The sequence below is a fragment of the Spermophilus citellus genome, assembly GCF_964194105.1.
Source record: "Spermophilus citellus genome assembly, chromosome: 15".
In the NCBI taxonomy this organism is placed as follows: domain Eukaryota; kingdom Metazoa; phylum Chordata; class Mammalia; order Rodentia; family Sciuridae; genus Spermophilus; species Spermophilus citellus.
This window is the reverse complement of record NC_138195.1, coordinates 80,051,570-80,339,927: the sequence shown is the minus strand read 5'-3', so window position 1 is coordinate 80,339,927 and position 288,358 is coordinate 80,051,570. Positions and strand designations below refer to the sequence as shown.

The window sequence follows — 288,358 nt, the reverse complement described above, 5'->3', positions numbered from 1 at the left end:
TCCATTCACAATATCCTCAAAAAAAAATAAAATACTTGGGAATCAACCTAACAAAAGAGGTGAAAGATTTATACAATGAAAACTACAGAACCCTAAAGAGAGAAGTAGAAGAAGATCTTAGAAGATGGAAAAATATACCCTGTTCATGGATAGGCAGAACTAACATCATCAAAATGGCGATATTACCAAAAGTTCTCTATAGGTTTAATGCAATGCCAATCAAAATCCCAACGGCATTTCTTGTAGAAATAGATAAAGCAATCATGAAATTCATATGGAAAAATAAAAGACCCAGAATAGCAAAAGCAATTCTAAGCAGGAAGTGTGAATCAGGCGGTATAGCGATACCAGATTTCAAACTATATTACAGAGCAATAGTGACAAAAACAGCATGGTACTGGTACCAAAACAGGCGGGTGGACCAATGGTATAGAATAGAGGACACAGAGACTAATCCACAAAGTCACAACTACCTTATGTTTGATAAAGGGGCTAAAAGCATGCAATGGAGGAAGGATAGCATCTTCAACAAATGGTGTTGGGAAAACTGGAAATGCATATGCAACAAAATGAAACTGAATCCCTTTCTCTCGCCATGCACAAAAGTTAACTCAAAATGGATCAAGGAGCTTGATATCAAATCAGAGACTCTGCGTCTGATAGAAGAAAAAGTTGGCTACGATCTACATATTGTGGGGTCGGGCTCCAAATTCCTTAATAGGACACCCATAGCACAAGAGTTAATAACAAGAATCAACAAATGGGACTTACTTAAACTAAAAAGTTTTTTCTCAGCAAGAGAAACAATAAGAGAGATAAATAGGGAGCCTACATCCTGGGAACAAATTTTTACTCCTCACACTTCAGATAGAGCCCTAATATCCAGAGTATACAAAGAAGTCAAAAAATTAGACAATAAGATAACAAATAACCCAATCAACAAATGAGCCAAGGACCTGAACAGACACTTCTCAGAGGAGGATATACAATCAATCAACAAGTACATGAAAAAATGCTCACCATCTCTAGCAGTCAGAGAAATGCAAATCAAAACCACCCTAAGATACCATCTCACTCCAGTAAGATTGGCAGCCACTATGAAGTCAAACAACAACAAGTGCTGGCGAGGATGTGGAGAAAAGGGTACACTTGTACATTGCTGGTGGGACTGCAAACTGGTGCGGCCAATTTGGAAAGCAGTTTGGAGATTCCTGGGAAAGATGGGAATGGAACCACCATTTGACCCTGCTATTGCCCTTCTCAGACTATTTCCTGAAGACCTTAAAAGAGCATGCTACAGGGATACTGCCACATCGATGTTCATAGCAGCACAATTCACAATAGCTAGACTGTGGAACCAACCCAGATGCCCTTCAATAGATGAATGGATAAAAAAAAATGTGGCATCTATACACAATGGAGTACTATGCAGCAATAAAAAATGACAAAATCATAGAATTTGCAGGGAAATGGATGGCACTAGAGCAGATTATGCTTAGTGAAGCTAGCCAATCCCTAAAAAACAAATACCAAATGTCTTCTTTGATATAATGAGAGCATCTATGAACAGAGCAGGGAGGAAGAGCAGGAAGAAAAGATTAACATTAAACAGAGACATGAGATGGGAGGGAAAGGGAGAGAAAAGGGAAATTGCATGGAAATGAAGGGAGGCCCTCATTGCTATACAAAATTACATATAAGAGGTTGTGAGGGGAATGGGAAAATAAACAAGGAGAGAAATGAATTACAGTAGATGGAGTAGAGAGAGAAGATGGGAGGGGAGGGGAGGGGGGATAGTAGGGGATAGGAAAGGTAGCAGAATACAACAATTACTAATAGGGCAATATGTAAAATTGTGGATGTGTAACCGACGTGATTCTGCAATCTGCATTTGGGGTAAAATTGGGAGTTCCTAACCCACTTCAATCTAATGTATGAAATATGATATGTCAAGAGCTTTGTAATGTTGTGAACAACCAATAATAAAAAAAAAGAAGCTGGAAAAAAAAAAAAGCAAAATAGAACAGGACCAGATGTTCATCTAACAGTTCATTGTATTTGACATCTTCCTTACATTCCCTCATTGAATCCTCACAACTATCCCGGGGAGGTAAGTGGAGTAATCTTTATTTTAGGGCTTGAGGATGTTATCAGTCGAAGTTCTGCCAGTTCTCCAGAACCTCTTTAAGACATATAGTAAGAGATTTATTGCAAGAGATGTGTGGTATGCCCTGGGGCTGTTTTCCTGAAGGGCAGACTGGGACTCTTAATTTGAAGAGGGTCTACAGGTAGAGTTTCTTCTGCTTTCAGGAAAATATTCATCCTGTTCTTAAGGACTTTCAGCTGGTGGAATCGTTCTTTAAAATCAATCAATTGGGCTAGATAGAATAATTGCTGGCCTAGCAAGTGTGAGGCCCTGGGTTTGATCCCCAGCACCATAATGATTATTATGAATTTTATCTGCAAAATGCCTCCACAGAAACATCTAGATTGGTGTTTAGTGGAATAACTAGGGACTGTAGCTTCGCCAAATTGACATCAAAAGATCATCACGGGGGGGGGGGGGGGGGGGGGGGCTGGGATTGTGGCTCAGTGGTGGAGTGCTTGCCCCCAACATGAAGCACTGGTTTAATCCTCAGATCACATAAAAAGTGAATAAATCAAATACAGGTATTGTGTCCATCTGCAAAAAAAAATAAAATTAAAATAAAAAATAAAAGATAACCACGAGCTGGGCACAGTGGTGCATGCCTGAAATCCCAGCATCCTGGGAGGCTGAGGCAGGAGGATTCAAGTTCAAAGCCAGCCTCAGCAACTCAATGAGATCCTGTCTCTAAATAAAATACATAATAGGGCTGGGGATGTGGCTCAGTCGTCGAGTGCCCCAGAGTTCAGTCCCCAGTACCAAAAAGAAAAAAAATCATCACAAGAGAGCTTGCAGGTGTAACTCAGAGGTAGAGCACATGTTTAGCATGTCTGAGGCCCCCAGGTTCAATCCATAACACCAAAAAAGAAAGAGAAGACCATCACAAGGATGAAGGAGAGATGAAGTAACTTACCCCCAAAACACCCAGCCATTAATGTGGCAGAGCTGGAACCAGAAAATACGACTCTGATTTTGGAGACCTGTGTATTATTTAATGCTCTGCTCCATTTTGGATTTGATTTGCATCTCTGGAATTATTAATGATGTTGGGATATTTCATACATATATTAGGCATATAAGTATTATTTTCCTTGGCAAATGTTTCATCCTCACTGAAATTGGGCTAGCATTTTGACAAGTGGAAATGTGAGGAGCCCCTAGAAAGGGGCAGAGCCCTTTTAAAAAATTGGTACTGGGGATTGAACCCAGGAGTGCTCCACCACTGAGCTACACCCCCAGAACTTTTTATTTTATTAACATTTTTTTAAAAAAATATGTACTTTTTTAGTTGCAGGTGGACACAATACCTTTATTTTACTTTTATGTGGTGCTAACAATTGAACCCAGTGCCTCACATGTGCTGGGTGAGTGCATTACCACTGAGCCCCAGCCCCAGTCCCCTTTTTATTTTTTGAAACAGCCTGGGTGATGTTTCACTCAGTTGCCAAGGATGGCCTCAAACTTGGAATCCTCCTTCCTTAGCCTCCCAAGTAACTGAGATTAACAGGCATGCATTCCTATGCCTGGTGCCAAATCCATTTTTAAACACAGAAGTAGAAACTGATGGGTATGTGCCAGGGTGTATTAAGTACTGCATGAAGCCCAGACTCCCCGCATGGCACCCACTGCCCTCTGTGATCATCACACCAGCCCCTTCTCCCTTTGCCCTTATAACCCTGGCTCAGGCCACATGAACGACTTCATCTCCACACCTTTGCATGGCACAGTTCTCTGTCATCTTCCCTTAGGTAACTTCCACTCCATATTGAGGCCTCTTTCATTTCTTACACCCCTATTTTCCTGTTCTTCCATGTCTGGCTTAGGCTGAGATTTCTCCTGTGTTCTCATTCACTGGAGGCATCTGGCTCGAAGGCTAGTTTGAGGAAGCTTTTGAGCTCACCGTGAGTAGAGAGAGCTGTGAGTGTTCACAGAGTTTGCATGGGAAGGAGCCGGTGGGTATGTGCCACCAAGCCTTTGCCATCCCTGATACAATTCTCCCCACTCCTGGCTTCTCCCTGTGAAGACCTCTGACTGCTTCTGCTCATGCTGATCTCATCTTCTCCAAACGCCTTTGTGGGGAACCTCAGCCATCTAACTTAGCCCGGGATTGTCCCACGATTGCATGAGGCACTCTTTCTGTCTCCTTGCCTAGCCTGGGAGCTCTGAGAAAACAGAAACCTTTTAACCTAACTCTCCATGTGCTCATCTAGCAGGGCATGAAAATAGTTATGCTAGACGGATGCATGGATGCTTGCAACCCTTTGCTTTGGTACCCCAGCACCACGTAGAAGGCCACTTGCTCTTGAATCCAGACTGTTCCCTTTAGCCTCTGAGTCCCTGTGTGCCTGGGCTACCTGCTTGGGCTTGCCTCTGCCACTCACCCATTCCAGCACTCTGCGATAGCCTTCCTGTGCCTTAAATGACCACATGGTTCCTTCCATCTCACCATTCATGTTTCATTCAGATGTCAGTCTCTTAAAGGCTATTTCCTGGCCACCAGCCTGCCCGTTTGTCACTCTAGAACCCTACCTCCTTTATGTTCTTTATAGCATATTACTGTTACCGCTGTTGACTGCTGACAAGTCCTTGCTTCCAGAGAAGCATGAGGAGGCAAGTTTAGAGTGGAAAATAGAAGTTTATTAAAGGACAGCAAAAAAGACTTCTCCCGGAGGAAGAAGGGGACCCAAGAGATGGAAGTGCAGTTGTTTCCCCTTTTTATAGTTCTTTCAGTGATGGAATGTAGGGGTGGGACACAGGAGGGCCCAAGAAGTAATCTGGGCGCAAGGACTTCATTAACACTTCTTTGGGATGGGCTATCTTCAAATCTGCTGGGGCTGTTCATCAACATTTCTTTGGGATGGACTTTGGGCCTAGGGCTTTTCTTGGGACTTCATTGACATTTCAAGAGTTGCTCAACTTTTCCGGGGGATTCATTTTCATGGCCTCCATTTTAGATTTCACTCGATATTAGACCCGATTTACCTAACTACACTGACTGCCTAATTTTAAATCTGGCTTCGTTACCATGTTCTGAAATTACTTATTGATGTATTTCCTTTTTTTCCCCTTATTCTCTGCCTCCGTGACCTCCCTGACCCCCAAATATAAACTCTCTGAAGGCCAAGTTTAGTCTGCTTTGTTTCCAGTGCATCTCTGGGCCAGGTACTGTTGCCAAGTGGACAGAGAGAGAGAGACGGATGGGTGACTGAATGACAAGTGAATGAACACCCGGGGAACTCCTTTTGCGACTGATCCAGTAGGAGGACCCTTTTCACAAAGAGTTAATTTCCCGGGGCCTTTGAGGTTCTTGGTTTTTCAAATTCAGAAGAGTTGTTATAGATGGACTCAGAATGTTTGCTGGACAGAAGAAAGAGAGCGAGGAATTGAGATTGAAAGATAAAGAAATGACGGCTGGGTCTAGGTGGGGACTGGGCCACCTGAAAGGTACAGACGCCATCTTCCTGCTCTCTGCTTCCCCAGCCCTTAGAAAGAAGGGAGGCCACGAAAGGGTCCCTTTGGCCACGTTTCCTGAAACAATGAGCCACGTTTCACAGCTGCCTCACAGAAAGGAACAAACAGCCCTCTATCTGGGGCTCTGAGCTGTTGACTTGAGAATCCCCTGAAGAATGTTAAGGGGGTTTAAGGTTTCTCAGCAGAAACTACCTCTGCAGAAAGGAAATGGGGTGGGGCCATGAGGGGTGTTTTATCTTAACAAACAAGGCCTTTTCCTCAGTAGATTATTCTTTCTCCCTCCCTCCCTTCCTCCCTCCCTGTCTCTCGCTCTCTCTGATTTTTATTCCCAGAGCCTGTTTTTCAATGTATGCTCAAAAGACTTGACCTCCTCTGGTTGGGGGGCTGCTCCAACCACACATTTATTTCTAATAGATTATTGTAGTGATCAATTTGGAAAATGCTAAAAAAAAAAGGAAGAGGGAAGAAAATGAAAACCATCTGTATTTGCAGCACTCGGAGACAACTCTCCAAGCTCTGCTTCTTTAATATGTGTTTATGAAAACTGGGAGTGCAACGTGTACACTGCTGCTGCACTTGACCACGAACATTCTTAAGAAAGCATCTCTTTTGTTTTCTTGTTATAAAGGAATACGACATTGTTACAGAAAATTAAAAAGCAAAATAAAAGGGAAAAACAGCACAGACATAAAAAAAGGTGCCTATATTTTTGCCATGTGGAGATAATTACTATGAAGTATGTATACACGTACTTAAATATATTCTTAAAAATATATTCTTAAAAATATATTCTTAAAAATATAATCATATTTAAAGTCATTTAAAAAGATTTAAAAAGATTAAAAAAAAAAACAGGATCACATTGAACATTCATCAAGGCCAAGGAGGCAGGCTCTTATAACCATGTAAAATCAAGTAAATTTCACTTACTGTTTACATAAAATTATATGATGGGTGGGTGGCAGATGCGAGCGGTCCTGTGAAACCTATTTAAATCACTTCCTTTATTAGGGAGCCTGCAAAGTGAAATATGCTCTAATTCCTTGCAGCTGGGGGTGGCCATGTGGTTTGTTCTGGCAAATGAAATGAAAGCAGGTGTTTGAGGACGTCTTCTCAAATAAAACGACACTAACTTACGAAGGAAGACTTTGCCAACTAGAGAGAGAGAGGGGTGGGGGTGGGGACTTTTGCCGTTTACCCACTTCTTTTTTTCTTTTGCTTCTTGCAATGTGGACGCGATGCTCAGGTGTCACACCATTTCGGAATCACAAGGACAGAATCCGCAGCAGAGGATCAAGCATGGTTTCCATGGCACTTCTCTAGTTATGAGCGATCCACCTCTGTGGTTCTTGATGAGTGTCAAAACTATGCCCCATCCTTGCTGAAGCCACCAGTTACTGACCTTCTGTACGCTGATGGTAGATTCATGGCATTTTATCCAATCCGGCATGATTTGGGTCTGCCCTTTATCTCTCCATGCTCCACGCCAAATTATGGACTCTCAGCTGAGAACTTCTGGGGCCACATTCTCAAGGACACGCCTGACCCAGCAAGGGGCCTGTTTCAGAGGCTCATCTCAGTGGGGGTTTATGACATCCGGCTGTTTTCACTGACCTGTTTTTATCTAGGCTGAGAAGCTTCTCTGTCCTCAAGCTCCCTTTTGTGACTGCTATGGTTTGGGATGTCATTTGTCCCCCAGGGGTTATGTGCTGGAGGCCAGGTCCTCAGTGTGGTGGTGTTGGGGTGATGGAGGGGCCAAGTGCAAGGTGATTAGGTCACCAGCTGCCCTTTGAAGGGATTAATGCTCTTCTTGGGGAGTTGGTTCTTGAGCGACTGTTGTTATGAAATGAGGCCACCCCACCCACCTGGTCTTTACTGCAAGTGTCTGGCTTCCTTCCTACTTCTCTGTCATGTTATGATGCAGACAGGGGCCCCCACAAGAGGCCAAACAGATGGCACCATTTGGTCTTGGATTTTGGCATCCAAAACTGAGCTAAATAAACCTTTTTTTAAAATACAATGCTCAGCCTCAAGGATTTTGTTATAACAACAGAAAACAGACCAGTAAAGTAAGCCAATTACCACCCTCAAGTCAAAGACTGAACTGGATACTTCTTTGTATCAATCCACAGCACAATGCATTGTGAATTTAACTGCTCAATAAGTGTTAGTGGTTTGATTGTTTGCCTTTAACTCCAAGTTTTTAGTTATAGAATGTATAAAGATTTCTGAAAGTATGGATTTTAGACATTTTTATAGAATGCACAAACACAAAATGATGTTTATTTTTTAAAGTACTAGGTCAGAACTGTCAAAATGACACTGGCATGTTCTTTGATTTAAAGAATATTTTCAGCTGTCATCCTTCACTTAATTATTGTTATTAGCAACAAATCTCATGAATCTGAGGGTGAGATGGCAGATGGGTACCAGGGATTGAACCCAGGGGCACTCAATCACTGAACCACATCCCCATCCCTTTTTAACTTTCATTTTGACAAGGTCTTGCAAAATTGCTTAGGGACTTGCTAATTTGCTGAGGCTGACTTTGAACTTGTAATCTTCCTGCCGCAGCCTACTGGGATTACAGGCATGCACTACTGTGCCTAGCAAGATGACTTTCTTTTTTTCTTTAGTTGTATATGAAAAGGCTGCCTTTACTTTTATTTTTATTTATTCATTTATTTGGTACGGGGGATTGAATTCAGGACACTGAACTACTGAGCCACATCCCCAGCCCTATTTTGTATTTTATTTAGAGACAGGGTCTCACTGAGTTGCCTAGCATCTTGCTTTTTGCTGCTGGCTTTGAACTGGCAGTCCTCCTGCCTCAGCCTCTCACACCACTGGGATTACAAGCTTGTGTCACTGTGCTTGGCTACTTTATTTATTTTTATGTGGTGCTGAGGATCGAACCCAATGCCTCACATGTGCTAGGCAAGCGCTCTACCACTGAGCTACAGCCCCAGCCCACAAGATGACATTTTGGAAAGAAAGGTGGTGTTTGGAAAGATCTGGACAAGATTAGTGAGAAGGCAATGATTCTGCTCATGTTGTCTCATCATGATTGCAAGTGGAATATGGTCAGTTAATTGAAGTGTACATTCCTGATTCTTGTAATCGAAGGGTTGGTGTTCTTCCCTGTCTGGATAGGCTGTGGGTCAGCAGGCAACCTCATGGCCAGGTAGACAAAAGAGGAAAGAGGGCAGGGTAGTTGCCCAATAAGACTTCAGGGCAAATTGATTGGACTATTTGTGGTTCCAAAAGCCACTAAGTACTTGGCATGTAGTTCTCCTTGTGTGAAATTGGGTAATGGCTGGGGGTGGGAGCAGGGAACCTTGACCTCCGATTCTCAATTGGAAGTCACAAGACATTGCTCGAGGTGTATCTTGAGCTTGTGCTACTTCCTGAGAAGGTCCATCTTCAAGGCCAGGGACCAGCGTGAGGAGGGAGAAGCTGTTTACGAAGCCAGTCTTGTTGGCTTCTTCCTTCTGGAGGCCCAAGGGACAGAAGTCAAGGCCTCCTGGTGACAACAGGAGCATGATGGGCTTTGGACCTCAGGGTCCAAATCAGATAAGTCACTCAAGCAAGAGAAAGATGAAGATAGCTAATGGGTGGGCTCCAGGATGAGGAGGTCCTGGCAGGGAGGTGCAGCCAGATAGAGGGCTCCAGGCTTAATGGGAGAGAGAAGAGAAAAATCACTGAGCTCTTCTATGCCCCTTCGTCCCTCAGACTATCACATTCAGGATTAATGGACTCTCCTTAGTGGAAAGACCACTTTAAACACCACGGTCATTTTCTATACTGAGGAATCCGATGACCTGCAGGGAGGGAAGGACGAAGACACTGAGCTGGTTAGCCACAGAGACGTGTGTACGTAAAGAGGTAGTAACAGGCTACCAGTTGCCTGTAACTAATGTGGAAACGTCCATGAGAGGGAGAGTGGGGTGCCTGAGGTTGCAGGATCCAGAGTGCCAGGGGGCTGCTTTACCACATGCCTGGTGATCCTTCCCCAGGACTTTTCTAAGCCGCCTTTTATATTTCCTGTGGAAAAAGGCCCCCACTCCCCTTCAGCCTCCATGTCCTGACCCCTGTGTTCTGCAGATCCCCCCCTGCTGTCTGTCCTCCCAGTTCCTCCTGGCTTAGAAGAGCATCTATCACATGCTGGGAACATAGTAGGTGGTCAGGTAGCATCAGCCTCCTCCCTTCTTCAGCACCTCCTTGTTCGTAGGGGAAAAGAAACCACCACGAGGAAGCAATTGGTAACCAGAACTTTTGGGGCTTTGCTTTGTCTCTGCTGTAAACCCTGGGCCTGGTGTGGGATCTGGCACATAATAGGGGCTCAACACAGCTTCCTGAAAAAATGAATGAGTACCATGGGAACAATGGAGTGATCCTCAGGGCAGTCAGGGGCCGAGTCCCAGAGACATGGCCTCTTGTGATTCCTTTACTTATTCATGAAATGGATTTGGTAAATACTTACTGTGCCAGGCATTCTTCTGGATGACAGAGACACTGCAGGGAGCAAAGCAAAACCTGCTCTACTCCTCCTCAGGCTCCCCAGCCCATTGCTCCTTAGAACATTCTTTTCCCTTTGCTTCCCCCACATAAATATCCCGGGAATGAGATCAGGCTGAAAGCCAGCCCAGCTGGGAGAAGGAATTATGGGTTGAAAACACATGTGGTGACTTGGGTCCAGGTGGCTCCAAACCTGGAAACATTTGAGCTTCAGTCTCTGACTTTCCAGGACTTGACTCAATGGTCTACCCTTGGGATTTGGCCTCCAGGAGACAGTGGCCCATGCAGAGTCATTAGGTGGGTTTATCTACTGCTGCCCTATCCTCTGGGATTCTAAAGTTGGGGACAAGTTGGTGGCCATGCATGTAGTGGGGGAAACTGGACAGTGCTGCTTTGTGAGAAGTAGTGCTCATTCCAGGCTTGAAGTTACATCTGTTCTGGAGCAGGGTCCACCCTGTTCTTGAGGGATCTCTGCAAGTTTTCCTTGTTAGACAATGAGGCTGGTACCCACTGGGGAGGCCCTACCTAACCAGGTGAAGTCATCCTAAGGCATGTGCTTCTAACCAAGATGCTAAGAGTTCTGCTTAATGACAGAAAGGGCAATTTGTATTCTGTAGAAGATATTATGATATTCACAGATCTGGGATTATTGTTTGAATATAAACAAAGAGGTGATCCTAATGGCTGAGACACTGGGGTGGCTATGGTAAGGGTGTCTTCCCTGCAGAGAAGTTCCAGAGTTATCATTAGGTTCTAAAAGGGATGGTTGACCTGCAATTGGCCAAGGAACTTAGGGTCTTAGGGTCAGGAGAATACACTCTCAGTTCTAAGTATCCACATATTTTACAGGAGGCTTTGATCTTTCCATTGAACAAATTGAGAAAAGAGAGGAAATGTCAAGGCTGCCTTTCGAGGGGGAGAGGACAGGGAGCACTGTGTGCCTGTCTTTGCTTGGTACCCAGTCACTCAGCCTGGAAGGAACTGAAGATGGAGAGCACTGTGCTGTCCCGTGGAGCCGGACACTGCTGTCCGCCCACTCCAGCACCAGGGAACTCGGCCCACTTTCTGCCTGGTGGTAAAACAGAGTGAACAATTATCTGCTAATACTAAAAACAACGAGTCCCTCCCTACCTTCCAGGAGATGAGAGAAGTGTTCTTTGGGTCCACTCATTCCTATTGCAATAAATCATCATGATCATTATGTAAAATATGGTTTAATTTTTTCTTGTTATTTTAAATTTTATTATAAATCGATAAATTTTAGCTCTTGATCATCATGATTGGCACTGAAGGAGAGCTTCATACATTCAAAATACTTGACTGAGTAACAATAGCCTCAGTTTTCTCAATGGGGAGTTATGGGAACTGGGCAAAATTGGGGGAATTGGTAGACATCACTGCACATACCTGCTGAGTTTGATCTGTAGCCCTGTGTCAGGAAAGACTCAGGGGCGACCTCTGAGCTCTGCAGAATGGTTTCCTGATCAACTGGTCAAGACTGCCATGAATATAAGAGGAAGGATCTGGGTACCTGGGACCTCAAGACACCCATTTTCTTTTCTAGCCATAAGATTCCATGACTCTAGGGCAAGGGTCAGTAAAGTACAGCCTTCCAACCGAGTCTGGCCTACCATCAATATTTATTTAAATAAAAATTTGTTGAAATAAAGTCATGTTCCTTTATGAATTATTTCTGTTAGCTTTTCTTGCATTTAATGGCAGAGTTGAGTAACTATGATAGATAATGTATAGCCTGCAAATCCTAAAATACTTACTGTTTGGCTCTTTGCAGAAGTTTACTAACCTAGTTTTACGGCAGTTTAGGGCAGGCAGTTTAAATATATTTATTTATTTATTTTCATCCAACGTCTCCATAAAGGAAGGAAGAGGTTTTTAGTCTTGTTTTAAGAATAAAGAAAGTGAAGGCACCATGAGAAGGGCTTTACTCCAAGTTATAAGGCCTGATCTAACTCGATATGATGTGCAGGGCTCCCAAAGCCCCCAGGTCATTCCAACATGATGCATGCCTTCAACTAGAACATTCAAGTCTGATGCAGAAGAATTTATTTTGTTTTAGGAGAAGAATTCACACCAAGTCTTTATATATAAACTAGAGGTCTATAGAATTGGTTTTATGTGAGGAAAGGGAGCTTGGAGGTCCCTGGTTATCAGTGACATTCAGTCACATCAAATGTTCAACAACCTGAGTCCTCCAAGAAGCAGATGCTAAAGAGATCAACTGGGAGAGACACTCGTGAAGAGTATGAGTGAGGAGCAGAAGCGGGCAGGCCTTGAGCCTTGGTGTAGGTCTGAGCCCTGTGAAAGGAGAGGATAAAGGAAGGATTGGGTAGGAGGAGCCTCAGCCCACAGGGAAGGTGGGAGGATGTGTCTCCTAGGCTGATGGGGGAAGCCCCAGGTGGCAGGAAGGGCTGGCTCTGTTGCCCATCAGGCTCAGCCACTGGTGGGGAGCAACATGGGGGAGCGTGGCCTTGGCAGCAATACCAGGGTGGATCCAAAGGCTCAGCCCTGAGAGGCCATCAGTCGTCTATGCTTCCACAGTGGGTGCTCTTGGGGGATCTGGCAGTGCCCCTCTGACTGTCATGGTATGCATTATTGCCCCATACCCCCTGGGCCAAACTCCGAGTTAGTACTGGGAGCTACAGAGATTTAACAAACACTGTCCCCATCCCCAGGGAGTTCATGATGGAGTGGGAAGAACAAACATACATACCTGAACAAGCAAATGTGTGTTAATTAATGGCAAAAGCAATAATAAAAGGCAGGGGGTGGGGTTGACAGAGCCATCTGAGATTATTGGAAACAACGTGTGCCGGTGGTTCAAAGAGGGTACCCGGGAGGAAAGCTTGGGATGTTCCTATTTGACATTTGGATGGGCATGTGTGTGGGGTGTTCTGCAACATTTCAGCCTTCCCCATGCCCACTTGGCAATCACTGAGTATCTATCAAGTACAAGGCCCCTAGCATGCCAAGTGCTGTGATTTATATTAGTGAATCCTGGATCATAAACAGCCTTATACATCAAGGGGGCTTATAGATACTGATGAGTCATTTTACAAAAACAAATATATAGAAGTTTGTGTGGGTTTTTGTGGGACTCTAACGCCTGCTACTATTCAGGTGAGGCACAAACAACGGGTAAACCATTTGTTTAGAAACCATACATTTATTAAACTCTGAGATGTGTAGTGCTAAAGTAGGAAGTCTTTTATTCCCATTCATTATGAAAAAGTAGACAAAATGCATATAGGAAATATGAACAATATAGAATAATGAATCACATAATGGATCCTGAATGTACTCATTATCTAGCTGATGATGATCGACTCATGGCAGATTTTGTTTCATCTTTGGCTTTCCCTACCTTTTCCCTCTTATATTATTGTGTTGCTAATTTCTATACCTCAGGTGCTTTCACTGGTGAATATTGTGGTATTGACCTCTGAAGGTTAAAGACACTATTTAAAAACACATCCACAGTACCACTGCCACGCAGTTCACCTTCCAGGGACTAGTTTTCTTCTCCATAAAATGGACAAAATGGTATCAATTCTGCAGGATTCTCAGCTATATTTTACATAAGTGCTTAGCCTAGTATGAAGTCATAGTTGTAGTCTCTCTATTATGATTAAAATACGTAAAAGGAATCGTGAATTAGAAGGGTCTAAAAAAATCTGCATTTCGACAGGGTATCAAAGTGATTCTGGTACAGATGGAGCCTGGACCACAACTTGAGACATGCAGTTCTGGGGGTATACAGTGATAAATTAGAGCTATCTTTTAAAAACAGAATCGAATCAAATCATCCCCTGTGGTTTTCCAGAGCTTTCAGGATGCACGCTGATGCTTTATCTTAACACCCAAGGCCATTTGGGACCTAGAGTCAATGACTTTCAGATTTTAGTGTGCATCAGAATTATTTTGGCAGGGGTGAGGGAGGTCCTGTTAAAAATGCAAATTTTGGGGTTCTATCCCTAGGGTTTCAGGAGGGTCCCTAGGAGTTTGTGCTTATTTAGATCAGAGGATCAGGAGTCCTCTGATCACACTTTGATGACTCCAGACCTAAGGAAACAAGAGAGACAAACCCACAAGCCACCTGGAGGACTGATTATCACAGTTCATTTAGAACCTTTGGTCACTGAGCAAGACTTTGTAAATAAATGTCTGCAAATGAATATTTTGTCCACATCTGAGGGCATAAACTGGCAACCCACCGGCTGAACTTATCTTTCAAATCTGTTTGGGTTTTTGACCTTAAAAGTATTTACTTTCTTTGAACACTTGCCAAATTAAACAAAAAAATGGAGATTTCACATTAATCCATATTTCTAGTCTCCCTTTAAGTTAAAAATATCTTTCTACATTGGGCCTATATTCTCCCATGGCAATATTTGGCTGGGTTGAGAGATGCCCTTTGTTGGGATATGTACACTTTATTTGTCTGTTTGTTTGTTTTGTGGTGCTGGGGATTGAACCCAGAGCTTTGTGCATGCAAGGCAAGCATTCTACCAACTGAGCTATATCCCCAGCCCCCCAGAATATGTACACTTTATTAACCACAGTTCCCACTACTCTCCATTATTACATTTAATCCATTTTTACCCTTCACATTATCTGCCTGGTGGTAAGGTGTGTTTGAATTTGTGACACATTGGGCAGTCTCCACATTCAGTTGACAAATGTGTATGTTTAAGTGTATGATCTGGTAGTGCTGATCTAGCCCAAATCAAAAAAACAGCTATTTGTATGGTTATGACCTGTACATCAATGGGCACCCTTTTTGGGTGCCCCCATTAATGGAAAAACTCTTCTCTGGGATGAAAGACCCATTCCTGGGAAAGGTATTCAGAAATGCTTGCTATAGGGTAATTTCCTTGGTCACAGGAGCCAATTTCTCCATTCAGGCATTGACATACAATCAGAAGCCCACCATAGGTCAGCTGTCCCAGGCTTTTAGAGTCTTAAGGAAATTAAAACTAAAGCCATTCGTACTGCCTCTGACTGCAGCAGAACACACATAGCTAAAAGCAAGATCCACATGTAAATACATGTGCACACAGAGATGCATTCTCACAGGTGTGTATGATTTAGATGCATGGATGTTGTATAGTAATCCACAATTTTGGTTGTGCTAGAAAAGTCACCAGAAAATGGGAATAAGTGGTAGCTTGTGAGACAAACAAACAAACAAACAAACAAAAACCTAAGAATTCTCTTAGGAGTATAAAGTAGAAATGAAAAGTTCATGGGCTTCAGAGTTAAATGGCCTTCAGGTTAAGTCCCAGCTCCACCACATATTAAGTTGACTCTGTGAACTCAAGTTAATTGACCTATGAGCTCCACTCTTTCATTCTCTGATTAAGTATACATAGACCTTATTCTGTAGGGTTTTTATGAAAAGAAAATGTGACCAAAAAGCATCAGTCCAGGACCTGGCCCATAGTAGCTTCCAAGAGCTGTTGTGGTTTTTTTCTTTTTGTTTGTTTGTTAGTTTTTTGTTTTTTGTTTTGGGTTTTTTGTTTGTTTCTTTGTTTTTCTTTATGCTGGGCTGAACCTGTTAATCTGCACTGGCCTCATTGCTCATCTTGAGGCCTGCTACTCCCTGTTGCTGGGAGTGGGGGCCGATGAAAAAGCGTTCTCTGATTTTCCAGAAGTGCATTTTAGAGACAGCCCAGATAACTGTGGGGCCTGGAACTAGCTTGGAACCACTTCTTACCCTTCGAGAGCTTGTATAACTTTTTCTTACAATGATTTGCCAGATGTGTATAAAATTCTGAAAGTCAGGAGCCCAAACAAATGAAAGGAAAATTACACAGAATTGACATGATTTAGGTGCAATGAACCAAGATCCAGGGGCTGTGAGATGCCTGGTGGTCCCAGACCTCCAGCACACCCAGGCACTTGCTAGCCATTCCATCATCCCTCCTCCCAGGTGAGAAGCACTTTTCATTGAAAGTGCCATCTCAGAGGTGACCTGTGTCATTGACCTGTCACCTGTGCCCCTCAGGCCTGCTTGGCTTCCTCTCTCCCCCATGGAGAACTTTCCTCCTCTTCTTCTCTGGTGAACCTCTGCCAGGGATATGGACTTTGGGACTGACCAGGTGTTGAGAACCTGGGAGGGCTCTCCAGCTCTCAGGCATCATATCTGCTGTCTCTGATTGAATCTTCCCACACCATTCCACTCAGCACTTCTGCTCAGATTATTGGTCAAATGAACTCAAGGTTGTTTGAAATGTTCCTGGCCACAGGTCCCACTGGGATCCTGGCCAGTCTGACAATGGAAAGTTCCCCAGAGTCTCTGTTTTCTCTTTTGCTCGTCTGCTTCCCATAGCCATATTTCTCTGCATCTTTAGATTTTCACATTCCCTGACCCTTTTCCACAACCCCTGCTATTTATGGAGCCGTCCTCACCTGGCCCACATTGACCTGCAGTGACTCAAAGCAAAATCACCCTTCCTCTCACTAAAGAACCAAGACACCTGGAGAGGCACTGCCCTCGGTCAATTGCTAGAAAGAAAGAGAGCCAGTCTGCCCTGAGTCTGGGACTCAGGCTGACCTGCCTTTGAATGCCCGTCAATGGCCGGCTTACCAGCCCTGTGCCTTTAGATGCAATATAGAATCTTTCTGAGCCTTATGTGAACATTTTAAAATGTCAGCAATAACAGCCACTTGTTGGCCTAATCATCCTTTAAAAACTTTCTTTCTTCTTATTTTCTCTCCTTGAACTAGACATCCTGAAATCCAAACCTGCATCTGTCAATGAAAAGTTGTCCTGTGTGAGTATAGCTGGCATAGAAAGTCCTTAGGACTTACTTCCAGCTTTAATTCCTAACCTGGTAGGTCTTAGCAAATTATTTAAACTTACTGATTTTCCATGACCTTCTCTTTGAAATGTCAAGAAAAAGAGAAACCTTTCTCTTACTGTGGTTGTGGGGAAGATTCAAAGTGCAGCTTTATGTGCCAATGTCAGGCTCAGCAACCACTATGCTCTGGTGACTCCCGGCTGGAGAAGAGGCACTTGTTGGCTAGCTCGCTCTCTCACCTGCTTGCTTTCTTTCTTGTTTCTTTGTGGGTTGGTGAATTTGTGCATAAAAGGGAGGAGAGTCCATGAACATTCCTTACATCACTATTCATAGAAGCAAAAAAGTCTAAATGAGTCAAATGTTGATCAGTGGGTGAGGGGATAAACAAATTATGGCAGGTTCATACAAAGGAACATTTTTTCAGCAATAAAAAGGAAAAAAGTGAACCTTGAAAACCTGGTAAGTGGGCCGGGTTTGTAGCTCAGTAGTAGTGCACTTGCCTAGCACATATGAGGCATTGGGTTTGATCCTCAGCACCACAAAAAATTAAATTAATAAATAAATAAAATAAAGTTTTTAAAAAAATCCTGGTAAGTGAAAGAAGCTAGTCAGAAATTCATTATTTATAGTCCCATTTACATGAAATATCCACAACAGGCAAATTCACAAGGACACAAAGTTGTATCAATGGTTGCTTAGAGCTGGAGAAAAAAATTTTGTTCAGGGTGGGGGGTGGACAGTAGGAGAGAGGGATGGGGAGTGAGTGCCAATGGGAAAGGGATTTCTTTTTTCTTAATATTCTTTTTGAAAATATTCTAAAATTGATTCTGCGGATGGCTGCACAACTCTTTGAATAAATTAGAAAGCATGGAATGATACACTTCAAATGGGTGAATTGTATGGTATATAAATTATATCTCAATGAGCTATTATACATTTTTTTTAAAAGGATTCAGAAATAACTCTGATGTTTCTTTTCTTTTTTTGCCCAGTGTTAGCCCTGCAGGGAGTTCTCTAGGAAAATGTTTGGTTAGGCTCAGCTCTCTGACTTGGTTCACTTCCTGTCCTCTACTGCAGCCTTGTTCTCTTTGGACAGGCCATAACTTCATGACCTGCTCCCTTCATTGGCCTCTGCCTTGGTTCCACTGCACCAAAGACCCCTTTATCTCCTCCTTCCTGTGCTGTGGTCTTTTCCATGAGGGCAGGGAGCCACGGCAGGTTTGACTCACTTTGTGCCTCTAGTGATGAACATAGTCTCTACTATAAGAAGTGTGAAACAAACGTTGAATGAGTAATTATTTATATAAAAAAAAGTGTTCTTAGGTTCCTTTAAATATTGAGCTCTAATATACCAATATCACTTAGGGTTTATTTACAGGTTCTTGGGGCCTGTAGAAGCCTACTGGGGATCTGGGGTTTTCTCCTGAATTAACCGTAGATAATAGAATTGGCAAGACACGGAGCCACCTCCAGGCCTGCCAAGTCCCCAGAACCTACTGTCTTTATAACAGCTCGTCCAGCCTAGATGAACAATGATAGCTTTGGAAAGGAAGAGCAGTTGGAAAGGATGAACTACCGAAGCCTAAAGTAACACTACACATAGGAAAGTCGCTACAAACAAGAAATGGCACATAAAGCCTTTCTACAACAGGGTCATGGTCATGGAGCTGCACATTTGGTGTTAAATATGATGACCTCAGCATGGGTCAGCGTCCCTTTCTGCCTGCAGTGAGAACCCTTGGAAAACTGGAAGGAGCCAGGCTGGGAGCCTAGAGCGTCAAGGGGCAGCTCAGAAAGCTAGCTGCAGCCTCTGGGCCAGGCGCTGCCAGTGAGAATGAGGTTACTGAGCCTGGAGCTTGACTCCCCATTTGAAAAATCCCTACCAGGCAATGCCAAGAAGACACCACCCCCTGCATCATTAAATTATAACAAGCCCTGAAACTCACTCCAGAAGCCTCCGTCTGCCTGGCCTTGTGGTCAGTTGGAAGCATGTGATTGGCTGGCTACGCTCAGCCTAGCAGGCCTTATCTTCAGCTGGTTATTATTTGATGAAACAGCCTTCCTCCTCCCATGGTGTTTCAAAACTGAGCTGGGAGTATTTACTGTGGCCAGGGGGCTTTATCTGAGGTTACTGCAGAGCACCCCGAGTCCCAAGAACAGGACAGCAGGATGCCAAGGAGGAGCTTTTAATTCATCCACAGCCTGGGGGCTATCTTCTCCAGAGCCTGGGTCAGCTTTGTGAATCCACTGGTTGTAAAGAATTCCTCAAACGCCAGAAGTTGAGAATACAGGTATTTAAAGAATTTGGGAGTGGAGAGTCTATCTCCTAAGATGTCCTGACGTTGGAGGTGGGGGTTGGATGGAGGGCTGGGAGTGGAGTGGAACACAGGAGAGGGGAACACAGGTGGAGGAAGCAGGTTGAAGGAAAGAGAATTCAGAGCCTTGGAATTCTATGGAAGGACAAAGGTGGCTCCTGGCCTTGACTTGTTTGTAGCTTGTGAGAGGTTGAAGGATGTCCATGATGTAGTTCTCACATCTACATGTGTTTGCTCCCCATAACATTCTTCTTGAAGTCTAGCTACTCTTTGGGCTTCTATGTAATCCCCCACTCTTGTCTCAGAAACCCAAGCCCTAGAGAGAAATTTGGATACTTATAAGAAAAAAAAATCCAGTTGCTTTAGTTTGAAACACCATTGAATCTGATTTGCAATTGGGACATGACCTTCAAAGGCTCTGCAGGGTGAAACAAATTCTTCTATCCATTCTTGAGATATGGGAGGAGAGTCCAGCACCTCACTTCTGAGTTTTTTTTTTTTTTAACCACTTTGTTTAAGATTTGCTTTTGATGTGTGGATTCCACTTCTATCTCCACCATATCCCCAACTCAATGGGGGTTTCTGAGCTTTAATTGGGCAGACAGCTTTGTGCCAAAGAACTTCCTGCTACAGGTAAAAGCCGGGTTCCATGTTGGGCATCCAGGAATGGAAGGAATTTAACTATCTGGAATGAAGTTTAAAGATGGACTTTGTCTTTCTACTAGTTTTGGCTGGAGGTGGCTGGGGAGGATAGGATATGATGTAAAAACACAGAAAACAATTTTATTTTAGTGTTTAAAACTCTGGTGGGAAAGAAGGCTTTTATGGTATGTTGGTGTTCTTAAAACAGATTTCTCCCATCTTTGTAGGTTAAGAGATTACCATACCAAAAGCATTTCCTTCTCTTAGTTCTATTGACTGTCTTCATTCCCAGGGATTTCCACTGTATTGTCTTAATTCTCAAGTGTTTGTATCCAGGTTATCCCTAGTTTGTTAGCTATGGTGGGAAGAAACCATGGCTCTGTCCCATGTGGAGCTCCTTGGATGGAGGAATTTTTTTCCTTCTCACCATTCTGCAGATTCCCAGGGAATTTTCTCCGTGAGGTCCCATTGGACTTGCTAAGATTATCAGAGTAATAGGTCCAAGCAGTTCATCAGAGTGGATCCCGCTCCCCTTCATGATTTTAAGAAACATGCTGGGAGGTGGAGGGGGGCAAGTCACTGCAGTGGGTTCCACCTCCTGGACCTCAATCTTCTCTGCTCTTTGGAGCATTTCCTCCCTCTGTCACCATCTGGATGGTCTGGGTCCTGCCTGCCTCTGCCACCTCCCTCACCCTTCTCCCTTTCCATCTGGCTGTGTGGGCATTCCTTCAGTTCTTTTCACCCACCACAGTCAGATGCTGGAAACTTGCATTGCCTGGATGCTGCATCTCATTTTATCCTTTCTGCTTGGATTGTTCTCCCTACTCCTCTGTATTCAGATCTGGCCAGGTCAAGAGACTAATCAGCTCTCTCTGAGTGAATCTAATTCTCTGCTATGAGGTTAGGATCCCCTGAACTCCCCTTACTGGACCACTACCATGTGGCCTTGTGATCCTGAGTTTCTGACCCATTACCCGCACTAGAATGGCAGCTCTGTGAAGGCAGAGATCATGTCTCACTTGCTAGCCAGGCCCTGGCAGCCCAGCAGTGTCTGACAGCAGTAGACTTTTATTGGTTATAACAGCTAACATTGATAGAGTGCCTTCTCCTTTCTCAGCACTATTCTTGACTCAATTCCCACTGCAAGTTGGTATCAACCCATTTAATAGATTATCAAACTGTAAGTTAGCACAGTAAATGGCAGACCTCAGAGCCTATGCTTTCATGGTGCCACTGGGGCTGAATGAGCCAATGAAAAACAAATGAATGATCACAGGCTAATGATGGGAACATGGTGACTCTCTCACATGCTGGATGAGACCTCAGCTGAGCCTATGAGCGCCAACCACGTGCCAGACTGGGAACTCCTGTGGGAGGCTGTGCTGGTGAGTGGGATCCTCACCTGAGATGCATTCAGTGCTGAGCTCCATCTTCTTCCCCATGGGCCTCTCTCCTACCTTTGTAGCCAGCTGTAAGGGCCCACGATGTCTCCTAAGACCCCTGGAGGCTTCAAATCTGCTCTTGAAGGAAAGGCTTAAGGCAACTAGCATTGCCTGGAAGCTCACTGTGTTTCAGGCACATGCTGTGCTCTGGTGGATCTCACTTATCCTCCCTAAGATGTAGAGGGCAGGTTAGCACCACTGTCTGCATTAGATCACAAACCTAGACAAAGAGAGCAGAAGTGACTGGCCCAAGCTGGTAAGCGCTAGAGCTGAGACCCAGGATCAGACTGGTCTAGCTGAAAACCCTTGCCCTTTCCATGTAGCAGGGCTTACAGGAGACCCTTAACCTTGGACCCAGTGCATCCTGGTGACTGGTCCCTTCTGTATTCCTGTCATACAGATATTCCTGCACCTGTGTCTGCGTCCTTAGTCACTGAGTGGGGACTGCTTTCCTGTGGTGGTCCTGCCCAGACCCCAGAGATAGCACCTGTGCTGGCTGCTGGTGCTTGAGGGTGCACACTTGTGCCTGCCTCAGCCTGGCCAGGTGCCTGCCTTCATGGTGACCCTGGTCTAAGTGGCCCTCAATCCTAAAGGGACACCTTCCTCCTCTTCCTCTCTCAGGGAATGGTTATATTTATAAAAGCTTTGGTGAAAATTCCCAGCTTAAGGGGCTCTCATCAGGCTGTCAATCTCTTTTAGAAGTGTCAGAGCATGGAGAAAAGGGCCACTTGGACCCACAGCTGAGTCCTGACTTGTTTTCTAAATGCTCAACTTTCTTCCTCTGTGAAATAGGTGTGATATTTCTCTCCCGGAGTGACTTTGAGAATAGAGATTCTGTGGTTGTACCTAGTGCGTATGAGGCAGAGAAAGCATTTGCCCTGTGGAAGTTACAGCTGAATTGGCAACGGGTATTAAGAGTATCACACAAATAAGTAGGTCATTCCCTCTGTCAGGAGAAAAAGCACAAAGAGCTTGATTCAGATGGGGGCAGGAGCCAGTCAAGACAAGGCTTCATGGTGAACAACAGCAGTTGAGCACCTACCGCCCCACCTCTAGCAGAACGCAGCAGGGGCACAGCGTGTGCCAGCCTGGCCAGTGGCCTGCTTTCTCTGAAGCTCGGAGTCTGAGAACGAGATGAAGGGGTTGTCCTGAATGATCGCTAAGCCTGAGTTGCCCATCGGGGCATCACGTGATTCCCAGCACCGGCGGGAGGGAGCCACGTGATTCCTTGTTTAGGGCTTCTCTCACTGTTTTGCTGATGGAGCAAGCCTGGGCCCAGGGGGGAGAACTGGCCTCTTCTCCTTTTGTCCAGCACCTCCTTCCTCCTTCCCCTACTGGGAAGCGACATCCATTTCTCTGGGATCTCTACTCTCATGAAAAAACCCTTTGTGCCTTGGCAGGAACTGTGTCCTTCCTCCTGTGTCCTTTGTGTGCAGCTTGGGTGAATAACCCACCTGGGGTATTGTTCTCTGCTGGCCTAATTCTCAGTACAGGAAGGCTGGGAGGTGAGCAGGGAACTGAGGGTTTGGGGATGCGCCCGTGGTTCCTTGGCTGCCCATGAGTGTGCGCCCGGCTGCCCACTCAGCCTCCCCCAGGAGCACCGTGTTCCCTTTGCCGCTGCCCACCGTGTCTTTTGTGAGCTCTCAGGCCAGGGCGGTAATGACAGCTCTTGTAAAGAACTGGTTAGCATTTTTTTTTTTCCAGACAAAGCCACAGGCCCTGGAAGGTGGTGGGAAGGCTTAGATGGGAATCAGTGATGAAAGGAGATGATTAGCCTCAGGCTCCTGAAAGGACAGCAAGGCTAGGGGTCTTCCACCTTGCCTGTGGGGGGACCTTGTTCCCTTGACCTCCAGAGCATATCAGCTCTTTCTCCAGCTCCTCTTCTCCACCTTGGGCTGCAGTCTTGCCTCAGCTCTCTCTTGGAACTTCCTGCCAATTACTTGCAGAGCACAGGGTTTGGGGGGACCTCCCAGGGACACTAGTGTCAATCAGTGATGCCCCAGTGGAAAAATAATTTGGGAAGACAGGTAGTGGGGTTGGGATTTCCTGGCACACAACTCTTCTCCACTTATGTTCTGGATTGGAAGACTCTCTGTTGAAGGGGGCACGTCCAGGATTGGACATTGAGAAGAGAATGGGGATGTGCCACAGTAGAACACTAGGCTGAGCCAGGTGCCATGGCTTATGCCTGTAATCCCAGTAATTCTGGAGGCTTGAGGCAGGAGGATCACAAGTTCAAGGGTCAGCCTCAGCAACTGAATGAGACCATTTCAAAATAAAAAGAGATGGGGATGTGGCTCTGCGGAAGACCACCCCTGGGTTCAGTTTCACTTGGAAATGCTCTTGATCTGATGGGGTATGTACCACACACACATACCCCACCAGACCAAGAACATTCCCAAAGAGACTGTTTTGAATAGGAAATTATATCCCAAGGAAACTCCCACCCCAGGTCAGAAGAGGAAAATGATAGTAGAATTGCAATGGAAAGTGCATCACTTCCATTCTGATCCTGGAACTATAGCTTTGCTAATCCCACATTGGTGGGGTCAAGCTCTCCAACTGCCAGTAGCGTTTCAGATATGGAATGGGGCTCCGGGTGTCATGCTGAGCCACACTAATGGGAACACCCCATCATCATTCCTGGGCTCTCCAGCAGCAGGCAGGCACCCTTTCCCCCAGTGGACTTGCCTAGGGAGCTTTGCCCTTGGCCTTCACCAGGGCCCTGCACAGCTAGTGTCAAGTGGCAAGTGCGGCTGTGTATTGGGATTCAACCTCCTGCCAGAAACCAGGTTGGCAAACAAAACAAAACAACAAACAAACAAAAAGTACCCTATTGGATCTTGAAAGACTGGGACATCCATTTCCCGATGGGCTGGACTTTCTCTGTGGGGGAGGGGTGGTTGCTGTGGAACTTAACCCTCAAAGCTGCTGGCAACACTGTCTGTTTGTTTCTTGAGTCAATTACAATTAAGTGACTGTGAGAACATGGGCCTGGGAAAATGGGAAGCCCTGGGAGCAAGAGCTCTGCTAAGACTTGGCAATGAAAAACTCAGGGACCAGGATGCAGCGGGAGGCTGGCTCCTCTCCCTGAACTGCTCCCACCCAGACCTCTGCAGGGAACACAGAAGAGGAGCTGAGTTTTTTTGCAGCAGCCTGGACCCCATCAAGCTCTCCTGGGGTGCATTTAATTATCTTGCAGGGTGATGCTCCCGGGAGCCTGGTAGGTAGGGTGGGAACACGGCCCACACCAGGCAGAACAGCACGCACTGCTAGGTGATAGAGAATGTGCCCTCTGATGCTCAGATCCCCTGGGTCTGTGAAGCAGTACTGTGTGTCCCTGGTGCTTTGGCATGGCTCCTTCAGTGTCCCCTTGCTACACCACCATCTCTACCTCTAATTAGCTCTGTGAGTCTACAATAACGCACAATTGCTACTCTCGAGAAACTCACAGCCCAGTCGAAGGCATGGGGTGACAGGGTTGCCCTGTGAGTGCCCTGCACCTCTCCCTGGCCACACTCCCCTCTCTGTAATGTTACACTCAATGGCCTGTTTAATTACCCAGTCCTATCCCCTCACCCCTCCCTGTCCTTGCCCTTGTCCTGGAATACCTTCTTATTCCCACTGGGTCTCAAACCTAATTATTCTCCAGCCAGCCCCAGTGGTTCCTCAACACTCCTGGCACAACATTTTAGATGGCATGGCTGCTAGTCTGTCGAGTGTTTTTCCAGTTTAGGGTGACATAAGATCTAAGGATAAAGTTGCCAGTTTTTTTTTTTTCTTTTGGTACCAGGGATTGAATCCAGGAATGCTTAACCACTGAGCCACATCTTCGGCCCTTTTAAATTTTTAAATTTTGAGACAGGGTTTCTCTAAGTTGCTGAGATTGGCTTTGAACCTGTGATCCTCCTACCTCAGCCTCCCTAGCTGCTGGGATTATAAGCGTGCTCCTCTACCTCTAGCAAGTTGCAAGTTTTTAAGACAGCTATACATAATCAATTTGAGGAACTTTCCTTTGTTTCAAGGTTCTATCTTTTCTGCTTGTTGGGATGTTAAAGCACTTCTTTCTTTTATCAAGTGATGGTGTTTGCCAATTGACAATTTATGTTTAGTTTAATACAATGGGCAGAATTTCAAAGTTGGTCTCCCTTCTTTATTGCATTGAGATAGCTCAGAGTCTGAACAGTCTTGGCTAACAATCAGCTTATCACTGAGGCTAACCCCCATGTCCAAACCCAACTTGCCTTTGCAATGTCTTTCATAGTTTCTGATTTCCCACTCAGTAGTCGTAAGGCTGATAGATTCAAATTCTACTCATTTCCCTAAGATACGTAGCTAACTGTAGCAGCCAAGTCCTTAAATAGAATCTATTGTTCTCTTGGTGTCACAGGCTCCTGTATGTTTAATGCCTCAAGTATCTGCTTTCTGGGCCAGAGTAATGAAAATCTAAAAGGGAATTATCCATCTCAGAAAGCAGTTGCAATGGAAATAAAAGCCATTCGTACTCAGGGTTATCAGAGTGTTTAATTTTTCATTGCTATTTCAAGATTAAAGTTGCTCTTCAGAGTAGCATTAACTCAGGTCACCAGCTTCCACTTAGATGCTTAGAGACTGCTGTAAAAGATGCCATACCCTGGCTTGGGGCAGCCAAGATGGAGGGTCCTCTTTCTGTCTGCCTAGGTTAGGGAATCTTAGGGTCATGGGTCATGGGAACTGCTGTGTTACAGGACATCTCAGAACACATCTGGCTGTTCTGGTACTTCAAATATTGTCAGGAAGAGTTGGGTGGTGGCTCATGCTTGTAGTCCCAGCTATGCAGGAGGCTCAAGTGGGAGGATCCGTTGAGCCCAGAGTTGGAGATGAGCCTGGGCAATGTAGAGAAACCTTGTCTTAAAAAAAAAAAAAGTTAGGGTCTAGGACATTGGAATTCCCCCACAATGCTTGGTGGATAAGAAAATATTTACCAGACAAGGCCAATCCAATCATCTAAGTGGTGAAGTCCAAGTTCTTGAGCTATAGTTGGAGGTTTCTATGTTAGATGTTGTTTAAAATAAGCAAGTCTTGCTAAGCTTAGATATGTATCTTCAAGGAAGGTTTTATTTTGCCCACGTTTGCAATGTTGGCTTTGCTCTGTGATGGTAACTGCAAAGAAAATATCTCATGCTTAGACTGAGAGCTTCGTGAGGCCAGACACGCCTCTTGCATGGTATTGGCACATACTGTCTTCTCTCTCTGCCCCTCTCTTTCCTGGGACCTGGTCCATTCCTTTGCATAAATGAGGCCAAAAATGGTTGTTGGTGATGCTGATAATGCAAATGACTAATACATTTAGAGAGAACCAGAGAACTGCCAGAGAATTTCTGGCAGTTTTTACTGTGACATAATATGATGTATATTGTTCATATTTTAGCTTCCCAATTTAGTTATTAAAACGTATTGACTACATTTGTTTGGTTTGCAACCCTAAGAAAAAGAAAGGGGGGAGGATGAAGCTTGTAGGCAGCAAAGGCCTCCAGGTGAGAGCTCCATGTCCCTAGTCTGGGGGTCCTAATCCCCTGGAACCTACTACGGCTGCTTATGCAGAGCTGGTCCAGGACTGGAGAGCCACAGGCTTGGTCCATTCAGACTTCCATAATCGTGCATGGTTTGCCTGGGCCCTTATGGTAGCCTGATCTTTCCTGCTGAGCTCACCCCTCTTCTAGCAGGCAACTCTCTGGCTTGTTAGCAGCTTGAGTCATGGCAAGCACCTTGTAGAAGGCTTTGGTATGTTTCTCATCATGACTGTGCCATCATCCAGATGTGAGGCCCCAGGCAAGTCACTTTGTCTGGATCTGGGTTTCTTCATTTGTAGAATGTGTTGCATTTGGGTCAGAATCTCTCAACCTCTGACACTATGAACATTAAGGAGCAGGTCATTCTTTATTGTGAGACTATATTGTGCATGGTAGGATGTTGAGCAGTATCCTGGCCTGTATCCACTGGATGCCAATAGGACCTGTCCCCTCCCTTGTGATAACCAAAAATATATCCAGACAGTTCCAAATGGCAAAATCACCTTCTAGTCAAGAACTATGGAATCAGATGATACCTACTTCAGTTTAAGAAAACACATTAAGAGATGTTAATGCCTCCTATTTTATTAACTTTCTACTATGTATTAGACACTGTATTAAATTCTGCAGCTTAAATATCTGTTTACATATATCTTATTGAGAAAATGCCATCTTTTCCATTAAAATCTACATTAGGGCACAGGCCAGGAGTAGAACTGAAAACAAGTGGAATCTCTGGATTTTTACTAACCATGTAACTTTGGTTTCCTCATCTGTGAGACATCAGTGTGTGTGTGTGTGGGTGGGGGTGTAGCTCAGTGGTACAGCATTTGCCTAGGTGAGTGAAGCCCTGGGTTCTATCCCCAGTGCTGCCAAAAAAAAAAAAAATTCACCTTTAAACATTATTGACAAGACTTAGTGCTCAGTGTATAGGAAAGCAACTGGATCCTACTAGAGATTCACTAATGTTAAATGCGCTCATTTTTTCCCCTTCTTCTTTTCTCCCACAGCTGAGGGAATAAAACCTATGAAAACAGTTAACTTGCCAACTTTGCTCTGCCATCTCTATCCATCTACCCATCTTATTCCACCTGCCCCCTGCCCTCTTCCTGGCTAGGTCAGCACTGATACCTCCTCTTAAAACCCCCTTACTGTTTGTTTTGGAGAGAGATCCCAAATCTTTTGTGTCAGATGGTTGATGTGGGCCACCCCTGAAGGGCATTCTCCAGCAACCAGAGCCTTGCAAATCCCATCCTTGGGTCTGTTTGCTGTGTACCACGAAGACAAAAAGAAGCCAAGGACAAGGAAACGCCTACTATGTGCATTATCATCGCTGTTCCTTGTAGGGCACGGATTGGGCCAGGAGTTTTATCATGTCCCCTGGGCTCAAAGTGTCTCTCCGGCAAAGACCATGCCTTGGATATGCATGGCAGCTGCTGTGCCAGCCAGGGCCTCCCTAGAAGAGGAGGCATTTGATAAACTGATAAGGTGGGGGATGTTGTAGCCAACTGGGAAGTCCAAGGTGTGGAGTTTGAAACTGCTTTTTCCTTTCAGGCCAAGACTTGACTAGGGTTGCAAGGAATGTGAAGACTATATTCTTGAAAAATTAGGCTGTGTTTTCAATCCCAGCTCTGCCAACTATTTCCATGGGGAAGCTTGTGTCTCCCTTCTGAATTTCAGCTGTCCACCCTATCTGAGAAGTCTGAGGTCATAAGGGCCTATCTTATGACCTCCTTTCAACTGGTTGGGAAGTTGTGAAAATCCAGTAATAGAACTCACAGAGAACACCACAGTATCTACCACAGTCCTGCTAGATACCCAAGAGTTTAACAGAAATCCATGATTAATAAGGTACACCATCTTAAATATTACCTATTAACCCTAATACACATAACAGATATCTAACAGACTACAAAAAGTTTCTTTTTTCAAAAAGAAACTGGCTGAGGCCAGGACCATGGCATATGCTTGGACTATCTAGCAACTTGGGAGGCTGAGGCTGGAGGATCTCAGGTTTGAGGCCAACCTCACTTAGTGAGATGTTGTCTCAAAAAAAAAAAAAAAAAAAAAAAAGCTGAGGATGTACCTCAGTGGTACAGAATTTTCCTGGCATGTGTAAGGCCCTAGATTCAATTCCCATACTCTGAAAGGGGCACAGGGTGGAGGGAGAAAGAAAGAAAACAGAAATAGGATCAGAAAGAGGAAGAGATGGAGAAGTGACCCAGGTTCTCAATGCTAGTTAATGTTAGAGCTGGGACAGGTACTGGATCTCTAGAATTACCAACAGATACTATTTCTTCCATGCTCCGGCTGCCTTCCTGCTCAAACATTTAAAGGTCATATTTAGCAAATTGACAGAAGTTGAAAAAAATGAGACTTAAGAACCACGTGCAGTTTGCAGAGATAATCTTGGTTGGTGGCTCTTTCCAGCGGGACCCTTCTTTCAGGGTAAGAGAGCAACGAGAATATTCTCTATTCTATAATATGTGTCTAGTTACTAGGGCTACCTGGGGAAAGGAAGTTTCTAATTTTCCTTCTTAGCCAGATGGAGTAGGAAGAAGAGACTGATTGTTACACACACTACACAATCCAGATCCCCTCCCACACCCACCCAGGACCCCAACCCCTGCTGCACATCCTGCTACATACCACATGTGTGACCGCCCCCCCCCCCACACACACAGTAAATTCAGTGTCTCTCTCCAAGCATAGTGCCCAGAGGGGGGCCATCCACACTAGCCCATTGCTTACACACAGCCAAGTACTCTAAAATCCATCTCTGTCCCTTGGCCTCCCACCTTCTCCCTGTTCAGCTCTTGCCTCCCAACCCACACCCAAGAGACTGGGGAGGTGGTCTTCTGCTTTCCTGCTGATACCCAGTCTCAAGAGTCACTCTCAATCAACACACAGCACAATTAACATTCACCTTCCCAATTCCATTGCAAGCCATTTTTCTGGGCTGACCCAGACCTGATTCATGATCTGCCTCTCACCTCTGGCCAAGAGTTTTCTGGAGAGGGAGAGCCTGAAGCACCAGGCTTCCCACGGTGACTTCGAGTACTTTCTCCTTCAATGCTACTTGGGACCTTCTTGGGATGGAGTTTATGTAGGTTTATTAGGATGTTGGCTGGTGAAATCATGTGTAATTTTAAATATAAATTTTAAATTTTAAATATAAATGGAACTTTGGTTAAAATGGAATAAGTTATTTGAATTAAACTCTACTGAAGTCCAAACTGATGGTTATAATTTGGTCAAAAAAGGTTATCGAATCAGTGGAGTCATAATTCCTATCAGAACTCCCTCTTCTATTTTGTCTCTTTAGCTTAATAGTAAACTATTCAAAGGCAGTTCACCATGTGCAGAGCACATTTAATGCTTTTTTTTTTTTAAAAAAAAAAAACTCTATTCTCTCCATTTTTAACTCCTTCCTGGGATGTATGTATAGAATGAGAACTGAAAGGAGGAATCGGCCGGCTCTGTCCCCAGGGCCAACTCCTGCCTACCACCTGTTTGGAAAATAAAGTTTTATTAGCAAACAGTCCCAGCAATTTTCTCATGTACAGCCTCTGGCTTCCTTCACACTGCCACAGGATCAAGTGTTTGTGGCAGAGACCAGAGGGCCTGCAAAGCCCAAATTTTTACTAAAAATATGCCGACTCCTGATTTAGAGCATGAGTGTTGGAGTCGGACACTCCTGGGTTCAAATCAGGTCTTGGTTTCTTGTTAACGGTGACATTGGGAAAGTGACATAACTTTTCTGTGAAACCTAATCAGCAACACAGGAATAATGAATAAATACCTCCCTTGGAGGGTTGCCAAGATCTCAGCGAGACAGCATTCATTACAAACCTACAGCCCTGTGCCTGGCACAGATTACCTGCTCACAAAAAAATGGCAGCTGTGATGGTGACCATTCATCCCTCCAGCTAACAAAAGCAGGGAATGACGTCAGAAAGCTTCTGTTCTCACGGAGCTCACCTTCCAACAGGCAAGGACCGGAAGAGAAATCAACAGGTTATTTTCAGATAGTGTTAAATGCTATAAATAAAATAGAGTGATTTAGGAGAAAGGGACAAGGCAGGGGAGAGAGAGTCCACTGGATCTAAGAGCTAAAAATAAGAATGAATCGGTCACACAAAAATCTAAGAGAAGGAATGTTCCTGGCAGGAGGGACCATCAAACAGAGGCACTGGGCCAGGGATGAGCTTGGGATGGCCCAGGAACAGTCCGTCGGCCTTGGGGCCTAGGGCAGAGAGGGAGGAGGCAATGGTAGGGGATTGGGGGAGAGGAGGAGGTGGGTCTGAGAGCAGGTCAGAGTCTGTGGCCCTAGGAGGGGTGCTCCTCAGAATCAGGGGCATGAAACTAGGTCCTGGGCCTCACTCTGCCACCTTCCTTGGTGGTAGGATTACTCTTCCTCCTTGGTCACCCCTGGAAACAGGAATGAGCAGAGGTGCCTGAGAGCCCAATCAAGGTGGCCGCTCTTGGCGGTAGCAAGCCCATCACGTGGCCCTGCTGCCCTCAGCCACCTCACCAGGCCTTTTTCTTCACAATCCCTCAAATTCACTTGACTGATCTTTTGGCCTGTGCTATTAGCTCTTTGAAATTATTCCTTATCAGGAGCCTTTAATGCTCCTTCAGGTAGAGCACTTAAGGTGGAAATCAGTTCACATGATCTTAAAACCTCCAATAAATTTCCAGCCACATAAAACCAATCAGATCAACATTTTGTTCCTGTGGTCACTCTGAATTCATGGCTCATTTCCATAATTAGCATTTCTTTTATGTCCAAATCATTGAACAGGCGTGAAGAGCCTTAGTGATAATATTTTACCTGTTTGAGGTTTAAAAGAAGGCCTCAGATACCATCAGTTACTCTAACTGCCTCTTGGTTGCTAATAATAGCCTCAGAGTCTCCACCGTGGCAAAGCACTACTGCATACTTGGTTCACTTGAGGTAAAACTGTATCTTTGTTTTACCAACCTTTGTCCTTTTCTTTGTATCCTCTTCATCTTCCTCCTCCATTATCTTCATCATCCTCAAACCCCTTTGTTGGAAGTACATAGTAGTCAGTTTTCTATCACTATAACAAAATACCTAAGGCAGGATTATGTTATAAAGAAAAGGAGCCTAATTATCTACAGTTCAGTCCAGGGGCTGTGATGCTGATTTTGTCTAATTCTGATCACTCCCAAAGGCTCCACCTTTAAACACCATGGTTGGATCAAGTTTTCACCCTTTTAATTCAATGAACAAATGACTTGGAAGACTAAACTCCTGCATAAGCCCAGGGGGACTTCCATTCAAACGAGAGCAGAAGCAGAGTGGGGGATGTAGCTAGTGGTAGGTCACTTGCGTAGCACACACAAGGCATGAGTTTTATCCCCACTGCCTCATGCGCCCCGCTCCCACAACCAAAGCAGAAGTACTTAGCTCAGTAATAATTAATTCTTCCCTTACAATGTGTAAATTTGTGTTTCTGCCTCATCTTGCATTGTTAAAGAACAAGATCCAGCCGCAGAGCATGCCTGTAGTCCCAGCAGCTTGGGAAGCTGAGGCAGGAGGATCTTGAGTTCAAAAAAGTGAGGCATTAAGCAACTCAGTGAGATCCTGAAAGGATAAAATACAAAATAGGGCTGGGGATGTGGCTCAGTAGTCAAGTGCCCCTGAGTTAAATCCTGGTACCAAAAAAAAAAAAAAAAAAAAAAAAAAAAAGGGGGAAGAAGAAGAAGAATGAGGTCCAAATGTGACTCTCTCCCAAGCCATGTACTCAAACACTGAAGCTATCACAGGGGTTCTCTTGATGCTTTGAGTATCTCCCTTGTGGCTTTGAAAACTTACATTTTCCCCCCAACCTTCCTCTCCCTGATTTTCTCTTCCCTGATCTTTTCCCTATCCTTCTCCTCTCTGATCTTTTCCTTGATCTTCTCCTTCTAATTTCATTTTCTCTGAATCACCTCTTTAACCGCCCCCTGTTTCTGCTGATGGGAAGAATCACAGCCTTGGGGACAGGAGTCCCCTGTGTTTCTCCTTTGCTAGCAAAGCAACAAACCACCTTTTTCCCTTTTCTCAAAATTGTGTCCCCATTATTGGATTGGCATCAGGGACAAGGACAGAGCTTTCAGCAACAAAATTTGGTGACCCAGATGGGACCCCAGAGCAGCCCCTGCTCAGCTTTCTTGAGCAGATCTGGCACTCCAGTGACCTCCACTTCCAGGCTGAGGACACAAGGTGTCTGGTGAGTTAGTGAGAGCCAACTGCTGGAGACACTGGGAGACGGTGTGAGTTTGCCTTGGATGAAACAAGAAGAGCTGATCTTGTGAGTCAAGGGAGGGACTGAGGGACCATCCCAGCACATGCCAAAGCTCTTTTTGCTTTGGGGAACTCCCGCCTTCTCTCCCTGAACTACACAAGTTGCTCCATCAGTTGCTCTATTTGAGAAAGAGGAAACTGAACTCAGGAAAGTCAAGACATCCTTGGCCATTTGGTACGTCCCTCGGTGTGCATGCCGAGACCCTTGATTTGATACACCGAGTTCCTCTTTCTGGGGATGTCTCTGGAGCCAGTGGTGTAGGAGTCATGGTTAAGTGGGACTCGAGAACCTGGGGATATGTGCTCCCTTCTGACCTGTTCTAGGTTCTCATCTGTTTGTTGACCTTGGGCTTGGGAATTCCCTCTGGTTGCCTGGTACTGCCCCTTTTTATCTGCTACTGCCCCTTTTAAGACATGGCCAGTACTGCATTGATTCTCCAAGTAGTCTCTTAGGAAAGATCTTGGCTGGTCCATTTAAGGGTTCCTAACTGTTGGCCATGGTTTGGGGGCTCCTCTCTGGTTGTTTTTCTCTGTTTCTTTTATATACAATTTTGCAATTAGTGTTTTCCTGTCAGAGGTAAAGGGGGCTGAAGAAGGGGCCAACTCTAAGTGTCTAAGATAATGTTTTACTGTAATGATATGACTTTTACATAGCTTTCTAGATTATTATACAATTTGCAGTTGGAATTGGTCTGTCATAGGTAAAGAAAGTAAGAGAAATTTGTACATGCAGTTCTGACTGTTTTAAAGGTTCCCATCTGTCAGCCCTGGTTTTGGTGATCCTCTCTCATCTGTTTTTTTTTTTTTTTTTTTTATGTTACTGGCTTTTTAAGACATGGGCTGTGCTGCATTGATATTATTGGTAGTCTATTGAGCAGAGAGATCTTAACTGCATGGGCCACCTATAGGGATAACCTGTTTAAGAGAAAGGGGGTTTGTTGTAACACAATCTGGCCTTTAAGTGTTTTTTTCCTGGATTATTATACAATATTATTATTATTTGTTCTACTTAGTTGTACATGATAGCAGAATGCATTTCAATTTATCGTACACAAATACAGTGCAGAATTTTAATTCTCTTGTACACGGTGTAGAGACGCACCATTCTGGCAATCATATATGTACCTCGGGTAATGATGTCCATCTCACTCCACCATTTTTCCTCCCCCCATAACCCCTCCTTATCCTCCCCTTTGCCCAATCCCAAGTTCCTCCATTCTTCCCATGCCCCCTCCCATCATAGATCAGCATCCACTAATAAGAGAAAGCATTCAGCTTTAGTTTTTCGGGATTGACTTACTTTTATAAATATAATATTCTCCAATTCCATCCATTTACCTGCAAATGCAATAATTTTATTCTCTTTTAATGCTGAGTAATATGCCATTGTGAATATACACCACAGTTTCTTTATCCATTCATCTATGATGGGCATCTAGGTTGGTTTCACAGTTTAGCTTTTGTGAATTCAACTGCTATAAATATCAATGTGGTTATGTCACTGTAGTATGTTTATTTTAAGTTCTTTCTCGGTATAGACTGAGGAGTGGGATAGCTGGGTCAAATGGTGGTTCCATTCCAAGTTTTCTAAGGAATCTCCACACTGCTTTCCAAAATGGTTGCACCAATTTGTAGTCCCACCAGCAATCTATGAGTGTACATTTTCTTACATCCTCTCCAACACTTATTACTGTGCTTGTGTTTTGATAACTGCCATTCTGACTGGCATGAGATGAAATCTTAGAGTAGTTTTATTTGCATTTCTCTAATAACTAAAAATGTTGAACACTTTTTTTATATATTTGTTGATTGCTTGTGTATCTTCTGAGAAGTGTCTATTCAGTTCCTTGGCCCATTTATTGATTGAGTTGTTTGTTTGTTTGATATTAAGTCTTTTGAGTTCTTTAAATATCCTGGAGATTACTGCTCTATCTAATGTGTGTGTGGTAAAAATCTGCTCCCATACTGTAGGCTCTCTCTTCACCTCAATGGTTGTTTCATTTGCTGAGAAGAAGCTTTTTAATTTGAATCCACCCCATTTATTGATTCTTGATTTTATTTCTTGTGCTTTAGGAGTCTTGTTAAGGAAGTTGGGGCCTAATTCGACATGATGAAGATTTGGGCCTACTTTTTCTTCTATTAGGTGCAGGGTCTCTGGTCTAATTCCTAGGTCCTTGATCTACTTTGAGTTTTGTGCATGGTGAGAGATAGAGGTTTAATTTCATTTTGCTACATATGGATTTCCAGTTCTCCCAGCACCATTTATTGAAGAGGCTATCATTCATCCAATGTAAGTTTTTGGTGCCTTTGTCTAGTATGAGATAACTGTATTCATGGGAGTTGGTCTCTGTGTCATCTATTCTGTACCACTAGTCTACATGTCTATTTTGGTGCCAATACCATGCTGTTTTTGTTACTATTGCTCTATAGTATAATTTAAGGTCTGGCATTGTGATGCCTTCTGCTTTACTCTTCTTGCTAAGGATTGCTTTGGTCTCTTATTTTTCCAGATGAATTTCATGATTGATTTTTCTAGTTCTATGAAGAATGTCATTGGGATTTAAATAGGAATTGCATTAAATCTGTATAACAGTTTTAGAAGTATGGCCATTTTGACAATATTAACTCTGCCTATCCAAGAGCATGGGAAATCTTTCCATATTCTAAGGTCTTCTTCAATTTCCTTCTTTAGTGTTCTGTAGTTTTCATTGTAGAGGTATTTCACCTCTTTTGTAAGTATTTTATATTTTTTGAGGCTATTTTGAATGGGATAGTTTTTCTAATTTCTCTTTCAGTGGACTCATCACATCTATAGAAATGCATTTGATTTATGGGTATTGATTTTATATCCTGCTTCATTGCTGGATTCATTTATTAGTTCTAGAAGTTTTCTGGTGGAATTTTTTGGATCTTCTAAATATAGAATAATGTAATTGGCAAATGATAATAGTTTGAATTCTTCTTTTTCTATGCATATCCCTTTAATTTCTTTTGTCTGTCTTGATTGCTCTGGCTAGAATTTCAAGGACTATGTTGAATAGAAGTGGTGAAAGAGGGCATCCCTGTCTTGTTCCAGTTTCTAGAGGGAATTCTTTCAATTTTTCTCCATTTAGAATGATATTGGCCTTGGGCTTAGCATAGATCTCAAAATGTTGAAGTATGATTCTACTATTCCTAGTTTTTCTAGTGTTTTGAACATGAAGAGGTGCTATATTTTATTGAATGCTTTTTCAGCATCTATTGAGATAATGATTCTTGTCTTTAAGTCTATCAATGTGATGTGTATTACATTTATTGATTTCTGTTTGTTGAACCAACCTTGCATCCTGGCATAAACCCCACTTGATGGTGCACTATCTTTTTAATATGTTTTTATATGCAATTGGCCAGGATTTTATTGAGAACTTTTGCATCTATTTTCATTAGAGATATTCATCTGAAGTTTTCTTTCCTTGATGTATCTTTGTCTGGTTTTGGTATCAGGGTGATGCTAGCCTCATAGAATGAATTTGGAAGGGTTCCCTCCTTTTATATTTCATGAAATAATTTGAGGAGTATTGGTATTAGTTCTTTTTTAAAGGTCCTGTAGAACACGGCTGAGAATCTGTCCAGTCCTGGGCTTTTCTTGGTTGGTTGGCTTTTGATGGCATCTTCTATTTCCTTGCTTAAAATTGATCTGTTTAAATTGTATATGTTCTCCTGATTCAGATTGGGTAGATTGTATGTTTCTAGAAATTTGTGGGTGTCATCAAGATTTTCTATTTTTTACAGGAGTATAAATTTTTCAAATAGTTTCTAAGTGTCTGTTGTGATATTTCCTTTTTCTTCACGAATTTTAGTAATTTGCATTTTCTCTCTTCTTCTCTTCATTAGCGCGACTATGAGTTTGTCATATAAATAATTTTATTTATTTTTTCAAAGAACCAACTTTTTGTTTTGTCAATTTTTTGAATTTTTTTGTTCCAATTTCATTAATTTTGGCTCTGATTTTAATTATTTCCGTCTTCTACTACTTTTGGTGTTGATTTATCCTTTTTTAGGACTTAGAGATGTAATGTTAGATCATTTATTTGTTGACTTTTTCTTCTTTTAAGGAATGAACTCCATGCAATGAACTTTCCTCTTAGTACTGCCTTCATAGTGTCCCAGAAATTTTGATATGTTGCATCGGTGTTCTCATTTACCTCTAAGAATTTTTTTTATCTCCTTCCTGATGTCTTCTGATATCCACTGTTCATTTAATATCATATTATTTAGACTCCAGGTGTTGAAGTAGCTTCTTTTTTATTTTATCATTGATTTCTACTTTCATTCCATTCTTATCTGATAGAATACAGGGTAGTATCTCTATTTTTTTGTATTTGCTGAGAGTTGCTTTGTGACATAATACATGGTCTAATTTAGAGAAGGATCCATGTGCTGCTGAGAAGAAGGTGTATTTGCTTGATGATGGATGAAATACTGTTAAGTCTGTTAAGTCTAAATCATTGATTGTATTATTGAGTTCTTTAGTTTCTTTGTTTAGTTTTTGTTTGGAAGATCTATCCAGTGGTGAGAGAGGTGTGTTAAAGTCAACCAGTATTATTGTGTTGTGATCTATTTGCTTCTTGAAATTGAGGTTTTGTTTGATATATGTAGATTCTCCATTGTTTGAGGTATAGATATTTATGATTGTTATGTCTTGTTGATGTATGATTCCCTTAAGCAGTATGAACTGTCCTTCCTTATCTCTTCTGACTCACTTTGATTTGAAGTCCACTTTATCTGATATTAGAATGGAAATCCCTCCTTGTTTTCATGGCCCATATGAGTGGTATGTTTTTTCCCCATCCTTTCACCTTCAGTGTGTGGATGTCTTCCTATGACATGAGTCTTTTGAAGGCAGCATATTGTTGGATTTTTTTTAAAAAAAATCAATATGCCAGTCTATGTCATTTAATTGATGAGTTTAGGCCATTGACATTCAGGATTATAATTGAGACACAGTTGGTATTCCTGGTCATTTTGGTTTATTTTTGGTTTTTAACTTGAGTTGGTTTCTCTTTGAGAGAATTTTCCTTTAGTGCAGTTCCTCCCTTTGCTGATTTTCATTGTTGTTTTTCATTTCCTCCTCATGGAATATTTTACTGAGACTATTCTTTAGTGCAGGCTTTCTCATTGTAAATTCTTTTAATTTTTGTTTGTCATGGAAGGTTTTTATTTTTTCATCAAATATGAAGCTAAATTTTGTTGGATATAAGATTCTGGGTTGGCAACCTTTTACTTTCAGAGCTTGGTATATGTTGTTCTAGGATCTCCTGGCTTTGATGGTCTGGGTTGAGAAATCTGCTGCAATCTGAATTGGTTTCCCCCTATATGTAATCTGAATTTTTTCTCTTGTGGCCTTTAAAATTCTATCCTTATTCTGTATGCTAGGCATTTTCATTATAATATACCTTGGTGTAGATCTGTTGTAATTTTGTACATTTGGTGTTCTATAAGCCTCTTGTATTTGATTATAAAATTCATTCTTCATGTTTGGGAATTTTCTGATATTATTTCATTGAAGAGATTATACATTCCTTTTGTCTTGTGTCTTCCTCTATCTTGATAATTCTTAGATTTGGTCTTTTCATGTTGTCCCATAATTATTGGACCTTCTGTTTGTGGTTTCTTACTATATGATCAACTTTTTTTTCAAGATTATATATTTTGTCTTCATTGCCTGAGGTTCTGTGTTCCAAGTGATCTAGTCTGTGGTTGATATTTTCTATTGAATTTTTTATTTGGTTTATCGTTTCCTTTATTTCAAGGATTTCTGTTTTATTTTTCAAAGTCTATCTCTTTCTTGACATATTCTTTTGCTAACTGTATATCCTCTCTTATCTCTTTGTTGGAGCAGTCGATTTTTGCCAGTATTTGCTCTCTTAATTCATTCTTTGCTTTGCATATCATATATATATATATATATATATATATATATATATATATGTTATAGATGGACACAATACCTTTATTTTGTTTATTTTTATGTGGTGCTGAGGATTGAACCCAATGCCTCACACATGAAAGGCAATTACTGTACTGCTGAGCCACAACCCCAGCCCCTCACATAACATTTTAATTATGTACATTCTGAACTTCTCTGACATTTCATCTACTGTGCTGCCAATGGAATTATTGTATCAACTTGGGTTGTTTTGGGCACTTTCTCCCCTTGTTTCTTCATATTGTCCATGTGTCTTCCTCTCTAGCAGTGTGGATTCGAGGTACTACAGTTTCTACCTTATAATCTTGTAATGTCCCTGCAGGTACTGGTGCTTTGCCTACAGGAACCTGGATGATGGTCTTGTAGGTTCTGGCTGTTGTCACTAGCTGGAAAGCTGCAGGGGAAGCCACCTTACATATTGGTAGATGGGGCAGAGCTCCTACCACGCATGAGGGTCACTCTGCTCCTACCACACGGTGGGCCAGGGTCATGGTCATCTGCTGCCCCTCCTTCCATGCAGCCTGGATTATTATCTTGACATTGAAGTTGGTCTGTCAGGAGTCAAGTATATTAAAGAGATTCTATATGTACAAGCATTTATGCAGTTGCATGATAAGAGGTCTGAACTGTCAGGAGCTAAGTTGAAGATGTCAAGAGGCACTGCCTCTGGTGTGCAAAGATATCAGGACACCAGAATAAAGGGTTAAAAAAAAATTTCAATCTTTTAAAACCAGTGCTGGGACTCCCAGAACTATTTCTCAGCCTGGCCCCAGGTAGCCACAGATCATCTCACTATGGGTAAAGGACACCAGACCTAAACTGTGAACACTGGCCCTAAACTGTGATTTTCCTGGGAAAAATTCTGGATTTCATCAGATCACATTCTTTGAGGCCAGAAAGTTAGGGACTACTGCTTTATTGGCTTTACTGACTTAGTCAATAGTGTAGTTATCAAAGAAAAATTCTATGCAATTTATAATTGAAAAGAAAAATGTTGGGGTTAAAGCTAGGGAATACTATTATTTAAAAATATCCCCATTATCAATTATCTGTGAAATGGTTACTAATATCTGTATCAAATAAAACCTTCCTCCTAGACATTATTCCAAGAACTCTTATGCTAATTGCAAGCATCACAGAATATCTACCATGTGACAGGCATCCTCTCAGTGCCTTACATATCTTAACTTTTAATCCTTATAACACTATAAAATAGGTACTGTTATTAACTTTGTTTTATAGATGAGAAAAATGGGGCACAGGGAGATGAAAACCATGAATCGAGTTTACATACAGCATTACAAGACCCTTCACATTTGTGGATGATGCAGTTTGTCCAGCTGTAATTAGTGGTTCAGAATAATTATCATTTGGACGTGTCTGAACAGTACCCATGTTGTAAACTTGAAGCACATGCCTAATTATTAACTGGATTCCTAGACATGCTACCTCTGGTTTTGTGAATAAGAGAATTTACCAGGTCATATGCAGAGGGGAGCCAGATCCCAGCTCTGCTTAATTAGAATTTGGCTAAGAGTTAGTGTAGTTAAAAAAATGAGGCTACTAATCAACAAAGTAACTTTATTTTTCTAGTCTTTATCACTATGAAAATAAATTTACTCTGGGTACATTAGGCATGTCACAACTCTGTAAAGCTGAAATTCAACTAAACCTTATCTCTGGGAGGTTAAAGTTTCATGCATTCCAGGATTTACTCCCTTGATGGGGCTTTAGATATAATTTACTCTTTGTCTAGATTGTGTTTATTCAACAGCTAATGAGCAAGCAACCTAGAAATTTAGATGGAATATTTTCTAAGGATGTCACCTATAACTCACCTAGAGAAAAATCAACATTACTGATATTAATGTTTACTTAACACCTCCATTGCCTATAGTGGTTACTAGGAATTCTCTAATTTGTGTGTGTAATTTATGTGTATCCAATGGTTTTAGAGATGAAGTAGGAACATTGGCCAAAATTGAGAGCCTCTGGAAAAAATTAACTACAATGTTTTACCATCTCACAGTGCACCTAGACGTGCAGTGGGAATGCAATGCATGTGTCATTCATCCTAACACAGCGAGGGATCAAGCTCCACAATACATCCAAGAAGTGGTGTGCAGGAGGAAGCTAGAGAAGAAATTGCACCCCAGGGTCTGGGTTATGGAGAGCCTGTTCTCTCATACTTACTTTCAGGTGGAGATTATCTCTGTAGGATGATGATGAATGCCTGCTGGAATAGGCATGGTTAAACCTCAGTCAACTGAGTTTTGACTTTATATTCAGGTTTTGTTTTTTATCAGACAATTTAGATAATTGGAAACTGGGTTGATAAAAATTTTTACTTTGGAGAGCTTTTCTTTGGGGAAATTTGTATGTTAAAAGCCAAAGGCAGTTACACAGAATGCGTTTAGAACACTCAAGGGGATACATTTTCTAAAGGAAAATCTTTGAGCCTCTATATGCCCTTGAAAGTAATAGAATTAAATTTTGCTAAAAGTATTCTAGAAGTGAGCCTTAGTTGAATTTAGATCAATCTTTCTCCTAATTAGATTGAATGATGAATGACTGAGGTTTTAGTTTACTTTGCATTTAGAATATTCCCTCCTTCCCTCCCTCCCTCCCCCTCCCCCCCCTCCCCTCCCCTCCCCTCCCCTCCTCTCTCTCTCTCTCTCTCTCTCTCTCTCTCTCTCTCTCTCTCTCTCTCTCTCTCTTTCTTTCTTTCTTTCTTTCTTTCTTTCTTTCTTTCTTTCTTTCTTCCTTTCTTTCTTCCAGGGATTGAACTTAGGGGCACTCAGCCACTGAGCCATATCCCAGCCCTATTTTGTATTTTATTTAGAGACAGGGTCTCACTGAGTTACTTAGCACCTTGGCATTGCTGAGACTGTCTTAGATTATTTTTTTTTTCCTTTTAAAAAGAGACTGATCATGAAGGAGGAAAAAAAAAAAAAAAAAAAAGCCTGTCCCCAGGCATATCCAGCTCTTTCTTTCAAGTGTTTTCAAATTCCTTCCTTCAAGTATGTGGGCACATTGTGCTTCCCCCAGCTTCTGTGCTGCCCAGTTGACACTGTGGCATTCTTCTCCATGGTGGCAGTCACACAGAGTGTGTCCCCACCATGTGTTGCTGGCCATCATCAGAGATCTGGGCTGCTATTCTCCTTCACAGTTAATGCTGTCCCCTTGATTCTGACCCAGGGAGTGGATGGGAGTAGAGGACACCTGGGAAACCTGATGCCTTCCTTTGTCAGGCTTGCGTATATGACCACCCCACGATTCACAAGGTCCGGAGTCCCCCAATTCTATGATTTACATATCCCTCCTTGAATACTTCCCAGAGCTACCCTTGCTCAGGCAAGTTGGCAGTTGCAAATGCCTTCCATATTCTCCTTCATTATGTAGTTGTATTTTAGACATTTGACAAACAGATATTGGACATCTGTTTTGTTATTGATCAAGGCATGATTCCATGCTAGGAATGCCGGGGAAGGGAATGGGAGAAGTCAAGAACGACATTTAAGAGGGAGAGTTGTAGAATTGTTGCCAAAACCTTGGTCCTTGTCCCTGATGCCAATTCAATACCAAGGACATGGTTTTGAGAAAAGTGAAAAAGGTAATTGCTTTTCTAGTGAAGGAGAACACAGGGGACTCCTGTCCCAAAGGTGGTGATTCTGCCCATCAACCAGAACAGGGGGCTTTTAAAGAGGTGACTCAAAGGCTACATTCCACATGTTTCTGTTGGGGTTATAAATTCACTTGTCAATTTGGGAGATAGTCATTTCTGAGATTTTTAGTACCATCCCCAAAGTCTGAATCACTTCATTCCTATGATGAGTGTGTACTTAGGGACAGATAACTTTGCCTAGGATGGGGAAGGAAGATTAGGGAGAATCAGGGAGAGAGGAAGAGAAAGAAACATGTCCATTTAAAAAATAAGTTGCAGTGGCAAAGCAGCAAGGGCTATATTCAAAGCATAAAGTGGACACTGCTACAGAATGATTAATTCTACAACCAAGAGCTTCAATGGTAACTGTGATAAATTCTTTTTTTTTTAAAGAGAGAGAAGGAGAGAGAGAGATAGAATTTTTAATATTTATTTCTAGTTTTCGGCGGACACAACATCTTTGTTGGTATGTGGTGCTGAGGATCGAACCCGGGCCGCACGCATGCCAGGCAAGCACGCTACCGCTTGAGCCACATCCCCAGCCCCGACTGTGATAAATTCTATGAGAGAGAAGCTTATGACTTGGGGCCCAACTTCGTCTGAAGAGTCAACAGAGGTTTTCAGGAAGAAGTGAGATTTGAGCGGTGTTTGAAAGCATGGATTGGAGACAAGAAGGGAAATAGTTGGAGAGACCCTTGTAAACAAAGGAAGCAGCCTGTGCCAGGGAAGGACAGACCTCTGTTTCCTGAGGAACTGAAAGCAAGGTAGGGTGGCAAAAGTCAGAGAAAGGGTGTGTAGAAGGAGATGAGGGTGGAGACATTGGTAAGAGCAGACTGTGCTAGGCATTAGAGACCATGTTTAAGACTTCAGAGTTTGTCCTAAAATATGTAAGGAGTAATTGTAAGGATTTTAATCAGTTGGAGTGGGGAGGAGGAAGAGAGGTGGGGGTGTTTGGCATGGTCCATGCTGCATTTTCAACTGTGCCAGCTGACAAGCGGTAGGGCATGTGTGGAAGGGTGGTGGGTGTCAGAACTAGACATGAGGTGCACACAGAGTAAGCATTTTGCCTCCTGGGAAAGATGGCAGTTTGGATAAGAGTGCAGGTGGAGAGGGAAATGAGTAGATGCGGGGCTTAGAGCGATTTATAAGGTAAAATTGCTGAGTTATTCTGTTGAATGTGGGAAAAGATGCAGAAGGGATATGGGAAAATTTCCTGAGTTTCTGGTGTGCTAGGGAGAGAGAATAGGGTGAGAATGAAGAAGGACCTGGAGCTAGTAAAAGATGTCAAGAAAACAAAACATCTAGGTGGGTAGAAAGAAACGCAGGAGGGCATGGATCATGAAAGTCAAGGAAAGGCCTTGCCCCTGATACTCAGAGCTTGGACTTGCTCAGTAAGATGTCAATACCCAATAATTTCACATTGGCTTATACAACAGTAGGAAAGTTCTGGCCACTGACTTCTAGGGTTAGAAGTCAGGGTTAGGGTTATGTTAGGGTTCCTCTTCCAGAAGACAAGATACTTAGTTTTCTGTACCATTTGTGTCAGCATCTCAGCTCCACCAACCATCTTAGATGATATCTTCCAAGAACCCATGGTGATTTTCAGGGATGTGGTCTTAAGCAATATTTAGGAACAAAAGGTCTTGCTAAGTAACATGCTGTCTTCAGTGATGCAGTCCTCCTGAGCACATGAAGAAAACTCTCATGATATCATACAGAGTAGCCTGGCTTGTTAGAAATTCCTAAATTTTTTCCTTTCAGATTAGGGCCTTTGCTTTCCCTCAGCCTTCCTGAAAGTCTCCCTGAGGTTGTTCTGGTAGTCATAAGTGCTGTTCATAAATGTTTACTTATTTTATTTTGAATTGTAGACAGGATACAGAATGGTAGGATTACAATTCCTTACCCACTTGCTTTACATGATTACTTTAGCTGGTGAAATGTGAGTGGAAGTGATATGTAGATTAAGAGCAAGTGCACAGTACACTATATTCCCTTTTCACAGCCTTGGCAACCACAGAGGACATGTCAACATGTTGCTTCTTTCAGTCTGGGTCCCTCAATGACCTTCATAGACAGAGCCGCTATAATGTCGGCTCTGGGGTTGTGGCTCAGCGGTAGAGGTCGCCTAGCGTGTGCAAGGTCCTGGGTTTGATCCTCAGCACCACATAAAAATAAATAAATAAAAACAAAGGTACAACTAAAAGAAATAAATATTTAAAAAATAATAATCTGTCATTAACCCATAGCATCTACAAGAAATAAACTGTTTTCTTAAAACTCAGAGATGTTTGTCACTGAATCATAACCTAGCCCATCCTAACTGATCTACAGATGTGCTTCCCAGAAACTCCCTTAAGGGTTTGTGTGAGTTTCAAGAGTTTCAATGGTTTTAGGATAAAATGTTTGCCAGGATTCAAACTCAAAAGAATAGGATTCTCATTTCCCCCCCCCCCCAAAGTTTGTACAAGAAGTGAGTTTTCCAAGCATAGGGTCTTGGCAGCCTAGCCCTGAGGGCTGCCAAAAACACTATGACAACATCCATAGCAAATTCTAACAGCAGTGACAGTAATAGCTATCATTTAGCAAATCTTACCATGTGCAGGCACTGTGCTAATTATTTGATGTAGGTTATTCTCTTTTATCTCAAAATAACCCAATAAGTAAATTGATATTAGCAAATCTATTTCCAGAATGAGAACACTGGGACTCAGATTGAATATCTTCTCCAAATGGCTAGCCAGAAGCAGACCTGGGATTGGAAACAGGTGAGCTGGAGGCATAGCCTTCACAGAGTTCGCAGGCATTCTGCTTGGAGGACTGGCTGCTAGTAGCTCAGTTCTTGAGCCACTGTCCTCTGTATGTTAGTGCCCTCGGCTCCTCAGGAGAATGAGTCTTCGCAGTATGGTCTGTTTCTTTAGGTTTAGGATCTTCCAGCTCAGCCCAAACTAGCAGGCTCCCTCGTAGGCTGGCCAAATGACATATCACTATGAGCTTGTGCTCCACAATCACATTGATCTGAATTCAGACTGGCATTCTGCCACTTGCTAGATTCACGGGAACTTTCCAGGTTCCTCAGTTTCCCAATCTGAAAACTGGGTACCGATAGTTGGTAATCCATAGGGTGTTGGAAGGATTGTTCTGCATTTGCCTCTTTGCCTCCTGACCCACTCTCCAATCTTCCTTGCTCTACTGTATGTCTAGGGGCGGGGGTGACCCTATAAACTCATGCCTCAGGCTCCCTTGATGCTTGTTTTGATCAATAGGCAGGGTGGATCAGTAGTAGGAGGGAAGAAAGAGGGTAGACCCCTCTTTTCAGGACATGACTTTGTGGTTTAGGTTCCTCCTGGACAGTTCCCTGTCCTCTGTCCCACTTGGCTTTGTCATTGTAACCCGAGGGGGAGAGTGATCTCAAGTTGTTGCTATCTCTGGGTTGCCTCATGGTCCCCTTGTATCCTTTCATCTCTTCCATGACCTTTTTCAGTGGTTCTCTGATTAGAATCCCTCAGCTGAGCTGTTTGGCATGGGCTCTGTTTTTTTTTTTTTTTTTTTTTTGGTCTGCTCCTGGCTGACGCAGGCTTGCTTGAGATGATGCCTATAAAGTACTTATAATAGTGCTTGGCACATGCTAAGTGCTTGATAAAGGGTTGCTTACCAAATGTACTTCTTTCTACCTACATTCTCTGTTACCAGTTGCCCCAGGGCTGACCCTAGGTAGGCCCCTGAATCACTATCCACTTCTCCTTCCAGATTGATGAAGAAGCACCTGGGCTTCTGTTTCCTGATTCCTCCTTATCTAATCTTACAAAGTAAAGGCAGTGCATATCCCTCCATGACCTTATGTCACATGCTACAGTTTTATTTTTATGAACTTCTTACTGTGGCTTTACAAGTCCTGCTTTATCTGATCTACTTTGGCTTTCCCCTTCCTCCCTCTGCTACTTTTCCTTTTACTCAACTTCAGTTATCCTGGTCTTTGCTCAATTCTCACTCTCTGCCAAGCTCTGTTCATCCTCTGGGCTTTGGCATGTCTGTTGGCTTCTTGGAGAGGCCCTTCCTCACCACTTTAAGGTCAGTGACCTCTGCTATTCTCTGTGACAGAGGCTGTTTGAAGTCCTTGTTTTGCACTTTTCTTCTTTTTCTTACTTGTTCCCATCTTTCTTCCGGCTGTCCTTTTCTACACGCCATAGGCCACAGACTATCAATTCCACAAGGGCAGGGTCCATGCATAATCTTCATCCTTGTATCTTCAGAAATTAGCAAGGTGCCTGGTATGGATCAGGCTCTTGGTCAGTGTGTTGGGAATGGGTGAATGTTGTTGAATCAATCTGTCTTTAAATAGCTCTTGTCAAGTTTCCCTAGCTATCCAGTAGTGATAATTTGGGAGTCTGCCCCCTGCCCCTTGCCCCAGGCTTGGCTCTGTTCAGGCTGGTCTTCATCACTGCTCCTTGCCAGGGCCCTGCCAGACACATGAAGCTCCAGTCTCTCAATGGTATGCCCAGCTACTGTGAGCTACGTAGATCCAGGGAAGGCCCTGCGTCACATGTGAGGGATCTCACACCCAAACCACAACTACTCCTCAGCCCTGTCCCCTTCTTCAGGTTTAGGCCATGCAGGTTCCTACCTGCTTCTCAGACAGCAATCTCTTTTGACTTCAGGGGCAAAACAAAGGCTAGTGACCCCAGGCAAACAATTTCTCATTCTTTGGTTTTCTATCACAAAAAGGTTGTTATTTGCAAGTACTCAATCTCTCTCAAGGGCTTAACAGACTTTTGGATTTAAAGCAAAGGAGCCTAGCTACACTCCTGAGACAAGGGAAAATGGCTTTCATTCCTTAAGAATGAGCTAATAGATTAAGAAAAAAGTTATATTAGCTAGTTTCTTAATTGCCTAAATCCATACCCTGCCCGAGGCACCACTGGTAGCTAGAAGCCCCGAGTTCTGCCCAGTTTCTGCTGTGCTTCCTTCCTGGGAGGTGAGCCTCATTATATACCCAATCTGGCAGGTGGTGCCAGCACAGATCTCCTAAAGTCTAAGGATCCCTTCCTGCTTGGCTTGGGGATATTTGATGACCACCTTGAGGGACCGTTGCTCCAACCTGCCTCTTCACAGGGGCCTCCTGTCCCAGTGTGCACATGAGTTAGATGTGGTTGGGTTCATTCTTTGGACATTACGTCTTACCACAACTGACTTTGGTACTAGGGAAATTTCCTCATCTTCCATTCTGTTTGCCCAGGAAGTTTATACTATTATAAGCCACAGATCTATGTACTTTAGGACTTGGGAGCAAATAGATATGTAAGAGAAAATATCACATATTGTAGCATGAGAGCAATAACTTGTGGGGAGCCATTCTGACACGTGATTGGGCGGCTCCCGTTAAGGGTCTGAGGCGCTTTGGCTGTGTCGGAACTTTCCCGACCCTTTCCTGATGAGAGAACCCGTCCGTGTGGGGGTGTGACTGACCACTGACCACAGGGGCCCAATCACTGACCCTGACCTTGGAGTGCGGCCCCCCCTCAACCTTCATTGGATGGAATTCTCCCCTGAATCTCTTGTTCCCCAATAAAAGGCTACTCCCTGGCATGCCTCACTCTCTCTCTCCTGCTAGCCCTGAGTAATCCTTGCTGCCCTGCTGGGCGGTTAGAGGTGGGAACCAGAGAGGGGAGCCGTCTCGGACCTGGCAATAGAAATAAGGTAACTGAGTCTGTGTGTTTTATTTCGATCTCGCTAACTAACTTTAATGCCAAGAACCTCATTAATGAAACCATTGCGCTGGCCGCATGGTGGAATAACTCAAGGCTGAGTGAGTAGTTGTTTGGGCTTATAGGTTGGGCACACTTTTCATGGTGCAGAATTTTGAATGGTTCTGCTTTCTATAGTAGGCAGAATATTCATTATTTACTGTTCTGAATTATTCAAATTTGAATTAGAATTGTTCAAATTTGATTTATGATTATACACACACACACCCCAATACACATATTGGTATATATACTGATTGATACGTGTGTGTGTGTGTGTGTGTGTGTGTGTAAATAACATGGGTTGTCCAACTTGCAGTCCAAGTATAGACATTTTCACTCAGTACCACACCTAATATTCCAATCATTCTTTGATATCTCTATTTTAAAGCTTAATATACTAATCAATTTCCTGATGAAGCAGCTTTCAGTAAAAATGGAGCCTTTGTTCTGCCACAAACATGGTAAAAGAGAGTCTGAGAAGTTCCAATCCCTTCTGATCTAAGTTCCTTTCTAAAAGATAAGGTTTCTTTCCATTGCCATCTCTCAGCATGGCGCTGGCAGGGACTATTTCTAAGCTTTCTCAGAGACAAGGAATAGGTATGGGGCAGTAAATTCTCAAAGCCTGCTCCAAATCAACTAGTGGATTCTAGAATCCATAGGCTGAAGAACTTGCTGCTGGTTTTTGTACCTTTTTGGAAATAATTATGAAGCAGGAGTAAAGTAAGTATGCGAGACTGCAAAATCTGTGGAGGAAAACAAGAGAGAGAAATGAATTACAGTAGATGGGATAGAGAGAGAAGATGGGAGGGGAGGGGAGGGAAGGGGGGATAGTAGAGGATAGGAAAGGCAGCAGAATACAACAGACACTAGTATGGCAGTATGTAAAAACGTGGATGTGTAACCAATGTGATTCTGCAATCTGTATACGGGGTAAAAATGGGAGCTCATAATCCACTTGAATCAAATGTATGAAATATGATATGTCAAGAGCTTTGTAATGTTTAAACAACTAATAAAAAAAGAATAACTGACAAAAAATCTGTGGAGGAAGGGACTATGTTGTCTTGTTCAATTGTTCAATGTGGTATCTGCAGAGTGATGGACATGAAGTAGCTGTTTAATTTTTATTGACTACATAAATAAAGCAGATTAGAGAAAAGATGATGATAAGAACATGGGTCCAAAAAGGATAAATCAATCAGACTATTGCCTTTAAAAGATTTTGATAGACTAATTGTTATATTTTACGTTAAGAACCATCATACTGACTTTACCATTTGGATTTTGACAAGTCAAATTAATTAACAAGATTATTACAGAGAAATACTACCACACAAATGTGGATCTGTAGCAACTTGAACAGTTGTGCCAGGATAAGTTTTGATCCATGAGTCTGGATCATTCTAGAAGGAAATCTGTTGAAGACAGTGACAGTTATTGGCAAGAATGAGTTAAATGGGTTTAGTATGAGAACAGTGTAGCTCAAATCCCTTCTCTACTACTGTCTATCTTTCTTAGACTTTTTGCTATTGTCATATTTGCTATTTCTAAAAAATGTTATAAAACCTCACAAGATATTGTTTTTAATTTTGTTGTACTTGTCTTTTATAAAGTGTTTTAAAAATAAGAAAATTATTTATTTTCATATTTATCTTTTAAGATCTCAAATTCTTTGTATAGATTCAGATTTTCATATAATAGCATTTTCTTTTTGCCTGAAGAACTTTAACATTTCTTTTAGGGGGAGTCTTCCAGTGATGACTTATTTTAGTGTTTGTGTGTCAAAACATGTCTTTATCTTATTTTGAAATATATGTATATTTGAAATATATACATATATATCCATACATATATAAATGTATGTGTGTGTGTCTGAATTTTATATTGATTTATTTTCATTCAGTACTATAAAAAACTGCTCCACTATTTTCTGGTTTGCCTATTTCTGATGAGAAGTCTGCTGTCACTCTTATCTATTGTTCTTCTATACAACAATGGCTTTTTAAATCCATGACTGCTTTTAAGGTTTTATTGCTGACTTTAGGTAATTTGATGGTGATATTCCTTGGCAGAATTTTTTCTTCGTTTTTACTTACATTGTTGAGTTTCTTGCATTGTGAATTTATAGTTTTCATCATATTTAAAAGTTTTCCTCCATTAGACAATTATTTCTTTCTATTCTCCCTCATCTTTCTCACTTCATATTTTCCCTTTCATCCAGGGACACCAATTGCTTGTATATTCAGTTCACTTATACTTTGTTCAGTTTTATTTTTGCTCATTTTCTTCCCTCAGTGTTTCATTTCAGATAGTTTCTATCATGACATTTTTAAGTTCTCTACTCTCTCTTTTGGTAATGTCTAATCTTCTCTTAATCCTATACAAATGTGTATGTGTGTGTTAAAAATATCAGATGCTAATTTCATCATCTCTAGATGTTTGGTTTGGATCTATTTAAAAAAATATTTTCCTGTCTCTATGTACCATGCTCACTCAATTTCTATCCTCTATTTCCTTGAACATACTGAATATAGTTATAATCATTTTCAAAATGTCCTTATCTACTTAATTCTATAATCTATGTCATTCCTGGGACTTTTCTAATTGACTGATTCTTTTTCACCCCTCTTCAGTAGGCTGGAGGCAGAAGCTTCTTCTCGCATGACTGGTCATTTCATTTTGATGCCTCTGTAAATTTTACTTTGTTGAGTACTGGATATTTTTGATTTCCTATAAGTCTTTATTCTGGATTACTCTTTGAAATAGTTTGAATATTTTGGGGGCTGACTGTTATGATTTGTTAAGTAGGATCAGAGTAGCACTTATTGCCCGTTAATTTTGTCCTGCTACTGAGGCAAGACCATTTGCATCATGATTTATGAGTTGTTTTTTTTTTTTTTTCCCAGCCGAAATACCAGGTTGGGCACTATTCGTGGTCCTGTATGATCACTGAGTATCTTTATGCTCTGACTTGTGGAAACAGGAATAATTCCCTGCTTTGTGTAAGCTTTGGCAATTGTTCTCTCTTCTCATTTATATGTTCTTCCCTGGCCTATATGCTAGTCAGCTAAAGGCTGGAGCAAAGTCTGCACATCTCCATGGTTCCTTCTTTCTTTTTCTTCTCTGATAATCTACTTCCAGCTTCAGCTGCTATAGCCTGCATGGTCTCCCAGTTCCATCTCCTTAACTGAAGGAGGTTTTCCTGGATTCTCCTCTCTGAGCCTGGAAACTGTCTAGGTGATAAACCAAGGCAATCATAGGATTCAGCTTACTTGTTTCCCTTCCCTTAGGGACTGTGGTCTCAAACAGATCCATGATGTCTAATGTTTGAAAGCCATTGTTTTATATTTAGCTGTTTGGTTTGGGTTTTTTTGTTGTTTTAGGCAGGAAAATAAATTTAGTCCTGCGGCTCCATATTGGCTGGCTAGACTAGATTACAATAAAATTATTGTTCTGTTGATAAAATAGATTGCTGAGGGGGTCACCTGTTTCCAAAACAATTCTCATTAAGTAACCTGCAATACCTAGCATGACAATCTACATTTACAAGTAGAGTCACCCTTGTGCAATGGTTGTTACAGAAGAGTGGCCTACAAAGGAATTTTAGGTAAGACAATCTTTCCTCTGGTGCTTTCTTTACTTCATTTCGTGTTACTTTCTTTTTAGCAATGATTCAAACCCTAAGGCTTTTCTTTGTCCTCCCCCACTTTTTTTTCTTTTTTCAGGGACCAATAATCGGCATATAAAATTCCATGAAATTATGGGATTAAAATTCATCTTACTCTAGTTAATATATAGTATTTAGCCTTGAGCTTGTTGCTAAGGTACAGTTGGGGTTGAATAAAAACAGAGTCTTTTAACTCAAGATTGAAATATTTTAAAGATATGAATATACATTCCTGCTGCTTTGGGTTGTTTCTTTTAAAAAAAAATTGTAGTTGTAGATGGACAACATGTCTTTATTTTATTTGTTTATTTTTATGTGGTGCTGAGGATCGAACCCAGTGCCCCACATGTGCAAGGAAAGTGCTCTACTGCTGAGCTACAACCCCAGCCTCAAGGGTTGTTTCAAAAGAGAATAATATTTGCATTTTCAGATAGATTTATAAATAGAAGTAGAGAATGCAAGAGGAGGAATTCTTGTTTTTCTTGTTGCTCAGTTTCAACAAGTGTTTTACCGAGCACTTTATTATACTAAAGTATTGTAATATTAACTAGGAGACTGAGGCAAATCATTGACATGATTAATTTGTAATCTTATGGAAATCTGGCAGATTGATAAAGACCCCAAGATATGCCACAGTAAATTTGTGAGATTTCTTTCACAGGAAGTTTAATCATTGAAGGTTGGAGTGATTAGGGAAGGATTGAAGAATTAGTTCAGGAAAGAATTATAGAATTTGGGGTAGAATGGTGTGAGCAGAATGAGGAGCATCAGTGCCATGGCTTATTTAGGAAACATCAGAGAGGTAGGGGGGTCCTGATGGAGAGCAGTGGGAAAAGTAGAGGCCCCCTCTGGGCAGGCCATAATATGCCAGGTTCAGGCATTTGGACTCTAGGGAGCTGTGGATGTTTTTTGATTGGGGTTGATGTGCACAGAGATTTGAGTATTAGAGCTTGTGTGTGCAAGAGGGACAAGTGGCTTGAGGACAGAGACTATGTCTTAATTATCTTTGAACTTCCAGAATCTAGTTGTTTGTTGCTTGAGTGCAAGTAAAAGGTTATGTTTTTCTTTCTAAATTGCTATGCTCTTGATAACCATTGGCTTTACCAATGGCATGACAAATATTGTGAAAGAGCCTTTTCCTGTTCAGTGTTATTTTGTTTAAGCAGCTCAAGTGAGCCAAATTTTGCTTCAGATTTCTTCAAGCTGATTTAAAAAAAAATTTTTAATAGTAAATTGACGAATCATAGTTATACATATGAGGCACAAAGCGATGATTTATGAATACAATGGGAAGTAATTAAATCAAGCTAATTAACATACTATCATCTCAAATACTTACCATTTGTGTGTGTGTGTGTGTGTGTGTGTGTGTGTGGTGAGAACATTTGAAACATACATTTGAAAATCCTTCGGAGTGTAATACTATGTTCACCACTCTGTGCAATATATTTAAAAGGAAAAATGTATCCTTCTGCCGAATGGAGCCTTTGTATCTTTCAAGGTTTATTTTCTTTTTTCATTCTTCATTTTGCTTCTTAGAGGCTCAGCTATTCTCACAGAAATTATACAATGTAGCCTTTTGCAAATCTCTGCCTCTCCCAAATTAAATTCTGCATAGTCTTACAAATTGCAAGAAACGGCAGTTCACACACACGCATACATGAAACCTTACAACCCACCCGCTTCCCAACAGCTGGGGGTGTCCCCTGATTACCTGAGTTCCCTGATTTGGATGAGCGCGCTTGCGTGCACGTGCACACACACACTCTCACACACTTACAGCCCCGGTACCGTAACTATTTGTTTAGGCACGCTCCACTCTCGCGTGTCCAATCTCACTCTTGGAGCCACGCGCAGGCACAGCACGCGCATAAGGCCCTCGGGCCAGCCCACGGCGTTCGCCCCGCCCCCTGGCACTGGTCGCGGGCAGCCCCCACCACACGTCACTGCTGCGCGCCGGGCGCGTCATCAGGGCGCGACGCTGCAGCAGGCTCTGGCCGAGACTTGAAGTGCAGGCAGCTGCAGCAGCTGGAACCAAGCTGCGGGGTGGAGCGGCTGGGGCGGGAGGGCTACGAGAGGCTGCTCGGCCGCCAGCCTCGGGACAGGTGCGTGGTCGCCCCTCTCCCGGGACCTAGCACAACGCCTGCCAGTCTCCGGGAGGTCTGAGACCCCGTCCTCCTCCCAGCTCCTGCGTTCTCCCTGAGAAATGGGCCGGCCTCGTGCCGGGGAGGTGTCAGCACAGTTCTTCCTGGGAGACCAGGCTGCGGCACAGGGTCCCTGCGGGGGAGGAAGTCCTTATGCACTCAGTGCCCTAAGCACCTGCTGAAGAGGCCGGGGCCGCCTGCCATCCCGTCAAGTGCGGACATTGAGGCAGCCGGGATGCTCAGAGCTGCTGGCACTGGAGGTAATCCGATAACAGCAGCCACCAGTGATTGAATGGTCACTGTGTGTCGCACACCGTGCTGGACGCTTTGTGTGTGTGATTCAGTCCTTCTAGCAACCCAGATTAGATGGTATGGTATTATTCCCATATTCCAGATGGAGAGACGAGGGCATAGAAGTTAACTAACGTAACCAAATCCACACATATGGTACGCAGTGGGGGATTTAAACGTCAAAGCGGGCCATCCTGCCCCTGTCCATTACAGATTCTCCGGTTGACTCGCCTCAGCCTAGCCGCCAGACGCCTTTAGGATCCTTTTTTTTTTTTTTTTTTAAAAAAAAAAAAAAAAAAAAAAAAACAACTCCTTGACCTTGGGTAAACCCAGTGGGGAGGGAGGAGGAGCATAGCATGGACTTCATATTAGGACTAGTCTTTTTCCTCTCCTCATCTCCTGATCACTTCTTTTCTCAGGCAGCTGCTTGCTCTCTTGTTGTGTGGACATTCTGCAGAGGAAACTGATAGCTGAGTGCTGAATTTTTCTTTTGTATCACAGAAGAATTTTTCATCCCAGGTGCATTGCTTTACTATTCTCTCCCCTGGCCTGTTAGATAGTTCCATACATTATATTGTTAAGGACATGTGTAGTTATTTTGAGGATAATACTAATTGCAGCAAATATATATGTGGGTTGTAAAGAAATCAGAATATGCCTTCTAAAGAATATTGTTATCTGGAGGTGATCTTTCAGGATTTTGGGGGAATCATCGAAGGCCAGATGAGAGTAGCTAAAAGCTAAAATAGGGAATAGATATTAAGTTAGAAAAATTTTGTATTTTACGTTAATATCATTGAATGTTTTCCCTTAGGATAGGAAAAGCCTTGTTGAAAAGGATGAAAACTTATAATTTGGATATTCCTAAATTCCTTTACAGCTTTGTAAATGTATTAAAAGTGTAAACATTTATTTTAAAGCATCATAAGAAATTAAGACGCTCACTTCTTAATTAAGAAGCTCACTTTAGTTTAAGTGGGAAACTTTAAAAGTGCTTTAGTTGCCTTTATCCATTTTACATTGCATGGTAGGTGTGAGTAAAAATTCCCAGCTTATAGTTTTAAAAAATCTTGTGTGCATACATGTAACATGTTTAATTAAAACTAACTCATGCCTTTGTTCTCCCAGGAACCATTCAATTATTGAATAAAATGAAATAATTATTTGTTGCATACTTGTAGTAAGTTCTTATTTACCCTTGCAAGTAACTGTTCATAACTGTTCTTTTCAGAAAGTCTGTGTATTCAGTATTCAGGAAGTCTTAGGATACAATTGTTGATCCATGCCCCATCTTCCCCGCTGCAACAGTCAGGACAGCCTGAAAATATAAACACATCAAGGGCAATTTTTACCCTGACTCAGCAAAGAAGCCCACCAGTTCATTGGATACCCTTTTATGGAACAAAATAATGTAGAAGTCAGTTTTGAGTTCTTGTATTTATTTTCTAGATTCCTCTTTAAAAAGGTGTATATTTTTCTAGCACATGATTTGGGAGCTACACTTTATGACATGGATGAATCTGCATTGAGCCTTGGCACAATAGATGTTTCTTATCTGCCAAATTCATCAGAATACAGCCTTGGTCGATGCAAACACACAAGTGAGGAATTGGTAAGTTTAAGAAAAGAGATAAATGCATTCAACCTAAGAATTCTCATTTCAGTATTGTTTATGAATAAAGGAACATTGGCAGCAATAAAATACAAAAATAGAGACTAATGACTACAGAAACTAATTATTAGAAGTTATGTTTATGAAGTATAGTAATACTTAAAATTTTTTATGGTATTATGAAAGAAAAAATTTAATAATTGAAATACATTGATTATATTAAAAAACAAAACATTTGCCTAGGGAAGATCCTAGTAGTTATTTTGGGTAGTGTAATTAAAAGGATTTCGTTTTCCTTCTCTTGGTATCTACTTTCCATAAGTTGTATGTAATAAGCACAAATATTATAACAGAAGTACATTTAAAAAATTAAAGGTAGGAGATTGGTGTATAAATCCAGTCTAAAAAGCCTACATATTCTTTTATTATTTTCTCTATTTTAACATAACATGGCATACTTTAAATATAATTTCAAATAGTATCTGCCTTATAAAAAGATGTTTTTCTTTGAGTTATTTTTAAGAATGTTATACAGTGAAAATGTGCATGGTGGTGGATACCTATAATCCCAGGTATTTGGGAGACTGAGGCAGGAGGATTCCAAGTTTGAGGTCTACCTCAGCTATTTATCAGGACACTGTCTCAAAATAAAAAAAATGGGGGCTGAGGATGTAGGTTGGGTTCAATCACCAGTAACAAAAAATAAAAATAAAAAATAAAAAAATTTATGCAGTGAGATTTGAGTAAATAATGAACTCAAAGAGAAAATGTTTAATAGTAGAGTAGGGTTTGACCCTAATTGAACAATGTAGCTATCATTTAAATTTCAGGCATTAAACTGTCTTGATAGATAATTAAGTGTTTTTAAGTTTTCCATTTAAAATAAAACATTCTAAACCATAAAATAACTTGTTTGCTATGTCAGGCCTGAGGTTTTATTGTGGGAGGAATGTGGATTGCCAGCATAGGGATCCAGGAGTCTGATTTGTTTATCCTGTTGTCAAAAGCCCCCCCCGCCCCCCCCTTTTTTTTGTACTGGGGTTTGAACCCAGGGGTATTCTGCCACGGAGCTATATCCCCAGTTCTTTTTAGTTTTTGTTTTGGGATCTTGCAAAGTTGCCCCAGGCTGACCACAAACTTGCAATCCTGTACCTTAGCCTCTTGAGATGTTGGAATTACAGATGTCCATTTCAAAGCCTGGCCAGAGTCCCTTTGACTTTCTACAACTTTGGTTTTTTTGATCTACATTATTTAAATATTTTATTACTGATGTTAGTTATAATTTTTAATTTTTAAGTGACAGTAATTATGCATGTTCATGGGATGCAGTGTACTATTTCAACACACAGGTACCTATTAATCAGCTTTTCTTTACTGTCCCCTGCCCCAGCCTTTCCATCCTGGTAACCACTCTGTACTCTCTGTTTCTTTGAGATTAGCTCTTTTAGCTTGCACATATAAGTGAGAACATGCAGTATTTGTCTTTTTATGCCTGGCTCATTTCACTTAACACAATGTCCTCTAGGCTTATCCAGGTTGCTGAAAGTGACAGAATTTCATTCTTTGTAATGGCTGCATAATATTCATATATATATATATATATATATATATATATATATATATATATATATATATAGAGAGAGAGAGAGAGAGAGAGAGAGAAAGTGTGTATTTCATATTTTCTTTATCAATTCATCCATTGATGGACCCCTATAGTTTTAAAATTTTAGATGCTGCATTGAATATGCAATGATTGTTAGCAGCTGTTACTGTTCTTAAGTAATCAACTTTTGTTTATGTGGCAAGCTTTCTTCCAAGTGTTAATCCTTAAAGGGAAAACCATAAATGAAAATCACTACATAAAACACATAATTATATTACCAAGAGAGAATATGTCATAATTTTCTATTCTCATGGAAATATCTTTGTTTTAGAGATCAAGTAGACAAGTATAGTTCTCTTGCCATTTAGACTCTATTTTTCCTTAATATTTATTAGGGTGAGTGTGGCTTTAGACCTACTGTCTTCAGATCCGCAACCTTAAAATGGAAAGAAAGCTTAATGAGCCGGAAAAGGCCCTTTGTTGGAAGATGTTGTTACTCTTGCACTCCTCAGAGCTGGGTAAGTACATTCCTGCTTGTTGGTCTTTAATAAATAGAGTGAAATTTGTGACAGATGTCCAACTTTGTGTGAATTTTTATTGTTTGGTTTTAATGGGCTTAACTCATTTTGAGAATTGAGATCCATGTTTATTAACAAAATATTATATCTAAAGAAGTTGACTTAATTTTTCTTTCACTTTTTAATAAATATTGGTCCTATAGTTAATCTAGTCACTATTCTTGTTCTTTTGACATTTTAATTTAATTTTAGGGGGAAATCTAGATCTTACTTGGACTCTTCCAGGTTGTTGGTAGGAGCATTGATATACTACCTTCCAGTTATTGAACTTTATGACAACATTAAAATTCTAGCAAGATGGGAGTGACATAATGAGATAGAATCAGAAGTTGAAGCTGTGGCTTTGCTCCTGGCCTTGGCTAAATTTCTGTTTCTGAGATCTGTATGTTGGCTTTATGATACATGCAGTCACTAAAATGTTAGGATGAAGATTCAAGAAAGAGTGTGCTTGGCTTTGTTTTTTTTGTATTTTAGTGGAAAAAGAAAATGTAAGCCAGGCAATACCTTTCACGTTCTAGTATAGTATTTGAGAAGTGGGGACTGGGTCAAAGGTAGAAGGGTGAACTAGCCTGGGAATGTAGGTCTCATGTTACTGTGCACTAAGACAGTAGAGTCACCTTTTAGAAGGTGTATCTGGATGGTAAGCTCTCCCTGCCACTTAAATGCCTGCCATTTATAGAGGTTGCTTATAACCTGTGTGAATAGCTAACTGTGCTGTGTGAATTTTCTTCTCAGGGTTGGCTTGGCACAAATTAGAATCCTGAGTCTGGTATAAAGGGATTTACTAACACTGGAGTGATTTGTGTGGGTTCAAGCAGTTCACATTAAATGTTCAGGTCTGCTCAAGAATATCTCCTTATAAATATTGCTGCTTCTCAACCAGATGCCTTGTTGCAAGAATTTGGTAGAATTAAAGGCTCATGGAAATTTCCAGTCTAGAAGACAGACCAGTTCAGATTCATAGGATAGTAGAAATAAAGATTTAAAGAGAAGGTCATGTGTATTTTCTTTTGAGAGCTGGAATCTCATCTAAATCTAATTTTGAATGCTTATTCAAAATAATACCTTAACTACAATATTGGACCAAAACAATACCTTAACTACAATTTGCAGTGTGTTCTTAAGTCAGAATAGAGTATAATAAACTACTTGGTGGTTAATGATGGTGTAGAGTGGGTAGATGGAAAGAATGTACAGGTAATCAATTTTTGCTGAACTGATGAAGCTGAACTTGATCTTGGATTCATTACCATGTTTATTTAAAATAAAAATTTGTTTGAAAACTTTTATATTCTAGTTTATATTTTTATTAACTTTTTAAATATTTGCTATAAAAGGAAATTCTGTTTTTTTTTTTTTTTTTTTTTTTTTTGTGGTCCTGGGGATTGAACTCAGGGGCACTTGATCACTGAGACACATCCCCATCCCTATTTTGTATTTTATTTAGAGACAGGGTCTCACTGAGTTGCTTAGTGTCTTGCTGTTGCTGAGGCTGGCTTTGAACTAGTGATCCTTCTGTCTCAGCCTCCTGAGCCACTGGGATTACAGATGTGCATCACCTCACCGGGCCCTTGTTTTCCTTTTCTTTAAAGAGATTTCACTTAAACATTTTTTACATATTTGGTTGAGTGTATGCCATGTTGTTTTAGCATTTATTTGTGGCATATTTACCTTTTTGCTCACATTGGTAAAGATACAGACTTTATCTTTTCAACAGAGCTGTCTTTTGGATTATTTTTCAGGAGCACCTGTACAGAGTGACCTGTAGATGTGCATTTTCTCATAAGTGACTATCATTTTAGGGGACCGTATTTTTCAGAACAAGATCTAAGATGAAATCCTAACCTCCCACCAGTCTTAATTTTCTAACTTATAGAAGGGGGGGTGATAATTGTTATGTTTTGGGAGATTTAGTAATCTAACGATACCTGCTTGGTACTTAGCATGGTTCTTTTGTATTTTGGGAACAGTGAAATCCCTGACTTCCCTATGAGTGACTTACACTATCTGTAACTAGCTCTTTTTTTTTTTTTTTTTTGATGGAGGTGAGGAATGGTATAGGTAGGAAAGAGGCACTATTTCCTTTGGTTTAAAGTGTTAAAAATAAATATTTAACTTGACTTTCTTTGAAGGCTAGAGTACTTTTCAATAAAGCATATTTTCTCCTTTGAAGCAATACCTAATTTTATGCTTGAATTTTAAAGTTCATTAAGAACTGGTACTGTGAGCTTTTTACTGTCAATACAGTTGTGTATTTATGACCACATTTATTTTGTTTTATACAGGAAAAATTTTTCAACCCCAGTATTCCATCTTTGGGTTTACGGAATGTTATTTACATCAATGAAACTCACACAAGGTAAAAAGAAATCTCTTATACTGCTAATGAATCTCAAAAGAAAAACTCCATAATATACATTAACATACTTTTAGGTGAATTTATATTTTCAAGAGTGAATTGAACATGAGATTTTTTTGTTGTTGTTGTTTATTTTTGTTTGTTTATTTGTTTGTTTTTTGGTACTGGAGATTGAACTCATTTGTGCTTTACCATGGAGATTTATCTCCAGCCCTTTTTATTTTGAGGCAGGGTCTCATTAAGTTGCAGAAGGTCTTGCTAAATTGCTGAGGCTAGATTTGAACTTGTAATCCCCCTTCCTCAGCTTCCTGAGTTGCTGGGTGTGTGGTTATCTCTTCTAGTGTTCTTTAAATTATTAGTATACTAAGTTTTGCATATGAAGTGTGCCAAAATGTGAGAAATATTTGGGAAGAGCTATGGGTTGACTGTCTTAGCTATTGTCACCATGTAATACTTCAAAAAAGTATAAATTATTAATATATGTCAATCTGTAGAGTATTAGAAGATACTTTTCTCTATTGAGTAAATCTTCTTTTATTTATTTACCTAGGACATTTCTGAGAATTCTTACTTTCAAATTCTAGGTACATGAGCACAGGCTACTAAGTGCCAGAGAGAGAGAAAAAGATATTTGTTTTCTATGAATCCAGGTTATAGGATAAGGAAGGAGAGCTGGAACGTTAGTAAATGTCTATAAGGCAAGAGATGGAATAGCCAAACAAAACTAGCGCTCCTTGCAATTCTAAGAGTAGCCACTGAAATAGATAAGTAGACTCAACTGATGAAAAATGTTGAAATTCTATAAAAAAATTAATGCAAGAAGTCAAATATTTACTTTTGAAGCCTTTCTGATATTACTATTCATAATTAGATGATAAGCTCATACATGAGAATGGTAATACCTGCATATATATTAAAGCTTTTTTTTTTTTTAAATAGAACTAAAGTCATAGTTCACACATGTATTTTTCCCATTCAGAGCTACTGTTTTCTCTCTGTTTAATTTATATTTATAGGAAAGAGGGTGGACTCTGGACCATCGAAGCATTTTTTTTTCTTGGTTAAGATCCTGAGATAAGGAGCATATTATTTTCTTCTTGATGTAAATAGACTTTGTACATATAGATTCAAAAGGTTTGTTTATTGCCCTCAGTTGGAAGCAAGTTAGGAAAATAGTATTGACTATATTGATTTGGCAATACAAAACTATTCAGTGTAATAAGCTGCCTATATAGATTTTTAGTTAGTGTTATATGAAGCAAAATGTAACTGTCTTTACACATACATATGCATTTATGCACACCTACATATATATACTTGCTTACACACTTATAGTATTTCTAGTCAGTTGAAAAGGAAATTCATTGAGACTCTATATTCTAGTAATAATTCTGAAAATGCTTACTGAAAGAAGACTTCAGAATGAACACTAAAAGTACTGGGCTACATTTTCACAAGATTGAGACAAAGTTAAAAAAAAAAAAGAAAATGAGGCATGAAGGAGAGAAGAAACAGTGATTGATAAACACTTTTCTTCCTCATTATTTTTCCTCAAGTGAGGGCTTTTGGTTCTTTATAGTGTAAATGAATTCTTATTTGAATTCTTTTGTATATATCACCATGGAAGAAATGATAATGCAGCATTGTATGATCAGAAAAAAAAAATGGTTTCAAATAGTTACATGGTAAAGACATGCAGCATGCTTATTCTGAAAATCGTGTCCCCATCCCCTCATCTCTATTCACCTCATCTAAATACCTCGTAGTTACTGTCACTGACCAAAATGTGCCCTGTTTCTTGGGCATGTAGAATATGAGTACAAATATTAATGTCTATGTTAGTTATGCTTGACGTCTCTCATCCTATCAGCTTTGTTAATTCAGTTTGAGAGTCAGTGATTTTCTTAGAAGAAGTATTATAATAATTAAAAAGAAAAAACTTCCAATTTTTTTTTTAATAGGGGACATTAGGCTTTGTTTTTAATGGGAGAAAAAACTTAATAGTTTTGGTATTCTGGAGTACTTTTCTTCTAAATGGTTTTTGCATTGCAGGCACCGAGGATGGCTTGCCAGACGTCTTTCTTACGTCCTTTTTATTCAAGAACGGGATGTCCATAAGGGCATGTTTGCCACTAATGTGGCTGAAAACGTACTGAATAGCAGCAGGTGAGGGTGGGGACACTGTTGTCAAGGTGGGGAGAGGCAGGGATGTTTGTTGGACTGAGAGTGGGGAGGTAGGTCCCTTCAGTAACCCTCGATTTCTCTGGGACTTTGTCTTGAGAAATGTTTGTGTTTTCAAACTTTAAATGTTAAGGAAACTGAGGACAGATGGGAGAATAGATGGCTTCGGTGAACGGTGCCATGGAAGAAGAGCAGTCCAGTTTTAGGGATTAATACTTAATGAGCTTCTATTACACGCAAGGCAGGTCATGAGTCACTGATGTGGTTGACTTATGGGGTTCAGAGGTGCCAATGTTTCCAGGACTCATTTTCTGTAATATGAATGCCAGGGACCTTGTTTTATAGTCCAAAGAGAAGTGAGTTTGATATTTTTGTCAAACAGTTATTGAATACATAGGTGTGAATTATTGAAATGGAAAGTCATTGTCAGGAATCTTAAGAAAGGGGCTGGAGCTGGAGCTCAGTGGTAGAGTGCTTTGCCTACACATGTGAGGAAAGGAGTTTGATTCTCAGCACCACATGTAAATAACCAACTAAATTAAATAAAGATCCATCAACAACTAAAAGAAAGAAAAAAAAACTTAAGAGGAGTTTTTGCTCACAGAGGAGCTTGTAAATAGGGGAGGCTGCCTTAGACCCAGAGTGAATGGGGCGGAGGGGCAGGGCAGATTTTCCCTCTATTCTAAAGGCTTCCTGGAACAGACTGACAATAGACTGACAAAGGAGAAAAAGGCATGTGGGTTTATTAATGTATATTGGGCATCACAGGAGGGTAATTACCCAATGACCCAGCGAGATTGAGATCTTCATGGGGAGAGAAAGGGGGATGTGGCAAATTGTTGGGGAGGTTTAAAGACCATTGCAGTTCTTTTGGAAAAAAATTTCTTAGCGCTTCTTGGCCTTTTGGCTAAGATCAAATCTAGAAGTTTCTTCAGTCAAATAAGGGAATTCTAGAGAACCCCTCCCTATAATTGGATCAAGAAAGAAACAAAAATTAGGAAGTACTTGGTCCTAAAGCATCTTTCAGGGACTTCTGATTGATTTTAATTGCTTAGCATACCAAAACCATACTTCGGTGTATGATTTTCTGAGCCCCATCAGGGGAAGTACATGTTCTAGAATATGGGAGTTTGGGAGAGGGTTAGGCTGTTCCATCTCATTGGGGTGGCCCGTTGTAGAGATTCAGTTGGATTTGGGGAGCAGGAAATGGGGTTGGTTGAAAGGCTGCTTAGAATTCTCAAGGGCCATTCGTGGGCCCTGTGGTGTGGTTATTAAAACCTCAGCCGTGTTGGCATATAGTAAGTACTCAAGAAATATTTATTGGTTGTATGAGCAAGTGGTTGATAACGGTAATATAATAAACACATTAAATATTTGTGAAGACATTCCTGGCCAGATGTAAAAGATGCTATTTAAGGAATAGACTGGATGTGTTGGGTCCTTAGAATCTTTTCATATTAATGAACTATGAGACCATTTGGAATTTTTCCATACTCCATTAGTCTTAACTCAATAGCAACGGTAAGAGAAAACACAAGTATTTGAATCTCTGTTGGACTATTGTATATTTTCTAGTTAAAAACTTCAAGTTTGTTTCATTCCATTTGTTTTAATTAGTAACTGGGATATTAGTAATGGTTTAAGAAGGGTTAACCTCATGTTTCTTTCCTAATCATGTGAAGGATTTATAAAATTGGATTAAACTTTTCCTCTTACCTCATTTTTTTATTGCTTAGTGCTATGTTGATCTTGACCTACTCCTTTTAAAAATTATCAGATTGATTTGAAAAAAATTTATAAATATTTGTCTTTTTCTTTGTACTTCCTAGAGAGTTTTACATGTGGTTCTATTAATGGGGTACTAATATAAGTCAATAGTAAATTAGGATTTTTGAAAGAAAAGTTACACATTACTTTGGCAATTTGTGTGTGTGTGTGTGTACGTCTGAATTATATACCTAAAAGGAAAATATTCCTTTTTTCTTTTTTTTTTTTTTTTGCTAGAGTGTAACTTTTGTCCCTCGTACCAAAACTGGAACATGAAAATGTACAGTTGTTACCCAGTGAATTCTTTTTTTTTTTTTTTAAAGAGAGAGTGAGGGGGGGGGAGAGAGAGAGAGAGAGAGAGAGAGAATTTTTAATATTTTTATTTTTTAGTTCTCGGCGGACACAACATCTTTGTTGGTATGTGGTGCTGAGGATCGAACCCGGGCCGCACGCATGCCAGGCGAGCGCGCTACCGCTTGAGCCACATCCCCAGCCCCCCCAGTGAATTCTTAAGTCTCATTGATTTAGGAATATAATATCTTTTATTTTTAACTTGAGTATATTCTAACTTGAGCTTATTCTTTCTTGTTACCTCGGGTTTTGTGATTCATTGCTGTAGTTTAGGCAATATGGGATATGCAGTGAAATGTAATATGATACCAGTTATATTGTCTGTCTTTCCATTTTCAAATCAGAGTACAAGAGGCCATTGCTGAAGTGGCTGCTGAATTAAATCCTGATGGTTCTGCTCAGCAGCAGTCCAAAGCCATCCATAAAGTGAAAAAGAAAGCCAAGAAGATCCTTCAAGAAATGGTTGCCACTGTCTCACCTGGGATGATCAGGTATTAACAGTGGAGGCACAAACTTTTACCCGGAGCCAGCCTGTTTGAGCGAATAGAACTGAACCATTGGATTCTCCTATCCTAGTATAGTGCTGATTGAGCACAAGATATTTTAATGTATTTTTTTAATATTTATTTTTTAGTTGTAATTGGACACAATACCTTTATTTTATTTTTTTATTTTTATGTGGTGCTGAGGATCAAACCCAGGGCCTCACATGTGCTAGGCAAGTGCTCTACCGCTAAGCCACAACCCCAGCCTGAGAAGATATTTTAATGTATTTTAATGTTAAGTCCAATTCTTTTTTATATTCTTATTCAGCTTCTGTGGGAAGTAGCACTATGGTAGGCTCCAGGGTGCCTTAAACTCTGCTAATTGAGAGCAGCCATTGCAGTACTACTGACACCTGTTGTCCTCGACTGGTTATGAGTCAAGTCTCACATGCATGTCTCAAGGGAGTGGTTTGTGTGTGTTAGAGGGACCATTCTGTTCACTATATATTAGCTTGTTTATTTACCTTTAAAGTATGCAGTGTTATTAGAGTAAAATATGATTTTTAGTTCATAATAAATAAATTACTTCTTTCAGTAATATGTATTTAAAGTTAGCTCACTAGTTCTGCAATACAGATACATAGGTGTGCACATGTGCACACAAAGCCATTTGCAAGTACTCATATAAAAGGTTGTAGTTCAGAAACCAAAGTTGAAAAATGTCACCTATAATTATAGCTGACTTATAAATCATATTTATATGTATAGGTAAATGTATGCTTATAGATTTACCTTTTTGTTCTTTCTTTCAGACTTACTGGGTGGGTGCTGCTAAAACTGTTCAATAGCTTCTTTTGGAACATTCAAATTCACAAGGGTCAACTTGAGATGGTTAAAGCTGCAGCTGAGGTAAGAATTTCTGTGAATCTGTTATTCTGTTTTCCTCTTGTTTATAGGTTGTGACTTTAGAGTTCTTTGGGAAATACTCTCTGGTATAGTATTATGCAATTCAACCCAGTTGGATGTTTCCCTTTTGTGATAACTGCAGTGGCTGTGTATCTTGGTGGATGTGGGGTCAGCCTACGTAGGTTTCCTTTTGTAAATTACCTTGTAAAACCTAAGAGTCAAGGGGAACAATCCCTATTTTATAATAAGGAAATAGAGACATAGAAAGAAATTACAGATAGTAAGGGATTTACTTTAGGATTTCAAACCAAGCCTAACTCCAAAATTTTATGTTCTTTTTACATGCTTAGGCCTGCCTCTCAGAGGTTCAACTTGAATTCTTTTTTTTTTTTTTTATTGATTGTTCAAAACATTACAGAGCTCATGATATATCATCTTTCATACATTTGACTCAATTGGGTTTTGAACTCCCATTTTTACCCCAAATACAAATTGCAGAATCACATCGGTTACACACTCACGTTTTTACATAATGGCATATTAGTGACTGTTGTATTCTACCATTCCTAATTACGCCTCTCCTTCCCATAGTTGTTCTTCTATTTAGTATGTCAGTATTAACTTGAAAGAAGTTCACGTTCTTAGAAAATATTTTTAAAGAATGAGTCACTGATTAGCCAGTGCCTCTCACCAAATTTGCAGTTGCAAATTGTAATTGAATTTACATTTCAATTTTAAATTTGACATTTTTTTTTCTATTAGACGAATTTGCCGCTTATATTTCTACCAGTCCATAGATCCCATATTGATTATCTGCTGCTCACTTTCATTCTCTTCTGCCATAACATCAAAGCGCCATACATTGCTTCAGGCAATAATCTTAACATCCCAATCTTCAGGTAAGTTCAGCTTAATTTGAAATTTAAGTTATTCAAAAGATTGTGTTTTGAATTTTTGGTGTTTTTTTTTTTTAGTGTGTGTGTATATGTGTGTACCTTTTGATGCCTCTTAAGATGATATTAGCCTTTTTCCTTTTATTATTATAAAAAGTAGTACTTGCTTATTGTGTAGAATTTGGATAGTGCAAAAAAGCATTATGACCATCACCATTGTTTATGTATTTTTTATGGATGAACTGTGAATACTTCAATTTGACAGGCAATATTTATCAAGTAAATAAAAGGCAGTTAGAAAGGTAAGATAGTAGACAACTATCCCAGGCTTGGCAGTAGGGAGGTGAAGTGGTGGTATAAAGGTAAATGAGAATAAGCATACCTGAGACTTTGACCTCACAGAGCAAAAAACATGTAAAAGGAACAATACAACATGAAAGGTGTTTTTTTAGAGGTTTTCAGGAAAATGAAGTGTATCCATTCAGAGGAAACTGCTGTGCAAAAACAGAGTCAAGAGCCTGGTGTTGTGGAGAGGTGATGGACCATTAGGGGAGGTGTGAATATAGGATGCCTGTGGAAGGGTCAGGCTGGAGCTTGTAGCTGCATAGGCAGTGAGAGCTAGATCCACACGAGTTCCAAGACAAGAGTCAAGTGTCCACTATGATCCTTGGAAATGACATGTTCAGATTTAATTTTGAAAGATCATTCTGAAGCAGAAGAAGTTAGATCAATTCTGATTCTGTTATAACAATTTGGGCAAAATGTAATGAGGGCTTGAAAGTGTAGCAGTGCTCTTGAAATGGAGGGCATAGATTTACAGAGTACTTAGTAAGTTTTATTTACAAGACTCAATGATGGTTCAGATTTGGGGCTCAGTAGAGGGGAAGAAGCTGGTAGGGAAGATTTCTGGGTGTTTTCCTCCTAGGAAACTGGAAAGATATTGGGTCTGAATACTCATGAGGAATTGGTGAGGAGTAGGTTGAGCTAAACTTTTAAACTTTGAACAAAGTAAGGTCCAAGGTCACCTCTGTGAGAAGAGGGTGGGTAAGAGGAGTATAAATTTATAGAGAGACTGGACGAGAAGTTGGCTGGCAGGTTTTGCAGGTAGAGCCTCCTGCTGTGAATTCTGGACCTCAGCCCCATGTCAAGGAGCTCCTTTCTAATCCCATGGCTCAGTGTTCTATAGGTTTTGAGTTCTGTAGCTTGTCAGTTTCCATTGATGTGACGAAATATCTGAAATACTTGGCTCCATTGTGTCTGGGCTTGTGGTGAGGGAGTACCACAGGGTGTGAAGGTGTGATGGAGGAGAGCTGCTTACCTCATGGCAGCCAGAAAGCAAGAGAGAGGGAGGAAGAATCTGGGGACATAATAAAGCCTTTGAGGGCATTGTCCCCAGGACCCGCTTTCTACAACCAAACCCCACATCCCTAGAGTACTGTCACATGGGGAGTGAGGCTTTAACTTGAGCATTTGGGGGAATTTAATATCTAAGTCATGGCAGTCGCTATGTGATCAGCAGAAGAGGAACCATTCACTAACGGTATTTATCCAGCTGTACTTTGGGCAAAAAGTGAGTAAGTCACACATCATTACCATGTAACAGCATGGTAATATTATATTAGCTAGCTAATGTATAATAGCTAGCTATAATACAGTGGGAGAGGACCCTAAAGGGCAGATATGGTTTCTAAGGATTAGAATACCTGTGTTGACTCTCCAGAGCACTTGAGTCCCAGTATCAGAGACCCTGGGAAGGGGACTTAGAAAGTCATCAGAGGTGCCAGAAGGCAGTTTCAGAGTGAAGAGGATTATTCCACCGGGCCTCTAGAGAAGCCTTGCCTCTTGTGATCAGAATAGCTCACATACCGATTCCCGTTGTGTCTGTTTCTCAACTAGGATCTTGGAAAGTACTTAATAAATACTTATAATTTCTCATAAATGAACCTTCCTGTTCACAAATTTGATGCCAGTCATTGCCTTGCCCATGCTTCCTTCACACATAGCCCTGTCTGTTTATGTGCAGCTTGCTTTTGTTGCATTCTTGTCTACACTTCTCAGGGTGCAGTATTTTTGTGACTGGCTCATCTCATTCATTATGAATTTATTTTGCAGTTTTAATTTCAACAAGTGATACTAGGGCTGGAGTTATAGCTCAGGGGTAGAGTGTTTACCTAGCATGTGTGGGGCACTGAGTTCTATCCTTGGCATATAAATAAATAAAAATAAAGGCCATCAACAACTAAAAAAATGTTTAAAAAAATAAAAAAAGAGTGATACTAAGCTTTGGCAACATCTTACCTTGGCCTTCTCATACTAACTGTGGAGGATAACACAAATACAAATAGCACTTAACATAGTGTCACTCTGTTTAGATTAACATAAACATTAATGGTTCTTTTATAGTAGCATTGTAGTATTTGAAAAGAATAGGAAGAGGCTTTGAGTTCGGGAAAGATGACTTAGAAAATTTCAACTTCATTCGTCTATTTGTAAAAAGAGACATGGGACTTTGAACAGAATTGTTTTATTCCTGTGTATGTGTAAATAAAGTCAATTTTTGTTTCATGTTTTATAAAGGTGATTATACTCAGTTCAGTTTAATAAAATTATCCTTGTATCAAGGGAACCTGTTTAAGCAACAATTACTTGAGAACATTTTCCCTGAGGGACTATGTTCATTTTGTGAATTTTTATAAATTTGCCATGGACAAATTTCAGTATGTCTTGAGACCCTGGACAGAGTTTTAAAATTTAGAAGTATCCTATAATCCTTTTATAATCTGTGCCATCACCTTTGCAAAGCAGTATATCATGAAGTTCCTTTTGGTTTGTAACCAATGTAATAGACCTTCATCATATGCAGCGGTTGTCTGCAGGCTGGGGAATCTTGTGAATGATGAAGTGTGTCAGTGATGTGGAAGGTGAAAGACTGCCTTTATCTGCCTGGTCAGCACTCACCGCATATGTGGCTTACATCAGATTGCAAATGTTTTGAAGAAACTTGGAATTGGAGTATTCTTTTTATAGTTTTCCTTATAAATAATTCATGCACTCTTGAATTTATAGTACCTTGATCCACAAACTTGGGGGCTTTTTCATACGACGGAGGCTGGATGAAACACCAGATGGACGGAAAGATATTCTCTACAGAGCTTTGTTGCATGGGGTGAGTATGATCTGTAACTATCCTTAAGCCATCATGCCCGCTTTCACAGTGAAAGGGAGAAGAGATTGATGGAGCTGAGATTTTAAAAAACTGTTCTCTGAATAATTTGATTATTACCTAGGTATGAGTCTGATGAGTCTAATCATCAAAATACAATGTTGGCAATGGTGCTTTGCTATTCTTGGTGTGGGTAAAATATTTTGTTAGTAGTGAAAAGATAGTTTTTTCTATGTTCTTAAGATTAGTTTTTCTTATCTGAGTCTCAGTTGAGTGGTTTTGAACTCATGCTTTGCTTTCTCTTTATATTTTAGCACGTAGTGGAACTACTTCGGCAGCAGCAGTTCTTGGAGATTTTCTTAGAGGGCACACGCTCAAGGAGCGGGAAGACCTCCTGTGCTCGGGCAGGACTCTTGTCAGTGGTGGTTGATACCCTGTCTACCAATACCATCTCGGACATCTTGATCATACCTGTGGGAATCTCCTATGATCGGATCATTGAAGGTCACTACAATGGTGAACAGCTGGTAAGGGGTCTGCCTAACAAAAGTTACCATAACTTTTCAAGGCTTGCTTTTAGATTTAAACATCAGCATTTAGATTTGCTGTTAGGTATTCTGTGACTTTAGAACACAGTGAAACATGGTTGGAGGCATGCTGAGTAGCCCTCATCCACTGTGTCACTGTGGGGCAGTGCTCACATTGTGTCATTCTGCACTTGGAGGAAATGGCATGACCAGGGTGTTTTGTTTTGTTTTTTAATTTTTAATTTTTTAGTTATAGTTGGACATATACCTTTATTTTATTTATCTTTATGTGGTGCTGAGGATGGAACCCAGGGCCTCGGACTTGCTAGGCAAGTGCTCTACCACTGAGCCACAACCCCAGCCCAATGACCAGGTTTTTCAGTGCTGGCTGGAAAATAGAAGAGCACTTGCCATTGGGTTGTCATTTCGATTGGTGGCTTATCTGTGGTTTGCTCTCTCCAAGGGCCTGCAGTTTATTTGCAGATTTTAGTTATGCCTGAAGAATTGGTGGGATCATATTGGCAAAACAACTACAAGTTAATTTGTGAAATGGCAGCAAGCTTTTTCTGTAAACTTTTTATTGAAGTATAGTAGTTATCAAAGAGTGCACAAAACATAACCATGTAGATTGAATTATCACAAAGTGAATACAACCAGTAACAGCACCCAGATGAAGGAATAACATTATCAGGACTCCAGAAGTCACCCTGTGCCTTTCTTATCATTAGCTCCTCAAGAATAGCTACTTACCTAATTTCTTACAGAATAGATAGTTTTTTTCCATTAATGAGTTTCGTATAAATGGGATAATACAGTATGTGTTCTTTTTACACCTGGTTTCCTTACTCAAGTGATTCATCCAAATTGCTGCACATAGTTGATTTGTTCTCATAGCTCTAGCTCTGTAGTATCCCAGTGTATGAATAAACCATAATTTATCTATTCATGCCATCATTCTTACACAATTCTCTTGGCAACCTTGGGAATTTATTTTGTGGAGTATATGTTAGAGGCAGAACTGGTAGGCTATAAAGTACGTGTGTGTTCATTTTTAGTAAATGCTGCCAAACAGTTTGCCTTGATGGTTTTACCAACATACCCTCCTGTTGGCAGTGTGAGAGTGCTGGAGGAGAATAGTCTTGGTCTTATTTAGTATAGAAGCCTTGGGTAAAATACTTACTGCATTCACTGCTTCAAGTATGTCACAAGTTTAAGGACACTTGACAGTTCAGACTTTAAAAATTAAGCAATAGACCTGGATTGTTATCTGACAGCTTTCTTCTTATGCTGTCAGTCTCACTCTTGCCTGATGTCAAATAAACGCTCGGGAGGTGCTGTCTAGGCGAATAATCAGCTCAAAGGCCACTGTGAGGCTGACTGGCATTTAGTTACCTGAAGTTAGGTATTCAGACTCTGGGATTTGGCAGACTACTCTTAAGTGGCCTCTTTGACCTCTTTACTTGTGAACTTGAGTAGTTTTCAGGGTATTATATAATTTTTTCCCTCACCAATTTGCAGCTGTATTTTTTGTGAAGGATGTGAACGTTGTATTAAATGAACTAGTATTAAATGTTTTCCTCTCCCAGGGATGCACCTACTTCTCTTGGTATCTTTGAATACTAAACAGTTTCTAACAGGTCTCAGTTAATAACTTATTTTTCTTTATTATTGTTTCCTCTTTCAAGATGAGTCTCTAGTATCTATATAGAATTATTCTTTGGAAAACAATATTTGTGTTTGTTAGCTTTACTTCTCACCATGTTATCTTTTCACCACTGGGATTTAGGGCAAACCTAAGAAAAACGAGAGCCTTTGGAGCGTAGCAAGAGGTGTTATTAGAATGTTACGAAAAAACTACGGATATGTGAGAGTGGACTTTGCACAACCATTTTCCTTAAAGGTGAGAGTCTGTGGAGTGTGAAAGCATTGACCTGGAGGTAGATAGTCTGGGCTCTCATCTGGCATTAACACCAATTCTGTGTGCTCACGGCCTCTGATTCCTCTCCTGCAGGAAGGATATGACAAAAGTAGCATTTCCTAAATTTTCCCACCAAAATGTGCCTATTGACACAGGAGAATGTCTGTCTTTGGGAGGTAACAGGTTCAATGTTGCTATTTTTAAAAAGATAAGTTCATGAGAATCCTATATATGTCAATATTCTATAGTTTAAAATTGCATTTAGGGAAAATTTTTCAAAATTTTCAAAAAAAACAAAAAAACCAACTTTCCCAGTGGGTAAAAATTGACAGTTAGTCTGTATGCTGCTGAGTGGAATTTAGTACCTAGCCATCTCAAGGGGACTGTTGTCTTCATTAACAGTCTGGGACTGCCAGTTCCCTGAGGTCTTGCTGTTTAAAATTCCTTAGATTTTCAGATTGGTATAGAGGAAGAAAGAGATGGGGGAGGAATCCGGGGACAAGGAGCAGGGGTGTTATATATCTCCTTCTTTTGTACTACTAGGCTCAACTTTAGAAGATTCTAAATGCTGTGCCACATACTTTCTGGTATTAAGTGCTTTCAGCTCAGAGGGGCCTTGTCATTTCTTGCCACTTTATTTTTTATATTTTTAAATGATAGCACAGCTTGTTCTTATGATTTGTTTTTGGTTGAGGTTCTTTTGTATTTTATGTGACCTTCAGGTTGCCAGATTTCCTTCAAAAAGTATGGTAGTCTATTATTACTATTTCTCATTGGAAATGTTGAATGATTTCCATGACGATCTGAAAAAAGTTAACATTTTCCCTTTAGTGCTTAAGTGATTTTATTTAAGCATCATTCTGTCCTTTGTATTTTTAGTTCTTAGATTATATGTTTAATAACTTTATGAATCATTTTGGACTTTCGAAGACAGTTTCAGTACAGGAAGTATTCCCATGCTCCGTAGTATGGCATATTTTTTTTAACCTTTGAGGATCAAAATGTTTTATATGTTGATAAAAAAGTGAAACAATGAAAGTTTTGATGATAGGTTTCTTTTCTTTCTTTCTTTTTCTTTCTTTTTTTTTTTTTTAAGGAATATTTAGAAAGCCAAAGTCAGAAGCCTGTATCTGCTCCACTTTCTTTGGAGCAAGCCTTGTTACCAGCTATACTTCCTTCACGGTAAGATTTGTGGAAATGTTTTTATATTAACTACCAAATAACTATTATTTTTAACATTACATAGAAAAATGTTAACTTTATTAAGAACATACTGCTGCTTCTTTACTTGATTATTGTAACTTTTCTCATGATATGATAAAGAATATTGAATTGTGTTTTCACATTAGTTTGGAGGCTTTTATTTGCATGTGAAATCTTTTTGATTTTGTGAATCATGTACAAGTTCTTATTTGATTTATGCTTTTGAATATTTGAACTGAATTCTTCTTGGTAGTAGTTTAGGTTGTGCATATTGTACATAAATGAACCATGTGAAAGAGTTTTGCTATTTGAGTTTTACAGAATTCAAATTTAATTATAGCTTCAAGAAATCGAATATTAAGCCCTTCTTTTAATATGCTAAAATTTTGGGTTTTCAGACATGTTTTAAAACATGAAATTTTGCTTTTTGTGCTTTGTCTGCCAGTGGGTTTTGGAAGTGATGTACCAAAAAACTGTTTATAGTCATAACTAAATAGCATGTTTTGTCCAAGAGATGATACTAAACGTAATTAAGTATATTATGGAGGAAAACAACTCATAAAATACTCTTTTTTTTTTGTGGTTTAAATATAAAATGTGTAGCAATTTGAAGTATTTAAATTAGATGTAAATTAGGTTTAATTTATAGATTAGTCCCATGTACTTTGCCTTGTAAAAGAGTGGGGCAGTGGAATTCTGATTTAAAAAAATCTTTTCAGACCTAGTGATGCTGCTAATGAAGGCGTAGAAATACCCAGTAATGAATCCAGGAATGCAGCAGAAGAATTCTTCCGAAGAAGGTTGATTGCAAATCTGGCTGAGCACATTCTATTTAGTGAGTAGAATTCTACACTCTAAATCTGTGATTCAGACTTGGCACAGTGTGGTGCAAACCTTACAGGTTTTGGAATCTGCTGAGGTTGTAGTTTCCTCTTCCAGGTCAATTGCCTAATTCACAGGTGGTGATAGGCAAGTTATTAAAAAGAAAGTGATATTGGGGGGATTTGAGGGAATATGAACAAATTATTTGACTTGGTGTCTGATAAGCAGTGATGCTCATGTTTTATTTCTTGTGCTTTTCAAAAAAAGGTTTTGTCAAAATGATTTGTGGCCTGTTTTGCTCATAAATGTGTTTTTGAACTAGTTTATGATGCAACATCTAGGTTTATAGTTGCATATTCTTTTCATCTCTGATCCCATGGGTATTTTTATTCAGTAAGTATTGAGTGGCTATTTCACATAAAGATTTGCTATAGCTGCATGGAATACAAATTGAATCATTAATGGTTCTGTGCTCAAAGAGCTTCTGCTGTCTCAGTGGAATAGTTGTATACAAATACTTGAAGTCATAGTGATACTGAGTAGCATTAGAGCTGTGGGTATTATGAGCCTCCCTTACATTCTAAGTTGCAGCTTTGTGTACTCTTTTAGAGGTTGCTTTAAAAACCGGAGACAGCTGCTGAGTGTAGTGGCACATGCCTGTAATCCCAGTGACTCGGGAGGCCGAGGTAGGAGGATCACAAGTTGTAGCCAGCCTTAGCAACTTAGCAAGCCCTAAGCAACTTAGCAAGACCCTGTCTCCAAATAAAAAGTTTCTGGGAATACAGTCCTGTCCCTGGGTTCAATTTCTAGTACTGGAAAAAAAAAAGTCCTCAGTCAGCACCATGGTGTCTTGGTACTCAGACCAGCAGGATCTCCTTGCTCCTTCTGCTCTGGCTGCTCATTTTCCTACTTGACTCTGGGCCAGAGGAGTTTCCTTCCTTCTTCTTTCCCTCCAACCTTCCTTTGGTGCTGGGGAATGGAACCAAAGGACTTCACACATGCTAGGCATGCACTCTACCACGGAGCTGTATCCCCAGCCCACAAGATCCTTTCTTAAGCACAGCTGATTATGTGTCTCTTTTGCCTAAGATTTGGATGCAAAAAATAATACATCTGATTTTTGAAAAGTAAAGGTGAAATAGATAGCAAAATCCACTATTCAAGTAACTAGTGGCATTGCTGTCTAATCTCTAAAGATATTTACAATTTTTTACCATACTGGTTTTCATTTATAACATTTATTAATGTTTTAAAGAATTCTTTTTTAAAATATTTTTTTAGTTGTAGATAGACACAATACCTTTATTTCATTTGTTTTATTTTTATGTGGTGCTGGGGATGGAACCCAGTGCCTCACACATGCTAGGCAAGCGCTCTACCACTGATCCACAACCCCGGCCCCATGTTTTAAATAATTCTTTATAAATACTCTTTTTAATGACTGTAAATATGGTACTGGACACTTTTTAAAGTCAACACTAGAGACCAATTGTGAGTGACATGTTCATGAATTCATTGTTATTTGTCATACAACTTAGATTATATTTTCTTTTTTTTCCCACATTTTTTATTGGTGCATTAAAGTTCTACATAATAGTGGGATTTGTTGTTACATATACATGTACACAGTATAGCAATATAATTTGGCCAGTGTCATTTCCCACTATTTCCTCTTTCTCTCCCTTCCTACCTCCCCCTAGTTCCTTTTTTATATTCTACTGACTTCCCTTTTATTTTTATGAGATTCCCCCTCATTCCTTCATTATTCTTTTCCTTACAGACTATATTTTAATTTCAAAATATTCCATGGATGTTCATATAATTTTCTATAAATAAAAATGTTGGGTTATATACTATAGGTATTTTCAAATATATTTCTGTGCCCTTGCTGCCCATCTCTGGGCCAGGTTGAGGGGCCAAGGGTATAGCTCAGCAGTAGAGAATTTGGCTCAGCATGTACAAGACCCTGGGTTCAATCCCCAGCACCGCCCCCACCCATGCTTAGCCTATCCCCCCCAAACCCTCATTCCCTGCCAAAAAAAAAAAAAAAAAAAAAAGGAATAGACTCCTCTGGGCCAGTTTGAAAAGAGGAAATGAAGATACATTGAGCTCCTGTTACCATGAGTCCTTGCCAGACCATCATTTCATTCTTTCACAGCCCAATGAACTAGATAGTATTTTGCAACTGAGGCTCAGGAATTTTGTTTCATTTTCTCCAAGTCATGAAATTAATTAGTGTAGAAATTAGGATTTGAGCCCAGATTTTTCTGACTTCAAATCCAAATTTTTCCTTTTTCTATACCTTCACTCTAACTTGGTGAGTATGTGCAAGAGTGAAATAGGGATGCAATTCTAAAAGACTGCGGCCAGGGACAAGTCAGGAGACACACAGGGGGTATCCCATAGAACTCGAGAACAGGCTCATACTTTGGGTTTTGATATTTCAACAAGGGTATCTCTTGGTCATAAGTATCCCAAATCTTTTGGCTGAGGTTGAAGGTGGACCCGTCTTAGATGGTGGCATTACGAATAATGATCTCTAAAGAGGTTCCATTTTACCAGAGCATGGTGTAATGCTGTTTCCTTTTGGTAAATCACAGTTATAGGAAATGTGGCAGAGAACTTTTATAGTTTTAATACCTTTGTTTAAAATTAAGGTGCTTTTAAAAAGTTTTAGCTGTATTAAAAAAAAAAAAAGTGCAACTAAAGCTTTTGTGTTTGCCTTCCAGCTGCTAGCAAATCCTGTGCCATCATGTCCACCCACATTGTGGCCTGCCTGCTGCTCTACAGACACAGACAGGTATGTCCATGATATTACCCACAGTTCAGTAGAAAACCTGTGAAGCTTTTATCAGCTGTTCAGAGGCATCTTCAGAATAGATTTGGCCCACTCCTGGCTAGTACTATGAGATAAACAGTAAAATAAGTTAGGGACCCAGTCCAAGGGAGTTTCTTAACTTGGTAAAGGAATAATCTACATAAAAGAAAATTCAGACTACTTAATATTTGCAGTAATAAGATATTCTTTGAGACCAGGCTCCGTGGCACTTGCCTATAGTCCCCATTTCTTGGGAGGCTAAGGCAGGAGGATTGCTAATTTGAGGTCAGGCTGGGTGAGTAATTGTCTCATAACAAAAAGTAAAAAGGTTTGCGATATGGGTCAGTGGTAGATATTCTTTGATTAATATGGTTAATGTAAATAAAGTATATTTCATTGACTTGTGATATGTATTCTGATAATGAATGATTTCCAAGTAATCTGATTTGTATGTTAGGGCCCACCCTCTGTCTTCCCACAGTAGACCTGTCTTAACTCTATGATAGGATAGACAGTGACTGGCCCATTCAGTCATGTTCTCAGCACAAGGCATGGTGCTGGTATGTAGCCTCCAAATAAATGTTTGTTAGACAAATATTTAAAATGAAGGAAATTCTTTCTCAAAACTGAAAACTTACATTCAGACAACTTTTCCTTCCCTTTGTGATCTTACATACTCACTCATACTAGAGTGGTTTCTGGCATGTGGAGTACCATGTCATTCCTATGGGACCAGCTTTTTAAGCACTTTCCTGACTGGCTCTATATTGGTGATCTGGGTGTTTTCTGTAGGTCCCAACAGCAAGCTGTGGGAAGCCAAAGCAAGAAGAAAATCCTGGGAATATTGGCCTCTTGGCCTTTTGGAAAGGACATTTTCCCTGTCCTGAGATCATTTCTCTATCTGTAGGGAATCAATCTCTCCACATTGGTGGAAGACTTCTTTGTGATGAAGGAGGAAGTCCTGGCTCGTGATTTTGACCTGGGGTTCTCAGGAAATTCAGAAGATGTAGTCATGCATGCTATACAGCTGCTGGGAAATTGTGTTACAATCACGCACACTAGCAGGAATGATGAATTCTTTATCACTCCCAGCACAACTGTGCCATCAGTCTTTGAACTGAACTTCTACAGCAACGGGGTGCTCCATGTCTTCATCATGGAGGCCATCATAGGTATGTCAGGCCCTGAATGCTTTCAGATATTTTCTTGGAAAGTACAGGGCCTAAAACACATAGTAGCATCTACTTTGGTTAGATGATAGCCTCTTGTTGGAGAAAATGCATTGTTATATTTTTAATTTCCAAATCTGCTGCCATGTCACTGGTTATAGCCACAGCAGGTATTTACTGAACCACTGTGTGTGTGCTGTTTGCTTATCACTGTGGAGGGGGTCAAGTGCCTTGCTGTCTAGGAGCTAAAAATCTAATTGAGATGGCACGCACAAGGCAGTGAAGAGAGTGGAGGGCTTATGTGATGGAGAGAGTGCAGAAGAGGAAGAGCAGAGGCAACTGAGCCCTTGGGAATGTCTTTCATAGTGTTAAGATCATGTGGAATCATAAGAATCAAATCCTCTGGGATTTTCTCCAGTAAAAGCAGGCCACTGTTTTTGATATATTAACACTTAAGAAGATCTGAGTTATTAGAGCCAGGTGAAGTTTGTCTTGGAGACCCCATGCTGGTGACTTCATTTTTACTTTTATGTCCCTAGCTTGCAGCCTCTACGCAGTTCTAAATAAGAGGGGCTCAGGAGGACCCACAGGTGCCCCCGGCAACCTCATCAGCCAGGAGCAGCTGGTGCGGAAGGCCGCCAGCCTGTGCTACCTACTCTCCAACGAAGGCACCATTTCTCTTGTGAGTGAAGGCTCTTCATGTTACCTGTTTTCTTTTGAGCATTTGCACGAAAACAAACCACCTTTGTTTTTCTCATAGAAAACTTTTGGCCCACTGTTGCAGCCTTCTGTTCACTCCTGCCGTCAGTGACCACCAAATCAATGTCATTGACCATCTTGATTTGAGTGTGGCTTACCTCCCCAGTGAATCCTTTGTGCAACTACAAGGCATGGGAGGACAGATTTCTCAATGTTTGTAGTTATACCCAAAGTGACTGAGTGATGTGTGAAAGGGTCTGAGTCATAGTTTGTCAGTAATTAACACACCCACATGTAGATGATGGATCACAGGTGATAAAGAGTGAGAGAAACAGCCTTAAAAATCATCTGTTTGACCCCCTCTCAATTTACAAATGAGGAAACTGAAGCCCAGAAGTAAAAGTTAGCATTTATATTATAACCTGCCACTTCTAGATATTTAAAATGGGACATATATACTAAGCCATAAATATTTCCTTCTCAATCAAGTACAATTCGTATTTTATTTGTATTCTAATATCTCTTCCCCTTATATGAATAAGTCTTGGGACATTTGCAATTAAAAGTATTTTGAGTACAGCTCTTCTGTATGTTCTCATTGTGTATCATTGATTGGTGGTTCTGAGGGGGAACCTGTTTTGCATGAACTTTGGAAGATGTGACAGGAAAGGTAGGGACAGATGAGAATCTTAAGATTAGCCTCATCCTTTCCCAGGGTCTTGTCATAATACTTTGTTTCCTCATTCACTACTTTTGTGAATATTCTTTGTTGTAAGATGGCCTATGCAGAGAGATTGTCTCATAAAAGACCAAGAAACAGGTGGTGGGGACCAAGACCCTTCATAGGGCTTGCTCTACTCTGGGGGAGGACTGAGTTCAGGAGCGCCCTCTGCAGGTGGTTTCACATCAGGAGTGCCCACCAGCCAGGAAACTAGGTCTCTCTGGCTTTGTCCATGACCGGGCATTTATCAACAGGGTGGACATCAGAAATCACAGGACTTGCCAGGGGAGTGAAGTAGGTGATAACATGGAAGAATTTGGCAGCTACTTTGTTCAGTATCTTTAAAAAATATGGAACAGTGAAATTTATGTGTGTAAATAAGTTTTTTGTTGTTGTTGTTTTTCCCGCAGCCCTGCCAGACTTTTTACCAAGTTTGCCATGAAACAGTAGGAAGATTTATCCAGTATGGTATTCTTACAGTGGCAGAGGTAAGAGGAAGAGCCTTCCTTTATTTGTCTCTTGAGTTTCTTGCTCTATTTCCTTACCTTTTCCAGCAATTATTTATGCCAGTATTTCTATCAGTAATTTTAACCAATAATTACATTTGCCATGTAGTCGTGTCTAGGTGAAAGAAGAGAAAAATAAAGATGGGGAGAATAAATGTCTTTTTGAATTATTTAATATTTTGCTTTCTTTTGTATAAGTGCTATTGTTTAAGGCATACCTTGACTTGATTCTGTGACATCCAGAAGTTGCATTCTAAGATGCGACACTGTACATATCAGTGTGCTTGTAGCTTGCATATGTGCAATTTTCTCTTGAGATTTTAGTTTTGGTGGATTTGGTGTAGAGGGGAGGGCCTGGGAAAATGGAAGTCAATTCAGAAGATGGAAGAGTATCTTCGTTTGCTCTGTCTGGTAGCTCTTTCCCAAGACCCTACCCTTCTCCTTCCCCTGCTATCTCCTGAGTGATTTTTGATTGGAGAGGGAGGTAGACTGGTGTTAGGAAAGGCTAAACAGAGAAGGGGCAGGAAGGGACTGAGAAGAGGACTGCCTTCTCTGGTCCAGCTGGGCAGTTACTTGGGTACCTGGGTGTATTTTTTCACTGTTGGTGGTCTCCTTGGCATAGCAAGATGACCAGGAAGAAATCAGTCCTGGTCTTGCAGAGCAGCAGTGGGACAAGAAGCTTCCCGAACCGTTGTCTTGGAGAAGTGATGAAGAAGATGAAGACAGTGATTTTGGTGAGGAGCAGCGAGATTGCTACCTAAAGGTACTTTGGTGAAGAATTGAAGGGAACATTACAATGATGAGTTGAGGTTCATATTGCAGCTAGGTAAACTAAACTCTGGTAACTCGTTTATATTCTAAATACCTCACTAGCCAGCTCCATCTAGGAAAGACACCTAAATTGCTCAGTTTGGGGATTGGTAACTAGAAAAGGAAATAAGAGTTGAGAAATCAGAAAGAGGAAGACCAGGGGGCTCCCTGTCACTGCTATCTTGTGAAATCTACAGGCACATTCTTGTTCACCCATCCTCATACCTACTCTCCATGAGGCAGTATTTTTTTTTCCAAGTGACATTCAGAATTTCTCTCTCTTTACATTTAGATATTACTAGTTTGAAGATAAGGCAGTGGTCTTGCTTGCACATTCCAGAGGGGCTCAAATCAACCTTCAATTTTGGGTGGGTGCAGTGAGAACCTCCCTGGCCACAAAGCTCCCCATTACTGTGCTCATCCTTCCCCAAAGTGCTAGTGTATGGTGAAGTCCTATGGGGGAGACAGAAAGTGGGACCTGGGAAGGACTGAGATGATCTTGGTAGTCTGACCTGATGGCCTTTTGTCACACTCGAGTGACTGCTGAGTCCAGGCTTTAAACCCCAGAGGGTCCAGCCTCAGAACCAGTTGTTTGCTTTGATGACAGAATGTCATAATTGTCATTCAGTTATAAAAATTGCTTCTAGGAACTGGTTAGTGAACACAGCCTCAAATATTATAAAAGTGAAAGATTGCAGTAAAGAACACATTTCAGAATCAGTTGTTTTTAACAGAGATTATCTGCATGACGAGGATTCTCCTTTTATATAGTGTTAGTGGGAGGGGCCATCTTTTCAAGTTACTCTTTTTTTCCAAATAAAGTCCTTGTCAGCTTGCTTCACTTCTTCTGTCCCTTGTTGGAGCCTTCATTTTCTGCTTTTGTACTCTCAGGTGAGCCAGTCCAAGGAGCACCAGCAGTTCATCACCTTCCTACAGAGACTGCTTGGGCCTTTACTGGAGGCCTACAGCTCTGCCGCCATCTTTGTCCACAACTTCAGTGGTCCTGTTCCGGAGCCTGAATATCTGCAAAAGCTGCACAAATACCTAATCAACCGAACGGAAAGAAATGTTGCAGTATATGGTATATTAAATCCCTATTTCAACTTCTTTTAAAAATTAAAAAAAATTCATTGGTGCATTATAGTTATGCATAATAGTGCAATTCACTGTTCTATATTCATTATATGCACACGTGATTTGTTCAATTTCATTCTCCCATACCTCTCCTTCGCCGCCCCCCCCCCCCTCCAACCCCTGGTCCCTTTTCTCTACTGGTCTCCCTTGTAATTTCATGAAAACCACCCTTCTACCCAACACACTTCTTTTTTTCTCTCTACCTTTCACATAAGAGAGAAAACATATGACCCTAGACTTTATCAGTTTGGCGTATTTTGTTTAAAATAATGCTGTCAAGTACCATCCATTTTCCTGCAAATGATATAATTTCATTCTTTGTGGTTGAATAAAATTTCTTTATGGATATATAGCACATTTTCTTTTTCCACTCATGTCTTGACAGATGCCTGGGCTGGTTCCATAGTTAGGCTATTGTGAGTTGTGCAGCTGTAAGCATGGATATGCATGCATCCCTATGATATGATATTTTAATTCTTTAGGATAACACTGAGGAGTGGGATAGCTGGATCATGTGGTGCCATTCCTTTTGAGAAAATGCCATATTGATTTTCACAGTGGTTGTATGAATTTATAATCTCACTAATAGTGTTTCTTTTTCCCCACATTTTCTCCAGCATTTATTATTGTCCAATTTTTATTATTGTTTTATTCTTTTTTAAATATTTTTTTATTTGTAGATGGACACAATACATTTATTTTATTTATTTTTATGCGGTGCCGAGGATCGAACCCAGTGCCTGACACGTGCTGGGCAAGCGCTCTACCTGAGAGCCACAACTGTAGCTCCTTGTTGGCATTCTTGACGGCTGCCATACTGCAGCCATTGATAAAATGAGAGTGAAATGAAATCTTGGTGTAGTTTTGATTTGCATTTCCCTGATCGATGTTGGACAATTTTCATATATTCTTTGACTATTTGTAAAACTTTTAAAACTTTTATAGAAATCTGCTTATTGTAGGAAATTGGAAAAATATAAAATTATCCTGACCTGTAACTCAATAGATTATTACAATTATTTTCTTTGGTATGTCATGTAAGTTAGATGATGCAGTTATATACTCTTAAATCTGGCTTTTTTTCACTTAACATTTGTGAGAGTCATACATGTTATATGTAGTTTGACTTATTGTCATGAAATTTTCCATTATTTACCATATTTTATTCATTCTACTGTTGAAAGATATTTGCATCATTTGCAGTTTAGAGCTACTTTGCATAGTGTTGCTGTGAACATGTTTGAATGTCTGTCATTAGGGGGAGCATCTATGATCATATATATGACATACACGCAGGAATAGAATTGCTTGGTCACAGGCCATGGGTATGTTCACTTTAGTAGATACTGCCAGACAGTTTCTAAGTGTTGTACCAACTTGCCTTCCTACCAGTAGTGTGTGTTTCAGTTGTTCCATGTCCTGCAGCCCTTGGGGTTGTCACATCATCTCTCTCTTTTTTTTTAATTTTCTAATATTTATTTTTTGTAGTTATAGATGGACAGAATGCCTTTATTTTATTTTATTTTTTATGTGGTGCTAAGGATCCAACCCAGTGCCTCACACGTGCTAGGCAAGTGCTCTGCCACTGAGCCACAACCCCCACCCTCATCTCTTATATCTATGAAAGATGTGGATGGGGTGGGAGTAGCACTTCATATGGTTACAGTTTGGAACTGAAACTACTTAGAATCAAGTTTTAGAGCCAAAAGGTATCCAGAGATAATCTCATTCAATCACCTCACTTTATGAATGAGGAAACTACCCAGGATCATACAGCTAGTCAGTTAATGGACAATCTTGGGTTTAGAATTCTTGCTTTCTGATCTGTAGCCTGTGCTCCCTCTGGCTGCACAGGTGTGTAGGAACCATCTATGCAGCCCTGTGTAGTTTACAGGAGTTCCCACACATTATCTTGTTTGAGTCTCACAGAGACCCTGCAAAATGGATACTTTAGGTACTGTCTGTTCTTCCTTCTCTTTTCTCCCTCCCCGACCCCTTTTTCCCTAATAGATGATAGAATGGGTTTAAAGAGACCACAGATCATCTGGGAGACCTCACTGTTGCCAGTGGCAGAAGGGGAGCTGGCCGGTCTGTGGCTTGCTGTGGCCCTCCCTCTGCCCCCACTGCTTTCTTACTGCTGGCCTTGGGGCTTTGTGTCCACTAGATCTAAACCCTGACAGGGTCTTATTGTTTCTCTACAGCTGAGAGTGCCACCTACTGTCTTGTGAAGAATGCTGTGAAAATGTTTAAGGATATTGGGGTAGGTATCCATGTTTATAAAAGCTGTATTGACATTGGCTCTCAAGATCTAGTCTGTTTGCACTATTTGTATTGGGAGTGTGGCCCCAAGAACAGCTGCTTCTGCTGGGTTGACTGGGGAGGCATTTCTGGGGATGAGTGCTGAGGGGGGACATGGCGACAGTGAGACCCATCAGTACAGATTTATTTGCATGTCCCAGAATTGTGCTGGTTTCATATTCATTCCCAAACTGTTTACATATAAAGATATCAGAGTGTTTCAAGATGCTCCTGTGAGCTCAGCCATTCATTTAATTCCACGAGGCTCTCAGTTTTTTCCTTGTGTTTTTGCTGGTCTTGCTACGAGTCTTCTCAGGCGTCTTTTCCCTTGGTCTCATGTGGAACATGAACTCCAGGGGGCATCAAGTGTCTCTTTGTAAGGCACGGTGTGTGACTTTGTTCTGGTTCAGTCATGGTGTATGATGCACTGGTTGAACTGTGTCCCCAGCCTCCTGTCTCATGTGCACCTGCACATCCTCATTTATTTAAATTGGGACGTGGTTTTAGGTGCCTTTGCTGCCCTTTGGGGTCTAGAACACAGGTCAGGGTTGGTGACAGATATGCCCTCCTTTGCCTTTAATTGAATCTACACTTTCTCTTCAGGTTTTCAAAGAGACCAAGCAGAAGAGAGTATGTATTTTAGAACTGAGCAGCACTTTCCTACCTCAATGCAACCGGCAAAAACTCCTAGAATATATCCTGAGTTTTGTGGTGCTGTAGGTAACTTATGGCACCTCTGGCAAGTGAAGGGCTGGAGATGAGTCCCTTGCAGGCTCCAGCATTTGTCCTGAGAGTTGCAGGTGCCTTCGCGTGGCCGGGCCTGCCCTGCCCTGAGGTGACCTGGAAGACAAGTGCCTTCTCCCCTTTGTGGACCTGTGATCTTCCCAACTCTGAGACACAGCGGCCTATGGATAACACTCGGGGGGCCCTCAGCCTCTGTTGCAACTCATAATCAGTAGATTACTAGATGAAATCTCAATAAATTATTTTGGAGTTTATTAAAGATTTACATTTTAAGTACAACTTTTAAGGACTAATTTACTGTGATGGAAACAGAAATGTAGTTGTATTCTAGAACTGAATGTTGTATAGTATACATAAATAGTGGAGTAATTCATTCGTATATTTTCTGATTAATTGTTAATGCTTCCCTTAAAAATAATTGTCATCCATTCACTCTTTTTGGCTTTACCTTTGTCAGTAGTAACTAAATTTGAAATGGGAGCCCTTTCATCCCAAGTGCTTTACAGATGAGTGGGATGCGGTACATCATACCCAGGTATCACTGTGCTGTCCTCTGAGGTCAGATTTAGAAAACGTGTTAAGAGCTACATGAAAACAGACAATATTAGTTTAGGTCAGGAACTGAGATAATGCGATCAAATAGCCAACATCAGGAATTAAATTTAGCTGGCAAAATACAAGGTAAACTTGGCCAGAAAACTGGCACTGAAAACTTGTGCTCACATAAAAAAGTGCCATTGAGTTTCAAATGACCAGCAAGTATTTAAAAACTTCTCCTGTTTTATGTCTGCACCCCTTCCCACCTCTCACAGGTATAGCTGTTTTTTCTAAAATCTCCAGCCAAATAGCACCTGCACTGAGTTGATTAGCTCAGCCTGATGGGCTCTGTTAGTGCACGGTGCTCTGGCTGCAGACTCCCGACCCAGGGCTTTCATGTATGCACACAGGTCGGATACTGCTGCCAGTGTGGGTGGCTGGTACTTACTCGAGTTTGCAGTGTTTGAACTGTGCAGTATCTGCATGTCCTTACTTCTGGGTGAATAGCATTATGGATTTTTACCTTTGAGAAAAAAACATGGTTTATATGCCTAAACCCTCTCATGCCTCATAGAGGCAAATAATTAATTATGAAAAATTGTCTGTTTATAATGGGTAGGTGCCTTTTTGTGAGCAGGGAGCATAATTAATTGTGATAATTATGGTGATTTCTTAAAGATCATGTAATGTTAAAAATTTTCCTAACCATTTATTGTCCCTTATTTCCATGATATTATGAAACTATGAGTTTTTTCTGATGAGTGTTGCATAGATTCTTTGGATTTAGTATAAAAATACTGCAAATTAAGTTTGTACTTTCCTGAGCTTGGATTTTAAACACTAATAGTATTTCATGAGTATGTGTGCATTGGGAGAGGGAGGGGTATTGGTGGATAGTTCACATTCTGTGAAATAATCTTGTTTGAGAGTCAGCAATAATACTAATGCTGTGTGATCTTCCACCGTTCTCCAATTCTGTACATAAATATATCTCTCCTTTATCTTGTAGGAACTCACGTACCATTAAGTCAGTCACTATAGCAACTGGTGTGGCATGAAATGCCACCTTTTCACCTTCAATTTACTGAGTAGAATAGAGGAACACTTCTGGCTGCACTTGGGGACTACCCAGGGAATCTGTTCATTCCCTTGGATGGTCCTTCTCTGGGGAATCAAACACTTCACAAGTCTCTTCTTTTCCTATCCTCTAAATTGTAATTCAAGGATCATTCAACTTCTCTGTTAGTTGGCTGGAAAGTCCAGGTGGAGACTGGCTTTCCAGTGGATATTGCTGCTCTGCCTGTCACTTTTGCAAAGAGCTGTTGCTTTACCAGCTTGAGCAGAGAAACTATGGCTTCTCTTGCTTTACTTTCCCTTTTATTTGGTTTGTTTTCAAGAAATTTGATCAAATGCTTTGGGGAATGCAATTTGCTAGCTCTCTTGCCACTTAACTCACTGTGAGGATAAACATGCATGCTTTTGTAATTAACTGGTGCTTTGAAAACCTTTTTTAAGGAAGAAAAATCTCAACCAAAGTTATGCTCATCCAGAGAAGCTGACCCTTAAGTTAATTTTAGCACAGCTCATTCTTTAGTGCCTCATTACTGGGGAAAAAAGATCACAATAAGGCTTCCAGATAGCTCTGTTTTGCTAATAGACACGTTCTCATTGTTTTCCAACAACGGATGGCTTCCAAGTAAGGTTAAACCAACTAGGTGCTTGTAAATAATTTATTACAGTTTACTGTATTGCATTTCTGTGAAACTGAAATGCATGCCCTTCAGGGGAAGACTGTGAGTCAAGTTTAAAAACAAATAACCCAGTAACAAGCAATATGAAACTTCACCCTGTTTTTAAAAAAATAACAATGTCCTAAGAAATTCAGAAGACAGGAAGGAATTTGCATTGTCTTAAAATTCTAACAAAATGACAAAAATGTGTGTTAAGTGTAAAAAACTAGGAACTGAGAAGGCACTGCATCATCTTCTTCAGACCTCTAAGTCTCACGGAGTCACGAGGGTGAGTAGAGAAAATATGTCCTAGGATGGCAGCGAATGGAAGCTCCGACTGTGGAGTTTCCTGCAACCTGGAGGGGCGAGGGCAGTGCCCGTAGAGTTCCTTGTCTTCTGAGGACCCTGGGAGATGTGCCTCGGTGTTTTTTAGCAAGTGTTGCTGGCAAACCGTTCGATCGTGGAAACTTGTGCTGCACCCGAGCACGGTAAGGGCTTGGCCCCCAGCAGTCTGTTGAACCTGGCATTTCCCAAACTCTTTTGACCTCAGGACCTTTTCCCCCTCTGGGACACCTCTGAACCTCTCACTAGTATCCTATGGAAAACATTTGGGAAAACACTACGTTAGGCAGTTCTATAAGGAGACAAAACACTGACGAACAGATGGCACCGAGGCCGAATTCGCATGCATTTTGTACCACCAAATGTTGAGATGAATGATGGGTATTTCCTCCCCTGGAAAGAATAAGCACAGAAAAATTGTAACATAGGTGGCCAGAGCTCTTTCCTTTGATGGGAAGATGAACTGTCAATGACTGGCTTTTTTACTGAAAGTAGCAGAATTAATACAAGGATTAATTGTGGGAAATGATCAGGGTTTTAATTCAGATCTAGAAGAAAACATCGCACAACTGAATGCAGATTTTTACCCGTAGATAGTTCCAGTATTTAGAAATGTAGAACCTATTGAGGTTTATAAGACTTACTATGGGATGTAAATCTGTTTTTTAAAATACTCTTTTTAGGAACCTGGAGTTGCCACCTGGCATTTTAATTTAATATGAACTAATGATTGCTTTGAAAGAGACTCTTCACTTTATTTCTAAACAGTTAAAGGGCTAAATGTCTTGATGGAAGGGGTTAAAGTATTGCCTGTTGTACAAAGAAATGCTAGATTGTTGTAAAAAGAATTGCTATAAAGTATTGTAAAGTAACGCTGAGTGATTTTGTGAGTGAAACTTGGACATGTTGATTGATTGTCATGCCTGATAATGTATTGTGAGAAGCACAGAAATGTAGTTTTGTTTTAATAAACCAAAAAAAAATGAACCTTATTTTTGATGTCTTGGCTTTGTAGTTAAACGTTCCCCATGCAATTCATTATCCACATTCTTCTTGTTTGACTTTACATAAAACTTTATTAATGTTTACAGATCTAATCTGACATAAATTTATGAGCCCACAATTCATGATTTTATTAACCAAGATCTCTTCACATCTGATCGACACTTGGAAATAGAGATATCTACCTCTTCTTAGCTGTGGCTTACCTTTTATTTGGTAAATTTCACATCATATATTTTTGGGGTTTCTACAAAGATTCTATTAAGCTTGGTGCTTCTTATCATAAGTTCATAAAAATCACACTGAAGTGTTTTTCTCACTTCATAATTAGTTGGTGAAAATATTTTTTTTGACAAATAAGAAAAGTATTTCTTTGATCATAGCACAGATCTTTTGTGGATCCTTTGAAAACACAGCTTGCCCTGTAAGTGTATTCTCTGAAAATGCTGGTGAACATGTGCCTGATGGTGGTGTTCCTGCCCTTTGGTGTGTGCCCAGCTGTGGAATGGACTAATGCCCGAGGCCACCTCTCCAGCCAGCCCTTGGCTCTGACTTTGTCTTTACCCCTTCTCATTTCCTGTGTGAGCTGCTGCTGTGACTGCCCTCACCCTTTGGTGGTCATTCTCTCCTTGGTATTAGCAACTCTTGGCTGCTATCATAAGTTACCTTTTCATAAATAAATTCTTTAACTTTTATAGCCTCATGGATATTAATTTTGAAGCCGAATCTCTGGATGATTAGCTTATTTTAGTCCTCACTTAGTCTCTTTTTTAAACCTTTGTCATCTTCTACATGCCTCACTAATAAATTGCTAACATACCTTTTGGACAACCCAGGTATATCTTTGCAGTTTCTGTCCACGACATTTCTAATGTGGATACGGCTTCTTTAGTTTTCGTGTTATCGTGTTCCCTGTTATCCTCCCTCTGTCTGCCCTTTGGACTGTGACTCCTCTCCTCCAGATTCTTCTTGCCTCCCTTCCCTTGCCAGACAGTCTTAGTGTTACCCTGCCAGCCTGCTGACATTTTTTTTTTTGAATTTCAGTTTTATCTGAAAATACCCACCTTTTGCTTATTGGTGTAACTATGTGTGGATCAAGTCTATTGCCATAAGTTTCCAGGTCATTTCTTTCTTGCCAGCTGTCAGCTCATGCCTTTTGGCCTAGGAAATAGAGGCAAGAAGGAGCAAGTCCAAGATACCAGGAGATTGAAGGCGATCCACAGGGGAGAAAAGGTTGACCTCGTCATCTGGCTTAAGTATGATTAGAGACAGGTAAGTCTTTGATGAGGACCATTGGGCCATGTTCAGCCAGGCCATGGCAGCAGTCAACCTTTGATGTCTGACTCATTGCCACGTTAAAGTTAAGGTTGATACAAGTAAGAGTTGGCCACTATCAGTGGGCTTGGTGCCAGTGTAAGAGCTACCTATGATGTGATGAAATGATTAGAACCAACTGAATCTCCAACTCAGGAGAAGACACAAGAAAGGCTCAGGAAAATAAAGTTCATTTCACTCACACATGCTAGAGACGGGGGGCACAGACATACCATGTGGGGTCACATGGAAAGGCACCAGGGTGGCTTGGGGACAGAAGACAAGAGCAAGAAGTAGCTTTAGACCTGGGCCTTTATTGGGGTTTCTGTGGGCAAGGCAGGGTAAACAGGTCAGGATTTCAGTTTGAAGCATTTTGATGGTTCCAAATTTCGGTTGAGTTGGAGATTCCAGGTGTACATGGAGGAGCTGTGGCTCTGGGATAATGTTTCAGAGGAATGCTCCGGGCTGGGTCTTTTGCTGTCTCTAAGAATTGGCTAACTTCAGAGGAATGGTTTCTCATCCAGACAGAAATGATTTTATGATGACAAAAAAAATCACAGAACAGAAAATATAGCTCTGGAAAGGACGGAAGGCACCACCAGTATTCTGCCCCCAAATTTTACAGAGAGAACTGCCCACGCTCACACCATAGGTAGGTAGAATTGAGACCCCCCACTTCAGTGAACGTTACTGAAGCGAGCAAAACGATCAGCTCCATCTAGTGAAGGAAAGAGCGACCATGAGTTTACGTGGAGCTGGCAGAGTCCCTAAACAAGTGCTCGATACAATCTGTCTAGGACTTCCCTGTTCCCTGTAGGTTGGTACTATGCACCCTGCACCCGTCAATCTCCCGCTCTGGGATTTGTACCATGAGCCCCATGTTACAAATGGCGAAAGGGAGACTCTGGTGAAGTAGTTCAGAGAAGATCTCTGCCAAGGCAGAGCTCAACTTTGTTCTTGATCATTGTGGCGCCTTCCCTCCTGAGGTTTGCAAACTCTGCCTTTGTCCTAGAACCAGAGGCAGAGGCACAGGAGGTTAACCGGAGGGTGGAAAGTACCGCATCGCCACAAGATGGGAACGAAGAGTGAAGAATGGAAGCCAGGAAATTTGCCGAGTCCCTCTGAGACTGGTGAGCAGGAGACAGCCTTTGAGGTTGGAAAGCGCTAGAATGTGCTGCTGTTCCTATTGTTGTAGCATAGAACCCAACTTGGCAATCCTTAGCATATGCCAGGTACCATGTGGCTCACTTGGTGGTCCTCAACAACCCCCAAAGGAAACTCTATGCTAGCAGTGACTCAAGGTCATGCTGTTCGCAAGCACTGTGACTGTTTGCAAACAAAATCTTCAACCCTGGGTTTTTGCAAAGCCTCAGTGGAGGTAATTAGTGTCCCTGCTGGGTCCACATCTGAGAGAAAAATCATGTGACATTGAAACCCAGTCTGGACGTGGCACATATTTGGGAGGTGTGGAGCCCAAAGCAGGTTTCTCTGGGTTTTGAAGACTCCCGCCGTGTGCGCTGGATTGGAAAATGCAGTTGTCTCCGGTGGCCAGTGACAGAGGTAGCAGTGCCACCCTGCCCTCCCACACTGGGCGGCCGCCTTGGTGGCCCCTGTGTCTGCAGTCAGGAGATAGCCTTCTCCTCCAAGGCACCAAATGAAAAAGCCCTAGGCCTGCAGCATGGGATGGCCGTGGTGTCAACAGGGTCACAACTACATAATGCTTCCCATCCACACGCTGCGGGCCATCATTCACAGAGAATGGCTTTCCTCTCTGGATCAGAAATTTCTTCAGACTGTCTTGCAGGAGGCTCCAGCCTCATTAATTTTCCCCTGTGGAGGTTCCCTTTTATGGCAGCCACAAAAGAGGTGAATTAATTTGGAAAGTATGTCTAAAATGGACAATGGAACACAATCACTGTTTTTGGTCAGGATGAAACCATCTTTACTGCCAATACCTTTGCATTTGAATGTTTTCCTATAAGAATTCATCGTGCTTCTCTACCATTGGCCCAGGAGAGTCAGCTTATATCATGTGCCCATGGTTGCTGTTTTAATTCAGTTTTGTTGACAATAAAATCTTGTTAGCACCCACAAAGGTTGGGAGAGCAACTGTCAGAAAGGGCATTTGGGTCCCATGGCACTGTGAGGAGCCAGCACATGGTGGACACTGAATATGGGGTTACTGTAGTGAGGTTGAGCACCCGGAGACAGGAGTCGCCACACATCAGATGCATTCCTGAAGAGCTGTATTCAACTGTATTCAAATTACCAAATAATTTTAAAGGACTAAATGTTGTGCTATTTAATGTAACTCCCTGGCAAGTTCTTTGGTGATATGAAACTCTTCGAGTCTGTAAATGAAAGTAGACAATTGGTTATGCGGCACGAGCTTGATCTCTTCCTTTTGTAAATTAGGGCTCAGACAGTGGCCTAACACCTGTCATGGGGAGTGTCGGGAAAACCAACTGAGCCAGAGAAGGTGCTTTGAAAGTGTAATTTATTCTCTAAGTGTAAAGATGGGCTTCTGACATTGTATTGGGCTTTTGTAGTAGATTCTGAAGCGTTCTACCTGTTTGCGCTTGGCTACCCTGGGCCAGAGTACCTGATACCTGTCACCTGTGGCCACCCCTCTTCCTGTGTCTGCCTGCTGATATGGATGTTTTCAGACTCTGCCCAAATGATTGAGGACCCATAATCCATGGTGACCCTCCACCAGTGAGGGGGTGGGGACCAGGGATGAACAGCCCAGCTCCTTTGCCCCTCAGTGGAGCAATTTGGAGGGTTAGTTGGGACTAAGCTCTTGTTTCCTATCAATGGCCCACTCATTACCACCCCTTTCTTGGTTCCCTGTTCTGTGTCTCCCTTTCCGGTGCCCTGCTGGGCCTTCTGATATCAAATGCACATAGATGACTTGCAGGCAAACTCTGGTCTCTGGAGCTGCTTTTAGGGGAACTCAAGACAGTCCTCATGACTATTCATTAGACTAGATGCTGATCTACAAAGCCATGTCAAGAGCTATCATTTCCACAGCTGTTAAAGCTGTTCAGCTGGACTTCACATCTGGATGTGCTGTCACACCAGGTTGCAGAGCAATGAGAGCAAGCAAGTGAGCGAGAGAGAGAGAGAGAGAGAGAGAGAGAGAGAGAGAGAGACCCCTCAATCCCCTCACTGCAGCTTGAGATCTCTGTTAGAAGAATATCTGTGGACATTGACCTGGTTTCTTTGCTGGCCCCAGTGAGAAAGACCCACCTTCAGGGATAGTGATGTTAAAATCGGGTGTTTAATGTCCAGGGAGTGTTACTGCTATCAACAACCAACACTGACAGTCAGAACTGAGCAAGGGAGACAACACAAAGGGGATGCCTGGCCCTCACCGTGGAGCAGCACTCCCAGGCCACACAGGACCACAGCCCAGCAGAGGTCTCTAACAACAGTGTAGTTGGTTGAGGCTTTGGGAGCTCGGGTTTGATGGAGGGTCTCATGGCAAAGAATCTTTGAGTCTTAAAGGAAGGGCTAGAACAGAGAGTAGGACAGGAATCCTTTCAAATTCTTACCTGACAGTTCAACAAAACCATTACAGGTGAATAAGCAAGACCAGCTGGTGGCCACACAAACCAGTGACCTGGAGGCTCCGGCAGACCTGCCTAGCTTGGTAATGTGAATTTTCAAAGAAATGGAGTCAGTGTTTAAGCTGTCAGAAGAATTTTCTATAAAATTCTAGCTCTTGTTAAAGCTACTAGAAGACCTGGCAGCAGCTGGTCTGCATCCTGCCTGGATTAAGGGTGGGGCACGTGCCTTTTCCCTTTGCCCCATTTGCACCTGCCCTAGTGTCCTTGGCATGAAGGCCAAGGTCAAGGATCATCTAATCACTGGTCTTGTAGAGTTGTGTCTTGTTTTTCAAAATAGAGAGGAATGCCTCTAAATGCTTGTCTTTGCTTAACTTAGGAGAAAGGAAGTCATTTGAGTCTGTAGATGGGCAGTCTATTTTCCTCAGGAGAGAAGTAACAACAGTAAGCACAAATTAATTGCTAGTCATTAAGGTAACAGCTATATAGGCAGGTTCAACCACTTTCCATTTTACAGATGAAGAAACTGAGGCAGGAAGGTCTCCGGAAACTCCTCAGGGTCTCCAGTGAAGCTGGGAGCTGGTGCCCCAACCCACTCTCCTCCTATCAAACCCAGGGTTTCCTTGAACTTCTGCTGGATGTTTGGATTCCATGATGTTGGTGTGTGCTAAGTCCCATTTGGGAGGGGCAGGGAGAGAGGAAAGGACAGTGATGTGCTGAGAAGTAGGACTTTATTACTTTATTATCACCAAATAAATAAATAAATAAGGAAAGTCCCTTCCCAGTACCTGTGGTCTGCCTTGGGAGCTAAATGCACCCAACCCAGGACAAAGGGGCAGGGGGCAGGCTGGGGTCCACCAGCACACTAAGTTTTGAATGACGAGGTCTAGCGCTGGGTGTGCGACAGTGACCTTTCTACAGTGGCTCCAGGCAGAACTTTGTTCTCATGACTGCTGCCCCAGTGTGTATCACTTTGCTATTCAGCATCAGACTCGGGTTAAGGCTGAGGGTTCAGTTTCCGGTGCACTGAAGAGTCCTGTGCACTTGCGTGGGTCCTTGGTTCACTACCTCCACCTTATGGGGGATGTGGCACCGGCTGGGCACACCGTAAATGCTTTCTGCGCTCAGAGTTCTGCCTCCAGATGTCCCAGAGAAGTTACTGCAGGAGCCTCTGCGTTTTCTACCTCTGCCTGTTCACTCCTTCCTCGACCAGCGCTATCCAAGCCACTGTGTCATCAGGGCCACCCGAATACAGGATTAGGCTGCGGGGCTTTCCACACTCCCCAGTCTTTTTGAAGGTCGTGAATTTCCAGATGCAAACGGGCTTCCATCAGGCCCCATCAGTACCAGGAAGCAGGGTGGGGCACGCTGCGCTTTCCGGCTCTGCCCACTAGGTGACGCTGGGACTTCATTAAGTGGTTCTGGACCCAGGACTGGGGTGGTGGGAGGCGAGCGTGGCCGCAGTTCCCGGACCTCGGGACTAGGGGGAGCGACTCCAGGGATGCTCCTTAGCCAGGCGGCTCATCACGAGCGCTGGAATGAGAACTCGGGATGGTTTCTTCAGTGAAGGAAAGGGAAGGAAAGAGAGACGGGACAGAGGAGGGGTTGGGTATAAGGGTCTGCAGTGGGCGTGGCTCAGGCAGCCCAAGGTTCAATGGGACAGGTGCAGTCCCTTAGCTGCCTGGCATCTGCTCTCTTAGGAGCAATTAGAAATGCTTGCAGGGGCTGCAGAGTGAGGCGTGAGGGTATCGCTTTTCTGCTTTGCTCTCCATTCAGTGGTGCCCTGGGCACTCCAAGCCCACTTGGTCTTCACTGGGCGCAGGGTCTCTTTTACTGCCCTTTATGGTCCACCTGGATCCCTGTTCACTTTTGAAAAGTGGGATGCTAATGACCTCAGGAGTCAAATAGTGCACAGTCCTACTTTCTTGTATAGGAGTAAGTAAGTGCCTCTCCCGTCATCTAGAAATGCCTCCTTGCTGCCTCTTGTCACCTTATGGGAGCTCCACTCCCAACAAAAACTTGCCCAGCTGTAAACCGACTTCCTTCTGACGAGGCTACAGAATGATCAGACTTAAAATTAGCACGTACAGTGTAAATTGCACACACAAGAGAGATCAACAGAGTGAACTGGGGAGGACCACAGAGAGAATGTGTAACTTCGTGTCTGGGATCTGTGAGAAGACTGGGGACACTGAGGAGGGGTAGGGGAGGGACCCCGGGACTGGTGGCAAGAGTCCTGTGTTCCAGTTGTGGTGTAGTCCTGGACCTGCCTGGGACTCTTGGCTCACAGCAAAGGGGAGAGACCCTGCGGCGGGAGCTCAGGAGGCGCCTAGGATAAACGGCGTTCCATCCACTAGAGGGCGCCAGCGCCCTGCAATGCGGCCGGAGTTGCTGGAGGGGCTTCATAGTGTGAGAGGCTTGCGGTGTCTCGGGGACCTCCCAAGTGCCATCATTACCTGGAATCTATCGCATTGCAGCCCCAGAAGCTCCTTCCCTGTGCAACTCAAATGTGGCTGCTGTTTCCTTGGGCATCTCAAAAACCAGCTCTGCTCTGACCCCCCCCCCCCCACTGCCAGCCTGACCTCTGGGGGAGCCAGGAGGGGGGACCTCTGGTTAGGCAGGGCCTGGGGACTTTGGTTCTGTAGCCCCGTCTGCCTGCAGGAGCCTGTGTGTCTCTATGGCCTCCTCCCTGAAGGTCAGGTTTCCTGGGGGAAGAAAGTGTGGTTGTCATGGGCACATTTGTTCCTTTCTGTCCCCTCTGGGTCTGGAGCAATCCAGTCAGTTGGAACTCACTGAATCCACTGGGCCTGTTTTCCAGAACCAGGAAACCAACCCAGGAAGCTGGCCGTGCTCCCAGCTTCCTGTGCCCTTCCCCCAGGCTGTTCTGGCCCAGGACAGGGGAAGGTTTCTGTCCCACCCTGGCCCTGGGCTGTGGTCCCCCAAGAAGCTCCCTGGAGGAGCCCCCAATAGCTGCTGCGAGCCTCTGTCCAGACCCTGTTCAGCCACAAGCCTTCCTGGCCTCTCCCTGGGTCCTGCTGAGCCTGTGTGCCCGTGGGTCCAGGGAGGTGTTGACAGTGGCAGGCGTTCTGCAGGGACGGAGGCAACCTCTGCATGGGGCTGACCCGGGCATGGGCTGCACCAAGTTCTCTCCAGGGGCTGTGGCCTGCCAGGCGGTTGTGGAACCTCATTGCCAGGCTGAATTTCCTTCTCCAGCAGGTAGGGTCCGCCTCTCCTCCTGCAGCCAGAGGAGGCAGCTTCCTTGCTGGCTCCTCATCGAGTGAGTTGGCTTGTCTGAATGTTGATATATTGTTTTGAATGGCGTTGTGGGTGATTTCCATCACAAGAGCCTCAGAGACGAAGTTGTCCAGAGCCTGAGGTCCCTGTGCAGAGTGGGGTGGAACTGCAGGGCGCCTAATGGAGAGGGGAGACCAGCAGAGTTGACATGGTGGTGCCTCAAAGCTGAGGACAGTGGTGTGTGCTGCAGAAGCTGCTTCAGGCTAGGATTTGGGGCATTTCCCTTGGGGCAGGCCACAGCCCCATGTGATGAGGATAGACAGAGGACTGGTGTCCCAACAAGGAGTTTGAAACCAGTGGGCAGCAGCCAAGGGTTGGATTTCCATTCAATCTGTATCTGGGTGTGTCATGAATAAGTGTGATTTATAGAGGAGGGGAGGCTCAGAGAGGCTGATATTCTTGGCAGAACCACACAGCAAAGCAGAGACGGAATGAGGCTCAGAAGCCAGATTTTTGCAGCATATCTTTGATTTTTTTCTTCTGTAAATAGGACACCAAAGATCTGGAGGTCCAGAGTTCATTCATTCAGCTAAATAATATTTACTGAGAGCTTAGTGCATGCTAGGTTCTGGGAACAGCTTGGAGAGTCATAGGGGATATCCAGGCAATGTGGGAAGTGGAGGCAGAGTGTCAGGGTGACTCAGAGGAGAGGCCTACTTCTACCAGGTGGGAGATCAAGTAAGCACATATTAAGAAGCAAATACATTAAAGACATAACAGGGATGGAGCCCTTACTAGACCCTAGTCCCTGCAAAACAAGATCCCTTACTTCTGAGAAGACTGAGGGAGAGCCAGGAGGGTTCTGGAGCCCCCAGGTGGTCACTGGCGGAGCTGGGCGTCTCCTGGGCAGAGGCCTTTTGTTTTTCCTTTAAAAAATTCCTGTTTATCATGGAAAATTCCAAACATGTATAAAAGTGGAGAGGAGCCACCCCGCTATCCTTCAGCTCCCGCAATTGCCACCTTAGGGCCAATTTTGTTCCAGCTATCCCCTCCTTTCCCACCCTGGATTGTTTCACAGCAGATCTCCCACAGAATATCATTTCATTCATAAATATTTCAGCAGGCAGCCCTAAAGGATAATGACTCTTAAAAAAAAACAACATAATTATCACAGTCCTATTATCACACCTAAAAAACATCAACTGCAATTCCAGCCAGTGTTCCAAGTTCAATTGCCTTCATTTTTTTTTTTTTTTAAGTTGGTTTTTCCAAGTTGGGTTCCAAATTAGAGCCACACATTGCATGCAGTTCGGTCTTCTAAGTTTCTCTGTAGCTGTCATTTCTCTCCCCCTCCTTTTCATCTCTTGCCATGTTTTTGTTCAAAACATGTGGTCCTCTCTTTGTGGCTTCCCATACCTGGGGCTTGCAGTTGGCATCCCTGGGTCCTAACATGTTCCTCTGTACCCTGTATTTTCTGTAACCTGGAGTGTGACTGAAGGTTTGAACAGATTCAGATTGGAGTTTCTGTGGTGCAGCATTTTGAAAGCCGAATCAAAAAGCAGCTTGCGGAGCGTCCTGTGTGCTAGTGTCTGTGTGTGCACCCACCTGCCTGTGCCCACCGGCTGGCTACCCCTGTGTCCTCTGAGCGCTTCCTAAAGCCTGTGCTCCCCAGTGGCCACAGGCTCCTCTTCCAGGCTTCTTGTTAAAGAGCAGGCAAGGAGCAAATAGAAAGTGTCCCCCTTGTGGAAGGACGTCCTCCTAGATGCTGTTGGAAGAAGCCTTCAGCTGGGATGAATTCTTATTTTTTCCCCCATTCATTTATTTGTTTATTCTACATTCACTCAGATATTTGTTTTTAATTTATTTAATTTTATTTATTCTAATTAGTTACATAGGACAGCAGAATGCAATTCAATTCATATTACACACGTAGAGCACAGTTTTTCCTTTCTCTGGTTGTGGGATGGAATTCTTGTTGGTGCCTCCTTCGGGCTCCTCCTGCTGCCTCTTTCTGTAGCAGGATGAGTCTCTGCTTCTACTCAGAAGTTCCCGGGGTCTGGCATGGAAACTACACTGACAAGAGTTTACCTGAGTGCCGACCAGTGCTCCCCCAGGCATGCCTCTGAAACAGGGCGAGTGCTGGGGACCATCTGGAGTATGGGTTTGTGTTCAAGTCCTGCGGCTGCCTGTGTCTCTCTGAATGGGTGGGAACCACCGTGTAAGCCAAACACTGAGACGGAAGGTGTCACCTGCAAAGTGGAGAAGGAGGCCAGGAGGCTCGACCTCTAAGACACTTGTCCTGGCACGGGAAATGTCTGCTCTGAGTCCAAGCAACTGGGGAGCATTCTTGGCCCCTCCTCTGTATCCCTCCCATCCAACCCATGGCCCCTCGTGTCTATGTGAGCCCCCAAACAGATCTCAAATCCACATCCTTCTCTCCACCTCTTCCGGCCAGCCCCAGCCTTCACTTGCTCCCCCTGCCCTCCCCTCCTCCTGCGTTCTCTCTCCCCACATGGATCCCCTCCTCACACTGCTGCCAGAATCCTACTCTTAAAACATCCATCCCATCCCACTCAGTCCCTACCTAAGATGCTACAGGAGGTGGAACAGAATTGCCCTAATATTTGCATCTGCCCAGAACCTCAGAATGTGATCTTATTTGGAAATAAGGTTCTTTGCTGATATAATTAAGACAGGCACAGAGGGAGGAGAAAGCCACATGACGAACCAGACAGTGATCGGCACGGTGCATTGGTAAGCCCACGAATGAAGGGATTATGTCAACCACTGTGAAGGGATGCAGAGGATTCTGCCTAGAGACTTCAGAGGGAGCAGAGCCCTCTGCATGCCTTGTTTTCAGACTTTTAGCCTCTAGAACTGGGAGAGAAGGAGTCCCTGTGGCTCTAAGCCTCCAGTTGGTGTAGCTTGGCTTTGTTACGGCAGCTGCAGGACTTGAACACAAACCCTTAATAAATGACATTCAACCTTGGACCTAGGATGAACCCTAAAGCCATTTGTGTGGCCCACCAGGCTGAGCATGGTCCATGCCCTCTGTCCTATGGCTCCTGGGTCATGTTGTGTCAGGCCTTGTGCTTCTCTGCCCCACAATCATCCATGGTCCTCACTTTAGACATCAGTTTCCCTAAACAACCCCCTTCCCCATCCTGCTTTGATCAGAAATAGGGCCCCCTAGTATTCTCTCTTCTGCTATTCTATGTTTATCTCATTTTGTAGCATTTATTGCAAGTTACAATTTTGAATAAATTACAGGGCCTGTTCTCTTACCCAATCATGAGCTCTTTATGGACACACACATCAGGCTCTTAATACCATGTCTGGCACATAGTAGGTGCTTAATAAACCCTGAGTACATGAACTCCACATCCATACAAGTGAACATATTCCATGGGATGAGGCTGTGCAGAGGGTCAAACACAGGGTCAGTAGGGTGAGGGCAGGAGAAGGGGGCATGGTGTTGGGGGAGATCAACAATGAGTGGATAGGGTAGGACGGGCTGATGAGTGAGAGCACCCCAGCCCTGTGTTTCGTTGTTAATTTGGAGGTGCTGACTGCTTAGCACCGTGTGCCAGGTGACAGAGGCTGGCTCTGCTTGGCAATGAGGAGGGTCCTGAGTCTGAGCAGGAAAGGTGCTCAGCTCTCTGGGCTGTGATGGACATTTCTCAAACAGAGGCACATGATTGTGTTTGACAAGAGCCTCAGCCCCTTTGGGCCAGGGACTGTGATAAAGGACATCACCTAACAGCAGATATTTCACCACCGGCAGGACACCAGGTGTCAGCCGAGAAGGAACTGGGGAAGCATCTGCTCCAGCTGCCAGTGCACAGAGGGTCCACCCAGGCTGATGTGAGGCGACTTGCCCGGTGTCCACTGTTGGCACCCTCTGGGTGGCAGTGCAGGACAGAACCCAGCTCTCCTTGAATGGTCCCTACTTCCTCTGGTGCCCAAGCAGAGACCCAAAGCCAGCAGCCTGGCATTTAAGGAAGCTGATCTGTTCCAGCTTGTGCTTAAAGATCATAAAGGTGACAGGTCCATTTTATATAAAAGTTATCCTTTTTAAAGCTTTCTAGCTTTTTCAGCAACTTAGGCAATGCTGAATAGGTCACTGCTGTCCCTCTGCAGTCTCTGCTGCCCTTGGGGATCTTTGATGTCTGGGAGCTTGAGACAGACTAGGGGGTGCAGGGGGAAAGGACATTCAGGCAGGGAGGAGACCTCAGTTACCTGTACCGATTCCTATTTAGACTGTCTAAGCCATCCATGATGGGCCTTGAAACCCGACCTGAGTTGGGCATGCAGTTGGGGCTTCGTTAAGGCTGACTGAAGCCAGGGGTGGCTTGAGGGCACGAGGGTCAGCTGGTCCTTTTTGTAACTCGATGCATCTGCTGTACCTGGCTCAGGATGCAGCACCTCAGGGTCAGGAGGACTGGGAGTGCCTGTCCCACCCACCTGCCCAGCTGGAGCTCTCCTTTCCTCCCTGCCTTCACTGTCCTTGGACAGGAGCTCCCGCTTCATCTCCCTCCGCATCCCCAATGGCCCTGTCCTCCACCCCGGTGAGGCCTGACCACGTGCTGCAGTCCTCCTTGTCACGCATGCCATGGACCAGGGTTTGCCAAGCAACTTTGAAAAGGGTGTTACTTTTCAGCTGAAAATCACCCAAATGACGCCTGTCCTTGTCTCGACACTTCACACTGTTTGCCTTGCACTTGAGTAGAGTTCTGATGCCTCTCAGGGCCACAGATAGAGCCCACAGGTGTGGGTCCCTGACAACTCGCAGGGTCCTTCAGAGCCTGCCCCGGTTCCCTCACCAGACTCTGCCCCGTGTTCTGCTGCCAGCTGCTCGGCCCTGCCCGCGGTCCCTGCCCTCCTGCTTGCCCCACCGGGAGGCTGTCTCTGGGCCTCAGGTACAGCAACTCCTGGTTCTTCAAGTCTCAGCTTACCGGTGGCCTCCTCCGGGTGGTCCTCCTTGATCACCCTTGTAATGTGGTTCAGGCGGAGCTGACTGTGGCGCATGCGCCGTATGAGCTGACCGGCCTAACGTCTTTCATTTTTGGTCCCTTTTTGAAAAACGTCTGCGGCTGCTCCCAGCTCAGCCTCCTACTTGCTCTCTTCATGGAATTTTTTTTTTTTTCGCATTTAACAAATTTATTTATTTCCATATTTACTTTTTTGTCTCTCTTTCTATAAAAATGTAAATTCCCCGAGGGCCTTAATAGGCCACATTCCCAACTGTCTCTCGGTCCATGCCTGGGGGGCGCACATAGGAGGCCTCACTCGGTTATTATTTGTTGACCAAAAAGAGAAAAAAATAAATAAATGCACGATATTTTCCAATACTCTCCTTAGGACTGGTAGAGGAATTGCGGGTCAGATCAGGGTTTTTGGATCTTCTCTGTTTGGTCTGTTTGTTCCAAACACATAGATGGACCCCAGCCCTGGACCAGAAGGGTAGAGGTTACTGTGTATTTATTTATGTCACATCTTCCTTAAGGAAGGCACAGCTGGGCCCAGGCTCATCTTCTGTCTCTCTCCCATCCATACAGGCCTCCCGGGTAAGTTTTGGAGCATGAATGAATCGGTTACACCTGAGAAGAAACGCATAAACTTTTCTCTTGATGGTGAACAAGTGGAGGAGAGATGATCCCTGCACCCGGCATCGCGATCTAGTCCAGATACCATCCACTAGTCTTAGAAGTAGGTAGATTATGGGCTCTAGTTAGCTAACAGGGATTTATGGTGTGTTCTCTGGGATTTAGCTTCTTGGTCTGGAAATGGTTTCAAGGACAGAAGGAGCGCTGCACCATTCCATTCCTGGGGCTCTGGCTCATGTCAGATTTCCTGCATGAGACCAGCTGATTCTGCATCCCAGCTGGACCTGCTGAAGAACATTCTCTCCTGTATCTCCAATTCCTGGTCCTCAGTTCTGATTCAAGTTCTTCCACAAACATTTGCTTAGTGTCTTTGGCAGGATGTGTCACATCTCTGAGGCCCTGTCTCTAACTTCTGTTGGGAGCCTGACTCTGGTGGGGAGCCTGACTCTGGTGAGGTCCAGACGGGCCAGGGTCTGTCACCTGCCGCCTTGAGAGTGGCTCAGCCTCTTGCTGAGCTGGAACAGATTCCTGTGTGCAGTGTGGTCCTGCCGGGAAGGAGCAGGGGAACCAGCATCCTAAGTCCTGTCTTCAGAGTGCTGCCAAGAACTTCTGGATTATACAGGGTAGGACAGAAGGCACGACAGTGGGCATAGCCAAGCAGAATTGCCCAAACCACAGTCTTGAGGATCATCACCTCAGGTCCCGTCCTCTGAGGTCCTACTGGCTCCAGGGCAGATTGCTCTTGCTATGGTTGCAATTTGGTTCCCATCTTGGGATGATTATTCCTGCTTAACAGGGACAGCCTTGGTTCCCACTGTGGGGAGATCTGCCTGCAAGGTTCAATATTTCCACAATCTTGAAAATACCTTAGTTATTCTTATCTCGCTGTCTTCAGCCTTGAGGATGCATAAGCTAGGAGAAGCAAAATTTAGTACTAATCAACCTTTTATTAAAACCTGTTTTTCAACAAATACTCCTGAAATGATCTATGACTATGTGTAGAGTTGAGCAAGTATCTGACCCAAAGCTTAAGGTAGCAAAGGAGCTAGCCCCTGGCCCAGGGGAAGATATTGCTTTCAGCAAAAGCAGCCTCTAAGTTCCTGTTATAGGATCATATTTTTAAAATGCTCACTGATTTTTGTTATTGTCATTTCTTTTTCTCTCCTGTCCTTTCTTCTCCATTTCTGTGCTAGCAGGAAAGAGACAGAGAAGGAGCTCTGCAGATGGCTTTTGAATTTCAATAGCCTGGGCCCTTGGGGGACACAAAGGACTCCTATAAGATGAGAATTATTTTGTAAAACACAAGACTTCTGAGAGCAAGACTGTCCTTCTATTCCTACTATAAAAAGGTTCTCAGGGCTGCAGACAGGGAGGCTGTGTACACAGAGACCCAGATAGGGGCTGGTTTCCTGCTCCCCAGGCTGAGATCTGTGGGGTAGGAGGAGACTTATTCTGTTTTCCAGGGAGACAACAGGGCCTCTGAGAAGAAATGGCTTCTTAGTGGGTCTCTATAAGGAAAGCCCTGGACAGCCTTGGTTTACCCTCAACCCCAAATGAAAAGTGCAGCAGCTGATTCCAGGGGTCCATGAGGTCAAAAGGGGCCCAGAGGGAGGAGTGGGGATTCCTCAGCGTGACCTGTATGGGTTCAGGGGTATTAACATTGGGAGACCCTTTCTTCTCCTTGCCCCCCCCCCCACCAGAGCTCAGCATTATACTGGAATTCCTGAACCCCCTGGAAGACCTCAGGGGAAAAGGAGGGTGGACTTGGACCAGCTGATGCAATCCCACCACCCTGATCAGACGAAATGGAGTCTTTCCTCTTGGACGATGCTGATTTTGTTTGATGGCGGCAGAGCAGACTTGAGGTTGGGCCTGAGGTTGGGTCAAAGGGCATGGGGTTTTGAACAGATGAGAAAGTTGGTTTGGAATAAAAATGCAGAAGTAGAAAAGGAGTGAGAAAGGGAAAGAGTGAATAAGAGAGAAATAGAGATTAAGGGACCAATTCCCCAGCCCTCAGCAGCCCAGCTGGTGGGCAGAAGATGGGAAAGTGATGATCTACAGATCAGGTCCTGTTAACAAGGCTGATGGCAACTAGGAGAAGCCACCTGCAGCTGGCTTTGCAGAAAATCTGGCACCAGAGCATGAGGCTTCGAGTAATCTATCTCGGGAACCACTGAGCCATGAACTTGCTAAATGATGTCTGCTGGAGGCCTGCTCAGCTCCAGCTCAGCTGCACTGGTGGTGCAATCTGCAAATGGAAGGCCAGATGGGGCCAATAGTGGTGGTGGTGGACCCATGGTCCCTTCACAGTGAACACATGTTGCAGCAGATTCCTGGGTCTGCAGCTCCTGGGATGGTAGAACACATGCTGCTGGGATGCCCGAGACGTCAACAGGGGCCTCTGTTCACGCTGTGCCACCTCCTTCCTTCCAGTGTCCACCTTGCTCTAACCTGAGTCTCTTCTGATGGACCCTGCGTCTATTCTGCCCACCCACTCCCGCTGGCCAGCATGAGGCTGGTCCACTAGGAGCTGAGGTTGGTGGCATGGAAGGAGGTGAGAGGCATGGCATAGTGGGTGTAAGATTCTGGGTTCAGATGGATGTGGACTTGAGCTCTGGCTCCACTTTTCTCTGTGTGATTGTGAGCAAGTCATTTGAACCATTGTTTAAGTCTCGGTTTCCTACACTGCAAAGTGGGAGTTTCCATCTCAGACTGCCTTCGAGGATCACACAGGTGATATCATGTGAACAGGGTACACCTGGTACCCAGTGCTACTCAACAAGGCGAACTTCAACACCACGTGGGTCTTGCACAACCCTTGTCAAATAATGGCCCAGCACGGGGGGGACACAGGGCCCATGCTTCTCTTCCAGGTGGGGTCGAAGCTCTGTGAGTCCTGGGTGATCTCATCTTTCCCTGCTTTTCACCCCCTGGATTTGTGCTCTTTCCTCCTCCCAGGGCTGGCCTTGTGAAAGTCCCAGATGCAGGTGGTGGTGGAAGTGACTCTTCCCAGGCAGAGTCCCATTAGAGGATTCCACATTTCCTGAAGTCCTGCCCATCAGAGCCAGCCTGTTACCAATTACTGTATCTACTGGTACTTAAATGAGGGCAAATGGAAAGAATGGGGGCCGCTGAGACTGCTGGGTCTCATGGCTTGGAAGGTGTGAACCTTGTCGCTCACAGTGAACATTTTGGGGATGAGCTTTTCACCACACTCTCGCCTAGCACCCTCTCCTCAGGAGGCTTGTCACTCCCTCGAAGGCAGCATGTGGCATGAAGGTAGGAGTCCTCCATTATGCTTGCAAAGCCAACACTCTGTGCCTGTTTCTTATCTGTGAAATAAGGGAGTTAGAACCTGGGACCTCTGGGATTACTGTGCTACTACTTTACTGAACTTGAATGCTGGTAGGAGAAAAAAATTGAATCATCAAGATGGAGAGTATGCAACTCGGGGTGGTGGTGACCAATCAAAGCTGGTTGGTTTTTGAAATTACTTCCCTGGGAAAGAACCATTAGCAAGAGATGTGGCTCTGTGGGCCTCTAGGAAGGAGAGGGCTGAGAAATGATTCCTCTTTCATAATTCATTTTCATTCCAGAGATGTTCTGGATTGGGTGTACTTGCGTCTTTCTAAATGGCCCTCAGCCTGGGCTTCTCATTAGAGTTTCTGGGGAGCTTTTGAAAAATTTTGATGCCCGGGTCACACCTCAGAATCATTATGAAGGAATTTCTGGGAGGGGTGTGAGACATCCATACTTCGTAAAAATTGCCCTCGTGATGCCAATGTGTGGGTGAGGTGGAGAAGCAGAGCTCTAGACCAGCCCATCTCAAACTTCCATGGGCACAGGAGTCATTGGGGAATCTGGTGAAAGTAAAGATTTTGACTCGGGCTGTAGTGGGGCATGTCTATGGGTTCTTCTATGGGAAGCATCCCAGACCACACTGCAGAGGCTTGGATGGGGGGCTCAGCCACCTGGCGTCGCTGTCAGAACCTACAGCTGAGGCTGCAGATAGCCATCTGGGAAACTTCTCTGCCAACCCTCACCAGCAGAATGGGCCTGGGAAGTGTGGGTGCATTAGCTAGGGAAGGAGTAACCTTTACGTGCTTGTTCAACAGCTCATTGGTGGAGAGAGCGTTGGTTATGGAAAGGATTTTTAAAAACCCTGACTTGAATGTTCTATCTCAGGGGGAGGGGACATTTCTTAGTTGGACAGCATCTGGAGCTCTTCATTATGCTCTGGGAATTACCCCTCTGACCATTTTCTCCAGGCCACTGTCATTCTTGGAGCCTAAAGGTGGCCAGGTAGTATCTTTGCCCCTATGTCTGACAAAGGAAGGATTTTTGACTTTAGCTGGGACAACTGGATGCTTTTGCCTAGCATTTTGACTTGAATCATCAATCATCCAAAGGTGCATGGACAGTTAGAGATGATTCAGGCAGCAGTGAGTATGTCTAGGCCCAGTAATGGTGGTGACACCAGTGGTGGCCTGTGTCCAGCAGTGGTGGAAATCACTTTTAGGAGTCTCTGTCTTGGTTTGACTGGGTTGGGATTCTGGACCTCAGGACATGATTGGTTTCAGGTGTTTCAGTGATTTTTGTGGGCTACTCAATACCCTTCCAATGGAAGTACTTTGTGCTTACAGCCTTGATTTGTGCTGTGTGAAGTCAAGAATTTGACGGGCACATGGGCTGTCATCACATGAAAGAACTCATGTACAAAGCCTAGAGTTCCACACCCCACACAGGAAACAACCAATCAATGTGAGCTGTGTTCATGACCATGAAGAAGAGGAGGAGGAGGAGAAAGAGGAAGTGGGGGCAGAGAGAAATGATAGGAGGAAGAGGAGGAGTGTATGGTAGGGAGGGTAGAGAGAGCAAGGAAGCTGAGCTGGACAAGGTTCAGGGGACTTGTATTCAATAGAGTAGTCAGAAAGGCCCCTCTAAGGTGCACCATAAAAGTCGAGATGTGAAACCGGGAAGAAGCCAGCCAGGTGGAGACGGCTGAGGGGAAACCGCATGGAGGAATCCCAGAGGCAGTGATGGGATTGGTGTATTATGGAGATCGTCCCAAAGTCGGTGGAGAAGGGATGCGGTGGCTGAGGGGACTGGGCAGGGCCGCAGCACGAGCCCGCAGAAACCAAGTCACAGTGGGTGCTCTGGGCCCTGGTAAGGAAGAAGCATTGGGTGTTTTGGAACTAAGAGCTTTTGGTCCTGGATAAGCCTCTCCCACGCCAGTCTCCTCCCAGCTGAAGATTCTCTGGGGTGGACATCTAACCGGGGCCTGTCCTGTACTTCTGGAATTTCAGGTGGTGCTTTGGGATGGGATGAGCAGCCGCTCTGAAAAACTAGGACCTGGGTGAAGCTCAGCTTGAAGGTGGAGTTTCCACCTCCTTGGATGAGTTCTCCTTCATGGGAGGCTCAAATGCCCACTCTGTCCACCTGGCGGCAGAAGCCGTTCTTAGGACTCGGGTAGATGATGCTGTGTTAACTAGGGACTCCAAATTTCAGGGGTTTCCTCTAGCTGATGTGGGTCTGGCAGCTGTCATTCATGTAGTAACTCAGCAAATCTGGCTGCTTTGATTTTTGTGGTGTCACCATGGCTTCCTGAGGCTCCTGGGTCCCTGTGGCAAGAGCTAAGAGAGATGGAGGATGAAATGTCACTTTTAAGTGTTGTTCACAGTCCATTTGATATGTGTGAGCATTTGTGCCTCAACACCCGCTATTAATTAGTCCTAAGATCTAGTTCAGTCTCTTAAGAGAAATTGGCATCCAAAGTCAGCACCTGAGCTTGTCACTATATCCTGGTTACACTTCATCTTAATTCTCTGAGGCAAGTAATAGTGTTCTCTCCATTTACTCTAAAGAAGTGGAGAGAAAATGTTTTATTCTGGACTTGTGATTGCAAGTGTTAAAGCTTCAGGTCTAATTGACTAAGACAAAGGATTTATTTGTATAGGTAGTAATTCTGGGGTTTCAGGTACAGCTGGATCTAGAGCCTTAATTATATCATCAAGACTCAATTTTATTCCTTGGTTCTACTTTTCACTCTTTTGATGTGGCAGCCCCAGCAGTTTTAGGTTTATACTTTGTAAAGTAGAAAGAGATATTTTCCTGATCAGGGCTCTCAATTCAAATCCTAGGGTTGAATCTGTTGGTTCTAATTGTGAGTTCTGGGCCATGCTGAATCATCTGCTCAGATGGAGGGGTTGTAATGGGCTGACTGACCTCATGGGCGACATGCTCACCTCTAGAATTGGAGATAGGTTAGTTAGGTTCATTTAGCTTGAAGGAAAATCATGGCTTTGTTACCCAAAGAGGACAAATTAGATGTTGCATAAGCAAAGAAACCAAGACCGCAGGCAGCCACTTCAGTAAGTTTAAATAATTTGCAGAGTTTTTATAGCCATTAAGTGGCAGGGACAGAATTGGAACCAGATTCTGTTTGACTCCAAAACCCAGAGCAGTTCTTTGGTTGCTGCTCTGGCAATGTGTGAACACTCTGCCACATGTTGTCCCCAGCCTGTGGTCAGTCTACTGGAACCGAAGTCCATCCAGTGACAAGGACAGTCCCCCACATCCCATCAGCCTGGTCTCCTTTTGCAGAGTGCTCATTGGAGTGAAATGTGCCCTCTTCCTTTTAAGAAGAGCAAATTTCAGGCCAAAGGTTCCTTTTCCAAGGATGGCACTGTCTAACCCTGGCTCCAGCCATAACTTGCAGGGAAGGAATCCCTTAATTACAGGCATTGGTGGGAGGGAAGACCCCGGATGCAGGGACCCTTCCTGAGGTCTTGAGGTTGACAGTGCACCAGCCCCTCCCTCCCATGGTTCAGGTTGGGATGCTCTGGGGCATCTCCATGGCCAGCTCCACCAGGACTGCACGTTGTATGTATCTGTGTTTGTGTTCTCTGTGTATTTTTGTGTCTATGTAGTGTGTGTATATGAGTGTGTATCTATGTTTGTGCGTCTGTGCGTATGTATGTCTTTCTGTGTGTAAGTGTGGGAGCATGCTTATTTTCTGGTCTGGATGCTGGTCTTTATGAACTAAAGGCATGTGAGAGATACCTGCCCTTCCACGTGATAATCCAAGCTGATCCCACTTTTGCTTTCCTTGTTAAAAAGGAGGATAGGAAGATACAAATATGGTCAATGGACTTGTCCTGCTTGTTCATAGCTGGCCGCCTGCCAGCTGTATCCACCTCAGGCCTGTGACCTGGAGCCACAGCTGCTCAGAGATGAGCAAGGAAGGGGCTCTTGGCTGGAAGCTCGTGGTTGGAAACCTTTCCTGCTATTTCCTCCCCAATGATCAAAAGACATGCATTGGTCTCCCTGTCCTGCTGGAGGACCCCTCTCCTTTCCACCTTCTTCCACATGGCTTTCCCTCCTGGACTCTCCTTTTTATTTGCTTTCAAATGAGATGGAAAAGAGGTAATGAAGAGACAAAAGTGATTGACAGGAACTTCACCAGGCATGAGGGTTGGACTGTGTGAGCTCATGAAAGGTGAGGGAAAGGCCCTCTGTGACCTTAAGCGGCTCTGCTGGACATGGCCACCCCAGAAGGTGGGTCCTGGCGACAGCTTGTGTGTGTGTCTGACTGCAGGGGGAGGGGTTGTCCTTTGGAGGATCTCTGGTGGGACCCATCACAGCACTAGTAAATTGTCACACCTGTGGGGCAGGGAAGTCCGCCATCTTCCTCCTACTCTAAGAGGCCATCTGGACCATGCACTCCTTGGCCACCTGGGCAAGTGGTCATCCCATTAGTGAGTGCTCACAGAGTACTCGCTTCATGGCAAGGTTGGTGCTGAGGGCTTTGCCTACATTATTATTATAGTCATTATTGTTCCAGAAAACTTGACATGGCTTCTATTACTATTCCTATTAAACAAGTGAGAAACAGTTACATAAAGTTTCCAAATCGTTGACCTGGGATTTAAACTCTGACAACCTGGCTCCAAAGACCACCCTGTAAACCATGGTGCTGTACACATGTGTGTCTCTTCCCGGTTCCCGAAAATGCCACCTTAGTCTTGCCCAAACATAGGGAAAAAGGATTTCAGGTGAAACGATGGGATAAAAATAAAATCATCCTTTTTTAAAAAATATATTTTTAGTTGTAGATGGACACAATACCTTTATTTTATTTTTATGTGGTGCTGAGGATCAAACCCAGTGCCTCACACTTGCCAGGCAAGTGCCTCTACCCCTGAGCCACAACCCCAGCCCAAAAGCATGCTCTTTGAACTGCAACTTCTTGACCAGGACCCAGGACCCAGGACCCAGGACCCATCAGCCTGGATGGCATAGGAATAAAGTCCAACCCAGTGCAAGGACAAGGGGCTGCATTTTGACCATGTTCCACCCTGTTTGAAAAGTTTGGTGTGTCAGGGTCAAAGAGGTGGAGTAGGGCTCAGGACCTCTGCATAAACTGCTAGCCCTACTGGGAGGTTTTAGAAGCTTTTCTGTGAATTTTCACTAATACCTTTGGAACCCCCTATGGGATAATAGGAACTTTGGGTTGGATTGGTGCTGTGAAGATTCGCATCGTGCTGGGCATGGTAGCCCACATCTGTAGTGATCCAGAAGGCTGAGACAGGAGGATTGCTGAGTTCAAAGCCAGCCTCAGCAAAAAGGGAGGTGCTAAGCAACTCAGTGAGACTCTGTCTCTAAATAAAATGCAAAATAGGGCTGGGGATGTGGCTCAATGGTCGAGTGCCCCGAGTTTATAGGGGAAACCCGAGCCCTTGTGGAGTGGCTTTTGCTTCTGTTACTGAGCACATTGCAATCGTACTTCATTCCTACGTGGACTGGAGGTAGGAAACGGCAGGCAGCCCTGAGCACCAGCGCAAGGACCCATGTGCCACTTTTATTTTTCTGTGGCTGAAGATGTTCTTTTGCAGGTAGCACTAGAGAAAGCAGTGAGCTGAGCAGGTGCTGGTAGTGCTGTGGGGCAGGAGGGGAGGGTGGCATCCAGGGCAAGCTGGTGGCAAAGAGGGCCTGCATGCTCCATGGTGCACGGGAGTGATGTGCCTTGGAGAGAGTGGTCCAGCAGCGGGCCTGGATGAAGGCGCCCATGGGGGGGTGATTGTGGAAAGAAACAGTTCCACGTGTGTGTCAGTTGGGACTGGTGCTTGCAGCTTAAATTGATTTAAGGAAAATAAAAAACAAAACAAACCAACAAAATAAAAAGGAGTGTGAGTGCGTGGAAGGGGTCATTTATTAATGTTATGAAAAATTATATGAGGTCAAAAGGACTTTGTTTTTCTTAGTCTTTGGACAGCACTTTCTTGTGCTGGTTGCTCCCAGGGGCAGGTTTTCCCCACATAATGGTTCCCAAGTGTGCTCAGATTCCATCCTGTAGGGAGAAAGGCCTTTGCTTTTTCAATGGTCCAAGTTGAAATCTTGAATTAGACTTTACTGGCAGTCCTGGGTTCTGTGCTTCCCCCAAACTGGGGTTCAGGTCAGGCCCACCCAAGTCCATAGCCTGAGAATAAGGGAGGGTCCACTCAGAGTGGGGGCAATCTCATGGGATCACGATGGCTTCGGATGGGCAACTTTCTGTTCTGTTGATCAAGAGCTTATGGATCACACTGGGTCACCCAAAGTATTCTGGACCTCACGTGTCCCCTCTGCTCTGTAATAAGCTTGGATTGGCAATTCAGTTCCCTGGCAGTCTCATTCTAACTGGTGATTTTTGGATTTTTTAAAATAAGTTGGGAATACTGATAAATACAGTGTATGTTATAGAGAGGAACATAAAGTAGTATTTTTTTTTAAATGTAAATTTCTTAATGGAAAGCCAGGTTTCAGTGTCTAAGTTTTCCACCACCCAACAGGTGACTCCCACCATTTCTTATAACCCGAAGTAGTTATACACACAAACCCAGGGACAAGTGCTTCTCCATCACCTCCTGCTGTGCTTCCTTCCTGGGGTGAGGCCACCAGCTAGAAAAGATGATGGGAGGTAGGCATGCAAATGTCACATTTACTTAACAGAGGCTAGGATCACATCTGGGGACAAGGGACTTGCAATCCTGAAAGCTGCAGGTTGAATGAACTCCACAAACCCACTTGCTTTCAGTTTTACAACCTTAGATGTTTTCTTATCTTGGGTCCAGGTCACAAGCTCCTCCTGAACTCTAACTCAGGTTTCCCCCGAAGGCGATTCAATAAGACCACATTTTGCTCTACCTAAATTCCCCCTTTTCTAATTCGGTTGTGATATTTTTATTCAAAAAGTCATTCCCAAGAGGAATTTGGGCAATTGAAAGTGTTGGCTACTTAGTGAAGTCTTGGACTGACCCTCCCTGCTTGGTAGAACTTTCATGGAACTCCTCTTTCTAGAAGCCCAAGAACATAAACATTTTCTATCCACAACTTATTATTGCATCATTCAGTGTTTCCCCTAAAATGATTGGTGACACATCCAAGTTCTTTTGATATTAAAGGGGCATTAGATGTCTTTATATGGTGGTTCAATTTTTCAGAAGACAGATTTTCATTTCAATGGAGGGGGGAAAAACCAAAGATGTGGCCCATATTGCACAACTTTAGTCTTCAAAAAGTCATGAACATCGTTAGCTATCAAGGAAATCAAAATCAAAACCACAATGAGATACTACTTTGTGCTTATAATAAAAGAGATGAATGGTCACAAGTGTTGATGACAGTCTGGGGAAATGGAAACCTCATACATTTCTGGGAGGAATTAAAAAGTTCAGTGCTTTGGAAAATAATTGTGCAGTTCCTCAAAAGGTTAAACAACAATAATCAAAAAACAGCATGATACTGGCATTAAGAACAAGCATGTAGGCCAATAGAGACCTGCAATAAATTCATGCATTTATGATCAATTGATCTTTAGGCTACCCAGAACATGCTTGGGGAAAAGACAGTCTCTTCAGTAGATGATGCTGAGAAAATTCAGCACTGCATATTCATCTGCAGCAGAATAGAATTAGACCCTTACACCACTTACAAAAATCCATGTCAAATGGACTAAAGACTCAAGAGTTTTATGGTTTCAGGTTTTCCTTAAAAGAAGACATATGGGGGCTGGGGTTGTGGCCCAGTGGTAGATCACTTGCCTAGTATGTTTGAAGCACTGGGTTCGATTCTCAGCACCACATATAAACAAATAAATAAAGGTCCATCAATAAGTAATAAAAACTTTTTTTTTTAAAAAAACGTAGGAAAAATCTTGACATTGTTCTGGGCAATTTTGGGGAAGGGGAGTATGATACCAAAAACACAGAGATCAAAAATAAAATTAGATGCATGAAGTTACATTAACCTAAAAAGTCTGCACATAAAGGAAACAATGGAGTGGCAAGGCAGCCTGAGTATGGGAGAAAATTTGCAAACCATATGTCTGATTATGGGGTTAATATCTAAGCAAAACAAGATTGAGCATAGAGTTTCCATGTGACCCAGCAATTCCACTTCTTGGTATATATCCAAGAGAAATAAAGAGATGTGCACCCAAACATGTAGATGAGTGTTTATAGCAACATTATTCATAATAGTGAAAAAGTGGAAATGGCTCACACATCCATCAAGGTGAGATGACAAACAAACTATGGTCCATTGGTACAATAGAATACTATTTAGCAATAAAAAGGAATGAAGTACTAATATGTGCTACAACATGAATGAACTTTTAAAGATACTAAGTCAAAGAAGCTGGTCACGAAAGACCACATATTAGAATATTCCACTTCCATGAAATATCCAGCACAGGAAAATCCATAGAAACAGGAAATGGATTAGCCATTTCCTGTGTCTGGGGAGAAAGGATAAAGGACAGTGACTGCTTTGGGTGTAGGGCTCCTTTTTGAGGTGATGCAAATTTTCTGAAGTTGGTGATAATGGTTAGAGAATAGACTAAAAACATCAAATTGTGTACTTTAAATGGGTGAATTGTACAGTACCTAAATAGAATCTTATTAGAATTGGTGTGTATTTGTGTGTGTCGAGGGAGAGAGATGGCTAGTTGAATCTTGGGATGAGAGTGTTCAATGTGGAGAATACTCTCATGATTGCAGAATATAACCAAAATGGGAAAGGAAATCAGTACTAAAGTTACTTAACAAATAATAATGGTAAAATATTCCTTTTATCTCCCTGAGCTAATCACTTTTGATGATAACTTAGGTTTCTAATTCTGTACTAATTCATGAGAAGTTCTGCTATTGAGCTGAAAGATGTAACATTCTCAATTTCAAGGACAAATACAGAAATCTTGACTTTGGCAGTGTTGTTCCATGTGACCCTGCTTGCTGTGGAAAACGGGCAGGGCTTTTTGATGCTGAGGTACTGGGGAAGCATCTCACAGCTCAAAATGGAGGTGGGAACAAATGAGGCTATAAAGGAAGGACAAATTCTCCCTTGTTTAAGAACTAAAATGTTATCATTTATAAGCACAATTCAGAGTGCTTCATTATTCTTCATTATTCTTTCCTGGTGGGATGGCTTACAGGTCCTCAGCACCTCCTGGAGCTGTCTTTAGCTTTACTGTGGGGCCCTTCAGATTTTGGTACAGGGAGACCAGAGGGAGCTTCTTTTAAACAGAATCAGAATCCGTGTCCTTAGCTAACCCAAAAGTTAATGTCTGAGCCATCAAATAATTTGATGTTTGGGATCAGGCCCCAACACCACGTCTGACACATCGTGGACACTGAATATCATTTTTGTGAATGTTAAATGTCAATTAGGAGGCAGTGAGTTACACAGACAGGCCCAGACCATTACATAATAGCAAGGGAAATGTTATTCAAATAGCTGCATACAAATGTAGTTAAAATATAAAATACCTTAAGAAAAATATGGAGGGGCATGTGGAATTATTGACATGAAACCCCTGTAATCCTTACCTCTGGCACCTGTAGATCTCTATTAGGGGATGCATTTAGATGGAGAATTGGGTCACCCTAGCTGTTGCCCAGGCTCAGATGTCCAGGACTAATAAATACACCGAAGGGAAAAGTGCTTATTCCAGGCTGCCTCCTAATTGAAGGAGGTCAGGGCAGCTGGACAGACCTCCTCTGGGACCATCTTGCAGGTGGAACACTGTTATGTGGCCACCAATTAGAGACTGAATGTCCTGGGGAAGCTGGACAGCAGGGAGGAGAGGACTCTGTGCTGCCTCCGTGTGGTGAAACTGGAGCATGCACCTTCTCTTGACTCTGGGCCTTCAAAATGTTCCTCAGGGAAAGGACATCCATGTGTCCACCTGGTGGAGCCTAGGGGGTCCTTTTCCATTGCTTTTCTTTCTATTGCTTTTCATACATGCTTGTTGTAAGATGCTCTGCTGTGTGTCAGCCTACTCTGCGTGTCTCCACTTAGATACTCCGTGGGACCCTGAGATTTCCCCAGCTGTGTCTCCCTCTGTGCTTTTTGACCTAGAACTTGGCATCATTTGATCCCCTAGATTGGAATTTTGGTTGTCTTCTGTGTCTCCTCCCTTCCCAGGGCTACTCAATCACAGTCACCATTGTAGAGTAGATTTTACTGACTTTATCCTCTTTTTCTATCTCCAATGCTAAGACAGTGATTTTATCTTTATTAATTCATTTATTTCCTACTTGGTCTTTTTCCCCTCACATGCTCCTTCTCTTCCATCTCATCACCAGACCATTCTAAAATGTCTACATAACCATGTTAATGCACCCACAAAACCCTTTGGCAGCCAGGTGTTGGGGCACACATCTGTAATCCCAGTGACTTGGGAGGCTGAGCCTCGAGGATCACAAATTCAAAGCCAGCCTCAGCAAAAATTGAGGTGCTAAGCAACTCGGTGAGACCCTGTCTCTAAATAAAATACACAGTAGGCCTGTGGATGGGGCTCAGTGGTTGAGTGCGCAGGAGTTCATCCCTGGTAACCCCGCCCCAGCCAAAAAAAAAAAAAAAAACCCGTTGGTGGCTTCCTGGGGCTCATAGATCCAACATGAATTTATGGCACTGTAAGTGCCTGGCCCTGTGGACCCTCCCCATGCTACCTGGCACCCCTCCAGCCCTTGCTCTTAAGCCCCCTCACAGGCTAGTCCTACCTCTCCTGCCTGCCCACCTGTGTACTCTGCTCTTCCTTAGACTTGGTCACCTCCTCTGTGAGGCCCTTCTTGCTTCCTTTTTTCCAGTCCCCATCCAAGATGAAACTCGCCCCTTCCTCTCTGTGGGATTCTACTGCAGCATGGTGAAGAGCAAAGGGCTTGGAGATAGAAAACCCCAGTCCACACCTTGGAATCACTGTTTATCCTCTGTGAGATGCAGGTCAGTCACTGACCTCGGCAGGCCCCAGTCTCTCACTTGCTTTGAAAGGTTATAGCACCTTGTTTGCAGGATTCTTCTTGGGATTAAATGAGATAGCTCATGAAAAGCTCCTGGTAGATAGGAAGCCCTCAGTAAATGCTTATTGAACCCCCAAGATGTTCTGAACAAGGTTCCACCCTAGAGAGGTGATACCCCAGTGTGTCCTTACTCCTGTTTGTGCAATAGATTATGCCTGCTGAAGACAGTTTGATCTTTCTAAACTTCAGTTTCTAGAACAGAGATGGAAAAATAGTAGATTATTGATAGAGTAGACACAGCTTCCTGTGGTGTCTCCGTGAATCAATCTCAGAAAACCAGTTGAGTCCATTAGTGGCACAAACAAGGGATGATCTTCCAGGAGATGCCCTGGGCCTCTGTCAAAGGAAGATGAAGGCACAGTGCATCCTGCAGGCCGGAAGCAATCTTGATTTTCCTGACTTACAGGAAAACATCTCAAATCATGAAATGGAATTTTAAAAAGCCAAACGTTTTAAGAATTGATTATTCAAGAAACATATGCAGGAATCTATGCAGGGCTAGGGTTGTGGCTCAGTGGTAGAGCACTTGCCTAGCATGCATGAGGTATTAGATTCGATCCCCAGCACCACATAAAAAAAAAAAAAAAAAAAAAAAAAAAACTAAACGAACAAAATAAAGGTATTATGTCCATTTACAACTTAAAAAAAAAAGAAAAAGAAACATATGCAATACAAAGTATGCAGACCATTGTTATATTAAAAGGTCATCGTTCAGTTCACCTTTGATCAGGGTGATCATTTGGTTCATGACATAAACTTTTCTAAATGTAGTAGAGATCGACCTCTTGTGTGGGGAATAAGCCCCTGCCAGGAACATTACCAGTTGTTTGCTTTACTAGTTGTGAATAAAATGTAAACAGAATGACCCCACCATCTATTTATTTTCAAATAGAGCTGCACATTAAATCAGAAAAAAATATATTTTATCATCTGGAAATTGTAGTGCACACCTTCTGTAAATGCCTTGGGCATCTGCCTTTGAGTTTGGAGGAATGTGAATGCCACCCTGTATGTGGCCATAATTAAATGAGGTTTCCCTGACTAATGCTCTAAGTCACAATTTGTCATAAAAATCCAAAATGGTGGTATAGCATTCACTATTGATCAAATGATTGGTTAAAAAAAACAAGCAATCTTTATGAAATATTGATTTGTTTTGTCTGGAAAATTTTTTTTTTTTTTTATGGTAAGCTATAACTCTTACAGGATCCGTCCCCTTTTTAGCTCTTAGGTGTGTGCCATTTGAATGGAATTTATTTCACTGGTGCAGTTTGGCTTATGAAAGAACATAGAATACTTGATTAATAAAGAGTTTCTACTGTTTTGATTTTATTGTGAATAGAAATTAGAAAAGTAAGAATCGGTCTCTTTTGGTCAAAATATTTCCAGTTTCTGGGGTTTTGCCCTCTTTCCCTTTGTCTTCTATATCTGATATCTTCAGAATCATAAAATGTTAGCTCAGCCTAGAACTTTGAAAGTATTGTCAAATGGAATCTTCTGGAAAGATTCACAGCCAACTCTGGTCTTTATGTTCAGAGTTGGAGGCACTTGGGCCTAGCTGACTGCCTTGTGCCCAAGAAGGCAAATGCTTGCTTCTTTCCTTCCTTGTCTCTCCCCACTTCCCTTATGAGAGCAGGACCACAGGAATTATTGCTCATCTCCCACTGCATTTTGCCAGTGAACCTTGACCGGGAGCCACACTCATGAATCCTACGGATACAGGCTGCATTTCCCAGGTGTCTGTAATAAGCAGTGCTCTGTTGTGTGTGGTGAACTGGAGCAAATGAATTCTCTCCTGATATAAAACTGATGACATGGAGCTAGTTTTGTTTTATTGAGTTATCCGTGCTGTTTGGCATAATAAGTTGTGTTGAAATACGTCCCATTTCTGTGCCTGCCTTTATTAGTTTGAAATTTGGGTCTTTTTTATTGCTGTAGGTTGCTTAGAAAAGGTTTTAATGTGATATGCAATTATCTCTCTGTCGTGTTCACTTTGGTTTAATCGCCTATTCCGTATCATAATGGGCCAAGTTAGCAGAAGACAATGTCCTCTTGCCTAAGAGGACTATATCCAGGTATCTTGCACACTTTTTATAAATTATCCGTAATTCCAGACAATACTGAAACTACCAACTTCAGAAACAATTCCATCCCTATTCTCCCAAAACTATTTAACAACCTGACATCTTTCTTCATGCCCAGATGAGTTTGGTTCAATTTTTCTTTCTCACTTTTATCATTGTTAGGCTGCATCATGCAATTCTGATTTCTGCCTCCGCATTGCCATCTTCTTAACACAGTAGATCTTTGGTTTTTTGCAGATTTCCAAATTCATGGGATATACTATTTTCTAGAGGCCCTGAAGTTATTTGTAGTCTTGCAAAGACAAGAATTAGAATCTTACTTCTTGTCCACGTCTAGCTGATATGCTGGAGAGAGGGGACTTTGGCTAACACAGGCACCCCACCCTTGAACCATTGGTCCTAGGGGCACCTTTCTCAATCTTTGCTCATTTGCAAGCACATTTTATGGACAAAATGATAACATTACAGAGCTGTGTGTGAAGTTGGGGTTTGTGATGAGTTTGGGTGCCGTTTCTCTACCTTTTAAAAAAATAACTGATACTTGGATGACACTCCTAGAGATTCTGATGCATTTGTTATGGGGTGGGGCCTGAACATGTGTATTTTTGAATCCCTGCCCAGGCAATTTTCATGTGCTACCAGGGTTGGTGGTGGTGGTGGTGGTGGTGGTGGGTCAATGGGCAGGGACATTCTTACATCCTTCACAAACCCTCAACTGAAAGACCTTGAGTGATTTACCATTGTTACTAAGATAACAACAAATCATTTAATGTCCCCTAAACCAAAGCTTCTTCTGGTGCCACTTATATTTTCTTTGCCTATATCTCAGTCTTTTGTATATACTTCGCTCCTTCCTTCCACGACCCTTGGATGTGCTGTTTTCATTGCCTGGAAAGTTCTTTTTAACCTCTTCTTCATCTAGTGAACTCCTGTGCAATGCTTCAGAACTTCTCCCAAACAAGGTTTCCTCAGAAAAGGCTCCCTTAAGCCCTGACTAGGTGAAATTCCACTACTACTCACCCTTACCCTTCCTTAGAGATCTCGCCTTGTGTCACCCTGATCTAAGTGATTCTTTTTCTACTGCCCATCTCCCCAGCAACCCTGTAAGCTCCATGAGGGCGAAGACCATATTCCTTTGCTTCAAAACCCTCTTGCTGCACCAGGTGTGGTGGCACATGCCTGTAATCCCAGTGGCTCAGGAGGCTGAGACAGGAGGATTGCAAGTTCAAAGCCAGCCTCAAGTGAGACCCTGTCTGTAAATAAAATATAAAATAGGGCTGGAGATGTGGTTCAGCGGTTGAGTGCCCCAGAGTTCAATCTCCAGTATCTCCCCCCACCCAAAACCCCCTCTTTCCACCATGATGCTTGCATCTAGTCAGTATTTAAGACAGTCATTGAATGAGTGAATAAAAGATTTCTATATCTGTCATGTTGGCTACTCTGAGTAGGATTTCTGCTGAGTCAAAGCTCAATTGAATTTGTTAATTACTAATTAAATACTGTGCAGAACATTGTTCTAAGCCAGAGCTTCTTATCCTTGGCGCTGCTGATGTTCTGTTGTGGGAGAGGGGTCATAACCAACATTGGTTGTTGTAGGCAACTTAGGGAATAGTCCAGGAGGTGTTACTATGACTACCTGATGTATTACTATGACCACCTGCAGGGGCTTGTACTTTGGTAGTGGGATTTCATAGCAGTCATCTGTTTCTTTACGTCTAAACTGAAGGACATCAAGGAGCTTGCTCATTGCTCATCATAGACTAATATTCACAAAAAATATTTTTTTTTGAAAATGAGTTCTATCTGGAGGGTTTTCTTCTAGTACCTGACGATTCCAGATTTAAGATTAAATAAAAGTAAGGTTGGTGGCAGTTGAAAATGACTTGGTGTCCTGGATGAGCACAGTCCTCAGAATGTAAGCTACCGGCAGTGGGTGGTACACAAGGAGGGTGGCTTCCTATGAGCTGCAGAGCCTCCCACGCCAGAGGCTGTCTCCATGTCTTTTTGGTAGTATCTTGTTCTTTGAAGATTTTCTGCTTAATTTACTATTAAACTTGACCAATCATCAAAATGATAAGGAGATAGATGCCCAGCACCTCTCCTATGGAGATTCTGGTGGTGGGGTGGTGGTCAGGACAGGAATCCAAACTTGAAGGGCCTCCCTCAGTGGAGCTGATACTAGGTTCACCTGAGCCACAGAAATGCAAGCCACCCTTGACCCCAAGTGGCAGCAGGAAAGGACGGTACATGGAGAAAAAGCAATGTTGATCAAAAATGCAAAGTTGCAGCTGGATAGGAGGAAAGAGCTTCAGTGACCATTGTACAGAAAGCTGACGACAATAAAAAAAAAATCGCACTATATATTTCAAAATTGTTGTAGATTTTAAGTGTCATCTTCACAGAAGAGCACATACCTGAGGAGATAGATTTGCTAATTAGCTTGATTTAATCAATACACGTTGCAAAAATATCAAAACATCACTTTGGATCCTATAAATAAATACACATATTATTTGTCAACTGAAATAAAAGAACTTGGGCATCAGGCTCTATGATAAAGAGGCAGGTTTGGGGGTGTGTGGGGGTTGCTGCACTCAGGGAGAAAGTGATTGATGGTGGAGATGAGAAGCGGCATGGAGAAGAAATGAGTGGCAGGTGTGTGGACCTGCCTGATGCAGGGAAGAAATGCAGAGAGTATTTAGGATGAGGACCATGCCTGCCGCATCAGAGGACTCCAGTCCCTTGTCACCCAAATCCCCTTGAATTATTTTGGCTGCTGAGTGGAGTTCTCACTCTCAGTCTCTCTCTCCTTCTCTTGCTCTGTCCAAATGAAATAATAAATCCAATATTTTCTTCATATTTTTATTTTTGGGAAAGAGAAAGCTAATGTGAAAAAGGTTAGTGAGGTGTTTTCCTACAGGCAGAATTTCTCTCTCTGCTTTGAAAAAAGTGAGAAATCAAGAAAACACTCACCCATAGCATCCCACTGGCATTTGGACCCCTCGGGACTGGTGTTGGGGGCAGGGGCATACACAGGGGTTCCGGGGAGTCCTGCTTTGTCCATGAAGGTCAATGTGGACCAAAGAGGGAGGACATAGGGTGGAGTAAGAATTGATCTTAGAGGTGAACTGTCGGGCGGTTGCAGCAAAGCTTCTTCACACATCCCAAGTAGCACTTACACACTGTGGAACAAGTTCAATTTGCAAGAATCTGTTTAAAAGATGTCACCACACACGTTGGGGAAAAAAAATATTCTCGCAGGAAAGGGGTTAGTCATGTTTCATATTGCAGACAATTTGAAGGAATGGGATTTGGATTACTGGACATGAGTGCAATACAAATGTAATTGTTTGCAGGTAATTTGAAGAAAAATGAAGTGCGCGTGTGCTGGGAGTTCAAGGACATCAGTCTTTACGAGATGGAGTTTGGGGAGAAAATGCTCTTGGAAATGACAGTCTGAGTTTGAACTGTCAGTCGAAGACTGGGTTTTTCATTCTGGGTGAACTCTCTGTTCCTCAAGGGGAGAGCAGCTATTCTAAAAGCCCTTTACCATTCACGCATTTCTTCTTAGTTTATTGTAAAGGATGCTTTATTTCCTAACACTTTACACAACACACAATCCTGTAGAGTTTGTTTAGGATCTTGTTGATGCTTAGGGTTTCAGCAATGATACTATTTAGCTGGGTGATATTAAAAGGCTGAAATTCATTTTTAAAAACATTTAGATATTAGCTTCTTCTGATAGCTCCAGTTCTGGGGATGGTTGACTCAGGTGTCAATTTTTATCTGTTGATGTGGCATTGAACATGTTTACATAGTACCTAGAATATTTAAATTGTGAGGAAAGAGCCTGATCAAGCTAGAGTCATAGCATCTGGGTAGCTGGGAGTGTGAGAAGCCATGTAAGTGTGCAGTGGTTGGAGTTAGGGCCAGAATACACTCAGCCTGGCTTCCAAAGTAGTTCCACCAGTTACCAACTCTTTAGATGAACAGCGTTCCTAAATCTTTGGCCTTTTAAACTGCATCTTTGCTCCTCTGACAAGGGATAGTCTATTTGCCACCTAGTGAATATGAATCTGAGCTAACCTTTTAATATGCTCTACTCAATAGAATGCAAAGAAAGTGATATGTCCTCTGGGCACATTTGTGCATGTCTGTACTCAGGAGGTGGAGGCGGGAGGATTGTAGGTTTGAGGTCAGCCTGGGTAACTACTTACTGAGACTCTGTCTCAAAATAAATAAAAAAGGGCTAGAGATGTAGTTCAGTCATAAAGCATGCCTGGTTTCCAACCCAAGTACCTCCAAAAAAAAAAAAAAAAAAAAAAAAAAAGAATATGTCAATTCCAGGGCTAGACCTCAAGAGGTCTCGTGTACTTTGGCTTTTTCTTGGAATATTGCTTTTGTCCTGTGAACAGGCCAGAGCTTGCCCTTTGGAAAGACCATGCAGATGTTAGTGAGGCCCCTCAGCTACCAGGAGCCAATGTCCAGAAGCAGAGAGGCCTTGCCAATCTGTAGTTGGTGGCAAAAGCAGAAGGAACCAGACAGGACCTGAAAAAGTGTGCAGTTGAGCTTAGCTCAGTTTTCAAGTGGTTGCAGGTACTTTTGGTTAATTTATGACCATATTTTTTTCTATTCATTGCCATTTTCTCCATGTTGGTTTTTTAACCTTAGCTTCATAGTCACAAGATAGCTACAGTGTAGTACCAGGCATCAATTCCTCATCAGTGGCATCAGGAGACAGAAAAGGGATGATTTCTCTCTCTTTATTTCCTTTTAGGAGTAAATAAAGCCTTTTCTAAAGTGCTCCAGATTTATCACCCCTTGTCCAGAAATGGTATAACTTTCCGAAGCTTAAACCAATCTATGGCAAGGATTGTGATTGGCCAAGATCAATTTGTGACTTAATTCCTGGGGTGGGAGAAACGGTCACTGACTCATCATGTGGCCAAGCAGAGAGTGAACCATGAACAATATTGGGATTTTGCCAGCAAGGACTGATAGGGTGGGAATGGCTGATGAATTGTATCTGGCAGGATAGGTTAGGCTATGCTGTGGTGACAAGTAAGCCCTGGCCTATCTGTGGCTTAGTACGACACAGGTTGGCTTCATGCTCATAAAGTCTGATGCAGGTAAGTTGGAGTCTATCAAGCACCTGGTGACTTGGACTCATGTGCCCATGTTCCTGAATCTTGTGAGGTTCCCCATTTCACTATGTGGCCCACTAAGGTGCCCTGGCAACAGTGGAGACATTTAGTTTTACTGCCTCAAGTCAGAAGTGACACACACATTCCAGAGATAGGAATGTTGGTGGCTTCTCATTGATGCATTAGAAAGATTTTTGTTTACAGATAAAACAAAACAAAACAAAAAAAAACACCACCACCATTTAAAGATCCTCTGCATATCCCAGGGGCAGAGAATATGTAAATATTTGGGGTCATTGTTGTGCTGTTTGGCCCCCACATTCCAGGCATTGCTCAGCTGTGCGGTTGGGTCCTGATGTGGCACTAAGTGATAATACCTTTATTTGGAGAGAAAAATGACGCATAACAGCCTTTCCTGGCCCCCTCTTGGCCTGGATCAGTGGCCCTAGGGATGCTCTTTCAACCCAATTAGTCACTTCCTCCACGTCCTTTTCAGAAGCCTTCATACTGACTCACTTGTCTTTTCCAGAGGAAGACAGGTCAGGTTTGTTGATGAGTGCAAGTGTGTTCATCAGGGAGGCTGTTAATGGAATTTTGGGGTCCAGAGGTTTTGGTATAAGCACCCTACATTAAAAAACTATAAATTCTCCCAGGGCAAAAAGTATGACTTATCCTCTCCATGGTACCCAACATGGTCCTGAATTTACAATAAGAGCTCTGTAAATTCAGTGCTATGGGAAATATGTGGACTGTGTGCTCAGTCCTAGGGCACATTTGTTAATGTAGAAATAAAGTCAACTTCACTGTGTCAACGTGTGGGTTACCTGTTTCATGGTCTTTTCAGATGGTAATTATCTTAGGATGGCTAGCATCACTAAGTACAGGTTTCCAGAAACTATTAACTGGTTTTAGAGCAATGTTGCATTCGTTTACTGAAGGTCATGAAAGTGGGCAGAATGTGCTGGGAGGGCTGAGGATGTGGCTCAGCGGTAGAGCGCCATGTCTAGCGTGCACACAGCCCTGGGTTCCATCCCTAGCATCACACATGAGGCTGCTGAAACTCGGGAAGTAAACAACCAAAGACCATTTTCTGTAGTGGGTGGAGGGCCAAAGCAAACACTTGCATTCAATCTTCTCCTGTCAGAATGCCCTCAGTTCTCACACACAGCCCAGGGACTCTTATGGTACCAAGGGTTCCAAAAGAAATGATCACCTGGTCTCATGGCATGCCATCACAGCTGTCAGAATAGAAGGGTGATGTCCACGCAGTGGAAGCAGTCATTTAAAATGAACAATCTAGCTCTGCAGAAGAAAAGGCCGTTTATAGATCTGTATGGAGTGTTGTCCCTAGGAGACGAGGAGGAGGAGGGGCAGGGGAGGGGGGTGGGGAGATGCGTGCTGAGTGTTTATTTCAGTGGTGAATTAGAACTCGCTCCTGCCTTCTTGGAACTTGCAGAATAAATAGCAGTTGCCTCACAGGGGGCCAGTACTGTGATTGACTGATGAGAGCACTTGGGGGGAGTAGGTATCCAGCCCTAAGCAGTCAATGAGGGGTTGACCATGGAGGACATTAATTCTATTATATCAAATTGCACCACAGTGTAATTTTCTGTGTTGTAAACACATCAAATCTTCATATCAAATCATGTGATATCATTAACTACATGATATTCATAATATAACATGCAAATATTATGTTTATAATTATACACAATTCCATAATAAGTGTAATAATGTCCAAGCCAGAACCAAGGAAGGTAGATGGAAGGAGAAGAAAACTCTTAGATAAAAGGATCTGCTTATGGGAGATCTGAAGACAGGCTGTGACTTCAGCATCTGAACAAAGCTCAGTATGGCTTGTGGTCTCTTGAAAAAGGAACACTAGTACTTGGAGGTATTGAAATTTTGAGTTTTATTTGCTTTTTAAATTTATGTATATCAGTAATATATACATATTTCAAGTGGAAATACTGCATAGGGGAAAATACTATGTATTTATATTTGTTCTAAAAAACAAAGAAGGACAGGTTTTGCTGCCTGAAACACTTGGTTAGGGGGTTTGGAGCTGAGTTCCAAAAATGTCAGTTAAATATCACTGATGCACTATGAACCAAATACATTGAGAAATTAGGAAATCACCCCAGGTTTTAGGTCACCAAAGGAAGGTAGTTCTCTGCGGTGAGTGTTATTTTAAAGGCCATGAGGAGGGACCAACTGCATAGATCCATTCTGCCCTTGATCCTTTCAGGAAAACACTGTTCTGCAAAGATCATGGGGGAAGACCAGGTCTAGGAATTCATGGAGGCTTTTCAGTCCCAAGCCTTTAAGGGAGAAAAGTTATCCAATGTCTCTTTAACTTCTTTCTGATGGCAGGAAGAGCTCCAGTTCTTCCATTGCTAAAGACAGGCAAGGCTGGTCCTATCGTACCAACATGAAGGTGAGGGTGGGAAATAGGGTGAGCCAAGGAAACTGGGAGAAGGTGCCTTTATATGTCCTCAAATCATGATTGTCTCTATGGACTCATCCGAAAGAACTGGTCAGGAAGGAGAATGTTATTTGGGGACTACTGTTTCTTTATCTCATGAGCACAACTCATTTGAATTAAACTTTTCTGTATCCTGATAAGCTCTAGGATACTTCAAATATGAGCAACTACAGTATGGCATGGTTTAAGTATGGTAGTCGGTGGGATTATAAGGTGGCACAGGAGTACAAGGAGGAAAAGCTAACGTAGGTCAACTTTCTGGGAAGCAGTTGGCTACAATGAGGCATGAAGGGTGACTGACACTTAGCCAGGTACAGGGGGATGGGGAAAGGCTGTGGAAGAAATGGAGAGGGGTTGGGTAGGGCCTAGTGTGTGCCATGAGTTGGGGTGTATTGAGCAGAAGCAGAGAAGGCAAAGAGGGGCTGACTCCGGAAGCTCCTCTTATGTTACATTCAGGAGTTTGTATTCTCCCAAGGCTGTTGGGGAACTGGAAAGGGCACAATCAGACTTATATTTCAGAATCTCATTCTGTCGCAGGAGGAGAAGAGACTGCAGGCGGCAGGCAGGAAGGCTGGGGACAGATTGGGAGAGTAATGATGTGGCCAATCCTTGGAGATGGAGGTTCAAGTCATTTTAAAAAAGCCAAAGTTCATATATCTGCTCTTTTTTTTTCCTAAGGAAGTGCAATGAATTGAAATAGACTGGATTAATTTTTTAAGAGTGAGTGACTCAAGAGAGATATGGACAGGAACCAAAGCACCTTCTCTAGATGCCACAGGACCCCTGGTGATGGTGGAGCAGCCCCAAGGCCTGGGATGGAGGTAGATGCAGGAGAGTTATGACATTTACTTACAGAAAAATTGGCCTAAGACAGCTCCTGTGTTCCCGTTGCTCCTGCTCTGGGGTTGGGGCCACAGCCTGTCAGGAAGGGTTTCATCTAGGGATGTTGGATGACTGCCGTGGGCCCTGGAATCCATTTTTGCCCCAAGCACCGCCTGTAGGCCAAGTAAGCAAATGTTTAGTGAGAAGGTAGGAATTTTCAAATGCATGTGATAAGTCATCATTTCTAAGTGTAATGAATGCAGAGTCGTTTGCCTTGGATTTTCTCAATAACATTAAAATCAGTACCATCAGATAGGGGCACTGAAAAGTATTTTCTCATAAAAATATCCTCGATACTTAAAAATTGAGAAGCATTATTTTGCAGGGAAACATGCTACCACAGAGTCTCAGGCCCATATGATTGTCACCTGGCCCTGACGAATCACCTGGGCATAGCTTTGGATCCAACCAAAACAGGTGGTTTCAAGTGGACTTCTATGAAGAACAGGAACATGGTGGGTGGCTTTAATGAGGTTCAATGTCATGCTCCTTTGATTCCTCCTGCCTCTCATTATCTTGGTCAGGTCTGGCATTTCCTCTGCCTGCAGACTGCAGTCCTTCTTGACAGCGTGTGTGACTTCACAGCTGCAGACATTCAGCTACAACTTCACAGCAAGCCCGTGAAATCTTCTGATTTGATTTGACAATGGTACCAACAACCATAACTAACATGAAAATAATGTGAATAACAAGAAGCTTGACATTTATGAGGCCTTTGAAAATGAGACAGTGTCTGTGCCAAGGCTGCCCAGTCCATTCTGCAGGGGCCGAATATGCAGATTAAGAGCAGATGGAGCCACCTGTTTTCAGGGAAGCAAGAGAGTCAGGGAGGAGAAGGTGAATCTAGCTTTGAGTTGGAGCAAGCCTGCAGGATTCTGCACTTCTCAAGCAGGGCTTCTCCATAGTGCTGACTATTAGGATCACGTGGGGATTTCTTAAATACCATACCTAGACCCCTCCTCGAGGAGACACAATCAAAATCTCGATAGTAGCTACAGCAGAGTGGAAAGATCAAGGGGAGGGAGGAGAAGAAGAAAAGGAAAGGCACTGGGGAATGTCATTGATCAAATTATGTTGTGTGTAGAATACAGCATAATTTACCCCACTGTTATCCACATTTATAATGCACCAATAAAAAAGAAGACAAAAGAATACCTTAGGAGTCTGGCATGAGCATTCCAATCTTTTTGTATGTGTGTGGTGTTGGAGATTGAACCCGGAGCCTTATGCATATGAGGCAGGCACTCTACCAACTGAATTTTATCTCCAGCTCAATATTCCAATTTAAATTTTTGTTTTAGTTGTCAATGGATGCAATTGTTTGTTTGTTTGTTTATTATGTGGTGCTGAGGATTGAATCCAGTGCCTCACACACATGCTAGGCAAGTGCTCTACCACTAAGCCACAGCCCACAATTCCATTTTTTTTCCCTAACACTCTTAGTACAGTCACCTAAATGAACATTAGTGTCCCATCTGTTGGAAGAAGAGATAGAGGGGCCCTACTCCGAGTTTCTGATTCACCATCTTCAGGCTAGGTAGTGCCTGGGAATATGGAGTCCTAACAAGTTCCTAGGAGCTGCTGCTGCCGCCACTATTCCAGAAGCCACACTGTTCTAAGCTCTTAGGACACAGGCTGTCAGATGAGTGTGGGCTTATGAGTCTACCTCATCAGGAATTCAGTGCTTTCAGTTTCATTCAGTACCTGAATGAACTCTGAAGATAGATTATAGCATATTTTCCTTGGATCGCCCCCAGAAGCGATTTCATGGACATCCCAAATGGTTCAACACTCCTTCATTGCTTATGGTGGGTGGCATAACAAGATGGCTACATATTTTTCTACAGAGACTCCATTCATTGGAGTCATATTAGTTTATCTTGTACGCTTAGTGGGAAACTATAACGTACCTATAATGTTATCATTTGGCCACAGGTATTTCCTGTCCTTTCAGCCTTCACCAATGCGATGGGCAAGCTGGGTTTAGGGAATGGGATGTAGACTTGGTGTCATAGCTGTCACATTATATTTTTTTAAATACAGCTGTTGAGTCAGGGTAGGGATCTATGTCACAGGCTCCTTCCATCAGGATAAACTGCTGTCTTCTTGTTACTCCCAGAGTGCTCTGTGCCATTCCAGGAGTCTTTATAGCATTTTTCTTTGGGTTATAGTTTCAGCTTTCCATCACTTATGACAAAATACCTGAAAGAATGAACTTAGAAGAAGAAAAGGTTTATCCTGTCTCAGTTTCAGAGGTTTGGTCCACAGTCATTTGGCCCCATCACTTTGGGCCTATGGCAAGACAGAACACCATGGCAGGGAGCACATGGTAGAACAGAACTCTTCTCTTCAGAGTTGCCAGGAAGCAAAAAGAAAGGAAAAGGAATAGGTTTTATTATTATTATTATTTGGTAGCACAGGGAGCTCTCTTGAGAGAGAAGCTGGTTTAGCCATCTCTAAACCTTCTGAGGTCAGCACAGTGACCCACTCAAACAGTTGCTGGGTGAAATCCCCAGGATGTGGTGTGGGTGTTCCCAAGCGGGACACCCCAGTCCTCACACTGAGCTCATCTTCCCCAGGAGTCTTCTTTGAAGCCTCCTAAGAGTGCTAATATTTTAATCTATCAAACCTTGGAAAGTTCAATGTGTTGAAATTAGGTGATTTAATTAGACTTTACAGACTCATAAAATGTATTCTGAGGACCCAGTTTATCTTCGGGGGAGGTAACTGGATAGTGGTTGGAGTGGGGTGAGGGATGAAGTATCAGAAACCTTGATATGCCACAAGGTCATATTATAAACACTAGTAAACAGTGACAGCCCTCAAGGTGTTGGTTTACTGTGTATTTTCTTCCACCTGAGCCAGGTTTGTGCCAAAAAGTATTTTGCTTTGAAATTTGGCCCTGAGATTGCTTGAAACAAAAGGTCAGACTTTCTTAAAGATTGTGGCATAGTAAGTATTCCTTGGTTTTGCAAGAGGGTCAGCGTGGACAGCATGTCTCAGTCATCAAGGCTGCGCTGAGGACTCCCTGTCTGGGGCAGCCCACGCTCTGTTATTCTAGACCCTTGTCCTTTGAGATTGGCATCTGGATCACACCTTGTCACAGCAAAAGGGAACATGAATGAGGCAGACATTTCCCTGTATATCTTCATTACAAGGATGAAAGCTGTGGGCACATGCCTGCTCGTCACACCTGTCACTGTCTTCCTTACAAAGCCAGCTCCATATCCTCATTAAGCCACCTTCTCCCTAAGGGTGGGGATTTTCAGGGGAGGGGAGAACCTGTGTCTGAGCTCCATGTTGAGGCTCCGGAGGGTGGCCTGAGCTGGCAAGTGAAAGGCAGCTAAGAGAGGTGTGTTGCTAGATGCATGACTTCATCTGGGGTCTGCAAACTTGCAGGGAGGGAACGAGGAAGAGGAGGAACTAGGTGGTGTCAGGGGCAGGGGCCATGGGCTAAAATGGAAAGTCAGATCTTCCTGCTTCCAAAATTTTTAATTGACAGATACTAATTTATTGGGTATAAAATGATGTTTTGATCTATGTATCTATTATAAAGAGATTCAGTCGAGCATTTAGCATAGCCTTCACTTCACTAAATTCATCATTCTTTTCTGATGAGAATGTTAAAAATATAACTTGGAGTAGCCAAAGACCAAGAGCTTCAAGAGATGCTTGTTTCTGTTTTCCATCATTAAACAATGCACCGCAGAAAAATTTCCATTTGAAATAAGATCAGCCAGGATATGACCTATTTTGGTCCTGCGAATGCTCCCTGGTTAGTGATGGTGGAGTCACTTGCACAAGGTCACTTTGGGCATGGAGGGCTGAGTGAAATGGCAAAGGAAGCCTGATTTCTCCTCTTCAGTGGGTAGGTTAACTCTCTTATTTGTTCTAGGCCAGCTCTGCTGCACTAACTCACCTCACCATCTTGCTTGACACAATCTTGCTTTCATGACACAAACCTGCTCCAAGCCTCTGTTCAAATAGGAGTCCTAAAAACTAGGTGAAGTACTTAATTGTACAGGAGCTGGTTCAGCCTCCAACAAACATGGGGAAGTGTAATCCTGGCATTGGCCTGAGTGGGGAAGAGGGAGCCGTTTTTTCCATTAAGGATGAGACATCCTAGCAGGGGGATTTATGTAAAGTTTTCAGAATTCAAATTGAATGCACTTTACAAAATAGATTTCCCAAAGTCCAATCAGAAATGCAGGGAACTACAGATTGGCTAATCTAATCTTCTCTATAAAATTTATAACAAAAGGGACTATCTCTTCTCGCCCTTCATTCCACTTCCAATGCTCCTTCTCAGAGGCGATCAGTTATCTTGGGTTTTTCTCCCCCATTTCCCATCACATATCTACAAGTATATCTCTCTATTTTGATTTTTCAGTGTTAGGTATAATCTGTTGACTTCCTACTGTAGAAGATGATTCCACTCAGCCGTTTACCTTCCACTTCATCTCAGTAGTTGAATTTAAAAAATCCAACATCTGGTATTGACTTTATTGTGGATATGCAGAGTTACAGCTGATAACTTACATCTGTGCATGCATAAATATATGCATACACATCTGTTTGTGCACATGGTGTGAGTGTGTGGGGATTCTGTCCTGGAACCTTCCTTCATCATCATTTGAACTGTTCCTTTTGCCTGTTGCTGTGTTGGATCCTCTTTCCCTTGTCCCCGTGTTTGCCCATTTGTGGTTTCTTTTCTTTTCTTTCTTTTTTCTGAATATTATCCTCATGTAGCATCCTGAGAAAAGATGTGTTATGGTTGGATATAAGGTGTCCTCCAATAAAATCATGTGATAGATAATGTAGGAATATTCAGAGGTAAATAATCAAATTATGGGAGTCATAACCTACTCAGTGGATTACTCCATTTGATGGATTCATAATTCAAATGGTTTACTGGGTAGTGTCTGCAGGCAGGTGAGGCATGAACTGGAGGAAATGGGTCACTGGGTACCTGCCTCTGGGAGTTACTCATCTTGTCCCTGGATCCTCTCTCTGCCTCCCAGCTGCCACGAGCTAAGCAGCTTTCCTTTCCCAGGCCCTTCTGCCATGACGTTTTCCCTTGTCTTGGGCTCAGAGCAATGGAGTCAATGACCACGGACTGAAACCTCAGAAGTCATGAGCCAAAATAAACTTTTCCTCCTCTCAGTTGTTGTTACTGGGTGTTTTGGTCACAGTGAAGAAAAACTAATACAAGGTACATAAATATACCTTTGAAAAGTTGTGGCTGAAGTGTTATTTTGCCCTTCCCATTTGATCAATAGTGTGATTAGGTGTAGAACTCCACGTCATAGTTGATTTTCCCTCAGGATGTCGAAGGCGCTTCCTCTCTCCCCGTCACCCCTTCCCTTGTCACTGCTGAGAAATGTGATGCGATTCCGATTCCTGATCCTTGTCTTCTCTGGAAGCCGTTAGGGCTCATGCTTCATTCCCAACGTCCTGAAACATCACCGTGGTATGTCTTCCATCTTTCTTTAGGCTGTAGTTGGACCTCAAGAATCTCTGGTTCCAGGACATTTTCTTAAAGTAATGGTTTTGGTCATTTCCTCCCTTCCCATGATCCTGTTTCTAGCTCCTCGTGCTTCTATCCATTGATTTTCTTGTCTTTTTTTTCCCTTTAATTTTCCTACTTCTTTTGTTTGTTTTTTACTTAATGGGAGATTTCCTCAATTTTGTTTTCCAGACTCTTGTTGAAGTTTTCACTTCTGCTATCTTTTAAAAAAAATTCCTGATATTTTTTTCACATTTGCATGTTCCTTTTAAAAAATAGCATGATGTTCTTGTACCCTGTTGTCATGTCGTGGCTCACCACTCTGAGGATATTAATTATAGCTTCCTTTGGATGTATTTCCTCTGCTCCCTATGTACTCCGGTTTCTTTTTCCTCTTTGTTATTTTGAGTTCTGTCTTTCATATTAGACACTTTTCTCAAATGTTTGAGGATCCTTGGCTTTCTGCTCCGTTTTCTTTTTAACTGACGCATCTAATGTGGGCTTCACTTTGGGGGACTGTGGGAAGCTGTTGCAACTGTTTCAATATCTGGAGGTCATTTTTTTTTTTTAAGTTTTGATTTTCCCCAGAAAAAAAAAGATTTCTAAATTTCAGTCAGGTGGGTATAAACTTGACTGAGCATTTATGAAGAAAAGTAGGAAAGTGGAAATGGGGCTGAGAGTCTCCATTGACCATAGTGACTACCTCATGGGCCCTCTGTGTTCCTTGGGGCACCCATAGAGGGCATCTGACATCCCTGTGTCCAGGATTTCTTTGGTTAAAAACACCTAAAACTCCAGTTATCTGTTCTAGTGGAATAGAGGTATTTGCTTGCAGCATGGTCTGGGGTAGATAGAGATTCATGATTCTCCTTTTCTATTTCTAAATTCTGTCATTATCCTCCTTCTCTTGTTGGATGTACAAACTGTCTTTCAAATTCATTTATTGAAACTTTAAGGATTTTTTTTTCTTTCATTTGATAAACACAGGTACGTCAGTGTGTTTGGTCTTCTGGGTTTAATAGGCTCTCCCCATTATCATTCCCTTTATTACCGAGAAAACACCTGAGAGAGAGCAAAGAGTTTGCTCAAGGTCTTGTGTACATTCAGAGGAAGGGTTCTCACTGCATGTCTCTCAACATTATCCAGGAATATTTTAGTTTACCTCCTATGTTCCTGGTAAGTTTAGCTTAAGTCATACTGTAACTATAGGAGTCCTTTTAAAAAGCATCAATGAAGCTACTCCCATCATTATCAATAAAATATTTATTTTTAATTTAAATTTAATTTTATTTTTTGGATGTCGAGGATTGAACCCAGGGCCTCATACATACTAAGCATATGCTGTACCATTGAGCTACACCTGCAGCCCCCCCCAAATATTTCTTGATTTCATCCGCTTAACCAGCCTTTTTTGAACACCTCACGGGATTTACCCTCTAGTGGGAAAGACAGATGTCTATCAAATGATCACAGTGAAATTTCATCTGCAAGCTAAGTGGCCACATGCACTTTATTTAACCTCTCCAAGCTCAAGTTCATCATCTGTGAAACACTATTAATAACATGTAGGGATAAATGAGATGGTGCACGGAAAGGGCTTAGCACAGTAAATGACCCACCACAAGTTTTTGGTTACAGAGCTATTTTTTTCATTATTACCAGCTGTGAAAGGTAAATGAATAGAGTTATGAGAGATTATAAGGGGTATCTATGTGTGTGTGGAGAATGTGTGTGAATGCAGAGAGACTGCCCTAGTCTGGGCCTCACCTACTGTGTTTATGAACCTACCATTTACTGAGAGCACACAGTCAAATGTTTAAAAAGGACCCCAGCATAAAATTTTTCAACAGACAGCAACTATACTTGATTTCATGGTTATATGAATTGTGATTTATCAGAGAACATATTGGTTTCTATTTGAATTTGGGAATGGAGCAGTGTCTCTGATCGTGAGAAATTGTGCAATGTCAAAAGAGGTGTAGAACCACATAATGAAATTTTATGGGTTTGAGCAATGTGGCTATTAGAAGAAAAATGGAGACTTCAGGAAAAGGAAAGGCGGTGCATGGAGATGTTGGGTGCAATGTTTTCCCTTGTTCAAGCTTCTGGGTAAAGTATTTGAACTGTTTGGAGGCAGGAGGGGAGAAGGTATATCAATTAGCAGAAGGAAAGGAGCTGATTTCCGAGTCTACCACAAGGGAAACAAAACTGAGGCTCTCAAGTAAGACCTTGAGAGAGTGAGCCGGCCATGGTTGTGAATCACAGGAAAGGCCAAGAGGAGAAGTCAGGATCTTGGGGGAGAAGCAGAGTGAAATCACGGGCATCGTGCAAAAGGAGGGACCGGACAGAGGAGAGGGAAAAGAATGTACTTCTGGGCTCTGTTTTGTCTGAAAGACATGGAGACATAAAGAATTTGTAGAAATGTTTCTGGTTAGGGAAAGAATTATGAATATGTAAACACGGAAATATCTTTGAAATATAAAATGTAAACAAATTACCCTGGAAGAGATAGGTGCCTTCTCCCTGAATTTCCCTAGAAGGAGAAATAAATGAGTCAGTAAAGGATCAGAAGGAACTTGCTAGAAGAGGATAAAGTGAGGCCTCACCTGTCCCCATCCCTATCCCCACCTCCTTGATGGGGCTGGTTGATTCTTTAAGTAGCTTAACTGTGGCGACGGTGGCTGCTCTTCTTAATCTTCTTCCCGAGCGACTATTTTTCCTTTTATAGACTTTGCCAAGACTTAGATCAGGCCCACATTCAGGGTGACGTGGAGGTTTCTTGGCAAACACAAGTCATGACTAACACTTGATTCACGATGGTGGTTCCTTCTGGCAGGGAGGAGTGTGTATGGGGCAGAGAGTTGAGCTTCATAGAGATGCTTCCACACCTCTTTGGCAACTCTCCACTTCTGGAGGAGATCTGTTGTCGTCTTCTGGAGAAAGTGACTTGAGTTCCCTAAGGTTTCTGTGGATGGACCACTGATGTGCTTGCTCACGACAGGTGCTCGGGCTTTGTCAATCTAGCCTCGGATATAGTCATTAAAGCTCTAGAGTCGGGTCTGGAATCTCAGGTCTCCAACCCTGGAGCTCACAGCTATACTCCTGGGGCTGGTGTGGAGCAACGTGGTGCCGCCTCAGGTTCTAGTCCCTTCTCCCAGAAGCAATGCTGTCAGTAGGCCAAGACCAAGAGCTTTGGAGTCAGAGAGTCGGGGGCTCAATTTCCAGTTGGGCTGCTTCTCAAGTTGTCATTTTGGGCTTTTAATTCTTGGATCCTGATTTAACTCATTTGTACACAAAGCACAACAATTCTAAGCCTGGAAGGGTGCTGTGAGAATTAGAGATGGAGGCAAGCAATCGTCACTGTGGTAAGAATGCTAACAACCGACTCGGAGCTGGCCTTGCTCAAGAATCATTAACCATCATGAACTGCCCTGTTCGGATAGAACTCAACCTGATGAACATAGAGAGTTGCTCTGGTGAGAAGCAGCTCAATTATATCAAATTACATCCTCTGTAATTTGGGGTATCTACCTATGCAACCTCTGTTTAGGGTCTTTCTCTTCCCAGAGCAATTTAATACCTATGGCTTTTATTTCTCGATGGACAGTTCTTTTATTACACCTCAGTTTTGCTGTGGAAATTCAAAGGGACTGTCATATACAGGTATAGTCTGCGTTTTAAGACAGACAATTCCAAACACATCTTTCAATTTTGTAGAAAACTCTGTCTCCACAGGTTATTTATTTATTTATTTATTTTTGTTCTGTGCAGTAACAGATCTTGGTAGAAACTTAATGTTATTCCTCTGGTTGAGATAGATGACAGCAATATTTGCATTCATCTGTGTCATTCTCAGGACCAGGAGAGTCCCTCAATGCCAAGCAATCCTGTTTGAGACTTTTTTAATGTTCCCAATGCTCAGCACAGAGATATTGGTTTGAATTTTCATGGAGAGTCAATACCAGGTATGGGCCAGGTGCTGGGATGCAGCCCTGAATAAGGCACAAGTTCAACAAGAAATTGCACCAAGACTTAATTAGTATTGATAGACACAGAAGGAAAAAGAGTGGCATGAAATGTAAAATTAGGACCTAATAATGGCAGAATATTTGGGCTCAGGTGATTTTTGGAGGACTGGCCACACTGAACTGTATCTATAGGGGCTCTTTCTACCTAACCAGTCTCTATATCTGGAAGACCAGTGTTCAAGGCAAGGTTTATATTCCTGATACTTAAGGTTGGCTGTATTCTCATGAGCATGTTTTAGGCACCTACTGCATACATGTTGCTTCATTCAGTTCTCACTGCAACCCAGTGTGTTTGGTGTAAGCCAAACCTACATTTAAAGTAAGAAAATCGAACTTCATAAAAATTACTGTGTGCCTTGTTTCCCACGGGTAATAATTGGCCGAGTTGGGAAAATGTCCCCTGATTCAAGCAGTCTTCTATCTACAGTGATTTTTCTTTCTTTTTCAATATTTTTAGTAACAACTTTTTTTTTTCCTTGCAATTATCCCAATATATAAAGCTGTCAAAAGAGAGCTGCCCAGATTGAGCTGGGATGGAGGATCAGTCCTCCGATGGCTTGTCCCCCTCTTGGCCCTCAGGGAGCCTCTAAATTACCTTGGAAGGACCTGAGAATTGTGCGCAGCTTGGTTTTCAATTCAGGACTCCACACCATATTGTACTTCTCAGCTCACAAACCCCTGCAGCTTAGTTCCTACTGGATGAGCACAATTAAATGCCAGCAGTTATTATAGCTCTGTGACTGTAAGGGAGACCTCTCTAAACCCAGTTAATGAGCAACCCCTGCTAAATATTCATGAGCGTTCATACTGGCCAAATCTTAATCTCAGGCTCATTTGGAGTTTTCACCCGTGACGCTCCTCTGTAAACAAGGAGGCTGAAATGGTCAGGGAGGTACACCTGGCTCCCAGCAGGTGCGCACTAAGTATTTGTTGATTTGATTTCCTAGGTTGGCCTCAGGGGAGGAAATATTTGAGTGCCTATAATACAGACCATGCTTCTCCCTCTGGGACATAGCAGAGATGTGGTCAGTCTGGGCTCTGCCCCTGAAGACGTTACAATCCAATTGAAGGCAGAACATGTGTGCTGAAACAATTAGGCAATCCTCTAAGATGGAAAGTAATCAAGGGCTAAATCATGTATTGTAACCGCTGGTGCTTTCAGAGGTCAGAGAAGAAAGATTAACGGGAGGGAAATGGAATCATGGGGGTTAACTGTGAAGCCAAATGGCCCCTCTTGCTGAATCTCGATAAATTGGTAGGAATTAGAGTCTGAGAGAAAGGGTTCAAGGCCAAGACAGTTGGAGAAGTGAAGACATGAGGCAGGTATCAACATGGTTCTGTAGAGGGGAAGAAGGAGGGGAATTGAGTACAGGAGAACATGTTGGGAGTGGGGCAATGAGATGACACTGAGGGATCAGTGGGTGATTAGCCAGTAGGATACACCCCTCAGTGCAGGACCCAATGACACGCATGCAAAAGAATAAAAGGAATCATGGCTCTAGTGATTTGCCCAGGTCCTGTGAATTTCAGAGTAAATGCGGTAGAAGCCAGACAGAGGAGCTATTGCTTGATATTATGGGTAATAGGGAGCCATTATAGGGTCCTAGGGGAAGGAGTCATATTTTGGAAAGATTACTCTTCAGCATGCTTTTGAGAGATTGAAGGGATGTTATTTCCCCTTTGCAAATGTCCCAAAGTTGAGCCTTCTGACACTTGCTAGCTGTTAGTCAGATTTTCATTACTGTAATGAAATAGCAGAAGCAGGCTACTTTATAAAGAAAAGAGGTTTATTTTGGCTCATGGTTTTGTAGGTGCAAGGGCTAGGGGTCCCATCTGGCAGAGACCTGAGGCAGTGCAGTGCTGTGCATCACATGATAAGAGACAGACAGTTCTAATGTCTGTGTGGGGTCTCTTGCAACTTCTTATAAAGCCACCAGGATCTAATTATGGGGGCTCTGCCCTAATGACCTTATCTAATCCTAATCACTTCCCAAAGGCCTTGGATTGTTGCCCTGATTGTAATACCATTGATATAGAACTTTGGGGATTAACCACCTGTATAAATTTGGGGGACAGGTGTCAGACCATAGCACAAGCTCATGATGATGATCTAATGTGGAGTTGTTTTTATAAAATTCTTGACAATTCTTTTTATTTAAGAGCAACTTCAAAAAAAATTGTAAATGTTAACCCAGATGCTCTTACGAACAGTAATTTGGTAAACCGGTAGAATTAATAATGTGGTAACAATGACGCATGGAGATGCCTCATTGAGATAACTATTAGATAACGTGGGTTCCTTCAACAACATTGCATTGATGTTTTGCAAACACAGGAAGCAAATTCCATAGATCCAGCTGTCATATTAGGCAAATACCAAGGCTGACCTCTGTCATGGTGATGTCACTTACATATTGATTTCTGTGACTAAGCCATGGAGGTTTTCTTTCCAAATTTATTTTATGACCTACAGGCTGGATCTACACAATTTAGAAGGAAGAAAAGGCTGAGTCCTTCAGATCAAAGTCTAGATGGGGATGGAAATTAAGTGGAATTTGGTGTTTCGCAATTATCAGTCACTGCGTGTAAATCGTAACAATGATGAAATATGCCCTTTATCAAATGCTAAGCATTCAATGAATGAAAACAATTTATATTCCTTATCTCACTGAATCCTAAAAACCAATGCATTGATGTACCGCACTTCTGTCACCTCTATAGGTAGGTATAGGCCACTAACACCAAGCTAGGAAATGTTGGGACTCGGGATGTGAATCTGTATCTTGCTGACCAGATTCTATTTGTTTATCGTCTCTCTATCTTGATTCTCTATTCTGATGATGAAGATGGAGACTGGGATTTCTGTGGCAAACACTTTTAGTCACTTACTACAGATAGCTTTCATCTGGGAAGGCAATGTACCCAGCCAGAATCCTTACTCGGACCCCCTTGAGCCACAGTATGGCCATGTGATGTAATTCTGGTCAATGAGGCATAAGCTAATGGTTCTCACTGATTTCCTAGTATGGACTCGGATTCTTCCAGCAAATTCCTCACTCCTATTTCTGTCTTGAACTTGGATAAAATGACTTGAGGGATAATAGCCATTTTGCAACCATGTGGGCAAAAGTTGGGTGCTAACATAGTGGAGAAAGAACACAGAACTAACTCAAGCCTTTGATGACCGCGGAACTTAGCTCACCTACATCCTAACTTATTTTTATATGATAAAATAAGTCATTTACTATTTAATCACATCTATTTCTTGCATCTTAAAGAAATCTTAATCAGTAAGGCCTTTATGACACCTGACGTACACAGGGTCTTTCTATTGTGACATTGACACTTTGGATTGAATGATTCTTTCTGGTTTGGGTGGTTTTGTGCCTTGTAGGAATTTCAATGGCATCTTTTGTCTCTCTCCCCACCAGTTGTGACAACAAAAAAAATAGACACATTGCTAAATGTCCCCTGGGGGACAAATTGCTCTACTTAGAGCCATTGCCATATATTCTCATTTGATCTGCTTCATGCTTTTGGAGGTAGGTAGACATGTTTGATTTAAAAGAGGAGGAAACTGACACTTGAAAACATGAAGTGACATGCTTGGTGTTGCGATGTTAGCGAGTGAGGGACTTGGGATGGGAACTCAGGACTTTGGCTCTAGGTTCAGAGAACTTTCCATTGCAAAATTTCTTTGTTTTGGGTTGAATGTACCTCTGCTTTAGAGGAAGCCTGATTGTCAAGCAGGCATTGTAGCTGGATAGGCAGCATGTCTGGTGGGCAGGGTCCTGTGCAATATTCTCCCCCTTGCTCACTTGCACAGGAAGATGCCACACCACGTTTCACGAGACGATTCACAATGCTGACGTCACTGTCTCGACTGAAGTTCATTGCCCTTTCTTGTTCTCCAAAACCATACTGCTACTACCGAGCCAAACGTTTTCCTCACTTTGTTCTAATGCCCTAATAATATCTTAGTCAACCCTTGGGAATTTCAAAAAGAAAAGTTAAAACTATTTCATTGGGTTGGATTCTTTTTGCCCCTGTTCCTGCAGCCAACACCCGCCCCTGGCTCACCCAGGCCTTGGAGCCAAAAGCCTCCTCTGGCTTCCTGGGGGTTTCTGGATTTCTCAACTGGGATGGCCCCTAGGTCTGGTCTCAGTGGCATCTTCCTGAATTCCAATTCTGGGCCTGAGAACAAAAGAACGCAGACTCTTAGCCCATGATGAGCTGCCAGGAAAACTGGTCTTCAGTGGAAATCTGGAGCAGGGAGTGTCTCTTGAGGGAAGAGGATATCTTCGAGGGACCCAGGCTTGATCCACCTCCTTCAGCCTTGACCTTTGGCTCCAACTCATTTTTTTTTCTGATGGTTTCAACCCAAAATTTGTTGTTTTTTAAAGTGCATCTCTGATGTCTTCAGAGAATCCCCGTGAACTCCTCTAGACTTGCTTATAGCTGCCAAGGCTGAATCCTGTTACCTTACTACCTACCAGCCTCTCTCTATATCCTCTGAATTTATTTGGGGAAAGTTATTGAGTTGTTTATGAGCAAACTGTGAAATATTATTCTTGAAGAGTTGTTCACCACACCATCTTGTGACACTAAGGTAGATAGATGAGCACGCCCAAAGGGAGATTTGTAAGAAAACAAAAATTTATTGGTGACTTAAGTCTCATTTTTCTTACTTATTTTTTAATAGATTTTTATTTTACTATATTGTATGCTGTCTTTGTCTCTTTTTAATGAGGGCAAAAGTAAATGAGTAGTAAATTTATGAACCTGATTTTGTGGAAACAGAAACCCATTGCACCAATAGGGAATTGCAAAATAATTTAAAGAAACAATTATGGATCTGGCTCAATCTGTTAGCAGTCAGGTAGGCAGGAGATAAAGAATGCAAAATAATGCAGAAAGAGGAAAAAGCTCTACCATGGGAAGATGAGCTGTTTCATGGAGTCTTGGGGTTTATACCTGAATAGAATCCACGTATTTATCGATTGGGCAAATATTTGTTTCATTTCTACCAGGTGGAAATATTAGACATGAGTATTTAAGAATTGAAAAAATGGAGTTCTTTCCCTGAAAGATTGTTGGATAGGAGAGTGAGATAAAAAATAACTAAATGTCTAACAAAATAATGTAAAAGTGCAGAATGCTCTAGGAAGGTAATGGAAAAAAATTATCGGAAAGGGACAACTTAGATTGGGAACATACTCTGTACCTTTTATTGTAAAATATTTATGTGAGCAATTGAGATATTCCCCCACCTCAGGGGTTTCTACTTTGCTCCAAATGTTTGGAACATGTTGGGAGAGGGATACATTTTCTCCCCATCCTACTTACTTTCAGGAAGAGGAAGTAAGAATTCCATCAATCGTGTAGAGCTTGATTTGCAGTGGGCCTCGTTTCCCCTGCAATGTGTGGAGTCGCAGCATTGAGGAGGGGACAAAGGCCCATCTCTAACTCTCCTAGGTTCTCATTCTATTGAGATCTGGTTTTGAGAGGCAATATGATTTGGTTTCAGCATGTACTCAAGAGTATGGATGCAGAGTTTACCAAAGGCAGATAACATTTAGATTTTGGAAGGGACATTGGTAAGAAGGTCACATTCTGGCCTTGGGTACAAGCAACATTTGTATAATGACTCTATTAATGAATCCTTGTTATCAATGATGGCTTTGCTGAATATTATCTGGTATCCACTTAGCTCTAGACATTGTATACAGAGTACAGTAAGCACAATGTCTTGTGCCCGGGAGTCATTCAATGACCATTTGACTGGATTTGAAATTGATATATGAAGCCAAACTAGAAAATCAAGAATCCATCCAAGTTGAGACCATGGAGTAACTGGCTGAGTCAATGGAAGGTTGTGTGGAGGAATTCCAAAATGGAGTATCGATATCTGGGGCAGTCTAAGTCTCATGGGGACACTGGCATTATTGGGTGGGAGTGCTGCCTTCATTCATAGAAGCTAAATTGAGACGAATGTTAAAAGTCTTAGACTGTGTTAGACTCACTGAACAGAAGCTTCTTCCTCAGGAGAGACTCTGGTTTTATTAGGAGACCATTATTTGAGTGGGGAACTGTGTGATATAGACACTATGTGTTCCAAGAAGAGAGTGACCAGGTGGTCTTTTTCTCCGTGTTATTTCTAGTGTTTAGACCAGAGCTGTGCATTTCTCACTGCTCAAGAAACAGTAGGGGAACGAGTGACTAAGGGAACTCACAGGAGGATGTGGGAGCTGAAGTCAATGAAGAAGACTTGTAAAAGGTGGCACTTGAGAAAGTCCTTAAAGAGTAAGTGGACTTTAAAGGTGAGGGGGAAAAAGTACTTGGAATGGTTTACAAAGCTTCAGAAACATTTTTTGTACCAATTAAAGAACTGATGAATTTTATGAATTGCTTTGGATGTATTCAGCAATGGCTTTGACATCTCCTAAGAAGATGGTGGAGATAACTGGATTGTTCCTGCACTTTGTTCTTTGGCCATATAAAGTCATGTTTTGAATTTGGTATTTTCCAGGTTGCTGGTGGCAACAATACTTCTGGAGAGCATGTTATTTAGAATTATTTCTTCCTTCCTAAGGAAACTGGTGGGTGCATGTGGGAGGAAAAATGGCAAAATAAAGGACAAGCTTTGATGCATACACAGTCCTTCCTACAAATGCACCCAAGTCATAACTGAGCATTCACGACACTCTCCATTAATTTAATGAAATTAATTTTTTTCCATACACCACTTTCTATGCTGCAAAGCACTTTACAGTGAGAGGCAAATGGAGGTAATGAGATAATGCTTTATGGAACCATGAAGCAGCAAGTTTCCTCTCATTAGCAAGACAGAAGAATATATTACAAATGGTATGGATTAAAGAAAACCCTCAAAAAGCAACCAGAGAAGAGAATGCAGAAGTAGGATGTGGCCCTTGAAGCTTTTAATCTTTTACTGTGAAAATAGCTCTACTTGATGGTGGGATTCCATGTGAGCTGAGCCTAGGGTGAGTGAGCCGAGGGGCTTAGCGTTTGCCCTTTCTAGAGCGTGTAGCCCATGGAAACTGTGTTCATCATCTCTAGTTGCTCAGTCATAAGAGAGTGTGGTAGATGGAAAGATTGTGATATTAAGAGTCAACCAAATCTGAGTTAAAATGCAGTTCTGCCATTCACTGGCTGTCCACTTTGTCTATTGTGGGACTCTGTTTGTTTATCTGTGAAATGATACAAAACCCATCTCACAGAGTTATCATGAGAATTAGGTTTGCAAATTGCTTTGAACTGCTCAGCACACAGTACGTGCTAGGCAAATGGCACTTTCGTCTCTACTTTTGTTGGTAACAAAAGGCTGTCAGGTTAGCTGATCCTATGGTTTAGATCTTTCCGGTTGTAGGTGTGTGTGTGTGTGTGTGTGTGTGTGTGTGTGTGTAGGGAGGAAGTTCACCAGGTGGTACAGGTTGATGTCTCTAACATCTGTTGTTCCTTTCTCTCAAGATGCAGAGTTCTAATTCCTATTTTATGCCATCTTCCCCTGAGTGACTTGGACAGATCTGGGTTGGTTTAAGTCCATAATGGTCCCATCTTCTTGGCAATGACCTGTTGAAGAGTGGGCATTATGACTTTCCACAGGTCACTCTGACAAAAGGAAAAATTTATTGGGAGACTTTTGGAGAAGTTCCTTTGCCCTTCAAAGGAGATGCATACAGAAGTGGTGCTTTTAGTGCTGATGTTAACGTGTCTACATGGGCTATGTGGAATTGCAGCTGCCATCTTGGGGCCACGAGTAAAATGAGCTCTAGATGAGCGTGGGATTTAGAATCTGGGATTTAATGTTGGTGTTACCTGCTAAATTGGCTGACTCTGGTGGCCCACCATTAAACATTTATTATGGGAGTGTGCACATCAATTTATTGTTTTAGCAATGAGATTTGGGTTTTCTATTTGTAGCTGAAGGCATCCTAATTCACACAAGAGGCTATCAGGGAGGGATCTAGAGTTTTATTCTGAGTTTAATTTTTCTTTAAGTTTAGGGGATGATCTTTATATTGCTTTTTACTGGTGCAGCTTTATCTGAAGTGGAATAATAAAAAAGGTTCCCATGTCAGCCTGTCCTAAGCTACCCTCTGGGGAAACTTTTTAGAAATTAGCACCTGTCTTGCTCCTATAAATAGAGAGGTGTCTGTCTGGGTCTGGAGGAATTGTGTGCTGTTCAACTATAAAAGGGGAAGCTATGGATAGTTTATGGAGCACCCATTCTATGCCAGCGTGCTCTCATGTATTTCGGTCCCTATGATAAGGGTTTAAAAGGATATAAGGTTGTGTTAATTGCATGTGAAGATGAGGAAATGGGGTCTCAGAAAAGTTAAACAGTTGGCCAAACTCTTCTGTTGTTAAGTGGTAGATCCAGTATAAAACATGCTAGAATCCAATTTCTATTTTCTAGTTTAAGAGAAGAAAGTTCAAGAAAGTTCAGGGAGTTATACAAGCAAATTGAATACCAAGATGGATCTAGGATCCAGGTTTTTAAATGCCTTGTCCTGAATTTCTTCAATTGCCTAAACTAGAGCCAAGATTCTCTGATGCCAGCCATGAGTAGATAAACAGAGTTGCTCATATTAAGTTTGCACATTCATTCATTAAGGATTATTATGCACCTATTATATAACCAGTGTGATGTGAGACATTGGGTATTTAAGTAATAAGCAAAAGTGGTGGTCCCAGTTGCTCACTTGGTTGGGGCTAGTCTTCTGGGGTGTCATGGTTGGGACTAAGCCAGATGATGAAAAGGTTACAGGAGGTCAGAATATACTTTTTAGGGTTGCAGAGAAGGGAAGGACATGGTAGAAAAACCAGGCCTCTGATGCCTGGGGCCTGGGGGACATTCCCCAATGTGTGAAGGTAATTCTTAGGATCTCGGGACATGATGCCTCTGTAGAGACCCAGTGTTTTGTTTGGAGGCACATTGGGGAAGGACAAGGGCTGCCCAAGTTAAAACAGTCAAACTTGAGGAGTCTATTGGGTTAGTCCATTTTATCTTGACCCCTCTAGAAAGCCCTGGATGTGGCCCTAGTGTTTAGATTACTCTGTGTCTCAATTCATGGGAAATTTTGGGAAAAGGCCACAGTTTTTCTTCCTTCATTGTAAATGTCCTGTGGCAAAATTTTATAGGCCCAGACATCTGTTTCAGTTGCTTTTTCACTGCTGTAATTAAAAGACTTGACAAAGAACAATTTTAGAGGGGAAAGTTTTATTTAGGGGCTCACTGTTTCAGAAGTCTCAGTTCATACACAGCAGGCTCCGTTCCTCAGGGCTTGAGGTGAGGCAGAACATTATGGCAGAAGAAAGATAATCAGGAAATAGGGTCCACTCGCCTGATACAAAATATATACCCAGAGGCACCCTCCCAATGACCCACCTCCTCCAGCCACACCATGACCACCTTTAGTTACCACTCAGTTAATCCCAGTGGGGAGTTAATTCACTGATTGGGTTGTCAGAGCCTTAACCCAATCAGTTTTCCTCTTAACCTTCTTGCATTGTCCCTCAAGAGTTTTTGAGGGACACCTCACATCCAGACCATAACATTTCCTAAGGGAAACCCACGGGAAGACCAAGAAGGAAAACAGTGTGCTTATGAACCTGTAACCACCCGCTGTCTTCCAGGGAGTGAGGCGGGATTCTTGGTTTGTTGCCTTTTCTAGTTTCTGTGGTATGTATACTCTCAGCATGATGGACTTCAGGCTAACAGTGTGATGCCAATCAATTTCCATAATTGTTAAAATTTAACAGTGGGCTCTTGGGAGCTGGTAAGAGGTGACTGTGGTATACCTTGGCTCCAACTCGCCTCCAGAAGGAGTGGCACGCTGGGCCACCATAGGTCCTTAGCTCCCTAACATCCGGAAGGGAGAGTGTGAGGGCCTCGGGTGGTTCTGGGGGTGAGGACAGCATGAACTGGATGCTTCCCTTGGCCCTCCTGTTTCCTTTCTCTACCTTTGAAAAAGAGATTTATTTTTAGTCATCTCCTCTTTTCCTACTCTCCTCCTTGGCAGATTTTCCCCCCTTTTACCTCTGATTTAAAAAAACAAAATTAAGAGCTTGAACAAAAATCTTGTTTTTTTGTTTAAACACCAGATTTTTTTTTCCCCTGGCTTGTTATTGATTTCTCTGTTATTCCCATAATGCATCAAGTTAGAAAGAAGAAGTTGACTCCCACCCTCCCCCGCAAAGAAAAACAAAACCTTGTGGGCTTTTCCTCATACTCAAATCCATTCCTTCTCAAGTACATTAAGAAGTGAAATGTCATGCACCTGGTTCTCAGGGCTGCCTGAAGAGGGTCTTCTATTTCCAATAGACTCTGATTTTTAAAGCTGCTCCTTTTCGCAATACGATTTAGAATTGTGTTTGTTCAGGCTGTAAAGTAGAACTGAGAATATTACAGGCTCCAGATATGAATCCTATTAATGAGCCAGCATTTAGGAAGCAGAGCAGAGCTGGCTTGGCTATTACCTTGCCTGTAGATTTGTCATCATGTTCTGCGGATCCTGTCTGATCAGAAGCTTATTTTAAATAGAAAATTCCATGTGACTAAAGAGTGCAATTTTTGGTTGCTATCTTCGGTGGACAGTTACAGGGCAGATTAAAAAAAATGAATGTTCTTTAAAAACAATTAGATGGGTAGAAGGAAGCAAAAAAAAATTAAGGAACTGAAATAGAATGGTTTTTGAGAATTAAAAAGCATGTTAATTTGTCATTGTTGAGCAGAAAAGCCCCCACAGACGGGTGAGATGATCACCTGAGTGGCACTGCTGGCCTGGAGATGAGTGACTGTTATTTCTGTTCTGTCTGACATAGATAGGAAGCATTTCCTAGACATCAGAAAGTCAAGGGTTATCATTTTACTCATGTAGAGAGTCTTTGCTAATAACCATAGCTGCCTAAAGATGTTAACCAAGAATGTCTTGGGAAGAAAGGCAGGGGCAAGCTCCCATTCAGAATAGACAATAAAGAGTGAGCAAGAGAGGAAAGTGTGAAAGAAGACAGGTGAGGAAATGATCCTGTCTAGAACAGGGTTCCTAGGGGTACAGCTTAGGGACCCCAGCTCTGGACTTAGACATACCTGGATATGAATCTTGTCCTTGCTACACCTTGACTATATGATCCCGAGTAAGCTCTTAGCCTCTCTATTTCTATTCCCCCATCTGAACAATGGGACAAGGGCACTTAGGTTGAGGGAGAATTAAGTGAGAAAGTAATAGAACATACACATAGTACATATTCAATACAATGTCCTTCCCTTCCCTGGGGCTCTGAGCCAAAATATAGGCACAACTGTGGTATATGTGGCCCATAGCCTAATTTGGATAGTATTTCCTGCCACATTTGATGAGATTCTGTGGGCCAATTCTGATGACCTTTTGGCAGATGAATGAACCTCAAAGGATATCCCATCCCTACCAGGTTCCCTGTACAGGGAGGTCACAGGTACCAGAAACCCTACCTGGGAGCTGGAGGGAGCAACCCTGAACAGATGACTGTCCTCATTATGAGCCAGCCCCAATCTGTGAATGGGTAAGAGAGGCAGGGGAAGGGAGTCCATTTTACTTTTTTGATAGAATTGTCATTTTATCATTTTTCTGTATAAATGCAGTACTGACTCATATTTAGAAAAAGGAACCAGCAAACACAAAGAAGCCAAAAGAAGAAAATAAAAATACTCATATTTTTCCCACCCACATTAAGACACTGTGTGATTTTTCAAACTTTCCGTTCTTACCGAATGATTTTATTTCCTTAGAAATTAGTTCTAGTTCTTATTATAAACCTATGATTTTTTTCCAATATAAACATCATGCTTTAATTTAAATGATTTAATATTCCCCACTTCCAGATCCTTGAATATAACTGGGGCAACTCTATGGATAATTCTATGGTTTTATGAACCAGGAGATTAAAAAAAAAGTATATCTTGGTTTAGGGTGTATTTTTCCAGGTCTTTCTCTTGTTTCTGTGCCACAGTGATAATAGTTCCTTACTCTTGTAGTTAAAACCATGAATGCTTAAAAATTTCAGTTTTGTTCATTTGTAATAAACGTGTATTTCTTTTTTAAGAAAGAATATATAAAAAGGAATTAAGATCTACTTGTAAATTGTGTCCCATCTATACTAGAAATATAATCATCATGGGCACACATATCATATATTCAGATATACATTTGTATATATGTATGTTTTAAAATCTCTATAATATATATGAATGAACATGTGTATGTATATATAGCAATTTATCATGAATACATCTTCATATCAAGTATATTTTGCCACATTATTTTATTGGTTGCACAGCAATCTATATTATTATGATCTCTACATTGTCAGGTATTTATTTGGGTTTTTCTCATGATTTTACTACTAGAAATGATATTCTATTGGTATTCTTTTATTTACCCTTAATTATTTGATATGTATCTTAAAAGCCAAGTAGTAGCGGCTGAGGTTGTGGCTCAGTGGTAGAGTGCTTGCCTACCATGAATGAGGAACTGGGTTCTATTCTTAGAACCACATATAAATAAATAAAATAAAGGTCCATTGACAACTGAAAAATATTGAAAAAAAAAAAACCAGTCAGGTAGTAAGTGCATGTTAAAGGTAAAATGTATCCTAAGTTTCAGTATTGTGAAGGGTGCTTAAGTTCTCAGATTAGCTCACAATAGTTAATTTCATGCATAATGCAGTTAAAAACTAGGATTTTGGTACTATTGTATTGCAGTGGGTTCAACCATGTTCCCTACAACACCCCGCCCCAATATGTTCAAGTCCTAAACCCCAGTGCACATGAGCATGACCCTTTTTTGAAAAAATGTCTTTGCAGATGTAATCAGCGACTGTTGTTTTCATATGAGATTTGGACATGGAGACAGGGAAAAAGGCTGTGTTAAGATAAGTTAGAAACCAGGAGCAGTGGTGCCCACCTGTAAGCGTCTTGGAGGCTGAGATAGGAGGATCATGGGTTCAAAGAGAGTCTCAGCAACTTAGGGTCTCACTAGGTTGCTTATAGTCTCACTGTCTCAAAAAGTAAAAAAAAAAAAAAAAAATGGCTGGAGAATGTGGCCCAGTGGTTAAGCGCCCTTGGGTTTAATCCCTGTTACAAAAAAAAAAAAAAAAAAAAAAATGGAAATTGACATTATGCTAGATGTCACAAGCCAAGGAAATTCACAAGGAGTATGGCCATGCTGACACCTCAATTTCAGAATTTTAGCCTCCAGAATGCGAGAGCATAAATTCCTGTTTGTCTAGCCGCCCCGTTTGTGGTACTTGGTTATGGCAGCCCTTAGAAACAAATGTATGTACCTGATCACCTTTTGGAATTTATTTCCCCCTAGAATGAATAGTATAAAGAGCAATTAGATTGCAGATATAGCCTTCAGAAATATTTAGTGGCTAATCTAGTTGAAACACAGCACTATAAACTTAAGCTTCATTTAAAGCAGTCTTCTCAGGGAGAGCGCTGGCTGCAAGCTAGCAGGGCAGCTGTGCCTTCCACACTCCAGGCGGGCAAGTGCGGAGGCAGTTCTTCCTGCTGCCGGCAGGTGTCGCTTTCAGCAGCAGGTTCCAAGGTGCAAAGATAGAACATTGACTCAGCCACCATTTAGTGCCCACTGTTGTGCACTAGATGGTGGCCAACCACGTGGAGACTGGTCCCATGTGAACGTGCAGTTCCCTGGAGGATGAGGGAAACAGGAGTATTGGAAAGATGGTAAAAGTGAACCCTACAAGATCCTTGTGGGGCTGCGCAGGTGGGCTGAGGAGTCTGGCATCAGAGGGAAGAGGGCAGAACCGGGGTCCTTTGCTGGCATCAGCCTTCATTGGCAATACCAACCCCAGGGAGGCTCTCTGGAAAGGGAGAGGGATTCTCAGGAATGGAAGCACAAGGGAATTGGAGGCAGTGTCGGTAGAAGAAAACCTGGAAATATAAGTCGTTGTTGTTTGAGGAAGTGCATTCTGGGTGTGTAGGAGACAAAAATTCTCTGAGAAATTCTCTTTCAGATTCATCTGTGTTTCTTGCCACTTTGGTATAATTTTTAGTGTTTGCTTCACCTTCTTTCCTGTTTGTACCAGACCAAGAAAACCAATCTGTGGTTCCAATTCTATCCATCTTTGGGCGTGATAGAAGAGTGGACCTTGAATCCACTTAATTGACCCAATCCATTGAACTTAGTAGTCGAGGATTGGCAAAAATGAGTCCCAAAATAATATCAGTGGCTTGCTTTGTGCTGAGGAGATTGATTTAATGTGGTGAATTGACGTTTTAGAGTCATTTTAATTTCCTTTATGTCCCATATGTTAATGATCAGAGGAAACAATTTTTTACCCAACTGAAAAGAATAAAACCATATGGGAATTTTCAGGGCCAATTACATGGATATGGGAAAATCTGAAAAAAGGGTCCAGCCACTATGACTGTAATAATGTCATTTAACAATAAAGCAAATATAACTATCAGCTTAGTTTCCCAGAAAGTAGGATATTGATACTTCAAGGCCAAGGTAAGGACATATGATATAGACGATTCCTAGGCAACATTGAGAATAAGCTTAAACCTTTCCTGAAAATTATTCTCAGTTGCTGCCTTTTCTGGTTTACTTGAAATACTAAGTGTCTTAAACTGCCTGAGCTCCAGTGCTGATTAATTTTCATAGCAAAGTTACTGAAATATGTGCAAATCAAATGCTTCGATAGTTCCTAGGCAGCTACCAAACCTCATCGCATTTACACGTGAAAGCATTGCTCTTTATTTGAAACTTTTTTTTGTAGCTTTCTGTGTATTTCAGATATTGGAAAAAGTTTTGGCTGAACCTAAATCATGGCCCTCCACGTGAATTTAGTTCTATTGGGTTCTCCTTGCCATTGCTACAGTGTCCTTTTGTATCACAAACATGTTATCATTTGTTTATCAATCTTTGTTCTTGCTCAATTTTTAAGTTAACATTTGAATCATATTTTAATGGTGGTCATGGGCATCCTATTATTTGCAATTTGTAATCCTTTCATATGACCAAGAAGGACTTTTTAAACTCAAAATCAAGACCTGCAATTTCCATGAAGATAAGTCTGAAAGGTCTCAACAAAAGTTTGCAATGTTTCAGGTTTTTGCAGAAGATTTTATTATACTGTTTTAAATTAAGCCTCCTGGAGACTTTCAATCCTCCTTTGATACTGGTGTCTTTAACTAGGAACAGCTTGGCTTAGAGGACTGCTCCTATTCTGGAACAGCCCAATGGCACTGGAAGCGGCAGAAGAAGAGGATGCAGTTGAGCTAGGAAGTAAGATAGTGCATCATGTTACCTGTGTGGCCCTGCCCTCCAAGATAGGAGCTATGCAGAACTCTGACTTTGACTCTGCCATTGCAACTACCTGTCCAATGTGGTGTGACTCTAAGAGACAGAAACATTTCCTAGATCAAGGTACATATGAGATGGCCTGAGTTGAAACCCTGGCTTTATTGCTCAGCTGAATGGCCTCAGATGCAGCTTAGGAAACATGGGCTAGGCTGCTGCGCCCAGAGGTCCCACATACAGTGACTTTGACAAGGTGGATGCTATAATTGAATAAAAATTTTGATGGGGAGGGCAGGGTTGGTACGAGGACTTGACAGCATTGGACACCAGGCCCTTTCCATCTTGGTCCTTGGCCAACCCTGACTTCACATGCCTGGCCAGAGGGGCCAGCCACCCTATTTGCAAATTCAGGCACAGATATGGCAGGATCCAACCCAGAGCCTCACACATGGCAGGCAAGCGCTTTACCACAGCTACATCTCCAGCTCATACCTCCTTTATTTCATGAGCTGAAAGTCACCTCATCAACTACAATCTACTCACATGTTCATGAATTATTACAAAGGGAGGCCTAGAGAACAGATATTCCCAGAGAAGAGGAAAAGAAAGACATCTCTGTGTCTGTATTGTGGGGAGGGATGATAGAAAGGCAACTGGCTTTCTCTGCCCCATTTCCTTAAATCTTAGATTCCTCATATTTCAAATATGGATAATGCCCTCACTGGGCAGTAGTTCTGTATATTAAGCTGGGGTTTTTACAGAGAGTTCATGGCATTGCCCCTGAGGTTTAGCATGTGCTAAGAAGAGCTGGGAGATACAGTGCAATGTCACCCATGGCTGTGACTCCCATGTGTCAAATGATGTGAAGTGTTCTAGGTATTCAAATGATGGCAGTCAGAGTGATGACTGGCAGGATGGCACTGTGAAGCCATGCTGCGCAGAATGCTTTCTGGTCAGGCCCCAAGTCTTCAGGCAACACTGCAGAGTGGGTAGAGCATGGCTTCTAGAGCCACACTGCCCACGTTAGAACCTGACCACTGTGCTATTTGAGGCAAGTAACTTCACCTCTCTGTACTCCAGTTTTCTTGTTTCTAAAATGAGTATAAATGAATATAGCAACAGCATCTATTTAATAGGTTTGTTAGGACAATTAAACTATTATTTATAAAGTGCTTATTCCACCATGGAGCACAGAGAAATTGCTATATGTCAGTTTATATTAAATAAATAAAACTGGTATGCTGACATTATGAAGCTTTCCCTCTACTAGGTTTATCCAAAAGCGGGATTGTTTTCTTACTTGTTCCCTAGAATGTAAGCTCAATTCAGAAGGAAAATTTCTCTTTTTGTTGGATGCCCAGATCCTAGAACAATGGCTGGCACTTGTAGACACTTGGTGGATCCTGGGTCCTGGAAGTTTGATGTTCTTAAGAGACATAACATGTATTGGAAGTGACCTGATATCCTAGTTTCTGTTGTATTGACTGTTGAGGACAGAGAATATCAATACCAGGACCCAGCCATGCTCTGCAGGAAGGCTGAGGTATCAAGCCCCTGGCATGGAGCAAGAGGAGGAATACTGGTGCTGGGTTGTGAGTGATTCAGTCCCGCCCTCAGCTACCTGCAGGACTTGTGGAAGTACAGGGAGGATAAGAAAGCCTTAGTTTCTTCAACCGAACACAATATTTACCTTATTAGGCACTTTGAGAATTAAGTGTCTGAATAATTAAAAATACAGGGTGTTCCTTGTGTACCTCACATGGTGAATGCACCGTGTCTATCTGTTGGGAAAGGGCCCTTGTGTGATGTGAAGGGCATGTGCATGGGAGGACGCGTGACCCATAATGTTGAGGAACTTGGCCCACAGGAGGCTGCCCTTGCAAGCAGAGAAAGGCCCTTGAGCTGGGCATAGAACTTGTGTTTGGTGAGAGGAAGGCTGCTTTTCACCATGTGAAATCATTCTGATCTTGAGGCTCAGCATTTGCTTCCAATTGAGTTGCTTTTTTACAACAGGAAGATTCTGTGCTGTGCTGTATTCCGAGAAGGCTGGCGTCTCCGTTTGGAAGAGATTGTGATGTGATTTGCTGCATACAGCAGAGGGTGAGGTAGCTGTATGCTTCTTGTGTGGCAGGCAGATGTGACTGCAAACTCTGGAGGCAAATGAAGAAACCCTGGGAGACACATAGAGAAACTATGAGAAAATGTGGGAATGCAGAAAGTGGGGATGGGAAGGGATGGAAGATGGAGCAGAGAGCAAACGGGAGGGCTTGCTTTTAGTTTCCTTGCTTTCTGCCTCTCATGAGCTTGGATGGGACCTTGGCTGAATATTATTTCGGTGAGATTTGCTTCACCTTGGGGACACAAAGCCTGGATAACACACAGAATAAAGAAATCTTGTTCATTACAAATGGTAGAAGGAATAGCAGACTTTGATGTCTTTAAAATCAATTCAGCAGAGATTGTTCCACGTGGGTGTTATACACAATGAGGAACAAGGACGTGACAAAACTCAATTTCTACAGGAAGGGAGGGAGCCTCAGACAGAGAGAACTATTTGGCAAAGCGTAATATGGGACCCATGATCTGACCGAACGCTCCCAGGTCAGGGTCACCTTCAGGACAGGTATCCTGTCAGGTTATTCTCCCTCTCTACACAAGGCTCTGTGGACTCACCATTTGTCCAAGGGTCTCCAGACCCATTTAATCCATGCTAAGCAGCAAATGTTCTTTCATGCAAATAACCTCTGGCCTTAACCATGCAAATATTATAGTGGCCTTCTGGAATGCTTATGGTGGAAATTTTCCCCATGTCAGTTACAGCCTGATTAGAGAGGTGTTTTGGTGTTTGGCAAGCTCAGGTTGGGAAGGGGGGCTGCTTTGGCGACAGCATAGTTTTGCCATTTCTAAAAGTATACTAGGAAGGCAGTGACGACATCACTTACCAGCAATGCAAGAACTGTCTCAAAAAAAAAAAAAAAAGCCATTGACAATTATGAAAGAAAATAAAGACATTGTTCCTAAAACATGATTTGATAAGAAAAACAAAGCTCCATGAACCCAGGAGATGGGATTAGACACACATGTCCGCTGGAACAGCAGAATCTGTTTGTAGATTGTAGTGAGAAGATGTCTTTCCCGGATTATGCAAAGAAGAGACATTAATTGGCTCATTCATTTCCTCAGAAGCTTTTACTGAGTACCTTCTAGGTGCCAAGAACTGTGGTAGGGCTTTGGAAATTAAAGATGTATCTTGGAAATAAACCCTGCTCCTGAAAACTCTGGCTAGAGGGGAGATGCTAACAAATGCATGACATGAAATAATTGGTCTATGGACAGCAGAGAAAAGCAGTTCCTGGGAAAATGAGAGGGAAATTTGAAGAAAGCATCCTAGAGAGGATGTTTTACGTGTTCTTTCGTTTTCTTTGTTTTATGGAATAAACATGATCGCCATCCTTACAAAGTGATAGGAATCTCTTCCTCTCTCTCTCCCTCTCCCTCTCCCACTCCCACTCCCACTCCCACTCCCTCTCCCACTCCCACTCCCACTCCCACTCCCTCTCCCACTCCCTCTCCCACTCCCACTCCCACTCCCACAGCAGTCTGGGTCCTAGAATTCTTAACCCTGGCTGCGAATAACCAGGCACTTAAAAAATACTTCTAGCAGTATGCAATGAGTCACCTAGATGGGAAGGATTTATTCATTCTAAGAAAAACAAGGAGGGTACACTTCTTTCTTGTGGAAAGTTTGGGGGATGGAACAGGAGAGATGAGAAGAATCCAAGGCAGTGGAAACAGATAAAATATTTAATAACCTTATAAAGAAAAGGAATGGAAAGAGCCATTGTTTGGGAAGTAAGTGGAGATTTTAAATGGCAGTTTTATTATTTTCGTTTCTCCCAACCTCTGCATCTGATCTCAGCAGTGAACTCTGTAGGTTTTTTGCTAGAGGGGCCCAAGAGATTCAGCTTTCTGTTTGCAGTCACCTGAGCCCTGCTCTCAACCCTTGTAACTGAATCATATGTACCCAGAGGACAAATGGATTTGGGGGAAGGTACTTGTGCATTTATAAGGAAAGAGGACTGGGCTGCCTGAGGCCACTTGGAGGCAAAGGCCATTAAGGGGCAGTGCGGGAAGCAGCTGGCTGTCAGAATGCAGAGCCCTACCTTCCCCCACCCTGCCCACCTCCCTTTACCAGAAAAACACCACATTCAACAGGCAAAACAGGAGACAAGGAGATCAAATCAGCTCAGAGCACCTCTGTCAATCATGGAGAGTCTCGGGTCAGCTTGGAAAAGTATTCTTGGAACCACAGGAATTGTTCTCATCACTCTGCTTGTTATTAGCACTTTTTACTGGACTGATCCAATCTCTGGGTCAAGTTGATTACCACCACCCCACCCCCACCCCTGCCAGAAGAAAAAAACCAAAACCCTAAGTAATCTCCAAACCAAGAACAACATTCAAAGAGAACTGTACTATTTGTGGTACCAGGAATTGAACTTGGGCACTTGACCACTGACCCACATCCTCAACCCTATTTTGTATTTTATTTAGAGACAGGGTCTCATGAGTTGCTTAGTGCCTCACTTTTGCTGAGGCTGGCTTTGATCTTGTGATCATCCTGCCTTAGCCTCCTGAGCCACTGGGATTATATAGGCATGCACCACCATATCTGGCTAAAACTGTACTCTTAAAATAAATTTATACAGAGGACTCCAAAAGTCTAAATGCTTTCTTAAAACTGCAGTGACTTTGGAGACACTCTTAAAGTAAAATGATTGAAACCCTGAGATCCATATCATTGAGGTTGCAAAAGGGTGAAATCTGCCTCTGTATTCTGCTTCCAGGGAGGGGCAGTGGGCAGCTGCACACAGCAGGGCGGGGAAGCCTTGGAGCATCCCTGCAGCCTATGCAGTGAAATTGTCATATCCAGAGGTGCTTAGCTCCAAGGGACATTTTTATGGGAATGGATAGGGAGGACATTGGTGATAGTGCTATTAGGACTCACGCTGAGGTGGTGGGGTTCAAGCCAAGTTCACTTTGGTCATTAAGGACCAAGGAGCTGTGCTTGATATCTGTATTACATAAATAATTCCACTATTAGCTGTCTAGGAATCTAAGTCTTGAGGGGTTATGGGGTCATCTTCTCTCTTACTGCTTAGAAACAAAAGACAGCTTGAATTCCTGGTCTCCCACATGGCAGATGATCAATTCATATCCTCATGAGCACCTGGAGGTGTACCACCTCATTCTCACCTGTCTCCCATTTACCCTTGTCCTGGAATAATTCTGGCTCTTGACCTAGGTTCACCTTCTTTTGCTGTTCCTTCTATTTTATCCCCTTTTCCCTCAAATGTGCCTCAAACCCTTTTTAAAAATTTCCCAGAAGCATCTCCTGCTCAAGGCCACGGACACAGCAGAGGAGGAATTGCCCACAGCCCTCACGGGCACCTGGGATCCCGAGGCTTTCCTGTCTACACGGCCCCCCTGGCCTTTCCCCATGCTTAGGACCTTCTGGCTTTTCTCTTCCCAGGCTCTAGTTCTGCTCCACTTGACTGGGCTTTCTTCCTTTTCTTGCGGACCAATTCATGTCTTTCCATTTCTGTTTCTGGATGCCCTTCCCCATCTTCCTTCTCCTGGAATGTTAAATGAATTTATTTTACTCTGCTGATCATCTACCTCCCTTTTGTCTCCTCCATCTTCCATATCCTGCCTAGACCCCATCCTTTCATAACCAGAGTAGCCTTTCAAGATGGTTCTATGGAAAACAGTATTTTTCCCAAAGAGGAATTTTGCCACCAGATTTTAAGATAACACACCCTCACCCTGAAATGGTTTGCATATGGTGTATCTCCTGCTGAACCGATGCTGAAATTTAATTCCCACTATGAGATATTGAAAGGGTGGAACTTTAGGTGACTTGGTGGGAATTCTGGGAAGCAATGAGCACTAGATAATGTCATTAGGGTGGAGCCTCCGTGCTTGAATCCTGGTGGCTTTGTAAGAAGAGCAACAGAGACAGAGACCAGGCACAGGCTTGTGTGCTCTTGGGCCAGGCTCTCAGTGTCCATGAGGTCTTCATGTGTTCTTTGGTCCAATCAGGGTATAGGGCCCCCTTTATGATGGGATTCCAGGTATCAGACAGCAGATGCCTCACAATCAGTATTTTCTGCTTCTAGAAGTCAGCCTGACCTAAATAAGGCCTGGCTTGTATCTATATTTTCTCAGCCTTGCTGAATAGAAACCTGACCTTGAAGGAGCCCAAGTTTCCTGCCTTTCCATTTTAACCTTTTCTTCTGTCTCACTGTGAGTGCAAATAAATCTTTTTCTTTAAAAGTTGGCCTGCCCCAGGTATTTTTGCTGCAGTAGAACAAAACAGACTAATAGCTATTTTATTTCATGAAAACATTTCAATTTCTTTTTTTTTCTTTGTAATCAGTGTATTGAGGAGATATCTCTACATGTCAGAAATTGTTTAAGTTTTTGATATTGTTTTAAATATGTGAACATATGATGACTTTAAAATATACAGTTAAAGCTGTTCATCATAATATGCTATATTATCACATTAAATTATGGTTACTGTGGAGCATAAGCAAATGATTTAAAGTGAGCCTGTAATAAACCGAAAGAATACCTTCTATATTATACACGCAAATTACTTCTCCATGTAGAGATCTATTCAATTTAATTTCTAAGTAACTCAGCTCTAGAAGTCACTATTCAAGGCTGATTTCTTAATTTAAGGAGGAGGCAGAGAAGGAATGGATGGTTTTTGAGGACTTATGAAAACCAGATCATGGGCTAGTGATTTTTATGCATCAAATTATTTTACTCTGAGAAAGTCCTGTGGAGTGGGGGTCATCATCCTGGTTTAGTGATGGGGACAAATAGCATCAGGAGTGCAGGGATGCTCACGATCACATAAACTGAGGAATGGCACACTGTGAGCCCAAGTCCAAGTTCTTGGATTCTGGATGCTCTGTGTCTCTCATTACTCTTCTTGCCTGTAAACAGAGAAACTGGCCACAGAGGCCGAATCTATGGACTCCTACCTACTCTCCTTCCTCAGTGGCCTACTCTTCTTCCCACATACTACTGAATCAGCTCTGATTCTTCCTCTGCTCCCCATCCTAATCCAGGGGTTATTGATCCTGGATTCTATCAGTTCCAACTGCAACCTGGCTCCTGATTCTGTTCTTTCCCACCCCAATTTGAGCCATCCAGAGCACTCCTGGAGTGGAATAGAATGTCCTCCACCCTCAGTGTCTCCACCCCAGCCCACTCTACACTTCCTCCTGATAGACTTGCTCTAGCATCCTCTGATGGGCCTGTGGTTAAGTACTGAGCTTCAAGTTAGAAAGATGTGGGTTCAAACTGCAGCCTGGCTTCTGATTGCTTGTGGTGACCACGGGCAAGTTACCTAAATAATTTACCTCACCATTTTTCTTTTTCCATAAGGCCAATGAGAGTATCCAACTCACAGGGTTGCCCTAAGAGTTCTGTGTCATGATGTAGGTGGAGAAACCGGCCCAGGTTCTGGTAAATAGTAAAGGCTCACAGATGTTAGCAATCAGCATGGCAATCGACAGTGCTCTTGCTGCCAACCCTCTTCAAGTCCTTCACAGACACCCACTGCTCACCAGCCCAGTCTCCTTGGCCCGAGACTCCAGATCTTCCACCATCTGTGATCTAGCCTGAGCTCTGCTTTCCAGTCTCATCTATTGGGGCTGCAACGATACCGGGCTATACACCACTCCCCGGATGCAGCCCCTGGTTTTCATCCTGGATAGTCACCTGCACCAGGCTTCCAGGCCTAGCTCAATCATTTCCTCTGGAAACTCTTTCTGATCCTCTCTCCTCCCCTTACCAGGGGAAGTGAGCTGTCGCTAGCCTCTATCCCTTCAGTGTTTTGTGCATTTTAATGATCCACATCTTTTGCTACACCTAGGCATGTTCATTTACTCTGTTTCAAAATAAAGTCCCTGAAGATGGGAGCTTACATTATGATGGACAGTACCTAGAATGAATTTTAAAAATGGTCTGGGAGACAAGGAGCTCTACAGTTCCCACTGTGAGCAGTCTAGTGTGGGCTTTCCCTTAACTCTCCCTAATAAAAGCCCCACCTCCATTTTGTCTTTGTCCACAGCTTCTCTCATTCCCAAGAGGGACATTTGATCGTCCACATTAAGGTATAAATATACATATTAGAAGGACTCCCATTATCTATTTGGAAAGTTGTCTCTTTCCTAATGTTCTCTAGGAGAGAGGACACAGAAGCACCTCCGATTCTTCCTCTGCTCCCCACAAAGTCATCCACTGGAATGCAAAAAGAATAGATTAGCACTTCTCTTTATTTATCTTGCATATTTTCATTGCTTAATTTGTATTTTTTTTGATGTATGCCTTAAGTCCATAATGTACTAAGACAGTGGCTCATGTGTACAATTTATACATAAATAAGTGTCTATTGCATGCTGAAAAAAATGTTTTTTAATTTATAGGATGCCTGATCAAGTCAGCCTAGAGGACAAAGTCATCTTCCACTCTGCTACTAGCTGAGCAGACGGCTGTGAACACATTTCTCTTTGATCAGAACTCTAAAGTGGTGCTCTGATGTATGGTAGATACAGGGCGCAGGGTGCCTCTGTGCACCCACTCTGTCAGCAGCCTGCTCTTTAAGGCCTTCTGTGTCCTTGCCCAGGCCACCTGGCTGATTTTCAACCTGGCATCTGGCACCATCTCCACATCCTCAATATTTCCCAGCCATGAGCCTTTACCTGTGCTTGGCTCTTCATGTTCCTTTCCACAGGTCTCGGGATAACCACTTTATCTGCGTCTCTTCTCTATTGTGTAGTCTCATGTTTCCCCTTCTATTTGAATTATTATTATAAATACCTTAATTCCCTGTTATGAACTCCTGTTCTGCACTCCTGTTTTCCCTCATTTCTTTTTTATCTTTATCTGTTATCCTAGTTTCTGCACAAAATAGATGCTGAACATAACTTTGCTGAATAAATGAAATATATGATGTATAACCTACATTTTAATTCGTTCTTTCAAATACAATCCAGACTGATTCATCTGTTATAATCTAGGTCATCTATTTCTTTTCCATCAAGTCCTCACTTCTATCTTCTTTTTTAAGTGAAGCCAACTAAGAAATGGAGGGGTAAATCCACACCCACTCTGTCCAGCAAGCCACCGTGCAGTGCGGCAAAATACGCTCTGCAACAATAAAAGATGTGTAGGATTATGATCTTGTGGGGGATAAAAGCACAGGGAAATCCCAGACTTGGAACTTGTGCATAACAAGCTTTTTAGTACAGGAATCCTGAAATTGGGAGAAGGGTCTTGACAACACTTGGCTCAGAACATTCAACAAGTGCTCACTGTGATGGCTTTGTAAATGTCGCCCTGAGTGAGATGATCTGAATTACCCAGAATTCCCTTTTTGGAAACTTTCCTGTTATGGTTGTTCACAGTGGTGAAGGGAAGCAGCAGTCATTTGTAGATTGTGCACATGGTTGCTGATCAGCCAGTCCACCTCATTGGCATGAAGCAGGAGCCTTGGACTGCCTTTCCTCTCCTGACTCTTCCAGCATTAACTCTAGCTCCAGCATGGGTGTTTAGCTCTATGACAAAGGGCTCTGGTTTCCTCAGTTCACCTATCCCAACAAAGTAAGAACTAGCAAGAGGTTTTGGTTCATCCTTGTGCGCTGGTTCCATTCTTGCTGTGGGTGCCAGCAAGCTTGTGGTCTCCTACTTTACATCTACCGTCTCTTACCATCTGTCTGCCCTGTGGTTTCAATCCCAGTGTTAAATACAAAGAGAACAAACAGCCTTATAGAGGTGTATGTATGTATTGCCAAGGGGTCCTGCTTGAACCATAGGGCCTGGCTGAACCCTCATTGATGCACTCACCTTAAGAAAGAAAAAAAAAACTGGAAGAGCATGGGTGGAGTCTATTATTCTATACATTGAGTGTCTGCTCCCAGGTGATGGGAGGAAGGGTCTCTGGTTCTTGGTCATCCTCACTACTTATGTGCCTCTTGGGGAGGGAGCCTTTTACACAGCTCAGTATAGAAGTTCAAGAATGATTTTGGTAATATATAGTTTGCCTTGATCTTTGATGTTGGGACCTTGTTCCTGCATAAGATGTGAGTCTATTGTATAGACTGGGGGTATGGGGGTGGAGGAAATGGGTGACATTCCTCAAGGGGAATCTGAAAAGTGAGAAGGAAATAGAGCCCTGGGAGGTAACTTAAATGAATTTGAATTAAATATGACAACAAAAAAATTTGGTCATGGAGTTTTTAGATAAAAGATCCCTTTTTATATTTCTATGTATATGAAAGCCATACAATACTATATTTAGCAGTTATTTGCTGGAGTCCTTATTTAAAAGGATGAAATATGAAGCAGGATTGCACTAAAAGATTCAGGGCTGTGTACTTTCTAAGGTACAATTGTTAGTATGTTGCAGAGAATGAAAGGTATTTTTTGACTCTGGCTTTGGAGTGCTTTGCTAAGTTCTTGCCTCCACTGGGAATATACTTTGCTTCAGAGAGAACAGAGCAATTGAAAACCCTGACAATATTTACGCATTTCCTGTTTGCCCTAGGGTGCCTGAGCTCACCATTAAAGTGATCCAATTGCTTAAAGAAGGAGGGAAACTCTGACTCCACAGCTTTACTTAATACTCAAATTCAAAGAAAATGGAGCTTTCCGTGATGCATTTTTATAAAACTTTTTTTTTTTGCAGAGATGGTACCCTTCACTGGACTCTGAGCTACCAGTGGAAAAGAGGCTTTGTGTACTGATGCCTGCCTCCTTGGCCATCAACTTGGCCATCAAGGTTTTGTTTTAAAGTTTCAAGAGGGTTGTTTTGGTTTCAAGAATGAGAGGACTGTGTGTCTCCTCTCATCTCTGGCCAGCTTCTGAAGACCAAGTCACTGACCTACAATTTTGGATCAGCCTAGAGCCGAGACTCTGTTTGAAAGTCAGAACTTGGCCTGTGTCACAGAGGACCGTGCTTGCCTGATTTAGCTTTGCCTGCTTGTCATCTCTTCAAAGTGCCTGGGATGACGGTGTCACAGTTCCTGGGGAGGTTGGGAATGGCCTGGGTTTTGGCAGTTCTCAGCCTCTAGGGACCTCTGCTGTGTCCTCTGTCAGGAGCCTTCTCCTACATCCAGCTTGACTCTGGACTGACACTTTGTTGGGTGGTAGCGGCTGGGTGCTCAGCTGCCTGAGAAGCTGGTCTTTTCACAGGAATTTCATTCCCACAAGTGCAGTACCCAGGTTACAGCAAGCCCCGGGGATGTTCCCATACTTATTTTGCTTTCATCCATCAGCTGGAAACCAACTCTTTTATCTTAAACACGTCACATGGAATGTGACCACTTGGAGGTTTCAGATGTTCCTGTCTTCATAGTTATGAGCAGTTACGCTAACGACTCATAAAACCAACAGCCATTGTGTTATGTACTTTGTATTCATCAACTCATTTTATTTCTTAAAACGATGCTATGTAATAAATCATGATGATCCCAATGTCATGTATGAGCGAATTGAGCGTAAGTGGCATTTCCGAGGGTACAGGCCTTATAAATACTGGAGCCAGAGTTCCAGTTCTGCTAGACCCCAAATCTGTACTCTGAGCCTCCTCACTCACCACCTGCTTTGTTCAGAAAGTCTCCTTTTTTCCTACTGCCTGAACTTGAACAGTGTGTCTGTTAAAAACAAATAACAAAGCCCTAGGTCTTATTTCTGCTCATCTACCATGACTTCCCTTGAGCATTTTGTTTTGTGGCTAAAAAATCTGAACATGAGCATCTCGATTAAAGTGCCCTTGAAAAGATTTATTGGCAGATTGCTTTCATCTTGACCATAACTAATCACAGAAAAGGGAAAACAGGACAGAAGTGGCCAGAAGTACTTTTTGAAACACTGCATTTGGTGAAACTGGCACAGAGTAGCTTTTAAGAATACATTCAGTTCTTGCAAGCCAGCCTAGGGTCTAAGTGAAATCAAATTTGCAATACAACAAAGGAGACATCTGTAAAAATATCAGAAGAATCCTGCCATGAAAGAGGTTGGGGGACATGGGGGCATTGCAACATTTCTGTACCAAGTCATTCGAAATACATGGAATTGATTGATGGGGATGCTCAGGTGGTAGTGTCTCATTCAAAGATGTACCTCCTCCCTCCCTCCCTCCTTTTCTTCCTTCCTCCCTCTCTCCTTCCCTCACCCTCTCCCTCCCTCCCTCCCTCCCTCCCTCCCTCCCATATGTATTGAGCTCATACTTCATGCTCATCAGTGGCTGATAAGGATCCAATAGTGAGTACAATAGAATCCCTGCCCATGAGGCATGTATGCTGGTGGGAGAGATGATTGACAAATAAACCAACGCATATACAATAGGTTAAATAGTAGTAAGCACTGCAATGGAAAAAAAGAAAAAAAAGACCACACAAGTGGCTAAAGGGTGACGGAACACATCACCCTAATGAGGTCATATTTGATCAGTCACTTGAGACAATTATGGGATTAAACTATATGGACTCCTGAGGAAAGGGTACTCTGCAGAAGGGAAACCATGAATGCAAATGTCCTGAGGCCAGAGGTGCTTGTCATTTTCAAGGAACAATGCAGCCATGGTGGGGTGAACAATGGGAGAGTGGAAGGATGTAGAGTTAGAGGGATGAAGTAGATCAAAGGGGAGAAAAGAACTCCCCCCCCCCCACTTTCAATTAGAAACTCTAGTGATATAGCCCTTTATCAGTTTGGGTTTTCAGCTAATCCCCAGGGGATTCTGATACAGGCTGAAGTCTGAGAATTAATGCTGTGGAAGATCGTTTTTTGGACTTCATATTTGGGCTGTGCTACGTCTGCTACTGAGGGAAGGAGTTGGGACTTATGTTCTTGGTGGCCCTGAAAGGCACCAGCAGCGCTCCTAAGGTGATGTAACCATCTAATTCCAGCTACAGGTCTGATATCTCCTTTAAAAACGCCTCCTGTTTCTTCCCCACATCTCAACAAAAGCTCCAAGCTGCTCTTGCTTTGGCTAGGCCCTCGGACTTTATCTCCCAGACATCATGAAGAAGAAAGAAGTCGGACATAAAAGAATGCTTATTGTACGACTGAGAGGAATAAGATGAGGCAGAACTGTCAAAAATGAGAAAATAGTGGTAATCTTTGGAGAACTGGGGTGGAGTGGGCAGTGGTGCCAGAGAACCTTCTGGAATGGTGCCATGTGGATGGAATTTATTCAGATGCACGGAGCAGTGAAATCTCATCAAACTGTATACTGAGATTAATGTATGCTAATGTCTTTTGACTTCTGTGAAAATTAGTCATAAACCTTCCAGTTTAAACGTAAAAAAAATAGATATAGTGAATGCACTAAACAGGGTTCAATCCCATAAATGTGACCAAGGCAGCATATTTTGTTTCTACCGAGGGAAGATTTTCTAGCCACCAAGCTGGGTCACGTGTGGTTTAGGAAGTAGGAACGTGAACAATTGGATGAAGAAGAATGAAACCTGCCTTGCGGTCCAGGCAACCTGAGGAAATATTGGCACGCCAGGCGGTTCCTTGGTTCACAGGCAGACATGTGTACAAATACAGTTCTCCACATTAGACCTCGAGCACTTTCAAGGGAATAATTTCCAAAGCAATTGCATCCTGCTGTTAATAGCCAATTAACAAGTGGGAGATAATAACTCTGTAGTTATATTGTGGGTAGGTAGAGCAATGTAAAGGCAACTAATTAATACCCAGTCTTTTAATGTACTAATTAATCTAGCCAGGCAAGAACAGTTTATTTAGAATACATGGAAGGCTCTGAATCCCCCCAAATTTTATTTTTCACCATACCAATAAATAATTGAAGCCCAGAGCTTTCATTTGTCCTATTCATCCTTCTTCTTTGATGCCACTCAGCTTTGAAGTACCATCCCTAATAGAGGGAGAAAGCTATTTATCTGTTTCTTTAATAGACTCATGAATATTTCTTTGCTGTTATTCCTAGCTAGCACTTGTGAGTTCCTGACATTTCAACTTCTGTCTCCCAAATCATTTTCTTTAGGCTTCTTTCAGAGAGCATGTTGGCTTTGGGCACCATAATAACATATATTACTTAGGAGTTTCTTAAGACAAGTAATGCCTAATTAGTCTGATGCCTTTAAAACTTTTAATTCAAAATTGCCTATGGAAGTTGGTGGTGAAATGCAGATTCCTGGGCCTCAGTTCTCATTCCCTTCCTATCCAGTGATTCCAGTTAAGAAATTCAGGGTTGGGCCCAGAAACTGCATTTTAAATGGTTTGCCCATCCCCACATTAACCAGTGATTTGGAGGCAGATGGCCCTCTTGAAGAAATACTCCTGGTCAGACAACTGAAATCTTTGGTAGTTTTTCCCCCTGAGAAGTGAATTTTTAGGAAATAGAACTATAACACCACGTTAAAAAGGAGTCACCTCCTTGGGTCTCAAATTTTCTTCCTGCCTGAGCTGTAAACAAGTTAAGGAATAAACCAAGGGGGTAGCTGATAGAAGGCTGAAATGTCGCCCTCGTGACTGATAAGGGTGGGTTTGTATGAGGAGCTTGAGTATGAGAGAGGCAGGACACAGGTAGGACATTTTCCCCAGAATGGGTAGCCTGTCCTGTGGCTGTGCTGGGGCAGCCCTCCCCCGATCGCAGGGTAAAAAGGGACTTCTGTTTTGTGGGGCAGCTTGTGCCCAGGATGTGGGAACTGAGAGGAATAAGTCTCATCTATGGTTCCCAGATTTGCTAATCTGATAAGTGACTTTACCTTCCTGAGAATGGAGAATGCAGAATGTTGAGAGCCACAGCCAAGGGGCCCCAGCAAACTTCCAGCTGCCGGCTGATGATTGGCTCACAGCGGCCCCAGCAACATCTAGCTGATTGGCTCCTCTGTGGTGATGCTCATTGAGCTGTTTCCTCGCCCTTTCAGACTGCCAGCTGATGATTGGCTCACAGTGGCCCCAGCAACATCTAGCTGATTGGCTCCTCTGCGATAATGCTCATTGGGCTGTTTCCCTGCCCTTTCAGACCACGGAGCTGCTCATTGGGGGACTTTTTGGCTCCGCCCACACGACCCAGCCAATCGGCCTCAAGAGCAGGAGGATTGTGGGAGGTGGTGAGGCTTGTGGTTGAGGGAGAGGCTTGTGGGAAGCTGGTGGTGGCAGTTGGCCTCTGAGGGTTTTTCCTGAGGAGCTGTTTTGTTTGGCCTGTGTGGTTCTAAAAATAAAGTTCGTTTCTTTTGACAAGTGGCTCCTGAATTGTGCCCAGTCAGAGTGCAGCAGCAGAAACCATGGGGGTCCTGTTACCCCATCAGGAAACAGCAGGAAGTGAGGAAGTAGGCTTCTTGTTTTTGTCCCCACCTCCCAGTATTGACCCAAGTCCCAAATGTGTGACAGCATATGAGTTCCCAGGACTCAGGGGAAATAGGCCCTCTAGTGGAGTGCTATTTGATGCAACTTTTTTAAAAAACATTTTTCAATTAAAAAAGTTGTGTTTTCTAATTAGTTATACATGGCAGCAGAATGAATTTCATTTCATTTACACAAATGAAGACAACTTTTCATTCCTAACTTTTGTGGAGGGAAAAGTCCCATGATATTTCAAGATTCCAAATGCTTATTTCATTTAGCATAGTGTCCAATAGACTCTTCCATGATGCCCCATATGACAGAATTTTGTGATTTTTTTTAAAGGTTGAATGGTATTCCATTGTCTAGATATACCACATTTTATTTATTCACTCATCCACAGATGGACACTTAAATTGGTTTCATTAGCAAGTTGACAAGAGTGAATAATAATATATATTTCAAAATAAATAAGATTAAATTTCAAATATATCAACACCAAAATGTCAAGTAAATGAGGTGATATATATGTAATCAGCTTGATTTAATCATCCCACATTGTATACTTACATCAGAAAATTACCTTGTAGTTGATGAATTGCTTTGGTTGGGATTCCCAATGTTCCCCAAAGGCTCATGTGTTGAAGGACTAGTCCAATGTTCAGAGGTGGGCTCTTGGGAAGTGATTGGACTATGAGGGCTCTGATCCCATCAGTGGATTAAGGCTATGGTTGATGGCATTATTGGGAGATGGTAGAAAATGTAGGCAGTGGGGGAGGAAGTGGGTTCCTGGGCGTGTACCTTGGAAGGGGTTTCTTACGCCCAGCCCCTTCCTCCCCTTATCCCCTGCCTTCTTCTGCTGTGCCCTTCCATCATGCTGAGCTGAGCCAGGTGACCCTGAACTGAAATCTACTAAACCAAGAACCAAAATGAATCTTTCCTCTTGCTTTTCTCTGGTATTTGGTTACAGTGACAAACAGCTAATACATAAATGTAAAATAGTTGTCAATTAAAAATAATAGAAATTGTTAAAAAATTTTAAAAAATTACAAATGCACATATTCGTTGCCTCAGCAGTTCCTTTCTAGAACCATCCTGCAGATATATTTAGAGCTGTGCAGCGTTGAATGTGTAAGGGCAAAAAATTGTAACATTGCTTCTAATAGCAAAATTCTGAGATTTCTTTGAGTAGACAACTGTTAAATAAGCCATGATAAAGCCCTGATAGAGCACTATTAGGCCACAGAAAACAAGGGGACTTTTAATATCCTGATATGGAACAATCTTCAAGATGTATTATTCAATGAAAAAACTAAGGTCAACATAGTGCATATAACGTGCTGCTATTGATGTGAACCCAATGGTGGGGGTAGAGAACAAGAGTATTAGTGGCTGATATGATACAGAATATCTCCAGGAGGATAGATAAGAAAGGGACATTATTGGTTGCCTTTGGGAAGAGGAAACAGGGGTGTCTGGGAAGGAAAATGGTGATTTAAAAAATTGTGTATAGTTTTGTTCATTTTATAATTTTGTCCATATAATTAAAATTTGAAATTTTAATTATATGAATTCAAGAAATGAAGTTAAAACAACAGCAAAGCCAGTCACCTTGGCCAGCTTCTTCACCTTTCTCTAACTCCAGAATTTTGCATTATGTCCCACAGACAATCCCAGAGGATTTGTGTCTCCCCTTGCCTGGTCCTGGTCCTAATCTGGTCCTCACCATCCTTCTAGGATTCTGTCCTCTTCCTTGCAGCCACCCCGTGTGTGAGCCAAGCCTGTGTCCCCTCATCTCCTGTTCATCCTGCTTTTGCCTGGGGGCATTTTGAGCCCCTGGTTTTGAGCTGCCTGTGCCTGCTTCTCTTCTCCCGCTGTCGTGAGCTGAGATCTAGTCACACTCCTCCTCAAGTGAAGGCTGCAGGACAAGAGGTACAAGTGACACTCCCTTCTGGACAAGAGGTACAAGTGACACTCCCTTCTGAATGTGGGCAGTCACTCTTGCCTCTGCCCCTTGTTCAGCAGCTAATTGGCTGCCTTAATTGGTTAACTTTCCATGTCTGGTAGGGGCATGCTCATTCACCATGTGCAGACATGGTGGGGTGTTTTCGTGGCTCTGGCTGGTCTGGTATTCTTCATTCTTTATGAAACAAAGGAAAAGCAAAGTAAAACATCTGCTAACCTCTGTCCAATAATCTGTCAATCAATCAATTACTCAACCAGTTTCTGACCTCTCATTTTTAATGGGAGGAGTAATGTTAAATGTTTATTTGCTTTATCGGGGGGTCCACTTCAGGATTGAACAGAGATATTTCCTGTTAAATACATAATTATTTCTTTTCAAAGAAATAGTTTTTTTTTTTGGGGGGGGGGCAGTATTAGAAATTGAACTCAGGGCTTAGTATATGCCAGGCATGTGTTTTACCAGTGGGCTAAATCACCATCCCAAAATAAATAGTTTTAAATTAAGGTGATGATATAATTTCTCATTTAAACTGGGGGTACTTGAGAAGGAGGAAATGTGCTAACTGGATGGGACAAGAGCATCTTAGGTGAAAATCAAAACTCTTCCAAGGAAACTGGGATATGTGATTCTTCTGTTTTTTGACAGTTTCAGGTATTCTTAGAAGGGGACTGCCTTGGCCTTCCTTAACTCTGGAGGGCTGTAGACCCCTCTTTGATCTGGGCACTTCTACCTCTGACACACACCACAGTGGAGGTGCCGAGGCAGACCTGGGGGGCCCAGCTTACACAACACCCCAGGATGCTCAGCCTGGCAGCTCTGGTCTAATTTAATATTCATCCAGCCACCCAAACTATTTCATCTCTTGAAAACAAAGACTTTATGAAAATAAAAGACTTTATGAAAAATCAAAGAGGTTAAGAATCTTGAAAATTTAATAGTTAAAAAACATTCATTTTATAAAAGCACATTGTGTGCTTTCTCTCTCTCTCTCTCTCTCTCTCTCTCTCTTTTTGGTAGTGCTAGGGATCAAACCCAGAGCTTCATGTGTGCTAGACAGTTTCTGTACTATGGAGAACATCCCCAGCTCCATTATGTACATCTTAGTATTTGCAAGTGCTTTATTGACAATGTGCCCTAGGACCTTTACAACATCCACTGGAGTCTTGCCACCATAACGAGGCTGACAGTAATGCTGTGCTTGGAGCTCAGTTAACTGCATCGGTCTTCAGGGCTCCACCTTCTCTTAGTCTCTTCTGTCCTTTTTCCCAATATAGTGGAGAAGCATATGGAGGAAGGAGGAATGGTTTTGTGGCCTCAGAAGACTGGGGTGAAAGGGGCTCTCTGGCCTTGGACCAGGCCTTTTGGATTTGCTGGCTTGGTTCACACATGGCCATACTGTTTCTATTCTCTGCTTGTTTTTCTGTGCTGCTGTCCAGTCTTCATCTGATCCTTTCCAGTTCTGCCTGGGTCTTGCCTTGCTTTCATACTGCCTTAGATTCTCCTTGGCATCCCAGGACTAGATGAAACTCTATCAAAACCATTAACAGGGTCCCTACTCTGGGCATTATTTTCCCATGTGTCTGGCTCAAACTTGGCAGGCTCCATGGCTGGTCTGATGGCTCTCAGCTAAGCATTCCCTCTGCATTGACAATGTGAGAGCAATTGCTTAGCCTCCTGCTCTGCCTTCCTATGCAGAGACTCTTTGCACTGGTGCAGAGCAGCCTGCAGGGAGACTTCCCAGGTCCCAAAGAGTGAGCTGAGCCAAAGGTTATCTGCTGCTGATATACAGAGCAGCTCTCTCTTTTCCAGGACTCTGTGCTTCAGGACACATCTGAAATTCTGGATTTAAGTCCCCACTGGTTTTCCTTACATTCCCCTTGACTCACAAGCTCTCCAGAAAGAAACACTAAAATACAGACATGTATGCAGAAGGTTTATTGGGGGGTCTTCTAGGGATCACCATCTGTAGAAAGCAAAGGAAGGGAGCATAATCAGGAAGAAAGGGAAGTTATGCTCCGATAAGAGTTTCAATGGCTCCAGCAAGTGCTGTGGGAGTCTGAAGCTGGGTGTCCTTCAGAGTTGTCCTGAGTTGGAGCAAGAGGGACAAGCCTTTATAATGCCCTGCTTTTACCAGTTGTTGGGTTGGAACTTCCTGCCAAGGTGCACAGACTGACAAGGGTAACTCTTCAGCTAAGGCAGTTTCCAAAGAAGACTGACAGCCGAGGGCTGACTGCTAGCAGCACTCCCAGCAGTCAGTGGAAGAAGCCTTCCAGTCCCAAAGGGGACTCCTGTAAGACCTCGGTATCCACTGCAGATAGATATTTCCTTAATTTCTATGTCTTATTCTCCCTTGGCTTTCAGAAATAGACATTGCAGGTAGAAAGTTATATTCTTTACATTGTGGAAGAAAGTCTATGATTTAATATGTCAGGACTAGCCCTTCATATGGTAAATGGGAACTAAAAGAGTTTAGAAAATTGTTTCATTGTTAACAATGTCTGGTTTAGAGCCAATTATCTTGCAAGAAGATGCTATTTCGAATTAAAGAAGCTTAATTATAACCCTTTCTTTTTGCAGCTTTTCTGTAATAATCCCAATATCCCCAAAGCATCTGGTTAAATAATTTGGGCTAAATAGGGAGAAAGCACTGTATACAGAAAGACCCAAGAAAGGATTACAGGAATATTCTTGGAAGTATTTGTGGTCTATCTCGGTCTAACTCCACAATACTACTTCTTTCTGGTTCAAAGCTACTTTTGAAGGCTGGGAGGGGGAGTGTTATTCTTACGACTTGTTATGTATCCTCTGATGTTTATAGAAGGATTTGTAAATGTAGTACCCCAGGAAATCTAAATATGATATTTTTATCTTTATAAAAACCCTTATACACTGGTGTTATAGTTACGAGTGTAACAAATTCCTCTTGAATTTAGCAGCTTAACAGCAAAAATGTTGCCTAGTTGCTGAAGGTGAGAAATTTGGGAGCAGCTTAGCAGGGTGATATATATGTGAGATATAGACATATGAGTGAAAGAGAGAAAGAGAACCTAAATAGCAAACCGTAGCCACAGCCTTTTATGTCTAATCTCAAATGAGATATCCCATCACTTCCACTTTATGTGATTGGTCACAGAGATTGTTCCTGGCTTGAGTGACAGAAATTGGGATCCAGAGAATAAAATCTTGAAGCTGACTGCTTCAACTGGCCCATAAGTTCTTGGTACACTGGGAAAGACGTGGGTTCAAGATAGAGATTGAAGAACTCCTTCCTGACACTTACTGCCTATGTGACCTTGAGTGGATCACTGTCTTAGTTCCAGTTTGCCTATGAGTTAGATAAGGCTAGATCTGCAGAACCCAGGTGGGATCTACTCGGTCTGAAAATTACATTTCCAGGACTACTGCATCCTCCCAGCTCTCGGGCTGGATGACACTCCTCAGTCAAACCAAGGAAATACAACTCCTGGTACAGGGACCTTTGCCTCCTCCAGTTTTTCTAGCTCAATATCACAGCAAATTAATTACTGCAGTTCAATTTTTTGAGCTGTGTTTGCCCTGGTCCCAAAACTGCCACAGGGGAAGAAACTGAGGACATGATTCTAATTTGCTGTAATCACAGTTGATATTATCATTGTTTTGAAGACTTATATTTTCCCCAACAAAATGTCAAGCACACAAGGCAAATTTTTTTTTCTGAATTTATAGATTAAATATTTAAAAATACATGAGGGGTCTGAAAATAATTATCCTCTCAAAGTTATCTGAAATTCATGCAGCTCCCAAGAGGTGACAATTGGCTTACAGATGCTACCAGTTCAATGGTGTAGCGGGGGTGGGGGTACCCAGCCTTAAGTTCATTAAATGCTGAAATTTCTTAATAAGATTTAAGCATTGCTTTACCTGTATTTGGGCAGGGCATATGTTTTACTTTAGTTCTACTCAGATTGTTCTAACTAGTCAAATGTTCTTTCTTCTTAAATTGAGAGCTCTAACCTTTAATGCAAGTCATGATTTGTCAAAGATTGTTGTGCATATTGTCCACACAAGTCCCTCTGGAAGAAAACAAATCAGAGACACATTTAAGCTTGCCAGATGGAGAATTTAGTGGGTGTTTTATTTCTTTCTTTTTCTTTTTCATATTATCCAAGGATTTTTGATTTCCCAAGTGAATCATTGCAGCATGAATTCCCAAGCGCATTTCAAACATAATTTGATTTGCATACGTGTTTCCAGGAACACACTAACTGGGTAAAGATAGCTCTGATTATATGATTAAAGTTGGCATTGTACCTGAACACTCTTTCACACTTGTAATATGCACATAAGAACAAGGGTGTTTCGAAACCTACACTGTCATTCTAAATGAAAATGTGCTCCGGAAATTAACTCACTTCATGCATCTTTTGATGCATATCTAAAGTTTAGAAGGCACTGCTGGAGAGTCCATTAATAATTTATTTTTCTTTTCAACTCTTTATGCACTTTTCCCCTTTAGCTAATTCTCCTGAAAAGTGTCTTTCGTTAAGAACTCGAAAGAATTCTTTTTTTTAATACTCAGACTCATAAATATTTCCTTTTCTATTATCACACATAGTTGAAATATGTTTACATAAAAATTTTCCCCCAAAGGTATGCTATTTTATCTTTGCTCATGGAATGAAATGAAATTAAAATCTTTATACTTTGAATTTCATGACTCGGGTCCCCTCATTAAAGGGAACACTGTTCAGCTTTTTAGAAATCATTTTAGTTTTTCAAAAACTGGTATGTTAAAATCTCAGAATTTAATCTTTGTTTTACATTTGTTTTATGTATGAATTAAGATTTTATATTAAAATAGTTATATTTATGAAAGTAAATTTGGAAAATATAGAAACATGAAAAAGAAAAGCGTATCCGAATCATCCCTGTACTCAAAGGCACATACATGGGTATTTTTGTGGAATTTCTTCTTTTTCCCACATTTATAGAAATATTTCATTGGATATGTGAATTGGATGGAAAGCCTGCCTGAGGGGAAGTCTTTTCCAGAGAAATATCTCATCTCTAATTATCAGGCTTTTCTCAGAGCACCAGATAAGGCTCATAAAGCAGTGTTTTTGTGGTTAGGCTTCATCCAGATATAATCGTAATTGAACCCATGAGCTTTCCACATTCTCCACACTCATTAGTGGTACCAGAGAATAAAGTATGATTTACTAGATGATTCTCAGGACCCTTGTGAAAGTTGGACCATATGCTGCTTCAGAATTCCATTAGCCAGTAGGCCAGGTCATTTGTACCCTGACAGAGGTCATTTTCCTTGACTATATTTTTTATCAATACATTTTCATTAATCTGATGTTTCATACAATACATATGGAAAGATTTCAGAATTACAAAGTGAATACCATACCAATAAGACTAATAAGTAAAATTGTTTTGCAGTTCTCTTCATCCTTTAGAATATTATCCACTGAAAGCATAAAATTCAAATGCATTGTTTAAAATTATATGAATTCTTTTCCCTCCGTGTATTTAAATAAATTTCATAAGAGAGCAGAGATAAAATTAAGATAACTCTTTGTTTGGATTCAACTTCATAATTTGCTTTTGTGGGGGCACTTTTGGCCTCTTTTTTAATATATACTTAATAATTTTTTAAAAAATTAATTTTACTACTTTTAATTTAATAAGAAGACCTTAGAAGATGGAAAGATCTACTTTGCTCTTGGATAGGCAGAATTAATATTATCAAAATGACCATATTACCAAAAGTGCTGTATTGATTTCATGCAATTACGATCAAAATCCCAATGACATTCCTCATAGAAATAGAAAAAGCAGTCATGAAATTCATCTAGAAAAATAAGAGACCCAGAATAGAGAAAGCAATCTTTAGCAGGAAGAGTGAAGCAGGTGGCATCACTATACCAGACCTTGAACTTTGTACCGATTAAACAGAATAGAGGACACAGAGACTAACCCACAAAATTACAATTATCTTATATTAGACAAAGGTGCCAAAAACATGCATTGGAGAAAAGATAGCCTCTTTAACAAATGGTGCAGGGAAAATTGGAAATTCATATGCAACAAAATGAAATTAAACCCCCTATCTCTCACCATGCACAAAACTCAACTCAGAATGGATCAAGGACCTAGGAATTAAACCAGAGACCCTGTGTCTAAGAGAAGAAAAAGTAGGCCCAATCTCTATCATGGGGGATTAGGTCCCAACTTCCTTAATTAGACTCCTGTGGCACAAGAATTAAAATCAAGATTCAATAAATGGGATGGATTCAAACTAAAAAGTTTCTTCTTGGCAAAAGAAACAATTTGTGAGGTAAACAGAGAGCCTACATCCTGGGAGCAAATCTTTACCCCTCACACATCAGATAGATCAGTAATCTCTAGGGTATAAAAAGAACTCAAAAAGCTAAACACACACACACATAAACAAAAACAACAAAAACAACAACAAAAAACAAAAAACAAAACCAAGAACCAAATAACCCAATCAATAAATGGGCCAAGGACCTGAACAGACACTGCTCAGAAGATGACGTACAATCAATCAACAAATGTATGAAAAAATGTTCATCATCACTAGAAATTAGAGAAATACTCTAAGATATCATTTCACTCCAGTCAGAATGGCAGCTATTATGAAGACAAACAACAAGTGTTGGCAAAGATGTGGGGGAAAAGACACACTCATACATTGCTGGTGGGACTGCAAATTGGTGCCGCCAATCTGGAAAGCAGTATGGAGATTTCTTGGAAAATTAGGAATGGAACCACCATTTGACCCAGCTGTCCCTTTTCTGGATCTATACCTAAAGGATTTAAAAACAGCATACTACAGGGACACAGCCACATCAATGTTTATAGCAGCACAATTCACAATAGCTAAACTGTGGAACCAACCTAGATGCCTTCAATAGATGAATGAATTAAAAAAATGTAATATATATACACAATGGACTATTACTCAGCAATAAAAGAATAAAATCATGGCATTTGCAGGTAAATGGACGGAGTTAGAGAAGATAATGCTAAGTGAATTTAGCCAATTCCCAAAAGCCAAATGCCAAATGTTTTCTCTGATATAAGGAGGCTGATTCATAGTGGGATAGGGAGGGGGAGCATGAGAGGAATGGGTGAACTCTAGATAGGGCAGAGGAGTGGGAGGGGAAGGAAGGGGGCATGGAGTTAGAAATGATGGTGGAATGTGGTGGACATTATTATCCAAAGTATATGTATGAGACACGAATTGGTGTGAATATATTTGGATACAACCAGAGATATGAAAAATTGTGCTCTATATGTGTAATAAGAATTTTAATGCATTCCACTGTCATATATAAATAAAAAAATAATTAATTTTAATTTAAATCAAATTTATTCTTATTTGGTTTTTCTGATTCTTTACTTGAAAGCCTTTATTCTTCAACTAGGTAGGCTAGTATTTGAGACAATTACATGTCAGTTCTCAGGTATTAGTAATATGTCTATTCAACCACAAGAGCAAAGAAAAATGTGTTTTTTACTGCCCTATTTCCCTTGAAGTGAAATTATACAAAATCTTTTTCTTGGCTTGGAATGTAATTATTCAAGTTCCTAGGTCATTCTCTTACAGTCACTCTTCAATAACTCTGTTCTAGTTTGGTTTTAGGCAATGGAAAACTAAGACAAGTATTTGACTTAATTTATTTAGAATGCATGTTTTTCTTTTCAAAGTTGTTTTTATTAGTGTGTTGCAGTTAAACATAGTAGTGGGGTTCATCGGGACACAAGCATACATGCATGGAATATGATTTGCTCTGTTTCAGTGCCCAGTACTTTCTTTATCCTACCTCACCTCCATATCCATGTTCTCCTTCCTCAACTCTACTGGTCTTCCTTCTGTTTATTTATTTATTTAATTTTTAAATTAATGCTTTATAGATATACCTAAAGGTAGAATTCACTGTGATACATTCACATATTTCCATAGTATAATCTGGTCAATTTCATTTTTCAGTTCCTCCCTTTTCCCATCTCTCTTTTCTCCCTCTCTACCTCCTTCCTCTGCTCCACTGATACCCCTTCTGTTCTAATTTGGATTTAACTCTTGGCCATCTGGAGCACACCCTCAAGGAGTCTTTTGGACAAGGGTAAATTGCTGGTATAGTTTTAGAGCTGGCTAGGAAGTCCAAGATCAAGGTTTTCACAGGTCTGGTGTCTGCTGCTGTTTTGGTTTGCAGACTCTGTCTTCTTGTATCCTCAAGTGGCTGAGAGCAGAAAGGAAACCAGCTCTCCTCTCTCTTCTATAAGGGTACTAATCCCAGCAGGATGGCTCCATTCTCCTGACTCTAGTCACTCTCAAAGCTCCACCTCCAAATACCATTACATGGTGACTAAGCTTCAACATATAAATTTGGGGAGGGGCACAAACTTTCATACCATAGCAAGAGGAACAATTAATTTTGAATTCAATCAAAATGGTATCCAGAAAAAAAAATTCCCTTTCTTTTCATTAGTAGACCTGTATTAATAAAAACATACATTATTGTTATTGTTATTTATTTTGAGTTTTACTAAAAGTTTATGGAAATTTGTGTTTTTTCTTGGTGTGTAAGTGATAATGGTGATGAGAATCAGGAACCAGTTTCTTTTCCCTGGTGTGAAGATTGATCACTGGAGAAATGCTGAGGCAAGCATAGAAAGCAAGTTTTATTTAAAATATAGAAAAGAGTTAGACTCCTCTGAAGAGAAAGGCCCCGAGCTGGGTGTCAGAGGAAGTGGGGGTGTCCTACTCCTTTTCTACATTTTAGATTTCCTTGGTTCTCCTTCTCTTCTGGTCCCCTTATCCTACTTGACTTCTGACCAAAAGGTGGACCAAGAGGTGGAGACTGAAGCCTCCCAGGCATACAGGAAGAAAGGGAGCAGCCCTGGGGGCGTTCTTTAACAACTCCCACAAATCCCTGCAGGGAGGAACAGTCCTCCCCCCTCCCCCCAGCAGGTTGCTGTGGCAACAGATGGAGGAGGAGGGGAAAAGGCTCTGGAGGTATTAGCATTTCCCAAGAAATTCCACTGTCATATATAAATAAAAAATTAATTAAAAATTAATTTTATTTTTTTTAATTTAATATCACCTACACTGAGTCTCCTTTTGTACCCCCACTCATAAGTATATATATATATATATATATATATATATATATATATATATATATATATATATATATATATATCTTTGTTTTCTTAGCCCCAAGCTTAAGTATACACTATCTGCCTTTCACAGAAATGTATGCTCAGTGGTGCAGAGCTGTAATCCCAATGGCTCTGGAGGCTGAGGCAAGAGGATTGTGAGTTCAAAGGCAGCCTCAGTAACTTAGTGAAGCCCTAAGCAACTTAGTGAGATCCTGTCTATAAATAAAGAATAAAAATGGACTGGGGTTGTGGCTTACTGTTAAGTGCCCCCTGAGTTCAATCCCCAGTACCAAAAAAAAAAAAAAAAAAAAAAATGTTTGCTTAGCCCTTGCCTTTGCTTTGGAGGTTCAATTTTGAGTGTTAGAATAACTTGTAATTCTTGATAAAAATGCAGATTTTCCCACCCACAGGTTACTAATTCACAAGGTCTGGGTTGGAGCCTAGAGAACTTGTGTTTCTAGCAAGTTCAAGGTGAGGCCCTTATGGCTGCCCAGAGACTATACTTTGAGAATGACTGCTTTAGACTACGATGGTAACAAAATGTTCAGAGATTGAGGATTTGTTTTGTTTCTTGATGAATTCTCCTGTTAACATTTGGCCTGGAAGTTGGCCTTCTTTTGCAAAATTAAAAGTATTTGAAAAGATAGCTTCTCCTCCCACAAAGAAATTTATCTGAGTATAGATGGAGAAAGAAGAAATTTAACTCAAGCTTCAGCATGTTTTTATTGAGTGTCTATTTTGCAGTAGGCATCAGGACAGGAGAGAACCCAAGATGAATGAGAAATAGCTTCCACTTCACAAAAGTTTGTGGGACCTACACATGAACCTATAGCATGGCCCCTGGAAATGATCACCCAAGGAAATGATCAATGACAGCTCAAATCACGATTCTTGGTGGCATAGAGGAAGAGGGGCATGAGACCTTTGCTTGCCCACCATAAGGATTATGGCCAACATTCCTATAAGAAAGATAAAAACACAAACTAAAAAACACATTTTTTTAAATTAAAAGTTTTATGTGACTTGAGAATCTTCAGAAATGAAGACCCAAAGTTTTGGGGAAAATTGTCTATTTTTTCTCAATATCTTCATTTATTTTCTTGTGGTGCTAAGGATTGAAACCAGTGCCTCACACATGCGAGGCAGGTGTTCTACCACTGAGCCCCAACCCCCAAAACTATTTTTATGCTTTGGTTTGATGAAGAATAGACAGTGATTGAACAGAAGAGAGGAATCTAATGGTAATAAATTGAGGGGGGAACACCAGAAAGGCCTGTCTTGAACTCTGTGTTGCATTTCTTCCTAGTGGTATGGGGCTGGACGTTCTGGAATGAGGGTCTTCAGAGGAGAAGGGAGAGGGAGAGTGCCCTTTCTTGGTTTTATGGCTTGTGAGCTTTCGGTTTCTATGACCCTCTTTGGGGATAGGAATTCTGGTTTCTATGACTGACTTCAGGGAAAGAAGGGGGAGGGAGGTAAGGGCAGGAAAAGTTTGGAGAGAACTTGCTTCTGAGGTCCTTCCTGTGTCCTTGAATACAAAGCCCTGATCATGCCAAGGTGCCATACTTTGGGGGATGGTTTCTGAGTGCCACAAGCAGCAAGCGACAGAAACCAACCTGAGTAACCCTGGACAAAATGAGAAGCCACTGGAATAACACTGAGTTCTTCTAGATCGAGGGTTGGCAAACATTTTTCGATTGAGGTCCAGGTAGTGAACATTTTCGGCTTTGTGAGCCATATGGTATCTGTCTCCATAGTTGAAATCGACCTTTATAATGGGAATGTAGCCACGGGCAGTTCATAAAGACAAATGCACATGGTTGTGTCCCAGTGAAACTTCATTTACAAAAATAAGCTACAATGAGATTTGTCCCTTAGGCCCTCAGTTTGCAGATGGCCAGTTTACATAATTCAAGGAAATTTGAATGTCCAATGATACAAAGCTTCAAATTTGCAGCTAGGTTCAGGAAGAGTCAGAACCTAGGACCTGAACCATGGTAGGATCTTCTCTCTTTCTCTGCTTTTATTGTTTCAGTCTAAGTCTCTCCATTCTCAGTGTAGTTCAGGGCAGGCTCTCAATTGCCAAGAACTCATATCCTATACCTTCTGCTGGGAGAGAACAGAGAAGAAAGAAGAGAGAGATGGAGGTACCCTGATTTCCTCTGAGAAAGTTCTAAGAATAAAAATCCCACAGAAGGACTCTGATTGGCTCTTTATCTTTATGTGTTTATCTATACATGTCTCTGATTTAGAAATCTTGGCTATCTGTCTGTCTGTCTGTCTATCTATCTATCTATCTATCTAGCCATACCAGGGATTGAACTCAGGAGCACTGAACCACTGAGCCACATCCCCAGCCCTATTTTTTATTTTATTTGGAGACAGGGTCTCACTGAGTTGCTCAGCAGCTCTGAGGCTGGCTTTGAACTCGCAATGCTCCTGCCTCAGCCTCCTGAGCTGCTGGGATTATAGGTGTGTACCATCGAGCCTGGGGTTATTTTTTAAATACATGCTTTTTTCCCCCTTCTTATCAGGTGGAGAAGGCTATCTAGTGTAGTCTTTTCAAGGTGCTGGAGAAATAACAGACGACTACTTCATGCAAATCCCATGTCACACCTGATTCCATAGCCCAGGTTCTGAGCTTCCATGTGCTCTGTCTTCTTCCCAACCACACGGTATATTTTTAATAACAACATACCAGTAAGGGGAGGTCACTTCAGGCCATCAGGGAGCTGTCCATGTAGGAGTGACCTTTTATTTCAGGAGTCTTGGGTTTCTGGCTGTTCTTTGTGGGAGGCTATTGTAGGGCTGAAATGGGCTGCCTTTCTACTTGCACATCAGAGAGATTAATAGCTATCCCAGTTCTCAAAGGAAACAGTAGTGCCCACAATCAAGCTCTCTTGATGGCCTGTCTCCTTGTCTTTAACAGCTTTCTCTGTGAGAGCTGTCCTCTCTAAATTGAGCCTCAATTCCTTCCTCTGCACCCAGAGTTTGAAGCTTTGTTCTTTCCCTGAAGCCAGTGCCTCAATTGCTCCCTTTCCTTGGGAAATAGCCCTTCATTTACTGGAGGCTTTTTTTTTCTTTTTCTGAGGGTCTCAAAGATAGCTAGGTGCTTTAGCTTCAATACAACCGGGGTTCAATAAGACTGTTCACGGGGGTGTGCTGCCTGAGCACCTACCTGCTCCTTCACTCAGTACCACTCAGACAGGAAAGGGCCCAGGGGAAGACAGCCTGTTTGAAGGTCTTGTAATCAAGGCAGTTCACTGTGTTGCATATCCAATCAGCTAACGTGGACTTTCCCCCCTTGTGTTTGTGTTTTTAATGGATTTCTACCTCCTATGGAGATAGGAATTGCTATGGTGTGGATTTGAGTGGATATATGTGTTATGTAATATTCGTGTCTTGGGAAAAAGGCTCTGAAAACTCACTGTACTTAAAGGTTAAACCAGGACCCCATTAATTACCATCTCCAAGGGGGAAAAGTAAACATTTTTGGTTTAGCTGAAAAATTAAGGAGGAGAAGGAAAAGGAAGGAAGAAGAGTTAAATGCCTAACCCCTATGTTTATCTAATTATAAATGTGAGGATGATTGTGAATTTTATTTCTTTCAGCTTTCTTTTGGCAGCATCCTTTCTTTGCAGCGTAACCTGCAAGAGGCTTTGTTAAAAAAGCAGAATCTGGTATTTACTGGGCACCTTTGGAAGGCAATAGGTCATAATAGGAATCAGATGAATTTGGCAATTGGCAACTCTCAGTTGAAATCTTACTGGGTTTTAGCAGATATGTAAGGTTGGGCTCTGTGATGAACCTCTCCGAGTCTCAATTTCTCACTTGAGAAAATAGGTTTAGTATCTTAGGGTCTTGGTTCCAGAGTGAGGGCCTCAGAGACAACTTCTCAAGCACATGATCTAAGTAGTGACTCCCTTCACTGCTTATTATATCATGCTGATTATTTCCTTACACAATTGCTTCTTTAATGATTTGCTGTCTATATGTCCAGAGTACAGTGTAAAATCCTTAAGGGAAATAATTTCACCTGCATTTTCCAATGCCGAAGACCTCTTAACACAGATGGTACTCTGCTTATTGTAAGCCTTCTTTTTTTTTTTAAAAAATATATATTTATTTTGTAATTGTAGCTGGATATAATACCTTTGTTTTATTTGTTTATTTTTATGTGGTGCTGAGGATCGAACCCTGGGCCTCCCATGTGGTAGGCGAGTGCTCTACCACTGAGCCACAACCCCAGCCCCTTGTGAGCCTTCTTTAAATTTTTTTTTTTTTTTATGAAACTAATGGTAAGATGAATGGCTGGCTAACTACTTCATAGTTACTGTGATGGTAATTTCAGATGGTCTTTGTAAAGCATCCAATACAATGCTTAACATAGAGTAAAATCTTGAACTATATCTATGCATGCAGTTTAGTTACTGAAACACCAACATCAAGGTGGTGAGGTGGGCCATGATCACTTTAATGTAGGACAGAGCAGGTGCTGGACCCTAGAGAAATTTTCAGGAAGCAGGTTTATGTTAAGCAGGAGGGTCCAGAGGAGCTATTGCCTAAAATTCTCTGGACCCTGAGTCTGGAAATTCTTCAAACTTTATATCTATTGTGTATATGTGTGTGTGGGGTTTACATTTTTGTAGGAGTCTACCTAACAGTATTTTATATATATATATATATATATATATATATATATATATATATATATATATATATTTGAGTTCACAGAAAGTTCTTTTTGTCCCATTTTTTAGATTAGTCAGAGGGTTTACAAGTTTTTCCACCAATGCAGAAGTAACATCATCAAGTCTGCAGCCAAACTTAGCTTTTGCAAGACAGAGCAACTCAGTCTTCATAGAGAACAGGAAGTCCTAAACCACATTCAGTTATTTGTAGAAATTTTTGTTGATATTCTGTTAATAAGAAGAGTTATGGTAAGAGTCTATGGAGAAGCTTAATTAAGATCCTTTGGTGGAGGAGGGGGCGCCAGTACGACTTGAGTTCCATAGGACCGAGTCCTTCAAGCATAGTCTCATGGGGACTCTGACGTAGTGTTCTCAGATTCAGGGTTCTTAAGTTCTATGTACTTTAGGAAAAAAAAATCGCAAAGATCCTAAATTTAACTATCCTTGAGTTAAACCAAGTCAGGTTGGTAATGTGGTACCCCTGGTTATCTCATGATGCTCAAACATGCCATTTGGTGGTTATCTGCATCTACTTAATTAGATGTAGAAAATTCATTGGGCATTATCAATGATTCTTGTTTAATGAAAACAGTCTTTGAAACTTGGAGTGTGGGCAAGGTAAAAGACAATGAGAACTCTTCATGGTGGTGAAGAGATTGGAGACCTCTGAGCTCAGTTGAGTGCTTTTGAATTACAAAGCCCTAAGGACTGGTTGATCCTGCAGATCATTGGGTACCTTGGGAGCTAATGAACAGGGGCTTCTGAGGAAGAATGAGCTAAGGAGGAGTATTTTAGCCGAGAGAATACACCTCTTTTCCTTTTGTCCAAGTTCTGTAAAACAACCCACATGACCCAGTGAATGGTGCCTGAATTTCCATCTTTTGTGGATATTTTTCATTTTGGTTGGGGTGTGTTGTTTGGTGGGACATAGATGAGCGGAGGGGGCGAGTGTCGCAGCAGTTTGTTCTTGCTTGCTCTCCAGCGGTAGTCTGAAACTATTCTTGACTCCTTATTGTGGGAAAGAAATAATGAAAGGAAAAAAAAAAGAGAGAAAAGAATAAAATGAGAAGAATGCTGTTAATATTGCAATTGTGGTCAGGGCATTACGACTTCAGTTTGTGAACACACGTCTCGGTGGGAGCTCAGGTAAATTCCCCTTTAGGAAACAAAAAGCTTAGAAATCCATAGCTGGAATAGTTGGCTCTGTTCTCTCACAGATGTGGGGGAGTACATAAACTGTGGAAAATTGCTTATTTGATGCTGGATTTTCCTTTCATTAAGAAAAGCACTGCCAAAATGCCATAGTTACAAAAACTATAGGGCAAGGTTAATCTTTAGGTGGGAATCTGCGTCAGTAATAATAATTCTCATTTTCCCTATCAAAAACAAACTTTTTTGTCATCATATTTAAACACAATGCCAATTGAGTTGTAGGGGTGTGTGTGTGTGTGTGTGTGAGTGTGTGTGTATGTGTGTGCGCACACAACATGACTGGCACTGCTTGATTGGAGTTCAAATATATCATAATAATCAAAGACACTTAGGCAATTTTTCTTCCTGTAAGTGATTTTAGCTAAGAAATCAACCAGAGTTAAGTACCACATTTGGGCAGGAAAATAAGGTACTTTAGGATTTATTTGTTATATGCTAATATCCTAGGGAGAAACATTTTCAGGCAAGGAACAAAGAAACAATAGATGTTCGTGAAAATGTAATTTCCCAGCAGTATTTTACAATTCAAAGTTTCAGTTCCTTTTCATATATTGTTAGCAACAAACTTGGGAGGATTTTTTTTTTTAGTGTGTACAGAAAGTGTTTGCTTCTTTTAATCTTCTGTTTTAAAAATAGATACTGAATGATTGCTCCATATCCCAAGAGGAGATGAAAAGAGCAGAGGTTATACATCTTAACCTCTAGGGTTCTTATTGTCTTTCTGGACAGACAGGAGGGACACAAGCCCCAGAAATGATGTAATTGGCGATGTAAGTCTTTCCTGAGAGAAGCTTTAGAGGACGGGGTATATGACTATAATTTTTCTGCTTTGTATATTGGGCCTTCTGCATGCAATTTCTTGGAACCTTCTTTGATCTTTCCAATTTAAATTTTTTTTTTTTGTAATCTTTCCAATGAATCTTTCAGTTTAAGAAATGTGATCTGCTATCTGAACACTTTCTCAAACCCTGGATCACAGTTCCCCTTACCGTTGTCTTTATCTATCTTCTAAAATTAATTAAGAAGCATTCCACCTTATAATCACATTCTCTCGAAAAATTTTTGAAAAGATGTGAAAATTATTTTTGCTTTTAAAGTGATTAGGTTCCCTGTGACATCCAATGTACTGGTGTTTATAATTTCTTAGTAATCATTGCAAGAATTCCTGAGCATGTGTTCATGCTCATAAATAAATAAATAAAAACCTAACCCAAATATTTGTTTCTAAGTAGACTGGGAAATTTTTAATGCAATTAAATCTACCTGTCAAAAAGTTAACATAATGTTAGACATTTAATTAAATAGTCTTTAAGTTAAATTTTACAGATTTCTTTTGAATTTAAAGCAATTTTTTCCCCAACTCTCCAGCATTTCATAGACTCAAAAAAAAAAAAAAAAATCCCTAGTCATTAGGCCCAGGGCTAGACTTCAAATATGCACCAAGTAGAAAGAAAGAAGACTGTGTTTTCTTTTTTTGATGAAGGCTAAAGCAAGAGTTTTGTTGCCATCAAAATAATATAAAATAGGGAGACTGGGGGCCTTTACTCTGCCCCTTTTAACAATTGGTACAAGTTCCAATGACTTACAACTCTCTTCTTTTTTGGTAGCATTGAGTTTGTGATTTCAAGCATGGATGAGGTGAGTAGCTTCTTTGATGTTAAATAGAGCATTTTCTTCAATGGCTAAATACATATATTTAGTTCTTATTGCAGATCATAAAACAAGTAGGGATCTAAAGTTTATTGACTACTTATAAAATTCCAGACCCAGGTTAGGTGCCATCAAAATAATATAATACATACATATAATATATACATACATAGACATATACATATCTACAGATACACACACACATACACTCACACACTCTCACAACTATGTGAACTCAGAAGTTTTAAAATTCTTTTACAGATGGGGCAACTGGGAACCAGAGATTAGAATTGTATCCAGGGACCTGGAGCTACTAAAAGGAAACATCACGCTCATATATCATATAGATATTTACACACCTTTATAGTTACCTTCTTTTCAATTTTAGTTCAACAGTTGCTGACGTACAAAACTAATAATCATTCTAATGATTTTTATCATTTTGCTCTTGGGTTTTCTTCTAGGTTGAGCATGTTGACAGCAGATGAGGATATTGTTATCAACTTCTTTCCAATCTTGGTATTTACCTTTCCCTTTGTTTTCTTACTGTATTACTTGAGTTCTGCAAAACAATGTGAAATAGAATTCATAGTGGATATCCTTTCCTATTTCCTAACTTGAATGCAAATTCTCTTAGAATTTCACTATTAAGTAACTCTATTTGAGGTAGGATCTGGGGAGATTAGCTTTATTTAGGAGTCAAGAAGACTCCTATTCCAAGTTTTCTGGGACTATTTTCTAAATATGTGCTAGTGTTGAATTTTGTGAATGCTCATGTGATTTTTTTTTAATCCCATGCATCTATATGTCTGCATAGCCTATAGAAGTTCAGCCTCAAATCTGGAAAGCTCAAATATTTGGTGTGTAAGGCCTTTTGCTGTTCTAATTAGGAACTGACAATTAGGAGTTGGGGTTCCTGGTGAAGAAGCTTCTGAAGAAGTAAAATATTTATTCACTTGCTTCAGTTTAAATACTTGCTTTGGTTACCTTATTATGATGCTGTAAAGACAGAAGGACTCGGAGCTTCTGTGGATTTCATTCTGGACTCCATATGGTCTTGAGTAACATTTCTCCTTAACAAGTAGGTCTTGTTTATTTTTATATGTCCACTTGGTAAAAGTGAAAGCAGAAAAATCAACCCCTTCCCTTTTCTTTGAGCTGGGGCAGTGTCACAGCCATCAGGATGAAGCGAGGTGACACCCAGTTTTGTCTCTTGGTACACTCCTAGTTTCTTGAAAGCCACCCCATCCCCAACCTAGATGGCAAGCCATTCCACCCCAGAGACAAGTCACAACAAGTCTCTTCTCCTGGCACTTTCCACTCAGGGAGGAGGGTACCCACCTCTGAATAGTCTGATGTTTCAGAAGTTTCAAGAGAGGAAAGGCTCAACTCTCCTGCTGGTTTCTAAGCACAAGTACTGTAACATGTGAGTTGATTATATTTCACCATTGGGCTCAGGGAGAAATCCTTTCCACTCCTCTTAGGGGCTCCGGGTGGTAGAAGCTCCAATTCTAGTCCTATTTCTCTCTCCTGGTTTCTCCAAACTGTTACCTCTTCTGTAATAGGAAACAGTTGAATCCTGTAAGGCTTGGACATCCAGGCCCTGCTTCAGAGAGTCTCTGTGCCTCCCTTCCCCTGTGCCTGCTTCTGCCTCTCTAATGATGTCTAATGCATTTCTAGCAATTACCGCGTTGAAGGATCAGTGTGATCTGTCCAGGCTGCCCTGCACAATGGAAATGAGGACAAGGGATATCATGGTGAATTCATTTGCAAGTGAAGTAATACACTCAAAGTGGCTGCAGTGGAAGTAGGGGGATTTGTCAGTTTGTATAACTGAAAGTCAAGGGCATGAATAATCTTCATTATTACTGAATCCAGGTGCTTAAAGTATGGCTTCAGGAATGGTTGTCCCTCTTCTTCTGCCTGCCTCTAGAATGTTCTCCTCTGTGCTGGCTGTCTTCTTAGGCAGCTTCCCTAGGCTGACGTTGGCTTGCATCATCAGGAGGAAGAGAGCTGCTTTTGCCCAGTAATTCTACCTGAAGTCTTGGGAAGGTGCTCATTATTTTAGCTTGTATTACACACCCTGTGTCAGAAGGATCCTAACAAGAAACAGTTCACTCAAATTGGATGACTTAGGAAGATTTTAATTATGGTATTATCAAGTTTGTAGATATGTGTATGGAAACCATAGAGAAATGAGGCACCTGGGACCAAAACTCTAGGGTTCTGTTATTGTGCCTAGATCTGGAAACAGAAAGAGCCAGAAAGCCTGGCCGGGACCTCTGGTTGAGGGCTGCAGCAGGCCATGGTGAACACATAGCTCACTCTCAACCACCTCCCTCCCTTGTTGCCTGTATTGGCCAACAGCAGAATCTAACTAAAGCCAGAAGGTGAGGGCACTCATTGATGCAGTCCATATTTGTCAACCTCTTGGGGCACAGAACTGGGTAGAGAAGGGTGCAGAGTGGGTCTAGACATCAGATGGGAGAAATCCATCCCATGTGCATTTTTGAAGCAGGTCCTGTGGTCATCTGACTGATTAGATCTAGGTGAGCTGAGGGTGGGGCCAGGCATTCTTCAATTGAATGAAGTGTGAGAGAGAAAGAGGAGAGAGGAAGGATTGTGCTTCCCCAGCTAAATATCAAACTATGTTACCAGAAAAAGGGGTGTTCTGGCTGGAAAAAATAGCAGAGGCATTCCTCTTGGCATGTGCATGTTCTAACCAATAGTGGAGACCCACCCCTGTTTTTCCCGGGACTTTTCCCTGTAGGACTGGAGTGAGCTCGGATTGGCAGAGGTGGCCTGGCTGCGGAGGGTCAGCCTCCTCACCTTATGTGGATTCGGTCATCATACCCAATCGAAGGTTAGTCCCCTTTGCAAAGGTCCCTGGAAAACATGCCCCACATGCTAACAGCCTGGCCAGATCCAAAGGCTTCAATTTGTGTTGACCTTCAAATCCTCACTGACTGCTACCATGCCTTCCCCATTCCAGCCAGTTTGTGCTGTTCTTCCCTTTGCTTGACACCCGATTCTAGTTATTTCTCTACATCCCTAATCCTAGATCTAGAAAACAATCTGAAATGCTGTTTTCAACTCCAGTGCTATTTGCCATTTTAAGTAACTAGGTTCAGAATCCCAAATGTCTGAAATAAAGCCATATTTTGGAGCTAATTGTCCTTTTAGGATGCTTTGCTGGTGTTGCAAGATGGAACTCTAGAGGCTCCAACTCTAAGTGGTTTCCTCTTCTCATTACCACCCCCAAGTACTGTGCACTTTCCCAGAGCTCAGTAGACTATACCAGCTTAGTCTACCCAGTTGCTATCACTTGATGAGGAAAGGTGCTTCTGATGGTGGCTGCTATAGAGTGACACAAGAGGGAAGGAAAACGGGAGGTGAGAAAACCAGGGAGAGAAAATACTATCATTTCGACCTTTGCAGAAGTGGCCAACTTTGATTCCTCATAATTTTTATCAACTTCAACCCTATCCCACTACCCATCCCTTTCCCTTTCCTCACCCCCATCAGGGGAGAAATTAGTGGAAATTGTGCATTTCAAATGATGAGGAGCAATGGAGACAGCCTTTCTCAGGAAGACAGAAGAATGCCTGTCATTGTTTATAGGCTGCTCCAGGTATGCACCTGTAATAGAGTCATAAAATATTCTGTCCTGGGAGGGAGCACAAGTGCATGCTGCATTTGTTGCTATGGCAGCCTGGCCATTTTAATAACTGGAAATACAAGTCATTGGCTTATCAGGCCTTCTCTTTATAGGACTTCAGCAATCTTTTTTTCTTTTCCTGGGATTTTTTTTTCTTTGCCAAGGCCTGGGTCACTCCACTTGTGGTTTCCCTTAAAAATATTGTAAGCTCTCTTAAACCCCATTTGTAGGAGTGAGCACTGGACTCGTACTTCCTAAGCGTGTGAGGCTTGGTGGCCTTAGGGGGGGCTGAACTGTGCTCGACTCAGTTGCTTTATTTATTTATTTATTTAATTTTTTTATTGTTGGTCGTTCAAAACATTACATAGTTCTTAATATATCATATTTCACAGTTTGATTCAAGTGGGTTATGAACTCCCATTTTTACCCCGTATACAGATTGCTGTATCACATCAGTTACGCTTCCATTATTTTACATATTGCCATTCTAGTGTCTGATGTATTCTGCTGTCTATCCTATTCTCTACTATCCCCCCTCCCCTCCCCTCCCCTCCCCATTTCTCTCTCTACCCCCTCTACTGTAAATCATTTCTTCCACTTGTATTATTCTTCTCTTACCCCTCCTTTCCTCTTATATGTAATTTTGTATAACCCTGAGGATCACCTTCCATTTCCATGCGATTTCCCTTCTCACTCCCTTTCCCTCCCACCTCTCATCCCTGTTTAATGTTAATCTTCTTCTCAAGCTCTTTGTCCCTACCCTGTCCTTGGTTACTCCCCTTATATCAAAGAAGTCATTTGGCATTTGTTTTTTAAGGATAGGCTAGCTTCACTTAGCATAATCTTCTCCAAATTTCCCTCCAAATTCTATGATTTTGTCATTTTTTAATGCAGAGTAATACTCCATTGTGTATAAATGCCACATTTTTTATTATCCATTCGTCTATTGAAGAGCATCTAGGTTGGTTCCACAATCTTGCTATCGTGAATTGTGCTGCTATGAACATCGATGTAGCAGTGTCCCTGTAGCATGCTCTTATTAGGTCTTTAGGGAATAGACCGAGAAGGGGAATAGCTGGGTCAAATGGTGGTTCCATTCCCAGCTTTCCAAGAAATCTCCATATTGCTTTCCAAATTGGCTGCACCAATTTGCAGTCCCACCAACAATGATCAAGTGTACCCTTTTTCCCGCATCCTCTCCAGCATTGTTGTTGTTTGACTTCATAATGGCTGCCAATCTTACTGGAGTGAGATAGTATCTTAGGGTGGTTTTGATTTGCATTTCTCTGACTGCTAGCGATGGTGAGCATTTTTACATGTACTTATTGATTGATTGTATGTCCTCCTCTGAGAAGTGTCTGTTCGGGTCCTTGGCCCATTTGTTGATTGGATTATTTGTTATCTTATTGTCTAATTTTTTGAGTTCTTTGTATACTCTGGATATTAGGGCTCTATCTGAAGTGTGTGGAGTAAAGATTTGTTCCCAGGATGTAGGCTCCCTGTTTATCTCTCTTATTGTTTCTTTTGCTGAGAAAAAACTTTTTAGTTTGAGTAAGTCCCATTTGTTGATTCTAGTTGTTAACTCTTGCGCTATGGGTGTCCTATTGAGGAATTTGGAGCCCGACCCCACAGTATGTAGATCATAGCCAACTTTTTCTTCTATCAGACTCCGTGTCTCTGATTTAATATCAAGCTCCTTGATCCATTTTGAGTTAACTTTTGTGCATGGCGAGAGAAAGGGATTCAGTTTCATTTTGATGCAATTGGATTTCCAGTTTTCCCAGCACCATTTGTTGAAGATGCTATCCTTCCTCCATTGCATGCTTTTAGCCCCTTTATCAAATATAAGATAGTTGTAGTTTTGTGGATTGGTTACTGTGTCCTCTATTCTGTACCATTGGTCCACCCACCTGTTTTGGTACCAGTACCATGCTGTTTTTGTTACTATTGCTCTGTAGTATAGTTTGAAGTCTGGTATCGCTATACCGCCTGATTCACACTTCCTGCTTAGCATTGTTTTTGCTATTCTGGATCTTTTATTATTCCATATGAATTTCATGATTGTTTTATCTATTTCTACAAGAAATGCTGTTGGGATTTTGATTGGCATTGCATTGAACTTATAGAGAACTTTTGGTAATATTGCCATTTTGATGATGTTAGTTCTGCCTATCCATGAACAGGGTATATTTTTCCATCTTATGAGGTCTTCTTCTATATCTCTCTTTAGGGTTCTGTAGTTTTCATTGTATAAGTCTTTCACCTCTTTTGTTAGGTTGATTCCCAAGTATTTTATTTTTTTGGGGGGATATTGTGAATGGAGTAGTTGTCCTCATTTCCATTTCAGAGGATTTGTCGCTGATATACAGGAATGCATTTGATTTATGAGTGTTGATTTTATATCCTGCCACTTTGCTGAATTCATTTATTAGCTCTAATAGTTTCTTTGTAGACCCTTTTGGGTCTGCTAGGTATAGAATCATGTCATCTGCAAATAGTGATAATTTAAGTTCTTCTTTTCCTATTTTTATGCCTTTAATTTCTTTCGTCTGTCTAATTGCTCTGGCCAGTGTTTCGAGGACTATGTTGAACAGAAGTGGTGAGAGAGGGCATCCCTGTCTTGTACCAGATCTTAGAGGGAATGCCTTCAATTTTTCTCCATTCAGAATGATGCTGGCCTGTGGCTTATCATAGATTGCTTTTACAATGTTGAGGTGTGATCCTGTTATCCCTAATTTTTCTAGAGTTTTGAACATAAAGGGATGCTGTACTTTGTCGAATGCTTTTTCTGCATCTATCGAGATGATCATATGGTTCTTATTTTTAAGTCTATTGATGTGGTGAATAACATTTATTGATTTCCGTATATTGAACCAGCCTTGCATCCCAGGGATGAATCCTACTTGATCATGGTGTATAATTTTTTTGATATGTTTTTGAATCCGATTCGCCAGAATTTTATTGAGGATTTTTGCATCTAGGTTCATTAGAGATATTGGTCTGTAGTTTTCTTTCTTTGAAGTGTCTCTGTCTGGTTTAGGCATCAGGGTGATGTTGGCCTCGTAGAATGTATTTGGAAGTTCTCCCTCTTTTTCTATTTCCTAAAATAGCTTGAAAAGTATTGGTGTTAGTTCCTCTTTAAAGGTTTTGTAAAACTCTGCTGTATACCCATCCGGTCCTGGGCTTTTCTTAGTTGGTAGTCTTTTGATGGTTTCTTCTATTTCCTCTATTGTTATTGGTCTGTTTAGGTTGTCTATATCCTCCTGACTCAATCTGGGCAGATCATATGACTTAAGAAATTTATCTATGCCTTCACTATCTTCTATTTTATTGGAGTATAAGGATTCAAAATAATTTCTGATTATCTTCTGTATTTCTGAAGTGTCTGTTGTGATATTGCCTTTTTCATCCCGTATGCTAGTAATTTGGGTTCTCTCTCTTCTTCTCTTCGTTAGCATGGCTAAGGGCCTGTGGATCTTATTTATTTTTTCAAAGAACCAACTTTTAGTTTTTTCAATTTTTTCAATGTTTTTTTTTTTGTTTCAATTTCATTGATTTCTGCTCTAATTTTAATTATTTCTTGTCTTCAAGACAAGAAATTTGCTGTTGTTTTGCTCTTCCTTTTCTACGTTTTTGAGGTGTAGTGTGAGTTCATTTATTTGTTGGTTTTTTCTTTTTTTGAGGAAAGAACTCCAAGAAATGAATTTCCCTGTTAAAACTCCTTTCATTGTGTCCCATAGATTCTGTTATGTTGTGTCTGTATTGTCATTTGTCTCTAAGAATTTTTTTATCTCCTCCTCTATGTCTTCTGTAACCCATTGATCATTCAGTAACATATTGTTCATTTTCCATGTGATGTAGGATTTTTCCTTCCTTCTTTTATCATTGATTTCCAGTTTCATTCCATTATGATCAGATATGGTGCATGGTATCATCTCCACACCTTTATATTTACTAAGAGTTGCCCTATGGCATAATATATGGTCTATCTTTGAGTAGGATCCATGTGCTGCTGAGAAGAACGTGTATCCACTTGATGATGGTTGATATATTCTATATATGTCGGTTAAGTCTAGGTTATTGATTTGTGCTATTGAGTTCAATAGTTTCTTTATTCAGCTTTTGTCTAGAGGATCTGTATAATGGTGAGAGCAGTGTGTTGACGTCACCCATAATTATTATGTTGTAGTCTATTTGACTCTTGAACTTGAGGAGAGTTTGTTTTATGAACATTGCAGCTCCATTGTTTGGTGCATACAAATTGATAATTGTTATGTCTTGTTGGTGGATGGTTCCTTTTAACAGTATATAGTGTCCTTCTTCATCCCTTTTGATTAACTTAGGTTTGAAGTTGATTTTATTCGATATGAGTATGGCCACTCCTGCTTGCTTCCGAGGGCCATGTGAGTGGTATGATTTTTCCCAACGTTTTACCTTCAGCCTGTGTATGTCTTTTCCTATCATATGAGTCTCCTGAAGGGAGCATATTGTTGGATTTGTTTTCTTGATCCAGGTTACTAGCTTATGTCTCTTGATTGGTGAGTTTAGGCCATTAGCATTTAAGGTTACAATTGAAATATGGTTTGTACTTTCAGTCATGTTTATTTATTTATTTATTTTAGTTTGGCTAGTTTTTACTTTTTGGTTATTTTCCTCCCCCTTTACTGAGATACCTCCTGCTGTTAGTTTTGGGCACTATTTTTCAATTCCTCTTCTTGTAGTATTTTGTTCAAAATGCTTTGCAGTGCTGGTTTTCTGGCTGCAAATTCTTTTAGCTTTTGTTTATTGTGAAATATTTTAATTTCATTGTCAAATCTGAAGCTTAATTTTGCTGGATACAGTATTCTTGGTTGGAATCCATTATTTTTCAGCGTTTGAAATACATTGTTCCAGGATCTTCTCGCTTTCAAAGTCTGTGATGAAAAATCAGTCGTTAACCTAATTGGTTTACCCCTGAATGTAATCTGCCTCCTTTCTCTCATAGCTTTTAATATTCTCTCCTTGTTCTGTATGTTGGCTATCTTCATAATTATATGACTTGGAGTTGGTCTATTACGGTTTTGAATGTTTGGGGTCCTGTAGGCTTTCAGGATTTGGCAATCCATTCCATTTTTCATCTCTGGGAAGTTTTCTAGAATTATTTCATTTAATAGGTTTTCCATTCCTTTGGTTTGAATCTATGCCTTCTTCTATCCTGATGACTCTCAAATTTGTTTTTTTTTATGACATCCCATATCTGTTGAATAGATTGCTCGAGAGATTTAAGCATCTTTTCTGTGTTGACTATATTCTTTTCAAGTTGATAAACTTTGTCTTCATTATCTGATGTTCTGACTTCTACTTGATCTAGTCTATTTGTAATATTCTCGTTTGAGTTTTCAATTTGGTTTATGGTTTCCTGCGTTTCTAGGATTACTGTTTGATTTTTTTTTTAAGATCTCTATCTCCTGTTAAAGCTCGTTCTTTGCCATTTGAATTTGTTTGTTTAATTAGTCTTCAAAATATACTTTCATTGCTTGGACTTGCTGTCTCGTGTCTTCTCTAATATTCCTTTCCATCTGAGTTAGGTATGCCTTGAGTTCTTTCCCTATGCATGTTTCTGATGCTTCTAGATCCTCCTGTAGATTTAAGTTGTCCTGCATTGTTTGTACTCCTTTTTTTCCCTTGTTTTTTCATGATGTTCACGTTACTTTCCAGCTCTATTTGATTGCTATGTTTCTGCTCTCTTCTATAGATTTGTTTTGGTTTTGTATATCTCTGTTGTCTCTCCTTTGTGTTGGTAGACTATGCCTGCTAAAGTGGATTCCGCTGGGAAGGAATTCCGAAGGCGGAGCTCCTGTGACGTCACCTCCTTGCTATGGCGGGCCCCAGGCTCCTTGCCGGGGTGTCCGAATGGGGGGATGGGACTGGACTTTCTCTGGTTTCAGCCGGCGACCGGTCTCCAGCCGCCCAGTTGCACGGGCAGCCGGCAGGCGATCGGTCATCAGCGGGCGTGTGGTCTCCAGCTGCCCAGTTGCACGGGCAACGGGCCAGCCGTCGCTGGTGGGCGGGCGGTCTCCAACCGCCCAGTCGAGAGGGCCTGGCCTCTAGTTCCCTGGTTTCTCCTGCTATTCCTGGTTTCTCCTGCTAGACCAGATTTCCCCTGAGTGATGCCTCTCGGCAGTTGAAACTGTACTCTGGGCCTGCCGTTTGCTGGGTGAGGAGGGTGGCTATTGGGAACCCCGGCATTCTATTGTTTCGATTTTTTTCTGCTTGCCCCTCCCCCAGTGCTGGCAAGACAGGTTTCATTTTCGCTGCATATGGGAAGGGGAGTTGAAGGTCAGGTGTCTCTCGCTTTCCCTGTGTCTTTATGCAGGCTTGCTCTGATAATCCCTCTCCTGGAAAGCCTAGGAGAGATTTTATGTGAATTCCCTGCTGTATGGGAGATGATCTGAGTAACACACACCTGTTTTATTGTTGCAATCTATCGGAGACTGGCGGTGGTTACTTCAGCTCTCCAAGATGGTGGCCGCTGGTTTCCTTGGTGGAGTTTCCGTTGTGGGGCGATAGAACTGTACTGCTTCCTTCCCCGTCTGAAATCCCGAACTCAACCTGGGGCACCGTGAGGGCTCAGCCAGCAGGATTCCACAGAATCCGTATCAACATTTCTCTCTGCTTGCTGGTCACTTCTCGGCAGTACCCCGCCGTCTGTAGCCACGGGGTGGGCCATGCAGATCAGTCAGCCTGGATCTCCGGGCGCACAGTTGGCTCCTGTTTGAGACTCAATTACCGGACCTCAGTGCTGGAAATCCTTCCTCTAGGTTTTGGTGCATCCCTATTTTGCTGTAAGTTCCTAACAAGATAGTTTTTTGACGTTCTAACTCGTTATTCACCTGCGGAGTGGCGCGGTACACGGGGTGTGATGCATTCTATTCTCGGCCATCTTAAAGTATCCCAGTTGCTTTATTGATGACACGGGGAAAACAACCACATGATTGTGACAGTGCCATGAAGATTAAGTGAGATAGTGCAACTGAAGTGCAGAGTGCTGTGCTTGCATCTTGTCATTTAAAGGGAAAACATGAGCACTGGGGCTATAGCTCAGCGTTAGAGTGTTTGCCTAGCACATGTGGGGCCCTGGTTTCAATCCTCAGCACCACATACAGATCCCAATATCAACAATGTACTGCCTATGAACATTTTGTTGTTATTAAGGCATTTATAATTTAGTCTTAATGTACAGAAATGTTGGATTCAATTATTATCTAAAATATAATCAGTAGTTTTGTAAAAAAAAAAAAAAAGAAATGTTTATAGTTTCTGACAGTGGACGATGAACTGGGGATGGGGCATAGGACAATATGCTGAGGAGGTAGGATGCGAGGATATAGAGTTAATATATCTTAAAAAGTGAGAAGGAGAAACCTAATGAAGAGGGTAAGTAGCAAGAAAATAGACAGGAAGTAATTCAGGGTAGACAAGTACGTGGGAAGACAGAAAGAGTACATAAAACAAACACACATATGTATTTAGAAAAATATAGGATGTTAAAATAGTAAAATTTGGAGGGGGAAAGAAAAATGAAAGAAGAAAAAAGAAAAGGGCATATACAACACCTCTATATTATATCATTCAGATGACTCAGTCCTCAAAATCCTATTTCATACAAAGTTCTTGGTTTCACATAAGTTGGGGATGTGAGGGCTGGAGGATGGAGGGTTATAAGAGAAAGAGAAAAAAAGAAATACTCTAAGGAAGAAACCAGGATTATAGCTAGTTTTAGAGATCTGTATCTTTTCTGCTTCTTTTCTCATTCAATAGGTGGGGTCGTGTGTTATAAGCTGGTGTCTCTGCCCTCAGGATGGTGGAGGTAACAAGGGTGGGAAGACTGGTCCTGGTGTAGGGTGCCTGGAAGTGGGGAGTGCCACCCGCCAGCCCCTGCAGGGAGACTGCACCTCGGGTAGGTCTCTCTTTGGGACCGCTCCTATGACTTGAGCACCTGGTACTATCTCCTTATCTTGCCTGGAGACTTCCCAATTCCTGGTTTCTCTGTTAGGCTCCAAACTTTAACCCTGTCTCCGTGTCCCTTAGCAATTCCCAAATGGGGACCTCTCACACTAGGTGGGCAGTGCCCTGGTTGAACACTTGTCCAACTGAGAGCTTCTTTGTGTTGGTTGGTTACTGTGATGAGTTATCTCTGCTGGGAAGAGGGGGAGTTGGAAACCTGTAACTGGCCAGATGGAGATCCGATCTGGGAGCTGCCCCCACCAAATATGGCAAGAAAGGTGAGCCAGGATTAAGGCAGTGTGCTTCCAGCGCTGGGGTGTCTGGTGAGGTGGGAGAAGCCAGGCAATGGCATTGTGCTATGGGTAGATAGCAGCCCAGTGACCTGCATGGGAATGGAGTGAAGTCTGAGAGATCTGCAGAGGTGCTGATAGGTGATTCTGCTAAGGCGCTTGTGAGCCCTGCATGGGCTAGAACTTCGAATTTGGGTTTCGGGAACCAGAGGTCCAGAGTCCTTCTTGAACGCTGAGATTTGGGACCCTGTGTGGGGTCACAGTTCTGGTGATTTCTGCAGAAAGCAGCTGTGTAGGGGTCCTCCCACACTCTCAGAGATGCAGTATTCCGACTAGGTGAGAACTGGGTCATGGAGCAACACAGAATCCTACCTCCCTGGCCCACCATTTTCTCTCTCCCTCAGCACCACATACAAATGAATAAATAAAATAAAAGTATTGTAAAAAAAAATTTTAAAGGGAAAACATGAGTTGGAAGGGATTTTCTAACAGGAGCCAAAGTTCAGATGGAGTAAACGAGAAAATGCGATAGTTGGTCCTGAGAATATGGGCAGGAGTGATTAATCCTCCTCCTCCCCATCATTTTTCCATGTCCTGAGGCTGGGCTAACGCTCTTCTCTGGGCTTTCTGTTCTCTCAGGCCTCCATCAGGTTTGCATTGATAGTAGTGAGAGCCACGAGGGAAAGGCCTGCGGTTCTAATGCTTCTTTGGGTCCCTTGAGGCCCCAGCACAACTTTTTACTCTTAGCAAATGATTGGGAAGTATCTGGCTATTGACACCTCCATGGGGAAGAGGACTTTCCAAGAGAGAAGGCTCCTGAACATCTGGAGGTGGGAATTTATTTGGAGAGTGCTGATCTCTCCAGAAAATTTTCTCCCAATCCTCTCTGGCTTGGTTTTTCCATTAGTCAAGGGTCCGTTACTAGGAGTTACCCATACACTGTTCAATTTTGCCAACTGCCCTAGCAGCCACTCAGGAGCTAGGCACACCTGCTCCATGGTGTTCTGTTTGATGTATTCACTGTCATCCCAGGTGGGACACTAACTAGGCTCAAGGAGGAGGTGGAAAAGAGAACTTGGGACATCCCAGGAGTCCAAGGTTGTACTTTTCTCTCCTATTCTGCTTTTTCCTTTATGAATGCATTTTTAGTCAAGTAACAAATGCATATGGTCTACATGTACATATATTGAGAAACTAGTTCAGGCAGTAGATAAGGGACAGCACTTCTCTTTCTGAAGGTCATTGCTGTTATCAAGCAGGTGTGCCTGTTCAGATGCTTCTATTCATTTAAATGCATATGCACACACAGGCACACATACATATTCACCAAGAAAAATGAGTCTTTGTGTTTTGCATGTACTTTATTTAATAAATGAGAACATTCTGTGTTTACCATCTTCCAAGTTTGCTTTTCCCTTAGTTTTATACCTTAGTTTTATACCTTATAAATCTTTCTATGTTAGCATTCAGTCTTTTTACCTGCTATGTAATAGGGTTTCTTGCTATAATTATTCCATGGTTTATTTAATTAATCCCTTACTAATGGAGACTTGGGTGATTCATTTTTTTTTATTTTTCCCTATTAACAGTGAACATTGTAAAATACCAATTGTTATTCACAGGTGCTTGTTTTTCTCCAAGACAAATATCTTGCAATGGAACTCTTGGTCCTTACATTACATATTATTTTATGTTGTTTGGTAAAGTTTTATGATCTTACAGTCAGAAATTTTTATGAGCTTTATATTTAGCAAGTTTCATAATTTTATTTGTATTATAAATAATAATTCATTATTCTATTGTATTTTACGTTGGGTTAGCTTTGGTGCATTGGAAAGCCATTGATTTTTGAGTGCTGGTCTTACTTTTGACCACTTTGCTGAAACTTCTTACAACTCCTAAAGTACTCTTGTATTTTCTAGTTAAATTATTGTATCATTTGGAAACAATGCTATTTCATCTTTTCTAATGCTTATTATGCATTTCTTTTTCTTATTTGTAATACTATGCACTTGAATTTTGTCCACATTTTCACATTCTAACCTCAGGGCTGAGCTATCTCACAGGATGATCCGAAACATATAGATATACTGCTATTTCATGGCATTTTCGTAAGTATTTTTTTTTTTTTTTTTGCTATGAGAAATAGTTGGTGATTAGAGGAAAGCTAGAGCCAAGAAGCTGGACCCTCAGAATAAGAGGGATCAATGATGTCACCCCAGTCCATACTGAAGGCCTGGAAACTCCTTGGAAAAGTTACTGGTCAGCGTTCACTTTGGAAGGGCGAAGGAACTGGAGTCTGATGTCCTCAGGCGATTGCAGAACTAATCAACCCGCTCAAGAAGAATGGAGCTTGCCTCTGCTGCTGCTTCCTTGCTCTTCTAGCTTCTGTTACATCCAAGCTTCCAACCTATAGATACTGCTGCCCACATTTAGGGTGGATCTCCACCCTAAATTGTTGTTGCTCATGCCAATGATGCCTAGAAACATCTTCTTTGAGACACGCAGAAACCTCCTAATCTTAGGCATCTCTCTCTCTCTCTCTCTCTCTCTCTCAAATATTTTTATTAGTTGTTCATGAACATTTATTTATTTATTTACATGTAGTGCTGAGAATTGAACCCAGTGCCTCATACATGCTAGACAAGTGCTCTACCACCGAGCCACAACCCTAGAGCTTAGACATCTCTTAATCCAATCAAGTTGACAATTCAGATGAACCCTTGAATCCAACTATCTGTCTACCCTCTTGGTCAACTCCTGTTGTGACCACTGGCCTTTGTTGCAGCTGATGTCTCGAGTTGATAGTCATGACAATGGAGCAAACGCTGATCACAGGGGAAGCTACTCCATAAACTTGTCTCTTTAGCACAAATGTCTGAACTATGGATTCACTCAAGCCAATGGTGTGGGAGTGAGAGTGGCAGAATTCAATGTAATTTGAAGGTCAGGACATCTCAATCATGAATGGGATGCTTTTCATAATAAGACTCTTGAGGGACACTGCATATCATGCCTCCTTGCCTTCCATAAAACACCTAAGTCCCTGTTGGCTTCGGGAAATAGATGATGTTGAAGTGGCTCAACAGAAGTCTCCACAGAAATTGGACTCTCATGTAGTACCTTGATCTCCTTGTCTTACTTATAGCCGCATTTTAAAAAAAATATTATTTCACATAGGAAACTTACTCCCGGAGCTTAGTGATAGGAAGTTACTAAATTCTAACTGAAACCCTTTGGCTTTAATAAAGTGTATTCTCTTGTCTTCCCTCTTTTTTCCCCCAAGAAAACTTTAAACTTTGAAACTCGGAATAGAATGAGGTAAGGCTTTGGGTAAATATGCACCAAGATGAAATGACCGTGTGGGAAGCCTGGTTCTGGAACAGACGATCCTAATGATAACCCTCTCATGGATTTCCCTTCTCTCCCTCATGTTCATTTTTTCCTGAGTAATGTTCTGGGCCCCGAGGAAAGTGCATGATGTTTTCTGTGAGCTGAAATGAGGTTAAAGTAATGAAATTCTGCCAACTAAACTTGAGAGGGAAAATACTTAGAAGCTGCTGGGACATGGTGGGTTCCTGGGAAAGTGGTAGGATATAATCCAGAAAGGACTTGGTGGCTCCCGCTGCGGTGGTGGTTCTGTAGGTTGGGGTTAGCAACCTTCGGTGGGTGTTGGGAAGCTTCCTGTTTGAAAACTGATCAAAAATGAATTTCCAGAGGACCATCATCTCCATGAAGACAGAACTGGGGTCCTGTACTGGCTAAAGCATCCCTAATGCCTAAGTTACAAATCTGTGCTTGGTAAAAACCGGTTGAGTGAATCTAAGGGGGAGAAATCTGAGTGACACAGCAGGTGCCTCTGATGCCTTCCCAGGCCACTTTCCATTGCCTGCAGCTGCTGTAGGCAATGCAGACTAGAGATGGGACCACATGAGCACGCTGGGACAGCCCTCAGCTGCTGAGGGCTGGGCTGGTGAATAGGTGTGGGGAGGTGCACTGTCCTGTGTTAGGGGAATCTCGTTGGAGATGCACCATCCTGTGTTAGGGGCATCTCGAGATGCCCCGTGGCTCTTGGCACCAGCCTCGGTAACACCCTGGTGCTGGATTTTCCTCCTTGTGTGCTTCCCTTCCTCTCCTCCTTTATTGGTGCTTTCTGAGATCTTCTGCCATATAATATGCTGCACCCTCGTCATGGGCTCTTTCTCTGCTTTGGGGGAACCCTAAGTGATGTATAGGAAGGGTATGTTTGCATTTGTCTTTCCAAATGGGTACTGTCATGATTTCATTTGTGTCCAACCATGAGATACTCATGGCCACTCTATTAGGAGTTAGAGCACAGGCCCTGGGTCTGGTTATTGAGGTTTACTACTTATAAACTGTGCAACCTGGAATATGAGTAATGTGTGTGAGTGTATAAATATGTATGTATCTACATATATGCATTTTCAGTGTATTGAGATTTTTGCTATCTTAAAAACAAACCTCTCTGGCTAAGGAGTCCCCCGCCCTGGACTTGTGAGCTCCTGGAGACATTCAAGGACTCAGCCAATAGCATGTGTTGGAAATACAAGCTAGCCAGCCCAGAGCCAGACCTCCTCACCTGCACAGGGGATGCTGCACCTCAGTGGCAGTGTTCCCCTACTCAGGTATCCCAGGGCCTGCTACCAGGCAACCAGAGATCGCCTTTATATTTTAGAGACCCCTGAAATTATCCAAACCAGTCAATACTAAACTGTTGGTCCTGCCCTTTCTTTCCTTCCCTGTGGAAATCCAGATGAAGTGTTTGGGTAAACCTGCCCCCATCCCTTCCACCCCTGCTCCTGCCCTCTACCTCCTGATGCTCTGGTGCTTTTCCATGTGACTCTGTGTGGTGGGCCATGCCTCCTGTCTGTAGGATCCGTGATTATAAAAGCTTTGTTTCCTGAGCTAATGACCGTGTCTATAGCTACCGACTGTGCATTATTCCCTCTTGTGGCTGCATCTAACCTAATCATGAAAGAATATGAAACAGGATGGTCCTCAACCTGTTTGTGATTCATTTGTTCTTCTATGAAATGAAGATAACAGTATGTGCTTACCAGGGTGATTATCAGGGTGATTCAACAAGGGCCTGTATACAAATTCCTGGGGCCCCCGGCACATGCCAAAGTGCTCTATCCACGTGAGCTTCTGTTAGGACAGTCACTTCTCCTGGATTGCTACTTCCAGTATTCCATATCCTGTGGCCTCTGTTGTCTGTGTCTCTCCAACCACACTCTAAGCTTCCTAAGACCAGAACCTGTCTCTGTGGGTAGCCCACTGCACTCAGCTCTGTGAATGTCTTAGGTAGGCATCCACTTGAGTTGTATAAATGGAAGAATGTCCTTGTGATGATTGGCAATGACTGGAGTTGCAGCTGCCTCTCCTGAGAACTTGGGTGTCTGGAATCCCTGTCCTGCCCTTCAGAGGCAAAGACTCGCCTCCTAAGCCATGGACTTTGTTAGTGGGTTTCTCCAAAACAGACTGAGAGTGTTTAATACTCCCCTGTGGGTTCATAGCTGACCCTCAGGAGAGGAAGGAACACTGTCTGTAACCAGGTTGCATTACAACTGGTTCAGAGTCCTTGGAAGTAGAAATTCATTTTGTCCTCTCTACTGTGCCCAGTGCTGTCCACTAACTAGAATTTCCTATGATCTTGGGGGTGTCCTCTGTGCTGCTCGACATAGCAGAAGGCATTTAGTACCTTATTTTGTAGGGGAGGATACTGCATTATGGAGAAGTTCAGTAGCCAAGATGAAAGGATGGAGTTTTACTTTAGTCTATTTGATTGCAGAAGTCGCAATCTTGCTGCCATGTGAATGAAAGTCATTTATTAATAGAATAAACATTTCTGGAGCATGTCTATGCCAGATGCTGCCCTAGTGCTAGGGATATAATGATGGGCCAGATGCAGATCTACTCTCCAGCCGGCCGTGGTCCAGTTGTGACTTATCCAAGAATGAGTTTTTGGGATGATAAACCAGACAGTATTCTTTCCTCTCCTGAGGATCAGCTATGGACCCACAGGGGAGTGCTAAACACTCACAGGTTGTTTATGTTCCCCTTTCAACACCACCTTCTGGTTCTTAGAGATCAGTCTTTTTATTAGCATGAAGCATCTTGGTGCTTTAGCTTCCGTCCAAAAGGAGGCTACCTAGGAGGTGACGTTAAAGGTGCGCCTGGGCTTAACTCTGGGAAGCATCTTTGATTCTTCACTGGACTCTCTCCTCCCAATATACTCCCCATACAAGCTGCTTGTGCCAGTCATGGTGGTATCTTCTCTCCTTGTTCTGTGTGCTTGGCTAACATGACCTGGTAAAGATGCCTAAGAGATGTTGTGATCCACTGAAGGCATCTTATGGATTGCCTGGGGAGGGGTGGACTGAATCCAGCAGTCTCATGAGGAGTAAACTTCTGTTTCCAGGTTGAGTTGCTTTTAATTAAGTTTGTTTGCTTTGGGGTGTGAGAATATGAGCTCTGATTTGGAATGCAAGTGTGTATATAGCTACTGACTGTGCATCTAACAAAGATCGATGTGTTGTGCATGTGTTGAAAGCCTCATTTGTGGCTGTCCAAATGTGTGCTCACTTACAGTATCTCACTGGACTCTCACAAAGCCTTAAGAATAATTAGACCATCACCCCCATTTTTATAGTGTGGAAACTGAAATTGAGAAAGGTGAACGCTTGGTTTACTTTGCAGAGTTTTGGGGAAGAATAGGTGAAATTATGAATGTAAAAGGATGTTTGTAGAAGGCAAAGCATTATGTGAATGTTAATGTTTTCCAAGTTGCATATCTCTTTAGTGACAGAGCTGGAATTAGACAGCTTGACTTTTGGTTTCTAGACAGCACAGAGATTTGCTGTGGGATAATTGTAATGAGGCCCTCATAACATTGAGGAATCTAATTACCATATAGGTTAATGCAGAAAAGCTTGATATTAAGCAAATCTACTAGTTCTTAATACTAAGTGTTTCTGGTTATTACTGTTTTAGAAAAAAAAAATCACTCAAATTTAGCAGAGTAAAACAACAGCTATTTTTACCAAGCCTACAAATCCTGAGGGTCAGGAATCTAAAAGAGAACATGATGGGAGCAAACTGATCTGCCGATGTCTAATGCCTCAACTGAAAAGGGGAAAGGTCGGGGAGAACTCTACCGCTGGGGGCTGGAATGATCTGAAACCTTCTTCATTTGTGTATTTAATGGATGGACAGGACAGAGGACTGGGGAATCTTACTAAAGCCCTTATTTGTGGCTTCCTCAGGTGGCTTGGACTTCCTTACAGTATGGCTGTCTCAAATAATTTTCTTACCTGCACTTGGAGACTTGAATGGTAATGTATTTTACTGCACAGGTCAAAAGCTGAATTGTCTTTTCACATCTGCCACACTCTATTAGTGACACAGGGGCCAAAATCCTGTTTAACAAGGCAAAGGAAGACACCGACCCCAACTCTTCATGGGAAAGTGGTCAAGGTCACATTGTAGAAGAGCTTGTGCGGCTGGAGATGCTGCTGCATCTAAAAATACAATTTGCTCTCTGGCTTCACCCTACCCCCTTAATACTAATTCCTTTTCTTTTAAAGTTATAGAATCATGGGTACTTATGTAAATTTTTTTCTAATTTTGTTTGAAAAGATGTCAAAATACAAAAGATCAACACAGACAAACATCAACCTTGTGGGCAAGAAAGGAAACAGAAGCCCAAGTTACAATTTTGAACAAAAATTATAAAATTATAATTTTGTCCAGTTTCATAAAAATGACTTTTCTTAAGAGCTTGTCAAGATAAAGTTAGTCACTGGGCTAAAGAATAAGCTATCTCACCTATTGCTGGTTGGATTTATTCCAAGCAGTTCTTGAGAGCTTTACTGGATTTCTTGGATCACAGTGGTGATATAGATACAAGCTCAGGGTGTTTCAGAGTGACCAGAAGCAGGCAGTGTATACTGTCACAAATAAAAACAGCCACTGGATCAAGCACTTGTCAAAGCTTTGTTACTGACACATATGTGTGCATGAGAGCCAGACAAGAATCAAGTTTACTAAAAGATCTTTGGAAAGAGGATGAAAAAATAAAAAAAATCAAAGTAACCTGAGGTGATTTCCCAAAGGCCAGGATGTTTGTTTCAAAGGAAATGCTGAGATACCTTTGATCACAGCCTTTATGTTCAGATTTCAAAGATATCATGGGTGTTTAGATCTGGTACACACATGCACTCACAAGCACTCACATGCACATGTGCATGCATGCTCAGTACTCTGGGCTTAGTTAAAATGGACAGATTAGGTTTATACTTAATTATGATTTTGTTTGTAGAATTGTTAGAAACCAGAAGGTTAGATTAAATAGAATGCTTGCAAAATTCCATCTCATTGGAAAACCTTTATTGAATACCTATTGTGTTCAAATTTCAGAGCCCGGTGGGGACAGAAGAGAGGGGAGGCTGGAATCTTGCATTCTAGTGGGGGAGGCCTGGGGAGTACTGTCTCCTGACAGGGTATGTGTTTAATAAGATACCCTCTGGGAGCATCATGCCCTCCCTGGACACAGGCTGTCAGGTAAGAGTTCCCAGAGGAGAGAAGGCACACACTGAACTTGGTGGTGGCTAGGATTCAAAGGTCGAGAGTGTGGGGCATTCCAGGCTCAGGGCTGAAGGAGCAGAGAGTGGAGAATAGGGGTATACAGAGGTGGGGTAACAGTGCTTGCTGTGTACACCCACCAGCCTCAGGGAGTCATGACAACTGGAAGAGCTTGGGGGACCCTCTTCCAGAGAGCCTCCAGAGCCAGGCAGCTGGCTTCTCAGCTGCAGGCAGAAGGAATCACTGTGCATCTTTGTTTGAAAGCGAGGCTGAGAAGATTAGGTTAGGCATGTGACTAGCTGCTGTTGGGGCTGAGAACAATCCAACCCGGCAACCTTAGCTTGTCTCTGAGGCCTGCCTTCGATTTTATTTTTGTTCCTACAAGATGACAGCTCCAATCAGGATACTTGGGCTACTGTATAAATTACTCAGATCAAATTAAAGCCATCAGTCTCTGGGACAAGCCCAGCAGAAGACGGGCCAGCTTCTGAGTTTGAATCAAAGGAAGTGAGGCGTCCATAATGAGCCCTGCTGCTTGGGGAGCAGCTGTGTTCTAGGGGCCCAGGGCTTCAGCGAGTTTTATGTCTCTTGTAGCCCACAAAGGAAGGGGACGAAGTCTGCCTCAACCTCCGCTTGCTGCTATCTGACTGCAAGTTGACAAGGGATGTAATCAGAGGAGTTTCTGTTCCTCTTTTAATCTAGCAGAATGGGGACAGGGAACAAAACATGGGAAAGAATCAGGTTGCAGGCTCAGGTGACATCCCTCTGGTCTTGCTCCTGCCTCCCTACTTGCTGTGGATGCTCAGAGATGCTTGTTAACCGATTGGAAAGACACAAGGGCATTAGCACATGCTCAGTATTGACAATTCAAACACGCCGTCAAACATTTCAAAAGAAAGTACAGAAATGATGGGGAATAATAAGTATGCTGTTTTGAAGCAACTGTATCATAGTTTTCTCAAAAAGCATGCGAAGTTATAATTTATTTATTTAACAAATATTTTTGAGCACCTACTATGTGCAAGGCATTGAGCTGGGTGCCCAGGACAGTGAGGAGTCAGACAGGGGTTCAGGAACTGCGCTGTGGAGCTTTGGTCGAGGTGAAGGAGCTAAGCAGGGAATTCAAGCTGGCAGGTGGGACAGTGGACAGAGGTTCCCCCAGTGGACTTTATTCGGCCTCAGAGTTCATGTGCAGAGACTCACCTTTGCTCCCTTTGTTCTTGGAGTTGTTTTGGGGAGCACCATGGGAGGCGTCCTACAAATTGAGATATACAAGCTAAGGCCTGAGTGCTAATTCAAGTTAGTCTTGCAAATGGGTTACTAGGGAGAGGGGTTGTCAGTTGAGAGCTCAGTGTGCAAAAGCCTGGGAGAAGAGTTAATGCTTTCATGAAAAAATAAGACAAAACAACAGAGGAGCCAGTTTTTGAGGGAAAAGGGCAGAAAGTGTCGTTTGTCCTCTCCCTATTCTCTTCTCAAGGCTGCTTTTCAAAGATTCATTGGGGTCATTCAATCCACATTCAAATATCAAGATATCAAGACATAAGAGCGAGTGGACAGAATGTTTAGGTCCCACAAGACCAGGGCCCTGCTCCTTTTTGGTTTCAAGAAACCTGGATTTTGAAGGTGAACATGGCTGGGCTTACCTCCTGATTTACCATTGAAATCCTCATTTACTACCATCGTGACTTTGGGCACATAAATGTATGCTCTCAGCTTTCTCATCTGTAAAATGGGATGCCCAAGACATCTACCACACAGAGGGTTTAGATAATTCTGTGGAATAACAGCATGATGTCCACTCCACGCTGCCCTGGCTTGAGGTTACCCCAGTGGACTTTGTTCAGCCTCAGAGTTCATGTGCGGAAACTCACCTTTGCTCCTTTGGTTCTTGGAGTTGTTTTGGGGAGCAACATGGGAGGCGTCCTTGGAAGACAGTGGGGTGGGGTGGAATGGAGACTTATGGTGTGCGGTAGGCATCATGCTATTTCTAGACCTCGCAGTCCTGGTGGGGGCCATGGAGTGCCCCATGCACTGAAGGACTGTGCGGTCAGCCAAGGAAGGACTTCTCCAGAATGGCCACCAGTATCTGGCAGAGGCTCTTCTGCCTGCCCAGGCTCACAGCAGTCCTTGGATGGAAGCCTGCCGTTAGTGTGGGCCCTGCTGTGAGGGATGGGCCTTTCTTCTATAATTTCTGGTCCCATCACCCAAAACCCATCTTCCTGTCACAGTATTGCTCTGTTCTTCCTTGGGCAGCAAAGGAAAAGACAAACGGATGTTGTTTCTATTAAGAGTAGCTTGGATGCTGATCCCTGGCTACTTAGCACCTGGGTCTAATGGCTTCTTCCCAGATGCAGTCTTCTTTCTACCCTCTTTCTCTTCTTTTTTCCCCCTTCTCTCTCCATTCCAGTCTTTGCCACCATCTTTTATATCCCACCTGGGGATGACCATCTGTCTTTGGTGTAATGTGCCTCCGATTCCTCTAGTGGCCACCCCAACCCATCTTCCCTGAGCAGCACCCTGGGGTCCAAACAGATGGGGCCCAGTGCCTACCTCTCATGCTTTCTAAGCCCGCAATTTCATTTCTGCCAACCTGGGAGAATCCTGAGGTGCCGTGAGAGACGTGCATACTGGCCCCAATGTCAAAAGTCAACAAGGGCTGATATTTACAAGGGCTGATGAGGGTGTGGAACAACTAGATCTGTCACATGTTACTTGAAGTAGGGTAAGTTAGTATAGACACCTTCGACAACTTTGCCAATATTTATTAAAGTTCAATATCTGCCCATCCTATGGCCCAGGACTTCCATTTCTAGAACTCTATCTCAAAGAAATGAGTGCATGTGTCTACCCAAGATATGCACATGAATAGTCACAGCAATTTAATTTTAACAGTTTCAGACAGAAAGCAGGGGTGATACCTTCAACAGAAGCCTGCATATACATAAACCACAGCATATTTATATAATGGAATACTACACACTAATGAAAAAGAAGGAAGGAATTATTACTGCATGAAGCAAATGCAGAGTGAAAGAAGCCTGATCAAAAGAGAGTACACAGTCATTTAGGTGGAGTTTGTAACAGGAACACCCGCTCTGTAGTAATAGACCAAGAACTGTGGTTACCTTTGGGTGGGGTATTGATGAAGAAGGAGCACATAGAATCTGTTAGGTTATGGGTAGAAGTTCAAAAATGAGCACATGAACTATTCATTGAAGATTTATATATTTTGTTGTATAACTTTGTAAGTTTTATTTTTATTTCAAGAGAAAGAAGAAGGGGGAAAAAAGGTTCTGGATGAAGAGAATCTGGTCTAAAGATCTGACCCTCAATTCCGCTTCTACTTAACATGCTGATGAAAGCCAGGGCCCATCACCCCCTCCCACCTCTGCTAGCACCTCTCTCTCTCTCTCATCTTGTTAGACAGAGAAACCAGCCTCCTGGCATCTTAGAGACCCCATCCATGGATGGACACCTTCCAGATGCTTCTCCTTAGCCAATGGAGACATGGATCTGGTTTCCTAAGACTCTGAGGAAGAAAGCTTCTCCAATACGCCCAATTAGGTGACAGTTTGCTCTTGTCTTCTTGGTTGATTTTAATACTTAAATTAAGGTGGTAAGGTGGAATATTGTTCTGAGCTTACATTAACAAATTATCAAAGAAGTGGATATGCTTTCAGGTGGCATAATTATTATTAGTCTATGAAATGAGTAAAAAGAATTACTATAATATTCGGTTCTAGTCATGAAAGGCAGAGCTTGTGCATGGGGGCGCTATCATACATTGGGCCAAACTTTTTGTCAAGCAGTTTGATAATAATTATCAAGAGCATCAAAGATGTTTATACTCTCAAGTCAATAAATTCTGCTCTTGGGAATCTATCTTTAAGAAAATATTCAAAGTACAGAGCAAAGATGTCCCGTTCAACAAACAAGAATGGGGTGAGTTACTTAGTGCTGCTTTTTCTACACACCCTGGATCCCATAGCTCTTCTTGGCATTCACCTGGCTAACTGGTTCTCAGAGGGGTCCCTGAGCCAGCAGCATCAGCATCACCTGGGAACGTATTAGAAGCGCACGTTCCCTTGCTCCATGGGGGCCATCTGATTCAGAAACTCTGGGGCAGGGCTCTGCAATTTTGTTTTGGGAGCTATGCTGTCTACTCAAGATAGAACCACTGGCCTCTTGGAGTCCCCGGACTCTTGATAAGGGTAGGAAATGGTAGGTGCCCTGTGCTCTTATCTGCTCATTGTGGGCTTCTCTCTCTTTCCCACAATTCAGTAGACAAGGAGGCTTCCACTGCTTGATTGCTCTGACTTATCCTCAGCGGTTCCCAGCTTCTGCTGATCCACATAATATCTATGAAGGGTGCTGGAGTGGATAGAATGGGGAGAGAAGAGAGTTCCAAGTGGAGAGTTCAAGAAAATAAGGACCATTTCCTGTCTCCCTAAGATGTGACCTGGCAGACATGGTAATGGCGTCGCCATGTCGATAGCACTTTCGAAGACCCTGGCACTTGCTCCTCCTGCTACTCTGCTGCAGGCTGAGCCCATCCTCTGGGTGGGCCTGACCCAGGCAGGGGGGAGTCTTGCTCACCGGTTTGTTTCCGCCTCCTGTGATGAGCCTGGCTGCTTGTACACAGTAAATTGCAGGAGGCTGTCGCGCTGACAGGGACAAATTGGCAATTACAGCAGAAATCATTCTGCTCTGGACTTCTGCTCCTCAGCTGGCTCCTGCCAGAGATTTCATCAGCAGGTCACCTTGTTCAGAGTCAGGTGCTGCTGGTGACTCCTCCCTGAACCTCCTCTTCCCTCTCTCTCCGGGGAAAGATCAGTGCAGGCAATTTGCCAGCTGTCTCGCGGGTTCTCAGCCAGCTCAGCGGTCTGTGCTGCCACCGCTCAGGTGCATCTGGCACAGAACCTGGAACAGCAGGATCTGGGTGGTGGGTGGCCCAGGCATGCCCTCCCCAAGGTTCTTTACTATGCTCTTGTGGCTGCCTGAGCCAGATTGAGGCTCCCGAGCACAAACTTAACAGGGTGATTTTAGCCTTGACAGTTGCCAAATAGAAAGGTCAGGGCAAGCGCGTGGTGTCTGCAAGTGCTAGATAACTAGGTAGGGGGATCCCTTGGATTTTCCTGCAGTCATTAGGTATTTAAAGATGATTTCTTTTTGGTTCGTGTGTGTGAACTTGGTTGTCTGCTGGGGAGCCTTATCTTTCACTGACGTGTATCCACTTCTTCAGAACTGACCTTGATACAGACACATGGAGAGATGAAAATCAGTAGAACTGGACTTTTGAAACTGGACTATGCACATGTGCAATGTGTGGATGTGTTAAGATGCAGATTTTAATCCAACACTGCTAGAGCAGGGCCCGACTCTGGTCTTCTAGTAAGCTCCCAGGTAATGCTGGTGCTTCTGGTCCATGGGCCACTATCTGAGTAGCAAGAATATGCAGCAGGGATTTCCAAACTTACCTGTACATTGGGATCACTGGGGAGCGTAAACAAATATTGGCATGTATCTGGCACCCGCGGTTTCATTAGGCAGGGGTGTGGCCTGGACTTGGACATTTTAAGACTCCAGGCAATCCTAAAGTGCATACAAGCTGGGGCCACTGTCACGGAGGAACCCATAGAAGAGACAGCTGGTGCCTAATAGACTCATCAGCAGCCTGATTATTTGTGGGCCCGGGAGAGGACAGTGCAGCCTTTTCTGATGGACAATTTGTACAGGGGCATGGCCTGTCTTCCAAAGCTGGCTGGACAGCAGGATCACTTGGGAGCTTGTTAACAACTTGGGATTTGGAGCATCATCCCAGATTTACTGAATTCCAATCTCAGATGAGGTCCTAGGATGCATATTGTTGACAAATTCCCCAGGTACTTGGGAACAGCCATCCCGCCTCTGACCTGGGCCCATCTAGGCAGGCCAGTTTGTCTCTGGGGAGCGCTTCATGGGGATGACTTATTAACTCTTTCCAGCCTCCTGTTGCTTCGTTGCTTTGGAGATGTCTTGTTTAAAATAGGGCTGCTCTGCTTCTAGATATCTAGCTGAAATTCCCATGTGCCACTTGTTCCTATGCTATGGTGGCTGGCCACAGCGTGTAGGACTGAAATGACGTCGGAACCTGGGGATCAACCCAGCCATTGCTGGTGGATTATTAATGATATCTTAGTCTGGCCTCAGGACTTCTCAGAAGAGGTCGCTGTCAACTTGAAAGAGACAAAACTGAGGCTGGACTCCGGGCTCATCAGGAGGCCCAGCTCTCGAACCTGGGCTCTCTGCCTTTCTTGAGTTACCCTTTTTAACTCTGAGGGCTAATTCCTATCTCCTTTCTATTCCTTCTACTTTTTGTCCTTTTTTTTGAGGCCATCAAGTATTTAAAATGCCCCTTCCTGAGTTATGGAGCAGAACTGAGGGATTCAGAGCAGACAGGTCTCTAGGGGCACTGGTATCTTTTCCAAGCCTTTGGCTTCCTGAACCTTCCTGGTTGTACCTTAAGCCTTTCTCCTCGGTGATTTTTGCCCCTGTTTCTTTTCCTTTCTTTTCCTTCCTTTTGAAACATACTTCTGCTTTTATCCTTGTATTCAAATACTCCCAATCTTCCAGCACTATACAAACTTCCTCTTTCTTGGTGAATCCTGTCAGACTGAAGTGGGTTTAGGACTTGGTATCGGAAATACCATTTCCGATATTGAAAGACTAAGATGGAATTATTTCCCACTAAATGGGGAGCCCCAGTGAATTGGGAAACATGGCCAGAGCTGTGTGTAAGGAATATTGAGACTTAAAGCTAAGAAATAGGGACAGGTTATGAAGGTATTGCAAAATCCAAGTGGGAGATAAATTATGAGATCCTCTCTTAGGGCAGGAGAAGCTCAGAAGAGAGCATAAAAGTGGATAAATTAAATAATATGTCAAAACAAGATGATCATCAATTAGTCATTGATTCTTTGAACAACTTCTGAAGGGATAATGTGTGTGAAAGGGCTCTCATAAATCTATCCTCCAAAGGCTAGAGAAAAACAGGATATTGCTATTAGCAGCTCATTATGGCTAATAGCTAATAGCAATATCTATTGCTTAGAGTTCACCCAAAACTTGGAAACACTGTTAAATTTAATGGTTATCAAGATAGGCAGATAAAAACAGAGTCCATGTTGTCTATGATATGATGGGAAGGAGTTCACCAAAAGAAAGTTATCCAAATATCAGTCTACTTTCAAGGCAATCCAAATTGGTCTGGAATAGCCTGAAAATTCTACTCTAAAATGGCACAAAAATGGAAGTTTTTCAAGTGAGTCATTCAGCAGGACAAACTGTTCTTTTTGGTTGTTCTACTCAAGCTACTCTCCAGTCTCAAAAGTTTAAAAATACATGTCTGTTTCCCCACGGAGTCATCATCTGTAGCTTGGTACAACAATTTATAGTTTGGGTCCAGGAAACGACTTGACTCACCTATTTCTCCATTGGGTTTTTAATAAAACATTCTTAACATAAACTTTCAAATTGATGTCCATGTGCTATTTCCAACGGAGATGAGTACAGAAGACTCCCATTAAAGTCTAACGAGTTTCTCTCTGAAGCTGGAAGTATTATAAATGTTTTAAGGGAAGGGAATCATGTCCTAATCTTCCTAGAGTCCTGCCGAGATCCCAGTCCTACATCTGTCCCAGAGTAAGTGATGAATGCATGTTAAATTAGATGTCATCGTTCAGGTTAAAAGTAGGTGAGACTTGCTCATAAAGGTACCAAGACTTTCCAGTTAACACTAAGTTCCCAAAATACATATGAAAAGACTATGACACATTTAGAGCTTACTTGTGGTATCTGATTGACGCTGAAGAAATACAACACAAAGCCAACTCAAACTTTTCAAAAATTATTGCTCCCTGTAATGGAAAGACCAGGAATATGTTCAAAAATTGTTTTTCATTGTTCAGGTCTACTGGCTTCTGTGTTGACTTTATTCTCCAGCAGTGTCTCCTATTCTAGGCCCACATTTCACAAACACCAATAACTTAGCATGAAAAAACATGCCTTCTAATTTTCTCAGCAATAATCTCAGATTGATTTCATAGTCTCTAATTGCCCAGGCTTGACTTCTCATGGGGACATCCCGAGCCAGTCAGTGTCACTCGGGCATATGAAAATCTCTTTTGCTAGAACTGAGTTAGCCCTGGATTTAAGGGATGGGGCTAACTCTACTAGAACCACTGAGACTGACAGCACAGGGAGGTGGTCTACAAAAAACAATCAACATACTGCTACTAGAAGGTAGAATAGATTCTGGAAGTGAAAAAAAAGTAGATGCTCATTTAAAGAGGACTGACAATCACTGTGTGGGGGAGTTTGGAGTCTCATGTGGTACTTAGACTATTTACAGACATTACTACCAACTTAACACACTTGTATCCCACTCACATTTCTAAGTAGGATTCAGACATGGAAATCCACTTTCACAAACTATTCAAATGTAAGGCACTTATTACAAAACTTTGCACCAGGGACTCCTTGATAAATGTTTGATCAAGTTTAAATACAACTTTCTCCATAGTTAAATACATCTGCCCTAACATTAACTTCATCTACTCCCAATTAAATGATTAAATTTTATAGCTACTTGGAAGTCAGTAGTGCCTTCCCCAAATCCTTCTGCAAATACATACATTCTGAAGGCATATTTTCCATGGTAACGATTCCTTAGAGCAGGATCCCTGCTGGTTATGTAAGATTTGGGCTATGTGCCTATTAGCACACCGACTGAGCCTTTGAAGTCCAGGGTTGCTCTTGTTCTTTAATGCCAAAACAGTACCATGGACCACAAATGAGACACACACTTCAGAAGTAAGGGGCTGCCCTCATGTACATCCAGGCATGATTTCCTGTGCGTAGATGTGCTCCTTGCTCAGGGTCTTGGAATGGGTTTCCTAGAAGCAGAGTTGGGGGCAGGATTCTTATGTGAGTGATTTCTTGACTCAGTGCCTTCATGGATGGGTTTTAAGGAGCCAGGGTTCAGGGGGGGGGGAAGGCGAGGACTAGGGAAGGATCCGAACAAGGATGTGAGTCTGGCTGTAGCAGGATGGTATAGAGAGCTCTGGGGTGTTGTCCCAGAGGGAGGTAAGATGGCCAGCCTTTAATCCTGGTATTGTTCAGTTATTGGCTGTAGAATTCTCCCTCCCGCTGGGAGCCTGTGCCTTGAGCCACATCCAAAGCATTACTGGTAGAAGTGTTCCTGTTGATGGGATTAGTCTTAAGGGAAGGGTGGCAGCTGTGAGTCATTGGCAGCCACCACTCCCTTTTGGAGCCTGAGGTTGGAAGGTGGACGCACCAGCCTATGGGGCATTGGGGGACGGCACCAGCAACTCCTGCCATAGTGGTGAAATCAGTCCAGTGGACAGTTCCCTGGACTCCAGAGTCACAATGTCAGTGAACACATTTTGAACACACACATTTGTGGCTCCAATCCTACTGCAGGAGATCATAGGGCCACCTACCTCACTGTGGTAAGTGGTTGGCAGAATTGCGCATAAGTTATTACTTCACCATAATGCAACAAAAGTGCCTTCCCCTTGGAATGCTCATAAGACATCCAGTGAGAGTCACAACAGCTCCATCTTTTAAAGGAGCACTAGGTAGAAATTTATTGCTTGAATTTTAAGGTTAATGTGACTATAGGAAACAATGGGGGTCTTTTTCTCTAGCTCGCCATTGGCATGTCTGGGTGGACAATGTAAAGAGGAAGGTGAGTTCTCAGTCACCATCAAAGACTAGCTGTACTAATGAACTCAGTGCCTCATTGTATGGAAGGGCAGCTCCTGAGGAAAACCGATGTAAACACATTTCATGTAAAAGATGAAACGGGACCATCCAGAAAATATAGCAAGGAAGGAGAAACAGAACTACCTCACTCTGACAAAGAATCCTAAACTGGCTCGTGCTTAATTCAAGGACTATAGGATCCACAGCCCTCTCTGGCTCTTTTCTTACTGTGTCAATGGGAAACTTCTAGGAAATCAAGCAGGTTTTCAAAGCCATGTTCAGTATCAGGTTATAATGCTTGCAGTACAGGACTGGGGAGGGCACAAGAAGGAGTGAAGGACAGTTTCCTCCCCTGCCTTCGTCCCTCTGAATCTTGGGCAGGGGGTCCTGGTGGTGCATTGCTAATCGCATAAAGCAGCAAGAGGAAAATGTTCTGGACTTCCTAAGTTAGAAGGAAGCCCAATTGATGTAATAAGGGCTGTTGCCTTTCATTTACAAATACTTATTCCAGAGAATGCTGAGTAGAGTTTTCTACTTTAAGTGACAGGGAATCTTTTGAAGCAGCTGGGGTATCATTATCTTATTTATGTGTAAAAGGATGAAAATTACGTAGATGAAAAGTTTACTTTTCTCAAGGCAAAATGTTCCTACCAGCCTGCGCTATAACCCAATTGCCTCAGGATGGAGTCTTTCCTGGGTTGCAGAGGCAGGCCCCCCAGGAGCACTCTGAGTGTGATCTCACAGTTTAGATAAGCGAGCTAAGAGTTCGCTGTCTTTTTTTCCCCCCCTTAGGAATGAGACACTGAAGTCAATGACCAAAGTCAAGTTCCCAATGAAGAGACAGCTTGCTTTAAGTTTGACCAGTAGGGAGAGTGGAATCACATTTTACATCCTCTCTTACCCCCAACCCAAAAGAATGTGACTCCTCTGAGATCATATAACTAGTTAGCAGGAAGCAAATCCTGGATTTCGTTATTCAACTCGCACCCCCAGAGTCTTCTACTGTGCTTGGAATCAGAAGCCCTGGTCCTTAGCTTTTGGCTTTCCAACCCATGTCTAAAAGTCCCATTAATGAGTCTCAGATTCCTCATCCAGAATATGGGGATCAGAACACTTCTACTTACCACAGGGATTTGGGGACAGATGGGAGACATGTAAATACTATGGAAACTGGAAGGCATTATTTAAATATAAACATACTTAAGGGCTGATTTCTAGAGTACCACACTATCTCCCAGACTCCTGAAAAACTCTTTTTCTGCAGGATTCTCATCCCACTAGCATTCCTGTTGCAGGCTGCTCTTTCAGTAGGTAGACCTAGTTCCTTCTGATGGCTTTATGTGTTTGCAGACAGTCTTTGCCCTGCTGAGGAATGGTGTCTCATTTTGGAAAACTAGGTGTTTATTTCATGATGCATCAAAAGCACACAAGGAGGCTTCTGTATTATAAAGAGACAGTGAGAAACACGTTCTCAGCAACCTGATTTCAATTTTTATGCCAGTGAGCATAAGGAAAATCTGGAAATATTACATTGGATGGACATTTTTTTCCTATGGTTTCCCCTGGAAGGAATGCAAAGAAGGCCCAGCATTGTTCCTGTGTCTGATAAGAAAGAGAAGCTGTCTTCTAGCTGCCTCTTGCTTGATCTGAGAGTTAGCACAAGAATGCAGAGCTTCAACCTCATTAATCAAGACTGTTGCAGGGAATGAAAACTTGAGCAGTTAGGTGCAGCCAATGTCAGAGGGAGCAGGGGAAAGGACCTTGGAGGCAAAAAGGAAACTTCTTGTCCATCAGATTACTGGTCTTCCCTTTTCTCTGACTGCTAGGGAGCTCAAAGCCAAATATAGAGCCTAACAACAGAATTGGCAAAGGGGATTACTATGATTCAAATGTCCCCCCAAAAACACATGTTGAAATTTAATTCCCATTGTGAAGTACGGTCATGCCACATGACAATGAAGATAAGTTTTGAGAAATGCATTTTTAGGTAGCTTTATCATTGTGTGAACATCATAGAGTGATGTAGACCATCTAAACGGTTACTTATTATAACTTCTGGAGACAATTATGAGACACAGTAGCCTGAGATGTGTGAGACTGCTATAGCACACTGTTTTATAGTACTTTTTTCTCTGTAGAAATTTTTTTATATTTGTTTTTTAGTTGTAGGTGGACACAATATCTATTTCATTTTTATGTGGTGCTGAGGATCGAACCCACTGCCTCATGGGTGCTAGCCGAGTGCTCTACCACTGAGCCACAACCCCAGCCCCAATATAGTAGTTATTTTTTTTTAACAAATAAGTTGAATAGTACATTCTAAATTAACAATAAAAGCACAGCATAGTAAATACATAATTCAGCAACAGTCATTTGTTGTTATTATTATGTATTATAAACCATCCTCTATTGTATGTGCTATACTTTTATACAACTGGCAGTGAAATAGGTTTGTTTATACCAGAATCACCACAAACACATGATGGGTTGACCCATTAGTACACCTAAAATTTCACTAGAAGATAGGAATTTATCAGCTCTATCAGTCATTCCCGTGTCTGATAAGAAAGAGAAGCTTATATATGTGGTTATATATAAGAACCAGTATATATATGGTTCCTTGTTGACCAAAATATGTTGCATGATTTATTTAAAGGGTGAAAAATTAATCTGTCTATGGTATTTGGAGGTAGAAATGTTGGGAGGTGATTAAGGTCAGGAGGGTAGGGCTCCATGGTGGTATTAGTGGCATTATAAGGGGAAAGAGACCTAAGTTGGCAAACTTGCTCCATCATTCCATTTGATGCTCTGGGTCACCTTGGGACTCTGTACCAGCAAGAAAAACATCCCCAGATGTTGCTGCCCGATCTACAACTTTCCAACCTTCTAAACTGTGAGCTGAATAAATCTTCATTCTTTATGAATTACTCAGTCTACAGTATTCAGTTACAGCAAGGGAAAAGGGACGAGATAGGATTAACTCTGAATAGGTTAAAGGCTTAAGTGTAAGATCTGAAGCCATAAAAACCCCATGAAGAAAAGATGGATGAAGCTTCTTGAGGTGGGGCTTGATGATGAGTTTTTGGATATGACACCCCAAAACACAGGTAACTAATGCAGAAATTAATAAGTGGGATTACATCAGATGAAAAAGCTTTTGTACAGCAAAGGAAATAATCAACAAAATGAAAAGGAATCCTATGACATAGGAGAAGACATTTGCAAACCATCTGTCTGATAAAGGGTTACTACCTAAAATAAAGAAATTACACAACTTGTAGCAACCAAAATAAAATTTAAAAACAAACAAAAAAACCCCAAATAACTTGATTGAAAATATTGACAAAGGAGACCTTAGTGGACATTTTTTTCTTCCAAAGAATACATAGGAATGGCCAATAGGCATATGAAAAGGTGCCTCACATCAATAATCATCAGGAAATGCAAACCAAAACCAGAATGAGATGTCACATCAGACCTGTAGAATGGCCAGAAAAAGGACAAGAAATAATAAATTTTGGCAAGGAAGTGCACAAAAATAAATCCTTGCACACCAATAGTGGGAGTGTTGATTGGCACATTATGGAAAATAATATGGAGGGTTATGAAATATTTAAATAGGCTGATATGATCCAGAAATCTCACTTCTGGGTATTTATCCAAAAGAAATAAAACCAGTATCTCAAAAAGGTATCTGTATATAACATGCATGTGCATGTGTACACATGTGCACACACACACACACACACACACCACAGAGTGGAATTTTATTCAGTCATAAAAACCAAATTCCTGTCATTTGTGACAACCTAGATGAATCTGGAGGACATTATGTTGAGTGAAACATGCAAGGCACAGAGAGACCAACACTGTATGATCTCTTACATGAAATCTAGTGTAAAATTCATAGCAACAGAGAATATAATGGTAGTTATCAGGGGCTGGGGAATGGGGAAAATAAGGAGATATTGGTTACAAGGTATATCAACTCATTTAGAATATAAATGATTTCTGGGGGTCTAAGGTATAGCTTGGTGACTATAGTTAATAATACTGTATTATTTATAGATTGGAATTTGGTAAGAGAGATTTTAAGTGCCTTAACCATACACAAATACATACAAATGATAATTATGGTTGTGATAAATGTGTTAATTCGTTGGACTATGATAATCAATGTATACCAATGTATACCATAACCATGTATACCAAAGCACCACATCTTGCACACATTGTATACTTTAAATATATACATTTTTATTTGTCAGCTAAATATTTTAAAGTAAAAAAAGAAATAGTAAAGGAGGCTTTATTATTTATTTCTTGGAGTGCATTTAAAATTTCCTCTATGCCCCTCTTAGTTTTTTTCTGTCTTCTACTAATTTATACCATTTTGTGTTTTATAATGTATTAAAGTGCCATGAATCCTGTTGGGGACAATGTGCGGTATGGATGGTAACAGCTTTGAGTTTGGGCTGGCCATGCCTCCTTTCTGAGCCTGATTTAAAGTTGGCTAGAATCTCTTTGGGTTCTACGATGCAGTGAGTCGATGAGTTTAATATTAAATTGGGAAGAAACAATAACTCGTACACAGCCTCAGACTCTCTGGCACTGAAGAGTGTGGTATGGGGTAAAAGGCAGAAAAGCAAAACTGACATTAGTGCTGGGACTGAATCTGATGTCCTGAGAGTGATTTTTCACAGGAGGAAACTGAGGTCCAGAGAGAAGTGCGTTTCCTAAATGCGTGTAACTGATATTGGCAGCTCCAGACTGGAATCAGGCGCTCCCTTTTATCCTTCCCATCTCTAGCCAAGGTGGACAGGGGGTCTCAGCATAATAATACATGAAAGTTGCACAGTGAGGGGTGGTCTATGTCAGTGAGAGAAAGACCTGTGTTTTTTTTTTTTATACGTGGGACACTAATTATGTGAACATCCCAGACCCAACTGTAATCGCCAAGGCAGGTTCTTGGGTGTCTGTGTGAAACAAGACCCGCTAATTAAGAGTGAAGATGCAGCTACATGTCAGAAGGGAATGATGGGCTTTCCACACAGGGGAAAGCTCCAGGTGACCCTGGAGGAGACTAATAGGGGAAGCTGATTCTGGAAAGGAGAAGAGGAGGAGCATCTGTTCACCCTTTGTGCCTGGACTTTGTTGGCTATGAGTAAGACTAGAATTCCCTGAGGATGAACTGAGACAATTAGCCTTTTAGACCATGGCAGGACAGAGTGGTTGAGATACCTTGAATTTGTTCCTTCTCCCTCAGAGACTCTGCTCTGTGTGTGGCTTGGATTTTGCTAGACAATCCAATGTGTCAATGCCAATGAACTCTAGGTCTACCCCACAGTTTGGTACACCCCATTAGCAGGGTAGAATCAGAACACTCTTTGACGTTCTTTCTATTATAGTCTATGAAAGCCAAGCCTATTATCAGATATGACCTTACAAAGAAGATGAGACTTCTGGGGACCTGAGTGGACTTGGTAGAACTGATGAAAAGAAAACATTATTTTTAGAATTAGTGATTACCACCAACCACCATCCTGAAGCAGCTTCCTCTAATTAATATATTTGGAGACAGATTCTTTGGCTCCAGTGACTTTTCAGTAGAAATGTCAACTTTGTCATTTTCTTCCTGATGAGTAGCATCTCTAATTACTAAGTATTTTGGAGACTGAAAATTACAGATGCTCTTTTAGAAATGCAACTTTAAAGATGATTTTGATGAAATTCCAAAGTCACTTATCCTACATGACTGGCTTCTTATTTTATGAGATTGAACAAGTTTCCCAGGTAGAGGCCAGACGGAGTAAATTAGCTTGTCTTCCTTGCAAAGCAGCAGGATTTGCTGTTGTTGGTGCTACATAAGTTTAGAGAGAGGGTCCCTGGAGGATTCAAAACATTGCTTATAAACATTCTTCTTTATTCATAGTTTTCATTTTTTAAATGCATGAAAGCTACTTTTTGGTATAGTAGCTGCTATATTTTCAATGTCCCTTCCATATCTCATTAAAGATTGATCTCCATTATAACAGCATTAAGAGATGGGACTTCAGGAGATAATTAGATTATGAATGGATTGATGTCATTATCATGGGAATGGGTTCCCAATAAAAGGATAGCTTTAACCCAATTTCCCTCTGTCTCATGAATGCTTTCTTGTCTTCCCTTGTCATGATATAGCATGAAAGCCCTCGCCCAAAGCTGGCACCATGCTCTCGGATTCCTAGCCTCTAGTACCATGACCAAATAAACTTGTATGGTTATAAATTACCCAGCATGTGGCATTCTATTACAACAGCAGAAAATGTACTAACTGACCATTACTAAAATGGATTGAGTAGCTCCAAATGCTTGCCAACTAGTTTACTTGGAATCTGCAGAATAAATGAATTAATGGGAAAAAAAAGCCACACAGAAGAAAAATCCATCCAACCTCCTATTTTTACTTATATGGGAAAGTTCTTCTTTTATTTCTATTTGAATTTTTTTCCATTTATTTATTTAGGTACTGGGGATTGAACCCAGGGTCTCTTACATGCTAGCCCTTATTTAGTTTCATAATAAGAGAATATTATCAGCATAAATTGCATGACCTATTAATAGGTTGTATTAGAATTGAAATCTCCAATGGTGAGCTGCTTACAGTACAAGAAAAGCTCTTATTCAGTGAGTGTCTGGCTGGTGTCCTTTACAGCAAGCAGGTGACTTCAGGGGATAACATGATGAAAGTGTTAGCGGGTGTCTAGGGAGCTACTGCAGGAATATGGAGTGAGTCCAGCTGAGGCCCTTGCCTCAGCCCATCTGCACAGGTATACCTGGAAAGCATCTGGGGTTGCCAACTCCTTAGGGTTACTTTTAATCTTTCCTGAACCGGAGATTAATGCCATTGGAAATGGAAACGGTCCCATTTGATGCATTTCTGAGGCTTTGCTTGTTAGCATTCTGGGTGAAACTCTTAGATAAAATGCTCTTAGTGGGAAAACAGAAAAGCTGTTATTATGCTACCTTTAAACCTTGCTTCCTTTTCTATTTCAATTTGGAGATTTTAAATTCCCTCTTGTTCCTATCCCTTGGCTTGTTTCACTTTTATCTTGATAAAAGGAATAGCTGTTTAGAAGGTAAGACATAAATCAACGGGTGATTTCTTTTTTTTTTTTTAAAGCATCTTCCAGTTTCCTTAATACAGATTAACAAATGGACTTTTCTTTAAAAAACAATCTTGAGCATGCTTTTGCTTTTGGGTTTGAGGTAAAAGTCTAGGATAGCTCTGATGTCAACAATGGAGGGAAAAAAAAATCATTTGATTGTAGATCTGGGGGAAGGTCTTAGGAATTATTTAACCAAATTATCATTTTGATAGATAAGCAGTGTGACACTCAGAAAAGCCAGGGTATCTCTTCCAAGGTCACAACAACCATATGATCGTGGTACTAGTACACTTCTGAGCCGGTACCCATGTACCCACTGGCTCACGAATATTAGTTATAAATCTTTATGGTCTTTTGTGGTTATATTTCCTCTCCCACAAACTCCTGGCCATTCCTTCAGTCTCCTTTCCCATTACTGACTGTCCCACTTGTTTCTGTCTCTGTTTGGTTCTATGATCTCTGACCTGGGCCATCCTCTCTGGTTGTGCAAGTCTGATACTTGCCTTGCCCTCTGATTCCTGGTGTCTGTGGTACCTCACCCAGGGGTCTCCTGTTCCAGTTCCAGGCCTGCAGAACCTATGCCTACCCTATACCATCCTGGCTGAATGATGCAGCCCCAGTCCTGGATTCCCTTCATGACCCCATTCACTGCGGTTGGAGCACCTTGAGTTGGTAGCTGCTGGGATTTGCAGCATAGAAAATACATTTCCTTCTCGCTCCCTCTCGTGTTCTGACGTCCTTCATGACTTGCCATTTCTCCTTTGGAAATTTGATGAAAAGGAGCTGTGAGCAGGCCTGTCCTGAGAGAAAATCACATTAAGAGCTGCTAATGTGTTCCTGTGTTAAAATCCTCCCTGCAAATGTGCAATTTTAAAGGCCTTCTGAAAATTCCTTTACCCCGAAGAGTAATGTGGGTGATGAAAATATTCGGGCAGTTTGGAAGTTAGTGAAGTAAATGTGCCTGTTTACTTGAAGCCATCTGAGGCCCTCTCGAATCAACAACGCTTAACACAACTCTTCTATTCTTAGAGCAAGACTTGGCTGAAGAGCTTGAAAGTGAACTGACAAGACCTGGAGTTGAGGCCTGCCTTTGCTCCTTGCTCCCAGGATAGGCAGCTGGGTCCCCAAGCACCTCTGAGTGGTCACTTTCATGTATGCCCCAATAATCAATGGTCCTCACTCACCACCTTTCAGAAATCCCCTTTAGCATGTGGCTGTCTAGTCACATTTTCAGCCCCAACTTGTAAGCTTCCTATCTCAATCTTATGCCCTTGGAAGCATTATAAACAGATCAAATGCCACATATCCACAGATCCACCTCCCGTGTCTTCTACCACTAATTTCTCATGCCCTTACACATTTTAATTTGCTCAATTGAATCACCATACTCAGTCATCCAAGCCATGTCAATTTATTTAATCAATATTTATATAGTACTTACTATGTACCCAGTTATAGAGATCATTTAAATCTTCTCTTGCATAATCAATAAATGGATGGTTCTACTTCCTCTTAAATTGGCTTTTTCTTCACTCTTCCAAATGTCAATGCCTTTATTTACTTTTATCTGAATTTCTGGCTGCTAACTGAACTTTTTACCTGAAGTTTCTGACCCTTCTGTACAACATGGGTTCTGTAACCATTTCTTTTGTTTACAATGTTTTTTTTTTGTTTAGTTTCCTATTCTTTATATGATAAAATTCAAATTTTGTAGCATGCTCTTCATGGGTTTGGCTATAGCAACCCCATGTCCACCTTCTTCTGGATCCAGATTCCTCCTGGGGTATCTGATAGTCTATGGCACATGGCCTTGGCAACTTTGGGTTTGATCAAGTAATTCTTTGTCATTAATCCATTCAAAAAATATTTACTGAGAAACTACTACCTGCTGGGCACTCTTTCAGGTGCTAGAGGAATAGCAGTGGATGAGGTCCTCAAAGTCCTTGACTCCTAAAACTTAAAATGTGAAAGAGAGACCAAAGATGAGGTGGAACACAAATATGTTTATATATGTAGACACTTTTCTGAAGGAAAAGATATGGTATCATATGGTCAAAGATATGGTAGAATAGGGAGATAAATGGGTGGTCAGGTGCTGAGAGCCATAGCCAAGTCCGAATGACGCATGGCATTTTTGCCAGAATGGAGTGGTTGAGAGGTGGCCAGCAAGCCATTGAAATGATAATGGTATGTTAAGCTGTGTATATTAGACCCCTGCTGTCCACCTCGGCCTGCTACTTTGGAGTTCTCATGGGGATTCCCGGAGAGTTCCCATTGGTTGGGGAAGTGCCGGAGGCGGGATTTCCGGTTGGTGTGGGGTGTGTCCAGAGAGGAGCCGCATGAGTGGCCTTTGGGAGAATTCCCGGGGAGCGTGTGTGGAGTGTGCTGGTGGAGTTCAGAAATAAAGTTTGTTCCTGCTTCAGTGGCTTGTGATTTGTGCCCAGCCAGACTGCGGCAGTCAGGGGGTGACATTGAACAGGAGGCCTGAGTTGGCTGCATGAAGACTGGGGGCAGTGGTGTGTGCTAGCAGAGCAAAGAACAAACATCAAGGTCATCAGATTGGAAAAAGCTTGATGTGTCTGAAGAGCCTCAAGGTGAGCAAAGAGAGTAAAACACAGGAGTGGTACAGAGAGAGATGGGAGATGAGGTGGAAGAGGCAGGTGTCTCAATCATGTAGGACCTTGGAGGCAGGGGAAGTATTTGAGAGTAATCGAAAGTCATCAGGGGTCTAAGGAAGGGAGTCCCATACTGTTATTGATGTTCTAGAAAGATCTTTCTCTCTGTTTCTGCCTGCTGAAACTCACTTATCTTTCCAGTTCATCCTGGGAAGCCACGTCTTCCAGCTTTCACTTCTCTCTTCCCAACTTCCGGGGTCAGTTTGAGCCTCTGTTGCTGTCCCTAACATGCTGCCTTTCAACGTCATGTCTACTTTTAATATGGTGACTACTTCCATGGAGTGTTTTCACTTTTTTGAGAGCAGTGACTTTTCTCCTCATCCTTGTCCTTCAGAGCCAGACTCAGGGTGGGCTCAGGGAATGTCTCCTGGCTGATGAGATAAGCCATCTCACGATGCTTTGTAAGCCAGAAAGGGTGACCTCCAGCCAGAGATCAAAAACACTCAGAGGTGTGTGTCATGGAAGCAGGTCGGGGGATGCCCTTGATAGTCCCACAAAGATAAAAATCAGTGGCACGAGTATGACCAGTATTTACTCATCAAGGATTTATGTGAACACTTACCATGTGTCAGGTATTTCTCCTTCTGGAAATACACAGATGAATGAATGACCAGGCCTGCAATTGATCACCCAGGAAATTCTAGGAGCTTGGTCCATTGGAGGAGCCACATACAGTTCAGGTTGTGAATGACATTTAAGAAAATATAATGGTGTATGACCAAATCCAAGCCCCTTAAAATGTATTTTTATCCTCTTTGGATATTTTGGGTATAGGACCAAATAAAAATTGCATAAGTCATGGGCCTAACTGCATTATGGTGACAAATTGATCAAACAAATGTATAGAAAAGAGACACTTATGTTTATTTTTTTGTCCAAACAATTCATGACCATTATTCATAGTGTCCAGACACCATTTCTTTAGCTACAGGCCTGAAACCATTTCTTTATATTCTTTCCTATCAAATGAACCATTCCTGGCTAATTTCACAACTAGCACTGAGAGGAACACTTGGCAACCTTTCTATTGCTTGCAAACCTGCAGCTCTTTAGAAACTGTTGGTAGTGAGTCAGTATGGACCTTCTGGCCTCTGTCATTCCTGTGGCTACTTATTTACTGCTGGCTATATGGTTACTCACAACACCATGCCATCCATCATGCTGCCTGTGAGTCCTGTTTTCCATGACTCTCAGATTGTTTCTGTGCTCTCCTGATGCCGACCACAGTGCCCATCTTACCTGGAGCATCCAGGAAAAATGTGCATCATGCTAAGTTCACCATTCTGACTACAACGAACACAGAGCAACACATCTTCCAATTCTTTTGACATCTCTGGGCAGCACACTGCATTCCTAGAGAGTGATCTCTTTCAGGGTTGACCAGGACCTGCCCTTCCACACATTCCCATCAGTGGAGAGGACAACAGGGGGGCCAACTGGTAGACTGTAGAGAGTGGCCCTATTAGTGAAAGGGATGTCTCTTCCTTGTCTGGCATGACTACGTCTCTATCCAAGAGAGTACAATATTCCATTCATCAGAGGAAAGAAAGGATCATGGTGGGAGTGGGGGGCTAGAATTTATGGAGCAATAGTCTCAAAAGCTCATAGGAGGGATAGGTAGACCGTCTCAAATGGCCTGGAGCCTTTGGAAGAGGTATGGTGACTGCTGTGGGTTCTAGTAGTAGACAGTGCTCAGGATAAAGGATGCCTGGTACCCGCCCCCTGCCCTGTCACCTCTGTATATCATGATCAAAGGGGATTCCACAGTGAGAATAAGCCCAGCCAGCACACACCAGGCCCACCTACCAAGCTCAGCCCAAGAGTTTTCCATGGACCACTAGGTAGCCTGGAGTCCTGAACTCATCTTTTGTTTGGTGTGAGTCACTCAATATCAGTACATCAACACAATTCCAGTGGCCCAATATTATGCGTGAAAGAAATATTCTGCCAACCACTGGGAGAGAACATCTTGCCAGTTCTCCCTCCTAGAATGGGCGTCTGGCTCCTAGACCTGAGATTACCATATAGTTATGAGTTATATAGTCACTTAAGGTGTCTGGTTGAACTCCTGGAAGGGTGTAGGATCCAAGAGGACCTCCAAGGGAGCTGAGTGGGGTCCACATGGGTCCTGGTTTGGCCATGAAACTTGATGTATTCCTGAACCAATTCTAGACATCTGAATGGAGCTCAGAATTTTTGAGAAAGAGATTCCCAAGTGTGTTCCCTGGGTAGGGCCCTTGCTTGCTGACTGAAGGTGGTACTGTCTCAAGAGCTTTCAACTCTCCTTCATTTTACCTTACATGAGACTTGTGTTTCTTAATCATGGCTTCACACTACCATCACCTGGAAAGTCTGTTAAAAATAGCCTGAGACTCATCCCTAGAGATTCTGATTTCAGTGGTCCAAGGTCATAACTGGACATAAGACTATGTTAAAAGCATTCTGGGTAATTCTAGTGTTGCAGTCAGTTTTGAAAATTAGCAATACAGACAAGGTCTCATTGAGTGCCTCTTGGAGGCAGGCAGGGCTGACTCGGGGGTATGTGGGAAGGTCTGCTTTCTCAGGGAGGAAGATCTGCCCATGCTCAGGTGGGTGCTTTATAAATTCTTGCTGAGAAAGAGAACATGAAAATATTTGCCCAGTTCAGTTAGTTATGTATAATATGGAGTTATTGCAAGTCTCCTAAGGAACAGACATTTTTGTCAGCTGTTGGTAATACAAGGACCAGAAAGACAAGTTCCTTTGTCTTGATTAGTTACTTTTCTAATGGAGGAAGCAGACACACAAATAGGCCATTTTAATGCAGGGGCAATAGGAGAACTTAGGTAAGTTTAGTGGCTCAGAGAATATTGAAGGATGGGTAAGATGGGGTGGATGAAAATTCCTCTACCTAGTAAAAGTAGATGCTTAGAGAAGCATAGTATGTGTCTGGTACCTTGAACAGTTTGCCAAGATGGGAGGAAGCAGTGGAGAGCAATGAGGCTGGAGAGGGCATGGGCTGCAGGCTGTGGGTGCAGTGATGGCCATGCCCAGAGATTGAAGGGAAACATAGCCAACAGCATCTGACAGCAAGAGATTGGGCAGTTTTATTGACTGAGAGCCATGGTTGGGTTTGCATTTGGGATGGGAAGGGAGAGCTAAGGAACAAGAGATTTGAGGGAGACAGTCTGGAGAGACCTGTGGCATGACCTCTGCAAAAGTCAGGGTGGGACCTGATGAGAACCTGAGCCAGTGCTGTTTAGTGAGAAGAATGGTAGTCTGGAGCCCTCTGGGAAAATCTGTGGAGGCAACTCCTTTGGGGTGCAGTGTGTGACTGGCTTGGTGGTGAGGAAAAGGGAGGGACGAATCTGGAGGGACCAGTGTTTTGGCCTGAGTGACAGGGCGTGTGGCCGTGCAGAGAGCACAGAAGAAACAGGTTCTACAGGGCCTTTAGCCCTGGGTATTTGAGGTGAGGTTTTGAGTGGCTCCTAAATAGAGCTTCCCGTACAGGCTGTGGGGTGTGAGGAAGGGGTGGTCTTTGGGACTTGAACCTTTGACTTCAGTGCCTTTCTCAGACTCAGCAGCTGATGAGGAATGTCAGAGTGAGAAATCCATTTCTTGAGAGGATTTCGTTTTTCCATTAAATTCTTCAGCATAAGAGAAACTTTTTTTTTTTTTTTTTTCACTTCACAGCTCTGTGTAAGCTCTCATGATGCTATGGTGACTAATCCAAGACTAAGATTTTTCTTTACTTCTATCCACTCATGTAAGTACCTCCAACCTAATGCTATTTAAGGGGGAAAATGTGTACCGATTTAACACCTTAGAAATAACTCATTAGTATTTTCATTAGCAAATGGAAATTCCACTCTTCGCCCAAAGTTAATCACTTTAAGGTCCCGGATGATAATGAGTTTGTGTGTTACAGTGAGAAAGAAGTTCCTGATAAAATACCAAGTACCTCTACCCCCAACCCCCCAGATTGAAATGTTATTCATTTGTTCTCAACAGATCACACATAATTCAGCGTGGGAAGGAAATGAATTACTTTGGGCTGTAGCAACATATCAAGACAAAAATCATCTTTAATTTAAAAAGATAAATATGAAGTAGATGGGTTTTTACCAAAACACATACACACAAAATGATTTTGCTTTTGAATAAAACCCTAAAAATGGAACATTTGCTATTGCAGAAGAGATGGAGAATATAAAATCTGTTTGAGTAAAAAAGCCACATGGAAAATTAAGACTCAAGGAAGACAGAATAAGAATGTTGCTCTTGAGAAACATATATTAACCATGTTCTAAATAAGGCACTATATTAAGAACTAAATCCTGAAGACATTTAGCACAGAGCCTCCACATCAGCTGCAAGCTAGGTTTTTTGTCATTCATTTCTTTGGTATTTCTCATTCATTTCTTTGCCTATTTTAATTTTACATGTGGTATTTATCATTTTTATTGATTTGTAAGAGCTCTTTCTATATGAGGGACAGTAAATCTTTAATAGTTATAAATTATGTGTATTTTCATATATATAATAAACATTCTCTCCAGTCTTTTAAGCTTTTATGATGCCATTTACTAGTAGGAAATCTATCATGTGTGGTTAATAAAATGTGGCATTTCAGTTTTTTCCTTTTTATTGTTTTTCAGGGTTTTGTCATGGTAAAGAAGGTCTTTTCCATCCAAGTATTACAAAACATATTTTCCTAGTGTCTCCTATGACTTTTATTTTTATATAGTTATATTTTAAAAAATAAACTCATTATTGGTATGTGGTACAGATACAGAAAAATTCACAGATCATGAATGTCTAATTGGCCATTTTTAGTTTTAAAAAAATGCCTTTTTATATTTAACAAGGTATAATACATATACCATGCAATTTATCCATGAAATTTTATCATTCAGTGGTCTTAATATATTTAATAGGGTTATGCAACTAATACCACAATTTTAGAACATTTTCATCATCGCAAAGAGAAGCCCGTTACCCACCAGCCACCACTTCCCATTCCCATCAATTCTCTAACCCCTGGAAGCTACTAATCTATTTTCTGTCTCTGTAAAATTTGCCTATTTGCTCCAGTTCACTTTTTAATCCATCTGCCTTTATTTTTGTGTGTCATGTGGAGTTCTAACATTTTTTTCCTCACATGGAAAAAAATTGTCAATTTCTAATTATAGTCACATTGAGTGAAAAACCAAATTAATAAGTATCCCAGGGAGTTACAGAAACTCAGAAATAGGAGCAACCACTCCTGAGTACCTCGTTGGGCAAAGGCTGCCTGGGGCAGATGGCGTTGAGACTGGGCCTTGAAACACCAGTGAGATTTGGAAAGACGGACGAGGAGAGGAAGGAAGAGGGGGGTTATGGAAAAAGATGGAGAAAAACCCACATGAGCTCAGAGAAGGTGAAAGAGGCCAGTGTCCCTGAAGCGGGCAGTGTGTGGAAGAAGCACATTACCTGAAAGCTGGAATGTAGCTAATGTAGACCCAGGCTGCGTAAGTCCTTGAACACTTCACTGAGAAATTTGCAGTTTATTTTATCAGAATTAAGGGGAAATTTGGGACTTTTCACAAAGGAAGTGAAACAGGAAGCTCTAGAGAGCATGAGGAGGTTTTGAACTTCTCATGTCTAAATGAAGAATCAAGAGCAATCGCTCTTGGCTCCTTTGTTCACCTTCTGTGGTTCTCACTGGTTGAGCAACCTCATTTATTGTGTCTTTATCCCTTTGTTCTTCACTGGGGTTTGGGGAAAGGAAGGACGTGCCCTTCTAGCTCGGTGTGATTCAGGGATTCCTAGGACGGGTGCTATATGGCATAGTGAGTGGCGGGCTCAGGACACAATAGAAGCAGGTCACATTTTTCAATAATTGATGCAGTACCAGGTGCTGTTCTAAGTACTTCATGTGACATTACTAAGTCTCATTCTCTCATCAATTCTGAGAGACAGTTGCTGTTGATACCAAACCCTGCTACTAACAGGAGAACAGAGATCCAGCAGTTCGATGACACACTCACAGTCACACAGCCAGTTAAGGTGGAACCCGTGGAGGAACTCAGGGTTCACTCTTCATCACAGTGCTGGACTGCTTCTTGCACCCTGCAGATGTAGCAATGCAAATTCATAGGAAACATTTAGTTTCCTAAACACCTGTTACCTCATCTTGTGTCCCTGACAAAGTAAATGTGGCATCACAAGTACATAAGGGCAAAAACTCATGAGTCTAATCGGTTTTGCTTTCGTTCATTATGTCTGCTCTCTTAGAAACAGGCCAATCTCACAGATACAAGTCTTTCTTGAAGGCATGCTTTGCCATAGCAATTAGGAATATTCCAGACTGAGGGTCCTTCAGCCCTGGTCCTGAAGTAAGACTGATAGCAACAATGGCAAAATGCAAGTAGCCCATGATGAGCGTGCCCTGAGACTTGTTTTAAACCACAGAATTCTTTGTTTGCTCCTTTGTTATTGCAGCATAACTTTATCTTCCCTGACTGATACACCTTATGAACTTTTTGCTTCAGCACTAAATTGACCCAAACAACTCTGCTTGGTGATCTGTGTTTTCTAAAGTGTCAAGTCACTCAACAAGTGCCCTCTTTTGTGCTTTTTAACCATTCTGTCTATTTTTCATGCAAAACCATAAGGGCATCAGAGTGGATCTGAATGTGAGTCATGTACAAAGGCTTTATTGAAATTCTTTAAAGAGGGCTTATGGGCCTTTATCTATTTATATTTGCATTTCCAATAATTTTTAAAATAATAGTGGGAATTAAAACAGCTCCACCACTGAGCTATACCTCCAGCCCTTCTTATGTTTTTTTTTTTTTCTTTTTTTGAGACAAGATCTTGCTAAGCTGCCCAGGCTGGTCTCAAACTAGCAATCCTTCTGTCTCGGCTTCTGAAGTAGCTGGGATCACAGCAGGCATGTGCTACTGTGCCCAGTTCTAACTGGATTTCCGATGACTGATATTGATGAAAACTTACTTCTCTTTGTGTGTGGCTGATGTTTTAGCTGAGATTCTTGGTTGCTTGAAACAGACCTCCCTATATCAGGCAGCCACCAAGAGGGTGCCCAATAATGTCTACCTCCTATCATATAGCATGATATTTCTGGAATAGAGTTATCACAGTGTATGTCTGTCACCTTGGGTGGTCCTCCCCCCTCCCTTCCTCCCCCCATCCTCCACGCTGTCCCTGGGGAGCAGAGGATGTGGCCTGCCCAAACCAAAGCACAGCTTGACTATAACTTGGGGAGACCTGAGTAACAATCACTTGGCTTAACCACTTCTGCATTTCTGACCCACAGAAACTGCATAAAATAATAAAAGTTGTTGTTTTAATTCCCTGTATGTTGGGATCACTTGTTACACAACAATAGATACTTTCCTAAAACTGTTTAAATAAAGGAAAATCTAAGAAACCAGAGAAATCTTACAGAGCCAAATTTCAGGAAGCACAGGTAGGTGTCTCTACATGGGAAAGTTATTGGCCAGCGAAGGTCAGTCAGCACCTCTTTCTGGTGCTAGCTCTTTGTTTTCTACCTTTCATCCCGTATCTTGCTCTCTCTTACTTTCCAATAACATTGGTTTGTGTGCTGCAAGTCACCATGGAGTTATAGCTGCCCTTTTCCCACATGTTCTTGCTTCAATGCCCAACTGAGACTAGTTCAATCTCTGGGCCCCACAACATATTCTCAGAACAGAGTCTCCTCAATGAAGATGGCATCATGAAAATCAGCTGTGATAAGAAGTCACGTCACTAGATACTGAGGGTTTCCTTTGCTCAGACTGGGAAATGGGCCGATTGGATTAGAACAGGAAGCAAATTGATTTTCATTTGCCTGGGACACTAACAAATTATTAGCAAAAAATGAAATATACAGGAACATGTTTTTTAATCTCCTATAAAAGAATCCTTTTGAAAAGTAAATGGTTGTCCTTCTCTTATCTGATTACGAAATCTCTTTTCTCATTTTCAGCATTTATGAAGTAGGAGCACACCTACAGTTTTATGCAACAATTACTATGCTGGTTAATATTCCACCAAAGGGAACTTCGGGGGGAAGAACCCCATTTCTGTGTGGATACTTATGAAAACATGAAGAAGTTTGTTGGTAAAAATTTCATGTCTTAGAAGGCAAAATGATGCAGTCTACAAAGTAAAGGTCTTGGAATCACTAAATCTGGATTTGCACCCCAATTTTACAACTGAATGACTTTGGATCTCTCTGATCCTCAGTCCCTTCAGTAAAATGAATATAATCACAACCTCATAAGGCTTTTGTAAGAAATAGATGCACTGATATATGTATCATGTCTAAAACTATATCTCTCACACATTAGGAACTTGATTAAAGCTAGGTCATAATATGTTTGACAAGTATTTTCAGCTAAATATATTAAATATATATATATATATATATATATATATATATAAAATATATATGTATATTAAATCATTCATTGCATGCACGAGAAAATGGTAACAGTATTCAATGCCACTACTTTTTCCTGGAATATTTAGGGCTGGTTTTGAGAAAAATAAATGAATCATGCATTCTGTCTCCAGTTCAATCATTTTTGTGATTCTGAAACAGTGGGTCTGGTGGGAACACCTCTGTGAGGCAGGGTGCACACAAGGTCAGACTGTGAAGTGCACCAGGCAAGATACCTTGAGGCTCCAGGAAGTCCTTGATAGGACTCCAGGGCCTGTCCTGCCCCTGCTTGTCTAAATGCAAATTTTACTCATTCTTGCAGGGACCTTTCAGATCCACCTCCAGCACAATCCTTTTCAGATTCTGTCTAGTTTCAAGTGTGCCAAAGGGAAGAGATGTCTGGGGACTGGTCTCTGCTTTCCTTTGCTGGCAATTGCCATGTAGCAACGATAAAGGTTCAGAAGGCAGCCTGCTCTGCTGTAGTAAAAAGATAGAGTTTGAGTCAATTGAGCCTGAGCACATCATAACTATTAAAATTTGGGCATTTTAGTGACCCTTTGCAACTCCACATCCTTTTCTATAAAGGAAGATGGTAATCCCTACCTCGACCCATAATTGTGATGATTGGAAATTATAGCAGGGTCTGTACCTAGAAAACATTCAGTGAGTGTAGCTAACGGTTTTCATTTTATTTTATCTAAGCATATCATTTTATTAGTTCAATATTTATTGAAAGACAAATTTGTCCTATCCTAGGCAACACTCTAGACACTAAAGGAGCAGACATCAGAGAACAACAACAACAACAAAAATGTAAAGTGGCCGGTCACATGGCACTTATGTCCTAAGTGCTGGGAGAGAGCCAATAAACATGCCCGGGGGTGATAAGTGCAAGAGCCAGAGAGAACACAGGAGTTGGGAGAGAGGAAAGAGATGGGCCACTTTATAGTGAGCTATCAGGGAAGGCCTCTCGGAGAGGCCCCTGTTGGATCAAAGGCCGGAACGAAGCCCAGGAGTAACCAAGGTAGTTATGTTTATAAGCACTTCGGAGGAGGGAATTGAGAGAGCACAGAAGTTAGAATGGGAACAGGCTGGGGTTGGAGGAATAGCAAGGAACTGAAGGAGGGACCAAGGAGAAGGAGGGAAAAAGAGCGAGCAGATGGGCAGGGGCCACATCATTCAGGGTCTATGAAATAACATCAACTCCCGGCTTGGTAAGCAGAGATGCATTCAAGAGGAAAAAGAGAGAATTGCAATAGGGAGGATGACAGTCTTTGAAAGCATCTCAAAGGTGAGGCCATTTGGGGATTGCTTTCATGGAGAGGGTCAAGGAAGTTAGAAAATCCAGGGATGGGAAGCGGGATGAAGGCGGGGTGTGATCAGACCCTCGTTCAGAGCATCTTTTGCCCTGAGGTCTGTTCTCAGAAGGGGCCGATTCAAGCTGAGCCTGGACCAAAAGTCAGGGCCCTAGAGGAAGGAGAGAGAAACACAACCGGAGTTTGGTTACGTCTTATTGGTCAGTAGGGACAAGCAGGGCAGCTAATCATTCACATGGCAGAGAATAGGAGGAGTTCAGAGGCTCTGTGCCTGGCTTTATTGTGGGTAAACAAGGGGCCTGAGCATCCAGGAGTCATATCTAAGTCATATGGGAAGAAGGGAGGGTCTCTGCAGGAAGCTGTTGGGACACACAGGATGGGGGGTCACTTTTTAACCTCCTCTGTCTTCTAGCATCACAAGGCCGAGGTCAAGTTCATACTTGTCAGACCTTTGGACTTTTTTCTGAATGAGAAATGAAGTGAATGATATGTGACCCAGCAGAACCTTGTTTGTGACTTTAGGGTTTCATCCTTAAAGAGCCAGCGGTCCACTCCACTCAGAGAATGTATAACTTCTCCTCCTGGTCACTCCCGGATTCCTGCCCTCTGCTTTACTCCTGTCAGTCCAAAGAGATCACTCCTACTAGGGTCACCAGTGGAATTTCCTTCACTTGAGTCATCCACTTTATGCTCATCAGCTTGTGTCACTCAGTAGATTTGGGAGTACTTTGAAGAGAGGGTTTAATGCAGTGCCTAGTATCTATACAGTTCTCCAAATATTATGAGAATGTTTGTGATCTCCCTACGAGCGTCCAAGTAGTTATATAACTCATCAAACTTGAATGCTGGTGCCCTAGTACAAGGAAGCATGACTGATGGAACAAGCCACAAGAAAGCTACTTTTATATCCATGCTTAATGTCTGAAGAGGTCAGCAAACTAGGCCCAGCAGGCCAACCCAGCCCATTGCCTGTTTTTATAAAAAACATTTTGCAGGAAGGCATCCACACTCATTTATTTATGTATTGTCTCTGGCTGCTTTCACACCATGGTGGAAGATCAGAGTAACTGCAACAGAGACTGGAAGGCCTGCAAAGCCTAAAATATTTACCATCTGGCTCTTTACAGAGTCAGCCGACGCATGTCTCAAGAACCATCTCCTTGCATCGTTGCTTGACTTCATTGTAATAGTAGCAGAGAGAACTTTGTTACATAAATGTCGAGGAACTATTTTTATTTTTGATGAAGATTACCAGAGATTGCCATCGCCTGGTCCTCCCGGGGCCAGGATAATGTTCTAGTTTAAGCACTGTCTGTACCGGGGAGGTCTGTTGTTTTCTCAGGACTTTGCATCCTGGTAGGTCTCTGCTGAGCAGAGTCAGTGGAAGCACTGTGAGCCTGCACTGTGAGCTGGGGCACCCCACAGGTTGTGCTGTTTTGGGGGCAGTATCCTGGTGTTGTGTTGTTTTGCAAAATTAGATACTCCTTTGTTGAAGACCTCATTCTTTTCTGCTTTATCATCCCCCAATCATCTTTTACAAAATCCTTTTTGTACCTTATTGCACCATCTCAATTTTTTATCTTATAAATGCAAGGTATAGTGATTCTAGCATTTTATTGTAAATAGCAGCACAATGCACAAGAGCCAAGTTATGGAACCAGTTTAGGTGCCCATCAACAGATAAATGGATAAAGAAAATAAGGTATATATACACAATGGAGTTTTATTCAGCCATAAAGAAGAATAAAATTAAGTAATTTGCATGACAATGGATGGGATTTGAGACTATGTTAAATGAAATAAGCCAGATTCAGAAAGTCAAGGGTCATGTGTTTTCTTTGCTATAGAAACTGGAGAGGAAAAAGGAAAATAAAGGTGTAGGGGAGGCAAGTGAAATCTTATGAAAATTGAAGGACAATCAGCAGAAGAAAAGGACCAGGGGGAGGCAAGAAGGCAGGGAAAGGGGAAATAGTGAGGAATGATATTGGTCAATTTCTATTGCTATGTTGTGAGTATGTATGAATACGTAACAGTAAATCCCACCAGTAAGTACAACTATAATGCACCAATAGAAATAGGGGAAAGAAAGACATTTTGAAAAATACAAAAAGCATTTAAAGGAAAAAAATGTCATGCATGCTCATATCTTGGCACATATTATTGTCATGTTAGGTATTTTTTTAAAGTCGGCATTGTAATGAAGATACCATTGTGTGAGCTCTTCTGTTTTGATACTGTAAACAGTTTTCTTAGAAAACAACTTAAATTCAATAGGAGACATCATTACTACTTGCTGGTCCATCCTAGCTCACCGTGAACTTCTCCCAGGCTGTCTGTTTTATTCTTGAATTTTTCGAATGTTGACAGTTTCTGTTCCTCCAGAGCTGGATTTCTCAATCTTGTCACCACTATGTCTGTTGTGGGTGCTGTCTGTTCACTGAAGGATGATTGTCAGCATCCCTACCTCTGCCGGCTTGATGCCAGCAGCACCCCTCCCCTCAGTTTGTGCCAGATAAACATTGCTCCAGATCTTGCCAAATGTCCCCTGCAGGGGGAAAAAAAATCCTTGGTTGAGAACCACTTACTCCAGATTATCTTCCCTTATGTTTTCCTTTTTGCATTCTTGGGTCCCCGGGCTCCTTACTCTCCCATGAATCAAAGAAAACACAAATATCTTGTTACTTTATTATTGTAGAACAATTGAATTTTGAAGCTTGATCTCATATTGGGCTCCTGGCCTGCATTTATACATCACTGAGGTGTTTATTTTGACTAAAAACAAAAGCCATCTATTGAGGGCCTACTCTTAGCATTGCGAAGAATCTGTGGGCTTTGAAACCATGGTTCTTTCTTTAACTTATCCTGGACTAAATTAAAGTTCACCCTGCCAAGGTTGTGGCATGTGTGTGTGTGTGTGTGTGTGTGTGTGTGTGTGTGTGTCTTTTATTCTTCTCCCTGCTGACTATTAAAGGAAAGGGCTTACTGAGAGGTTTCTAATGGTCTCTCCAACAACTCTATGCTCTAATTAAAATTAAAATTTTGGTTGGAGACTTGCTACTTTAAGGAACATTTACTAAGAAGGTAAAAATCTCCCATATCTAAAAATCTCTCCCTTTTATTTCTTCTTTGAAAGATCCAGCTACATTTGATATTATTCAACTCTAGGCCCCTGTGTGTCTTCTTTCCTTGGGCCCTACAGCAAAGAATTGCTTTGGAACCTAGACCCCATTCCTTCGTGCACATTTCTTTATTTTGTTAATGTATTTCTGCTGGCAGGAATAATAAAAAATTTAGTCATAAGCTTTGAAAAGTGCATTTTCACAGTCAGCTACATGAAAGAGAAAAGGCTGAGTCAATGGCCAACGCCGTAGGACGCTTCTTGACAATGTACAGCCTCCTCCCTTTGTCCTGTCTGAGCTTAGATAGCTAGAGTGGGGTGCACCTGCAATTCCCTTGGAAAAACGCTGCAGCAATTCAATACATGTCAGGATAGGGGTGGCATTTTCCAATTCACTTGTATTTGCTCCTTTCCTCAATTTCACGCTTTTATTCCCACTTACAAAGCTCCCTCTTACATTATTATAATTCCATTTCTTAGAAAAGTGAATTTATGCATGATGGACTCAATTCTGCCATCTTTTCTCATACCCACTTAGGAACAGTAGGCTCTATGACAGTCAGGGCAATGCTATTTAGGAGATGCTGTATTTCCTGAGTTGTCTGTGCCAAAGCATGACTTCCCATTCTCCCTAGAGTTCCTCATGTGGCCAAGACAGTCACTTAGCTTTTATTCCCCTACCCTTGCCTTAAAAATGCAGACAAACATACTTTCCTTTTCCTTTCTGGGTACAGAACAAGAGGAAGGAAACCTTTATAAAGTCTGAGAATGGAGGAAGGTGAGATTAATCATGCAAGTTCTGGCTACCAACTGCTATGCTACACTTTTAATATACACAATTTAATTTATCATTGTAACATCTTCTCAGGTTAGTTCTATTATTTGTATCCTTATTGAACAGGATACATTGTAGGGATATGAGATGTATTAGCTAAGATATCTCATATCCCTACAATGGACTGAGCAATAAAAAGGAGCAAACTATTGACATTTGCTTTGCCATGAATGAGCTTCAAAACCATGATGCTAAGTACAAGAATCTGGACACAGGAGACCCCATATTGTATTATTCTATTTATGCAAAATGTCCAGAAAAGTAAAAAAGAAAGTAGACAAGTGTTTTCCAGGAGCTGAGGATGGGAATGAGAGTTCTTATTGGAGGGACAGAAATGTTCCAGAACTCATTTATGGTGATGGATGCATTACTCGGTGAAGATATTACACATCACGGAGTTATGCATTTGAAATGGATGATCTGTAAAGTAGACCTCAGTAAATTTTTTAAAAGCAAGAGTGTAAGAAAAAGAGTAAAAAGAGAATGAAAAAGAGGAGGGAAAGGAAGAAAGGAAGAGAGACAAGGAAAGAAGAAAAGAAGAAATTTCACAGAATGGATCTGAACCCAAATCCAAACGCAGGTTGGGGCCCTGGAGATGCTGACCTTAACCACGCCCTTCATTGTTACTCCTGTTCTGGCTTCTTCTTTTCTAATCCCTCATTTCCACTTTCCTCACTTTCTTCTGTCTCTGAAACCTACAGGCGAGCTGCCCTTTGTCCACCTAGGGTCTGTTTGCCCTGCACCAAGGAGCCCCCTACAGTGAAGTGTGCACAGCCACACCTGTTCTGGGTGAATTTCTTGATGAATTTCTTGATGAATCAAGTTTTGCTCTGCTTCTAGCCCAGTCTCACATTCTGAAATTGCAGGTATATTTTGGCTTCCCAGGTTTGTCACTTGGCAATCTCTTAGGTGTGAGGTGCCCTTATTTTCTGCCACCATCTGCCCTTGGCCATTCTGCACAGCCACCTGGCTTCCAGGACACTTTGAGGTCTCAGAGTCCTGGCTGGTGCCTCTGTGTGGCCTCCAAGGACCTCTGGAGGGAAGGGTTATGACTTCACTAATTCTTCCCTAAGCTTATCGCCCACTCCTCTTCTGCATTCTTTTCTTTCTTTCAGTAGAGCCAACATGGATTTCCCTCCTCTAGATTATAGACTAATCCAGATAAATGCAGATTTCAACAGGAGAAGATGGGTCATAAAGTCCATTTACTATTTTAAAGATCAAGTTTCTGAGATTGAAGTATATTAAATCTGGTATTATCCTGAGACAGAGAAAAGCTAGCATAATAAACATTCTTCAGAGGCCTTAATGGTCCTCATTCTGCCTGTTGTTAGTCAGGAATCAACTCGACCTAAACACACATAAGCACAAAAGGAAATTTATCGGCTTACATATTGAAAGGTTCAGGAACAATTGCATTCAGGACTTGAATAATGTTATTGTATTGGACTTGCCCCTTGATATTGCCTCTGTTCAAGGACAGCCATTTCCATCCTGGTGGGGAAGGGAAAAAAAAAGTCAGAAACTTGTCATTCCACTTAGGGCACTTTAAAGGAATGTGAAAATATTTAGGGGTTGAATGGTAAGAGTCTTCAATATATTTATTTCCTTTTCTTTGACAATTCCTAGGCAAATAAACTGAGATCAGAAAAGGGTCTCAGGCATTTCTGGGCTGAAACCCCGTAGAGAGAAAGGCCTCAATTCAGAGAGAGCATAAATTGCCCAGGATAATAGCTCACACCAAGTACTCTTCATTTTGGTGATACTTGTTCTAATGGCTAATGTGGGTAATGGGTGCTGTCTGTGTTAGAGCACTGGAGGATGTGCAGCCAGCTCAGATAGAGTCTGATTTTCGTTCTTTAATGTGAGTCACCATAAAATCAGTGGGAATTAAAAAGGCGAGGGGCGGGGCTTTAAAACTGTCATGTGGAGCTGAGCCCATGAGTCTGTGAAGGCACCATTCTCAGAGAGAATCTAGACATTTTTGGAGACATTCATCATGCCAGCCTTCAACACTGGCGATCAGCCTTGAAAAGACTTCTCTGATTGTGCTAATGCTATCACTGATTCTCAAGTGACACCCTCACAGAGCAGAGCTTTTGCAGAGAAAGTGGCTGATGTCCTGAGCAGATGTAATGTTCCCCAATGTGACTGAAATTGTCAACCTTTTCCATGTGACAAATGAGTCACATTTATAATGGAGAAAGGGGCACGCTGAGCTGAATAATGTGGCATTAATGATTAGCACTAAGGATTACGTCGTAGCACTGATTTTGACAGCCTGGGTTATTATTTTTCTCTCTAAACAATCTTCTTTGTAAAGGCAACGGGCATCTACCACCACATATTCGTTTGTCAAATTCTTTCCAGGAAGCATGTAAGGTTTTTGCTTCTTTAACAATGGGGGAATCCCAATGAATTTTCAAGACAACTAGTTATATATCTTCAATCTGATACACTGACTTTAATATGCCCTAGAGATATCATTTATTTTCTGTAACATTGGTATTGCATCTGGACTTAACATTGGCCTCTCTTGCAGAACCACAAGGTTAAATTGAAGAGAAATCAATGACTTGAAGAATTTTGGTTTTGTTAGCAGAGGCAATATATGTGATGATGACTTATTTCTTGATTGGTTCAGAGCAGTACTGCAGCATGACCAAGGAACACGTTTCCAAACTAATTCTCCTCTTAGAATGCATGAACCTGGGCATTGGGAAAAAGATTCTCTACTTTATCTTTACTCCTGACCTTTTCTATATTTTATTAGCTGCACAATAGACAGCTTCCTGGAAATAAATAAATATATATTTTTTCTGTCGGATACAGTGGCACATGCCTAAAATTCCAGGGACTTCTTCGGAGGTTGAGGTAGGAGAATTGCAATTTAGCGAGACCCTCAGCAATTTAGGGACATCCTGTCTCAAAGTAAAAAATAAAAAAGACTATAGATATAGCTCAGTGTTGAAGTGCCCTGGGTTCAATTCCCAGAACCAAATATAAATATAGGTGGATGTGTTTGTAATTTTTTTAGAATATGTATGTATGAATAAAAGTTGAGTGTGTGTGTGTGTTTGTCTCAGTTCCTTTTATTTGCTCCAACTACTAGTGATTTAAGCAATATAGTGATGTTAATTTTTCCTAAGGCTAAAATTAAGGAACATTCTGTCACCAAACCCCAATATCCTAGATTCTTGTCTCTTAGCCAGTATGATCCTTTTCTGTGGAATCATGTTCGACAGTTGGCTGTAGTTTCAGAAGTCAATGCACCTGGAAGGTGCTTAGGATATTCTGCTGGTAAAATGGGCTGTGACTGACTTATTTTGGAATCTGATTTATGGACTTTTTAACCTACCATGATGATCTAATCTGATCCATAATGGAAAGGTCTCACTGGTCCCTTGTGGTGACAATGTCCCGTGGACTGCCAAATACATGGAGCCTCATCTCCTTCATCATGGCTGCTGAACTGGACTGTTGTCAAATGGGGCCACTTGGAGAGTGAGGGCATTCGTTCTGTGCACAGTGTGGTGGCCTTGGCCTTGGTGGGTGCTTTGAGGTCTGTGGGCAGCGCGGGGGCTGAGGAGACTGAGCTGCACGTGCGGCTGAGCTGCTCCCGCACACAAGATTGTCTTTGAGGTTTGAGAACCAAAGGGAAGTGGCTGGTGTGCAGCCTGTTGGCATGCTAAGCTTCGAGCTGTTTAACATCCTGTGCTAAAAGGGTGTTCTTTGAAGCAATAACCTTTTAAAATTAATAGTGCTGTCCCTGAGCAGCAGTCATTTTCTTAGAAATGTCACTCTTCACCTTTATTTAAATAATGCTGCGCTTTTAACGATAAAAGCACAAAGCTATCAAAGAAAAAAAAATAAAATAAAAGAATAAAGCAATTTTTAAAAAAGCAGTGACTGGCTTACAAAGAGACTTTCCTCCATAAAAGCAAAGGCTTTCCCAGGCCTCTAGGGAAGGTGCACCTTGGAAGAAGGGAGGATTGCCTGGGGGGATCTCCCTGGGGACAGGCTTCGTGCTCAGATGGCCCAGGGTTCCTGAGGGAAGAGTAGCAGCACCTGGCTGCTGAGGATCCGGTCAAACCTACGGACACACAGAAGGGGACTGTTTGTTGTCAGGGGACTTGGAGAGCAGGGCTGCAGAAGGTATTCCATTTGCTTGGCCTTCCTCCTGGGTGTCTGCTGCAGGGACGTGGATACCTAAGGGTTAGGGGAGACTTCCTCCTCTTTACGGTTGCAGATTAGCTAATAGATCCTCTTATAAAGGCAATGAGTGAGAGCTCAGGATTGAGAGACAGATGTGAGTCAGGAGGGCTTTTAAACTAACTCCTTTTTATTTTTTACTCAAAATACCATGAAATATTGATTGGCTACTACTTGCATTGTGTCTTCTGCCCTAGGCTGATGACTGGAACACTTCTAGCCATTAGTTATCTCTGGCATCAGGGTAGAATTGATGATCCATCCTGTCTCAGGAAGAATGACAAAAATAGGTCCATCCAAGATCAGGCTCTGTGGATGTAACCCCCTGAGGCGACCCAACGTTCTCTTTTAGAGTAGATAAACAACTACATATGATGTTTGGGGCACAAAGAGGAGAATTTTTTTTCCTTTTCTTTTTTTAAAATTTTCTTGATATGCTAATGGAAATATTTCTGAGGGCAATCTCGTCAATAGTCTCTTGAATTAGAGAAAGATACACAGTGCAAAGAACATTTCATACTTCAGTTGCTTACTCATGTTTCTATCTCTCTATACATACATGCATGTGAGCCCCATGTGTGTGCGAGCACGTGCGTGAGCACACACACACTCACTCTCACACTCACACACATACTATTATCTCTTGAGAGTACAGTCTGGAGGAGACTTGCTCTCCAGGGTGGGGAGCGGGTTATAAAGTCTGCTTTTCCAGTGGAAGGAAGGACGCTTACTTGGCAACTATTAGCCGGTCTCTGGTCTCTGTGTCTCTGATATGGAAAGAACAAATCTTGTGTCTCAGCCATCATTAATTTAGTTATGATTCCAAGGGTTGACATTTTGAGTTGGCCTGAGCTAGGCAGGCCCTGAGGGCTGTGCAAGGTTCCCTCGCCTGCTCAGTTCTCTGGGCAGCAGGCCAGCTAGGCGGCTTTGCTTCTAGGGGTTGGCTGGACGTCAGTGGGCATGGGGATGGGGGTTGGAGAGCAGGGGACTGGGGCATGGGTTTTTCATCCTTCATCAAGCTTACTTGTTCACCTGGCTGGAGCCGGGTTCTGAGAGAATGGGGGAGAGGTACATGTGGGCATCTCTCAAGGCCTAGGCTCAGAATGGCTAACACATCACCTCCATGACATTCTGTTAGCCATCCCAGATTTCAAGGGTGGAGAAATAGACTGTTACTCTGTTACTTCTTCTTTTTTTTTTTTTTTTAGAGAGAGAGAGAGAATTTTTAAATATTTATTTATTTAGTTTTTGGCGGACACAATATCTTTGTTTGTATGTGGTGCTGAGGATCAAACCAGGGCCACCAGGGGAGCGCGCTACCACTTGAGCCACATCCCCAGCCCCAGACTGTTACTTCTTGATGGGCGGAGTTACAAATTGACATGTAAACAGCTCATACTGAAAATGTAAATTTTTCAATATGTCTCATTTTTAATGTATCTGTACATCTATGAAGCCATTATCACATTCAAGGCTATGAACAGACTCCTCCCCCTAAAATTTGATGTCCCTGTGTCCTCTTCTCTTCCTGCCTCTTCCTCCACCCCCAGGGAACCACTGATCTGTTTTCTGTATCATACATTGGTTTGTACTTTTTAGAATTTTATATAAATGGAGTCAAACAGTAAGCACTTTTTTATCTGCCTTCTTCTCTCAGCATAATTATTTTGGAATTTATCAATGTTGAGTAACTTATCTATAGTACATTCCCTTTTATTGCTGAGTATGTCATTGTGAAGGGATAACACTTGATCTAGTCACCTGTTGATGGGTTTGGTTGTTCTCAGTTTGGGGCTATTACAAATAAAGTTGCCATGGTTATTAATGAATATTCATCAATCTTTGTATGGACATATTCTTTAATTTGTCTTAGCTAAATATCTAGAAGTGGGATGACTAGATTGCAAAGTAGGTTAACATTTGAATTTTAAGAAAACTCCAAACTATTAGCCAAAATGGTTATACCATTTTACACTTCCATTAGTCATGTATAAGAGTTCTAGTTCTTTCAAATACTGTTGGAATGGATGATCTTTTTGATTTTGGTTACTCTAATAGGTAAATGTGGTATTTCATAAAGTTTTTTAAATTTGAATTTCCCTCATGATCCAATGATATTAAGTGATCTTTTCTCATGTTTACTTGATTCCAGAATCTCTTTTTTTGGTGAGGTGTCTGTTCAAAATTTTGTCCTTGTTTTGAAGTGAGTTGTCTTATTTTTGAGTTTTAGGAGTTACGTACCCATTCTGAATACAAGTCCTTTCAGAAATATAATTTGAAAATATTTTCTTCCAGTGTGGGTTTTTTTTTCCAGGTTTTTAACTGTGTCTTTTGACAAGCAAAAGCTTTAAATCTTATTGAAATCCAATTTATCAAATTTTAATGGTGCTTTTAATATATCTAAAAACTGTCTTCTTAACTCAAACTCACTAAGGCTTTCTTCTGTTTTTTTTTTCTATGAATGTTATAGTTTTTATTTTATAGTTTGTGATTTTAGTTGCTCAATTTATTTTGAGTCGGGTTTGAATACAGTATGCGGTGTGGATAGCCAATAGTTTCAGTACCTTTTGTTGCAAAGATGATACTCTCCCCCTCACATTTGCTTGGCACCTTTGTTGATATTCAGTTGTCCATTTCTGTGTGGGTCTGTTTTTAATTTTGCTTTGTTCCATTCATGTATCTATCCACCTTATGTTAACACCCTACTGAGTAGAACTTTATAATAAGATTTGAAATCAGGCAGAGTTAGTTCAACTACATTCCTTTTTAAAGCCATGTTGTGTTCTTGTGATGAGCAGAACCTGGCTGAACACTTGAGGGAACCTCTGCAAATCTCTGGGAAGCTCTCTGGGAAACTCTCTTCTCTGGTACTCTGTCCTCTGAATTCCTGGTGCCCTGGTATCTCAAGACTCTCAATTCTGTCTCCTGGGCTCAGTGACATCTGACCCCTGACCTCCAACAGGTTCCCTCTCCCTGCACTGTGACCTGCAAATGCTCTGGAGGCAGGATGCTGAGTCAGCCCTGAGACCCGCCTTAGTTTTTCCCTTGTCTCCCAATAGTTATTGACTTTTGTTTCCTGATGTCTGTTGTGTTGTATTTGTATCATGGGAGTAAGGCTGTTACTCTAAAAAGTGAAAGCCACAAATATGGCAATTTTCATATGTAATCTACTAGAGGAAGTATCAGAAAAATTGGAGATCTTAACCTTTCTTGCTTTTTCTATGTTGACTTTAATCATTTGTGTAAACATCCACACTGCAATTTGGAAATAGTCTTAAGAGATTTGACCTCACAGTGGCTCTGTCAAAGCAGAACAAAATTCAGCTGTTCCAATTCCCATGTAATTAATGGAAGCACAGTGTTTGGGAACTTGTGGGCATATGAGGAATCCTGAGAGAGCAGACACAATATATTTCCTACAGACGCTACTGGCTGAGCTCTGTCAATTCTACAAAGCAGAAAGGGATGTAACAGTCTATTCTGTCTGAGAAACTGCAAATCATTCAGGACAGGGAAGTGTGTGTGGCAGGGAGGAGGAAAGAGAAATGAGGGGCAGAGTAGTGCTGTTAAAAAATGAGATTGGAAAATAGCAGGCAGAGTTTGGACACAGGAGCCTCACATACAGTGGCTATGGAATTTGGACATTGAGGGCAGTGGAGGGTCTGATGAAATTTAAATTTAGAGACATTTGAACTTTAGAAAAATTGTTCTGGCAGAAAAATATGAAAAATGTTTGTATGAGGTTCGGGTGTATTAATGTTACACGTTAGAGATTTTTTAGGAGGGTATTGGAATAGTCTTGCTAAAGACACAGGGAAAAGTTGAAGCAGCAGCAGCGGTAGCCAGGAGGTTAGAGACAAGCAAAATTCAAGAGATGTTTCTTTTTTTTTTTTTTGCTACTTCTTTTTTAAAAATTTTAATTTGTTATATATCATAGCAGAATGCAATTCAGTTCATATGACACATATAGAGCACAATTTTTCATGTCTCTGGTTGTACACAAAGTAGGAGTCACACCATTCATATCTTCATACGTTTATTTAGGATAATGATGTCCATCTCATTCCACCATCTTTACTACCCCCATGCCCCCTCCCTTCCCCTCCCTCCCTTTTCCCCTATCTAAAGTTTGTCTACTCCTCCCATGCCCCCCTATCCCCATTATGAATCAGCATTCTTATATTAGAGAAAACATTTGGCATTTGTTTCGGGGGGGATTGGCTTACTTCACTTAGCATAATATTCTCCATTTATTTACCTGAAAATGCCATGATTTTATTCTCTTTTAATGCTGAGTAATATTCCATTGTGTATATATACCCATTTTCTTTGTCCATTCATCTACTGAAGGGCATCTAGGTTGGTTACACAGTTTAGCTATTGTGAATTGTGCCACTATAAACATTGATGTGACTGTGTCCCTGTAGTATGCTGTTTTTAAGCTCTTTGGGTATGGACTGAGGAGTAGGATAGCTGGGTCAAATGGTGGTTCCATTCCCAGTTTTCCAAGGAATCTCCATACTGCTTTCTAGATTGGCTGAGCCAATTTGCAGTACCACCAGCAATGTATGAGTGTGCCTTTTTCCCCACATCCTCGCCAACACTTACTGTTGTTTATATTCTTAATAGCTGCCATTCTGACTGAAATGAGATGAAATCTTAGAGTAGTTTTGATTTGCATTTCCCTAATTGCTAGAGATGTTGAACATTTTTCATGTATTGATTGATTGTATGTAATCTTTTGAGAAGTGTCTGTTCAGTTCCTTGGCCCATTTACTGATTGGGTTATTTGTTTTCTTGGTGCTAAGGTTTTTGAGTTCCTTATATACCCTAGAGATTAGTGCTCTATCTAATGTGCTTGTGGTAAAAATTTGCTCCCATTCTGTAGGCTCTCTATTCACCTCACTGATTGTTTCTTTTGATGAGAAAAAGCTTTTTAGTTTGAATCCATGCCATTTATTGATTCTTGATTTTAATTCTTGTGCTATAGGAGTCTTATTAAGGAAGTTGAGGCTTAATACAACATGATGGAGATTTGGGCCTACTTTTTCTTCTATTAGGCAAAGGGTCTCCAGTTTAATTTGTAGGTCTTTGATCCATTTTGAGTTGAGTTTTGTGCATGGTGAGAGATAGGGGCTTAATTTTATTTTGTTGCATGTGGATTTCCAATTTTCCCATTTGTTGAAGAGGCTATCCTTTCTCCAACATATGTTTTTGGTGCCTTTATCTAATATGAGATAACTATATTTATTTGAGTTTGTCTCTCTGTCCTCTATTCTGTACCATTGGTCTATAAGTCTATTTAGGGCCAATACCATGCCATTTTTGTTACTATAGTTCTCTAGTATAGTCCTAAGGTGTGGTATAGTGACACCACCTGCTTCATTCTTCTTGCTAAGGATAAGTTCAAGATATTTTTAAGAGATAAAATTGGATAGAATTTTGCAGTTGAATAAATATATTTGGGAACTTGAAAACTATGGAGAAGAATCAAGGATGACTCCTAGTTTTCTGACTCCTGTAAATGGGAGAAATTGAGCAAAGGGATACACATGTGCATGTGTATTAATACATTTTCCTTTTTTCTAGACATTTCTGAGTTCCCTCAGGTCTCTTTTAGTTTCACATAAATCAAGTCATAACATTTTGAAGCCTCTCATAATTAAAAAATCTAAGGGTATTTTGTCTTCAGTCATAGCTGAATCTAGGTGTTCAGCAATTTGTAAATTGAGAGGCATTTTTTGTGTGTATATGGTGTGGTGGTAGCCAATATGGCTTCCCGTCTATCTGTCAAGTCATCTTAAGGGAAAGGGAGCAAATTTTTACCAATGGGTCCAGGAAAAGCATTGGAACAGTCTTGCTGGATCTATCCATGTCATGTTCTTTATTCTAAAGCAATCCTTATGTATAGGAAGATAGATTTTTCTGATTGGGTCATGTGACCTCTCCAGAAACTGGATGTGGTGTAAGCCATCCCAGAATTGCTCAGAATGAGTGAGATTCCCCACCCCCACAGCCCCACTTTCCCTTCCATGGAACACTAAAGTGCTGCAAAAATGGGAATGGGTGCTCAGTGGGTGAAAACAACTCATGTCTCCTATAATTTACTTTTCTACAGTAGCAGCTGTGTGCTTGCTGAATGCAATTGCTTAACTCTAGCCACTCTTGAGCCTCTCTCATATCTGCTCCTCCTCCACAGTCACCTGTTAGTTTGTCATAAGGCATCGTGACCTCTTCAAGGAGGGGAGATTGATTGTGTACATTGTCACTTGCCTCCTACCAGTAGAGCCATATTTAGCTGATTTTCAGCCAGGGAAAGGATCCCCCGTCTGCTTTCATAGTGTGAACTCGATGTGACTAATAAATGCCTCCTGAATAACAGTGTCCTATTGGTAATTATGTTTATGTGATGTGCATGGAAATGATCAAATTGCATGGTTTCACTGAAACATGGGCTGGTGGACCCGGCAGGCACATGAAGAATCATAATCATCTAACCAGCTCGCTCATGCTTTCTGGACCACTGTGAACGGGAAGTTTTTCTGCCCCACAGGAGAGCATTTTATTCAGATAATAATGCCCAATGCTTGCATGGACTGAAGAACCTTGGATGATGGTTTCTGGATGGTTTGGGAGTCACCAATTTTACCACCTTCATCTTGACAGTTGAGACCAAGAAGGAAATTGACAACAAAGAGGAGCAGTTTGCACAAAGTCACAGAGTAAAGAACACAGATCACATGGACCCTTCTTGCAATTTTGAGATTTTTCCACTGTATCAGGCCCAGAGCAAAAACAAATCAGTGCAAGAACGGGAATGGATGTGCAGTGGGTGAAAATAACTCAGGTCTTCTAAAATCTTACATAGATTTTTCTACAATATCAGTGTTCCATTGTTAGAGAAGAATTTGAGATTCTTTAAAATAATTCTGACATTTAGGAAGGAATTACTGGAATAATTTTCAAAGAAAGTTGGATTCTTAAATTTTGTTCCTTTTATTCCCCCTTTCAGGGGATATTTATTCTCATTCTCTAGAATGTTAATAAGAAGGGAAAGAGTCTTCCCCCCTTATTCAGCACAGGTTCTGAAGTTCTTTAATCTTTATGATAATCCTGTCAAATAGACAGTATGAGTCTCATTCTATATATGATGCAGGAAGCTCAGGGAGAGAAAGAAGATTGCCCACATTACACAGCAAGTAGGTGTGGTACAAACTGATCTTTGTGGCTAGTACCTTGCCTTCTCTGAAGAATATTTTCTGTATGTAAGCAAAGACACTCCCAGAGGCTGAGAATATCAATGGTTATTTATTTAACAGGTTGACAAAGCAAAATGTTACCAATAACAACAATAAAATAATGTGCTGCAATAAATCCTTTATGCAAAGGATAAGCACCTTGACTTTCAGACCTTTCATAAGAACACATGCTGATTTTTTTTTTTTAGGATTTGCCTCAGTTTTCTAAAGCTGGGATCAGCACACTGTAGCTTGTAGGTCACATTAAATCTGTTATTTAGTTTTAAAAATATATATTGTAATGGTTCATTGGAAGTGCCACCTTGATATGATTAAGAGATGCCCAAGTTTTAGGAGGTTTCTGGGTGTCTCAATGAGGGTGTACTAGGAATCGTTGGTATGTGGAATGGCAAACTGAAGCGGAGACCTGCCCTATGTGGGCAGCATCATCCAATAGGATGGAGGCTTGGATGGAACAAATGCTGGAAGAACCAGGAAGCAGCAGCGGCAGAGCAAGCTCCATTCTTCATGTGCATTGATTGCTGCTGTGATTCCTGAAGACATCACACTCCAGCTCCTTCACTCTTCCAAAGCAAGCTCTGACCAGTGACTCTTCAGGGAGTTTCCAGGACTTCGGTCCCAGACTTGGGTAACATCATTGATTTCTCTTGTTCTAGGCTTCTTGAACCTAGCAGCTACTGGTTCCTCCAGTTTTCCAGCCTACAGATGACCATTATGGGACTATCCAGCTTCTGACTGTATAAGCCAATCTAATGAACCCCCCTTTTATAATCATACCTACATATATAGCCTCTTGGTTCTGTTCTTTTAGGGAACACTGATTAATACATATCCTTACTATAGAACAACCACATCCATCCATTTACATATTTTCCATGGTTGCTTTTGTGCAATGGATACCATTTGGTTTGCAAAGTCAAAATATTTTTATCTGGCCCTTCCCAGGAAAAGTGTGCTAACCTTCCTATACAGAAATGGTTTGCAGACTATATCTTCCTGAGACCTATTAGTTCACTGAGATAAATCTCAAAAACCTCTTTTACTGGGGCATGCATGTCAGTGGACAAGATTCTAGGGGGCTTAATTTACTTCAAACAGAGAAGTTCTGCTTTCATCTCTATTACATGTTTTTTTTTTTTTTCACAGTTGAATCTGTTAGGTCAGGGTGATGGATGGGGACTGGAGAGAGGTCAGATTCCTGGAGAGTTCTGTAAATGTTTGTGTAACTGCTGACCCTTGCAGGAAAATGCAGGTGCCCATGGGAAGCAAAGCCGAGAATTTGAAGCTTTATTTTCATGTGGGAAACAAAAATTCTGTCTACAGCAAAATTTTATTTACCTGATGAATTATAGAAGAGCTTGCAAGTGGACTTGTGTTAGGCATCTTACTGAAGACATGCGCTATCACATGTGCTATCTTTTGTCGAAGATAAAATAGGTCTGTAAAATAACCTGTCACAGTTAATATTTTTGGTTGTAGAGAGTTTGGTGAGGTAGAGGGTCACTGGGCGACTGCTACTCACCAAGAAAACACAGACTGTGTTTTTGTGAGACTGTTTCCAGGTTATTAAAAAAAACACCTAAACTTCTTTGCTTAATTGGTTCTAACATGTCCTTGATATCCAATTTGAGAAAAAGAGAAGTTCTTTGATCATTTAAAGCCTATTTTAAATTTAAAAAGGGACTTTGGCAGGGTAGTGAATATCAGCTAATGCTTCCACTGACAGTATTTATAAAGTTTTGGACACACATTAAACAATATATAATTACTTGTAGGCACTATGGAGTGACCAAACTAGGCAGAAATTGGAGAAAGGATTTAATCCCTAAAAGACGGAAGCTGCTATGGGTGAAAGACACACGTATGTGGCTTTTCTCTTTGGGTCTCCTAGTCCATCTGTCATGATGTCACTGGAACTGAACCAGAAAGGTGCAGTGTTACTGGGTTGGCATGTTACAAGCAGAATTCAGAGCTGCCAAGAAAGTTAGAAAATGAGGGAGGATATCCCAGAATGGAGAGAGGAGCCTCTGAATACTCATGTCAACTCTGCTTCCTTCAGAGAGGGGAGAGGCAACGTGGTGGAAAAGGAGCACTTCTTAAGCTGCGTGCTGGTATATAGTCTCCATTGTAGTCATGTTAGTTTCTCTCTGTAGACTGTAAGCATTACATCGTGTACTTTTTTTTTTTTTTTTTCTGGCACTAGTGTTTGAACCTACAGGCACACTCTCACTGGGGCTATGTCCCTAGCCTTTTTAATTCATCTTGCTACATTGGACCTCGAACTTGTGATCTTCCTACTTCAGACTCCAAGTAACTGGGGTTACAGTTGTGTACCATCCCAACCAGCCATATTGCACTTATTTAAAGAAAGAAAATCTCATGAAAATGCAAATGGGACCTCATGGAGAATGCAAATTGATTGTCATCTCATGTCAGTGTTGTTTCCCCAGAGTAATAACAATAAGGATAGACTATGAGTAGCTGAGAATTTTCACAGGAGTGAAGGTATAGTAGTAGAAAGCAGAACATTGGAATTTAAGGGAAGGTGTCTAGGATGAAATTCCCAGGTATCAGACGTCACAGGCACTCTGGAGGTCTGCTGTGCAATGGGAAGAGAGCTCACATAAAAATGGGAGGAGTTCCTGGCATTAACTTCCTCTCTAAGTTTTGTCTTTTACTCTTTTAGTCTAAAAAGACGCTTTCATACACTAAGGCTTAACCTGCTGCCTTGTAGGGGCAGTGCTGCACATGGCTGGGAGGGTCCAGAGAAATCCAGGAAAGACAAAGATCCTCTGCACCATGGGCTGGAAAGAAAGGGCAATTTCCATTCCTAGGTTCCTTTCAAGCTCAAGTTCAAAACCAAAGTCTGGGGCTTGGGCAGAAGAGACACGGTAACTTACCATTTTGAGAAAAGAAAATATACAGTAGGGAACTGAGTGATTCTAGGCAAAGAAACATGGAGACAAGGACCAAGACTGAGGAGTCTGAGATCAAGTCCACACTAGCAATATTAGCAATATCTAATATTCATGTAGTTACTTACTACATAAAGGTTTTTTATCAATATCTAATGTTTAGGTAGTTACTTACTACATAAAGATTTATCCTTTAAATCTTGTGCCTGGATCACCTCACTATGTCTTCGGAAAAACCTCTATGAGGTAGTGTATTAGACAGCTTTTTCACTACTGTGACCAAAAGATCTGACCAGAACAACTGTAGAGGAGGAAAGGTTATATGGGGACTCATGGTTTCAGAAGTCTCAGTCTCTAAAAAGCCAGCTCCATTCCTTGGGGCAGGTGAGGCAGAACATCATGGTGGTATAGTGTGGCAGAGGGAATCAGCTCACATAATGATCAGAAAGTAGAGAGAGACTCCATTCACCAGACATTAAATAGAAATCCCAAAGGCATGCCCCAATGACCCACCTCCTTTAGCTACACCCTGCCTGCCTTCAGTCACCTCTCAGTTAATCCCATCAGGGGATTAATTCACTGATTGGGTTAAGGCTTTCATAACCTAACATGTCTCCTCTAAGACAATTGCATTGTCCCACACATGAGCTTTTGGGGGACACCTCACATTCAAACCATAACATTCTGCCCCTGTCCCCCAAAAGTCATGACCATATCACAATACAAAATACATTTTGTCCATTTCCAAGAATCCCCATAGTCTCAACAGTTCCAGATTGCTCAAAAGTTCAAGTCAAAAGTCTCCCCTGAGACTCAGGGAAGTTCACATTATAAGCTACTGTAAAAATCAAATGTGACTTACAAGTATCAATATATAAAGGTAAATAGTAAACATTTCCATTCAAAAAAATATGGGCATAGAAAGAAGGGATGGAACCAAAGAAAGACTGAAATCCAGCTGGGCAAACAAGTCCTGTGGCTCCACGTCTGGCATCTGGGGCACACATCATGGTGATGTTCTATCCAAAGGGCTGTGTAGATCCACCCCCATGGCCTTGTTGGTTGCAGCCCAAGTGACCTTCTATTGCCCTCTCTCAGATCAATTTCTGTAGGATTGCTCGTGGGCATTCTATGGTACTGAAATTTCTTAATCTCAGGGGTCTCCACTGCAACTTTAGCTTCCTCCTCACATTTCCACACTTTGCCCTCTCAGGGGGTGCCCACAGGGATTCCAACCCTGCTGCATTTTGTCTGCACTTTCCCAGGCCTTCCTTTGAAATCTTGGTATGAAGCCTCCAAGACTCCATAACTGAAGCCTTCTGCAATCCTGCAGAACCAGCACCATGTGGTTGATACCAAGGTCTGCTGTCATCTGGAGCAGTAACCAAGCATCTAGGAATCATAGCTGCAGTAGCCTCTGAATGCCTGGGTGGCTGAGCACATTGAAAAAAAAACTTCTTAGGTCTCCTTGTGCAAAAAGTATGCTCCACTGGTCTCTTCTCAAAAGAATTTTTACTTTTACTCCCTTGTTCTTTAGATGGATATGGTCTTGGAAATTCCTGAGATGCCCTTAAGTCAAATTTCTTAATGTCTTTGGATAAAGTCTTTAGCATTTCTTTAGTGGCAGTAAAGTAACAATTGAAACTTCCTTAAGCTCAGTTTTACTCCCAGTTTTGAAATCTTTCTGATCTATTTTCTGTTCCTGAATATCACAATAAACTTAGCTAAAAGCTTCTAGCAATATCCATACCACTGCCTGAATGCTGTGCTGCCTAGATATTTCTTCCACCAGATTAAAATGTTTATCACTTTTAAAATCAGCCTCACAGAAAGTCTGAGACAATTTCTCAGCAAGATGGCATGCATGGCCTCTATTTCAAATACTAATGTCTTCCTTTTCCTCTAAAATCTCATGAGCCTTTGTCTTCACTGTCCACAGTCCTATTGGCATTTGGTCTTCTGAACTCCCACCGGAATTGACCAGTAAGCTTCACTTCAATAATCTAAAGCATTTCAGGCTTGTACTTCTAAACATCTCAAAATTCCTCTCCAAAATTTCAAAAAGCTCCAAAACTTCTGAACCCTGTGGTCAGGGTAGTCACAGCAATGACCCCACTCCTGGTACCAATTTTTGTTTCAGTTAGCTTTATTGCTATTGTGACTATGAGACCTCACCATAACAATTTTAGATGAGGAAGAGTTTATTTGGGGGCTCCTGGTTTAAGAGGTCTCAGTCCAAAAACAGCTGGCTTCATTCCTCAGGGCTTGAGATGAGGCTGAATATCATGATGGAAGAATGTGGCAGAGGGAAGCAGCTCACATGATGATCAGAAAGCAGAGAAAGACTCCACTCCCCAGATACTAAATATATATCCCAAACACACACCCCCCAATGACCCACCTCCTTCAACCACACCCTACCTGCTTTTAATTACCATTTAGTAATTCCCATGAGGGTATTAATTCACTGATTGTGTTAAGGCTCTTATAACCCATTAATTTCTCCTCAAAAACTTCTTGCATTGTCTCTCACATGAGCTTTTGGGGAATACCTCACATCTAAACTATAACAGATACTGTGATAATTACCATTTAATGTATGAGAATCGGAGGTCAAATTCATGCAGTAATAGGAGGTAGTGCTGAGACTACACTTGAGGCTATCTGACCCTAGAACTTATATTCACCTGCATACAGTTGTCTCAGTATAATGTTAAAAAATAAAAATGGCTGTGGCTGGAAGCTGATTCCAATTCATGATCAGTATGTTCAGGATTCGAGAGTCCAGAGAACAGATTTAGGTATTTGATCAAATGCCAAAAGCCAATGTCTGCTTCTGTGACTGCTAAGCCTTTTGCCTGCCTATTCTGAAATTATTGCAGTAGGCAATTAACACATAGCTGGGGCTCCTCCCTGGGCCTTGGGAGGGACTGATAGAGGTGTGGGATCCTGAAGATTAAGTATTCTTAGTGCTAATTGGCTGCTGGGGCTGTGTATTTGGGGAGGTCACATAATTTTACAGTTTGTGAGATGTTTCTTAAGGTTTATTTCTTTATCTAGAAGAGAACTCTAATAACTAGAGAGAATATGTGCTTTGGTTTCCTTATTTTGTCGTCACATAATGGGCACACTTTTGTGTGTCAGAATTCTAGGCTGAATTTCTATTTTTTTTACCTTCTGTTGGAGACATCCATCTCCCATTTCCAGCAAGGAAACTGAAGACCTTCTAAGTCTTTCAAAGAGAGGGAAGTTAATGGAATTGGTCAGCCAGAAGGTTCTGAGAGCTCCTTCCAACCTATGGACAAGAAATTAATTTAAAAAAAATATTCAAAAATAACTATGGGTAACTGGCAGAAAGATCAATGGAAGGATGAGAGCAGGGGATGGGGAAGGGGAAGGAGAGATACTGGGGTCCTAATTAAAAATGCTACACTCTATGCTTGTATAACTGTATCAAAATGAATTTAATTATCATATTAAAAAACAATTAAAAAAGGAGATAAAGAAAGGAGATGGGTCAGTGGAATCCAGGAGCCTATTTAGGAGAAGTCACCACCCTATAGGGGTTCCCAGAAGGAGTGAGGGCCATGAAGGAGGAGCTTTCTATAGAAGCTGGGACAATGAGGTTGGGGGGAGGGTGGTCAGCCACTTGCAGAGAGGCCACTCAAGGTCTAGAGAGAAAAGTGCTGGTTCCTCCCCTCCTCCTACCATTCAATTATTTTACTAGTGCCTTTACCTATTGGCAAGGGAGCCTGCAGGGTGTTTTCTGCAACACAGCATAGAGCAAAGATTGGAAATAGATCCGAGAGAGACAAGTCTGAGCATGAGCGACAACACATTTCAGGAGTGGTAGTTACTGAATTGTGTCTCTTCTTATCTCCAGATTCATTGTTGAGGTCCTAACTCCCAGTAGCTCAGAATATGATTGTCTTCAGAGAAAGGGGTTTAAAACAGGGAATTAAGTGACCACAAGGTCTTTAGGGTGGGCCTAGAGGAAACTGGATCCTTACAGGTTCAGAGCAAAGACCATGTGAAGACATAAGAAGACAGTTATATGTCTTCAAATGGAGAGAGGCCTCAGAGGATATCCTGCTGACCCTTAATCTTGGACTTCAGCCTCCAATAACACAATGAAAGAGACTTTGGTGCAAAAACACCCAGGCTGCAGTACTTTGTCATGGTAGCCCTGGTGAGTTAACACTGGGAGGCTTGGCATCCTGAGATAGAACACACTCTATCATTGCCTCTGAAGATTGCTTCAACTTTCAGTGATTAAACTTGATTCTTTCCAGGTTTTTTCAGATTCTCATTTGCAGAACCCAGTTGGGTTACTCCTGCAGATGGAAATCTCATCCATCACCATTTGATTTTCTTCTTTCTTAAAGTGCTATCCCCCCACGCACAGACTATATCAATTAATTATTTATTTCAAGACACAGCCCCTTATCTGTGGGCCCAGGAAAAAAAAAACAACTCTTTTTTTTTTTTTTATAGCTGTCACAAATCCTATGTGGCAATGGTTACATAATAAATAATTCCCTCCAGACCAGATGGCAATTGGATGCTTTAGAGGCAAACTGCTACCTTTTCATTTTCCCTTCGCTGCACCACAATTCATGTGGATCAGGACAACAGGAGCAGGAGGAAGAACATTCTGCATTTTTTCTCCATCTGTTCCTATGAGGCCAGAGTGATAACAATATGGTATTCACTGCAGGATGACAGCACAGTCTCTAGACTTGGACCAACAGAATCCTATTTCGTAATAGGAATTTGTACTGCTAGACCCTGGAGGGAAATGTGGGAAATTCCAAGGCCTGAAAATATGATCACTGTGTCTAATGCTATAGTAAATAAAACATGGTATCCAGCCACAAAACACCAGGGCTGAAGCTTGACTCTGGGACTCCCCATCTGTGCAACCTTGGACAAGTCACCTCTCATTCTGGAAGTGAGTGTCTCATCTGTGCAATGGGGACAAGACTTGACTTACTGATGTTGGGTCATGGAATTGATCAATAAGGTACTCTGTGAAGGTGTATCTGGCTCTCCATTATCACTGTGAATGTGGAAGTTGAGATCATTATTTTGTCATGATTCCAGGTTATAAAAGTCAGTGTGCAGTTTATGATTAAATGCTTTGGCTTCATCTCATAGTAGAGGCACTTGGAGGGGCTAAGGCAATTTAGATGATAATTTCCCCCACTTACAAAAATGCACACCCAAGGTACTTCTTGAATAATTTATTTGAATATAGTATTATTTATATAGCAAGATAACTTTTTGTCAACTTTATCAAGGTATAATTCACATACAATAAAATTCACCAATTTTAAATTACCATTCTATGAGATTTGACAAATGTATGCAGTCATGAAATGGCTACTACTATTGGCAGGGTAATCTTTGCAGACAAGGATTTAAGATTCTCTTCCTTTCTATTTTCCCAAATGGGTGACAGGCTCTGGCTTCCCAGTTTAGGGGAGGTTTGTGGCTGTGCGATGGCCTATAAGATTCATCGCTTCCCGATTTTGATTTTCAACATCCTCAGCCATGAGGAGTTTATTGTGTTCTGGTGGGGAAGAAAGGGAGTGCCCTAGAGGTAAATGTGAGGACAATGTGGAAATAATGGTAGTGAAGATGATCAGATGCCATACCCCAATCTGGGGGCTGTCATGTCTGTAGTTTTCTTAATCCTTATAACATTCTAAGAGATAGGTTATGGTTTTGTTCCCATTTTGTGGATGAGAAAACTGAGGATCTTATCTGAGAGAGAAGTGGAGACCCTTATTCAAGACAAGCTTTATCATAAGTGACAGATCCAGAGCTGGAACCCATAGTCTGGTCTAGACTCTAATACATAAAGATAAATAAGGAGATTTCCCCAAAACTAGAAGAAGTTTTCTGGAAAAATGAGAGAGAGGAGTCATGTTTTTTGCAAGCTGTGGGAAGCAAAGCCTGGGTGCAGCAGGGGAGAATGAAAAGGTCCAGGCTAAGAAATGACCTTAGGAACTAGGATGATGGCTCTGTCAGGACTAACCAATGTGATGGACACTCTTAGGACTGGGGTTAGTTAGGGACTATCCTTTACCCTGTGCTTGCAGGAGGGTTCCCAAGACTGACGGAGCAGGTACACCTAGCTAGCTCACTGGAGGAAGTATTTAAATAGTCTTAATCTTCATGTGTTCTTGAAATTAAGTTATTTATAATTCAAAATATAATCTCTCATTTTGCAGTGCTTTGGAAAGAGAAATTGGTGCCCACAAAGGAAATTCCTGAGCTTGGTTAGCACCCCAAAAGTAGGATTCGTCTGCCCTAGAACTATCATTTTTATCAAAGGTCTCCTCCATGAAATGTTAAGGAGGCAAGAAGGACAACAGGGAGGATGAACTCACCAAATACATCATAAAACAAAACCAGAGAGGAATGACAGTGTTAAATTCTTAATTTCTCTTATTGCCAGCAGTTATCTTATGAATGTAATCTAGGGGTTAAAACATCAGAGGAACCATTAGAGATGATGTCACTCAGGGTTTATATAAAAAAACAAAATAATAAAATACAAATTTTACATTATAACATTAAATGAACAAAAAGCAATCCTAAAATACAACACTATCCTATCATTTGCTTGGTTAAAGTTGTTCTGCTCCTCTTATACCTGGTGGTCCAATCTGGAGAAATTTCTTTCCCTCTCTCAGGCAGCACCTGCAGGAACAAGTGGAGCCCCACAGGCTTGGGATAAACCCACCAAACCAAAATAAAACCACAAAAACTCTGGAAATTAAACTTTCATTGGAAGGATAGCCTACAAAAGTTAGACACATAAGCAAAATCGAAACCTCAAAAGTGTGACATCCTGCTAAAATAAGAGATGTAAATGGGACCAGAGCCTGCTAACATACTAGACAAAATGTCTGGCTTAAAATTGGAAGTTGCCCACCAACCCAAGAAATGGTACTGGAAGAATTGGACATCTATAGACAAAACCAACCAACCAAACAGAACAACAATAAAAAAGAAAAACAGAAAACCTTCCATCTGAATTTTAGAGATTATACAGAAATTATAGATCATGAATTTACATGTAAAACATAACACTAAAATTGATAACTTTTTTAGAAAAGAGAAAGCCAGAGAAAAATTTCAAGATTTAGAGTTGATTTGCCACTAAAAACACAATTCATAAGAGGAAAAGTCTGTACATTAGACCTCATCAAAATTAAAATCTTCTCTTAAGAGAAAGGCTCTGTGGAGAGGACCAAAGTACCAGCTGCAGACTGGGAAACACTATTTGCAAATCACATATACACAGAGAACTCGCAAAGCTCGACAGTAAAGTAAGCACACAATGCATTTAGAAAATGGCCATAGGCCATGAAGATGGCTGGTGTTGTAGTTCAGTGGTAGAGCACTTGCCTAGCATGGGTGAGACCCTGGGTTTAAGCCTCAGAACCATGTAAAAAATAAAATATATAATAAAGGTTAAATTCCTAAAGAAAAGGTCATGAAGAAATGTTTCAGTGAAGAGAATGTAATCATGAAAAACAAGCAAAGAGATAAACATTCAATATCATCCATCAAGTCAAATTAAAACCACAGTGAGGTAGCACTACAGAGCTATCAGGTTACGATTTAAAAGCAAACAAGCAGAAACACTTGTAACATCAAACATCCTCAAAACTGCAGAGAAATCAAATCAGTCATTTTACTCATGAGAATATAAAATGGTTCCACCACTCTGGAAAATGATTTGTCATTTTCTCGTAAAACTATACCATTACTACGTGATCTAGCAGTTTTATACCTGGGAATTTATCTAGATGAAAGTCATATTCATGTAAAAATCTATACAAAAATGTTAATATCAGCTTTATTTATAATTGCTGAAAACTGGAGTAATCCCAGGTGTCCTTTAATATGTGAAAGGTTAAACAGATCATGGTATGCTATAAAAAGATCATTACACTGAGCATAATGCTCAATTAAATCAAGAAAAGAACTGTTAATACACTTAACTATTTGGAAGAACCTCCAAAGAAATATATTAAGTAAAAAAACAAAACAAAAAAAAAACAAAACCTCTAATATCTGAAAGTATTATTGTAGAATTCCATTTATGTAACATTTGTGAAATGGCAATATTTTGAACATGGAAAATAGACTAATGGTTGCCAGAGATTAGGGGTGGGGAGGAAAGTTATAGGTTGAATTTATCTCTGTAGGCCCTAATGCTCAGTAACTCAATGTGTTCATATTTGGGGTCATTGCAGATATAATCAGTAAAGATGAGGTCAGACTGGAGTAAAATATATCAGTTATCTGATATGACGTTTTTGGTATCCTTTGAGAAAGGAGACATGCATACACAGGGAGAATACTTGTGCAGGTGAAGGCAGAGACCTAGGAGCTAAGGAGTGCCCTAGTGCCATTGGGGGAGGTAGCAGATAGAACAGATGCTCTTTGAAACCGCTGAGAAGGAACCAGCCTTGCTGACACAGGGATCTTTGATTCCAGCCTCCAGGATTGTGTGGCAATAAATTTCTGTTGTTTAAGCCAGCCAGTCTGTGGTGCTTTGTCACAGTGATTCTAGCTAACTAATGCAGAAGCTGAAGGTTGAAGGAGAGGAGGGGGTTGCCTCGTGAAGGGTAGCATGAGAGAGCCTTGGGGTCATGGAAATGTTCCGAGTCTTGATTGTATCAATGTCAATATTCCTGGTTATGATATTATCAAATAGGTTTGTAATTTTACCATTGCAATATCCTGGGTGAAGAGTACCCAGGATCTGATTTCTTACAACTGTAATCTACAATTAAAAAATTTAATTAGAAAACACATATGAGCCAGGAGGATTACATGTTCAAGGTCAGCCTCAGCAACTAAGCAGGACTTTTTCTCAAAATTTAAAAAAGAAAAAGAAAAAGGGCTGGGGATGTAGCTCAGTGTAAAAGTACCCCAAACACCCCTGGGTTCAATACTCAGTACCAAAAACCAAAACAAAACAACAAAACACATATTAAATATTTATACTTGAGAGGAAAATTTTAGTCATTGCTCCTGAAAAATACTTATTTTTCCAAAATGATTTTAGAGGGATGTATTAGCAGTGGCAGTGAAAGACAGCCTGGTCTCTAGTGTGGGTCTAGGAGGCTCGTAGCCGGAACACGGTTGAGACAAGTCCCTTGGGGAGTGAGGACAATAATATCCTGAAAGTAGAGTCTTGGCTTGGTGAGAGAAAATATTTAAGACTGGAGCAAAGACATACTTTATATTGATTTTCCCCTGCGTCTGCCTCCCTGGTGGAGGTTTTGAGGTATTAGGGCATTGCCATGTTGCATCTCCTCTGGCCCCACCCTGCTTCTTCCTCCTACTGTGAGAGAGATTATTTCCATTTTCAACCCAGCAGGGACTCTGGAGTTCTCCTGGGTGTGGAAGTGGTCTGCTTGTTCATCTGCACTTAAAGAGCCCAAAGGAGTAAGACTAGGGGGTGGGGGTTATGTGTATGATTTGAGACCCAGAAGGGGCAAGGGATGAGGATGTAGAATCCTGTCCTTTTAAACAACTTCCTTCTGTCTTTTGCCTTTTGTGCCTGAAGCTCAGGCAGTGTTGATTCTTTGATTATAGGCATATATTTTTTTCCATTAGCAAACTTGAGGAGCTAAATGAGATAATATGGCAAGGCAGGGGCATGGAAACAGGCTTAGAGAAGACCTATTTTCAACAGTGTGGCTGTTGGAAGGGGCCTCGGTTTTGTAGACTGAAGATTCTGTGTTTAAACCTCCAGCTCTGACACTTAGCAACTCTAAGATACATTTTTTTTTTCAGATTTGAAGCAAGTTATTTTTATTTTTTTTTCTATTTTCTGGTACATTATAATTATACATAATTTTTCTGCAAATAACAATTTTATTCTTTACGGCTGAATAAAACTCTATTGTATATTTATACCACATTTTCTTCATTCATTCATTGATGGACACCTAGACTGGTTCCTTAATTTGGCTTCAGTAAATTATATTGCTATAAAAATGGTGTGCATGTGTCACTATATTATGATGACTTTAATTGTTTAGGATAAATTCCAAGGAGTGGTATAGCTGGGTCAAGTTGTGGTTCCATTCCTAGTCTTTTGAGGAATGTCCATACTTATTTCCATAGTGGTTATATAAATTTAATAATCCCACCAAACATCCTTTTCCCCAACATCCTCTCTAGAATTTATTATTTGTTTTCTTGATAGTTGCCATTTTAACTGGAGTGAGATGGAATGTCAGTGTAGTTTTTATTTGCATTTCCATAATTGTTAAAAGATGTTGAATACCTTTTCATATATTTGTGTCTGTTTGGTTCATTTGCCCATTTCTTGATTGAGTTATTTGGGAGTTTTTGAAGTAATTTTTTGAATTTTTTACATATTTTGGAATATTAATCCTCTGTCAGAAAAGTAACTAGCAAAGATATTCTCCCATTCTGCAGTTTCACATTTTTTGGAGGGGGTACTGGGGGTTGAACTCGGGACACTCAACCACTAAGCCACATCCCCAGCCTTATTTTGTATTTTATTTAGAGACAGGGTCTCACTGAGTTGCTTAATGCCTTGCTTTTGCTGAGGCTGGCTTTGGACTCATGATTTTCCTGTTTCAGCTTCTTGAGCCGATGGGATTACAGGCATGTGCCAGCACACCCAGCTCAGTTTCACATACTTAATGTTTCCTTTGCAGTGCAGGAGATTTTTAACTTGATACCATCCCATCTATTAATTCTTGATATCATTTCATGAGCTTTAAGAGTCCTATTGAGGAAGTCAATGCTTCATCCTATATGTTGGAGTGTTGACCTGCATTTTATTCTAGGAGTTGCAAAGTTTTTGGTCTAATTCCAAGGTCTTTGATCCATTTTGAGTTGACTTTTATATGGAGTTTCTCAGTTTCTGTGACTTCTAAAAGGCTTTCTTTTTTCCAAAGTATGTTTTTGGCACCTTTGTCAAGGATTAGATGACTGTAGATGTATGAGTTTGTCTCTGTGTCTTCTATTCTGGTCCATTGGTCTATGTGTCTATTTTTATGCAGTACTGTGTAGCTTCGGTTACTCTATCTCTGTGGTATAGCTTGAAGTCAGGTATACTTCATGCTTCCAGCATTGCTGTTTTAGTTTAGAATTACTTTGGCTGTTCTAGGCTTTTATTCTTCCAAATGAATTTTATTTTTTTTAATATTTTTTATTGGTTGTTCAAAACATTACAAAGCTCATGATATATCTTCTTTCATACATTTGACTCAATTGGGTTATGAACTCCCATTTTTACCCCAAATACAAATTGCAGAATCACATCGGTTACACACTCACATTTTTACATAGTGGCATATTAGTGACTGTTGTATTCTGCTACCTTTCCTATCCCCTACTATCCCCCCTTCCCTCCCCTCCCATCATCCCTCTCTACCTCATCTGCTGTTGTTCAATTCTTTCCCTTGTTCCCCCCCCTTTCTCCTCACATCCTCTTCTATGTAATTTTGTGTAAAATTGAGGGTCTCCTACCATTTCCATATGCTTTCCCTTCTCTCTCCCTTTCTCTCCCCCCACTCGTCTTTAATGTTAATCTTTTCCTCATGCTCTTCCTCCCTATTCTGTTCTTAGTTGTTCTCTTTATATCAAAGAAGATATTTGGCTTTTGTATTTTAAGGATTGGCTAGCTTCGCTTAGCATAATCTGCTCTAATGTCATCCATTTCCCTGCAAATTCTATGATTTTGTCATTTTTTTATTGCTGCGTAATACTCCATTGTGTATAGATGCCACATTTTTTTTTTATCCATTCATCTATTGAAGGGCATCTAGGTTGGTTCCACAGTCTAGCTATTGTGAATTGTGCCACTATGATCATTGATGTGGCAGTATCCCTGTAGTATGCTCTTTTAAGATCCTCAGGGAATAGTCCGCGGAGGGCGATAGCTGGGTCAAATGGTGGATCCATTCCCAGCTTTGCCAGGTATCTCCATACTGCTTTCCAAATTGGCCTTACCAATTTGCAGTCCCACCAGCAGTGTGCAAGTGTACCCTTTTCCCCACATCCTCGCCAACACTTATTGTTGTTTGACTTCATAATGGCTGCCAATCTTACTGGAGTGAGATGGTATCTTAGGGTGGTTTTGATTTGCATTTCTCTGACTGATAGAGATGGTGAGCATTTTTTCATGTACTTATTGATTGATTGTATGTCCTCCTCTGTGAAGTGTCTGTTCAGGTCCTTGGCCCATTTGTTGATTGGGTTATTTGTTATCTTATTGTCTAATTTTTTGAGTTCTTTGTATACTCTGGATATTAGGGCTCTATCTGAAGTGTGAGGAGTAAAAATTTGTTCCCAGGATGTAGGCTCTCTATTTACCTCTCTTATTGTTTCTCTTGCTGAGAAAAAATGTTTTAGTTTAAATAAGTCCCATTTGTTTATTCTTGTTATTAACTCTTGGGCTATGAGCGTCCTATTAAGGAATTTGGAGCCCGACCCCACAGTATGTAGATCATAGCCAAATTTTTCTTCTATCAGACGCAGTGTCTCTGACTTGATATCGAGGTCCTTGATCCATTTTGAGTTAACTTTTGTGCATGGCGAGAGAAAGGGATTCAGTTTCATTTTGTTGCATATGGATTTCCAATTTTCCCAGCACCATTTGTTGAAGATGCTATCCTTCCTCCATTGCATGCTTTTAGCCCCTTTATCAAATATAAGAAAGTTGTAATTTTGTGGATTGGTTTCTGTGTCCTCTATTCTGTACCATTGGTCCACCTGCCTGTTTTGGTACCAGTACCATGCTGTTTTTGTTACTATTGCTTTGTAGTACAGTTTGAACTCTGGTATCGCTATAACTCCAGATTCACACTTCCTGCTTAGAATTGCTTTTGCTATTCTGGGTGTTTTGTTTTTCCATATGAATTTCATGATTGCTTTATCTATTTCTGCAAGAAATGCCATTGGGATTTTAAATGGCATCACATTAAACCTGTAGAGAACTTTGGGTAATATCGCCATTTGATGATGTTAGTTCTGCCAATCCATGAACAGGGTACATTTTTCCATCTTCTAAGATCTTCTTCTATCTCTCTCTTTAGGGTTCTGTAGTTTTCATGGTATAAATCTTTCACCTCTTTTGTTAGGTTGATTCCCAAGTATTTTATTTTCTTTGAGGATATTGTGAATGGAGTGTTTTTCCTCATTTCCATTTCAGAGGATTTGCTGCTGATATACAGGAATGCCTTTGATTTATGCATGTTGATTTCATATCCTGCCACTTTGCTGAATTCGTTTATTAACTCTAGCAGTTTCTTTGTAGACCCTTTTGGGTCTGTTAAATATATTATCATGTCATCCGCAAATAGCGATAATTTAAGTTCTTCTTTTCCTATTTTTATGCCTTTAATTTCTTTTGTCTGTCTAATTGCTCTGGCTAGTATTTCAAGAACTAAATTGAATAGAAGTGGTGATAGAGGGCTTCCCTGTCTTGTTCCAGATTTTAGAGGGAATGCCTTCAGTTTTTCTCCATTTAGGATGATGCTAGCCTGAGGTTTAGCATATATAGCTTTACAATGTTGAGGTAAGTTCCTGTTATCCCTAGTTTTTCTAGCGTTTTGAACATAAAGGGATGCTGTACTTTGTCAAATGCTTTCTCTGCATCTATGGAGATGATCATATGGTTCTTGTCTTTAAGTCTATTGATGAGGTGAATAGTATTTATTGATTTCTGTATATTGAACCAGCCTTGCATCCCAGGGATGAATCCTACTTGATCATGGTGCACAATTTTTTTGATATGCTTTTGTATTCGATTTGCCAGGATTTTATTGAGAATTTTTGCATCCAAGTTCATTAGAGATATTGGTCTGTAGTTTTCTTTCTTTGAGGTGTCTTTGTCTGGTTTCAGAATCAGGGTGATGTTGGCCTCATAGAATGAATTTGGAAGAGCTCCCTCTTTTTCTATTTCCTGAAATAACTTGAAAAGTATTGGTATTAATTCTTCTTTAAAGGTTTTGTAAAACTCCACTGTATACCGATCCAGTCCTGGGCTTTTCTTGGTTAGTAGTCTTTTGATGGCTTCTTCTATTTCTTCCTTTGTTATTGGTCTGTTTAAATTGTGTGTGTCTTCCTGACTCAATCTGGGCAGATCGTATGACTTAAGAAATTTATCGATATCTTCACTATCTTCTATTTTATTGGAATATAGGATTTCAAAATACTTTCTAATTATCTTCTGTATTTCTGTTGTGTCTGTTGTGATATTGCCTTTTTCATCCCATATGTTAGTAATTTGAGTTCTGTCTCTTCTTCTCTTCGTTAGCATGGCTAAGGGCCTGTCGATCTTATTTATTTTTTCAAAGAACCAACTTTTAGTTTTTTCAATTTTTTCAATGTTTTTTTTGTTTCAATTTCATTGATTTCTGCTCTAATTTTAATTATTTCTTGTCTTCTACTACATTTGCTGTTGTTTTGCTCTTCCTTTTCTAGGTTTTTGAGGTGTAGTGTGAGTTCATTTATTTGTTGGTTTTTTCTTTTTTTGAGGAAAGAACTCCAAGAAATGAAATTCCCTCTTAAAACTGCTTTCATTGTGTCCCATAGATTCTTGTATGTTGTGTCTATATTGTCACTTGCATATTGTTGGATTTGTTTTCTTGATCCAGGTTACTAGCCTATGAGTTTAGGCCATTAGCATTTAAGGTTACAATTGAAATATGGTTTGTACTTTCAGTCATGTTTATTTATTTATTTATTTTAGTTTGGCTAGTTTTTACTTTTTGGTTATTTTCCTCCCCCTTTACTGAGATACCTCCTGCTGTTAGTTTTGGGCACTATTTTTCAATTCCTCTTCTTGTAGTATTTTGTTCAAAATGCTTTGCAGTGCTGGTTTTCTGGCTGCGAATTCTTTTAGCTTTTGTTTATTGTGAAAGATTTTAATTTCATTGTCAAATCTGAAGCCTAATTTTGCTGGATACAGTATTCTTGGTTGGAATCCATTATTTTTCAGTGTTTGAAATACATTGTTCCAGGGTCTTCTCGCTTTCAAAGTCTGTGATGAAAAATCAGTCGTTAACCTAATAGGTTTACCCCTGAATGTAATCTGCCTCCTTTCTCTCATAGCTTTTAATATTCTCTCCTTGTTCTGTATGTTGGCTATCTTCATAATTATATGACTTGGAGTTGGTCTATTACGGTTTTGAATGTTTGGGGTCCTGTAGGCTTTCAGGATTTGGCAATCCATTCCATTTTTCATCTCTGGGAAGTTTTCTAGAATTATTTCATTTAATAGTTTTTCCATTCCTTTGGTTTGAATCTCTATGCCTTCTTCTATCCTGATGACTCTCAAATTTGGTTTTTTTATGACATCCCATATCTCTTGAATAGATTGCTCATGGGATTTAAGCGTCTTTTCTGTGTTGACTATATTCTTTTCAAGTTGATAAACTTTGTCTTCATTATCTGATGTTCTGACTTCTTCTTGATCTAGTCTATTTGTAATATTCTCATTTGAGTTTTTAATTTGGTTTATAGTTTCTTGTATTTCTAGTATTACTGTTTGATTTTTTTTAAGATCTCTATCTCCTGGTAAAGCTCGTTCTTTGCCATTTGAATTTGTTTGTTTAATTAGTCTTCAAAATATACTTTCATTGCTTGGACTTGCTGTCTCGTGTCTTCTCTAATATCCCTTTCCATCTGAGTTAGGTATGCCTTGAGTTCTTTCCCTATCCCTGTCTCTGATGCTTCTAGCTCCTCCTGTAGATTTAAGTTGTCCTGCATTGTTTGTACTCCTTTTTTTCCTTGTTTTTTCATGATGTTCACGCTACTTTCCAGCTCTATTTGATTGCTGTGTTTCTGCTCTCTTCTATAAATTTGTTTTGTTTTTTTATATCTCTGTTGTCTCTCCTTTGTGTTGGTAGACTATGCTTGCTAAAGTGGATTTCGCTGGGAAGGAATTCCGACGGCTGAGCTCCAATGACGTCACCTCTCTGCCAAGGCAGGCCCCAGGCCCCTTACTGGGGTGTCCGAATGGAGGGGTGGGACTGGACTGTCTCTGTTTGGTTTCAGCTCATGGACGCCAGCGGCCAGGTGGTCTCCAGCCACTCAGTCCCGCTGGCAGCAGGCGGGGGATAAGTCGCCGGCTGGCGGGCGGTCTCCAGCCGCCCAGTCACGTGGACAGCGGGTGTGCTGTCACTGGTGGGCGGGTGATCTCTAGCCGCCCAGTCGCGGGGTTGGTTGCCAGAGGGCTGATGATCGGTCGCCGGTGGTCGTGTGGTCTTCAGCCGCGTAGTTGCACAGGCAGCGGGCTGGCTGTCGCCGGCAGGTGGGCGATCTCTAGCTGCCCAGTCGCAGGGGCAATCGGCCGGCTGTCACTGGTGGGCAGGCGATCTCCAGCCGCCCAGTCGTAGGGGCAATGGGCCGGTTGTCTCAGGCGGGCGTGTGGTCTCCAGCCTCCCAGTCGCGCGGGCCTGGCCTCTAGTCCCCTGGTTTCCCCTGCTAGTCCTGGTTTCTCCTGCTAGACCAGATTTCCTCTGAGTTATGCCTCTCGGCAGTTCAAACTGTACTCTGGGCCTGCCATTTGTTGGGCGTGGAGGGTGGCTATTGAGAACCGCCCGGCACTCTATTGTTTTGATTTTTTTCTGCTTGCCCCTCCCCCTCGCTGGCAATACAGGTTTCGTTTTCCTCGCTGATGGGAGGGGGAGTTGAAGGTCGTGTGTCTCTAGTTTTCCCCGAGTCTTTATGCAGGTTTGCTCTGATAATCCCTCCCTCGGAGAGCTAGGAGAGATTTTATGTGAATTCCCCGCTGTATGGGAGATGAGCTGAGTAACACGCACCTGTTTTATTGTTGCAATCTGTTGGAGAGTGGTGGTCGTTACTTCAGCTCTCCAAGATGGTGGCCGCTGGTTTCCTTGGTGGAGTTTCCGTTGCGGGCGATAGAACTGTACCGCTTCCTTCCCCGTCTGAAATCCCGAACTCAGCCCAGGGCTCCGTGAGTGCTCAGGTGGCAGGATTCCACAGCATCTGCTGCAATCTCCCTGCTTGCTGGTCGCTTCTCGGCGGCTCCCCCTCAAATGAATTTTAAAACTATTTTTTTTTTTTTAGTTTTGTGAAGAATATCTTTGGCATTTTGAATCTATACATTGTTTTTGGTAATATGGCCATTTAAAAAATGTTAATTCTGCCTACCCATGAACAGGGAGCTCTTTCCATTTTCTAGTATCTTCCTCAATTTCTTTAATGTTCTTTAATGTTTCTTCAGTGTTCCATGATTTTTCATTATAGAGGTCTTTCACCTTGGTTAGATTTATTACTAGATATTTGTTGAGGCTATTGTGAAGGAGATTGTTTTCCTAATTTCTTTTTCTATGCATTTATTATTGGTGTACAGGAAAGCTACTAAATTTTGCATGTTGATTTTTTATATCCTGAAAGAGTTTGTGTTGGAAGGATTAAATGTGATAATAAGTTCCCAGAGTGAGCACTTAAAAGTTTTAGTAAGTGCTCAATAAATGTTCATTTTCTTTCTTTCCTCTCTCCTGGAGAGCTGAATTTGGAGCCAAATGATATTATTCTCTTGAGCCCCACTGAGAAGGAGTCCTGGCTCAGATGAGACACCAAGTGTATTGGTTGTCTACTGTTGCATAAGAAATGATCCCTAAATTTAGTGTCTTTAAGCCAAAAATACTTACTGCTCCTCAGTTTCTGTGGGTCATAAATCTGGGTGCTCCTGTCAGGGTCCTTCACAAGGCTTTCCTCACAGTGTCATCCAGGCTGAAGTTTCAAATGACAGGGAAAAAGCTGCTTCTGCTCATGTGGTTTGGGCAGGATGCAGTTTCTTATGAACTGTTGGACTGGGGTCTTGAGTTCTTCGTTAGCAGTTGGCCTGTGACCTCCCTTCATTCTTTGCCACATGGACCTGTTCAACGGGAAGTTCACAACATGGTGACTGGATTCTATCAGATGGAGCAGGCCAGAGAGAGGGCAGGAAAGAATGAGCAAGACACAAGCTGGAGTCATTTTGTCAACTCATGTTGTGTTCTAGTCACTGGACGCAGATCATTATGCCCAGCCACAAAAGGAGGGAATTCTACAAGGACACTGTGTTCATCAACTTTTTGCCCTGTGACAAAGTGCCTAAGAATAATGACTTAGAGTGAGAAAGGTTTATTTTAGTCCACAGTTTCATAGATTGTGGTCCGTGGTCTGGGACATCCATTGCTTTAGGGCTGAGGTGAGGCAGAAACATTATGGCAGAGGGTGTGGTAGAGTTGAGCTGCTTACCTCATAGCAGCCAGAAAGGAGAGAAAGAAGAAAAAAGAAATAAAGGTTGGGACAAGTTATGCCCTCCAGGACACACTCTCAGTGACCTACTTTTTTCCAATTAGGTCCCACTTCCTTAAAGTTTCCATTTCCACCTCCCAATAAGATGATCAGCTATAAACCCATCAATGGATTAATCCACCAATGAGGTCAGAGCTCTTGTGATCCAATCACTTCCAGGAGCCCCACCTCTGACCAATGCTGCACTGGGAACCAACAAGCCTTCAGCACATGAGCCCTTGAGGGACCATAACAGGTTTAATATTAGGAGGTGGGAATCCCTGGAGGCTCTATTAAAGGCTTCAGACCACAGTCTACCCTCTGGACCCCAACAACCCACATCTCTATCACACACAAACTATATTTTCCCTTACCAAGGGCTCCAAATGCCTTATTCATAACATTATAGGATCGACTTCCTTGAGTACAGTTCCTCTCAGTATGAGGTTCTGTGCAAAGAGCTATCAGCTAGCTGCCCACTTCCTGGCACAGAGAGGTGGATCATCAAATGGGTGAAATGTGAGGTGAAGAGCATTGACTCATCTCTGGAAATTCTGAAATTTCCTGTGTGGAAAGTGTCCCAAGCTTCCTAATTATGCTTTTGAGTACCAAACTTTAAAATCTCCATGTAGATACCATCCTTGTCTTAACTCGGAGGAGAGTGTGGCGAGGTGGAGTGAGCAGATGAGGGTTTAAATTATGGCATTGCTCTGAAGTCCTACTCAGTTTCTCTGAGCTCAGTTTTCTTATCTGTAAAGTGGAATCATATATTTCTGTCCCAGGTTGCTAGGAAGATGAAAAGGAAAAGAGACGTTACATGTAGAGCTTCTGACAAATGACTGGGGACAGGAAATACGAAATAAAAGTTAGTTCCTTTCTGTCTTCAATTAATTAGTGAATGAATAAAGCCATCTGATGGACCAATTTATAAGAAGTCATTGGAATGTTAACAATTGGTTTTTATAGGCTTAATATAGCTCCAGTTAATGGCTTATGGATTCCTGCATGGTCAGGCTCCATTGGAGAAGTCTATTAAAGCAGAAAAGAAGGAGTGGGTGCCGGGCAGCCTCAGGGCCAGATGCAGAGCCTTTCTGAGCCAGGCTGGGCACTGATGCACTTTCAAGATGTCAGAGTTCTTGTGCAGTCTGAGCCTCTGAGAGGTAGAGGCCCTTCCTGGTGGCAGCTTTCAGTGTTGAGTGGCAATGATCTCTGAGAATGGATTGTTTCTCCTGGTTCTGAGGCAGTCATCTTGAGAGTTGGTGTAAAGCACAGCTTCTGGTGCTGATTTCCTAGGGTTGAATCTTGGCTTTGCCATCGACACTAGCTCTGTGACCTTGGACAAGTCACTTGACCCTTTTCATTCTTTGCTTGTTTTGAGTTGTAACAGTGTCTCCCCCATAGGGTTTTGGTGAAGATTGAACGAATTAATTTAAAGGAAGCAATTAGAACCATGCCAGGCAAAGTAAGCATTATATAAATGTTGTCTGTTGTTGTTATTATTTTAAACTTGGGAGAGCTGCTCAGCCAGAGTTGGCTACAGTCAGCTGTCTCGCCCTTGAATACTCACACAGAGGACCCTGGCAGGAAGCTCCTGGGGAATGAGCAGTGGTTTATTATATTATACTCAATTATAATAGTTTCCAATTTATTGAGTATAAATAGTACCAAGCCCTATACTTGCAGCATTATTATGTAAGAATCTAATTAGAAGAGAATAAAGAAAAAGAACCACTTAAGTATTTGAGAGAAAGGGAAGATAAATTGAAGAATTGATGGTAGAAGAAGAGATGAGTATGCAACATAGAACATGAGGTGACCCTGAGATGGCTCATGGCGATGCAGGGTAACTGCAGGCCACAGGATGGAGATCATAGAGTAGAATCTAGAATTGTGGTGAGATTATTTGGTGGGAGCATGGGCCATGATAGAGAAGCCACTGCAGGGATGTCACCAAGTCAAAGAGAAAGAGAATATCATGGTTTCTTCCTTCTCTCATCTTCCAGTCTCCCGTGGGATCTACCATTGGCCAACCAGGCCAGAAGTCAGCTGATGCCTCACTTACAAAATAGACCTATGGAGGGAGGGGAATAGACTTGAGGACAAGAAGGCCCAGGACTGGCACATAATGTCACTGCCCTAAACATACAAGGGAGGCCTTTTTATACCCTACTTTACAGATGTAGTTATTGTGGCTGGAGGAGATTCATGATTCAAATATTCATAGCTGGTGAACTGGCAGAGGCAAGAATAAAATTAAAACTAGCCTAACTTCAAAATCCACATCTGTCTTCCACAAGGACCTACCCGGACTGCTGTGCCCATATGTGCTTCATGCCCAGACATATGTGGCTAGTGGGGTCCCTGTACAAAACTCCGTCACTGCACTTGGTTGTACTTGGGGATTCTCAGGCCATGCTTGTTTGACTATAAAGGATATTACTTTAATAGCAATTCTTCAGGTGCTGGGCGAGAGGTGGGGAGACCCAGGAAGCCTAGTGCTTTCTAAAACTTTACTAGTCACACCATAGCTAGGGCCTCTACCACACCGGGAACCAAGCAAGGCACATTAGAAACACACTGAGGAAGCTTTACAAACCTTGGAGATCCTGAATCAGATGAGCTTCAAGGAGCTCAGGAATTCAAGGTGCATGTTTTAAAAGCTTTCTTAAGACTTGGAAGCCCAGCCCTGACTGGTCTCCTCTGGTCTTTCATCATCTGCTCTGATGGCCTACATGGATGGTCAGGATTTGCTTTGCTCAAATTTCATTAATCATTAAAGGTGATGCTAACATCTTGGCTCTTTCAATGTCTGGATTGAATATAGGGGGAGACCAGGAGATATTTTTGGCCCCAGAACTCTACAAATTGCCTCACCAGCATAGACTAGAAGGAACTGTTGCACACTATTAAATAGTGTTTGACGGCAAACAGTCAACACTGGGCTATCTTTGCAGAAGGAACTCTCTGTGCTATTTACTCTTTGCTGCTTCTACTTGACTTCTCAGCATTTTATATGTGCTATAGGAGTCTGGGAAGGCTCTCCCTCTGTCACCAGGGGCTGCTGGGAACACGGAGCTTTCTCATGCTCTCCTTCTCCAGTACACAAACTTCGTGGGCTAGCCTGGTACTTTCTCAGGGCCAAACATTCAGGTACACAGCTTGTATAATAATTCAATGCAAGATTGCCTCTAAGTAGGAGTTGTGCCTAGAGATTGTTCTATAAGATAATGAAACGTATTCTGGGCAGGTCTCCAGGACTCAGCATCAGCACAGGACACCTGGCTGCTGCCCACCCGCAAGACTTCCGGCCACAACTCCTGGGTGGACCCCCATCCACCAATGTGGGGTTCCCCCAATTTCTTCCATCTTGGGACACTGCTACCACTGTCATAGTCCCCTACACATGGTAGCCTGTACCTGGGTACACACACAGGGTCTGGAGACAGCTGCCAGCCACAACATTGCTCACCACAGACCTGCATCTCTGATCAGGTTGCCCAATGCCAGCACCCAGCCCCACCTGACCCGACACACCATTGCTGAAAGCAGCTGCCTCCATCTTGGGACATCTTTGTAGCCATCTTTAGTTGGGGCAAATCCCTGCTTGGGACACCAACTGGGGCTTAGAACCAATATCAAGTTAACTATAGTCCCCAACTCTCCCCCCCCACACCCCCTGGCAGCCACTAACCTGGCACAGTGCTTGAGGCAGTTCATAGGCCACAAAGCCTGGCCTTGAACTGCCCAATACAACAGCCCCCAGAGCACAGACCTCTGGAGAGAAAGGTTCCTGATTGGGAAACAGGAAGGGAGGGGGTGAGTGAGATATAGTTATAGACTAAATTAGAGACCAGGAATTGCCAGGTCTGCAAGCAAAATAAGGAGATAAGACCAGGTGTCCACATCATAGGAGTGGTCCCTAAAGGAGATCCTTGGGGTGCAGTCCCCCATCTGGGACTGACAAGTGCTATACCTGACCTCCAGGAGCTCTGCCCCCAAGACCAACCTTCCAATCCTACTAACATTCACCATCTTGAGGGTGGAGATACCAGCAAACAACAGACAACTCCACCTGTTAGATCAGAAGAGAAGCAGGAAGTATACTGATCTCCAAGAAAAACAATCCTTGTATCTTCCTTCGAGATTGTTTTTTACTATTTTCTCTCTCTCTCTTCTCCAATCCTTACATCCCCAACATTTGTGAAACCAAGTACTTTTCATGAATTAGGCTACTGAGAACTGGGATGTCTGAATGATTGTGTTGTATATTCTTTTATCTCCTATTTTTACATTTTTAATTTTTTTAATATTTATTTTTGTTTGTTTTGTGTACTCTTTTATTGTTTTCCTATTTACTTGTCTCCCCAAAATTATTTTCTCTCTTTTCTCCTGCTATTAGCCAACTTCTTTAGACTCCTCTTTCATGCTTTCTAAGATCTAATAACTATATCCTCACCTCCTACCCCCTCAACATCTCATCCTACACCTCACCCCTGGTTCTCTGTTCACCATCAGAAACTGTAGACACTTTTGCAAACCTACTGTTTATATTGTAGATGATAACTGAACTCATCATTTCTGGATATAGTGACAAAAACCTAAATGTCTTAATAGCAGCTATTTGGTTTAAGGCTGTGTATTGTTTGTATTGAGATCTGTTAATATTGTTCTCCCCCTTAAAGGATAGGTATTGCAACCCTGCAGAGACACTCTAAGCCTATATGGTAAAAACTGAAATGCCTCGAATCTGCAGTGCTAGAAGGGAAGACACACGAACCACATGAAAAAACAAAGGAAGAAAGTGCCCCCAACAAATCAAGATATTAGAATCCAAGGCCAGCACAGAAGAAGAAATGACAGAGAAGGAGTTCACAATGTGCTTAGTTAAAATATTCTGTGAGTTAAAGGATGATATAAGAGAGCAAATACAGACAGCAAAGGATCATTTTGAAAAAGAGCTACATAAGCAGGAAGCAAAGAATTACTTCAATAAGGGGATAGAGGTTCTGAACAAAACAAAACACAGAAATCCTTTAAATGAAAAAAACAATAAACCAAATTAAAAACACAATGGAAATCACCACCAACAGATTAGAGCACTTGGAAGACAGAACCTCAGACAATGAAGACAAACTATATAATATTGAAAAGAATGTTGACCACACAGTGAAGATGGTAAGAAACCCTGCAGAATGTTCAAGAATTATGGGATAACACAAAAAGAACAAATTTAAGAATAATTGGGATAGAGGACGGCATCGAGTTACATACAAAGGAATGAATAATCTATTCAATGAAATAATAGAAAAATTTCCAAACATGAAGAATGAATTGGAAAATCAAATACAAGAGGCTTACAGGACACTAAATATACAAAATCACAACAGATCCACACCAAGACATTATAATGAAAATGCCTAACATACAGAATAAGGAGAGAATTTTAAAAGCCACAAGAGAAAGGAATCAGATTTCATATAGGGATAAATCAATTAGGATATCTATAGATTTTTTCAACCCAGACCCTGAAAGCTAAAAGATCCTGGAAATAAACAAGTAAATAAATAGCTCTGAAAGAAAATGGATGTCTACCAAGAATTTATATCCAGTAAAATTATGCATTAGATTTGATGACAAAATAAACACCTTCCATGATAAACAAAAGTTAAAAGAATTTACAACTAGAAAGCCTGCACTACAGAACATTCTTGGCAAAATATTCCATGAGGAGGAATTAAAAAATAACAATGAAAATCAGCAAAGGGAGGTATTACACTAAAGGAAAAAATCAATCTAAGGAGAAACCAAGTCAAGTTAAATGCCAAAAATAAACAAAAACGACCAGGAATGCAAATCATGTTTCAATAATAACCATAAATGTTAATGGTCTAAACTCACCAATCAAAAGACATAGACTGTAAGATTGGATTTAAAGAAAAGACCCAGCAATATGCTACCTTCAAGAGACTCATCTCATAGGAAAAGACATCCACAGACTAAAGGTGAAATTTTGGGAAAAAACATCCCATTCACCTGGACTCTGGAAATAAGCAGGAGTTTCCATCCTCATATCACTTACATGCATGAAGACATGAGTGATATGACTCTACTTGTGGGTACAACCAGAGACATGAAAAATTGTGCTGTATGTGTACTATGAATTGAAATGCATTCTGCTGTCATGTATAACAAATTAGAATAAATAAATAAATTTTAAAAAATTAAATTTATTCATTCTAAAAAAAAAATGTATTCCAGACCGACACTCTAAAGGTCTCAATTCTGAAAGGACTTTCGACTAAATGTAGTTATGGTTTGGATGGGAGGTGTCACCCAAAAGCTCATATGTGAGATAGTGCAAGAAGGTTCAGGGACGAAATGATAGAGCCTTAACCCAATCAGTGAATTAACCACATGTTGGGATTAATTGAGTGGTAACTGAAGGCAAGAGGAGGTAGGGCATTGGGGGTGTGCCTTTGGGGTATATGTTTGTATATAGAAAGTGAAAATCTCTCTCTCTCTCTCTCTCTCTCTTTCTCTCTCCCTCTCCCTCTTTCCCTCTCTCCCTCTCCCTCTCTCCCTCTCTCCCTCTCTCCCTCTCTCCCTCTCTCCCTCTCCCCCGCTTCCTTATCATCAAGTGAGCCACTTTCCTCTGAAACACACTACACCATGATGTTCAGCTTCACTTTGAGACCCCCCCCCCCCATCAGAGGAATGGAGCCTGTTGTCCATGGACTGAGATCTCTGAAATCATGAGCCCCCAGATAAACTTTTCCTCCCTAAAATTGTTCTGGTCAGATTTGTTAGTTACAGCAGTGAAAAAGCTGACTAAAACAAATGTAATGAGCTTTAAAATATTGATGTAAATTTTCACCCATGGCCATTCTGATTAAATCAGTCTGTGGGATTGGTTTGGACATTGCTGTGTTTTCTGAGCTTCCTAAGTGATTCTAATTAATTAATGAATGCAGAAGAATCAAATGTTGTGCCTCCCTGCTTTATAGTATTATGCTCTTTGAAACCAGGCAAACCTAGCTTCAGATCTTGCATCTTGTGCTCAAGAGCTGGGTGACCTCAGTTACTTAATTTCTCTGTACCAGTGACATGCCAAATGTGTGTATAGGCTTGGGTTGAAGGACTAAGGAGAGGAACCCACTCTAGATATTGTCACTAAAAGGTTGCATTGTCTTTAGAAAATTTTAAACAACAGAAGCAAATAAAAGTCAATTAAACTTTGTTTTCACCACACACTAGCAATTTATAAAGGGTTATAGTATTCCCCCATCTGTGGTTTCAACTTCCTCAATTTCAATTACCCATGGTCTGAAAATATTAAATGGAAAATACCAGAAATAAACAACTTAAAATTTTTAAATTGAGTGCTATTCTGAGTAGCATGATGTAACTTCTCACCATCCCATTCTATCCAGACAAGGAGAAGAATCATCCCTTTGTCCAGCATATCCATGCAGTATGCACTACTCACCCATTAGTCACTTAATAGCCAGCTCTTTGTCAGATTGATTGATGGGTATCCCAATGCTTTATGTTCAATTAAGTCTTATTTTTACTTATTAGCTGATCCAAAAATGCAGGAGTGTGATGCTGGCAATTTTATCCCAGTATATCATTATAATTGTCATTGTTAATCCCTTGTTATAACTAACTGATGAATCAAGCTTTATCATAGGTATGTGCCGCAGTCTGGCTGGGCACAAATAACCAGGAGGTCATGAGCCACTTGTGGATTCAAGCAAGAACGAACTTTATTTCCGAACCCACGAGAACGCCACCCACCAGAACTCTCCAGGAACTCCCCGAGAGCTCAACCGGAACTTAACAGGAACTCCGAGAACTATCTAGGAACTCCGGGAGAACTCAACCATCACCATCCTAATGGCTCGCTGGCGCCACCTCTCAACCACTCCCCCTGGCAAAACGCCAGGCGCCATCCCGACTCAGCTTTGGCTCTCAACAGGTATGTCTGAGTAGGGAAAAACATAGTCTGTCTGGGTTCTGTATGTCTGCAGTTTCAGGCATCCACTGGGGGTCTTGGAACATATCCCCTATGTATAAGGGAGACCACTGTAATGATAGGATACTTTTCCCCACAGGACGGCTCTCTCCATCCACACTTCCATCCTACAACCTTGGTATGCCACTGAGCTTAAGTCCCTCACCTGTAAAGTCGAGTAAACTATAGATAAAAAACCTACTTCATAGGGTTCTCATTCTAATTTAGAAAGAGTGTATGTGAGCCATTTCCTGGTCACTATCCTCTGTGGCTCTCTAGACAGATTATCTGACTTAAATCACAGCTCTATCATTTCAAAGCAAGCTATTTAGTCACTCCCCCTAATTTTCCTTACCTGTCAAGTAGGGATGAAAAATTACTATTTCACAGTGCTGCCTCATTGATGAGTTAATATGCACCAAGTGCATTTAATCTTGCTTGGCATATATTAAGCCCTCAAGAAGTATTAGCTATTGTTACTGGCACATATTTATTTGCTAGCAATTATTGTTTTATAGCTAATCAACATTTTCAAAACAACTATTCTTCTAATAAGTTCTGTTTTTTTTCTTACAGATCCAAAATATAACATTACCCATCCTATAAAGATGCCAAAGAAATGAGTTCCCTGAGCTTCTATTGCTGCTAGGTTCCTTGCCTATTCTAGAAGTCTTAGGCTTTCCCTTCTTTTCTCACATGATATCTATGCTGGAACAGGACTTCCCTGTCCACATTTTAGATAAGTTATGCTGGGGTCCAGGCACCTGACTTCTAAGTGAGCCATCATTTCTCTAATGCATGATGTTGGGAAAGAAGTCAAAAGACAGTGTACCAATGGATATGCAATTTTGGCAAAAGATAAAATTTAGATTTATGAATTGCCACGTCACTTGATTTTACCTACCCTAAGAACATTTCTTCAAATAATTGAACCCTATTTAGCATTCAGATGCACCATGCCCTCCCCATACATCATCATATTTAATTTGCATCACAACTCCCTTAGGAAGATTCTATATCTGTCTCTGTTCTATAGGTGAGGAAACTAAGGCCAATGAAGACAAGTATGGATGAGTGGCAGACTCAAACCCAGGTCTCTGTCTCTCAAATCTATGTACTTAATTTGCACCTACCATTAATGCATGTAAACACGTTGCTTTCTTTATGGTGCATGTGGTCTTCAGGGCCATTTGTTGGTGAATATATATTTAGAAATATATATATTGTGTGCAGTCTAGAGATACAAAATACACTGAGTTATTTCTATTTACAGAATTATTTCTATATTTATTGTTTATTTTACACAAAACTCAGAGGTGCCACTCCTCATAAGAGCAGAGTGTCCAGATGTAGCCTCACCAACTTCATTGGGCAGTCTCCACGTCCTCTTCTGAATTGGAGAAACCCATTCTTGCCAGCCCCATACTTGAAGCACCTGGGCATCAACTGGCACCTGGCATATACTTGCTGTTCTCAGCAGGATCTGGTCTTGCATAGTCCAGCTCCCGCCAGTATGTGGAAAAATTCCCTTTGGTTGATGCTTCTGTTGGAATCCATTCTTGGCTGGAACAATGGTCTTGTAACTTTCCATCTCTACCCACGGACCCTCCGCCATTTTCTGCCATATATTGCCTTTCCTCACAGATTCATTTGCATGAAGCATTAATTTTCGAACTCATTATCACAGTGGCCATTACAATTACAATTGGCTTCTTAATTCATAGCTACTCTAATCATCATGACAATTATGGTTAATTCACAGCAGCCCTTATTGTTATCATTATTATTCATTTATTCAGTTTCATTTTTAATATAATTGTGGCTTAAGCCAGGGCGCCCCAGGCCTCCACAGGGTAAAGACACACTATGCAATGCGTGCTATCAAAGTAGCAGGAGCCTCTTTATGGAAAAAAAAGAACAATATTATAATAATAAAAGAAGTTGAGAAGAAAAAAACAGTCACTCCTAATTTTACCACTCTTGCAAAACTGTTTTTACTCATGTTTCTTTCTAAATTAGTAGAATTTCCCATGTTTATTTCTAAATTGCCATAGTAATTAGAGTGTGCCTATGATTTTGTATTTCTTTCAGTTCACACTATACCAAATACAGTGTTGTTTTACTGTCCCTATGAATTTTACGTTAGATTAGAATTTGAGGCTCTAGCTGAGTGACCTGCTGCCTATTAACACAGCACTGAAGCTATAGCTAAAAACAGTTATCCTGAAATTCTAATTACATTTTTTAAGATACAGTGAAAACACAGTTTGTAACTTTTCCTATCTAATGAGGGTTTTTGTTTGTTTGTTTGTTTGTTTTTTGTGAGCCATCAGTGATAGCATGGAGATGCAGATACTTAGCAGAGACCCCAGACAAAGGAGCTCTAATCTCATCAATTAGCAAATTTTGACTCCAAAATTCCAGTATCTCATTCTTTGGGATTGAAAAACTTGGTAGTTGAGATCCCCTTTAGAATCTGATATTTCTTGGGGTTACTAAACATTCTAAATTAGTACTTTAATTATGTGAGCTAGAACCCCCTGCAGGGGCAGGGGGAGCCCTGTAAGGCCACACTGGGCCATTGTGCTGGGCCATCCCAGGTGTGACAGCCTGGAAAATGGCCAGCACTCTCTAACTTTCTCATTGCCAGGCTGAAAGCTTAAAGCCTACATGTTTATAAAATGTCAATCTTCTAATTTCATTGATTGCAAAGGACAATATTGAACTTTCAGGTAAATTTAACAATTTTTAAACATCCTCTGTAATTTTCACTACATTCATATAACTGTTTTATTTTCAGATACTAGAAATAAGGATGTCTATGCAGTTTTGTATTTTGCCCTTTCACATGGCTACCTAGAGCCATGACTTTCACTTTTAGCATCTGCAAAATAGTGCATTAAATTAATGTTCTATAGCATACTAGTTTATCCTGTGGTTGGATATTCAGGTTGTTTTACTATTATACATAATGCTCCAATGTTCAATTTCAACTAATAACCATTTTTTTTTCTTCTTCTCAAATACTTCTTAGAACAAATCCCCAGAAGTGGGATTATGGAGTCATAGGAAAATAAGCTTCTTAAAAGTGCCTGAAGCATCCTGATGTAGCTTTCTGAAAGATTTGCAACAATTTAGCCCTCATTTTTTTAATATAGCAAATATTTTACTTGTATTTAGGGTAGTGAGAATATCAATTCTTTAAAATCCTAGAAAAGTAGATTAAGGGGAATTTTGTAAAATGAAAAAAAATATCGACGTGATATTTTTGAGCAAGTGAGAGCAATCATTCATGATCCCCCCCCCACCTTCCCTTCCTTTCTCAAGAGTTGCAACCATGCCCTCAGCTTGTGTTAGGAATCAGAAGAGAAGAAAGAAGGGAGTGAAATGGAAAAAGGAGAGTAGGAATAGCTAAGATTGATACAACACATTACCATGTAAGGACAGATAATCCTAAATGAAGTTTAACAGCAGTCTTATAAGACTAAAGGATAAATATTACCCCCATTTTACAGATAATAGAACTGAAACTCAAAAAGGTGGTGACTTGGCTGGAGTCACTGGCTGGTTAACAATCTAGCTGAAATGCTAACTCCCATCTCTTGGTCTTCTGACCCTAAATCAGTACTCTTTAGATGCACAGTTTCTGTTTTCCTAAAGGAATTTTACTTAGGAGGTATTCCTAGAACAAACTGGGGAAGTATATGGTTAAGAGCTGATGTCTATGATAATGATATTAATAGCAACAAAATGAGCTAACACATATCCAGTGTTTACTATGTACCAGGAGGGTAGATTATATTGTTTAATTCTCCTGGTAATCCTACCAAGTAAGTACTGTTATCATTATACATGAGGAAATGGAATCACAGAGAGATTAAGTAACTTGCCCAAGATCACAGAGCCAGGATTTGCAGCCAGGAAGCCCAGCAGTGGAGTTTATGCTCTCAATACTGATGTGCAAGGGAAGTTGGAGCCATGAACCCACTGTGGGACCTTGGACACATTTCTTAATTTTGTTCTTAGCAAAGCTCCTTCCTGGCCCCGAGAAGGGGTCTTCTTCCATCTGGCGCTGGTAGAAGAAGTAGCTTTAGGTCTCTGCCTGCAATATCAAGAGCTGCTGCTTTGGGCATGCAGAGGAAGTGGACTGGTGCTTCCCTGGCACTTCTGAACTTAGATTGTCTACTGAGTGGCCTCTGGCAAAAATAAAAGAGGTTCTGAATTCTCTTTGTTCTCCCCTTTTATGTTGCCCAAAGGAAAACCAAAGCAAAAATGCCATTTGAAGCTGATTTCTATATGGAAAGGTAAATAGAACCTTTTGCATTGGGAGACTCCAGCCATGGGGAGCAGGATTTCATAAAGTTGCTCTGATTACCAGTGCACTGAGGATGCTGCCTGGAAAGAAGAGGGATGCAGAGCCGGCCACCAGAGCAAATGCATTACATTTCTTTATCCTGTTCACCAAATTCTGTTCCTGACAGTTTCCATTCTTTTAAGTCGCATGAATGAGATGCTTTTGAACATCCTATTAATAATAAAAATTCAATTAATATGCTATTAGTAAGCTTGATTATTCAGGATGGCAATGGACACACTGAATCGATGGGAAACTTGTGAAGAGGAGAAAAGGAGCCAGTCTGGGAGGGCGACTTATGCAGCACCCTATGAGATTTTAGAAGAACTTATTTTCCCCACCCATCCCTCTATCTCAACCACACAAGTGTGCTGTGTATGCGTGCACACATGTATCCACTCCTTTGATGACAAGAATGGTTTTGGCAATCGTTGTGGTCACTGGTTATGCTAAAATAATGACTTTTGCAACAAAATATTCCTGTGTCCAGGGCTGATCTTGCAGCTCATACTATGATCTTTGGAAACCTACGACACATGCCCTTCATTCTCATTTCCCCAACTTCCAAGAAAAGAAAAGGTCCCAGTTCCCACAGGCTTTGACTTGGGGGCTCTGTATCTCTGATTCAGTAGTAAAAGGCTTTGTAACCTGGTGAAGGAGGGAAACAAAGATCGAAGCCTAGCGGGCCCTCTTGAACAGTGTTTGGTTTGACTGGCACAAAGCATATGAAATATTGAAGCTCATAAGATTTGACATGAGAGAGTGAAATATTAGCTTTTCTTGGGAAGCTGGATGATCTGACAATAGGCAATGGTCTTTCCATTTGACAGCACGTTGTTTTCACTGAACAGAAGAAGCCATATCTTTGGGGTTTGCATTTGTAATAACTGATTTACAAAAGGTAATGATGGAGCCTAGAATTCTCTGATCTCAGTGATCATATGTCCTATCAGTGTCCTTCTGGACCATAGATCAGCTAACTGCCTGGCATTCCTGCCAGAGGGTGACTCTAGGCATCCAGGGCAGAGGTGGTGTTGCTGGTAAAGTAAAGACTACCTGTTAGCCACTCTGTTGGGCATGCCCATGTATTATCACTGCTGCCCAGTGCTGAGCTAGGCCCAGGAGTATTTGTGTAAGAATCATGGTCAACCTTTTAGTGAACTACCTACCACTGTCTTGACCATCCATGACTTGGTTGTTGAAATGGTTTGCATTATTGACACCATATTTACATTAGTTTTAAAGCAAATGATTTTATCCCATGTTAACTATTTTATACTTTCCTCCTTGTGAAAAAATACAACTTTAGCATGCTAAGACACACAACAGACACTTCACCCCACTCTTGCCCTCCATAGCTCCAGCCTTTTTATCCCCAGACAGGTTTGATATCCAGGACTGGACAATTGGGGGAACATCTCTTGGGTCCTTCTCCTCTTGAGCTCCAGGACCACTCACTCTCTTGCTTAGTACAAGGAGCTCTGTTATTTATTTATTTTTCTTAATGTTGCTCTGATGCAATGCTTAGAGACATTTGGAGATCGGATGCCCCTTTTTGTTGGAGTTCTCTTTCCCAAGTAATAATCACTGCAGCCAAGTGTTTCTTTATCTGGGGTATTTGAATAGTCATAGAGAAGTAAATATTCCTAATTTTTTTCAGAAAACAGAGCAGGCTATTTCCCCTTCCCTCTGTATTCAGCTTTTGGTTCATTGAGAGGTTAACCTTAGACTTGGATCTGGTTTGATCAGACCAAAGACACTGAGGCTATTCAGATGCAAATGAATTATCAGTGGATGATCAGGTTGGCTTATATCCACTAATTACTCCTCCAACTTTTCATACCAGATATTTTTCACTGGGTGGCCAGGGTGCTTTTAGAAAATTCCCTAAGTGAGTCAGGATGCAGGCATATAATATAGCAGATAACAGCCTTGATAGCCCACTTTAAAATATGCCTCATTTTTACTAAGTCCCTTTACAACTTCAACAATGAAACTCTAGGACCAGAGGTGAGGCTCCCCGACCCCAGGTATTTACCACATCTTAATGGTCTCTCACCCACGTCTCAAAATTGGGTTATACCTCAGGACAGATGTCTCAGCCTCTTCCAACCTGGCCATGTGTGTTTTGCAAAGAGAGTGGGGGCAATGGTTCCTGGACAGATTGAGGGGACAAAACCATTGTCGGGATCAGTGCTGCCTTTTCAGGGGTTCTCTGTTGGTTTGCATCACATTCACTTCACATGCTGCCGGATAGCTGCTGGGTCTTCCG

General features: G+C 41.8%; 1 protein-coding gene and 1 long non-coding RNA gene across 3 annotated transcripts; both read left to right on the top strand.

The window, feature by feature from the left end:
• Positions 1–54,211: 54,211 nt before the first annotated feature.
• GPAM (glycerol-3-phosphate acyltransferase, mitochondrial) lies at positions 54,212–89,324 on the top strand. Of its 2 annotated transcripts, none has more exons than XM_081268864.1 (22): positions 54,212–54,368; positions 55,118–55,217; positions 56,180–56,310; positions 58,309–58,431; positions 60,777–60,850; positions 62,903–63,016; positions 65,494–65,640; positions 66,447–66,543; positions 67,303–67,439; positions 70,500–70,599; positions 70,911–71,123; positions 72,910–73,023; positions 74,138–74,223; positions 74,964–75,079; positions 77,796–77,866; positions 78,792–79,056; positions 79,593–79,735; positions 80,884–80,961; positions 81,602–81,742; positions 82,681–82,870; positions 85,125–85,183; positions 85,825–89,324. In XM_081268864.1, the coding sequence occupies exons 3-22, from the start codon at positions 56,209–56,211 to the stop codon at positions 85,939–85,941; spliced, it is 2,487 nt and encodes an 828-aa protein (XP_081124990.1). In that variant the 5' UTR covers positions 54,212–54,368; positions 55,118–55,217; positions 56,180–56,208; the 3' UTR covers positions 85,942–89,324. The 2 variants fall into 2 exon arrangements, with proteins under 2 accessions (XP_081124990.1, XP_081124991.1); XM_081268865.1 differs by having other exon boundaries at positions 54,242–54,667.
• Positions 89,325–97,545: 8,221 nt separating this feature from the next.
• Positions 97,546–282,426, top strand: LOC308634370. The gene is made up of 3 exons (XR_014019008.1): positions 97,546–97,672; positions 281,409–281,696; positions 282,309–282,426. It is a non-coding gene; the product is annotated as an uncharacterized lncRNA (long non-coding RNA).
• Positions 282,427–288,358: the final 5,932 nt, after the last annotated feature.

Coding starts and splice junctions, on each gene's coding strand:
- GPAM (XM_081268864.1), top strand. CDS start 56,209: ATGGATGAATCTGCATTGAGCCTTGGCACAATAGATGTTTCTTATCTG. Junction 67,440..70,499: donor CTTAACATCCCAATCTTCAG/GTAAGTTCAGCT, acceptor TTGAATTTATAG/TACCTTGATCCACAAACTTG. Junction 75,080..77,795: donor GGCTGAGCACATTCTATTTA/GTGAGTAGAATT, acceptor TTTGCCTTCCAG/CTGCTAGCAAATCCTGTGCC.